This window comes from Oryx dammah, unplaced genomic scaffold, assembly GCF_014754425.2.
Source record: "Oryx dammah isolate SB20612 unplaced genomic scaffold, SCBI_Odam_1.1 HiC_scaffold_2, whole genome shotgun sequence".
Taxonomy (NCBI): domain Eukaryota; kingdom Metazoa; phylum Chordata; class Mammalia; order Artiodactyla; family Bovidae; genus Oryx; species Oryx dammah.
Genome location: NW_024070186.1, coordinates 56,938,250 through 57,226,607, shown reverse-complemented (window position 1 = coordinate 57,226,607; position 288,358 = coordinate 56,938,250). Strand labels below are relative to the sequence as shown.

The window sequence follows — 288,358 nt, the reverse complement described above, 5'->3', positions numbered from 1 at the left end:
TCATTTCAGAAAGCCTTTTCCAGTGTTCTGGATAGAGGACCACTTTGGGGAATAAGAGGCCTGAATACTTTTCGTGTGCTTTAGCTAATGTCTTTGGTTTCATTTTTCTCAGTTTATAAACTGAGAAATCAGGGCAAGTACATAAACTTTTAAAATGACATGAATGCAAGTTTTTCAGAAAATGAATATCTTAAAATCAACCTATTTTGTAAATTGCATTTTTATGTGAAGGTAAGTATCAATAAGATAGTAAAGAAGGATAGTAGGAAGAACAATCAATCTTATTTATTATCTATCCTAAACTAACTGTTTTATCCTCTCAGTTATCAAATTATTATTAATTTCTTCTGGGAGGAAAATGCTATATTATTTTGCAGAAATCATCAAAATTTCAGGTAAAGCTAGATTCTTACAATCTAAAATCATGCCCACTGGTGAATCTTCTCTGCTCGCTTCAGCACTGAAAGTGATGACAGTATCGGATTGAGATGACTTGTGACACTTTGGGACAACAGAAGGCAGTTTCCCGAATAAGCTTTGAATTGTTCTTAAGTTTCTGTCATAAGTGGGATCAGAAGGCTATTAATTAGAGGTACCTCCTGTGTTAGGGTGTATGATGCATTCAAGCAGACTGCTGGGGATGGTAGTGGAAAGCTACCTAGATATGTAGGTAGGTAGGTAGTGAGAGAGTGAGAGTCGCTCAGTTGTGTCTGACTCTTTGCGACTCCATGGACTGTAGCCTGCCAGGCTCCTCTGTCCATGGAATTCTCCAGGCAAGAATACTGGAGTGGGTTGCTATTGTAGGTAGAACATTGTGGAATTTGGGGGCAAGTATTTAGGAGAATTCTAGCCTGCATTGGTTACTGTGAAGCATGCTTCAGTGAGCATCTCTGGAAATTAGCAGAATGTGACCTCTGGGAAGGATAATGGCTTGAGGTATGGACTAGGAGCATGGGTTTAAGTCAAATAACATCTTCATGGGAGAAAATGGTTAAATGTGTGAAGATAATGGGATAATTCTAATCCCAATAGTCAGGTGGAATAAAATTGAAGTAAATGGAACTGGCGTATCAGACAGTGACTTAGGCAAAAAAAAAAAAAAGTGACTATCTCACATACCAGTCCTTGGATACAAGACTGGACTTAAAAAAGAAGGCAACCGATTAGATTGTTTTTATCCCTATGTTGGGAAGTAACTAGTCATAGAGTCCAGGGTAGGGCAGACTTGTAGATGGTTGCAAAACTGGTCTCAGTTAAGGGGCTTGATAGGATCTGGGGGCAGTCAAATCTTTATACTACTTTTCTGTGAGTATTATTTTAGGCGGGCTTTATAAAAGCCCTGTTTAGAGGAAAACAAGGTGATGTGGGTGAAGAGCATGTATACCCCTCAATGTCTCAGCTTGAGTGCTGACATCTTAGAAGTTAATGTGAATTTAGTATTACAATCACAGCTTTTGAAGGTACATTTATCTTTATCACAATAGCACAATAGAATTCTGAAATCTGACAACTTCTGTGTAGGATGCATAAATCAAGGTTGAGCTGCACAGGCCATATTCTAAAAAGAAACAAGAATGAATGATATTTTTCCAATCACATTTATAATTTAGAATCCCAAATCCAGTACTTATGCAATCAAAGATTTAAAAGTATTGCCCTATTTATCATGGTTTTCAAGTTTCTGTTTTTAAATTAATTGTTTTGAATAATGTATGCACACAATAAAATTTTAAACCTAAAAGATATATATAGTGAAAAGAAAGTGTCTTTCTCACCCCTGTTCCCTTCTCCTCACTTGTGGCTACCAGTAGTACTAGTTTCTTGCACATCTTTCTAGACTGTGAGCATTAGACCGATTTATATGAAAGCAAACAACAACAAGAATAATATTAATTAAATTTTATTGCATATTACTATGAATCATGCACTGTCCTAACCACTTTACACACACACACACACACACACACACACACACACACACACACCCCTCTATATGCTTGGTACTATTATTATACCAGTTGAGAAAATTGAAACCTAAGGAAATAAACAACTTGCTGAAGGTCCTATGGCTGATTGGCTTTGGACAGTTTGGACAATTGGAAATGACCCATTCTTTGTAATAGTTGCATTATATGCTACGGTAGAGATATTCCATATTTGGATGTTCAATTCCTTGTTAATGAGCAATTAAGTTGATTCAAATTTTTAGCTGTTATGAACAATGCTTCCAGAAAATCCTTTAAAATACATAATTTCACATATGAGTATCTCTGAGTAATGATTTTCTAAAAGTTGAACTTTTGAGGCAAAATGTATATGGATTTTCATCTCGATAGAAAGTGCCAACTGCCCTTTGATGATGTACCAACAATGTTTCGTAGCAGGGCTTAGTTTTAACAGCTAATTGCTTTCTCTCCCGAAGTGAACCGATTGGTCAACATCCTTATCCCACTGCCTGAGGAGGTAAGCTAGAACTGCTTGTGCTTCTGTGGATGTGGGTCTGGTACACACTGTCAACAGGAGGTTTTATTGTAAGATAGGAAACCTAGGACATGATGACTGTATTTCAAGCTCTGTATTATATGTTTACAATTCCAAGCATCCCTGAAATAAAGGGATAAATGAGGAAATCAAAGTTTAGAAAGATACTTGGAGAAAGAAACAGGATTTTGACAGACTCCAAAATGAGGCTTTTCATGTTTTTATACTGCCTCCCCCTTAAAAATATACACTGATGTATTGCCTTTGAATCAACTATTATCAGAGTAGACTGATAAGGTTACAAATAGAGTAATAAACATATGAGATAAATTTAAGTGGTGAGAAGGCTTTAATTATTATGCGTCTCAAGTGAATCAACCCTAGTGCAGAACGTAAACAAAAAAGTGTAAAATAATCCTATTACATCTCATTGCTGTACTCACTGAGAAGACATTTTCTTTTCTTATCTCAAAGCTGATTTTAACTTCTCTTTTAAAGGTCTGGGACCTCAGTGGCTGTTGTCACCACACACTCAATGTTGGGCGAGCGGGAGCTGTGGATATTTCACACATCCTGGTTCTTAAGAAGACAATCCTAGTTACAGGCTGGGACAGGTATGATAGACGTCATGCAAAACTCTAGGAAGGTAAAAGGAGAGGTTTTTATAAATCCCCTGAAAAAAGGAATGGCTACCCACTCCAGTATACTTGCCTTGGAAATCCCATGGACAGAAAAGCCTGGTGAGCTACAACCCATGGGGTTGCAAGAGTCAGACACGATTTAGAGACTAAACCACCACCATCACCACCACCACAAAAGAAAAAAGAATCCAGAAATCCTGTTTTCTGAGTCTTCGACTGATTTAATCCTAATTCTGAGTCTTTAACTTGCTGGTGACCTTGATGAGTGAAACTGTTTGGACCTGGCTGGATGCTTAATGAATAAAATATTTTAAGATCATGTAGCTTGAGAGGCTTTGAGGAGTGTTAACAGTGCTTTCTCCTGGCTTTAGGAACCTGTCTTTTTCCTTAACCATTCTAGATAGCAACATAATACCACTTCCTGAGTGTTAAATCTGAAACTTTCCCAAATTTTATAGTCAATAAATTCTTAATGTATAAACGTCATTCCTTCAACTGTAAAAGGAACTATTTCTTCTTCTCAGTTTCAGTTTCAATTGCAGCACAAGAGGGGAGCAGCCTGCTGAAATCTGTGTTAGCACCTCCGTCACTTCAGAGTAGAGAAGAGCCTTTCACATTTCACTTACTGTATTCAAAGAGCAGTTTTTCCATTTCATTATAAAGAAGATTACTTTGTTTTCCTCTTTTCCTGAGAGAACTAATGGATCATAAACAGGGCCTTTTCTATGGTGTTGTATAAGCCCTAAGAAAATTGAAGTGTGATATGTTTCAAAAATACATTGTCCATAAATTCAACGGTTCAAGAAATATTGCTCTAATAGGTAATTTGCCCAAGATTATTCACTATAGAAATATGATTGTAATGGTTTGAAGCTAGGATTAAATCAAATTTTATACCTAGAAAATAAGTAATATTTATTTGGGGATTTTTATCAAACTTAGGGAAGGGTTGTGTCTAACGCAAATGTGAACATACTAGACTAGAGAATACAGTGCCACACAGAGCTTAGTTTTCAGAGGTAGTTTGACTATAAGGAAAGAAATTATAGTTCAGATTGTTCTACTTGCTATTAAGAACTAATTTAATCATCCTCACCTTTGAAAGAAAGCTTCTTCATATCCATGGGAGCAATCATGATCCATCAATAACTCATAACTGCTCTGGTAGACTATGGCCTAATGCTCTCTGTAATTAGGCTATGGCAATGAATAAGTAGAATTATCTAGTATCATGGCAGAGTAGATGTGTAGTATATAGCCAATTCACTTTAATTTTGCACCTATCAAAAAGAGCTTTAAAAATTAATGTGTTGGTCAAAACTTTGGAGACACGATTTTCTTAATCATATTTTTTAGACATCCATGGTTAGAAATTATCATCAAATGTAAGACATTTAAAAAAAATTGGTCACAGGGTTAAATTTCTAAAGATTAGATATATAGAGTAATCTAAAAGTGATTTAAAAAGAACACCCAATGATCTGATCTGTATTGGAGGTGATCACTTTCTGTAACCCTGGGGAGGAATTTTGGGGGAGATTGAAATGAGTGGAGGAAAACATCACTCTTCTCATTTTTCTCCATCTTTTCCACCTTCCATAAGGTTGTCAGGACTTGGATCCTGTAGTTGGAATTGAAAGTTGAATGACTATGTTCCCAGTTATATTGTTTTACTTTCATATTGATGAATTTGAAAATGATATTTTTATATTTTCTAAGCAAGATGTCTTACATTAGGATGGATTTTGCAAGATCTTTGCAGGGAGGTGTTTTTTTTTTTTTTTTTAACCAAGAAGCATTTAACAAAAGAGGCAAGAAAACAGGTAAGTTGTTTGGTATGTCTTGGGGAGGATAGTCCATTAAGCCAACTCCCTAATAGTTTAGTGACTTGAGAAGAAATAAGTGGGAGTTTGAGAGTCTTTATTAAGCTTTCTTTAAAATCCAGAGGAGGCTCTTAAGTTATACTGTAACTTTAACTTTAGGCTTTATTTAAATAAAGAAATTGGTCTGATAATTCTGTCCAAGATGGAATAGAAATTACATTTATTGAATTCGGTACATAAATATGCCATCAATTTATTTTATTCATAGAGCTTTGTAGCATTATGCACTTTACATACATTATCCAACTTAATCCTTAGCTTCATCTTGGAAGGCAGGCAATATTTTGTAGATATCTCTAATCTCTGTCGTCAGCTCTTATCTTTCTAAGCTCACTCATTCATTTGCTTGCTGGATGTATCTGACTGTAATCCCAAATTCTTCACATTCTAAACTGAGTGTATTATGCATGAAAGTGAAAGTGATAGTCATTCAGTCATGTCCAATTCTGTACGACCCCATGGGCTGTAGCTTACCAGGCTCTTCTGTCCATGGAATGCTCCAGGCAAGAATACTAGAGTGGGCAGCCATTCCCTTCTCCAGAAGATCTTCCTGACCTGGGGATAGAACCCAGGGCTCCTGCATTGCCGGCAATTTGTGTATAGTCTGAGCCAACATGAAAGCCCATTTTACTCATTTCCTTTCCCTAAACCTACTTTTCTCTTAGATTCAGAGCTTCAGTTAATAGCTAGACATCCTAGTCATCTACCTGGTCATCCTTCTTATTCAACTTCACAATCAAGTAGTCACTAAGCCTTATCTCTTTTCTAGTCTAAATATTTTTTTCAAATCTATTTCCAATACTACTAGACTGTATACTTCAGAGCATCGTTTCTATGTACACGAAGGTCACGGCCTTCTCATTTGTCCTTTTCTCTAGTAAATGTCTCTCTTTTACCTCTTAAATAGATTTACTCATTTAAATGATTTCTACAGTGATTTATTTCTATAATACCATTTATCTATGTCACTTCATTGGTTCAATGATTTTTAAAATGTCTACAACAAAAAAACCAAAGCTCCCTGTGTCCCAGACCTATTCTGAGCTTCATTTGTACACTCCATTCTTGGGTAAATTCTAAACTCAAATAGAAACCTGCTGTCAGAGTGTTCCTATATAAGCCGTACCATTTCACACTCCCGTTCTCTCCCTTTATCTAGAAATCTCTCTCCAAATATTTTTCATGTAGTTAATGTTTATTCTTATTTGAAGTCTCGTTCACATATCTTTTCTACCAGAACCTTTTCCTTTCCTCCTATGGTGGAAATACGCCCCCATTTGTCTTTGTGTTTTCTAATTTCCTGCACTTTATTTAACCTAGGAATATAGCTATTGAACATTAATATGTATGTACATCTAATGTATGCTTATTAGATGTTATGTGATACTTGTTGAATGACTTAACATTTATTGAATAGATAGAAATCTGAAGATTAAAGAGATTAATTACCCATGGTCACACTCCAAATAAGAGGAAAGCAGAATTGATATTCAAATCTATTCTTTCATTACAATAAGCCAGAAAACCAAGTATTACCAATTCTCTTTCACGAAGGAGGAGGAGAGGCTTGATGAGTAACCTGGCCAAACCTAGGAGGCAGCTGAGTTAAAAGTTTATGCCAAAGTGCATGCTTTTTCTACTATTCCTGAATTACTGATGGAGTCATTAAATCATGGGAGATCAATTACATTCTTTTAAAGAAATAATTTGCCTAAGTTGATCAGGTCAATCAAAGCTAATGAATCAGTTTTGCGTATTTGAAGGGAAAAAAATACCACATATTATCAACTTAATAATACCTCAGAATTTTATCTTACCATAATTTTCTCCTTTCCTTTCCACAAATATCTTTAAACTGCACCTAGATGGAAAACATGGAGTTAGGAAACATGGTGTGCTGAATGTGAAAAAGCAGGATTCCTTTGCTCAAGGGCATCATGTTCTAATTGAGGAGTTGATGCATACAAGGCAGGATAGGGAAAATGCCCCTTTCTGCTAAGCAAGGCCTGAATCAGAGAGCCCATTAGGTTGTTTAGGAATATAGCCATTCATATCTAGAGATTACTTCCACTGGAAAAAAGAACCCAAATTCAGATATTCTACAATATGTTTCTTATCATCGTAAGCAAAATGTACTGAGAGACAAAGCTGTAAATTGACATCGCGTCAGTTAAAAAATGCTCGGTTAAACACCTAACCATGTTTATGTTGGTAAAACTAAATGAAGAGATGATGAACTACCTTTGCATTTGTTAAGTAGTCATATGATATGTATAGTTCTGGTAAAATCAAATAAATGATCATAATGAAGTTTAAGATTTTATCTTATTTTTATGCCCTGAAATTTTATGATTCAATATTTACAACTCTCTATAAAAATAAAAATAAGTTTTTCATTTATTTCTCTTCTTTCAGTTAAAGGAGAAAACTTTGTTTGTTTTATGTCTGTAAAATATATAAATATTTATATAAATACATATATATAATATATAAAAATATAAATACAAAAAAGAGAATTTTCATATAATTTCAAATAATTCTGAAAATATGATTGATAGTAGCATTCTTCACAGAATTCTTTAAAAAGTAGGTGCTCAATGAATAGCTGTTGATATAATTCTATTTCTAAAAGTATTTTTTAAGGGAATTGAAATTAGGGATTTGAAGTTCCTCAACAATAAAACTTACCTATCACAAGATATTAAATTCTCAAAATAATTGCCTTGCTAAAGAACTGTATGTAATCTTATATATGACTCAATCATTTTTTATTATTAGGATGAGAATCAGAATGAGCACTTCCAAAGCTGTGACTTATTCTGGATAATCTTGCTGGAGGCTGGATGGGGGCGAATATGTGTGAAATTCACAAATAACCCTCAAGACTAACTTTGTGATGGTTTCAGTATCCAAAATTGGGCTCCACAAATTTTAGGAAAAAGCATGAAAAAATAACTGATTTATTTTGAACTCATTCCCTACCTTTGAGATAACCTTTTTATTCTAAAAACAATGTATATGTTCTTTTGGACTAACAAGACATGAACAATTAATCTCTGAAGGAACAGATGTGTAAAATGCATGTCTGATTTTGTGACCCCATGCACTATAGCCTGCCAGGCTCCTCTGTCCATGGGATTTCCTAGGCAAGAATACTAAAGTAGGTTGCTATTTTCTTCTCCAGGGGATCTTCCTGACCCAGGGATCGAACCCATGTCTCTTGCATCTTCTGCATTGCTAGGTGGATTCTTCATCCAACTGTGCCACTGAGAAGCCCCAAGAGAACAAATAATTGACTTTGTTCTTTTGTTCTCAATGTGATAGTTTCTACATGACAAATTTTGGTAAAATTCATTATCCTATCTCATTCATCCTAGAAGAGATTATTTTTTAACACATTAAAAAATTTATTTTTGCCTCTTGTCAGGCAAACTAATTTTGCTTTCTCAGAACTGGTCATTACATCTAAATTCTGAATTAGAGATAAGGCCGTCATCAGAAGAACGCAGTGACTCAGTAGCAGTCTTCCCAGGACTTCAGATGTGAGGTGTGGAATGCAACTAGTAACCTCCTTCAATGTCAGAAAGAACACATCTCTCAGACTCTTAAAATGGCCTAAAAATTGGCTCGTTCTGCACTTCAATTTTACTCTTGGCAAAAGCACAAACTTAGAAAAAAGTTATCTTGGAAATGTACAAAGTAAGAAATACAGTGTGGATTCTGAAGGTATTTTAAGGATAACTGTCATTTCAAATGAAAGTTTCAGGTCAGGTTTTAAGGGAAAGTTGGCAGCTAATTAGCTTCTCACCGCTCTGACACACAAGGTCAAATATCAGAATGGCTACTTTTTATACCATGGTATGAAAAGGACTTGTGCTTTGGGGTGTACTCCTTAAGCATATCCAGTTAAAATGGTAGCTTGGCAAAGAAGACAGCTGACATTAAATATTGGTGGAGAGATAATAAATATAGACTGACCTCTTCCATCTCATTCCCACCTTCATACTCTCCCTTATCGAAAGGTAATCTCTTCCATCAAACATACCACTAGGTAAAGAGGAAATTTAAAATATATACATATAAAACGCTTACAAAATTCATGACAATTTCAGAACTGCAAATTACCTTACTTATACTATCTTGTCTTGCTAAGCCTTGTATTAATACTATTAAAATAACATTAATATTAGATTATTGATTTAAAAAGTAGAGTAATTCATATATTGATTCAGCAAACTTTTATGAAATGCCTCTTATTTTCTAGGTACTATTTTGACACTACTAATGCTGAGAGGAAAAAAACAAAAGCTTTGCTCTCCTAGAGCTTGCTTATGGTAGGAAAGACAGAAAAGAATCAGACAAATAGATATAGATCCCAATATCACATAATGATAATGTAATCAAAATGATGTAGGTGAGGAATGAGAGACTCAAGGAAGTCTTTAGCTTGGGTGGTCAGGGAGGGCTTCCCCAAGGAGGTAACATCTGAGCAGAGAAGTTTTCATCCGATCATTTGAAAATATTTATTGAATATGCAACATGTGTAGGTCACTATGATAGGGTTGTACAATAAAACACGATCCCTGTTTTCTGTGAACTTACACTATAGCAGAGGAGCAGAGACTATATAATATGAATTAAATATTGTGAGTAAAATGTAAATTATGTAAGAGATCAGAAGAGGGATATATTTATTTCAACACTAGTTATCAAGGAAGCCTACAGAACAAGATAGGATTTAATGAATGGGTGTATAGTCAGGTAGTGTGGGTATGTGTGTGGAAAGAAATCCACGCAGGGATGGAAGAGCCCACTGTGAATAAAAACAAGGCAGCTAGAAATGCAAAACATATTTAGAGAGCAGCAAGAATATTGCTTAGGTCTTCTCGAGTGGCACAGGTGGTAATGAATTCACCTGCCAATGCCCAAGACGCAGGAGATGCAGGTTCAATTCTTGGATCAGGAAGATCCCTGGAGGAGGAAAAGGCAACCCGCTCTAGTAGAAATCCTGGAAAATCCCATGGACAGAGGAGTGTGGTGGGATACAGTCCATGGGGTCGCAGAGAGTCAGACACGGCTGAGCAACTAAACACACACACATACACACACACACGAGTACTGATTGGCTTGAACATGAGATGTGCTTCAGAAACAAACTCTAAATACTCGTAACAGCTTAAAATAGCTCCTGCAAGGAGGGAATCTATTTGAAACCTTGTATTCTATCTATAAAATCCAGGCGAATTTTGCTTCTATTACATTTATTCATCTATCCTTATTTTAATATAAAAAATTTTCTCCCAAAATCTTTGAGTAAAATGAACACTTAGGAAGGTGTATCAGTTTTACCTGTGGTTTCCAGTAGCCCTGTCAAACATTTAACTGGACTTTCACATTTTACTCTGAAAACCAAGGACAGAAGAATAAAGGGAAAAATTCTAAAAGAGTTGATTGGATCCAAATATTGTTGAGTCTCAATAGGTCCACACATTTGATTTTTGTCGTGTAAGAAATGGAAAACCTAACAAATATTTTCTTAACAGGATATTAGCCTTATCTTTTTGATTATGCTGTTTCCCTGCACTGCTTGGAGTGACTTCCTCTTCCAAATCTTACCCATCTATTAGGGTTAGGCTCTGTAGGTTCTGTTCCCTATAGCACCATGAGCAGGGACTTTCATGGAGGAAACAAGAAATGTTTGTAGAATGAATGTATATGAAGAGCTCCTGAATGAAATGATTAATCTGGTAGCAGGATGAAAGATGTACCAGAGGTGGGTAGCCTAGAGACAGTGAAATTTGTTAAGAGTCCTTTACAATTTTTCAGCCTTGAGCTAGTGAGTGCTAAGCTAGGAAACTGTCATTGATTATTTAAAATAAAGAGGAAGGAATGAATATATAACATCACAGAGGCAGAATCTGAGGATTTTATTTGACTAAGGAAGAGAAAGACAAGCAGGAATTTGGAATTCTGATCTATTGATCAATTTTGAGAATTTGGTGAGTCCTCCTGTGGAGGGAAGGTAGAAATTTTAGATTTTTAATATTAGCTGATGGAAACTATAATGGAACTGTCAGCTGTCAAGTGAGAACAACTCAACACTGGAAAAAGTCATGAATGAAGGTAGATTTAAGAGCCACATGTATAGAAGTGGGCTGGAAATTCACTGGTGGTGAATACAAAACCCCCAAAATAATACAAAAACCAATACAAAAATAATACAAAAACCAATACAAAAATTGATGGTATACAAAACCCCTGCACAAGCCCTTTTGATGAGAGAGCCAGGGGTGGAGCAATGATGGTCAACAGTGTCCATATTGAAAGGTGAAAGAGAGAGAAGGGGAAACAGAGTACAAGGAGTGAAAGGTCAGGGAACAGGAAGAAAAACAGGGCATTTGGCAACAGAAGAGTTTCCAGAACAAACTCATCCATCAGAGGGTGAGGAGCTGGTAGGGCAATTGGAGACCTTTAGTGCAAGTGAAATAGAAGCAAGGTTTCAGAAAAGTGAAGAGAGAATGTGGGTGGAGACACCAAGCCTGGAGTTACAAATGCCCCTTTGAAATGAGTGTGGCTCTAGAAGTGGGGAGAGGCTTGCCAGAGGCTGGTAGCCAGAGTTCAATCAAGAGGAAACAGGATGGTCCTATAACTTGATGCCTCCGGTATGTAATTTTTAAGCTCCCCCTCTCCTCACCAGGCATCAGGCATTTCATTCTCTGTCCTTTCTGATCTGTCCTCAAATTCACCAGTAATGCCTCAGGATACTGACCTTTAAAAAACTATTTCTGTTGAAAACATCTCTGTCCTCCATCCCTTCCTTTGAAGCTGAATTTTCAAGTGTTCCACAAACAGTTCCTCAAGATGCCATATGAGGAAGGACTCTGTGGTCAAGTACGTCTGGAAAATGCCACAGGGAATATAAACATGTTAAATATCCTGGATGAACTGATGAAAAGAAACTTTGATGATTTTGTCTAAACTATCCAATATTATTTGTTCACAGACTCTACTCTTTTGTATTGTTACTGCCACGAAATTCTTAGTGGTTCCACTTTGGAGACATTTTGCTTTTAGGTTCTTGGTGGTGGATGATTAATCTGATAAATGCATACATGTTTGGTTAATGATTGTGAAAGGAAGATTAACCTTCTGATATTCATAATTTACCAGGGAATTTAAGAGAGACTTCAAAAGGAAGTTCAGTGTTGGGATTTAGCCTTATGGATGACAAGTAGGGATAAAGTTTTGGATAGCATCATCTTTTTTTTTATTTTTTAAAAAATATTTATTTATTTGGCTGTGCCAGATCTTAGTTGCAGGATCTTTGATCTTTGTTGTGGCACATGGGATATTTTTTAGTTGCAGCAGGCAAACTCTTTAGTTGCAACATGTGGAATATGACCAGGAATGGAACCCAGGCCCTCTGCATTGGGAGTGTGGAGTCTTAACCACTGGACCACCATGGAGGTCCCCAGCATCATCTTTTAGACTTCTCAAATCATGCTATTCAACTGTGGGATGGCTACTCCATATCTATATCACTTTTATATCCATGGCTAACTGCTATATCCTTTTTTCACTAGGTCTATTACTGTGTTTCGACCTCAGAACTTCAATCAGTTTTCCATCCAGCCTGAAGAATGGAAGGGAGGCATTCAACACCATGATGATATATTATGTGCTGCATTTTCACCTCCACAAACTCTTGTTACAGGTTACTTGAATGTTCACTTGACAATCAGTGGTATCGTTTCTTTTGCCTCACTTTGAAAAAGCCTTTCTTCAACTACAAAATGAACAGGTTTCTTAAAGAAGCTGTCCTTGTACTTTCAACTAAATCTGGTCCTTATTTCTAGGGCTGTACAACAGTGGTTACATACATCAGCTCTGGGCTTCAGATCCTGGTTCTACAACTTACCACTACCTCATATTGAGCAAGTTATTTTGACTCTAAAATACCATTTTCCCTGGCAAATAATAATTTATCAGCATGTTGGTTTATAGTGAGGATCACATAAGATAATCTGTGTATGGGTTTAATCCAGTGCTTACAATAAGCCCATCAGTAAATACTAGCTTTCATTTTCATTGTCCTTTTCTGAGGAGCAACCTCAGGGTTGTTGGGTACAAATCACACTTCTGTAGCACTCAGATGTTTCATAACAGGAACACCCTCTGGGCACAGTTTACTTTAAGTAATGTTGGTTAAAGACTGGTCTCCCAAAAAGTTTATAAATCCAAGCTCTTGACAGGATCCATGGGCATACTTTGATGTGGCATATTAAAGAGGATCAGATATTGTTGAATTATTTCCAACCAAAGAAAACAATTTATAAAGACAGATTGTACCATGAAATTATAAAGTCCATATTTTGACAGCCTGATTTGTTTTATAGGACCAAAAATGTCATTAATTAAGAGGAATGAAAAATTACAGGAAAAAAGCTTGGATATCTATGAAGTGTTACCATATGAGGTTTCCTGCTTTATCTACACTTAGAATTTTGTTGTTTTCAGAACTTCCAGGAGGGCCAACTCTGCAGTTGAATTTGCTCTATAGCTGCTGGAAGTCTACCCTGCAGCACGTACCATATACTGAAATGTGATTAAAACAAGTATCACTGTGTAGTTGATACTGAAGTGTCATAAAATACCATTGTAATTGGGGAATAAATAATCTCTTCATTCACGTTCATTCCTTCAATCCTATGTGAACATGCTCTGTCAAACACTTTGCAAGTGAAGCATTTTAAAATGTTAAGAGAAGATGGATATCTCATGAACAGCTAGCCCATGGAAGCTTATCATCTTTGGCCAGTTTGTGAGTTACACAGGTTGCCTCTCCAGGACAATACAGAGTGCAGTGGGCATTACTCTCTTCTCTCTGCAAATCCCAAGAAGGACACCATCGGTACACACCACTCAGCTCTAGTCTTTAGCTCTCCTCTTGATGTTGGCCCTCTGCTCACTAGGGAGCTCTTCTCCTGGGGCTGCTGAGAACAGTGGTCTGGGCATGCACTGCTCCTTCTAAAACCAGCTTGGTCAGACTTAGCCTCACTGTTTGGACTTTTCTATGTTTTCTGCATGGAACAGTATGAAAAGACTGGTGTAGGGAAAGTTCTAGGATTGGAAAAAGCAACATTCAATAAAGAACATAAAAGAGAAAAAATAAACAGAACACATACAACAAAAGAACAGATGTAGGAAACAGAGACCTAGAAGGAAAATTCATTTGCCCTCAATAATAAACAAATAATATAGTAGTTATTAATACTATTTCAGCATTTGTAATATTCTAGGCAGTACGTGCTTTTCGTTCTTCAGAGCATACGTTTATTTATCAGATAAATAAATTTATTAACCCATTTTTTAGGCGAGGAATTTGTGGCATCAAGTAAAGGTAAATAACTTGCCAAGGTTACACAGCTGGTAGGTGGTAGAACCAGGACTCAAATTGATGAATTACAAAGCCTTTATTCTGAATGCTTTCTTACCACAAAATAAAAAAAAGATACTACAATAATCTCTATCAAACTTACTGAATGGTATTTTGTGAAGTTTCTAATTTCTAAAGTTTAATAAAAACACTAACCCGTGACAGATTCATGTTGATGTATGGCAAAACCAATAGAATATTGTAAAGTAATTAGCCTCCAATTAAAATAAATAAATAATAAATGCAAAAAAAATCCCACTAGTAATTACTATTCATTCATGTCTCCAAATATATAGAGGAAACTTACAAAGTGCCAGATTCTATGTAAGTTATTATGCCAATGATTTCTTCTAATTGTTGTTGCTCGTATTTTCTATCTAACTTTCTGGTAATTTCTATTCTCTGTCTTGGCTCCTGTAGGGAGTTATGATGGAGAAATTGTTCTGTGGAACAACAGCACAGAAAATGCTCACTATGTCTTTCACCCTGATTATCAGAGGCTGCTAAAATCAAAATCGGGTGAGTGCAAGTTTGAAACTAAAATAATGTGGCCTGGTTGTTTGTGCATGGGCTTGCTTCTGAATTATAGATGATTGGCTGTAAGCGCCAGGGATTAGTGATACCGTTGTCTTGTCAAAGTGACTAAAAAGAACCTTGAGATTTACTTGGCTTAGCAAATTCTCCATGGCTTGCTGTTCCTTTTCCTTATGCTACATCAGCGTTTCTGAATTACTGACAGCGGGGAACAGGACTCTCATTTTTATCTAGTTTATTTTTTGCCAATAAGCCTCGCCAAATTGCCTTTGAGTGAACCTTGGGTACTCCTTGGTAGGAAAATGGGAACTTGTGTTCACTTGATAGGCTGCTCAGGCTTAGTCTAGAGCTTATATTAAATATTATGCCACCTGGAAATCTTAAATTATTTCTTGCTTTAGAAACCTGTGTGGAGCATTAGATGGAATTATATTGTATTTTATGGAAGTTTAGCAGAGCAGATGAATATTTTATGCTTAAGCAAAATGTCTTGACAATTGCTTTTCACATTTTATTTTAGTTTCCCTAGATACTAAAGGTTTTTCCTTAGACTAATTTATTTGGGTAATGAATATGTCATACCTCATGTGCCAGTGAGGTTCTGTTGTATCAGTTGGATAAACTCACAGAGACTGAATTAGATTAGGAAAGGACTGGTCTTCAGATACAGTTTTGCATGTGTGTGTGTGTGTGTGTTTGTGTGTGTGTGAAAAGCTGAGGGAGTAATTTGTTAGGAGGAAGAAAACTAACATAAGAAATTTGGAGTTTACTTGGCTGCAGGCATGAAACTCTGACTTGCTTTATGTTTTCAATACAAAGAGCTCATCATTCGGGTTCATTTGAATCCTCCATGGAGAAAGTGGAATTCTGCCTCTTTGCTGCATCGGCCCTCAGGGGAATAGTCTTGTTTTCACAGCAGACTTAATTGTGGCTGTGATTGAAAACACAGAGAGACAAATAGAAAAGAAAAGCAGATAATGTCAAATTTTTAAAAGACACAAGAAGCATTGCTGTAGATTTCTTGCTTTGAATGTTTGAAGATACCTCTGTATAAGTTTTTCATAAGTATGTTCAGACTATTCATAGATTCAGAGATGAATATCCCCAGTTTTTATTAGTGGGATGTGAAGATGATGTCATTAGATGATTGAAGTACCACTAAGGATATCCTGTTCAAGGTAACTCACTAACAAATAACATTGCTTAAAAATGATGATTTAAATACATAGTCATTATATCTCAAGTTCATTAAATTATTTACAAGCTTAATATTAATGATTAATAAGTTGAAAATGGCATGATATTAGGATCACATTTGTCTTGAACATATCAGTATCTCTAAGATGTTATCAGGGTCTACAAAATGAAGTCCCTATTAATTCATATCAGGGGAAAACACAGTAAACTTATATGGAGTATGAGAAACAAAAATGGGATCAATCAGTCTGTGAAGTTGAGGCTGAGGAAGTGAACTGCAGGGGGCTCTATGGATATTGACTGGAAGTGCATTGTAAGACTTGCTGGAATCATCAGAGACTGTGATGGGGGTGGCCTATTGTTTTTCATAAGTGTTTGAAGAGCAGATGTTTCTATTCATTAAGTCACCTGGCTTGTCTCTATCTCAGATGCAGGGCCTCAAAAGCTTCTTGGTGCTGGGAGGAGCCCCTCTACCCACCCTACATATGACCAGGCTACCCTGAGAGCCTGTTCCTTTGAGATGGACACTGAGTGCAATCATGCTGTTATGAGGCTTTGCTTCCTTGAAGCAAGAAAAAATATCACAGGGACAGGTAAAATATATATTTATATTTTGACTATAGACTGCTTTGATATATTGTAAAATGTTGGGACAGGGAAACCTAAAGAAAGTTCAGTCTGATTTGATCTAGGTCTTGTAGAGTTTGACGCATCTAGCAAACAGTCAGGGCCAGATTACAGAAGTCACAGGCCACGGCCAACAAGGTTAAGGCTCAGGAGGATGGGTCCAGGAGCAGAAGCTAGACCAGACTCCACCAGGAACTCATACCATGTTGTGTATGTCAGGATCAGATAGAGAAAAACTCTGGGCAACAATCAGAAGTGAAGAAAAGCTATGACAAACCTAGATAGCATATTAAAAAGCAGAGATGTTACTTTGCTGACAAAGGTCTGCATAGTCAAAACTATGGTTTTTCCAGTAGTCATGTATAGATGTGAGAGTTGGACCATAAAAAGAGCTGAGTGTCGAAGAATTGATGCTTTTGAACTGTGGTGTTGGAGAAGACTCTTGAGAGTCCCTTGGACTGCAAGGAGATCCAAGCAGTCAATCCTAAAGGAAATCAACCCTGAATATTCATTGGAAGGACTGATGTTGAAGCTGAAGCTCCAATACTTTGGCCACCTGATGCAAAGAACTGACTCCTTAGGAAAGACCCTGATGCTAGAAAAGATTAAAGGTGGGAGGAAAAGGGGATGACAGAGAATGAGATGGTTAGATGGTATCACTGACTCAATGGACATGATTGAGCAAACTCTGGTAGTTGGTGATGGACAGGGAAGCCTGGTGTGCTGCAGTCCATGGGACTGCAAAGAGTCAGACATGACTGAGTGACTAACCTGAACTGAATCTAGCCATGGCATAGAGATTTGTCAGGTATAGGGCTCAGCATGGGCTTCCCTGGTGGCTGAGATGGTAAAGAATCCACCTGCAATTCAGGAGATCAGAGTTCGATCCCTAGGTTGAGAAGACCCCTGGAGAAGGGAATGGCTACTCACTCCATTATTCTTGCCTGGGAAATCCCATGGATAAAGAAGCCTGGTGGGCTCCAGTCCATAGGGTTGAACTGGACTGAGCCACTAAGTACACAAGCACAGTGCACAGCATGAAATATGCTCCAAATATATGAGCCAAAGCCCACATGGGATACAAGAGTTGCATCTGAGAAGACCACACTGGCACATGTGATCAACATGGGCTAGGAGAAAATAGTGAGAAACTTGGAGACTGGAAACTAATCTGAAATTTGAAATAGCTGCTGCTAATTGCTGATCCCAGGTCATGAGAACTGCCTGCTCTTTGTCTTAATATTTTTGGTGGGGGTTAGTAGGTAATGCTTTGGGTGTCTATACCAACTGTGCATCCTTTTCAGAATAATTCTGGTTAGAGCTGCTTCTAAGATACATGCTAACATATGATTTACCACAGTTATTTGATATTATAATAAATGAAATAACTATTTGCTTAATTTCCTTTTTGTCTTCAGTGGTAATGTAAACGTGGTATTGATGCAGCTTGCATCTTCCCAAAATAAAAATCTGCTTCTGAAAGCAATGCATATTTTTAACTTTTCTTCTAAAAAATAATTTTTTAATTTTAGAAGTGTTTTTTCTTAATGTTAGGAATCTAGATCTATATGTATTATATGATTGAAAAAAGAAATAAACATATCTGAACCCTGTTTTCCATATTCAGTTTCTCATATTCAATTTGAAGATAGAAAATCTGCATGATTTTCATGTAAAATTTTTCTGCATTAAAAATCAATAAAGGTATATACCCTTATAGAGTTCTAGAATCATTGTGGAATATTTAAAATAGACCTTGAAATGGTTAGAGTCTAAAACTTTCTATTTTCCAGAATGCACCTACACTCATAAAATGAACTGTTATCCTGAAATTGCTCTCATTTCCTCAACACTAATTCTTCTTAATGTTATCAGTATTACCAAATTGTTTCCACTGAAGCGGCTATATACCATTATTTCTACCTTAAACAGATATCATTGTTAATAGGCAGCTCATTTGTGAAGCAAATTGAAAGTCATCTACAGATTTATCAAATAATAATAGGAACTTTGCCACAGAAGAATAATTTAGGTAAAGTACTTCTACATGCGTATAAAAATGGAAAATGAAAAGGTTAGTTCTAGGCCTATGAATCAAAAAAGTGTTCCATAAGGACTTACAATGAATTCTTGATGAAAGATTAAAAAGCAAGCTCATAAGTAGATTTCTAAGCATATGGTTGCACAGGAAACCCATCGCTGTGCTACTGTAACTATACATATATGCATAACCAGCTCTGTGCATGAGGAATTTTACTACTTTGGTATGTGTGTCCAATGAGTAGTTAAGAAAGATGGGTTTTCTGTAATTGGATTATTATCATAATGTTGAAATTAATATTTTGTAAGTTTGTCTGAAGTAACAAATCAATTTTATCAAAATTTTGAAACCCAAATAATATCAAAATAATGAATGAAGGAGTGGTAACTAGATTTTATAGACCATCTTACGTATCCTACCTCACTTAATACTCAGCACAAACCAGTGAAGCTTTCATAGGGCTTTTCCCAGTGTGTATTTGAGAGAATCAAGAGTGCTGGGAATTGATCGCAGGGCTACTCACCTGTCCGACATCCGTATGCTTTCAACAAGGAAACTGATGAGGAAGTTGTTTCTTGTGTTTGCGGTTTCCTAATTAGGTGTTCTTACATATTAGGGGGAGCCAACCTGGTATCATGTGGAGGATCTGGGTATGTCAGATTCTGGGATACATTTAAGAAGCAACTTTTGGCTGAATTTTTGGCTCATAGTGGAGTTGGTCCTATTATTATGTCTACTGATAAATCAAATCGATACCTCGCCACAGGAGATCTGGAGGGGTGGTTAAAAATCTGGAATATAGAGGTATGTTGAAAAAATTCTTACATTATCATTATAATTTTTGATTGTCTTTTGTTTCAGATAATTATGAATCAGGTCTTGTCTGTTTCTAGATAAAGGAAGAAACATTCAATATTTTAAAGAAAACTTATGTACTGATCAGAGTCTTCTCTAATTCATGGAGAAAAATAGGTTTTTCTCAATATTGAAAATCCTCTATTAATATATAGTCAGGTCAGTCTCCCAATTTAGGAGTGCAATATTGTTAGTACGGTACTACAGCATTGTTTGAGAATAAATAGCTGAGATATGCCTCATTTTAAATGAGATAGTAAACATAATCTAAGTAGTGTACTGGCCTGTTATCTAACATTGTCATCCTGAGTTTTTTTTGGGTTTTTTTGTGTCACTGATTACCTGCTCAATTTTCTAATAATGCTATAAAATTGTATAAAATGTGACTACCTATACATAATAAAGTTCATTCACTTTATCTAATAGCTGACTTTACTGCTTATATTTTTCCATCCTTCCATTCCCTGTCCTTCCTTTCTTTCTACTTCTCAAGTTGGTCAAATCAGTTAGAAACCTTTTCTGGGATGTGAATACCATTTTTCTAACCTCTGTTATCATGAGCTATTCTTTTGCATTTGTATTACAGATTGCTGTTTCCAAATGCACCTTTGTTCAATTTCTGTATCAGACTTAAAAAAAAAGTGTTCTATCACAGTAGTCATTTCATATTTGGACATTTTTAGAATTCTGGCATGTCTTTTCATTCAGGAGTACTGTCTTAATCCCAGCAAGAACAAACTCACACAGGCCCCAACTCTGATAAGATCGTTCCGGCCTCATGAAGACTGGATAAGCTCCTTAGAGATGTGTGAGCTGGACGGCCGCTCGCTGATTCTCTCTGCCTCTGCAGACTGCAGCGTTTGTGTGACTGATATCTGTGGTGTTCCTGTCCAGATCTTTGGTCAGGTAGAAATATTGCTTCTTTACTATTCTAATATTTACTTGACATTTAGTATGAACTTGGCCTGGTTTCCATTTGAATTTCATCGGCTAGTAAATTTCATTAGTCATGAAAGAACTGACTTCCATTTCTGCAACTATAGCTCCAGGCCTCCCTTATTAACCATGGCAGTTCCATCAAGTAGAGGACACCGGAGACATGGAAAGATGGGGGACCTAAGCAGCTTAAAATATGTAAGGATTTCTGAGCAAAATTTCTCCACCAAAATAAGTGGATCTCTTCAGTTTCAAAATTCAGTAGAAATACAGTATGGATAATTGTACTGCATTACTATAAAATAGATAGATGACTGTGACCGTCAGATAACAATCAGGCAATAATCAAATGTAGAAAATTTAAAAAAACAAATCTTTTGTGTTCATTGTCTGATTTATTCCTGCCAAAATCACATTCATTAATGTTTTCTGAGTTTGTCCTGTTCTGAGGTCTCTATGTGCGTGTTATGTTGCTTCAGTCGTGTCTGACTCTTTGTGACTCCATGGACTGTAGCCCACCAGTTTCCTCTGTCCGTGGAATTCTCCAGGCAAAAATACTGGAGTGGGTTGCCATGCCCTGCTCCAGGGGATCTCCGTGACCCAGGGACTGAACCCTCTTCTCTTATGTCTCCTGCGTTGGCAGACGGGTGCTTTACCACTAGTGCCACGTGGAAACCCTACATGAGTAATTTCATGTAATCTTCATAATTGCCTGTCCCATTAGGGAGGAACGCTCATTATTCCCATTTTACATATGAGGAAACAGAGGCACAGAGAGTGTGAATCAATTGCTGAAGTCACAGACACTAATAAGTGGTAGAGTTTGGCTTTGAATCAAGCTGTCATTTCACGGTTCATGTTTTTAACTTCTTCTTCCCATGAAGCTAAGCTCTGATTTATATGAGCTTACAAAAAAATGGAACCAGAGGTCTTGAAAGAAAGAAAATATTTATTGTCTCATATTTCTTTTTTCCATTTGTTTTCATGGGAACTCAGTTACTAGTCCCTTTTGTTTGGGGGACAATATAGCAGTTTGTTCTATTTCAACCAGTACTGTTCAGACATGGTGGTAAGAGCTCACCCTGGAACTTCAGTTTCTGCCTGGCTGGTTGACTTAGTCCTAGTCAGCAGCCTTGGATGCCACTCTCATGCCCTGAGTGTGGAGGTTCCCTTCATACTGGAAGACAAAGTCTGTTGTTCCTTTTGTGGAGTCAGCTTGAGGACGTCAACCTGTGCTGCCCCAATTCCGTACAGCCCTTGCAGACGTGGAGGGTGGTGGTAAATCAGAAAATGATGGTAAATTGGTGGGTGGATTGGCTGGGTAATGTGGGAGTTGCCACGTGACAGCCAAGAGCTGAACAGCCTCTTCTGCTCTGTAAATAAGGCAAGTGCTAGACTTTTCTCAGCAAAAAGAGTGTCTGCGTGGGAACTCAAATGGGTGTGTGGGCAGTTGTGGTGAGAGAGACAGCATGGGGCGCGGCTGGCATTCTGAACATAAAAGGAGTTGAAAAGCTGGCAGCTCTAGAAGTTACTGCAATCCTGACATTGCTACGAGGCCATGCCACACGGGCTCTGGTAAAAGGAGGTGCAAAGAAACAAAGAGTCATCTGGCAGGTGGTGTCTGGAGCAAAAGTACCTTTTGTGTGTGTGTGTTTGTGTGTGTGTGTGTGTGTTAGTTGCTCAGTTTTTTCCGACTCTTTGGACCCCATGGACCTTAGATGATGCTAAAGCAAGAAATAGGACTGTTTTAGGTATGGATGCCACAAAAACTGTGTCCAGAAAGCACAATCTGTGTGGAGATTTTATTAGAATTAAGAAATATATGCTAGTAAAACTGTTCATTTGTATACCTTTGGTCATTTTCCTTAGTTGTTTTGTCGTCTTTTGTCTTTCGAAGGAGTTCAGCCTCTAAAAGCCTCCATGAAAACAGTTTGGTTTTATCCCTTCTGTTCAAGATAGCCCGGGTAGTTTTAGAAAGTAAAGGCTGGCAAAGCACAGGACAGCTGGGTTTTCTAGTCCCTTCTGCCTGAACTTTAATTTTTTTTTTTTTGAGAACTCACTTTTATTAAGCTCTTGGATATGGTGCTGCTAGTTTCAAGGGCCATAGGAGGCAGTGGGAGGGGAAGGACGTAAAAAGGAGTGGAGGAAGAAAAAGGAAATTAGTAGATAACTGGAAAAAAACAACAGTGAATGTTCTTCTCCTAGTTTGAGCAGAGGCATGCTTTCACAGAAAGATATGGTAGGCAGATGGAAATACTTAGATAAGAAGGGACTCCATTTGTAAAGATGACTAAGGTCAGAACAATTTTTTCCTGCCAACTTGATATGTACAGCATAGTGACCTTTGACCTATATTTGAATGTTGCATTTGTCTTTTGGTTGAATTAATTTTGGTCTAGTAGTTATAAAAACAAAAGGAAAGGCAGTCATGTATTTTAATTGCCTTCATTAAGGCTTCATCTTCTGATTGCATTCAATTTGATTAACGTACTCAAAATTTCATGTAATTGCGGTTCAGTATATTTCATAAAAGAAGTTTTTTTTCTTAAAGACTGTGAATCAGTTTTACTGCATAGCTATTGATCTGAGGTTGGTGTCCAAGTTAGATTTTTAAACGTAAGTAGTGTGCTATGTCTATTTCTAGAGCTGGAGAGATGGAGTGGGGATGTTTTATCTGTGGAGATACATTTATCCCAGGAAACTGTCAGACGACTGTGGTATAAAAAGAAGTGAGGTGGTTCGTGTGCTTCTTCAGTGTCCATCACAGCACTGACCACTGTTGTGCTCTGCAGAGTTTGTGTTCCAGTTCCCCCTCCTCAGCTGATGCTTCTGATACTCGGTGACTTTGATTGACCTTATTCACCCAGTGTTTAAAATTTAAGTTTCCCATGTTTGCACATGAGTTTTCATATAAGATCTGTATTTCTTACTTCTCTTGGGAAAGAACATATGTCCTTCCCTGAGAGTAGCTATGGCTCCCTTAATGGAAAATGGGCTTACTCTAAGTCAGTGTAGTCCCATCTTTCTTTCCCTTTTGCTTATGAACACTGAGGCTGAATTTAATTTACTATTTATCATCCTATAGAGACCTGATCATTCATTGACACTATTTCCCTGGGCCCTGGAGGCATTCTACCCTGTAAATCCTTCTGACAAAGTTGATCACTTGCAGGTGAGATATGCTGCGGATCCCTAATGCTCCCTCATCATACAGGCTGTGTTCCCTGAGGCCTTCCTGTGGATACAGCGTGAACTGGTAGAAGACAAATTATAACTTCAGAAAATTTCTGTTTGCTTCTTATGATGATGCATCCCTTTCTAATCTTATTAAACTTACACGTGTATGTTCCATCTCCCTTTTAAGACTGTAAGCTCCTTGGGAACTTACATATCTCCTTCATTTTTGATGTTCTGAGGACTTCAATAAAGAATCTAGCATATTTAGTCACTTCACTCCTGTCCCAGTCTTTGCTACCCCGTAGACTTTAGTCCACCAGACTCCTCTGTCCATGGAATTCTCCAGGCAAGAAGATGAGTGGTTGCTATGCCTTCCTTCAGAGGATCTTTCTGACCCAGGGATCGAACCTGCATCTCTTACGTCTCTTGTATTAGTAGGCAGGTTCTTTACCACTAGGGCCAGGTGGGAAGCCCAAATGTTCAAGGAAAGTACATTTTATAAAAATAAATCTCTCTCTCTCTCTCTTTTTTTTAGGAAAAGCATTGGCAACTTGAAAACTGTTTTTTTGTTCCTGAAAGAGACACTAATTTAATGGGAAATAAGATTCAAGAGAAAAGCATAAAGGAAATTCCTTTATTTTCTAAGGAGGAATCATGTTTAGACCCATCAAAACATTCGCTACTTGATAAGAAAACATACAGGTTAGTACATCTTACCTGTAAAGGGTAAAATTGGCCCCCAGTTCCTTCTATGCTCTGTGGAATGTCTAATGACTACCTCAAGATTTCGCTCCCATTCTGATCATTGGTAGATATGTGTGTGTGTGTGGCAGAAGGAGAGCTTATATTCTCAGGCTGGTATCTGATTCTTACTTCTTGTCTCTTTGTAATGATTGATTTCTATCCTGTCTTCTAGTCTTCTGTGTCTACTCCATCATCAACCTAATTTTGGAAATTAACCCTGTTCTTCAAAAGCAATATATGTGTGTATGTATGTATGTGTCTAGCTAGCTAGCTACCTCTCTTAGAATGTATGTCAGATTTTACTTCTGGTTTTGGTAAGGCACACAGAGATTTGTGGGCTTCCCAGGTGTTTCAGTGGTAAAGAATCCGCCTTTCAATGCAAGAGCTGCAGGAAAGGAAGGTTCGATCCCTAGGTCGGGAAGATCCCTGGAGTAGGAAATGGCAACCCCGTCCAGTATGCTTGCCTAGAGAATCCCATGGACACAGGAGCCTGGCAGGCTACCGTCTACAGATTCAAAAAAAGTTGGATATGACTGAGCATCCTGCACTCACAGAGGTTTATGTGACAGAAGTTCAAAGAGCTTAACTTTGAATATTGAACATCACTCTCATTCTATGACTTCTAGTCTTTCCTTCCTGTTGTTCAGCCATTTCATCTCTTCTGCCACTCAGATGGATCTCATTCTTACATTCTTCTAACTCTCTAATGCCAGGCAGTTTTAATTTTGTTGTTGTTGTTGTTGTTTTTGGTTTGTTTTCTATATTCTTCCTAACTCATGGTCTCATAATTTCATCTTTTGTATTACACAATTTTTTTTTAGAAAACAATTTTATTCATTGTATTTTCTTTGATACAGTTGGCATTTCTATTACCATGTGCCTGTATTACTTTTTTAAGCTCTATAGAAAAATTGCATAGAAAGTAGAGAGTTCATACATACTCTGCCCTCAGCCCATACAGTGTCAAATGTTAGTGTGGTACATTTGTTACAATCCATGAACCAATATTGATACTTTATTATTAACTAAAGTCCATAGTTCACATTTAGAGGGTAAAGTTGAGCATTCTCTGATGACAGTATCCAGAGACCTCCGCCTTGCACTTTTCTAAGTTAATGCTTTCTTTGACCAAACTCCTGGGGCTCAACCCCACCAGTTGGGGTTTTTCTGTTCCAGTCTCCTCACACTGGCAGCCTTGCCTCTTGCATAACTTCCCTTGGGTTAACTTCTGCTTGACCAATAGGAAACCCACACATCCTTGTCACTCCAGCTACTTGACAGTCACTCCTTCTCCTCCTGCTCACTGGGGCAGTTTCAGTCACAGTAGACCTTTTCAGATATTAATTCACTGGCTCATTATGTCCCTCTAAGGGTTATCCTGGGCAGCAGATATTTAGCTTTTTGCATGGCTTGTGTGAATGGAAGCTAAAACTGAGGGGAAGAGTCCCTCCTCTTCCATGAGGGTGGGACTCAGTCCTTACCTGTGACTCTCTCCAGTGCAAGTCTCTCTTAGAATTTCTGCATCCTTAGTCTTTTTTTGTCCTAGAGTGGTGGTTGATCTGAGCATCACAAGATCAGTTTTAGAGCCACCTTCTTGACAAAGGGGGCGAGCACAAAGAATTGATCTAGTACCTCACTTTGAAATGTGGGAATGCTGTCTACCTCTTAATTAATTAATTATTTTGCTTTCAGACTTTTTGGACCTCTGTTGATAAGGAGGTAGGAGAAAAAAAACATTCCCTTTTAAACATCCTGTTACACTAAATTACCCTTTGGTATTTGTTCTTCCATTTCCTTGAATTATGGCTTGCTAAAATGTCAAGTGGCATTTTGCTTTCAGGCAGAAGAATCTTTCAATTTAGAAATATAGCATGACTGATCCTGTACAAGAATAGAATGCTGAGAATGGAAAACTTGGTGTATGGTAAAATGCCCCCACCCAGCCACCCAACTTAATCAGGAAATAAAGTTACTCCAGGGTAACACCGACTGATCATTATTTCTCTTTCTGTGACACTTCCAGAAGAGTGAATCCAAATGTCCACAGATCCTTATTTATTTCAGCCAAATACTAATTTCCCATCCCTTATGACAATCTCAGTTATTTAATTTTAATCAACCTTTACTTAGAGTTCAAAATTAGCCTTTTGAACTCTTTATTTCTTTTTGGACTTCTGTCTCATCTTATTTCCTTTCCTGTTGTCCCATGACACTTGCTTCTGAAAATTAGTGCTGATGTGTAGATACTTAAATTCACAGATTTCTCTTAAAACTAGAACTTTGCATCTGCCAGATTAGATAAGACTACAGCAGAGTGATCCTCTTACCTTTGCTATATATTTCTGTGGGCCTTGGGAGAGGTTTCTGGCAGTAAAGATCGAAGATATCCCTGTTTACTGCATCTTTTCAAGTGACAATACAAAATATCTGTGATCTTTAAAACTTCTGCCTTTAATTCAAATGGGTAGTTGGCATAATTTAAACAATTTGTAGTAAAGAGATAGTAAAGAATAATGCCATTTTGAAATTTTTGAACTAATTGGAAGAAAAAAATTAAAAACATATCCTTAGAATTGACTTGGCAAGTACAGCCCTGACTTCTCCCAGAAACATGTTCATGAATCCTATGGAGAAAACCTACAAATGCAATACAACTGTCAGATGTAAAGTATCTTTTGTGGTCTTCATCCAGTATTAAAGAGATTATAGATTACCTTTTACCTAAGAAAATATTATTCTGGAGAATGTGCCCTATTCCTAATCAGATCAGGAAATCCAAAGAGAAATCATTCCAGTTCTCTTCTATATGCAAAGTATGAAAGAAAAGTAAATACGTGAAAGAATTTAGAGAGACTAAAAGGGGAAAAGCACATTTGGGTATGCAGGTGGGGAGATGTTTAAACAGAGAGGGAGGAAAATAAGAGAGATAGAGATACAAAAAGAAAAAGCCAATAGGAAATAGAAGCAAGAATAGTGAAGGAAGACATTAAATCATGTAAAGCCTTGTTCTCACCTTAACTCCTAAGATTCTGTTTCCAGGATAAAATCTTTGCATTTATTATGTTCTGTCTTATACATAAACATCAGTTTTCCATTGACTCAAGATATTTTATGATATTATGTGTGAGAAGAAGGTAGGTGGTAAAAGGTCATCTTCAATTTAAACCTGAGGAGATGAACGAAGATGAGTATGGAGTTATGGAGTTTAACAGAGAATAGGAAGTTCTAATGCTTAGTTAACAATTAACCCAAAGAAATAGATTTTTCCCTTCTGTAGTTTCTGCAAAAGTCATATTACCATCAGAAAATGGAAAAAAAATAAAATGACTAAAAAGATAAAATAGAGAAACAAAACCACAGTGTACATGCATTTTTCTTAATGTATGGCAATATTTGGTTTCTGGACTCACACGAAAGTACTCTAATCTAGATAAATTACAGATAAAATGAATAATTTAGGCAATATAACCTTAGAATATTTCTTTATTATGAAAATAATACATGTCCATTAGGAGAAAAATTGGAAATACAAATAAGCAAGACGAAAAAGATGAAAATAAATCATTAACAGCAAAACCACCACTAACACTTAGGCATTTCACACTTCAGGTCTTGTTCTGAGCATGCTAAAGCAACTAAACAAATATGCATTTTATAAAAGTGAGGATGTAGTATACATAGTTGTAACCTGTTTTACAACCTAAAAAACATACAGGTAGTACATTTCTGTTATTTAATATGAGTGTCCCCAGATATCAATATTCGTGACAACTCCTTAGGAATTATTACAATAGCTAGCTTTCTAAACATTCTCTTCTTTTTGATATCTAAACTGTTTACAAGTTTTAACTGGGAACATTTCTTTAAATACCTTCATGCATACGTGTTAGAATACCTGACCACATTCATCATTAGAATAAATTATTTGAAACGGAGATGTTGAGTCAAAGTTTTAAAGGTCTCTGAGTCTTGCTAAATTGCTGTCCCAATGATGTGTGGGCTCTACCACCAGCAGGAAAGGGAAATGACTGTGTCTGAGCCAACACTGCATGTTGTCATTGTCTTAAAATTGTTGCTCTGATAGACTGTCAGTGTTTTAAGTTGTACTTTTAAATTATTTGTGAGAATAAACATTTTTCACATGTTTATTAATCTTTAATAATTAAGTGACAAATTTGAAAGAGGTATCTGATGTCTGGTAGACTAATTCCCAATCCAGCTGTAAGAGAAGCCTATTCCAGCCGTATCTTGAATAAACCCTATAGGCTATACTCACGATCGTACAGATAGCCTTCTCTGTTATTGAACCACTCTTCATTGTAGAATGACTCTAAAGGTAAGTCAGACCTATCCATCTGAACACACTCTGATCCTTCTTTATTCTTATGCTAGGGCAACAAAGAGCACTCTGTCTTTGGAGTGCTCCAGAACACTCCGTCTTCTATGATCTGACACATTTTTCTTTGGCTACCATTAAAAAAATATTTATGGTGAAAGGATTATTTATTAGAAACCAGGGTAAAAGAATTAGTTGAGAAATGAAACATAAATTTCCATTAATTTCTCAGTAAGTTTGTATAAAACAGAAGGCACACTTACTGATTCTTAAACATATGAGTTGATTATGTACTAAAGTCCATACTATTATTAGAGGGTAACTGATAGTATTATTTGTATGTTTAATTTTCTAATTATTCTGCCAGTAGAGCTTATGTGGGAAAATAGGGGTAATTGTAAATATAAATAATTTAAATATAAGATTAAAAAAAAGAATATTAGAACTGACTGCATACACAGGTGCTTAGTCGCGTCCGACTCTGTGTGACCTTATGGACCATAGCCCACCAGACTCCTCTGTCCATGAGATTCTTCATGCAAGAATACCAGAGTGGGTTGCCATGCCGTCCTCCAGGGTATGTTCCCAATCCAGGGATCAAATCATCTCCTGCATCGGCAGGCAGGTTCTTTACTGCTGAGCCATTGGAGAAGCCCCAGGACTGACTTTTGGGAATATTGGAACACCTAATTTGAGTGGTAAATATTGTATTATTCTGTCCTAAAATGATAGTAGTCAATACTTATTGAGCTCTTACTGTATGCCAGGCATTGTTCTAAGGTTTTTATGGTTTAACTCATTTAATTGTTACTATCAATCCTTGGCTATGTATGGGTGTGAGAGTTGGAGCCTAAAGAAAGCTGAGAGCTGAAGAATTGAAGTTTCTGAATTGTGGTGTTGGAGAAGACTCTCGAGAGTCCCTTGGACTGCAAGGAGATCCAACCAGTCCATCCTAAAGGAAATCAACCCTGAATATTCATTGGAAGGACTGATGCTGAAGCTGAAGCTCCAATACTTTGGCCACCTGATGCGAAGAGCTGACTCATTGGAAAAGACCCTGATGGTGGGAAAGATTGAAGACAAGAGGAGAAGGGGACACAAGAGGATGAAATGGTTGGATGGCATCACCAACACAATGGACATGAGTTTGAGCAAGCTCTGGGAGTTGGTGATGGGGAGGGAAGCCTGGTGTGCTGCAGTCCATGGGGTTGCAAAGAGTTGGACATGACTGAGCAACTAACTGAACAGAACTGAACTGATAATCCTTGGTGGTATCCACAGTTGTCATCTCCATTTCATAACTAGGAAAGCAAGACAGAAAAAAGTTAAGTGACTTACACAACCCATAAGAGGTGAGCCAGGGACCCCAAGGCAGGCTCCAGAGTCTATACGCTTTGCTGTTGCTCTATTCTGCCTGTGCAATGATCAACATGTGACAGTACTGAAATTTTGTTGGTCTGAGTCAAGTGATCAAATGTTTTGTTGAGCACCTGCTATGGGTAAGCAACTACTCTGGGCACCCTCACTTCCTTTAATGCCCAATCGGGCACTTGGGAACTTGACCCTCATCATTCCTCCCTTGTACAACCAGCACTGAGAGATGGGAAATATGGTCTTTCCTTCTCATAGAATTGATGGCGAGGATACCAGAGTCCATAGTAGGCCCTCATCTTGCATCACCCCATAAGACATTTTTGCAAAAGTTTTAAACTCTATCTATGCTCTTTATTAGCTTCCCAGGTAGAGAACCCCCAGGCTAGTGGTAAAGAACCACCACTTCCCCCGCCCCCAGCCAATGCAGGAGATCCAAGAGATGTGGGTTCAATTCTTGGCTCAGGATGATCCCCTGGAGAAGGAAATGGCAACCCACTCCAGTATTCTTGCCTGGAGAATCCCATGGACAGAGAAGCCTGGCAGGCTACAGTCCATAGGGTTGCGAAGAGTTGAACACGACTGGAGAGACTAGCACATGCACACATTCTCTTTATGTGGCTTCTGAGGTGGCTCAGTAGTAAAGAATTTGCCTACCAATGCAGGTGAGGTGAGTTCAAACCCTGGGTCACGAAGATCCCCTGGAGGAGGAAATGGAAACCCATTCCAATATTCTTGCCTGGAGAATTCCATGGACAGAGGAGCTTATAGCCCTGACAGGCTACAATCCATAGGATTGCAGAGTCAGACATGACTGAACATGCACACCCACGTGCTGTTTATTACATCCTTTAGCTTCTTTGTATTTGTCTACTAGGAATATTGGAAACTTGGGAGTATTCACCTCTTTCCAGTTCCCTGTACATTTTCATAGTCACCATTTTCCCAGAAGTCAAATGTCTTTGGAAATGAAGCAATACGTTGGCCTTTGTGGTTTGGGGGAAAATTTCTACCTACCTTCAGTCTTTTGGATGGCAAAGATTTCCTTTAAAAAAGTTATAATTCCAAATAATTTATGTAGATACTGCCCCCAGTCAAGGAGGTAGAGCTTAACTTTCCTCTTCATCTGCCTTCAGAGAGTATTGTGTAGACATTTAGGGAAAAAGTAATTTTGCTGAGACCTGGCAAGCAACCTTGGCCAGTTGATAAAGTTTACATCAAACAGAGGTAAGTCAGGTCAATAGCACGTGCCCTTGATAAATTGTGGGCTTCCCGGTGGCTTAGTTGGTAAAGAATCCGTCTTCAATGTGGGAGACCTGGGTTCGATCCTTGGGTTGGGAAGATCCCCTGGAGAAGGGAAAGGCTACTCACTCCAGTATTCTGGCCTGGAGAATGCCATGGACTATATAGTCCATGGGGTCAAAAAGAGTCTGACAGGACTGAATGACTTTCACTTTCACTTTGATAAGTGGTAATGAACATAACACTTCACCTCTCTTGTCTTTCTTCCAACAACTCATAATCCCCATCTAAGCATTAGAAAAGCATCAGACAAACACAAATTGAAGGAGACTCTACCAAAAAACTGACAGGTCTTTCTTAAACCTGTCAAGGTCATCTAAAACAAGCAAAATCTGAGAAATTGTTTTATACCAGAGGAAACCAAGGATTCAGAAAACTAAATGTAATGTGGGATCCTGAGACAGGAAAAGAGCAGTTAGAAAAAATGGGAGTTCTAATAAAATACTACTAATAATGTACCAGTATTGATTTTGAAATCGTGACAAATGGTAATATAAGATGTTAACAATAGGGAAAATTGGGTGAAGGGGTTCCAGAACTCTCTACTGTCTTTATAAATTTTCTGTTAATCTATAACTACTCTACAATGGAAATTTTACTTTTAAGCTCATTTTAGTTTGAGAGATTAAGTCAACTAGGACAGAGGAAAAGGGAGGAAGGAAATTAACGTTTATTGAATACTATTATTTATTAGACACATCACTCAGCATTCATCCTTCTTACCTCCTTTAACACCACAGTAAGAATTACATGCAGAGTGTGAAATTGAGGCTGAGAGGATAAGAAACATCTCAAGGGTCTATGAGAGAGTCAAAGTGTTAATCACTCAGTCGTGTCCAACTCTGTGACCCTGGGAACTGTAGACTGACAGGCTCCTCTGTCCATGGAATTCTCCAGATCCGAATACTGGAGTGGGCTGGCATTCCTTTCTCCAGGGAACCTTTCCAGTCCAGGGATCGAACGCGTGTCTCCTGCATTGCAGGCAGATTATTTACCATTTGAGCCACCAGGGAAGCCCCAGATTTCTATAGCTGCTCAGTATGTAACAAAATTGGGAATAAAGATTAGAACAGGGAGTACTAATCACAAAGGGTTAAAGGAGGCAAGGAAAGGAGGCAGGAGGAAGAGGGCAGTCCCTGTGACTCTCAACAATTTTGTGAAAATAGGGATGTTTTCTGACCAGACACTTTCCAAGAAAATAATATTTTGGCAACATGACTTGTAGCTGTTAAGGCTGAGGTCTATGACAGTAAATGTTAAATATATTTGAAATCATTTCCTGTTTGCTGACTGGAATTATATACCACCATGTAATGGTTTCACTTCCTGTATTTTATTGATAAAAACTTTTTCTGTGGATTCAAGCTAATCTAAAGTTTTCATGTAGATTCATATGACAAGCCTCAAAAATACTGAGTAATTTTTTTCTTTTTGCATTTTGGATACCATAAGTGAAGATGCAGGCATAACAATGGATAAAAGAACTTTTGATCAATAACACTAATTAGCCCATATAATTTACACATAGGGCAAGTATAGTGTGCATTTCTGTGACATTTTCTTCTGAGGACGGGACCTTTGCTTAACTGACTCTCCTTCTGGGATCTTTGCTTAACTGACTTCTCCTTCTCTGTGACTCTTCCTCTTTTATACCATCACCTGGCTAGGCCTTTTACTCAAAGATGTAACTTGATTAGTGTAAACAAATGTCACTACTTAAGTCCACAGGATAGAGATTTTTGTTGTTGTTGTTAAAGGTATATATTTACAGCCAGAGAGTGTCTGTTTATCCTTCGTGGTTGATTTTTATTTCATCATAAATTATTTTCTTCCAGTGTCAGACCTTCAGAAGTCATAAACTTAGGTGTGAAATATATGGAAAGAAATGTTTATAAGAAAAAAACCCATGACCTTTACAATGGTGGAATTATACAAAAATCATGCAGTAAGTTATCACTGTTGATATATTTTTATTATGTTATTATTTTATAGATTGTTACAAAGAAAACAAATAACTATGCTATGTGCCAGGAATATTGGTGGTGGTGGTTTAGTCGATAAGTTGTGACCAACTCTTGCAGCCCCCAGTGGACTGTTGTTTGCCAGACTTCTCTGTCCGTGGGATTTCCCATGCAAGAATACTGGAGTAGGTTGCCATTTCCTTCCCCAGGGGATCTTCTTGACTCGGATTGAACCAGGAATGTTGGTATTTCATAATAAACCTGAATAAGGTCTTGTGATCTCCATTGAATAAAGGGAAGACAAAGAGGCTCAGAGATATTGAGTGACTTCTCCAGGCCTTCACAACCAACAAGTGGCAGAAGTGTAAAGTCTAAGCCAGAAAACATGTGGAAAGAGCCCAGTATAGTTTCCAAAATAGAGTTGGCACTGAAATGTTAATTTTCTCCCCTAAATGTTTAAAAGATAAAAATAAAATTAAAACTTTTTTTCTCTCAGAAAGCCCCAAACCACACAGAATAGTGTTTTTTTTTTTTTTTTTTAGTTTTGGCAGACTAGATAAATAATTATTTTAAAAATTAATTAAAACAAAAAAATTGTTATCATACTGAAGTGTATTATTTAGAAGAGTAGTGAGAATCATTCTGGAAGCTCCATCATATAACAAGAATATTTCACTCATTACAAATCTTTTGTCACCTTATGTCCAAGGGGGTGCTGCACTTTCATAGAGCAAATATGCTAATTTCTGTTGAAATTTTTGCTGTCAAAAGATACATTATTATTTGTTAATATTAAATGCATATTTATAAACTAATCTGCTCCATAGGGGTTTTGCCAAGATTACATGAAATAATTATATGTGAAGCACTTAGTGCTTGGCATATTATAAAAACTCAATACAATTTTATTACTAATATTAATTATTATTAGTATTATACTTTGGAGCACAACTTTTGGAATGATATATGTCTGAGTAGATGTCCAAAGTCTGCCATTCACCAATGATACTTTACAGGTTGTGACTATTTCTCCTTTGGTTTGACATACACTTGTTCCCAAAGTATGTTCCCTGGTCTACCAGAATTAGCATCACTGGAGACTTAGAAAGGTAAATTCTGGGGCCCTATGCCCACCCACTGGAGAAGTAAATGGCAACCCACTCCAATATTCTTGCCTGGAAAATGCTATGGACAGAAGAGCCTGGCGGGCTCAGTCGATCAGATTGCAAAGAGTCGGACATGGCTGAGCAACCAAGCCTCCCCACCCAACTAAATCAGAAACAGGAGTGGTGCAAGTGGTTTATGCTTGAACAAGCCCCGCAGATGACTGATATCTGGTATGGTTTGAGAATCACTGACATAGCTTGTCTCTGAGTAGATGCTGGTTACAGGACAACAGAATGACAAAAGCACAGTTTTTACCCTAGAGCTAACAATCAAGAACACACAGAATCACATCTTTCTAATTAATCATTTTTTGGCTGAGTCATGTGGCATGTGGGGTCTTAGTTCCCCAACCTGGGATCCAACCCATGCCCCCTGCAGTGGAAGCAGAAAGTCTTAACCATTGGCCTGCCAGGGAAGGGCCTACAGTCATGACTTGAATTAAGTTTTTGTAGACTTCTATTCCATTTGCGAGGGGCTTCCCCAATGGCTTAGCAGGTAAAGAATCCACCTGCAATGCAGGAGACACCGGAGGTTTGGGTTCAAGCACTGGTTGGAGAGATCCTCTAGAGAAGGAAATGACACCCAGCCCAGTATTCTTGCCTGAAAAATCCCATGGACAGAGGAGTCTGGTGAGCTATGGTCCATGGGGTCGCAAAAAGTCAGACATGTTTTAGCGACTAAGCACACAAGCATTCCATTATCCATTTATCCCATGAAGCAAAAAGAAAACTTTCCACTCCGTCCAAGACTGTGCTTGTAAAGGCACAGTTACAAGTCTTCCTGCCATTCACCAACGATACTTTACAGGTTGTGAATATTTCTCTTTTGGTTTGACATACACTTGTTCCCAAAGTATGTTTCCTGGTCTACCAGAATTAGCATCACTGGAAACTTAGACAGGTAAATTCTGGGGCCCTATGCCCACCCACTGGAGAAGGAAATGGCAACCCACTCCAATATTCTTGCCTGGAAAATTATCTCGTCATGTGAATCATAGATACAGTAACACAGCCCTGGTTTACATTATAGCAAAATGAAATTGTACCTGCATATTCAAAATTTTAGATATTTGTTAAATTAAATACTGAAAAATAGGTTTCACCTCACAAAGCCTGCAATTTTCTTGCAGAAAAAAGAGAAACGGGGTTTTTTCCAAAAGTGCAGAATACTCATTTTCAAGGGAAGATCACAAAAGAATACAAAATGAAAAATAAATGAATGGGGAGTCTTGAGTTTCTTTTCGTCCCTTTGAATAAAAGGACCATGGCTTTATCTTGAACAGCTGTGTTTACAGGGTTTGCTGATCACTGCAGCTGTACCAGCTGAGTAACAGGAAGGTTAAATTAAAAAAAAAAAAGAAGTTAACTTGGAAATGTGCTAGCTCTTTCTGAGGAATTAATGATATTGTATTTTTTTTCCCATCCTCCCTTAAAACCTGCTGTTGTGAAGGCAGTTTTAGGTCATTAAGCATTGGAACGTTGAAAGAGCTACCTGAAGTGAATAAACCAGCTTTTCTTCTAGACCCTGAGAAATACTTTAGGGAAGGCCCAGAGGAGCAGTGTCCCCAAATTCCAGAGCTTCCATCACTTTCTGAAAGTAAGTCCTCAACCACTGTACCACTTCCATCCTTTCTCCCCAGGAAACTCAACTGACTAAGAAAACAAAATGGAGAAACATGAAGGTAACCCATGTTCGTCTTGCAGATGGCAGTGAAATGAAGTGTGGTTTGACTGTTAAGATTTATAGCTTAGTTGCTGGTCAGTGCTCACAGAAAGGACAGCTAATGGGCTGAAATACAAAAAAAGAATATTTTTATTTTGCCACTTTTCTGAAGTCAGAAAGCCATAAATAATATGATTCTGCTATGAATGAGAATCTTCCCCCCCCCCCATAATCTGAATTTTCAAATCTGATAACCAGAGAAAGAGACATCCTAAGGCTGCTTCTGAACAGAATCTCTGACAATCTGGGTTTGTTCTTTTCATGTGAAACTCTATAAATGGCGGCTACTTAAAGTGTATTGTCTTAGAGCCTTCCAGCTGCAATGCTAGGCTAATGGGATGAGAGGAAAAGAAAGCTTATCTTAGAACATAGAAGTGAATGGTCTCTGAACATTTGGAAACAAGATGTGCAAAAGAATGCTCTATTTTTTTCAGATTGTTATAGGCTTCCAAGTTTCTAAGAACTTAAAGAGTAATTCTGTACAAACATCCTACCCGCAAAGAGGGACACAACGGGAGTGCAGGCGATACAACCTGCTACTCGGTGAGGCACTCGGAAAGCATATGGACACCGCAGGGAACTCATTTAAAATAATTAATGAAAAGAGACATTTTCAGCTTGTAGTAGTCAAAAGATCAGAACTGCACTCTAACCATCTGAGATCTGTGGTTTTAAACTTTTCAAATCCTCTGAGATTGGGGTTCAATCCTTGAGAAATAATAACCCTTGTAGGAAGGAGGCGTTTATGCTTACACTTGAGGAAGTTTAAGCCTCTTGTCTCTGCTTGCTTCCCTATTACAGCTGGTCAACATTTGTTTGTTTGTTTGTTTTAATTCCACTTGTAAGCAAGGTACAGCTGCCATTCCTTACCACTGTATTTCCACTCTAGTTATTATCAGCTTCATTTGCTTTTTCTCAGTTTCTCTTTTCTAAATCTAGCATTTATTTGCTCTCAGGAGGATCATCTATGATACCTGCTCATTTCCTTTTAAAAACATGAATCCATAAATGGAAGGGCTTTAAATAACTTTTAGTTCATCCGACAGGGCTTTCAGTCTATCAGCCAATTGCTTTTTCCCCAGGATGATTCATTTTCAAGAATAAACATGGGAGGACTTATCTTGTACTGCTGAGTCACAGGTGGAAGAGAATTTGGGGAACAGCAAGCAAGAAAAGATCCAGGGAGCCAGAACAAAGTGTAAAGGCAGTTCAGATGTAGAACATGTACCCAGAAGGAAATGATGGAGCAGAGTCAGATTTGAGGCAAGAGAAATAGGAGAGGGAGAATGCAGAAACCTGAGAGCCAGGAAGTAGGAGAAAGAAATGATGAGCACAGCAAATGACTTTCCTCAGGCCTGGGAGCTCCAGTGTTTTTGAGGAGCCTTGCACATTCTGCAGCAGGAAAATTCTCCTTTGTTTTCAGACAACTGCTCCTCATGGGCAGGGAGGATGTGTAAGGGAAGGTGGGGGTAAATGATTGGTTGGAAATACCAAAAATGCAAAGAAACCGCTAATACATTTTCAAAGTTCAAAGAGAATTTTTTCTCCCAGATATCTTAATATAATTTTTCCTGTAATTTCCACATGATTTAAAAAAGATGCTTTCTTTCTTTTGCTTTTCTATTTTATTCTTCAGCTTTTCTTTCTTTGCTCCCTTCTAAATATTTCTACGCATCTGCTTTCTCTGCAAGGAAAACGGTTCCTTTTTGAAAAAGTGTCATCAACTTGAGAGAGAGACAGATATAAACTATTGAGGGTGACGGAACGCGTGACGCATGACACCACAAATGGGTTCTGTGGAAGCACCAGGCAGGAAGGCAGATTAAGTCTATGCTGCGTTGTGCTTCACTCATGTCCGACCCTTGGTGATCTCATGGACTGTAGCCCGGCAGGCTCTTCTGTCCATGGGATGGAACCCAGGGATCGAATCCAGGTCTCCTGCATTGCAGGAGGATTCTTTGCTGTCTGAGCCACCTGCCTGGGGCATAATGCTTCCCAGGTGGTCTTAGTGGTAAAGAACCCACCTGCTAATACAAGAGATGTAAGAGAAGCAGGTTCAATCCCTGGGTCAGGAAGAACCCCTGAAGGAGGAAATGGCCAATCCACTCCAGTATTCTTGCCTGGAGAAACCCATGGATAGAGGAGCCTGGCAGGCTATAGTCCATGGGATCCCAAAGAGTTGGATATGACTGAGGTGACTTAGCACACACAGGGCATAAGAAAGAATTAGTTCAAATTTCCTCTGAGTAGTAGTGTTAGTCACTCAGTCGTGTCCAACTCTTTGCGATCCCATGGACTATAGCCTGCCAGGCTCCTCTGTCCATGAGATGCTCCTGGCAAGAACACTGGATGGACCACAGAATCTTCCTGACCCAGAGATTGAACCTGGGTCTCCTGCATTGCAGGCAGATTCTTTGCTATTTGAGCTACAGGGAAGACCCTGTGGACTTAAAATGGGTAGGAGTTCAAAGGGTGAGGAAGGAGAAGAGGAAGTCTAGACCAAAGAAACGTAAGGAAAAACATAAGGAAGTCAGGAATGAAATTGGGCAGACGTCCAAATGATTTCAAGCTGGCTGCAGTGGGTGACTTCAGACAGAGTCATGGTGACTGAGTTTGACACAGATGAATAGAGTTGAGTTTGGAAGGTGTTGAGTTTGAGGTACTGGTGTGCTAGTTAGAAACAAAGGTCTGGAGAATGCCCCAGGATTGTAACATTCTCTGCACAATAATGGTCTTCAGCTAGCTGATACAGAAATCATGTCTGCTCATGTGTGTATTTAGCCTCCCTGGTGAATATTGAATGCCTTCTCTGCTGGCACTTGTGCTGGATGGTGAAGGGACAGAGCTGACATGTAGAGGGACAGCCTTCAAAGTTCTTGAAGATTAGTTGGGGAAATAGATAAGGAAACAAATCATTATGTTGCAGGAAAGGGGACCTCTTCCAGGGTCTGAGAGTGGGCCCTTGTCTAATACTCAGAAATGAATTGTCTGAGGAGACATGTGTGCTGACAAAGGAGGAGACTTTATTGGGAAGGTGTGCCCAGGTGGAGGGCAGGAGGGTAAGGGAACCCAGGAAGACGGCCTTGCCATTTGGCTCAAAGTGGTCTTATGGTAATGGGATTAATTTCTGTGTTGCCTCTGGCCAATCATTCTGACTCAAGGTCCTTCCTGGTGGCATGTGCCTCACTTAGCCAAGATGAGTTCCAGTGGGAAGGATTCTGGGAGGGTGGAAGAATATATGGACTGGCATCTCCTTTAGACCTTCCCTGTTGATGGTGGCTTGTTGGTTCCATGTTCCTTACCAGGACTTATGGTTACTATGGTGCTTGGCCAGGGTGGGTGGTTTTAGTTAGTGTTTCCCCCTGGCAATTATGTTTTACAGCAGAGGCTATAATAGTGGTAAGCCCTGGGCACTGTGGGACCACATGAAGATTCATAGATGATTCTCCAGAGAAACCAGATCATGCCTGAGCTAGATAGTAAAAGTTAAATCAATATTATTCAGATTAAAAAAAAAAGGAGTATATGTTTCTTGCAAAGGAGCAGTGTATGCAAGGGTAAGGTGGTATGAGCAAGATGGATAGTGTGTGCTTAGGGAGCTTTGTGTCGTCCCATTTAAATGGCTGGGTTCTAGAAGGAACATGAGAATTAAAGCTAGAGAGGCAAATGGGAGCCAAAGCATAGAGCACTTGGCTTGCTGTGTTAAGGACTTTGGTATTTATTTTATCAGAAATGAGGAGACATTGGAATGTTTCAGTCAACTGTTCTGAATTATCCCATTTTATCTCTTCTATTAATTCTTCAGTTTTTATTTCAGTTTGTTTTAATCATTATCCTTTTAATAATTATTATAAAGGTCACAATACTCTTTCTTGTGTCCTTTAGTTCTTCCCGGGTACTAGGCTTCCAACTGCGATTACTTTCCTTCATTCAGAACTCCCCGCAGTATTTCTTATAGTGTCTGACGGGTCTGATGGTTAATCATTTTCCAGGCTTTTTGTTTCTGAAAGATGTGTTTATTTCATTTTGACTTTGAAAGGATATTTTCACTGGATTTAAAACTCTAGATAGCAGTATTTTAAAGATATTATATCATTGCTTCCTTGCTCCCATAGTTTCTGTTTATAAAGTTCCACTCTTCATACTATTGTTATTTCTTTGAATGTAATATTTTTTTCTGACTGTTTTAAAGGTTTTTCTCTTTATGCTTGGTTTTTAGCAGCTTTATCATGCTGTGCATAAATACACTTTTCTCAGTGTCTATACTGCTTGGGGTTGATAGGAATTTTTGAATGCATCTTTCTTCAATGTTGGATAATTCTCAGTTATTATCTTTATTTCTTTTCAATTACAACTTTCCAGTCCTACTGGGAATGCTATTACACATATTTTGGACTTTAATTATATCACAACTATTTCCTGTGTTCTTATATTTCCACTTTATTTTCCCCTCTGGGCTTCATTTTGGAGATGTTATATTGATTTATCTTTGCATTCACTAATCCTGTCTCCTTTGCAAGTCTTCTAAACCTGTGATATCAGTTTCCAATGTCAGATTATATTTATATATGTGTGCACATATACATACATTCAGTTCTAAAATGCCATTTGAATCATATATATATTCTAATTCTCAGTTGAAAATACTTATTACTTATGTTTTAAATTACTTTATGTCATCCATTTTGTCCCAATAGTCTCTGTTTTCTTTAACATATTTATAATTTAAAGTCCTGGCCTGCTGACATCAATATCTGGATGATCCTTGGATCTGCTTCTAATATCTATTTTTCCTTTTTGGTTACTGGTCACATTTTATTTCTTTCTTGCAAGTCCTATAACTTTATACATTTTCTGGTACAGTTTTTTTAACTGTATGACAGAAATTGTGTAAAAGATCTATAGGTAATGAAATTAATGTTATTTTCTTTCCTTAGTTGGGCGAACAGCATGAAGTGTGACTCATGTTAACTCAGTTAGGAACTGAGTCCAGTCAGAGCCGGGTCATGGCTGCAGTTAGACTTTGTTTACTTTCAGCTTCAAATGTTTGTTTAGGGCCTCTCACGGTAGCGTAGTCATTATCTTCTGAGTACTATAAGACTGCGGGGAATGTTCATCTGCCTCCCCAGTCCAATTCATGGTCTCCCACTCCATCCCAGCACTCAGATTAAGTCCTGTGGGGAACCCTGGGCACAGTTACAAAGTGCCTCTGGATTTCAGTCCACCACATCAACCCACACAGTCATCCAAAGCTCTTCTGATTTTCCTTTCCCTTTAGAAAAGTCTCTTTGTCTGTAGCAAATCTGTTTCTTAGCAGTGCCTGGACAGGATTAATCCCCAGAGGGAAGAAAAGATTTGGCAATCTCAGCTCACCTGAGAAGGTTCTACCATCTCATGTATTTTAATTTGATAATCTTTGTTTCCACAGCCCTCTTATGGCTTTAAGAATATCATTTCTGTAATTTACCTTTTTTTTCTTCTATCTAGTCCAGTGAGAAGGATGACCTGGGGCTACTTATATCCTACCCAGAAACAAAATTCCTTTTGAAATCTTGAAACAGGAAAATGCCATGTCCAGGTTTGCATTTTAGAAAGCTTTCTGGAAACTGTGTGGTGGATGCATTATAATGGGGCTAAACTGAAGGCAGTGGATGGATCAGAGTTGTGGGAACTTGTATGACATCAACTACCTGCTTTTCCATGTCCACTTTGCCTTTTGCTAGTTGTTTATATCTGGATAAATTACATAACCTACAAATTCTGTTTTCTCATCTGTTGAATGGGACCAATGGTGCCTGGAGTTGTATGGATTAATTTTAGCAGTGACTAGCCATTAATAAGCATAAATGGTAACTATTATTATTAAGATAAGGAGACCCCGAAAGGAAGTAACTAATTTAAGAAGTGTTGCAGAGATAAATGAAAGGATTATGTGCCCTGGTGAGATGTTAAGACATGTATGATTGTCAGGTTTCTAGCCTGGATAACTGTGTCAATAAAAGAGGCAGTTATTGAGAGAGGACTTATAGGAGGAAGAGATGGTATAGAGTTAGTTTCAGACTATGTTGAGACAGAAGTACCTGTGGGTCATCAACCAAGGAAAGTTAGCACTTTTCCAAGAAACTGTCTATAGTAGGGAGGAAAGACAAAGACCAATAACTGAAAAGCCACTGTAAGTCAGGAGAACTACAGTCAAGGCATGTTTTAGAATTAGTTTTATTTTTTAGTTCATTTTTTTCTTCTAATTTTAGATAGAATATATGCACATTGTAAAACACTGGCTACTAAGAGGTAAAGAGATTCTAAAGAACACAGCAATAGGGAGTCTAAAGAGCAGCCACTACTTCCAGGCCTGAGTTAGATGGGGGAAGATGCCCGCTAGGGCTGAGACCCAGACCTTGTGGGAGTGGGTTCATCTCCGTCTCACTGGATGGCAAGGTGGCAGAGCTGCTGCAGGTGGAATTTGCAGAAATCTGTCCTCAGATTCTCTCCCATCCACAGGGGGTGCAGAACTCACTGCAGAGCCATGAAGGGGGTGAGGGGAGGCTGTCACAGGGAGGAATCACACTGGTGGCCTTCCCCTTGCCTCCTGGGGTATTATGGAAAGTCGTTCACTGGATGGTGGCACACAGGTGGCTCTCTGCTGCAGTCACCTGAGAGCGTGACAAGGGAAGCTGTTGGTTCTGGAGAAGCCATACTTGCATAACAAGAGTCTGGAGCTGGAGGAGACACGAGAGGAGCTGGGTCCTGGGGAAGCCATGATGTAGGTGTCTAGGGCTGGAGGAGCAGCCCTGTAGGAGGCTGGTGAGAGAAGTACCCACTTAGAGAGAAATCCAGTGTCCCTCTAGTGCCCTCTAGTGACAGAGCTCAGCATCATCCCAGCTGTTAAATGAGAGCATTTACAGGACTCTGGCGCATTATCACCTGGTGCTTAGTCGTAAAGAACCTGCCTGCCAATGCAGGAGACCTAAGAGATGTAGGTTCTGTCCCTGGGTCTGGAAGATCCCCTGGAGGAGGGCATGGCAACCCATTCCAGTATTCTTACCTGTAAAATCCCATGGACAGAGGAACCTGGAGGGCTACAATTCAAGGGTGGCAAAGAGTCAGACACGGCTGAGGCGACTTAGCATGCTGGCACAGACCATTATCACACAGCAAGCAGCGAAGGGTAGAATGGGAACCGAGGAGCAAAACATTGGTAGTTGGCATAGTACCCTGTTCCCTGGCTATTCATGCTTTTTATTCCACTCCTGTTCTTCACATTATTTGGTAACCTTTGAAATCACAGTCATTATTCCTACTAAGTTATAAGGTGTCAATGGTTATGGTTGTCTTTTGAATAAAACCTGGAAGACTCAAAGCAATAAAGATATAGTAAGGACCAAATTTCTAGCGTAAGCATGACTTCAAATCAGATTACCATTTGCTACCTGTATGACCTTGATCAGGTCAATTAAACTCTCTATGCCTTAGTTTCTTCAACTGAAAATAGGCATCATATTTGTTACCCTCCCCATAATATTGTTGTGAATATTAGCACAGAGCCTGTCACCAAATCAAAGTTTAATACATTTTTTAAATTGATGATGTTATTATATCATCAATAAATAGCTTTATGACATAGGGATTATTATTGCCCCTATTTACTATATAAAGGGTCTCTGGCATAGGCTCTATGGCATAGAAGAAGAGTTTAAATAATTTATCTAGTTTTGCATAACCAGTAAAAGGTGGATTATAGTTGAGAAGAATCCATATTATTCAGGCAGGTGTCCATGTTATTAATATTTCTAGATGCAGCCCCTCTTGTTCAAATAGTGATGAAATCACAATCCCTGGGCAACCTCTTCTTATAAGGACTTATAAATCCAGCTATTTCACTTAATATTGCCTGTTTTTATCGCTTTCATTTAAAATTGTTTGTCTCCTTTTTTGTAGGAGGCTATTGAATTTGAAAATTACTATTATAGATGGCACTTAAAAAAACTCTTAAAAAATCTCAATTAAAAAATCTTAAAAAAACTTAATCACCAATATAGTCCCCCCTCCACATTATCATTACAGAGTCTACCTTAAGTCTTTGCACTGCATTTTACATACATTCCTGAAATCTCCATAGTTACAGTGTTTGGAAGGTTATTTGGGGATTGGACGATGAGAGGCATTTTGCCAGACTTACTTTCAACACTCTAAACTATTATTTTGGAACTTGGGACAGTTTTCAAACACTTCGTAACCCCCAGGTGACTTTTTAATCTTACCTACTGGGTTTTTCAGTGTTCTTTTGTATTTTCTTTCCTTCCCTTTCAAGTTGAAACATCTTTCACAATCTCTCTTTAGCTTCCAAGTTGTTCCCTGTGGGTTCTCAAACAGCTTGAAACCCCTTTTTGATATGCTTTATTCAAAAAACTGGAAGCTACTTAGAAGTGTCTCTTGGTCAGATTTTGTCAATAAATTCCCCAGAAGTCATTCAAATTGTACTTATAGCATCTTTAAAACTTCCAGGGTAGAGAAAATGCTGCATTAGTGATACCTCGGGTGAGTTGTTTTGTTGTTCTTTTTGTTGTTCTGTCAAAGACAAAATGCACAGGATAAGGTAAGAGATAACTGTATTCAAGCTATTGCAAGATGAAGAATATTCACTAAAAAGGAATATCTCAAAGAAGGAAGGGGGCTTGAGCTGTTATAGAGACAGGTCAATAAATCCATGAGTCTTATCAGACTTGTGAGGAGGGTGGAGAAGGCCTTATTGCAGAAGAAGAGAGAAAAGAGCGGTTCTTTGCTGTCATCTGTTTCCAGAGTATGAGAGAATGTGACTTTCTTAACTGCCTTCATGTTCTGGTTTTACAGGATTCAGGTTAAGGTTCAATGTTGTTAGCCACCTTAATTTTGTTCAAGATGAATGAATACCGCTCATTGTTGGACAACCCAGAGGTGATCATGAATTCTCTGGGTGGGGCAATACAGTGTCTAAGAAGTCTCTCTTGGGAATTCTTGATGGTATTGCTCCAGCAGAACCAGTTGAGCCTGATGTTAGGAGGGAGTGGCAAAGGTCAGTTGTTTCTAAGCCTGAGAGGTCCTAACAGCAAAGGAGAGCTGCAAGGCAGCCTAGCGACTTGGACTGTCAGGTTTTAGCTCTCAGTTTTAGACAGATGTAAGAAGAACTGAATAAGTTTGGAGGATTGTAGTCAGATACTGAAGAAAACTAGAAGAACTGAAAAATTGGTTCATTTCAGTTGCTCAGTCGCGTCCGACTCTTTACTACCCCATGAATTGCAGCACACCAGGCCTCCCTGTCCATCACCAACTCCCGGAGTTCACCCAAACTCATGTCCATCGAGTCAGTGATGCCATCCAGCCATCTCATCCTCTGTCATCCCCTTCTCCTCCTGCCCCGAATCCCTCCCAGCATCAGTCTTTTCCAATGAGTCAACTCTTCACATCAGGTGGCCAAAGTATTGGAGTTTCACCTTTAGCATCATTCCTTCCAAAGAACACCCAGGACTGATCTCCTTTAGAATGGACTGGTTGGATCTCCCTGCAGTCCAAGGGACTCTCAAGAGTCTTCTCCGACACCACATTTCAAAAGTAGGGGTTGATAATTTGTACAAGATAATAACCTCTGACCCAGTTTGCAGGTAGGGTACCAAAAGTGGTGTTTCCAAGGAACAGGAGCAAGTCAGTTAACTCTATCAGATGAGATAGAGTTTGCATATCCATGGCAACCTACAATTTACAAAGAGGGGCAAAATAGTTCAAAAATAATGAACTCAGCTAGAATCTGCCTACTCAGAAGGATATGCTAGAGTCAATACTGTCAATACTGGATTTTCATTGCTCTCTATAGTTTTATAGGTAAGACATATACATATAAAATCCACCTTGCTTTATAATACAATCTTAACTCTAGTATCAGTAAAGAAAAAGAATCTGATATTATGGAAATCTTACTTGAACAAATAATTAAATACAAGGAGAATATATTTATAGATATATTCAGTTTACGTAAGAAATAAGAGATTTCTACATGTTATTCATTCCAGGAAATTGTAGATAACTGAAGGTCCAGATTGAGCACAAAACTCAGAGACATCTTAGAAGGAAACAAAAAATTCTTCCTATCATATCTTTGCTTACATGATAGCACCATAAATTGAGTCCTACAAAATAGAAGTCATTAACATGTGAAAAACATTTTTTAAAGATTCAACAGATGGTTCACATCATATGTCATCAGGGAAATTCAAAGTAAAAAAGAACAATGAGTTATCACTATGCACTCATTAGAATGGCCAAAATCTAAAACATTGACAGCACCAAATGCTGGTAAGGTTGTAGAGCAACCGACCAACTATCTTCCAAAGTGGCTGCACAATTTTGCATTCTCACCACGGGGAAAGAAGCTCTTCTGTGAAGGTACACACTGTATGATTCCCATGATTCCTACTCTGTGAGATTCTGGAAAAGGCACTGTTGCTCATCTGATATATAGTTAGTCTTCAATCAGGGGGCAAAGGGGAGATCAGATGACAAAAGATTACCTTTGCTTTATTAAAATCACTGAATCATTTTATTTTCATGAAAATGTTTGAATAACTTCATGACCACCACATTTTTCATTTTCATCATTTTTAAAACGCTTTTTGGTTATCATTATTAACAAATCTTGTTGGGCAGCCAACTATAAAATAAAGTGATCAATGTATAATGTCATCTTTTCCTGAGTAGGAAGTAGAGACTGTAAATGTTTACTGATAACACTTGATGTTAATTTTTAAGAGCAGGTGTTATGGTTAGTGGATGGATATACAGATTTGTGGCATGGAAATTCACCCTTCTATTACCATAACAGAGTTCCTCGGGTCTCTGGAATATAGGAATTTCAAAGTGTTAGTAGTGAGCCTGCCCCTTTACAAGCCTGGAGAATCTTCATTCATTTGTTCATTTATTCAACATATACATACATATATATATATATATATATATATTTTTTTTTTTACCATCTTCTAAATACCAGACACAATGCTGCATGCTAAGGGTGTATGGGATATAAAGGCAGACATGGTCTGTGCACTTATTGAATTTATCGCCTAGGAGCAATAAGTAAATAACTGAATATAAGAAGGTACATTTGGATAGTGATATTGATAAAAGCCGGCTTCCCAGGTGGTGCTTGTGGTAAAGAACCCACCTGCCAATGCAAGAGATGTAAGAGATGCGAGTTCGATGCCTGGGTTGGGAAGATCTTCTGGAGGAGGGCATGGGAACCCACCCCAGTATTCTTGGCTGAAATATCCCATGGACAGAGGAGCCTGGCAGGCTACATAGGGTTGCAAAGAGTCAGACACGACTGAAGCGACTTAGCATGCACACATTAACAAATGGTATGAAAAAAATAAGCGAGATGATGTGATGGGATGTGACTAGATGGAGCATCAGTGAAAGTTTCTCTGATTGTTGAGCTGAATCCTGAAAGATAAGAGGAAATAGTTCTTCAAACAATTGGCGGCAGAATATTCCAAGGATGGCGACAGAAGGGTAAAGCTACTGAGGTGGGGACAATGTTGGTGTATTCTAGGGACAGAAATGTCAGTTTTGCTGGAGTAGAGTGAGAGAGATGCTTGTAGGGGGCATGAGATGAGGGTGGAGGGGTTAGGTATCAGGTCACATGGGGCCATGTAGCCTGGGCAATAAACCTGGGTTAATTTTAAATGTGAAGGAAGTCTTAGAAGGCTTAAAGATGGAATGTGACCCAATGAATCCAAATACATTGGCTGTTACTAACCCTTCTGAGTGACCCACTCGCCAAGATTACAAGTAAGTTGTTGGACCCAAAGGACAAGAAGTTTGAGGCTTGAGGTTCTACATGACACCTATATGGGAACTTGAAGGTGCTTTAAGATAAGCTGTATGTTTGAATAAATATAAATTTTCTTTACAAGGAGTATCTGACAGATTCCAGTCACAAATCACAGGAACCTTGATAAATAGTCTATTTGTCTCCATAAGAACACTTCATGCTTCACAACTGTTCTGCCTTAAACAACACACTTTATGGCAAGTGTATCCGTCAGGGTTCAGGGAAGCCAAACTAGCAGGTCCGTATATTGAAATTTATGACAAGGAATCACCTTATGGGGTTGTGAGGTCTGGTGCAGCAAGTCCAAGAAGAGTAGGGCTGAGTCAGGAAGGAAGATTATGGGTAGATTGAGCACAGGCTAAAGCTGTCATCCACAGCAGTTAAAACAGGAAGAGCATGGAACTCTGTGGGCACAAACAGAAACCTTTGTCCGTATGTTGGCATTTCTTTTCTCTCATAAGGAAGCCTCAGTCCTGCTTTTGAGGTCTTCTAACTGGCTAAGTCTTGCTTTCCCAAATTATCCAGGATAATCTCCCTACTAAGAGTCCATTGATTAGGGACTTTATATTGGCAAAATTTCTTCAGAGCAACACCTAGATTAGTGTTTGATTGCATAACTGAAAGAGTCTTCAGAAGTCTGTAATGAAAACGAGCCATCACAGCAAGGTTAAACATATTCTTTTATAATCTTAAAGAGGTTCAATAAATGGATAATGGTTTCTTACATGTATCGTAATCCATGGCAGACTCACTCATATGCAAACATTATGCCATGAATCCAGCAGGTGTTGTTACTCTGAATAGCGAGATGAATTGAGGACTATTATTCATTTAGAAGGTATTAGGTTAATGACATGATTTTTGTCACATAAAGGAGCTTGTCAGTGAAGCTAATGTAGGTTAAGTTATATAAGTTTTATCCACAAACACCCCTGTGAATATTAGGAGTTACTAATCACTATGGTGGCTCAGATAGTAAAGAATCCATCTGCAATGCAAGAGACTGGGTTTCAAGCCATGGGTCAGGAAGATCCCTTGGAGAAGGAAATGGCAACTCATTCCAGTATTCTTGCCTGGAAAATCCCATGGACAGAGGAGGCTGGTGGGCTACAGTCCATGGGAGCGCAAAGGGTTGGGCACAATTGAGTGACTAACCCTTGCCTTACCTTATCACTTCCTGGCAAATAGATAGGAAAAATGTGAAAACGTCACGGATTTCATTTTCTTGGGCTCCAAAATCAATGTGGATGGTGACTGCAGCCATGAAATTAAGAGACGCTTGCTCCTTGGAAGAATAGCTATGTCAAACTTAGTGTTATAAGAAGCAGAGACATCACTTTGCCAACAAAGGTCCATATAGTCAAAGCTATGGTTTTTCCAGTAGTCACGTATGGATGTGAATGTTGGACCGTAAAGAAGGTTGCAGGCTGAAGAACTGACACTTTCGAACTGTGGTGCTGGAGAAGACTTTGAGAGTCCCTTGGACAGCAAGGAGATCAAACCAGTCAATCCTAACAGAAATCAGTCCTGAATATCCACTGGAAGGACTGATGCTGAAGCTGAAGCTCCAATACTTTGGCCACCTGATGTGAAGAGCTGACTCACTGGAAAAGACCCTGATGCTGGGAAAAACTAAGGTCAAGAGGAGAAGAGAGCAACAGAGGATGAGATGGTTGGATGGCATCACTGACTCAATGAACATGAGTTTGGTCAAACTCAGGGGGATAGTGATGGATAGAAAAGCCTGGCATTCTGCAGTTCATGGGGTCACAAAGAGTCGGAGACAACTTAACAACTGAAAAACAGCAACAACAAGGAGTTTTAGGGTGTTCTGGGTAAAGAGAGGAAGTCAGGTTGCAAGCAGGGATCTTTCCAGGTAAACATTTCAGGTGCCTTTTGTAAAAGAAATCTGAAGATGAAAAGGACTCAGCTCTACAAAGCTTCCAGTAATTTGTTGAGATTTATTTTCTCATTCTAAATACATAGCCACTTTTATGAATAATTTTGTATTTGTAATTTTTTGTTCATTTTCTTAAAGAAAACTCTCCAAATTTTAAGCTCCAGGCCCAGGAAATAGGTATCCAGCCTTGCATATGAATTTTTTATCATTTGTTTTTTTAATTCAAAAATAAATAAATAAATTATCCCTGACAAGAACTTACAAAGGCCTTTTGGTTCATTATCGGTTGAATGGTCACCCAAACCAGTCAGTTACAATGAAAGTTCCCCATCTAGTTGTGATACATCTCAGTAAAATACTAGCGTTTATTTCAGAAGCAACATTTTTGCTTTCACAGTGGTCCTCAGGAGAATTCTGAGGCCTTCAGAATGCCTTGTGATGCTAAGTGCGAACTGGCAGGAATCCACACCATCTTGTGTTGCTGGTATTAGGGCAGTGGAAAGTGTTTTCGTTTTTAGCTTTGCTTATGAGGTAGGTCCAGGTTGCATTTTATCTTATTAACAAAATATAGGGCTTCCCTGGTGGCTCAGTGGATAAAAGTCCACCTGCTAATGCAGGGGACACGGATTTGATCCCTAGTCAGGGAAGATCCCACCTGCCTTGGGGTAACTAAGCCCAGGGGCCATAACTACTGAGCCTGTGCCCAGTAGCCCCAACCAGCTACTGAGTCCATGTGCTGCGACTGCTGAAGCCCACGCATCTAGAGCTGCTGCTTCACAGTGAGAGAAGCCACTGCAAGGAGAAGCCCATGCAGCCCAACTAGACAGTAGCCCCTGATCGCCGCAACAAGAGAAAGCCTGCATGAAGCAGTGAATACCCAGTGCAGCCAAAAATAAATGATTAACATATACACATATTCTTATATGAAAAACAGCATATGTTCCTACTGGTCAAATATTAGAACATATAAAACATTATTCAGTGAGAATTCTCTATCCCATGATGCTGAAGTTTTCACTGGACCTGTAATCTTTTCCTTTATTTTTATTTGGGGGGTTGTTATACATTTGTATTGGTAGTACTTTTATAGTCAGAGGTTTATTTAATTCTTCTATCACTTTATTTTTCTACGACAGTAACAATTAGATTCATGTTGACTGATGATAAAGTGAACATGTCTCTTCATTCCCCTCCCCCTCTTCCACCACACAATTTTATTCAATAATATGATCTTTGTGCTTCTGTTAAATTTGCTTTTGCTGCTATCACTTGACTTGTTATTTAAGTCCTTTGCCTCTCAGCTATTACTGAATTATCAAGAATGAAACTTCTTTCTTACTTTCCCAGTTTTTGTTAATTGTATCTGGCATTTGCCTTCTAATTTGTCATCTGAGGCTATGCTGTTTTAATCTCATTTATACATTTAAATTCCCATATCTTTCAGAATTTTCCACAGTTTATTGTGATCCACACAGTCAAAGGCTTTGGCATAGTCAATAAAGCAGAAATAGATGTGTTTTTTTTGAACTCTCTTGCTTTTCCTATGATCCAGTGGATGTTGGCAATTTGATCTCTGGTTCCTCTGCCTTTTCTAAAACCAGCTGGAACATTGGAAGTTCATGGTACATGTATTGCTGAAGCCTGGCTTGGAGAATTTTGAGCATTACTTTACTAGCATGTGAGATGAGTGCAATTGTGTGGTAGTTTGAGTATTCTTTGGCATTGCCTTTCTTTGGGGTTGGAATGAAAACTGAGCTTTTCTGGTCTTGTGGCTACTGCTGAGGTTTCCAAATTTGCTGGTATATTAAGTGCCACACTTTCATAACATCATCTTTCAGGATTTGAAATAGCTCAACTGGAATTCCATCACCTCCACTAGCTTTGTTCGTAGTGATGCTTCCTAAGGCCCACTTGACTTCACATTCTAGGATGTCTGGCTTTACACGAGTGATCACATCATCGTGATTATCTTGGTCGCAAGGAAATTTTTTGCACAGTTCTTCTGTGTATTCTTGCCACCTCTTCTTAATATTTTCTGCTTCTGTTAGGTCCATACAATTTCTGTCCTTTATCAAGCACATCTTTGCATGAAATGTTCCCTTGATATCTCTAATTTTCTTGAAGAGATCTCTACTCTTTCCCATTCTGTTTTCCTCTATTTCTTTGCATTGATCGCTGGGGAAGGCTTTCTTACCTTTCCTTGCTATTCTTTGGAACTCTACATTCAAATGGGAATATCTTTCCTTTTCTCCTTTGCTTTTCACTTCTCTTCTTTTCACAGCTATTTGTAAGGCCTCCTCAGACAGCCATTTTGCTTTTTTGCATTTCTTCTCCATGGGGATGGTCTTGCTCCCTGTCTCCTGTACAATGTCATGAACCTCCATCCATAGTTCATCAGGCACTCTATCAGATCTAGGCCTTTAAATCTATTTCTCACTTCCACTGTATAATCATAAAGGATTTGATTTAGGTCATACCTGAATGGTCTAGTGGTTTTCCCTACTTTCTTCAATTTAAGTCTGAATTTGGCAATAAGGAGTTCATGATCTGAGCCTCAGTCAGCTCCTGGTCTTGTTTTTGCTGACTGTATAGAGCTTCTCCATTTTGGCTATAAAGAATGTAATCAGTCTGATTTCGGTGTTGACCATCTGGTGATGTCCATGTGTAGAGTCTTCTCTTGTGTTGTTGGAAGAGGGTGTTTGCTATGACCAGTGCATTCTCTTGGAAAACTCTATTAGCCTTTGCCCTGCTTCATTCCATATTCCAAAGCCAAATTTTCCTGTTACTCCAGATGTTTCTTGACTTCCTACTTTTGCATTCCAGTCCCCTATAATGAAATGGACATCTTTTTTGCGTGTTAGTTCTAAAAGGTCTTGTAGATCTTCATAGACCTGTTCAACTTCAGTTTCTTCAGCATTACTGGTTGGGTCATAGTCTTGGATTATTGTGATATTGAATGGTTTGCCTTGGAAATGAACAGAGATCATTCTGTCATTTTTGAGATTGCATCTAAATACTGCTTTTCAGACTCTTTTGTTGACCATAATGGTTACTCCATTTCTTCTAAGGGATTCCTGCCCACAGTAGTAGATATAATGGTCATCTGAGTTAAATTCATCCATTCTGGTCCATTTTAGTTTGCTGATTCCTAGAAAGTTGATGTTCACTCTTGCCATCTCCTGTTTGACCACTTCCAATTCGCCTTGATTCATGGACCTAACATTCCAGGTTCCTATGCAATATTGCTCTTTACAGCATTGGACCTTGCTTCTATCACCAGTCACATCCACAACTGGGTATTGTTTTTGCTTTGGCTCCATCCCTTCATTCTTTCTGGAGTTATTTCTCCACTGATCTCCAGTAGCATATTGGGCACCTACCGACCTGGGGAGTTCCTCTTTCAGTATCTTATCATTTTGCCTTTTCATACTGTTCATGGGGTTCTCAAGGCAAGAATACTGAAGTGGCTTGCCATTCCCTTCTCCAGTGGACCACATTCTGTCAGACTTCTCCACCATGACCCGTCCGTCTTGGGTGGCCCCACATGGCATGGCTTAGTTTCATTGAGTTAGACAAGGCTGTGGTCCCTGTGATCAGATTGGCTAGTTTTCTGTGAGTATGGTTTCAGTGTGTCTGCCCTCTGATGTCCTCTTGCAACACCTACCGTCTCACTTGGGTTTCTTACCTTGGACGTGGGGTATCTCTTCACGGCTGCTCCAGCAAAGCACAGCCACTGCTCCTTACCTTGGATGAGGTTTCTCTTGAGAAACCTGGTCAGGAAGCAACAGTTAGAACTGGACATGGAACAACAGACTGGTTCCAAATAGGAAAAGGAGTACGTCAAGGTTGTATATTGTCACCCTGCTTATTTAACTTATATGCAGAGTACATCATGAGAAACGCTGGGCTGGAAGAAGCACAAGCTGGAATCAAGATTGTCGGGAGAGATATCAATAACCTCAGATATGCAGATGACACCGCCCTTATGGCAGAAAGTGAAGAGGAACTAAAAAGCCTCTTGAAAGCCTCATAGTGAAAGAAGAGAGTGAAAAAGCTGGCTTAAAGCTCAACATTCAGAAAACTAAGATCATGGCATCTGGTCCCATCACTTCATGGCAAATAGATGGGAAAACAGTGGAAACAGTGTCAGACTTTATTTTTGGGGGGGCTCCAAAATCACTGCAGATGGTGACTGCAGCCATGAAATTAAAAGACGCTTACTCCTTGGGAGGAAAGTTATGACCGACCTAGATAGCATATTCAAAAGCAGAGACATTACTTTGTCAACAAAGATCCATCTAGTCAAGGCTATGGTTTTTCCAGCAGTCATGTATGGATGTGAGAGTTGGACTGTGAAGAAAGCTGAGCACCAAAGAATTGATGCTTTTGAACTGTGGTGCTGGAGAATACTCTTATGAGTCTCTTGGACTGCAATGATATCCAACCAGTCCATCCTAAAACAGACCAGCCCTGGGTGTTCATTGGAAGGACTGATGCTGAGTCTGAAACTCCAGTACTTTGGCCACCTCATGTGAAGAGTTGACTCATTGGAAAAGACTCTGATGCTGGGAGGGATTGGGGGCAGGAGGAGAAGGGGATGACAGAGGATGAGATGGCTGGATGGCATCACCGACTCGATGGACATGAGTTTGAGTGACCTCCAGGAGTTGGTGGTGGACAGGGAGGCCTGGCGTGCTGCGATTCATGGGGTCGCAAAGAGTCGGACACAACTGAGCAATTGAACTGAACTGATACATTTAAATATTAAATACATTCAATGCTCACCACCATATCTATTTCCAAATTTTCCTCATTCATTTCTCAGTTTATTTTGTAGTAATTTCCTGAAAAGTACTGTTGGGAGCATTAAACCCTGAAATCCCCACATGTTGAAACTATTGGTAGTTTTCAGATTTGCAGGGCAGCTTGGATGTTTGTAATATTGATACCTCACATATTGTTTGCTTGCTTCTCTTGTGGAAGTTGCTCTGTCTATTGTCTACTACTGGTATTGATCGTCGCTATGAAGATATCTAATGTACGACATGTATTTCTCTTCAGTTGAGTGACTAGATCAGTTAGGTTGGCTCTCAAGTGATTCTGTCTTTATCTTTAAAAACTAGTGGTTTTGCTATTGTTTTTGGCTATTCTGAGTCTATTATTTCTGGCACAAGGTATGTCTTTTTCCCCCCTGAAAAAACCAAAAATTAGGTTTTTTACTTATATCTTTTTTGCCCCTAACTCCTCTTTCCACTAGAGATATCACCAAACTCCATCTTTTCCACAATTTAAAAAAAAAATTGTTTCAGGCCAGGAACAAAGATTGCCTATCTCTAAGCTATACAAAACATAAAATTATACCAAGAAATATCAAATTTACCAGCAAATAAAAGGGATTGGAATTTTGGAAAAGTGAAGACATATTAATAAAACTGTGATTAGGTTTGGAACTAAGTTACCAAAAATGCAGAGGCAAGACTGAAGCTTCATTGGAGCTTAAAAGTTCCAAAATACATGCTATGGGCTGAATTGAGTTTCCCCAAATGCCTAGGCCCCAGCATCTCACAATGTGACTCTGTTTGGAGGCAAGGCTATTAAAGAGGTGATCAACAGCAGACTCTTTCTGTATGTCAGGTTGTCTCCTATTTGGGGGTAGATTTACTACAGAATGCTTTAAAATATTTCTGCTTACATTTTCTTTCTTAAAGACTTATCCCATTTATGCTTTTTGGATCTTTTTTTCAACATTTCTCATTTCCCTCTAATTTGTTCTTTTAGATTTTTATCTTCTCGTATTTGTTTTCCTCATTTGGATACTTTATGCTTCCCATTGTGTTACAGCAGTCTGTTTTCACTTGTGGTATTTTTTCCCCTAAGTTCTGCCAGTTGACTTTTCATCATTTCCCATTGTGTCGTCATCTCTTCCTTGAGTTCTTTCACTCTTGCTCTGTGATCTTCCATACAGAGATAAGCACTTTTTTCAATTTTTGAAATTTAATTTGTCTCAAAATTCTTAGTAACAATATTTGTCTACTGGCAACATGTTCCTGGTAGTGATATTCGTATTGATGAGTTTTGCTGCTCTTTTAAAAATTCGTTTTAATTTGGTTTATAATACATTTGTGTCCATGCTATGCCAGTTTTTTTTTAAAAATTTACCCTTTTAATTAATTATCTTTACTGAGGTTGGTTTTCATAGACTTGAAATTTGTAGCAGGTCCCTGGCCGAGCGCTTGGGACGTGCGATCAGTGTGGCCTTCAAGTTTTACAACCTGTAGAGATGGTCTTCTTTTAGCAGAATATGGCTTGTAGGTGAGATTCTTTATATAGTCCTGCCTCATATGTTTCTCTGAACCACATGAGAGCTTGGGGAGAGCTTTTGCTTCCAGCTTCCAGCCTTGTTCACCCCGTGTAGCATCCATAGATATAAATGAAAGATACAGTGTTTGGACCTCAGGGTGAGCCCCTCATCTTTAGTGAGCCTCTCTTTGCCAGCACTTTCTGAAATGTTGCTGCTCTCTCCATACTTAGCAATTTATCTTTGTGATTTCTGTCCAGTCTCTGCTGTTTGCTGCCCTTCTTTATGGTTTGTAGGCTGCAGGTTAGGTCTACCTTGGAGTTTTGCTGAACATAGAATTTGTTTGTGAAGTTATTTCCTCTTACTTTCCTGGTTGTTCTTGTATAATATCCAAGAACAAAGAGGGCAAGATACTGACTTTTATAGTTATGTTTGTATGGGAAGTGGAGAGTTTGGGTTTCCTTTTTTTTTTTTTAAATCCAAATGTATAAAGATGCTTCAATACTGTGAGGATTTTTTAATGTTTGTGTAGTTTCTTTGTTTTGTATTTTTTGGCTTAGTATTTAAAATGGCCCTCAGTCCAGCTCAAATATCATTCTACTTTATATATCTTACACTTCTGTTAGATCTTTCTGAATTACTCAGAGTGGCCAGAAGAGTAGCTCTCTTTCTCCATTCTTGTATTTACTTTGTCCCCAGTAGTTGGCTTTCCTTTTCTCCCTTGCAAATTTTTCCTCATCTCCATAGTCCTCGCTATCAATGATAATTCTCTCTGGGCTTCAGGGTCTATCTCAAATAGCATCCAGTTCTTAAAATCTTTTCTCTGATCTCTGTGTATTGTTACAATCTCATTATGTGTTTAACCACCATTTGCATTGCTCATATTTTCTTAGAACAGATCCTGTTATAGATGATATTTTGGTTATTTGGCTACAGCTCCCACTTTCTACCAGTTGGAAGGAAGCCTGTGACTTAGTCATATTTGTGCCCCATTTATGCCTGAGCATAGTACGTAATGTATATTCAATAAGCATTTGTTAAAATGACAAAATTTAGCAAAAAGCCACAAAAATATTTTTTGGAGTGCAAGGCACAATTTCCTCCTGCTTCTCACTAACACATATAACCATTCATGGGACTAATTTGGCTGTCTTCTGAAGCCACAGATCCCTGCAGATCAAACTATCCTTTAAGGATGTAATGGCAGATGTACTTGTTTAGTCATGCAGTCACACTGTGTTTTTGATGATTTTAATTGTTTTATTTCAATACAGAATAATTTGTTCTTTGTTTTGTAAGAGTCCTTGATTGTTGTTAAGTAGACGAAAAAACAAAAATGGAAAACGTAAGCCTCTTTAGTCTTTTCCTGTTAAATGGTAGATCTCTATCATGATATAAATACATTAATAGATGAACTCTGTTAAAATTTAACTTTTACATTTAAATTGAATTAAAAGGAATAGCAGAAGCTTAAGAGAAAAATTTCCCAGGAGACTCTTTGTTTGAAAAACATCCACATTTCAAGAAGAAGAGAAATTTGAAAATTTCTCCCCACTATTTCATATAATTGGATCTCTTACCAAGCACAATTTATTTGTCATTTTCTACACCATTCTGCAGCATTGAAAGCAATATTTGATGAGAAATACCTGTTCCCCAAAGAAATTCTGGATCATGAAAGAAGAGCCAAGCAGTTATGTCAAGAAACAAGTAGTGAAGTGAAGATAAGAAGAAATAAGAAACCATTGTAATTGAAAGAAAAATAAATATTTCATCATCGCATGAAGTATGTATATAAAATTCACAAAAAATGGAATCAAGAATATTGCTCCTTTCTTTTACTCTATATTTGAACTCTAGGAAACTTCATTTTGAAACAGTGTTTAAGTGCTGCTTTTATCCATCACATTTCAATTTCTCTCCCTTTTTAACAGAAAAATATGACTAAAGAGGACACAATAGCAACTGGTGTCTATTCTCATGTTGTTATATAAAAGTTCCAAATTTTTTTCTGAACAATTCCAGAACAAAGTGTTCTAACCAGTCACACTTCTTGTTGCTCCTATAGACAAATATGTTTGTTCAATTTTCATTGCAAAATCAATTTGTGTTGAAGTTAAATAGGTAATGACACAGTGAACATAAACTTGACTAAGAAAAGCATTCAAGGTTATTTATGCTGTTTTGGTTTTAAAAAATGATTCTGATAATGCAATTAAATCTTGTCAGCGACAGCTATTACTATTAATTTTTTAATAACCTGGCCATCCTTCCAGGTACTTATTGAGAAATCACTGCGTATGTTCTGTACTTTGTTATGTGCTGTGTAGCACTTAGTCCCTCAGTCGTGTCCGACTCTTTGTGACGCCATGGACTGTAGCCCACCAGGCTGCTCTGTCCATGGGGATGGTCCAGGCAAGAATATTGGAGTGGGTTACCATGCCCTTCTTATACTTTGTTATACTGTACTCTAAAATTGAGTGGCATGGCACAACCAAAGAGGGAAAGGCCTCAGGGAAAAAATAGGAGACTGGGTTGTATAAAAGACTCATTTTATGTGGAAGGTCAAGTAGGGACTATTTGGTTTGGCTTATGAAAGAGAATTCGTGGGAGATACAAACTGCTCTCAAATATTTCAAAGCTGCCTTGAAGAAAGAGTAAAAGTAGAACTGAAGGGCACACTTGTAAGAAGGCAGATTCTGGAACTGCTTCCTAATCCTTGCTAAAACTTGAAAAGATTTATTTCCCCTTTCCTTCCCATCTTCATTTCTCATCTTGATACAGAATTGTTGGCAGCAGTCCTGCTGCATGGCTAGGAAAGAAAGTAGGAGGACCCGAGAGAAAACCCAGCAGAGATAAACTGGACCCGAGTATGGGTGGGGGAATTTAGTGGGAAAGGGTATTAGCAGATGGGAAGGAAGAGGGTTGAGCAGAAGCGATGACCAGCATAGCTGGGAGATTGGTTATGTTGTAAATAAATATTGAGTAAATAAAATGAATAAATTAGTAAATATATTGAGAATAATGAGAGCCAAGTATCTCACTGTTATAGAAGGTATTTATAGGACTTCCCTGGTGGCTCAGTGGATAAGAATCTGCCTGCCAATGCAGGGGACACTGGTTCAATCCCTGGTCTGGGACGATTCCACATGCCGCAGAGCAACCCCTGTGCCACAACTACTGAGCCCGCACTCTAGAACCTGTGAGCTGCAACCGATGCTCTCATGTGCCACAGTTACTGAGGTCCCTGCATGTTTAGATCACATGCTCTGCAGCAAGAGAAGTCACGGCAATGAGAAACCCAGGCGCTGCAAAGAAGAGGAGCCCCCACTCCACCCACTGCAACTAGAGGAAGTCCATGCAAAACAACGAAGACCAAGTCAGCCAAAAAAATAATAATAAATAAAGATATTTATAAAATTTGAAAGGAAGAAAACTAGAAAGAACCTTGAGATTTGGGCTTTGGATTATAGATATCAGTTTGAACTCATGATTTTAGCTAACTAGTTAGCTAGATAATAGAATGAAATTTTTAGGAATACTTCAAAATTGTGATTGCAGCTTACTTTCAAATGATTCACAAAGTACTAATTATAATGTTTATATATTTATATATGTAAAAACACATCACATGTATTTATCTACACATACACCCATATATATATAAAAGGAGAATAGTGGAGGACACAGGAGCCTGGCATGCCGCAGACCATTGTATCATAAAGTGTCGGACACAATTTAGCAACTGAACAGCAACAATGAAAGGATAAAGAGAGAGAGGGAGAGAAAGATTAGATAGAGCACATATATGTGGTGAAATGTTAACAATTGGAGAAACAGAGAGAGAGGGATGGCAGTTCTTTGTATTATAACAGCAACTTTTCTGTAACTTTAAGGTTCAAACTATTTTAAAAAATGAAAGTTTGCCTTAGTACAAAGGGCTCCTTGACATGTTAAAACAGAGGCTGAATAACTCTCACAGGGAGTTGGCAGAGAACTCTTGCACTGGTTGGGAGGGTTGATTGGATAATCCATCATTTCTAACTTAAAGCATATGATCTATGAATCATAGATTGGTGACAATACAGTGGAGTGAAATTTGAGCCTTATTTCCAGAAATTTAAGAGAATATTGAGATGTTAAAGAGATGTAATATGGGTGCCAAATACTTTGAGATGTTCCTTTTCCACATCCATCCATCCATATATCTATCCAACCAATTATCAAAGGCATATATGCAAGGCACTGTTTTCCATACCAGCTTTATGCATATAAATAGAGTACACTTCTCCTGCCATCAGCTTTCTGGAGTGAAGGCACATAAAATGCAATGACTCTAAAGTGAAAATTGAGTGAACCTTCTAGTTTTTCTATTGTAATTTGTAAATTCTTTTATTAGACATATTTTATACTGTTTTTAGCCCTGGAGGTGACTTTGAAGAGATGATTCTGAAGTAGCCTGGTTCATGTAGACAGAACTTCTCTCTGTAACCTACTATATGTTCATAGCACTATGCTGTGTGTGACCCTATTCCATCCTTAGTTAATTCAGGGCCTTTTGTATAAAAGGAATTAAGAAGGGCTTTCTCACAAGTATATTTAATGAGAATAGAGCTTTTAAGAGTATGAAAGTCTCTTTTAATGTTAGTTTTTAATAATTTAGAACAAAAACACAAAAGGAAAAAATAAAAAAGACATTTAGTTATTATGTCTTAATGTCTTATATCTTACAGAAACTAATTGTGCTAGGCAGGTAGCAGGGTCTCACCTATCAAATGTTAATAGAACTAAGACTTTATAAGTTGTTTCTGAAATTAACATTTAGGTTCAATTATTTAAGATCCATTTTTCTGCAGTGAAAGAACTTGTTACATTAAAATAGGATGTGCCATAATTTTCAATGGGCTGCTTTGTTTGTGCTGTGTAGACTTACACTAAATATAATTTAACCTATTCTTTTTACAGAACATTTTCCTCTTATCATTCACAATATACAGAGCAAACTGACAAAGAAAAGAATGCCTGAAATTAATCCATGCTCACATGGAAGAATTAGCTTATATGTCCTTTACCAATGAAAGCATTTGCTTGTGAGTTTTCAGTTTAGAATCAAATATAATTTTACTTAAAAAAACTATAAAATGCTAAGAAAGATAATGAGATTGAACCTGCAACCCTTGCTACTCTTTTTTATACATATTAAAGTGTATTTTTTACAGTGGGAATAGTGATACTGCTCAAATTTATAGCAAATGCCCTGGCTTTCACTAATGAATTTTTCTCTGATGATCTAGGGGCAAATAGAGTTATAGAAAAAGCAGATTTGTGAAAAATTTTAAAGATTTGCAGCAATATTTTATGGACAACTGTGGTATCTTTATTGTCTATTAAAAGAGCTTAAACCACGGAAGAGAAATTCATGACTGTTGTTTTTTACTCCCCAAGAGACAGGAAAATATACAATCTGCTTGAACTGCTCTGTCATAAGGTTCTCACCGAACAATTTCATTAAATGATCTTACTAACACAGACCGTCTGTCTCTGTCATTGGAAGGAAAAGTAATGAGCTGTCCTTGGGTAAATCACATTGTAATCTGAGTAATGTACAGACATAATAATTTGGTAGCCAAGGGTATTTGTGATGGATATTTGCTGGTGTCACTGCATGGGTAGAAGAACATTGATTGAATGATAGTCTTAGGCATTCAGACTTATTTTTGAATTGCAGAGTAGAACAAGAAGCTAAAATTAAGAATTTTAGTAAATTAAGAGATCATGTTCTTTGTCATCAGGCTTCTCAGTCCTGAGCTATTGCCCTGTTAGGACACTGAAAGAGGTTAACAGCATTCTTGCAGAAGTTTTTTTTTTTTTTAAAGAATTTTAGAAAGGTGTTTACATTCACTGTATTTCTTTCTCATAAGGTTATCAGAAATAATATTACATTTAGTGATCAATAGTGAATATTTGTTTAATTGAAACTAGACCAAATTTTCCTTTTCTGAGAGGCCTCTGATAAATAAACCAATGTGTTTAATATCTGATTGCCATTGATGTGATTGATTTGAATTAGAAAAATGAGATCAAAACCCAATTACATATACATTTTTATTAATAACCTGTTTGTAGAGAACATCATATAGGATTTTATTTTTTTTAATTTTTCCTCTTTTTCATATAGGATTTTAAAAGCATCTAAAAGTAACACCAATGTTTATTATCAAATTATTTATATTTAATAATATTATCTTGATAATTTGGTAAATCAGTAATCTTAATCTGGTCTTTTTGCTCAACATAAAGACTGTATTTTTTTCAAGATTCACTCCTTTCTAAGGCTTCAAATGGGCCTTGTATCCACAGGAAACTCTTCTTATTGTATAATTTGATGAATTGTTGAGTTCTCTGTAAACACAGCAGTAATTTGTCTCTGGATTTTGGATTTGATTTAGCTTTATTCTTTTCCTTATAGGCATTCTGAAATATTTATGATGGAATACACTGGTAATCTGATGTGAGAGTCCTATAAAAAACAAAAAGAATTAATTACTAGCAAATTTACAACCACTGGCACATTCTTCCACATTTTGTTTCTACTTACTATGTATGTGTGTTTGTTGCTCAATCATGAAATAATGGATGAAATAATAATTCAAACTTAATGATTTGAAAAAATTCTACTGTTTTCTCCCTTGATGCTTGCATATTTCATAATTGATCATTAACCTGGTCATGTTAGTCCTTCTGTGCGAATGTGAACACCTGCTTTGGTCTTAGAGGAATTAATTGGGCAATGTTCAAGATAAATAGAGTTGGCCTTGTCTGATCAGGTGTCCTATGTACTAGTGTTTCCCAGCAGGCACATTTTAACTGTAACATTACAGTGAGTAATCAGAAGCTAATTTTGGGGTAAGTATCTTAAAATTAAATAGCTTTTGAATGAAGTATGTATACAATAACTTTAACCATGAGTGTTAATAGAGTAGAGGAATGGTGTTTCAATTCAAGTTGGTGCAGGTATAATTTAAATGTATCAAATTAACACATCATTTTATTTTCCTATAAAGACTAAAATTTCCTTAAATTTTCACTATCAGTTTGAAGGTCAGATTCTTATAGAACTATTCATCAGGTTGCTTAGTTCACCAGTCCTTCATGTTTTCTGATGAGGTACAATCTTAAACCCAATAAGGTAAGTGAATTTTAAAATCACATTTTTTTTCATGAGCTTGTAGTTTATTAAGTGCCTAAAATTTTTCTGGGAAAACAGATGCTCAGAGGATATATACTTTAATTATTAAGATTGTTAATAGGACAACTCCCAGATTCTGCTACTAAGGAAAAATTGCATCCTTCATAATATTGTTTATTACTCTAATATATGCCAAGTACTTAAATATGTACCAAATAAATTGCCAGTTTATGACTTAAAAATATTAGTAACATTTTGATGACTTACGTATCTACAAACTGATATTTCAGTCAGAAATCTTATAAGATAATGAACATATTAGAAAATGATACACAGAAATTATTTATTTTGTATGTAAAACTTCTTTTACACTCTGGCTTTTACTATTGTTGTACTACCAGTCACAAGCTGATATACTGATTTAATTCTCAATAAGACATTTGCTTGATAGCATATATTTATATTTGCAGTTTGTTAACATGTTATTTTCTAAAAACTGTTTAGCTTGCATTTTGAGGGTTTTTTCCTTTGCAAGTTGTATATCTAAGCAAATAGAGTTTAACTACACATTTCAGAAAAGAAATGGAAATATGTAGATAATGACTTTATAGCTTAGTTTTGGGAAATAGTTGACTATTAGTATCTTTATGTATGGAGCTTCTCTGGTGGCTCAGATGGTAAAAAATCCACCTGTAATGCAGGAGACCTGGGTTTGATGCTCAGTGTAGGAGACCCAGGCTTGATCTCTGGGTCAGAAAGATCCCCTGGGGGAGGGCATGGAAACCCACTCCAGTATTCTTGCCTGGAAAATTCCATGGACAGAGAAGCCTGATGGGCTACAGTCCATGGGGTCAGAAGAGTCGGACATGATTTTGTGACTAAACCACCACCATGACCATCTTTATGTATAATGGTAATTCTTAGTGACTCAACCATTTAGGGGTCATGGAAGCCTTCCTAATAGTCTGCAGAACACTAGAAATATAGTTCTTCATTTTTTAAATATAAGACTAATAAAACATTATTCCAGAGGTTTTCATTTTTTCCTCCAATAGAGAGTTACTTCCTGAGAGGGTTAAACTAGGAGTTACTTAAAGCTACTAAAATACATTATTTGTAAAGTAAAAATTAGTGTTACTTAAATTTAAAATAGTTTAAAAATTAATTTAAAATTTCATTTAAAATACTTAAAATTTCAAGTACTTCAGAGTCAGTATTCTCCTGGAGTCTGCAGCAATATGGCAAAAATCATTCTACTCCAGATGTAATGAGATGGTTGGGTTGCCTGCAATTTTTGTGAAGAGCGTTTTAATAGGGTGTCATTAGTGTTGTGAACTGGTTACAGTTTTCAGTTGCAACTCTTATATTTGTTAATTTATTTGTCAAATTATTCTTTGATTTTTTAAAATGCTTTCTTATGTTGTAGCTGTACTGTTTGTATTTGATTGCAATTTTGTTTCTTTATAATTTTTTTCTGAGCTTTTTTTATTTGTATTTCCCTTGGAAAAGTGTGCGGTGGGTTTGGGAGTTCTTTCATCCTACAGTAGCAGGATTCTATAACATGTGAGACTTGTTACTCTAAGAAGTTAGGCAGGTTACTCAACTGGTTTAGAATACTTTAACTTCCTAATGTTATATGTTCAAAACCACACTGGGATGTATTCAGTTTTTATTCCATTTCTCCTTTTGTTCTTTTACCTGTTTTAGAATCATCTGGACAGAAGTTTCTCTTCATATCAGAGTCACAAGTGTCTCATTTAAAACCATGGGAAAAGATGCAAAAAAATATCCTATAGCTATTCAGAGATAGCATTGCTGTTGATAATGTTCCAGAATTATAATTTCTCCTTTAAGTAAAAAAAAAAAAAAGCTGCAATACATTCTATACTGCTTGTTGAATGCATGTAAAAAATGCTAATAGCACATCACCCATTTCTCCTAATAGATGATACTTAGTCTGAAAATTTGCATTAAAATAATTTCATGGTAGTTTGTTCCAATAAGGTGGAAAGTTCTAATAGGTAGAAATCTTTCTGTTGAACTTACTATGATAAACTCTGATTATTTTAAAAAACTAATAAATTTTGAATTAATGAATGCACAGAGGTCAAAATGGATAAGATCCTGCTGTGGAGTCTTCTATTGACTTTTTCTGGAAGTCAAGCCTCAAGCCCCTTGGCTCAAAGAAATACCGAATTTGCAGTGGATCTTTATCAAGCTGTTGGTTTATCTCATAAGAACAACATCATAATTTCACCTCTTGGAACAACTTTGGCTCTTGGAATGGTACAGCTGGGAGCAGAAGGAAAAGCACAACAGCAGATAAGACAAACTTTAAAATTTCAGGACACCTCAACGGGTAAAATTCTTCCACATGATTATTTACACTAGATAAGATCTGGGCAAATTTATTTTTAAACTATTAGAGAAGCTAAGGGTTATACAACTTTAGTAAATTTTGAAGGTTATGAAAGGTATAAAATTATAATATGGAGAATTTTAAATGCAAATAATTATCAATGTAAGCAATTTTATTGTTTAAGGAAAATATTACTAAAATAATTTATAAAAAATTGGTTCTATATACATAAAAATTGTGACTATGTCTGTATATTTTCTTCTGGCCTGTTTTGGCCAGTTTTCATTGATATCATGGTGTGTGTGCATGTGTGTGTGTATGAGTAGGTATACATATTCTTCCACTAGTACTTCCTGTGTTTTGATTGTTTTTTTCTTTCATATCATGCAGTTGCTTCAGAGTATATTTTTAATTGCTGCATTTTATTGTCTCTAGTGGAAACATCATTGCATATTTACCTAATCCTTCCTCATTAAATAGTTTCCAGTACTTCTTTTATAAAAATGCTTCAGTAACCAACCTCACCCAGAAATCTTTGTGTGTCTCTCATTATTCTGTAAGTTTTTAAAAGATAGCTTTTTAATTGAAATTTAACTTTTTCTCTTCTATGAGACCAAGAAAAAGCATTTATTTATACAGTTTCAAAGCTTATTTAATAGCTTCTAAATATTTTTTAAAAGAATCACTTACATGAGTCATCAGAGACCCTTTTGTGTATGAGCAGTTGTTATCTAGTCTCTCAATGGCCTACCTGAGATACTGTGTAGATACTTTAGTGCTGTTATCCCATCTTAAGGTGTGGTTGTCCATCTCCCTAGCTATCTTGTGCTTCCAAGTTCTTTAATGATTTGAATTATAACCTTTTATATTACTGTCAGATACATATCCTAAATATTAGAAGCAATATACAGATTTTTTATTTGGGTATTTAATTACTGTAACTGTAACTAATTTCAGTATGTCTGCCTTAGCGTAGAATAGTTATTGTTGTTTAGTTGCTAAGTTGTGTCTGACTCTTTTTGACCCCATGGACTATAGCTCACCAGATTCCTCTCTGTCCATGGAATTCTCCAGGCAGGAAGATTGGAGTGAGTGGGTTGCCATTTCCTTCTCCAGGGGAATCTTTCCAACCGCGTCTCCTGCATTGCAGGCAGATTCTTTTTGCTGAGCCACCAGGGAAGCCTAGCATAGAGTAGTTACATTTAGGAAACTGTTCTCCTAAAGAAACAATTTACAAAGTTCTATTTGCTTCATTTTAAAGGCAATTTTACATAGAAAAGAAACTGGTGATAGTGAAGTTGCTTGACAGAGTTCTCCTTTGTGGATAATGTAAAATGAAGTCACTGTATTCCAGATCTAGTCTTCATTGTCTGTGTTAATTTCAGTAAATCCCACAACACAGTCCCAGAAACATTTATATCGCATGATATTGCTTTGAAGAGTAATAGAACATTCATGAAAATATGTAAAGTTGATTCCACGATAAACTAGCAAAATTAGAGCCTTTGAAATTTAAATCACTTTAAATGAATCCATCTTATAGAGGAACATGGGAATCTTAACAACTGGATTGTGAACATAATAATAACAATGCTAAAACTATCAAATATATATAGTGTACCAGTCACTGTTTTATGTACTCAGTATACTTTATTTTATTTACTCTTCACAATTACTCTGAGCTAGACATAAACCTGCTATACAGATGAGGACACCAAGGCAAAGAAAGGTTGAGTAACTTGCCCAGAACTAATTCCAAAAATGATTCACTGAGGGTTATAGATCATAAGAGCAACAATGAAAATTTTAATATTTTCTTTGAAAGAGTATATATGCATAATTAAACATTAACTTTGTAACATACATAACAAAATCTACCAAATTTGCTATCTCTTGTTGTTGTTGTAGTAGTTGTTCTGTCACTCAGTTCATGTCTGACTCTTTGCAACCCCATGGACTGCAGCATGCCAGGCTTCTCTGTCGTTCACCATCTCCTGGAGCTTGCTCAAACTCATGTGCATCGAGTTGGTGATGCCATCCAACTATCTTATCCTCTGTCATCCCCTTCTCCTCCTGCCTCAATCTTTCCCAGCATTAGGGTCTTTTTTAATGAGTTGGCTCTTTACATCAGGTGGCCAAAGTGTTGGACCTTCAGCTTCAGCATCAGTCCTTTCAATGAATATTCAGGGTTGATTTTCTTTAGAATTGACTGATTGGATCTCCTTTCTGCTATCTCATACTTTGTTAAAGGAGAGAGAGGCGCAGATGGTGGATAAGTGCAAAAAGAAAAGGAAGACCAACCAAAAAGGGAGAAAATATAAATATTAAACTCTGGAAAACTTTTGGAAAGAAGTTAAGAAGGAAAGCAGCGAGAAAAAAGTGCAGGAAGATGAAAAGAAAGAGATGCAAAATGATTTCAGGGTAAAACAAAGGGTGTAACAGATGAGAAGATAGTGCCTGGCAGGGCCATACTGGAACTCAGGGCAAAAAGAAAAATCAATAATTATGATTTTGCCTTTACTTTAAATGTTTATGTTTTGTTCATCATGGATTTCTTTGTGTTAATATTGATATTTAAAATATATTTCAGTAAAATATTGTTTATCCTGATTACTGAATTTGTTGCCATATCCTTAAACTTTATGCCATAATGAGGGTCTCATTGACCCATCTTGGTCCTGGCCCTGCCTTCGGTTCCCTCTGATTGTCAAATGGTGCTATCTGTTGAATCAGGCTATATTTACCTTCCTTGCTATCAACCTGTTTCATAACCTGCTTATTCTGCAGATGGGCTTAAAGCTCCTGGCATCCTACCCACACTAGGGCTCTCAGTGTCCTCACTTACTCTTCTTTCCCCATTGCTAAAACAATCTGTTCAAAATTTACCTTCTCCTTTTTACTGAGCATCTGATAATACTCCATTTTGCTTTGCTTCTAATAAAGCTGCTTATTAATTGAAGACTAACTTAAAGGTGTTTCTTTATTCTAAGCAGTTTATGGAAAGAGACCTGCCATGAACTCCTGGGTTAGTTATGCATCCAAATGACCCTGTGATGGAGCACCTTTCAAGCTATCTTCTCTCTCTGGATTTTAGATTCTTCATTATAAAATGAGTTCGAATTAGATGATTTCCATGGGCTTCCCTCCACTCCAGTACTCTTGCCTGGAAAATCCCATGGACGGAGGAGCCTGGTAGGCTGCAGTCCATGGGGTCGCTGAGTCAGGCACGACTGAGCGACTTCACTTTCACTTTCCACTTTCCTGCATTGGAGAAGGAAATGGCAACCCACTCCAGTGTTCTTGCCTGGAGAATCCCAGGGACGGGGGAGCCTGGTGGGCTGCCATCTATGGGGTTGCACAGAGTCGGACACGACTGAGGCGACTTAGCAGCAGCATGGGCTTCTCTGGTGGCTCAGATGGTAAAGAATCCACCTGCAATGTGGGAGACTTGGGTTTGATCCTTGGGTTGGGAAGATACCCTTGAGGAGGGCCTGGCAACCCACTCCAATATTCTTGCCTAGAGAATTTCCATGGACAGAGGAGCCTGGGGGCCCTACAGTTCATTGGGCCACAAAGAGTCGGACACGACTGAGCGACTAAGCACTGCACAGCACACACGGACCTTTTAGCTAAAACCATCTATAATCCTATGACTGCCTTTGTTTTCATCTTTGGATCTCTCACATTGTACACACAGTTGGCCTTAAGGCTTTCAATAGCAGGAGAAGTAAACATGTACTAAAATTCAGAACTCTTTTGGAGGTCTGGTACAACCAAACCAAAAGTCACATTCGCTCCATGACCTGTAGGTTTTCCATGGCTCTATTTTAGGAAATGAAATAAACTTACTGCTTATTAGGAGTCATGTATAGGTATTCTTTTTGATCTATGCTAAAAGAAGCTATTAATCTGTAAATTAAATTTATAAGGCAGATAACTTTATATTCTACAAACTTGTGCTATTGGTAATATTTTTTTCATTGACTTCTCAGTCCAGCAATTTATCAAAGAGCAGCTGACTGTCATACAGTCTTAGACCTGAAGTACATGACATAAATTTATTTGCTCTGACAAATGAGTTGGAACTACTTTTTTCTCCTCTCATTCTTTCTCCCAATCCTTTAAAGATGTTCATAAATTATGAACTTCTGAAAATTGGTTTCAAAGTTTGCATTTTATTCCTGACTTTAATTAATTCTTTTGGAGAAGCTCTCATGTCTTCACTCAGAAAGTCATCTTGGTAACTTTTCAGCTATTGAGATAATATTTCAGCTTCCAATAGCAAGAAGTGATTGCATCTGAAATAATTGTATAAATAAGTAAAATAGATTAACATTCTTCATTATGTAAGGAATTCCAGGGTTGTAAAGAATCACTGATATTCTTCAGATCCAATCATATGGAAGAAAATTTTTGTATCTAAAATTGTTTATGTCTGTGTCTATATCCCCATGAATGGAGAATCATGGAGTTTGAAATGTAATGCAATATACCTTCCGAGTCTGTTCTGTGGTTATGTAGGCTGAATTTGCACAAGAGAACTTTCCCAGATGGCTCAATAGGGTTTGACCCCTGGGTTGGGAAGATCCCCTGGAGTAGGAAATAGCAACCCACTCCAGTACTCTTGCCTGGAAAATTCCATGGACAAAGAAGCCTGGAGGGCTACAGTCACTGGGGTCACAAAAGAGTTGGACACAACTGAGCCAGAACAAAAGGACAAGTGGGGACTGAAATGTGGCCTTCACTCAACTGGACAAAATATGAAGTAATGGGGATGCTGTGCCCCCACAACCACCCAGTGAGAGCACAACTTATCTTCACAAGGATGTCCTATGGGCTACTAGCTCTCTGATATTAATACAATGTTTACACATACATGTACACATCTGATTTCCAATAGACACCTCATAGCAAGTTCCTCTCAGTCTTTTATTCTTTATTCAGTGGACATTTCCCAATGATGAACCATTTGTGTTTTCTTCAATAGAGATAAATTACATGCAATCAAATTTTAAGTTGTGAAAGTGGTATTTTCAGTATTTAACTCAAAATAAACAAAGGCTCTGAAGACCTGTGGATTTGAAATACAGTTCCCAGGTTTAATGACTGAGTTCCAAAATTAAGCCAGAAGGAAATACAAAATATTGGTGCCCTCTGGTAATAAATTGGAAGACACTGAGCAACAATCAGAGCTGAATTCTTTCATAGCACATACACCTTCCTGACAACACTGTAGTCAGAATGACCCGACGATAAATAAGTATAGGTCAACAGTGATTCTTAGCTGACTCTATCAGATGCATTTGGCTAGTGGTTATGGTTGGAATGGTTAAATATTTTTATTGTTCACATAGACAGCTAAAGTATAGAGACTCATGAACCTGGAGAAATAGGCAATTCTGATCCTTAACATTTCTAGAGATGATTACAGCAGTTACCTCATAAATTTCAAAACTTGGATGGGCATGGTTCCTCATAAAAGAGCAATTCTTCCTTAAACTGAAATAAAAGTAGTATTGAAAAGGAGTGCTCATCACTGTCTTAGCCCTCATCAGCGTTCATTAGCATTCCTCCTTCACAAATATCTCATGTTATGCATAGGATGAGATTCTAAAGATACCTGTCCAACAACTAAGAATGAGCTAAATTTGACTATAAAGAGGGAGTTTCCTTCAACCTTTTTGAATGCATATTCTCATTTTTGACAGATTTCAAATTTACATGGACAATTTTTTTTTCCTGTAGGAGAGCTGGTTTCTCTACAAAATGCATATTCCACAAGAGATAAATGCTTAAAATATTTATACTAACTTAGAAAATGTCGTTAGTTGTACCTTAGGCTGCTAAAAAATGGTGATATGAATCAGAGTGCTTAGAAGTAAAGCCGAGAAGCTGTTGTTTTTATGTTGTTCAGTATGTCAGTGTACATTATAATTATTTTTCAGGAGAAGAATTTTCTGAGCTGAAGTCATTTTTCTCTGCCATCTCAGAGAAAAAACAAGAATTTACATTTAATCTTGCCAATGCCCTCTACCTTCAAGAAGGATTCACTGTGAAAGAACAGTATCTCCATGGAAACAAGGAATTTTTTCAGAGTGCCATAAAACTGGTGGATTTTCAGAATGCAAAGGCTTGTGCAGAGACAATAAGTAACTGGGTAGAAAGCAAAACAGATGGTAAAGTTTCCCATTTCCATAAAGTCATTATTTGCCATTGTATTCATGGTTTTTAATATACTAAAGTAAAGAATGATTGAATATTTTCCTATTAAATTATGGCTCAGAGGGATCAGTTCCTTTATTTTGCTTCTCTGTCATTCAAATTAACACTGAATTGTAAAATGGAGAGAAATTGCAAGCAGCTTTGAAAAGTATACAGATTTTTTTTTGGACAGGTAACCTGATTGAGAATTCTTACTGGAAGAATTTTAATAGTAATCTTTTATTAAAGTGTGTTTTTTTAAGTATGACAGCAGGAATAATATCTTTGGCCAGATAAGACTTAAATCTATCAATCTCAGATGCTTTTTTTCCCACATACACTGTAAATAATTAACACATATTAGTTGGATGTGTTAATGTTTCATAATAAACATTGATAGTTCTATCATAGAGTTGTAATCTAAACTTTTAAGTATAAGCTAGCAGAAATTCCAAAGGCACTACTGAGAGACATAGTAGAACACAAGTTTAAGCTTATACAGATCTGAGTTCAAATCCTGACAAGTTCTAAGCCATTCCCCATTTAAAATGAGGATACTATTATAATGTTTCAGGATTATTGAAAGATTAAAAAGAATGTGTGTGAAGAGACCAGTATATATCAGGCCCTCAATTAATAGCAACTTGTTTCTTCATTCATTCATTCTGCTATTTAAGCCAAAAAATTCTGTGATGTGTAAGATGAGACTCTGTTTTACATGGGGAGCCTCCGATGGAGAAGCATAAGTTGAAAATGTGAGATGGGTATTGTGAGTACTGTTCACAGGCAAGTACTATTACTGGGATACACATTAAGAGCATCCGTACACAGCTCCACGGCACCTGATTATGCTGTTGACTCATAGCTTTGAAATACTCATTAGACATAAAAATCAGAGACTGATTTTTAGAAGAGGAGCATCACGTTAGCAAGTTCATTCTTATCCTTTCTCAATGGTCAGTGGCTACAGCAACAGCAGAGAATTTGAGTGGACCACCAATTTATTAATTCTGATTGACTTGCTGAAGAGCTTTGAAATAAAATTTGAAAAATAACAACAGATATGAAGAGATACTTGATTTTGTTCTTTCTGTCTGAAAAGCAATCTGCACAAATGATTTCACCAAAGAGCAGCCATTGCTAGGTCTGTCTAAATTTGTCTAAGATAATTCCGTATCTCCTGTTTCCTAATGAAGTCCTGTTTGTACCTGTTTCTTTGTGAATGTTTAATAAAGCTCCTCCTTAACTCCTCCAAAATTGCCAAGTTTAAGTGATAAAACACCCTATTTTTAATTGATCAGCAAGATAAATTTTTGTTTTAATTTAATTTAAAGCAGTTTTTTGAATCACTGTTGCATGTTTCTTTCTGCCTCTTGCTCTATTCCCTCCCCAGGAAAAATTAAAGACATGTTTTCAGGGGAAGAATTTGGTCCTCTGACTCGGCTTGTTCTGGTGAATGCTATTTATTTCAAAGGGGATTGGAAACAGAAATTCAACAAAGAGGACACACAACTGATGAATTTCACTCTGAAAGATGGCACAGCAGTCAAAATTCCAATGATGAAGGCTCTTCTGAGAACGAAATACGGTAATATGAAAAAAAATCACACTCTAAAGGACAACTTTGAGAATTGCTAAGTATATTAATATTTTATTTTCTCTGTTTCAGGTTATTTTTCTGAATCCTCCATAAACTACCAGGTTTTGGAATTACCTTATAAAGGTGATGAGTTTAGTCTAATTATCATACTTCCTGCACAACACGTGAACATAGAAGAAATGGAAAAGCTAATTACTGCTCCTCAAATCCTGCAACGGTTCTCTGAGATGCAAGAACAGGAAGTGGAAATAAGCCTTCCTAGGTTGGTAATGTCATTTTATCACTCTGGTTCTTATGTTTTCACTTATAGACGGATTTCAATAGCTGGCCGAAAGATAATTAATGTTTAAAAAGTCTATTGACAAAAATAAAATGAAAAACCCGTTAGGAATTGTTACTCTACTTTATGGATACAAAGCAGGTCTGAACATTGCCAGCATTGTTTTGCCATGAGGAGGATAGAATTTAAGTACTCAATATTCTCTGAAAGGAATGAAAAATATGTCTTCAAAACAGAATGCTGGGATTAAAAAGAATTATTACTCTTTTCATTATACAAACTTATTTTTCTCTAACATTTTTTTCTCTGGTTGAAATTTAAAATATTTTATCTTCTCTTGTGTTTAAGGAAAATAAAATTCCCAAGACACTTGTGATATTATACAGTTAAAAAATATGTTGTTACCTTTGGTAGAGGGTGCTCTCTATTCAGTTCAGTTCAGTTCAGTGGCTCAGTTGTTTCTGACTCTTTGCGACCCCATGGACTGCAACATGCCAGGCTTCCCTGTCCATCACCAACCCCCAGAGCTTACTCAGACTCATGTCCATTGAGTCGGTGATTCCATCCTCTGTCGTCCCCTTCTCCTCTTGTCTTCAATCTTTCCCAGCAGCAGGGTCTTTTCCAGTGAGTCAGTTCTTCGCATCAGGTAGCCAAAGTATTGGAGTTTCAGCATCAACATCAGTCCTTCCAATGTATATTCAGGGTTGATTTCCTATAGGATTGACTGGTTGGATCTCCTTGCAGTCCAAGGGATGCTCAAGAGTCTTTTCCAACACCACAGTTTAAAAGCATCAATTCTTTGGCACTCAGCTTTCTTTACAGTCCAACTCTCACATCCATACGTGACTACTGGAAAAATCATAGCTTTGACTAGATGGACCTTTGGTGGCAAAGTAATTGGTCATAACTTTTCTTCCAAGGATCAAGCTTTTTTTTAAATTTCATGACTGCAGTCACCATCTGCAGTGATTTTGGAGCCCAAGAAAATAAAGTCTCTCACTGTTTCCATTGTTTCCCCATCTATTTACCATGAAGTGATGGGACCAGATCCCATGATCTTAGTTTTCTGAGTGTTGAGTTTTAAGCCAACTTTTTCACTCTCCTCTTTCACTTTCATCAAGAGGCTCTTTAGTTCTTCTTCACTTTCTGCCATAAGGGTGCTGTCATCTGCATATCTGAGGTTATTGATATTTCTCCCAGCAATCTTGATTCCAGCTTGTGCTTCATCCAGCTCAGCATTTCTCATGATGTACTCTGCATATAAGTTAGTTAAGCACGGTGACAATATACAGCCTTGACATACTCCTTTCCCAATTTGGAACCACTCTGTTTTACCACGTCCAGTTCTAACTGTTACTTCTTGACTTGCATACAGATTTCTCAGGAGGCAGGTCAGGTGGTCTAGTATTCCCATCTCTTGAAGAATTTTCCACAGTTTGTTGTGATCCACACAGTTGAAGGTTTTGGTGTAGTCAATAAAGCAGAAGTATATGTTTTTCTGGAACTCTCTTGCTTTTTCCATGATCCAGCGGATGTTGGCAATTTGATCTCTGGTTCCTCTGCCTTTTCTAAATCCAGCTTGAACATCTGGAAGTTCACAGTTCACGTACTGTTGAAGCCTGGTTTGGAGACTTTTGAGCATTGCTTTGCTAGTATGTGAGATGAGTGAAATTGTGCGGCAGTTTGAACATTCTTTGGCATTGCGCTTCTTTGGGATTGGAATGAAAACTGACCTTTTCTAGTCCTGTGGCCACTGCTAAGTTTTCCAAATTTGCTAGCATATTGAATGCAGCACTTTCACAGCATCATCTTTTAGGATTTGAAATAGCTCAACTGGATTCCATCACCTCCTCTAGCTTTGTTTGTAGTGATGCTTCAAAGTCAAGGCCCACTTGACTTTGTACTCCAGGATGTCTGGCTCTAGGTGAGTGATCACACCATTATGGTTATCTGGGTCATGAAGATCTTTTCTGTATAGTTCTTCTATTTATTGTTGTGACCTCTTTTTAATATCTTCTGCTTCTGTAGGTCTGTCCATACCATTTGTCCTTTATTCTGTCATATTCCTTTCCCAATTTGGAACCACTCTGTTTCTCCATGTCCAGTTCTAACTGTTCCCTTGGTATCTATAATTTTATTGAAGAGAACTCTAGTCTTTCCCATTCTATTATTTTCCTATATTTCTTTTCATTGATCACTGAGGAAGGCTTTCTTATCTCTCCTTACTATTCTTTGGAACTCTGCCTTCAAATGGGTATATCTTTCCTTTTCTCCCTTGCCTTTAGCTTCTCTTCTTTTCTCAGCTATTTGTAAGGCCTCCTCAGACAACCATTTTGCCTTTTTGCTTTTATTTTCTTGGGGATGGTCTTGATCACCACCTCCTGTACAATGTCATGAATCTCCATCCATAGTTCATCGGGCACTCTGTCTATCAGATGTAATGCATGAATCTGTCACTTCTACTGTATAATCATAAGGGCTTTTATTTAGGTCATATCTGAATGGCCTAATGGTTTTCCTTTCTTTTTTAAATTTAAGTCTGAATTTGGCAATAAGGAATTCATGAGCTGAGCCACAGTTGGCTCCTGGTCTTGTTTTTGCTGACTATATAGAGCTGTATAGACTGTATAGAAGGTGTATAGACTCTATACACTGTTTAGACTGTATAGAGAGTCCATGTATGTATATATGTATAGACTGTATAGAGGGTGCTCTAACAGCCATTAAATTATAAGTAGGATCCTGGCATAATATTTATTATTGGAGTACTTATATATATATATTTAAAACTTCTCATTTTTATATAATTTAAAGGTTACTTTCCATTTATAGTTATTATAAAATATTGGGTTCATTTTGGATAGTTATTACAAAATGGACATCACAAAGTCATATCTCAAGAAGCCATCATTATAAACACTAACTTCTTGATATCATGCTTCTGGGAGACAGGAGAAATTTCAGAGCAGAAGATGTGTCTAAATAACTCTCAACCTGAACTTTTAAAAGAAGAGATGTCTAATAGATTATTTTCTGTTCTGTCATTCCTAAATTTTTCTTCAAACTTATCAGGGCCTGCGTGGTCTGTACCCCATTTTCTTGGCCCTCTGTCTCTCCACTTGCTTGACTTTTCTTTTTGTTTGCACTTGACTAGGATCTAGTTAGTTGTTTGAATCGTACTGTCACCAAACATTTGACATATTTTTGTCACCTGTCTTTGCTCCTTTGTAATTCTCTCCTCATCCTGAATCCTGAATCTACTCAAAAAGTCTCTTGAGTTCCTTAACTACTGATTTTGTTAAGCAAAAGCCCCAGAGCAGTCACTCTGGCCTCCCTTAGGCTGGAGCTCAACAATCTATCTTCAGAGAATGTTCTTTTCTGACACTCCACCAAGACTTTACCTCTGCTCTGCAGGTACTGCTTCATGGTGATCATCTTACTCTGAAGGTATGTCTCAACTCCCTGTTTCTTAAAGAAAACAATCTATTATGTAAACTCACCTCTCTACACTTCATCTCAAAAACTGTATAAATCTTTGCTAAACTTCTCTTCCTCTATCTTCTTTGATACTTAGGAGAAAGAAGTATCCTATGCTTTCTTCCCCCTAACTCTGGGTTCTTGATCCACATATTTTTAACCATTCTTTTTTATTAAAAACCTTTCTTTCTTTAACCCCTCTGGCATTACTTTTATTTATTTTTCTCTTTCTGTGAAATTTTTCTGCTCCCTGACTTACACATTTTTTTCTTTCTGTCCCCAGATAATGTTTACCAGATTTCATTTTCAGAAATTTCCTATTCCTACTGTCTCTCTTTTTATTTTGTTCCTTATAATTCATGTCTCTAATATCCAACTCTTAAGTTCCAATCTCTCTTCTAATTCTCTACTGTCTATAAATCTCTCAGTTCAGTTGCTCAGTCGTGTCCGACTCTTTGTGACCCCATGAATCGCAGCACACCAGGCCTCCCTGTCCATCACCAACTCCCTGAGTTCACTCAAACTCATGTCCATCGAGTTGGTGATGCCATCCATCCATCTCATCCTCTGTTGTCCCCTTTTCCTCCTGCCCCCAATCCCTCCCCACATCAGAGTCTTTTCCAGTGAGTCAACTCTTCACATGATGTGGCCAAAGTACTGGAGTTTCAGCTTTAGCATTGTTCTTTCCAAAGAAATCCCAGGGCTAATCTCCTTTGGAATGGACTGGCTGGTCTCCATGCAGTCCAAGGGACTCTACCTGGATGTTAGTTGGTCTTTCAGAGTATTTTTTTTAAGCTCCTACTATGTGCCAGACATTGGGTATATAATGGTGTATGTGACAGATAATTTGCTTATTAATCATAGAAATAATAATTTTTGAAATTGTTTATTTTCAAATTTACATCTCTCTCTTTTCCCTTTAGGAAGATTAATAGAAAAGGACATACATAGAAAGCCCTGAGTTTGAGGAGTATCTATACTATGTACTAGCAGTGGGGTCTTAGGAGAGTCACTGATGTTCTGAGTTGTGATTTTATTAGCACAAAATGGAGATAATGGTATCTATAACCAAGATGGCTCTAGCTATATCAGTCTAGATATCAAATGTCTAGGTAGGAATCTGGTAAGTTCCAAGATCAGTTGACAATAGAAAATATAGGCTTTCACCAGAATTCCTTTCTCTACCACATTAGGAAGCCCCACAGCAGTGGTTCATAATTCACAAATCCATCTAGACTACTGCAGTCTGGACAGCCCTTTTCAAACTTCAAGACCTGTTTTTAGACTCTCCAAACTGTAGCCACGTTTCTCATACAATTTCTCCCATAGTGTGGACGCAGACTTTGCTTTTAATTTCTCCAAGACAACTGCTATGAGTTGAATTATGTGCTTCTCAAATTTGTATGTTGAAACGCTAACTTCCACTACATCAGAATGTTTTCTTATTTGGAGATAGAATCTTTGTAGAAGTAATCAAGTTAAAGTGAAGTCATTAGGGTGGACTCTAATCCCATTTGACTCTTTTATAAAAAGGAGAAATTTAGATTCAAAGATACACAAACAGGGAAGGTGTTGTGAAGAGACACAGGGTGAAGATGGCCATCTACAAGTCAAGGGGAGAGGCTGGAATAGATGTTTTCCTCACAGCTCTCAGAGGAAACCAATCCTGCAGTTGCCTTGATTTTGAACTTCTAAACTACAGAACTGCGAGACAATGTGTTTCTGTTATTTAAGCCACATAGTTTGTGGTAATGTGTTAAGGTAGCCTTTGGCAAGTCTATACAAGTAAGATCAACTTTAATGTTTAACTAAAGTCTGCTGCTGCTGGTGCTGCTAAGTCGCTTAAGTCATGTCTGACTCTGTGTGACCCCATAGACGGCAGCTACTGAAATCTAATATGGGGCTTCCCTGGTGGCTCAGACAGTAAAGAATCTGCCTGCAGTGCAGGAGACCAAGGTTCAGTCCCTGGGTGGGGAAGATCCCCTGGAGAAGGGAATGACTACCCACTCCAGTACTCTTGCCTGGAGAATTCCATGGACAGAAGAGCCTGGTAGACTATAGTCCATGGGGTTGCAAAGAGTCAGACATGACTAACACCACTAAAATATAATAATAAAAAGGGCTTATGAGGTGAAAAGTAATTTAAAACCTGTTTCCAGGGATGAATATTCCTGGTGTAGGCCATTTCTTGTACTTGGAGTCTTCTGTTTGTTACTGTCCTTAGCTTACCATTATCATGATGTCAGGGCTCACTAATCCTAAAGGGGTATCTTTCCCATCTCTATCAGCATTCAGAATCCTCCAACTTTTCCCAGCATAAAAAGCAGGTAAGCCAGATTTTCTTCCATCCCCTCTTAGGCTAGATTCCTAGTTAAGATTAGAATCTATAGCAGTAGAGTTCAACCCTCGTTACAAATTCCAGACACCAAAGATTTTTTTAATAATGTGGTGGTAGCTTCCATTATACTATCTCATTACATATGTCTATTCACAGCACAAAGCCTAACAAGTAGAAAATGCTAAATAAGTGACTTATTTTCTTTGTTTGGAAGATATCTGCTCAGCCAGTACCAAATGAGAAAGATTCCTCTGACTTTTTAACTTCCATCCCTCCTATTTCCTTGGTCAGGCCCTTCTCCATGGTGTCTAACCAGTATTTTCTCATTCATCCTTCAGGGTTCCCTTAAATAAATTACATGTAGGTTTCTCAACATATTCAGTTAGAATCAACCATTCCTTATTTTTATTTCCATAATACTTTATGCAGATTCACACTATAGCCTGCATTACATTGCATTTTCATTTCTTCATCACATTCTTGTCTGTCTTATTAAAATGTGAGTTATGTGACAGTGGCAGGCCATAAGGTCAGTGGACTTATGGTCCAGTCCATAGGACAGTGTCTTGCAGCACTTCGGCTTCCATAGTCCCTAACACATTTCATGGTGCGTATTAATAGTATGGTCTTCCCAGGTAGTGCTAGAGGTAAAGAACCCACCTTCCAATGCAAGAGACATAAGAAATGGGAAGATCCCCTGTCAGAAGGATGGCAACTCACTCCAGTATTCTTACCTGGAGAATTCCATGGACAGAGGAGCCTGGCAGGCTACAGTCCACGGGGTCACAAAGAGTCGGACACAACTGAAGTGACTTAGCACATGCACACACATTAATAGTATATGCTGGATAAATATTATTGAGTTAAATTACATAAATATAGTCAAAGAGGTTCTGTGTTATTTCCATTTATCTAATTTTAAATATCTCAGAAATCAGAATTCAATTTCTTAGTCACTCTCGGATTCATTCCTTGTGAGGATCTCAGAGAGGCCATCCTCCTTCCCATCCATGCAGCATAACGAATGATAGGATATCAGTTATTTCTTGAGAAACTTCTCTCTAGAGAAATAAAAATGAGATTTTTAAAATTCACAAGACTGAAAATTCTGTTATCAATTATTCAGTCACATTAATACAACATTACATTTAAAATGTATTCCATTTTCTCTAAAAGGATGAGTCTTCTGATTTCTTAAAGGAATGATTTGCTTATGTGTTAAGTTCATGAATAATTTTATTCTATCAGGATGCATGTATTGAATTAAGGTTCCTGAGTGCTCAGATCATGGATTGAAAGTTCTGAAATACATTTCCCTCAAAATGCTTTCTCTCAATAAAAAGAAAATTACCCATTCAAAATCTGTGGTCAGTGCAGAAGAGGAGAAGTTGCACAGGCTCAATAAAAACTTTTAGGTGAACTTACAATTTCATATTTTATTATTCAATGCTATGATCCTTTTATATTTGAATGAATGAATTATGGTTTCAAACTGATAGCTAAAGATTTTGACAAAATAGATTAGTCAGCTGTATTAGTTTTCCAGAGCTGTTGTAACAAAGTACCATAAACTAGGTGACTTAACATAAGTTTATTTTCTCAAAGTTCTGGAAGCTGGAAGTCCAAAATCAAGGGGTCAGTAGGACCATGCTCTCTTAGAGATTGTGTGGAATTTTTCCTTGCCTCTGCTTAGCTTCTGGCTGTGGTTTATCATCCTTGGTATTCCTTTTCTTGCCGAGCCATCATGCCAATCTTTCCCTCATGTGGCCATCTTTCTCTAAGTGGCATCCTCCTTTCTTGTAAGTCATATTGGATAAAGAACTGGCTCTACTCCTGTGTGATCCTTTGATCTGAAACAGATAGACTGCCAGATGTTTCTCCTGCAAAGATAGGTTTATTTGGGGTCAACAGAGAATTTCGCTTTGGAATCTGTAACTATGGCAAGCCACATGCAAGTCCTCCAAAGGCAAGGGAAGGAGAATGATTATAGATAGGAGAAGAAAGTTGGGAGGGCTGTAGTAAACAAGGAATCCATGATTTTTCATTGGCTGAGTCCTTCCCAGTAAGGAAGAGGAGTCTTTCTTCTTCTGGTTGGGCTCTGCTATTACCTTCACAAAGCATGTAGGCTCCCCCTTCTGATCTCCCAACTTTCTTTAATTGCTATTTTTGTCTATTAAAATTTTCACATCCTCAACCTAATTATATCTGCACTTCAACACTTAACACCTACTGTGCAAAATTTTGTCACTGTAAAAATAAATAAACAAATGCATCTTTGATGGCAAAATTCAGTAAATGTCATGAAAAGAAAATTAATCATAAGAATGCTTGTATATAAGCAACAGTAGGCAAGAGTGTGTGAATGATTATAATTATTGTTAGAAACAGTATAGAAACAGTTCTTCCTCTCTTTGATGCATGACTCATTTAGATTTGAGGCCAATAGGACAGAGCATAGTCTAAAAACACTAGGATGGTTTCTATGTTTACTATTTGTAACATACTGGATACCTAATTTTAGACATTATTCTGCAGTTGTATACCAATAATCACATTACTTTTTTCTAAATTTAATATGAAATTATATAAACATCTTAATAGTTAGATTTCCTAGGTTGATGAGTCTAACACACCCTTATTATGTATTAGATTCTTCACTGCATAAGAAAAGGTTTGAGATTGTGTTTTTATGATTGTGTATATGTGCAAAGTTAATCATTTAATACATGTAAATAAGGTAAATAAGCAAGAAACTTTCATCTACATCCATTTTAACTTTGTAAAGCATTTAATATTTGCATTTTAATACTACATGCTACAATTCTATAGTCTGACTTGGTTATAAATTGTATTCCACAGATAAGGAAACTGTCAGTCAAAAAGTAAATTGACATTCAGTCAAGTTCTGGGAGACAGGTTAGCTCTCATTTCCATTGGTTCATAGCCTCATGATACTATTAGTTTACTACTTATTAGAAAGTATATTTCCTGTTCAAAAGCAGAGATTGATTGGGACCCCACTATGAACAATGAACTGAGACACACGCAAAATGATAGACAGGATTCCTATTGAGAAGATAGTTGCCACTTAGGTGGGGTGGTGCAAGATTTGCACAAGTTTACTAATAATTAAATACTGAAAGAATGGTATAAGTAAGAACTTCGAGGTTCATGGAAACAGAGAGGAGAGAAGGGAGAGGAAGCACCAGAGACTGGAACTGTATAAACAAAGGCTTCAGTAAAAGGAAGGATCTGAACTAAGCTTGTTGTAAACTTGTTGAGGTCAGAAGCTATGCCTATTTCCTTTCTTTGATACCATCACAGTGCATGCATCTGAAAAATAGTAGCTGCTCAATTTGTTGCTTTAATTTGAATAGTCATGATGTTTGGGATGTGTTAGAGAGGGAAAGACTGAAGCCCACAAGATGTTAAGAAACCACTGCAACAATTCAGGCACTCAGTAGTGAGAGCCTAAGGGAGCAGCTTCACTGGGAATGTAAATGGCAGGTGAAGCAGAAAGACATTTATTGAAGTGTATGACTAAGTACATACATATGGGCTAAGAAGGAATAGATTATTCTGAGGTTTTAAGTTTGACTTTATAGGAAAATGAGAAGATATTGACTTATTCTCTTCTTTTGTAGCAGTCCTTAATCTGGGCACCACGGACTTCTAGGATTGTAGAATAGAATTCAGAGTCCCTGAGGCTGTTGAAATTATTAGCAAGTTTATGAGTATTAGGGAGAGTCTTCTTAGTTGTCATTAAGTTTTTGGCAGTCTGGGTCTTTGAACTTGTTAAATACTATACTTTTATTCAAAAGTGTAGTGATAACTGGGATTCCCTGGTGGGTCAGACTGTAAAGAATCTGCCTATTATGACAGTCCATGGGGTTAGAAATAGTCAGACACGACTGAGGAACTAACACTGTTACTTTACGTTCACTTTCATAGTGACGACTAAGCAAGAGCCGCAGTTCTTCAAAGAAGTAACCCTCTTTAAAAATATTGACTGATGTGACATCTCACAGTATCTTTTATCAACTGTTGAAACAAGATTATAGAAAATAGAACATAATATTGTAGACCAAGAGCTTTGTCATCTCCTTACTGAAAAACTGTCTTGCCTAAGATTTTCCTCTTACTGTTAAATGAGAGACTGACAATACCTGCCTCTTAGGGTTGTTGCGAGGAATATTATGAGAACGTGTTTGCTGCATTTTTAGTACTCAGTATATCTTATATTGTTGGTATTGTTTATTATTATTATTCTCAATCAGCTTTAAACTTTCTTGACAATCCATTATAGTGGATTGCTTTCCCTGTTTGCCATGTCTGACTTAATCACCACCATAAATTTGATAGAAATCTATTTTTAACATTTAGGTTACAGTTGAGATGTAGACAGGTAAATGCCTTGCCAAAGGTCATACAGCTAGCAAATGGCAGAGTCAAAATTGCAAGAGTCAGGAAACGCTTGTGTAAAGTGGGGCAAACATGAAGGAGGGTGCAGAACAGAGCAAATGGCCAGTGACATGATGAGCAGCTGGGTAAGTTACGCGAGGCAGCGGTGCCACAGGGACTCAGAAAGAGATCACACATTCCATAGGACATCATGTTCTTGCTGGGCTAGTAATCCATCCCAGGTTGGCCAGCGTCAGATCTCTGAGTGCCTGAATGTGAACTGTGTGTGGGTGAGAGAACATGACCTCAGGGAAAATGAGGTTGGGTGTGAGAGTAGATAAGTTATGACCAGCTGCAGTGGTGATTACAAAGGTTCATTTACTTTAATCTATCAGACATTGATACAAAGCAGAATTCAAGTTTACAATGAACATTGTCCAGATAGGTTTCCTATGTGACAGAAAGCATTTTTAATTTAGCTCTCAAGGCAGATAGAATATTTTACACACACACACACACAAAAGTGACCAGAAACTACTATGCCCTCACATAATAGTCCAAGTTGACCACTGTCAAGGACTGTGTTATTTTTTATCCTTGTGGGCAGCCCTAAGACTTGGTTTGGTTGTTTCTAAGCATGAACCTTTCAGTGATGGCTCAAGGCCACTGTATCAAAACTGGGACTCCAAACAATTAAGGATAGGGACCTTGAAGGAAAATAGCCAAAGACATTTTGTCATATAAGAGTCCTGTGTATAAAGGAGGAGAGACAATAGAAATCCACAGTAGGGCCTGCAGACCAGGAGTGAATCCTTCTTCAAACAGAAATTCTAAATTGTTATCCTTTGTTTTCTGCAGCTTGAACTTGTATGAGACCACTTTAAGCACAATGGTTGCCTATGGCAGCAAATTGCTGCCTTTTAAGAAGGTGTATAATATTTACATATGCTAAAACTTTCATTTCCTGATTGCTTACTTGGTAATTGTCTATTGAGTCTTTTCGCTGCTCATTCTTTAAGCTTTAGCTGTATTCTTTTGACAATTTTAGAGGAGGGTCAGGGAAAACAAAGAAAATGAACCACATTTAGAATAAATATTAAGATTCACAAAATTTGGAAGAGGTACATAATTAACACTATACATATATGTATTGGGGCTTCCCAGGTGGTGTTTGTGGTATAGGACCCGACTGCTAGTGCAGGAGACATAAGAGATGTGGGTTTGATTCCTGGGTTGGGAAGATCCCCTGGAGAAGGGCATGGCAATCTGCTCCAATATTCTTGCCTGGAGAATCCCCTGGACAGAGGAACCTGTTGGGTTATTGCAGTCTATGGGGTCACACAGAGTCAGACACAACTGAAGCGACAGCACAGCACAGCATATATATGAATTGATCGAGATTATGATTTTGAATTATATTTTGATTAGAAGGCAGTGGAGGTTAGCGCATTAGCTTTAATTGGAATGGACCTGAGTTTGAACTCTAGCCCTGTCTATCTTGTCCTTGGAAATCAACCTCCTCAAAACCTACACTTTCTTATATGTTAATGGGAATGATAATGCTCACTTCCCAGGGTTTTTTTGTGAAGATTAAAAACTATAATCTATATTAAGACCCTAACACATGGAAGTGCTACTTCACACCTGACTGTTCATGGCTCCAATAATTATGGCTAATTAGAAATTGGCTGTAGATTATATTTTATTAAATGGTTGAATAGGTTTCTATCTCTGTAGGTTTCATTGCACTATATTATGAGCAAGACTGTTACTTAAATGACTCTCTGGTATAATTAGGCCTTATTAGAGGTTGTAATAAGTCTTGCAGTATTCTTGTCATTATTCCCAAATCATTGGACTATTATACTAAAAATAGTCAAGTTACAGATGGACTAGAACATTTATTCTCCACCTTTTAGAAGCCCATACTCCATTCTGTAAAAAAAAAGAGTGTGCTAATTAAAACAGAATAAAAGCACAACCCCAAAGCCTCAGAACCATCATGCTATATATTATCTTTCTTAGCAGGAAGTTAAAAAGAAGTTGAAAATGATTGGCATAAAACAAGTTATTTTCATTATCAGTAGGTTTTAATGTGCACATTGTGAGTTGTGCCACAATTATGCACAATTATGCTCTGGAATTATGCAATTCCAGTTAGCTAGGGTTCTGAATGAAATAACATCTTCCAAAAGTACATAATAATTTTCCAAGAAATAATTTAGGCCCAGTAAATTTTTGCTACAGCATGTTCATTGTTTTGAAGAATTATAATTATTATAAGAAGCTTGTTCAGTATTTGGCAATTAAAAAAATAATCTAATTAGACTGATTGTGCAAGCTAATTTCTAGCCCCAGATGTGGGCCTGTTAGCTAAGTAAGGTTCCTGTGCTTAAGTAATCATGTCTGTATCCACACCAGAAGGTACCAACCAGGGCAAAGGTCCAGCAACCATGTCCTGGGATTTCCCTGAAGTCGGAAATAGACTTGGCTCCCTGTTGAAGGACTTTATACTCTTTTCTTTCATGAACAAAATTTCTAATCTGGTTATAAAATGTAGATAGATGCTTTTAGCATCTATAAAGTCAATAAATCTAGCTTTTTTTTTTTCCTTCCATTTTATTAAAATGGAAGGTGAGAGTCATAGATTGCAGTTAACATGGAATCATAGAAGGTCAGTGCCTGAGAGGATCTTTGAGATTCTTTGGTGAAGTTCCCTCTTCAGGCAAGTGATGCTTGGAGACTTGCGTAGAACCTAGAGTCTTAACTTAGGGCCTTGCATTAGAAGCATTGGCAAGCTCTTTCTTTTTTTCCCCTCTTATAATTTTTTACTCTATTTTACTGGAAAGAAACTTAGTCCCCCTCCCCCTTCAGTCTTTTACCTCTTCTACAGGGCTTATTGGAAAGACGTTAGCTAGGTATGTCTGTAAATTGAAGGAAGTCACATCAGCTGTGACAGTGGATATGAAAGGCTCATAGGCTACTAATGCCCCCTTTCTGTACCTCAGTAGCCAGCGATCTTTTTAATGAACTGTTGGCTTCTGTTTCTGGCTCATAGTATCTTGGATGCCTGCCAGGAACCATCTTGGATGATGTGGAAAAAAAACTTGAGTGTGTACAGTTGCTGGAGGGAAGTTTCACAGTTCTAGGGAAGAAGCCAAATAATCGAAAACTTAGAACTCTCATCCTGTTTTGTTGGGTAATTATTACCTCAAAAAATAGAGTATTTTCTTCTCCCTTCCCAAGTAACCATTTATCTGGGAAGCAAGTTATTAGCAATCCAAAATTGCTCAGTGGAGTAGTGGGGAAATGGTGTGAAAAATGAGGATAATGAAAACAAAATATTTCACAATAAAATATCTTCCAAGTCATCCATTTTATAAAAAAGAAACCCTTTTGATAGCCAATGTGTACAATGTTTCACAAATTTTCCTCTTTATTTTTTAAAGCAGATTTAAAATAGAACAAAAATTAGACTTCAAAGAAGCTTTGTATTCATTGAATATAACTGAGATATTTAGTGGTGGCTGTGACCTTTCTGGAATAACAGGTAATATGAAACATTATTCTTATATTATCAAGTAAATATGTCCTCTTAGAAACTGTGTTAACTGACTGATCTTAAAACTGAAAGAGCATTTGGCCCCAGAAATGTCATCGTCGTGTCAAGCTGCTGTAAACAAGCACTCTATTTTGCATTTAAGTAGTTTTACCTAATGAGAGTCAGACCGCATGTTAGAATGTTAGATAAGCTTTCTAACCACACTTACAATGAAACAATGTAGGAAAAGTATTATATGGGGCTTTTATTCCAGCTCTGTTTGTCTTTCCTTATCTGAATATTGGGAATTACAAATTTGAGGCTCTCATCTAAGCAGAGCTAATAAAACTCCCAATTTGTAAATGTTAATTTGGTAATATTAAAGCCCATGAAATAGGAATCTGCAAGCTGTTGGATGATGAACACAGTATAGAAATTGTAAGGCTGCAGCTTGTAGATTTAGCTTGAGACTGACAACACATCAGAGATGGAGCTTTTATACTAACTGGCACTTGGGAAATTGTGCATGGTTAAGATGCTCACTTTCACAACAAAGCCCAAGACACTCTTTATTTCTCCTCCTGGCAATACCTACTAGTTCAAAAATAACTAAAGAGAAAAAAAAAATGGACGAAGAGGGACAAATTATCCCGCTATTTTAAATTCTTTTAAATTCAGTCTTCTGTTTTATAAAGAAAAAATAAAGTCCTAATGATACAAGCTTATCTGTCTGATGGGGTTGGATATCCTAATCTAGAATTATTGTGTATTCCTATATAAAATGTGGGCTTTGGAGAGGTATTCATTAACTTATTCACTTATCAATTATGTGGGTAAGTGAACGGAATCAATGAGTTTTCCTGGTGGAGGAGGTGAGTGGGGTACACAGGTGACATAGATGTTCATTATCACCTTCACACATGATTTAGCTGCCTGTTCTCACACTGACAGATAGATCTGACTTCTTTGACAATTTCATCAGCATCGGGAATGAGGCAGTCAAAATTAAATACTGCAACAGGATTCTGTCTAAGTGTGCCCTGGAATGCAGTCACCTTACCAACTTGAAATAAACCAAGCCATTTTTTAAACACCTCTTCCTCTTAAATTTCTTCCTGGCCTTCGGAAGCTCACTTGCTATATCTTGGGCATTTCAAACAGCCACTTGCTCTGCAAATTCCCAGCAATTTGTGACTTCTATAAAATCTCCTTTTACATCAGTAAAATAACCCAAAATGCTTTATAAGAGAATTTGTATAAGAGAATAACCCTGAACAGAAAAGAATAAGTGTCCAACATTTTTTGCTCTGAGTTACCTCTTTGAGTTGATTTAACGACTTTGGTTCTGTCTTATTGCTTGAAATAGAACAACCACAGCCAAAGCTGGCACTATTTCTAGTCTTTAGGAGAACAGTGAATTAATTCCCTGCTATTAGTACTTTTTGTGCAATAAGCATTTGCTAAAGGCTATTGTGGCGGTTCAGTGATAAAGAATTCGCCTGCCAAGCAGGACACGCAGGTTCGATCCCTGTGTGGGGAACATTCCCTGGATAAGGAAATGGCAACCCACTCCAGTATTCTTACCTGGGAAATCCCAAGGACAGAATAGCCTGGCTGGCTACAGTCTGTGGGGTCTCAAAGAGTTGGAGATGACTGAGTGACTAAAACAACACAAAAGCTACTGTGGATGAGTCCAGTGCTACTGCTATGGGATATTTACACAAAAGAGACACTATCTTATACTCAGATCGGCCACAAATTTTGAATGAAATGTTCTTAAAAGAGTTATTTTTGCAACTTTGAGATGAATATTTGACTTCTATCACCCTTAGTAAAATATTTAGCCTTTCTGAACCTCAATTTTCTAATCTATTAAATAAACAATATATCCCAGTGGCAGAAATAAAAGGACACATATAAATCACCTTGTTCAACATCTGTTATATAGTAGATGGGCTTCCCTTGTGGCTCAGATGGTAAAGACCCACCTGCAATGTGGGATACCTGGGTTCGATACCTGGGTAGGGAAAATCCCTTGGAGAAGGGAAAGGCTACCCACTCCAGTATTCTGGCCTGGAGAATTCCATGGACTGTATAGTCCACAGGGTCACAAAGAGTTGGACATGACTGAGTGATTTTCACTATATAGTAGATACTCAGTAAATGTTAAATGCAAAAAGAAAATTGAGCAAATGGCACATTAATATTTACTTGCACATCTTCTAGCAAAGCTACTGGAAGTTTCTTATCCTCTTAACTTGATGAAGCCATGCTTGAAATCTTCATAGAGAATTCAGGGAAGGAATGATTACAAAGGTATAGAAATCAGTAAGTTGATGAAGTTCAGATCCCTTGTTCTAATCTAGCATCTTCCAGGTCCTGTTCTTTTTCCAAGACCGTGCCCCCTCTGTAGAAGATGGAATACAGAAGGTCAAATTGCTCAGTATACTAGCCAAAGGCTCATTTGGTTTGGTACCAGTGGTAAACTGCATGCATGAAATTCTCCACTCCATCCCAACCTGCTATTTGGTCTTCATTCTCTGTATGGGCCCCTCAGTCTTCTACTCTGTGCTCTATATGCAAATCCTTATTCTAGGCAGTTGTGGAGAAAAAAACGTGCTTATTTGCATGACCTAAAAAGACCACACTCCTGCATTTTAGTTAAACCACACTCATGATATGGATGCCCCCCTTTCTCCATCTGAATTGTTTCTATCACTGGACATATTCTTAAACATTGATTTATATATTTGGCAAGTATTTATTATAAGCCAGCTAGCTATCTGCCAGGCAATTTTCTAGAGTTGAATAAAATCCACAAATTCCCTCTCCTAATGAAGTTTACATCTGTTAGGGCAGATGGACGATTAACAAGTTATTAATTAATTAAATGATGAGGTGATAGATGGTATGAATTAACTAAAACAGAGTCATGGGATAAAGAGATTAGATCAGATAAGAGCAGAATTAGACATGGTGGAAAGAGAAGATTGCTTTGAGGAAGTGCCATTTTTATTGAGACCTAAGTAACAGGGGACCCAATCAGGGTAAGTTCTGGGAAAAGGGATTTTAAGCAGAGGGACAGATGAGACTAAAGCCTTGATGCTTGACCTTGTAGCTGGAGCTATTGAGTGAGGAAAGGAGGGTAGGAGATGGGGATCAGAGGTAATCAAGGGCCCAGACAAAGTCATCACACACAGTCTGGAGTTATTTTTAGGAAGCCATTTTTTTATGCAAATCACCCTTTGATGACTTCTATCTTGCCTGAGGGGATTTACTTTTCTGTAAGCTGTTGGAGATGTTTCCCCTTGACTAAATTATTCCTTCATGAAAGCCTTAGTCACACAATCATGTCCAACTCTTTGCAACCCCCTGCACTGTAGCCTGCCAGGCTCCTCTGTCCATGGGATTCTCCAGGCAATAATACTGGAGTGGGTTGCCTTGCCCTTCTCCAGGGGATCTTTCTAACCCAGGGAATGAACTCCAGCCTCCTGAATTACAGAAGATTCTTTACCACCTGAACCACCAGAGTAGCCCCTATTTCTTCATAAACTCTTCTAAGTTCGGTTGTCTTGATGGAGTCCACCTGCATCTCATCAGCTTTCTCTCTCAAGAGGGACAAAACACCTTTATCTCCTCTCTCTTCAAGCGTCAAGGCTCGCCTCGCTTTCTTCCACCCTCTGGCCCTCACTGGAGCCACCACCACCTTTCTGTTGTTTCTGTGAGGAACGTCGTCAGGTCTATCCGGTCCTGCCGCAGCAAGGTCGGCAGATGGCCTCTGAACTTCCGGTTTCACTTCCCCCTGCTCAAGGAGCTGCTCCACAGGTCACTACACCAGAGAGGCTTCACACATACATCAGCTTCACCGAGGAGATGAGTGGGGCCTTCTCTCTCAGCTTGTTTCCACAGCAGAACACAATGTTGTTAAGACACTGTCTTACACTGAGAAATCTGACAGGTTTTAAAGCCTAGCTCTGAAGTGATTTTGGAACAGATGACACAAAAGCCCTTTAGACTTTTATCACCTCACCAGTCTTGAAGGAAAGTAAATTTTGTTCTAAACTCAGATCAAAACTCAATACAGAATTTAAAAGGCAAGTTGGCTTTGAGGTTGAAAACATAGGGTGGGATTAATTCATATCTGTAAAGCCTTTTTCATCTTATCTGTAGACCATGACGAAGGGGAGCAAAACCCTTGGTCCATTGAAATATTTCACTTAGTGGGGTACCTGACTTGTGGTTGATCGCCTTCTATCTTTCCCTTTCATATCTGAGCTAAACTTGGTCTCTTCATGTTTTCTCTATATCATCTCTGCAAGAACTAAACCTAAACCACCTTTACCTCTAGAAAATTAACTTACTTGGAAAGAATTTTTTTTCCTTTTTCTTTGTTCATTTGAAAATGTAATGGGATCCAATAAGTAATGGTTCTGAGTTTTAACCCTTAAATGCACTTTCATATTTTCTAACAGATTCTTCAGAGGTGTATGTTTCCCGAGTAATGCAACAAGTTTTCTTTGAGATAAATGAAGAAGGCAGTGAAGTTGCAACATCAACTGGTAGGACAAATGATGTCACAGGAAGCCAGGAGGAAGGAATGGGGAAAATGAGCATGAGGATGCTGGCACTTTGTGGCTCTCTGACCTCCTTCCCCCCTCCTGCTGTTCAGTACACTAGAGGAAGGGCAAAGTGGTTATTTAAGCTATTTATGCATCTGTGTGGCTGGAGTTTAAGGCAAAAAAAAAAGAGAGAGAGAGAGAGAAGGGACTGATATATACTGATATCTACTTATTTGTGGACTGGATTACCTGCCCAATAGCAGTCAGGCGCAGACCTGAAATCATGATTGCTCAGGAATATTCACTCTTAAGTGAATTCACTCATTTCATTCTTCCTCTGTACTCTTAGTTCCTCTTTTTCTAATTTGATTCTTGTTGTTGTGTCTATGGCAGTGGCTCTCAAACTTAGCTGCGTGGGAGAGTTAGCTGAAAAGCTTTTAAAAATTCTGTGCTCAGCCTAGAATACTGAATATTGAATATCCAATTGAATATTGAACACCCTAAAATATTGAATCAGTATCTCTGGTGGTGAGATTTAGCCTTCAGTATTTTCTTACATTTTCCTAAGTGATGACAATGTGCATTAAAGGTGGAGAACTACTGCTCTCCAGTGACTTGCCGCTTATCCTTGGTACGATGAGTATAATGCATAGACCAGCAGCATCAGCATCGTTCTGGAACTTATTAGAAATGCAGAAGCTCGGGCCCAGCTCCAGACTGACTGATCCAGCATCTGCATTTTCCAAGGTCTCTTGGTGACTTGTGTGAACATTACAGTTTAGGAGCCGCCCTTTTATATCTCCTTGAACAAGTGGCATTTTGAATAGTATCTATGCTGCATAAAAGTAATACTCAACAAATAATTGGAGAAAAAGTCTTAAATTCAATTAGAAATGAAAGGCAACTTTAATGAATTCCTCATAAACATATTTTAATTTTTCAGACTGGATTTTAGCCAATATGTAAAAGATATATCCTTTTAAATAGTCATATGGTTAAATTTATATCCACATTATTAATTTCCTGATTAATTTATAATGCTATATAATGCCAATGGATTTTGACATCTAGGTGGGGCACACTGGGCTCCCTACTGTTTTGTCATCTCCTGAAGGGCTCCTGTATGGGCTAATACAATCCTTAGAGAAATCAAAGGTGGTGTTGGGATGAAGTTGCTAGTTCATGTAGACAAATTTTCCACTTGCTTTTGCATAGAATTGGAAGAGGCCTTATAGATCATTGTCTGATCCTCTCATGTTGGTGATAAAACAGACCCATGTGTGGAGCAGTTTGCCTAAGGTCATATTAGTAAGAAACAGTAGGGTTTGGACTGAAACCAGATTTCCTGACTTCAGGTTCAGAGATCTTCTGCCGTAGCCCAAGGCCTCTTGTTTTTAGTATAGAGTTCTCTAAGAGGAGGTAACTATCATTAAGGGATCAGCAGTGACCCTGATGTATCACCTTTGTTAGTGTGAGTATTTTGACTTTCAGGTATCTCCTCAGTGGATTTACAAAATACCTGGATAGGAATTAGGAGTTCAAACATTATAAAGTAAATTATCTAATGTAAATAAAAAGTGAGCAGAAAGTTTTTTGCTTAAAAGATGAAATTTTCAGCTGCTTTCACTAAATTGAATCTAGTATCTGGCTTTCTTCTTCATTGAGCATAAAGTGTGAAGTTAGAATTATTCCATGAATAATCCAATATCTTTCCTCTGCTCTTCAATTTTTAGATTTATTCCAAATTTCTCTGTATTTAGAAAATGGTTATTTTTCCACATGTCAACTCCTCAAACCAAAATGGCCTTTCCTGTCTACAAAAAAATATTGTGAATATTATGGATATATTTTCTTTACTGATCTTTAAATGTGAACATCTAAATAACTCTTGTCTCTATTTCATAGGCATAAACACACCTGTGATCATGAGTCTGTCACGGAATCAATTTATAGCAAATCATCCATTTCTGTTTATTATGAAGAATAACCCAACAGGTACCTTTTTGAGAATTCCCTGGGGGAACTGTTTAAATTCAATCAACCTAGTCTACTGACTCTGTTAGAATCTTGCTGTTAATCGCAGTCTGTTCCAGCTGCAAATGATAGTCTGAAATCATTTGTTCTTTCCATTTATTGAATTTATTTTATTTTTTCCAAAGTTTTTTAGTGACTATTTGTTGAGTGCTTATTTTGTACTAGGCATTTCGTTTTAAGAGATGTCAGTGACCTAATATAGATCAGTACTAGTAATAGCTGCCAAGATAGTTTGTATAGGTGCTGGTGATGTTAAATACCAATCTGTACAGTTAACACCATTCCAATAAGTCAGATTTTGATGAATAAAGCTGTAGAAACTCAAAGAGAAGTTGTGTAGTTTGCCTAAGGTCATACGGCTGAAAAGTGGCAGAGTGAAAATAAGACCTGTTTGTCTCAGAAGTCAACTTTCTTTCAATGGGAGTAGAACTTGGAATTTGCACAGTTGTGAAAGGTTTCCTAGGTAGATTCCAAGAATAAGTGGCTAGCTATAGGCTCTGAGTGGCAGGGAGGGGTCAAACATTATTCCAATTCCCTAATTTGGGCAATTCTAGAAGATAATGCAGTTAGGTACAAAAGGTGGGGGTAGCAGTCAATTGGACTGGCATTACAGACATGGTGGACACATAAATGCAGATGGTCTGGATAGATGTTTTTGCATCTTATGAAATGAAAGAGGCCAGAAATGTGGATACTGAGGAAGCTTTCTTTAAGTATATATTTAGGACTCCTCAGGAGTCATAACCCGATGACTGTATACCACTGGAAAAGAGATAATATCTTACTCATTTTTGTATCCAGCCCAGAATTTGGCCAAGTGCCCTGCACTTAATATCAATGTCTCTAGAGATTGAAGGTTTGGACTTGGGTCCAAGGACCAATTTAATGAACTAATAATTCTAAGACAAGTCACTATACTTTCTAAGCTATATTTTTTCCACCCTCTATTTGAACATAATATTAGTACTTATGTCATGCTGTTCTGTGCTTAGTTGTGTTCGACTCTTTTCAATCCCGTGGACTGTAACCAGCCAGGATTCTCTGTCCATGGGGATTGTCCAGGCAAGAATACTGGAGTGGGTTGCCATGCCCTTCTTCAGGGGATCTTCCCAACCCAGGGATCAAACCCAGGTCTCCTGCACTGCAGGTGGTTCTTTACTCTCTGAGCCACCAGGGAAGCCTTTATCTCATAGAGGTAAATAAAAGAATATATTAAGCCTGTGACACAGTGCCTGGTACATGATGTTCATTGTGAATACATCAATAAATATACATAAAGGAAGGAGGAAAAGTGGAAAAATTTCTCTAAATGAATTGATTTACATGGAGAAGAGACATAGTTAATTTCAGAAACTGAATCTGTTAGTTTAACTAGCAATACTGATATTATTTACCCACTAAGGGATATATTAGTCTCTTTTTTTAGGTTGTGTAAAACTAATGCTGAATGACCATTCTGAAACTTACATCTTGGAAACAATGGGATAGTTTCAGATTTGCTGAGGCTTCAATTCTATAGGGGATGAGTCAGTGTTATGACATAGTCTGTGTATGTCATTTGATTTATACATCCTTAACCTTAGAGAGAAGGCAATGGCACCCCACTCCAGTACTTTTGCCTGGAAAATCCCATGGACGGAGGAGCCTGGTGGGCTGCAGTCCATGGGGTGGCTAAGAGTCAGACACGACTGAGCGACTTCACTTTCACTTTTCACTTTCATGCATTGGAGAAGGAAATGGCAACCCACTCCAGTGTTCTTGCCTGGAGAATCCCAGGGACGGGGGAGCCTGGTGGGCTGCCATCTATGGGGTCGCACAGAGTTGGACACAACTGAAGCGACTTAGCAGCAGAGCAGCAGCAGCAGCCTTAGGATATCTCTAATTTCTTACCATTAGTATGTAATTATTGAGTATGCAGAACAGAAAGAACTGAAGCTGCATTGGGCATCAATGCTCAAGGAAATATGGCATTTAGAATGATATCTGACTCTTGATTTTCCAAGTTGATGACTGAAGGGCTAAGGATATGTAATAGCTATCAGTTAAATTGTAGTGAAAATTCAAATGAATTCACTTATTTATTTATTTGCAATAATGCTTAAGTGTCAGGCCCTTAATGACAATTTCCACTGTTTTATGATCTTTATTGTAATGAGACTTTCTAAACTAGGGTTACTCCCCTAAAGTATTGTTTCAAATGAATGGCCACTCATTTATAGGAGGCTGTAAATTGTTGCCATATATAATGTAGAATGGCCGATTATCTTAAGACAATACTTGTTCAGTGATTTATTTATTTTTCCTTTCACAAATGAACTGAAGAAATCTTTGGGATTAACGAAGCTGGTGATTTACCATGGCACAGTGAACTACCAAATGGCATAATGATTTATATAAAATATATTCATTTGACAGTTCCTGAAGTATGAGAATGAATGATTTTAGTTTTAGTAAAACCAATTTTTACCTAGATTTTAAAATTTCCTTTGGTAAAACAACCTTCTTTTGTAAAATCCATACATTACTTATATTTTCCTATCAGTATTTAACTTCCTATTATATATACATTTCAGTATGCTCATCCAAACCTTTTACTGAGCCAAACTTCCAGGGAAATGAAGAACAATTCTTCTTCTTTAAGGATGAGGGTATAGGACAGCATTACAGACTTTCTGAAGAAGGTTGTGAAAAATGCTACATGAAATGTGCCATTTCCCAGAAAGTAGTGAATCATGGTTTTGAAAGTGACAGGGCTCCATACATAACAAAAAAAATATTGTGTTTAGAGTTTTTTCAGGTCCTGGGTTGAGGGGAGAAGCAGACTGCAGGGTATTCATTAAAAAACCTTTTTTCTAGGCTGTGAGCTTTGGTTATACTATTGTATTTTTTAGATTATGAACTAAAAAACTGCTTCTGACAGAGATGTTTTATAGCTATATTATTAAATATGAGGGATAACTCTTTAAGAAGTGGGCATGAAAGGTGGAAATAACAACGAATCTGCTTCAGCCTGCCTCTACATCTATTGAGACTATGTCAAGGAAGATTTCACTCATCTGTCCAGTTTATTAGTGAGTAGACTGGCGATTGCTTGTAGAGTTAATTCCAAATGTGGTTCTCCTTGGTCAGAAAAGCAGATTGAAAAGATTAGGACAAATGGCTTTTATGTAATGTCCTATACTTCTGATAGTTTGAAATGTTAAACTATTGTCTTCAATTTATGAGGTTGGTTACTTTAAAAATTCTTCAAACAAGTGTTTCTGGTAAGCATTTTAATGCCATAGAATTACAAATATGTAAGAGTTATTGTTGATTCCTCTTGTGACTAAATGCAGTATACAGCCTGAGGAAGTTATTTATGTATGCGTATCTATCTGAAAAAAAAAGAGTATTTGTTTTCTTGTATTGTTGGAATTATTTTGAGATTTTTGTGACAAAGTATTATTAATTATAATCATAAAAAGAAGAAAAAAACCTGCTAGAGATTATGTCTATTTTTGTGTTAACTGGCTTTTTTAAGACTGTGTCTTTGGACTGAATAATAAAGAGTTCATGAAGAAGGGCTGTTCCTTTTTACTTCATTTCTGCCATTGTTATTTCAATACTTGTAAGTGTAATGTTCATTCACTTTAAAATTATGTAAAATTTTATTTTGTAACTTTTGAAATGAATCTTTATTACATATGAGTTTAAAGGAGGTAACCCAAAGCAACACGACATTGAGCCATTGAAGCCATTTTATTTACCTTACCCTAGTTGGCAAGAAAGGTGAATGGCTTTTGACATGTCATTTATTTCTGTTTTGTCCTCTAGTTCATAGTTCCTTTTCACTTGAAAAACACAGAATGGCTGGAAACAGGTGTTTACATTTATGCTGTATACTATATCACTTTGGTGAGGATATAAAGTATGAGAGATGTGAAAATATTGCCTTTAGCAGTAAGCTTTGATTCAGAGCTGAAGGAGGGGAACTGAGAAGCTGCACTTTTAACCCCAAGGGTTTATATTACATGCATAAAGAGATGACTGCTAATGCCTAAATTTAAAACGTTTCCTATGCTCATCACCATTTTATTACTCTATGTTTGCCTGACTGAGTCTCTATATTTAGAAGAACACCTCTCTGTCACTTTAATTTTGCTTTCCTTTATGAAAACAGAACTAATGCGTTTTCCATGACAAGCTGTTGTGGATGTTAATATACTTCATAAATGATCAAAAAGTGATTAATAATGATATAGTCATCTATTTTAGAGAAGTGTTATTTTTGTTATTAGAAGTGTTTGTTTGTTATTAGACATTATCAGTTTACCTTATAAGTAAAAAGACTAAAAGTCTTGTTAAAACATTAAGAAAAATTGATTATTATCATTTTTTTCTCCAGAAATTCCTAAAGATCTTTTTTTCTTTTCCTAGATTCAATTTTGCTTATGGGAAGGGTGACAAATCCTGACACCCAAAGGATGAAGGGAAGAGATTTAGATTCACTGTGAATGGAAAGTGTAGCCTCAGAATAGAAGGTTATTCCTGGAAAATAGTTGACTGGCAAAATATCATCAACTATTTTTCTATATATCTTTTTCTGTCTTAAACAGTGGCTGTATTAATCTGTATCAATGAATAAATGAAATTATGCATTAAGTGTTTTGTGCTTTCTGTGTTTTTATAAAGTATATGTGAATAAAAAGCAGTGAAGTTACATAAAATATTAATATATTAGAACAGTCCATCTATGATATCTTAGATATAAAAGTCCTGTCTTAGATATCAAAGTCTCTATATTCCTACAAGACTGAACTATCTGACTCCCAAGTATAGCACCTTCATCCAAACCATGGGGAACTGAGTCAAGAGAGAGAGTGCATGTGCTGGTACCTCTCTGGGGTGCCACTTGAGATACCAAGATCCGGTACCTATGATAGAAAATGAACTTTGGGTATTTAGTTTATTTTAACTTGGCATTCCATGTGTTATGTTTAATAGTTGCCTTGTTTCAATACATATGAATTTGTTCTTGATTTATGCCTTAAACCTGTGAAAGAAAGTAGAAGCAACAAGAACTTTTTAATAAGCTTTCCTATACATGAAATTGGCAGCTAAATTGGTGTAACTTAGGAGCCTGACTGTCCCTGATTTTATAACACTGAGCTAATGGAAGATTAGAGCCAAGATTGTAATCTACAAATATTAAATGCAACATACTTCCTCTGATGTCAGATGTAAATACCCCCAACAATACTACTTTCAAATGACTTTATATAACATTTCACAGTTTTTCTATTTTCATGTTAGTGATGTAAAGTGTCCTTTTGTTTGTGCTGGCAATTCTCTGCAGAGTTTAATGATAATGGCTTCCCATTGTTGAGCCCTGATTTTGTGTCAAGCACTGAAGTCAGCACTTTTTGGACATTATGATAAATGCAGGAAAGACCCATGAGCTACTATTACCCATATTCCTGATGAAGAAACTGAAGCTCAAGCACAATATAAGCAGTCAAGGACACATAACAAACAAGTATGGAGTCTTTACCGTATTTCAAAGTTTGAGCTCAGGACTATCTGTATCAGGAGACTGTGACCATAATCACTGAGTCCTTTAAAGTAGTGCAGATTTTCCCCTGAAACTTCATGCTGTCTGGTCTCCAATGTCTAGATGTCTGTCTGTAGCAAAACCTAGAGCAATACTCAAGACCATATGAAGAGAGCTTTACAACTAATTGTGATGGCTTCAAACCATAACATAATCAAAAGTAATGCTAGCTTTCCTAGACTGTAAATTGCACCTTACTTAGATATAACACAGTGAATGCTAATATATATGTTAGTGATATATCACAAGTTTGTTCTTCATCATGGAACTGATTTAAAAATATGTTTCCTTAATTTAGGAAGAAGAGCACAGTGCACTATTAAAAGGACAGTAGTTTTATTTTCAGGTGTTTTTCTTGGGTTAGGTAAATTTATACATTCTCTTCCATGTGTTAGATGTTAATCTGCTCTGGAGATTCATTCATCCCTTCCACAAATACTGAGCTTCTATGCGCCAGGCACAGTTGTCTCCAACTCTTTGTGACCCCATGGACTGTAGCCCGCCAGGCTCTTCTGTCCATGGGATTTCCCAGGCAAGAACACTGGAGCAGGTTGCCATTTCTCTCTCCAGAGGATCTTCCCGACCCAGGGATCAAACTTGTCTCCCGCATTGCAGGAGGCGTCTTTACCACTGAACCACCAGGGGTAAACCAGTAAACAAAACTGACAAGGTCTCTGACCTGACCCAACTGACAATTTACCAGTGGTAGAAACATAGTAAACCGGTGGAAAAAATAAAGTAGGATAATGAAATAGCAAGGAATTTATAACATCAAGTAATGTAATAAAGTGATTGTTCAGGTTTCACTTTAAGTATACGTTTTCATAATATGTTCCTAATATATATACGCTTCTCTTAAGTAAGATCTGTTAAATGTCTGCCTCGGTTTTCCCACTGTGGAGTCCAACTTTGCATTGTTGCTGTTTTCTCTGCCAATTTCATGCTCTACATCTGGTAGGTATTACTTGCCTTACAAAAGGAGATGGTTTAAGCTCCTTATAAAAGAGAGTAGCCTTCTGGTGTGGATTTAAGCTTAAAATATCTCCTTTCCCCATTCTAGGCACATAGTTGCCAGAGCACTTCTAAGATTAAAACCTTAGTCTTTACCTTCATTGCAGTTAACTCAGTGGTTATTATAGTTACATATTACAAAGGTTAGAAGTATCTGGAATGTATTTATAATATATATGTGTGTGTATTTATTTATTTATGAAATAAAGTAAGTATGAAATAATTTTCTCTGCCAAGCTATATGAAACCATTAAGATTCACAACAGTATACAATATATGTGGGATAAAAATATTTTCAAATTAATAACTCTTATAAAAGCCTAATACATTATATATATAAGCTTAATATATCATATATATAAGCTTAATATATCATATATATATGATATAATTTCAAAGTTATTAGGAATTAGGTTTCATTGACTTCACACAGTTATAATACATAGGATATTTTAGAGCACAGAGTCTGTTACATTAGGAAATGGGACCTGGGAGATCAAAGGTCTGAGACAATAAAAAATTTCTATTTCAGGGGTGAGGTTAGAGAAGTCTCTTGAATTGGTTAATAAAAACCTGGAAACCTTGAAAGATACAGAGAAAACTTTAGGGCAAGTTTTATGAGAAGCCAGTGTTTTGGACCTCTGTAAGGAAGATATTTTCTCTCAGGATGGCATCAGATACACCCTATATGGGGTAAGTTGAGATATGCGTCCTGAGACCGACTCCATGCTTAGGGTGGGCAAAGGGGTCTACTGAAAGTCTGCTCGTAAGAGTGCTGTTTCTCTCTGTGGTTTAATGACTAAGTTGTGTCTGACTCTTGCAACTCCATGGTCTGTAGCCTGCCAGGCTCCTCTGTCCATGGGATTCTTCAGGCAAGAATACTGCCATTTCCTTCTCCAGTGGATCTTCCTGACCCAGGATTCAAATCTGGGTCTCTTGGGTTGCAGGCAGGTTCTTTACTGACTGAGCTACTTTTTTTCTGGCTCCTTGTGTGATCATCTCTTAATCTGAACCCAAAATTTAAGACAAAATCTAGTTTCCGTCTCTTTTTTGATGCCTCAAGTGACCACCTTGATGTTATAATATAAAGGAAATGAAAGATGGTATATTTTTCACTAACATTATATTTTTGACCTGTCATCTCAATTTTCTGGAACTTCAGTGTCCTCATTTGTACAGTGAAAGGTTGGACGAATCCTATTTAAGTTCCTTATTCCAAAATCCTATGCTTGTAAATTTCAGGATTTCTCTACAAAGACACGTTTGGAATTATGTCTTTTGAGTCAATATTGTTTCTATAAGCAGTGTTTTTGCATAAATGAAGCAGAAATCCAGGATGCACTAGAGATTTGGTTCATGATACTATCTTTAACTATTTATACTTATTTCTTTTTATAATTCTATTGTTGATTTACAACTTTATTAGGTTTAGGTGGGCAGTAAAGTGATTCTGTTATTCATATATGGATATTTGTTCTTTTTCAGATAGGTTATAAAAATGATAAAATTTTTTCTTCATAGGTTTGAGATTTAATTTTTAAAAACAGAATGCACATAAAACAATCTGACTACTGTGGCAGAGACTCCTCTCTAGTGAAGGCTTTTGAGCATGGTTTTGAGATGTTGCTGGACAGTGGGAGCCTAGCTGAGCACTTCATTTCACCTATCATTGCATTTATCGAAGTGGAGCCTTGTAGTTAGTTCTCCTTAGTGGAATTTGAGTGGAGGTGAGTGTCACTTGTGAGTCTGCTTCTGACTGCTCTCTTCTCCTGTACCAGCTAGATGCAAATGCTCAAGGTCACCCTGGAAGTCCTATTTAACAGAAGACAGAGGTCTGCTAGCCTGGGTACCTTTGTCATCATATGTTACAGATCTTCTTGCTGCTGGGTCCAAAGCCAACCAGAAATACCAGCTTGGGACTCATGTAAGCAAGAGTTAGTTCCATTTTCACTGGAGTTAGGTTGTTAGCGACAATGGTGAGGGTTGATTTGGTACTTTTAAAGTGGTGATTCTACAAAGTAGAGAAAGCATGTGGTGTAACTTGAAATTGGATGCAAAAAACACAACAGACATAGCAGGCTGAAAGCAGCAGAGTTTGTTAAGCTGTGGAACTATTTGGTAAACTGTTGCTTGTGATCATCTGGAAAGCACTGTGTGTACAGACCTAGTATCTAGCCAGAGATGACATTTCACATGTCTCTTGAACTTGGTGGAGTATTGGGTCAGGAAGATTCCCCTGGAGAAGGAAATGGAAAAATTCCAGGATTCTTACCCAAAAAATCCCATGGAAAGAGTAGCCTGATGGGCTACAATCCACGGAGTTGCAAAGAGTTGGACATGACTGAGAACTGAGCGTGCATGCACGCACACACACCCCTCAAGTGGAATATGAGCAGAAATGTCACCTGTTCCCTCTGGCCACAGTGATTGGGAAGCAAGTTTGCCTACTTATCTTTCTCTTTTGTCCACCCTGTTTTCTGCATATCAACTCTTAGGATGAAAATGAAAACCTTAGAAGACATCTGGGAGATGGCTTATCTCTATCAGCCTGAGTCCCTGAATGATTGCATAGATCACAACCATTTTATTCTCTGTTATATCATCCTTGACCAGAGATTCCCGCACTGTACTAGGGGCAAGAAATACACCATACAATGCTAAGCCATGTTAAGTAGGTAGATAGAACTCACCAAAATAATATAATGTTTTCAATACATACGTTCCATGTGTTAACTTGCAGTGTATATTTTCTCATCCTGGCACTTGACACTTGGTAAGACAATATTCTGGAATGCTATTTCATTTTGCCTGATTCATGAAAGAAACTTAGGAATTATCCAGCACATTTTCTCTAGCAAATTCCTCATCTCTGTGATAAAAATGTATCTTTACCAAAAGAGAGAAAAGTATATAAAATGCAGAAAGCTCACTAATGGGGTGCTTTTCTGGCTGCCACACAACTCTCTTAGTAAAAAAGCAACATTTACCTCCTAGTTACTCTGTGTGTGTGTGTGTGTGTGTGTGTGTGTGTGTGTGTGTGGTGGAGATAGGGGCTGGGGGTTGAGGGTATCTTTAAAGATTTGTCCTGAAAAGGTTTATGACTAATATAAAAAGTAGGCATCCTTTGCTTGCTTGCAAATGATAACTTAAAAGCATGTGCTCAATGCTTCAGAGAAAATGACAAAAAAAAAAAATTGCAAGTATTAGATCTCAACAATCATTTTTGGAGATCAATACACATTATTTTGAATACTAATATACATATTATATTTGAATTCTTCAGCTTGTCATGGTTTGTATCACATTATTCATATTCTTTGTGTCCATGAAAATATGTAGGAAAAAACATTTCTGGTGATTAAGTTTCTGTTTTGTAATTGAGAGCTTATACTCACAGAGATCTTACTATCACTAAGTAATGTATATACAGTATCTTACATAATCCTCATATTTCTCTTTCACCCTTTGTAAAATGATAAAATTGAAATCAAAATATTAAGACACTTTGGTCTAGGGCACATGTGGAGTATAAATAATAGAACTGGTATTTGACTTCTGATACATCTACCTGCAAATGCAGGAGACACAGGAGGTGCAAGAAACTTGGGTTCTATCTCTGGGTGGGGAAGATCTCCTGGAGAAGGAAACGGCAACCCACTCCAGTTTTCTTGCCTGGAAAATTCCATGGACAGAGGAGCCTGACAGGCTACAGTCCATGGTGTCGAAAAGTTGGACACACAATTCCTGGCTTCTCTGACTCCAGACCTCACTTTTAATTACTAAGCTAGTAGTTCTCACACTTCAGTTGCATCAGAATCATCTGGAACCCTTGTCAAACCAGACTGTTGGTTCCTGCCTCCAGGGTTTCTGATTTGGGAGGTCTGGATTGTGTCCTAAGTATTTACATTTCTAACAAGTTTTCAGATGGTGCTGATGCTGTTGGTCTGGAAACCATACTTTGAGAACCACTGAAATAGGATATACTTGCTTCTCTTCTATGATCTTTTATTTTTACTTTTTTTTTTTTGCTATTATCAGAATGACCTGATAATCAGTATGATCAGAAAGGAACCACGAGAACACATGATTTAATGAAGAAAGAGGCCAATGACAAAAGATTACATTAAAATCCAAATGAAAGAAGGTAAATAAATTGCAAAGGTGATGATTCCTCATTGCATGAAGAATGAATGCAAGACTGCAGCCAATATTTAAAGTCTCTTATAAACTAACACCAGATTTCTAGACTAATCTTCACTCATCTGTGCTTGGTCATCCTGCACTTCTACAATCTCTCACCTTGGGTGGTATCTACTAATGGATACTAAAGGATACCTCCTCTGCTTAGAAATGCTTTTCTCTCCCTTCCTGCAAAATCTGTCGAAGGTCTAGTTGTGCTTCAAGATTTAGTCCAAATAGTTCCTTTCCTAAAACAGCCATCCAAGTCTCTCTTGATGTCTACTTCTTCCCACCAAAATTCTTCCCTGTATCATCAAAATTATTGAGTTGTTCAAATAACAATGGGTCCAGGAAGAGTTGCGTGTTTTAATTGCATGCAATGAAATTTCATTCAGATTTGTTTCCCATAGGATTTAGGAGTCTGCTGCATACTGGTGGTTGCTCAATGCTGCTGCTGCTGCTAAGTCACTTCAGTCATGTCCGACTCTTTGCAGCTCCATGGACTGCAGCCTACCAGGCTCCTCCATCCATGGGATTTTCCAGGCAAGAGTACTGGAGTGGGTTGCCATTGCTTCTCTGGGTTGCTTAGTGAGGGCTCATCAAATCCAAGTAATTAAAGAAGCTTGTTCAGTTCAGTTCAGTTCAGTCGCTGAGTCGTGTCCAACTCCTTGGGACCCCATGAATGGCAGCACGCCAGGCCTCCCTGTCCATCACCAACTCCCAGAGTTCACTCAGACTCACATCATCGAATCAGTGATGCCATCCAGCCATCTCATCCTCTATCGTCCCCTTTTTCTCCTGCCCCCAATCCCTCCCAGCATCAGAGTCTTTTCCAGTGAGTCAACTCTTCGCATGAGGTGGCCAAAGTACTGGAGTTTCACCTTTAGCATCATTCCTTCCAAAGAACACCCAGGACTGATCTCCTTTAGAAAGGACTGGTTGGATCTCCTTGCAGTCCAAGGGACTCTCAAGAGTCTTCTCCAACACCACAGTTCAAAAGCATCAGTTCTTTCACGCTCAGCTTTCTTCACAGTCCAACTCTCACATCCATACATGACTACTGGAAAAACCATAGCCTTAACTAGACGGACCTTTGTTGGCAAAGTAATCTCTGCTTTTGAATATAATATCTAAGTTGGTCATAACTTTCCCTCCAAGGAGTAAGCATCTTTTAATTTCATGGCTGCAATCACCATCTGCAGTGATTTTGGAGCCCCCCAAAATTAAGTCTGACACTGTTTCCACTGTTTTCCTATCTATTTGCCATGAAGTGATGGGACCAGATGCCATGATCTTCGTTTTCTGAATGTTGAGCTTTAAGCCAACTTTTTTACTCTTCACTTTCACTTTCATCAAGAGGCTTTTTAGTTCCTCTTCACTTTCTGCCATAAGGGTGGTGTCATCTGCATATCTGAGGTTATTGATATTTCTTCTGGCAATCTTGATTCCAGCTTGTGCTTCTTCCAGCCCAGCATTTCTCATGATGTACTCTGCACAGAAGTTAAATAAGCAGGGTGACAATATACTGTCTTGATATACTGCTTTTCCTGTTTGGAACCAGTCTGTTGTTCCATGTCCAGTTCTAACTGTTGCTTCCTGACCTTCATATAGGTTTCTCAAGAGGCAGGTCAGGTGGTTAGAGTCACCAATTCAGGTATATATTTGCCTTATCAGACTGTATGAGGGCCCCCAAATTATAGATAATTGTATAAAGTAGAATTTTTTGACTATGAATAATAGTGTTTCCAAAAAAAGTAACTTAAAATGACAAAAATTTACTTCTGTATCAGATCAAAGCAGGCTGGAGGTTGTCAGTCCACAGCTGATATAGAGCTCTCATGACTGTACGAGACTCAGCCTCCTTTAGTAATTCCGTGTCTGTGGTGGTGTATCTTAGCTCAGGCTGCACCAGTGAAATGCCATAAATTGGGTAAGTTAAACACAGACATTTAATTCTCACAGTTAGTGAGGTTGAGAAATCCACAATTAAACTGCTCCCTTTACATAATATGACCTTGTTTTCTACTTGCTTTTCAGCTATTTAATTACAATGGGCTGTGATATTATCTTCACTGGATTCCTTCTGCTTGGGGTTGTCCTTATTGGATTCATGGATTAACATCAGATTTAGACTTTTTGACCACTATTTTTCCAAGCATTTTTTTTCTCTCCCCACATCTTCTGGACTTCCACTGCCTGTAGGTTAACTGCATTACATCACTCCAAAGACACTGTGGCTTTATGTTTTTCTTTATAAATTAGTGTGCATAGATTCTGTTTTAATGTCTTTAAAGTTCAATAAATTTTTGTTCGGCAGAATCTAATGTTCATTGGATTCCATCCAGTAAATTTTTCACTACAATTTTTAGCTCTAAAAGTTTCATTTAAAAAAATATTTTCTGGGCTTCCCTGGTGGCTCAGTGGTAAAGAGTCTGCTTGCCAATGCAGGTGACATGGGTTTGATTCCTGATCTGGGGGGATCCCACATGCCTCAGAGCAACTAAGGCTGTGCACCGCAACTATTGAGGCTGTGCTCTAGAGCCCCGGAGCTGCAGCTACTGAGTCCACACACTGTAGACCCTGTACTCCAAAAGAGAAGCCATCACAACGAGAAGCTCACACATCACAACAGAGCAGACCCCACTTGCTGCAACTAGAGAAAACTCCACACAGCAACAAAGACCCAGCACAGCCATAAGTAAATAAAATTATGCTTAAAAATCTTCAATTTTTCTCCAGTTTTTATTTAGGATTCCCTTTAAATCTTTAAATATGTTTATAAAAGCTATTTGAGTCCTTGTCAGTCCTATTCACTGTTATTTTAGGGTCTACCTTTCCATTGGTTGATTTTCCTTTAATTGATGGAGGACATTTTCTGCTTCTTTGCACATGTAGTGATTCTGATTAGATGCCGGGCATTGTTAATATTGTTATTATATGACTGTGATCTGGATTTTGCTGCCTGCCTTTAAAGAGAATTGAGTTTCATTTTAGCAGCTCTAAAATTACTTGCAGATCAGCTTGATATTTTCAAGGCCAAAGACAGGAAATTCAGTTAAGATTCAGAAAATGATAACATGAAAGGGAAGAATGTGATTTACGTGTAAAAGGGTTAAGTCTTCAAAGAACTGGAAACTTCTGACACTGTTTTCCCTGCTGATAGTTAAAGTCAATATAAATAGTTATTTATTTAGTTTTATATCCATATTTTCTCATCTTGTCTCCACTTTGGAAAAAAAAAAGTCTAGAATTCAACAGAGAATATGTAGATACATATTTTTCCTCCATATCTCCTGCAGTTTCACTGCAATCCAGATAGGCTACTTCTCAGGCTATTTCCTGACCTTTAACAACACCTTGAAGAGTGTGCATGCCCAGAGTGGAGAAACAAACAAGAAGGTAACTTTAGATACCTTTGTAAATATCAAATTTAGCGTGGAACTAATCACCTAAGAACAGACAGAATATGATTAAGTGAGTTTGACTCTGGTGCATTTTCAAAAGATTGTTAAGAGATGAAATTGAGTTTGATCAAATTATCTAGAGATTATTGAAGAAAGATAATTTGGAAGTTGGGGTATTTGAATTTTCTCAAATACACCAAATCACAGCCTATGTTCTCCTTTTAGAGATGTATCAGTTCAGTTCAGTTCAGTCGCTCAGTCGTGTCCGACTCTTTGCGACCCCATGAATCGCAGTAAGCCAGGCCTCCCTGTCCATCACCAACTCCCAGAGTTCACTCAGACTCACCTCCATCAAGTCGGTGATGCCATCCAGCCATCTCATCCTCTGTCGTCCCCTTCTCCTCCTGCCCCCAATCCCTCCCAGCATCAGAGTCTTTTCCAATGAGTCAACTCTTCTCATGAGGTGGCCAAAGCACTGGAATTTCAGCTTTAGCATCATTCCTTCCGAAGAAATCCCAGGGCTGATCTCCTTCAGAATGGACTGATTGAATCTCCTTGCAGTCCAAGGAACTCTCAAAAGTCTTCTCCAACACCACAGTTCAAAAGCATCAATTCTTCAGCGCTCAGCCTTCTTCACAGTCCAACTCTCACATCCATACATAGAATTCTGCAATTCAATTTTAATTATTATATTTATTTATGTACTTCTTGCACCAGGAGTGTGTGTGTGTGTATATATATATATAATATATATATATATAATATATATATACTTGTATATGGTAAAAAATCAGAGAAGGCAATGGCACCCCACTCCAGTACTCTTGCCTGAAAAATCCCATGGACGGAGGAGCCTGGTCTGCTCCAGTCTATGGGGTCCCGAAGAGTCGGACACAACTGCTCAACTTCCCTTTCACTTTTCACTTTCATGCATTGGAGAAGGAAACGGCAACCCCCTCCAGTGTTCTTGCCTGGAGAATCCCAGGGACGGGGGAGCCTGGTGGGCTGCCGTCTATGGGGTCACACAGAGTCGGACACGACTGAAGTGACTTAGCAGTAGCATGGTAAAAAATATATAAAACTGAAAAATGCTAGAATAGTCCAGTTTTATATGGGAACATTCAAAAGAAAAAGTGATGCTAATCTTTGAAGAGATTTAATAAAGTAAGTTGCTAATTTATTCATTCTGTCTACCTGATAGTGAAAAGTTAACAAACCAGCCCACTATATGAATAGATTATGTTAGCTTTTTCAGATTCAATTTAAATTTCACTAAAGTATATTATGCATTGGCAAATTTAAAGTAGGAAAGTGAGGCGGCGAGTTCCCCGTGTGCACGTGTGGAGAAGCTGCTGCACTAGCGCGGCAGCGGGAGGTACCTCCGCCCCCTCCGGAGACGCAGGGCCGCGCTAAACTCTCGCGGCCTCCGTCACCAGCTCAGCTCCTTGCCTTAGGCGAGGAGGCCGGCTTGCGGGGTTGAGTGGCCCGAGCTGAGGGCGCGGAGAGCTCAGGGCGGCGACGACAACGGCGTTGATATCGGCGGTAACAACGGCCTCAGCAGGCGGGGAAGATGAAAGGTAGCCGGATCGAGCTGGGAGATGTGACACCACACAATATTAAGCAGCTGAAGAGATTAAACCAGGTCATCTTTCCAGTCAGCTACAATGACAAGTTCTACAAGGATGTGTTGGAGGTTGGCGAACTAGCAAAACTTGCCTATTTCAATGATATCGCAGTGGGTGCAGTGTGCTGTAGGGTGGACCATTCACAGAATCAGAAGCGGCTTTACATCATGACACTAGGCTGTCTGGCGCCATACCGAAGGCTAGGAATTGGAATTAAATGTTAAATCATGTCTTAAACATCTGTGAAAAGGATGGCACTTTTGACAACATCTATCTGCATGTCCAGATCAGCAATGAGTCTGCAATTGACTTCTACAGAAAGTTTGGCTTTGAGATTATTGAGACAAAGAAGAACTACTATAAGAGGATAGAGCCCGCAGATGCTCATGTGCTGCAGAAAAACCTCAAAGTCCCTACTGGGCAGAATGCAGATGTGCAGAAGACAGACGGCTGAACAAATTACAGATGAACTTTCTTGCACTTGCTTGTCGCCAAATAAAAGAGAGGCCCATTGATTCCCTGCCCCCCCTTTCTTTTAAAACTTTCTCCCTTCCTTGTTCTTTCTTTTCCTCCTTTCAAAACTTGCTTCCCTTTCCTCTAAAAGTTTTAAACTTTTAAGGACTTATTAATCATGTTTGGATTGTTTTAGTTTTCTTATTTTTGTGAGGTGGTTTGATTGTAGGAAGGAGAAGGTATAGATCAGTTTAGTTTCACAGTTAAGATATATATGGTCCCAAAAATTTGAGTGTCAATTTCCATTTTTTTTTAATGTCCTGCTTTCACATTGAAGGGCAGAGCCTACAAAATATTGTATATTTCAAAGGACAAAAAGAAGCAGCAGCAATATCTTGTTCTCTAACTCTTAGACAAGTTCAGTGTGTTTGTGGTACTTTGGGTTTTTAAAGATTTTGTGGGATACTAATCCCTATACATTGCCTTCACTCCACCTTTTGTCCTTCTGAGTATTATCTCAGGAGTTGGGCCATTGTTATCCTTGTAAGAAATACTAAGCTTATTTTGTTCTGTTAAGCAGTTATTTCTTCCTTCCTTGCTGGTGGCTGAAGGTGGGTGGGACAGTTTGAATCGGTAGTATTAGACTTTGGTCTCAGTATGTGAGTTAAACTGCTTTTTGCTAATGAGTGGGCTGGTGGTTAGCAGGTTTGTTTTTCCTGCTGTTGATTGTTACTAGTGGCATTATCTTTTAGCATATGGGCTGGTGAGATTAATTTTTTTTTTAATATCCCAGCTAGAGATATGGCCTTTAACTGACCTAAAGAGGTTTGTTGTGATCTGCTTTTTTTTCTCCTGTTGTTTTTCTTCAGTAAACCCACAGTAGTTGGTCAGACCTTAAATATGGAGTTGATGTCCTTGATAGGTCAGTGCCCTTAAATAAACCTGAAGTAGGTATTGTCTCCTGGACATACAAAAAAATACTTAAACGGAAGCTTAGATGGATTTGTGGCACAATAAATGCATTTAATGTCAGCTAACGCAGACTGTTAGAAGTGTGGCCCCTGAGCATTTGATTTTAGAAGAAAGAATATCTAGACAGTATTTTTGAGAATAACATAGCTGTGCTATTGCTTATCTGTTGGAGAACATCCCAGATTTGCTTACATTCTGTGCCTGTAATACTGAGTTTAAGGATTTGGGGGAGGGGGAATTATTAAACACATTGCTTCTGTTCTTGGGAAAAGTAGAAGTCTAGAAGTGTTAATAACACGAATGTCACTGTGACCTCCTGTACCAAGAGTACTGGTTTATGCCAGATCATTTTCTGGCACTTAGGGAGTGGCTTTGACTGGTCAGTAACCTTCTGTAAGATAGAAGACCTCTAAAATTTTCAGGCTTTCCTCCATAATCCCATCTCCAATATTCAAAATTTTCTACATTGCCAATACCAGTGGCCTAAGAAATGTTTTCATTAGACTTAAAACAATGCACAGAGCTTGAATTTTCTGTCATTTGACTTTAAAAAGAAGGTTGGTTGATAACATTTGTCCTCTTGTGTAAATTCTGGTATACAAGTTTCATCTCTTCAAATACATTGAGTGACAAAATGACTTTACGCAATGTTTATGCACATCTTATAATCTTAAGTTCTTATTTGAGAATGTGAAAATGCAAGGTACAATAGACTTCAACCATCTTAGTTGAGTGCCAAGAATAATGCAGGAAAGGAAGATAGTTGATGAGTGAGTTCATAGAGTTCTAATCTTAAGATAGTAAAAATGTAGAAAGACCTTGCTGATTTCTTGGGTATCAGTTTCTTAAGCAGTCCAAATCTAAGCTTAGAAGAAAAGTTTAGCATTGAGCACCTTTACCTTCATGGATAAGCTTCAGCTTGCTCTTGCCAAGAGAAGAATGCTTGAGTTACAGAAGGCAAGATTAGTTTGAAGAATTCAGTCTTTTTGTAAACTTCAGATGTCAAAATAGATTTTGATATATAAATGAGTTTTGTGAGATGACACTGCCTCTATTTCTATAACCATTTCACCTGGACTATCTAATCAGTCCTATGAATGTATCCCTAAATGTGGTTAATGAAAACCGAATAGCTGCCTCATGACAACTAAGTACATATTATTTATGGAGGAAAAAATATTAAATTTTGAATTGAGTGTATAGGCTCCCTATCATTTCAGTGTTTCTTTCTCCACACTAGTCACTGACTTTAACCTAAATTGTGTTTGTAAAACGTGAATTGTCCTACATCAGACTTACATGAAATAATTCCATCCGTTTATGGAGGAGGAGGATGTAGAAGAGGTAGAAGCTAGGCACTCTTTCACGTGCCTAGAAGTCAGTAAAGACTGAAATAATGTCCCATGTTGAGTTGCTTAATTTTGAAATATGATAATTATCATTGAGGTAAAATAATTCTATTAACTAGAAGATCGCAAGATGTACCCATCGTATTTTTTAGAGAAGATAGTTCTTTTCTGTGGGGCAAATAGGTTAAATTATATCATATGGTAATTACATTTAGGTTCTAAAGAAAAGAATCTGCAGAGAAATCTATGCAATATGTAATTTGTCCAGATTAGTTTTCATTTGCGGAATGAAGTTCTGAAATATCCCCAAAACAGTTTACTTGTCAATTCAGACTCCTCCAAAAATAGAACTAACTATTGGGAAACCATGGAATGTGGGGTGGAAAAGAAAAACTCCCTCAGTTTTTTGGAGGGAAATAACTTTAAAAATACTTAAATAGCTACGTTTACTTGGTGCGGTTAAGATTTAAACTTGTTGATTTTAACATTGCTGTTACATCTGAAATAAACTTATGTGATGTTCTGGTAAAAAAAAAAAAAAAAAAAGTAGGAAAGTAATTTCCCCTTCAGAAATTAGTAGTGTAAGATGCCACAAATATGTGAATTTGTTCAGATTAGTTAAAAGCCACAAAAAAAGCTTTGTTTTTGAAAAACTGTTTTATATTTTATGTTTTGACTCTTAATATTGTAATTTTTTAGTGTTTGGCTGTACTTTTCAAAGTATGGTCTGGGAATCCTTGGGAGCAACTGAGACTACACGAGTTCAAGCTATTTTCATAACAACATTATGAAGTTATTTGCCCATTTCACCCTCAGTCTTTCACGCATGTTCAGTGAAGATTCCATGGGATTTGGACAAATGACATAATACTGCAACAGACTGAACACAGACAGATGCAAAACTATAGCTGTCTTCTATTAGATGAGATATAAAAGAGGTATGAATAATGTAACGATACGCTTCTCTTTCCTGTAGTTTTAAAATTCAGAGAACAGTTTTTTAAAATAAAAATACACTATTTAACACATCACAGATGTTTATTGTCATTTTATTTATTTTGTAAAAACATTTATTTATTTAGGTGGTTGGCCTGGGTCTGTTTCTGCACATGGAGTGCTTGATCTTTGTTGCAGCATGTGGGATCTTTAGTTTCAGCATATGGGATTCAGCTCCCTACACCAGGGATGGAACTGAGGCCCCCAGCATCAGGAGCATGAAGTTCCAACCACTGGGCTACCAGGAAATTCCCATATTATTGCCATTTTAAAGTGAATTAATATAATCATTTAAAAAATTATTCTTTTTTTCTCTAGTATGAAAAACCTTTAAATATTTAAAATTATCTTAAAAGTGTGATTTTTAAGTGTAGATACCTTAAAACCAAAATGCTTACAGACCTCTAGCATACATGTACGTAAGCTACATTGACATGAGATAGTTAAAGATTGTGCCATATGTTCAGTTATGTCTGACTCTTTGTGACCTCATGGACTGTAATCCACCAGGCTCCTCTGTCCTTGGCATTTTCCCAGGCAAGAATATTGGATTGGGTTGCCATTTCCTCCTCCAGAGGACCTTCCCAACCCAGGGAAGGTCCCATGTCGAAGGTTCCCACCTTGAACCCGTGTCTCCTGTGTCTCCTGCACTGCAGGTAGATTCTTTACCTGCTGAGCCATCAGGGAAGCCCCTAGTTAAAGATTACAAAAACAAAAACAAATAAATGAGATGAAAAACCAAGAGTATATGACACTGTGAAATAGGCACATCCTACAGAGTAGGACTCTGCCCATGGTGCCCCTTTAAGTGCCTGATGTGCTGATCTGCAGAGTAGGACCTCAGCCTCAGGGAGCCCTCTAAATGCCTGAATGGGTGGAGCTATGGAGAAAGAGTAGCCAAAGAGTCCTTCTGATTGCCAGTTACCAGAGGCTCAAAAAAAGACTCTAATAGGGCCATAACTCTAGCAGCTGAGGAAATCCGTGTCCCTGCACACTTGGTGCCCTAGCGTCCCCGTGACCTAAGCAGCTGTGCCAAATTCACGGTCAACCCTCACTGGGGCAGAGCTGCCACAGGGAGAAAAAAAAAAAGTCTTGCATTGGTCTTGTCCAACTCTTTGCAACCCTTTGGACTGTGGCCTGCCAGGCTTCTCTGTCGGGGGGTTCTCCAGGCAAGAATACTGGAGTGTATTTGCTGATATTGGTTGCCATGCCCTTCTAGAGCACTATATTTCCTGCTGCCCTAGCCACCAACACCTCTGAGTACCTGGTGCTGCCAGAACCCCTGTGAACCAAGCAGCTGCACCACCTCCATACTTGGCCCTCTCAGGGGCAAACCCAAGCCCTCCAGGGTGCCCTCAGGAGCTAAACCCCAGTGGACAACCCACATGAAGAGGTGGAAATAAAACCACAATGGAAACCCAGGGGCAGTGTGGCTAAGGAAGAAGACCCAAAACCTTCCCACCAGCTGTACAAGTTGCAGATTAAATCCACATGATCAACTAGGCAGAATCTGTGTCTATGGAATATATAAAAGGACATTGAGAGTTCTCACAAAAGAAAGCACACTAGCTCTGACAGCTGTGGACATTGGAGGCAAGAACACACAGGAGTAGGACCAGATTACAGTCTGAGCTGCCCTCACAGCAGGTCCAGAGACCAGCACAGTGTTGGAGGGCATCCTAGGGAGGTGAGGTAGACTGTGATTCCCACCAAGGGAATGGATCCTGACAGCAGTGACTCAAGAAAAACATTTATTATTCTTATATTTTGACTTGTTCTGTAGTTTCTTTCAGATTTTTCTTTTTTTTCTTTTTTCTCTTTTCCTTTTCCACCCCCTCTGTTGTAGTTGTTGATTTTATTGGTACTATGAAATCTAATTAAGCTTTTGAGTTTTTTTTTTTTTTTTTAATTATAACTTTTTTTTGTTGTTTTTAACTTTTGCTTTTATTTTGTTCCTTTGAATTTCTTTGGGTTTTTTTTTTTTTTTTTCCTTTCCTCTTCCTTTTTTTCTTTTTTAATTTTAATGAAAAAAATTTTAAGCCTATTATTATTTTTTCTTCATTTATTCCTTTGTTTGCTTTTCCTACTGTTTTTTTCCCCTTGCAGTTAATCTTTAATGTATACGAATCTTCTTTATCCACCTCTGTTTAGCTTTGCATATCTATTCTTTCTTTCTTTCCTTTCCTCTCAACATATTTGTTACTTTTGTTTTCAAAGCTTTATCCACCAGTTGGCACCTTAGTTAGCTTTGTTTTCCAGTTTGTGTTTTAGTTAGTTTTGTTCTTAACGTAGATATAAGTTTTGGTTTCCTTTGTTCGCTGGGTCAATCTATTGTACTTTATTTTTGTTGGGCTGTTTTGATTTTGCTTATGGATGTATACATGAGTATTCCATTATTTTAATTATTATGTGCCTTATTTTGTAACTGCCATTTGTGTGGGGTTCATCTTTCATTTCTCATTTTTGGATATGTGTTTTAATCTTATTTAATGCCATAATAAACCACTTGTGGAATCATCATTCCTGACCAGAAATCAAGCTCTTAGCCTATGAAGTGGAAGCACTGGCTCCAAGACCCTAGACTACCAGAGAAATAACCCTTGGGAGTATCAAATAGTAAGAACTCCCACAAAAGAAACCACTTGAATACAAGACCTGGCATCACCCAACCACCTGAAAAAGAATTCAGAATAAGGATAGTAAAGATGATCAAAAACCTTGAAAACAAAATGGAGAAAATGCAAGAATCAATTAACAAAAACCTAGAAGAATTAAAGAATAAATACATAGAGACAAACAACACAATTACTGAAACTGAAAATACTCTATAAGTAATCAATAGTAGAATATCTGAAGCAGAAGAACGAATCAGTGGGCTGGAAGATAGAATGGTGGAAATAACTTTTGAAGAGCAGAATAAAGTAAAAAGAATAAAAAGAACTAAGGATAGTCTCAGAGACCTTTGGAACAAAATCAAATGCACCAACATTCGAATTATAGGGGTCCCAGAAGAAGAGAAAAAGAAAGGGTATGAGAAATTTTTTGAAGGGATTATAGTTGAAAATTTCCCCAATACGGAAAAGGAAATAGTCAATCAAGTCCAAGAGGTGCAAAGAGTCCAATATGGGATAAACCCAATGAGAAACACGCCAAGACACACACTAATCAAACTAACAAAGATTAAACACAAAGAAAGAAAATTAAAAGAAACAAGGGAAAAGCAACAAGTAACATACAAGGGAAACCCCATAGGTTTAACAGCTGATCTTTCAGCAGAACTCTGCAGGCCAGAAGGGAATGGCAGGATATATTTAAAGTACTGAAAGGGAAAAATCTACAACCAAGATTACTCTACCCGGTAAGGCTCTCATTCAGAATTGATGGAGAAATCAAAAACATTTCAGACAAGCAGAAGTTAAGACAATTCGGTACCACCAAACCAGCTTTACAACAACTATTAAAGGGACTTGTATAGTCAAGAAATACAAGAGAAGAAAATGATCTACAAAATCAAACCCCAAATGATTAAGAAAATTGCAATAGGAACATATATATCTATAATTACTTTAAATGTAAATGGATTAAATGCTCCAACCAAAAGACACAGATTAGCTGAATGGATACAAAAACAAGATCCATATATATTCTGTCTATAAGAAACCCACTTCAGACCTAAAGACACATATAGACTGAAAGTGAGAAGATGAAAAAATATATTCCATGCAAGTGGAAAGCAAAAGAAAGATGGAGTAGCAATTCTCCTATCAGACAAAATAAACCTTAAAATAAAGAATATAACAAGAGATAAGGAAGGACACTACATAATGATCAAGGGATCAATCCAAGAGAAAGTCATAACAATTAATTATAAATATTGATGCAATCAACATAGGAGCACCTCAATACATAAGACAAACACTAACAGACATAAAAAGAGAAATTGACAGTAACACAATAACAGTAGGAGACTTTAAGACCCCACTTACACCAATGGACAGATCATCAAAACAGAAAATTAATAAGGAAACACGAGTCTTAAATGATACATTAGATGAGATGGATCTCATTGATACTTCAGGACAGTCCATCCAAATGCAGAAGCATACACCTTCTCAAGTGCCCATGGAACATTCTCCAGGATAGACCACATCTTGGGTCACAAATCAAATCTCAGTAAATTTAAGAAAATTGAAATCATATCAAGCATCTTCTCCAACCACAATGCTTTGAGACTAGATATCAATTACAAGAAAAAAAAACTGCAAAAAATGCAAACACATGAAGACTAAACAATATGTTTCTAAATAACTAACAGGTTACTGAAGAAATCAAAAGGGAAATCAAAACATTTCTAGAAACAAATGACGATGGAAACAAAACAACTCAAATCCTATGGGATGCAGCAAAAGCAGTTCTAAGAGAGAAATTTGTAGCAATACAATACGACCTCAAGAAACAAGAAAAACATTGAATAGACATCTTAACTTTATACCTAAAACAACTGGAAAAAGAAGAACAAAAAAAAGCCCCCTAAATTAGCAGAAGGAAATAAATCATAAAGATCAAAGCAGAAATAAGTGAAAAAGAAATGAAAGAAACAATAGTAAAGATTAATAAAACTAAAAGCTGGTTCTTTGAGAAGATAAACAAAATTGACAAACCCTTAGCCAGACTCAAGAAAAAAAGAGAAGAATCAAATCAACAAAATCAGAAATGGAAAAGGAGAGGTTACAACAGACGATGCAGAAATACAAAGGTGTATAAGAGACTAATAGGAACAACTATATGGTTACAAAATGGATAACCTGGAAGAAGTGGACAAATTCTTAGAAAAGTTCAATCTTCCAAGACTGAACCAGGAAGAAATAGAAATTATGAACAACCCAATTACAAGCACTGAAAATAAAGCTGTGATCAAAAATCTCCCAAAAAAACAAAAGCCCAGGACCAGATGGCTTCACAGGAGAATTCTAGGAAACATTTAGAGAGGAGCTAATGCCTATCCTTCTAAAACTCTTCCAAAAAATTGCAGAGGAAGAAACACTTCCAAACTCATTCTACAAGGCCACCATCACCTTAATACTAAAAGACAAAGACAACACAAAAAAGGAAAATTACAGGCCAATATCACTGATAAACACAGATGCAAAAATCCTCAACAAAATTTTAGCAGACAGAATTCAACAACACATCAAAAAGCTCATACATCATGATTAAGTTGAATTTATTCCAGGGATGCTAGGATTCTTTAATATATACAAATCAATCAATGTGATATACCGTATTAACAAATTGAAAGATAAAAAACATGATAATCTCAATAGATGCAGACAAAGTCTTTGACAGAATTCAGTATCCATTTATGATTAAAACTTCAAAATATAGGCATCGAAGGAACCTACCTCAACATAGTGAAGGCCATATATGATATGCCTACAGCAAACATTATTCTCAATGATGAAAAATTGAAAGCATTCCCCCTAAGATCAGGAACAAGACAAGGGTGTCCACTTTCACCGCTATTTTTCAACATAGTTCTGGAAGTCCTAGCTACAGCAATCAGAGAAATAAAAGGAATCCATATCAGAAAAGAAGTAAAGCTCTCATTGTTTACAGATGACATGACACTGTACATAGAAAACTTTAAAGATAGTATGAGAAAATTACTAGAGCTAATCAGTGAATTTAGCAAAGTTGCAGGATACAAAATCAATACACAGAAATCACTTGCATTTCTATATACTAACAATGAAAAATCAGAAACAGAAATTAAGGAATCAATCTCATTCACCATTGCAACACAAAGCATTAAATATCTAGGAATAAACTTACTTAAGAAGACAAAAGAACTGTACACAGAAAATTATAAGACACTGATGAAAGAAGTCAAAGATGACATAAACAGATGGAGAAATATTCCATGTTCCTGGGTAGGAAGAATCAATATTGTGAAAATGACTATACTACCAAATGCAATATACAGATTCAGTGAGATCCCTATCAAATTACCAATAGCAATTTTCACAGAACTAGAAAAAAAATTCAAAATTCATACAGAAATACAAAAGACCCTGAATAGCCAAAGCAGTCTTGAGAAAGAAGAATGGAGCTGGAGGAATCAACCTTCAAGACTTCAGATCATACTACAAAGCTACAGTCATCAAGACAGTATGGTACTGGCACAAAAACAGAAATATAGACCAATGGAACAAGACAGAAAGCCCAGAAACAAACCCATGCACCTATGAGTGCCTTATTTTGGACAAAGGAGTCAAGAATATACAATGGGGCAAAGACAGCCTCTTCAATAAATGGTTCTAGGAAAACTGGACAGCTACATGTAAAAGAATGAAATTAGAACACTTCATACACCATACACAAAGATAAACTCAAAATGGATTAAAGACCTAAACATAAGACCAGAAACTATAAAACTCTTAAAGGAAAACATAGGCAGAACACTCAATGACATAAGTCAAAGCAAGGTCCTCTATGATCCACCTCCTAGAGTAATGGAAATAAAAACAAAAGTAAACAAGTGGGGTCCAATTAAACTTAAATGCTTTTTCACAGCAAAGGAAACTATAATCAAGGTGAAAAGACAACCCTCAGAATAGGAGAAAATAATAGCAAATGAAACAACTGGCAAAGGATTAATTTCTAAAATATATAAGCAGCCCATACAACTCAGTGCCAGAAAAACAAACAACCCACAAAAAGAGGGGAAAAAGACATAAACAGACATTTCTCCAAAGACATATAGATGGCTAACAAACACATGAAAAGATGCCCAACATTGCTCATTATTAGAAAAATGCAAATCAAAACTACAATGAGATATTACCTCACACCAGTCAGAATGACCCTTATCAAAAAGTCCACAAACAATAAATGCTGGAGAGGGTGTGCAGAAAAGGGAACGCTTTTACACTGTTGGTAGGAATGTAAATTGATACAGCCACTATGGAAGACAGTATGGAGATTCCCTAACAAACTAGGAATAAAAGCAACACATGACTTGCAATCCCACTCCTAGGCATATATCCTGAGGAAACCAAAATTGAAAAAGACACATGTATCCCGTTATTCACTGCAGCACTATTTACAATAGCTAGAACATGGAGTCAACCTAAATGTCCATCAACAGATGAATGGATAAAGAAATTGTGGTACATACGGAATATTACTCAGCCATAAAAAGCAATGCATTTGAGTCAGTTCTAATGGGATGGATGAACCTAGAGCTTATGAAGTAAGTCAGAAACAGAAAGATATCTATTGCATACTAACACATATATATGGAATCTGGAAAAATGGTACTGAAGGATTTATTTGCAGGGCAGCAATGGAGAAACAGAAATAATAGAGAATAGGCTTATGGACATGGGGAAAGGGAGGAGAGGGTAAGGTGTATGGAGAGAGTAACATGGAAACTTATATTACCATACGTAAAATAGCTAGTCAATGGGAATTATCTGTATGTCTCAGAAAACCTAAACAGGGGCTCTGTATCAACCTAAAGGGGTGGGATGGGGAGGGAGATGGGGGGGAGGTTCAAAAAAGGAACGGATATATGTATACCTATGGCTGATTCATGTTGAGGTTTGAGAGAAAACAACAAAATTCTGTAAAGCAGTGATCCTTCAATTAAAAAAAAATAAATAAAACAAAACAAAATACATGGGTGTGCATTTCTTCCCCTGAGGAAATATAAAATCATTAAAATTGTTTTGTAGAGAACACACATTAAGAGAAAAGCAAGACTAATCTTTGTCTACTCAGTGTTTGCAGAGTTCTTTACAGGGTAAATTAGAAATTCAAGTAATATTTAGTCGAGGCTCTTTGGCTACAGAAACTCACCATATTGAAACAGGAAAGAGGATTTAGGAATATTTTGATTACCAAGGGAGAAACTGTAACCAACTCTCAGGAAGGGTGAAAACTCAAGCGTAACCAACATCTTGTTCAGAGTGTTATTAAATTATCATCCTTCTTTTTGAAACACTGTTTTCTCATCTTTGCTTTTCTTTGGGATCCTGATAAATTCATTTGTCTCTGTAAGTCATGTTTTTTGCTGCTTCATGCATACAGTTAAGGATATAGTAAGTTCCCACATAAGTTTCCATATTCACAAGCCAACCTACCAGCAGAGGCTGGTTAGCATCATTCAATTTCAGTTCCAGATTATTCCAGTTTGCAATAATCTGATTAGCCCTCTTTGAGTTATATGTTCAGTCCTGATTAAGATAGTTATTGTCTACAGATATTTAGGGGCTAACATTCCTAAAGGAATGTAAATTAGGTCTCAGAGAAGAGACTTGAGAGCTGGACAAACACTGCCTTTCACTAAAAGTAAGAGAGATGTAATTATATTCTACAGATTTCTACATATATCTAAGTAACTTAATTACCTTACTCAGAGTCTCAGCCAATCATGAAACCAACCCATAGTCACTGCAGCTTTAGTAACTAGCATAATCACTTTTTTTTAAAAAACATATAATTGTAGGTAACTGTTTTGGTGTAAGGCCCCAGACAGTTCTCTTTATGAAGCTGGGGCTCCCTAAGCAATTGCTATATTATAATGAACTTTCCCTCTTTAGGCATTAAACTCTCACCTAAACTAATCAAAATCTATGTATAAATGGGGGCTGATGCAACCTGAGAAAATAACTGTGGATATCTGTAAGTCTGAAATGGACTCCTGCAGTTGACTTTAAGCATTGGGATCCATATTTAAAGTATTCTGTTCAGAATGTTCTTTGCCAGAATGCCTCATCAGTGTTGGTGATGTTAGAACTACACCCAACTGCAGTCATAAAATGGAAGGCCTAAATGCCACTCCTCCCTTACAGCCTGACTCAATGGGACATGCACCATTTGATCTGACACACAACTGTGGACTCCTTCTAGAATAGCCAAAAAAACTATAAGGAATGTGGTCCATTCCCTTTCAATCCTGCCTAGAGTATGCTGAAAAAATCCATCTCTTTTCCTTGACTATGCACTTTTATTCCTCTAGTTAAAGGGAGCAATTGGGAGTGGTATTCAAGGTTGCCTGTCTTATCAGTACTGTCTTATGTGTCTCTATGTAAGTACACACTGAATTTAAGGGGGGAAAAACACATTTCTATAGCTCCACATTTGGGACTAGAAAGTCAGATCTTAATTAGACTAATTTAGTAATGAGGGCAATATGACATATGCTGCAGTGATAGTTCTTTTTATAAACAATTCTTTTATTTTTTATTTATTTTATTTAATTTTTTAATTTTTTAATTAATTAATTAATTTATTTTTAATTTTTACTTTACAATTCTGTATTGGTTTTGGCATAGATTGACATGAATCCACCACAGGTGTACATGCATTCCCAAACCTGAACCCCCCTCCCACCCCCCTCCCCACAACATCTCTCTGGGTCATCCCTGCGTGTCAGCCCCAAGCATGTCATATAAAATTCTCATTTCCAATGCATACCATAGGTAAGCCCAAAATTATTTCTTCCTAGTTTTTCACCAGTCTTGGGGATCTGATTTGATGTGATCAATCCCCATGCCAATGTATAACGTAGCTCACAATTGACATGCTCAAGAGGGTCCTTTCCCATATGTTAAGATCAGGTGGTTGTATTAGGAAAGAGGACCAGAACCCAACTTACAAATCTCTTGGTTGCTTACTGCTGCCCTAGATTGGGTATCACAATTAGATCCAGGCAAGAGAGTTAGTGTCCCATGATATAAACCTCCTCTGACCAAAGAGTTAAAAGTCTGCAAAACTAAGAGAATGAATCCATCCAGAGGTTGGAACCCTCTCATTTAGATCTTTTAGACCATGCTTTAGATACTCAAAATTCTAGAATTCACTTCCCAAACAGTCCCAAGCCTTCTTTCCAGGCGAGCGTAGGGCACTGCTGAGAATCTGTTTTCTCCAGGAATGGTTGCACAGCTAGAGAGACCATCTTGAGATCCAGGAATGGGCCAAAAGACTGGTGTTCACAGGGTGGCAGATGGAGATTGGCTTTACAGGGTGGGATGGGTAGGAAACCAGGCTCCCCGCAGAGTGAGGCAGAGGCAGAGTGGAAGAGAAGAGAGTGGGTTACTTCCTTGGGGATGAGGGTCTGGCTCTCTTCTTACCACCATGTTTTGCTAAAGGAACCCAATTAATTCAAGAATTCAAATCTCCTTCCAGGTTACTATGAAAGTTTATTTATTAAGGTAAGAGAATAGATGCTCTTGAACTGTGGTTGTTGGAGAAGACTCTTGAGAGTGCCTTGGACTGCAAGGCGATCCAACCAGTCCATCCTAAAGGAGATCAGCCCTGAGTATTCTTTGGAAGGAATGATGTTAAAGATGAAACTCCAATACTTTGGCCACCTCATGCGAAGAGTTGACTCATTGGAAAAGACTCTGATGCTGGGAGGGGTTGGGGGCAGGAGGAGAAGGGGATGACAGAGGATGAGATGGCTGGATGGCATCACCGACTCGATGGACATGAGTTTGGGTGAACTCCGGGAGTTGGTTATTTAAAAGTTGTAAATATTAGACATATTTGTATGTAGGCCTCCATTTGACTCTTCACAGGTACCTGCAAATATTAGCAGTCAGCTTGCTCAGATTCTTAAGAGCTTCCAGACCAAGAAAATGCAAATACTTTATTAATATTTAAGCACTTCTATTTTGCCCTAACTGCATAGTATCCTTCTTACAGGCTGAGCTGGACAGAAAGAGACAAAAATGAAATCCTCTATGATAGGGCAGCTTCAACCAGACTCAGATCAGGCAGCTTGTTTACATCTCTACCCACCCCATAGCTATGTATCAGCCCTTTAAATTCAATCTTCAAAAGCAAGAGAAGGTGAACCTATACTCAGATGGTCAGAGCGTCTGCCTACAATGTGGGCGACCCGGGTTCAATCCCTGGGTTGGGAAGATTCCCTGGAGAAGGAAATGGCAACCCACTCCAGTTTCTTGCCTTGAAAATCCCATGGATGGAGGAGCCTTGGACGGATGCTACAGTCCATGGGGTCGCAAAGAGTTGGACATGACTGAGCCACTTTACTTTCAGAGAAGGTTGAAAGAGAAAGGGATCAGTATAAGATTCAGAGAACAGCAGACTAAAACCATTCTATATCTTGAAATATATTTTCTCTATCTACACCTCTTTCTGATTTCTTTGTGAAAAGGCACTGAAATTTGCCATCAAGGTATTATTGGTCTCTCTTGGGCATATATTAAGTCAAGAAACTGCAGGTTGAGTATATTCTTCTCTGACTGATTTTGCTTTTATGATCAAGCCCAGAACAAAAATCACTTTCAAGAGTTGTTACAGATGGGTGCCTAGACTTGGCAGACCAAATATACAACTGAAGCTAAGATCATTGTGTAGAGCAGACTAAGAAATGCTCTCATGTGGTATCCTTTAGAGAATAATGCTGAAATGAGGTCCATATCTGCCCAGGTGTGCCCTAACTCATTCAAACACAGCCTTCCATGAGGGACCAGGGAGAGCCAGGATTGCTTTAATATAGCATCCAAACAGCAGCATGAATGCAAAAGATTCAAATTTCCTATTATTTTTTATCTGGTAAATTTCACAGTTTTTTTTCCACAATTTAATTTTACAGTATTTTTTATTAAGCCTATAGATATCTCACCATTCATGTGATTTTATGACACCCAATATGAAAGCACAGTTCAGAGGTCAATAAAGTTAGCAATGTCAGTATTACTCACTGAAGATCTGATGAACTGCCACATTTTCTGGCAGATCAGAATGTGGATATATTAGCCATATGGTTTGTTTTCCAGCTTGATAGTATATACATCAATGCAGCAATATTAGTGCTCATAAAGCCTAACCTTTGCAGGGCTCACTCTGTGTGTAAGTAGGTTGGTTAGTTAGTTAAGTCGCTCAGTCGTGTCCGACTCTTTGCGACCCCATGGCTGGTAAAACCCCATGGACTGTAGCCCACCAGGCTCCTCCGTCCATGGGATTCTCCAGGCAAGAATACTGGAGTGAGTTGCCATTTCCTTCTCCAGGGAATCTTCCCAACCCAGGGATTGAACCCGGATCGCCTGCATTGTAGGCAGACGCTCTGACCATCTGAGTGTAGGTTCACCTTCTCTTGCTTTTGAAGATTGAAGATTGTGTAAGTAGGTTAGGTGGCTGCAAACCTTTCCTACTCCTAATATTGTAAAACACTGACTCCGTACATGTCATTTCACTGAAACCAGTGCTAAATGCTAGAGCTAGATAGACATGGTTTTTCCCTTTGAATCATTAATGCTAGGAGAGTAACAGATGTGTCTGATTCGCTATGGTGTGCGGAATTCTTGTAACAGGGAATTAAGTAACTAGGTCTCTGGACCACCTGTGTTAAAAATGCAAGTGAAAATGAAACTCACTGGTCTATTAACATCTGTGTTAGTTAGGTAAAGGCTTAATAGCTATAAAATATAGTAGGTACCAAATACAAGGACTTTAAAAGATGTGCCATTTCCTAGGAAAAGTCTTCATCTCCACAATACAGGCTGAATTGCAGACAAGTCCATATTCTGGCTGGGGGCAAGTGAAAAGAGCAGATGTCTAGGGCAGGCAATTTTCCTTTAAACTAATGAGGTAGAAATTGCACTTATCACTTCCATGCATATTCCATTGATGCTAAGTAAGTCACATCCCAGCTGCAAAAGAGTCTGTTAAAGCAGTGGTCTAGCTAGGTAGCCACATAGTTTGAACCCTGTTACTGTGGAACTGACTTTTTGCGGCCCCATGGACTGTAGCCCAACAGGCTCCTCTGTCCATGGGATTTTGCAGGCAAGAATACTAGAGTGGGTTGCCACGCCCTCCTCCAGGGTATCTTTCCAACACAGGGATTGAACCCATGTATCTTGCGTCTCCTGTATTGGCAGGTGGACTCTTTACCAGAATAGGAGTGTAGATTGTGATAGAACAGCAGCAGTATCCACCACAGAATCATTCGGAACATTTTTGGTATAGTTAATTCAATAAAGCAGCTATTGCTTTAGTGAAACCTTGAAAGTATGGGACATACGGCCAGAATATTCGAAATGGGAAGACAGTGAGTAAGCCCTCTGCAGGCTAGTTGGGCCTGATTGTGAGCTGGGTATGAGGAGGCAATTGCAGTTGCCTGAAGTAAGTTTAGGGGAGAATAGTAGCAAAGATAAATTCGGAGGTGCTAGGAGGGGTCACCTTGGGGCACAGTGGAGATGTTACACTGAGCTGGTAGGACCAGGTCTGGATCTTTCCAGAGCTGTCTGAAAGCATATCAGTAGTTATAGCACATGGATAGGGGCTTCCCTGGTTGTCCAGTGGCTAAGACTCCCCGCTCGATATGTAGGAGGCCCAGGTTCAAGCCCGGGTCAGGAAACTAGATCCGGCATGCCACAACTAAGACCTGGTGCAGCTGAATAAATAAATATTTTTAAAAAGCATGGATAAAAATAATAAAAAGCTTGTATATTATTTTCACAAATCTTATTGAACCTGTATTTGCCTCAATGATTGGAAAAGTTATATAGGTACAGACATCACCTTTGGGCATTCCTTCTATATGAAAATGTTTTAGCATTAATTTGAAGATCCTCTGGAGAAGGAATACTCCAATATGCTTGCCTGGAGAATTCCATGGACAAAGGAGCCTGGCAGGCTACAGTCCATGGTTTGCAGAGAGTAGGACATGACTGAGCGACTATCACTTTCACTTGCCTTAGAAAAATTCATTTTAAAATAATGCATTACACTTGGAGAGATTTACTATTCTTTCTTTCTTGTATCATTATTTGGATTATGTTAGAGAAATTTAAAAAATAGAGGGTTGTGTATTTATACTTACACATTTGAAGTTTTTGAACTGCTGGATGCTGCTGGGATTCTGTGGTTATGTGATGATCTGGCGCCACCCAGCAGACCAATCGAACATTGATTCAGTGGACACAGGGCACAGAGTGGAGTGAGCAGGCAGAAGGCACTCCTAGTGGTGGACTAGGTGGTAGAGCTTCGAACTTCAAAAGTGACAGCCTGTCTGTCCTTCGTGTTCTCGTTCCTGTCAGTGGGCAGAGATGCCATTCAGGAATTACTAGGAGAAAAGTGATTGCTTGAGTTAGATTATTATTTTTCAAATACTAAGTCCTACCCACAAAATTAAAACTTTTCCAACTTGCATAATTCCTTACCCTCTTTGCAGAAATAATGTTAGTGTTTAGGTCTTGGTTGCCACTCCTCAAAGTCCTTTCTTCTCTCTTCTTCCTTTCCTGGAGATCAAAGTAGAAAAACTGAGAGAGCTCCCTGATTTGCAGTGAAATCTGAAGTGTAAGACCTTTCCTAGATATATCCCTGGTGCTCACATCGAGGGTTATTTTAAGAAGAAACATCATATGAAAAGGTTTATAATTTAGATTTCTCCTAACGTTTACATCTTTTCTACATACCCTTTCAATCTCATGAGCTCCCTGGAAAGTGTTTCCATTGTATGAAGATGTGTTAAACCTGTCCACTGTTGGGAAGAACGCAAGTTGGCTTTTGCTCAAATTGCCTTTGAGTGTTTATTGATATTCTTCCTATAAATGTAAGCTTTTCCTCCATGCTTCACACGGAGGAGCTGCTTATTAAAGCCTGTTATCAGGGGCTAATTATATCCAAAGATGTCACTTAGGTTGAAAATCAACATAACATAAAGGGAGATATGATAATCTCTTTTCCAGTTGGGAAGACTCTATTGGTTGCTTAAGTGGGAGAAAGTGACTACTACATCTTTCTCACCACACACTTTTTAATTGTTGGTGACAATGATTCGCTTGAATGTCTTCTTCAATTACTAATTTCAAGTCAGGAGTTCCCATTCTGTTTAAAAGTCAAGCTCCCCCAAAGAATAGATACTAACTCTTTCTTCACCTTCATCTCTCATGCAGTCTGCAATTCAGTGCCATGAGGTTTCCATCTCACCACTTCATGAAAGTTTTCTATTAGAGTTCAGGAGTGATCTCTATTCCCCAGATGATTGAATGTGCTTTAGTTTTCATTCTCTTGCAACATTTAGTTCCCTTGGACACTATCCTCATCTCAAATTAATCTCTTTTTTATGTGTGTGACAAAGTTTATCATTTCATTCTTTCCTTTTTTTTTTTTTTGCTTTTTTAAAAATTCAGCAGGAACATAGAATGCCAAAGAGATTGTGTCAAGTGGATTCCTAATTAGTGTATTATTATTATTGTTGTTGTTGTTATTTTGGTCACACCATGCAGCAAGTGGGGCATGGGAGCTTAGTTCCCTGACTAGGGATTGAGCCCAGGCCCCTTGCAATGGAAATGCAGAGTCTTAACTATTGGAACACCATGTAAGTCCTTCTTTCTTTCCTTCTTAGTCTCCATCTCAGGATGGTTATCCTCTGTCTACCTTTTTTAATGACAGAAATCAAGAGTTCTGCCACTTCTTTTTCTCACTGAGCTTTTTTGACAATTCCAATGAATTCAATCGCTGCAATTGTCTCTAACTGGACCTCTTCCCTGTTCTCCAAACACATAATTGGAACTCTGTAAATGACAATTATTGTCATTTATAGTATTAACAAAATATTTGTTAAGAAGTATTCACAAGAGACTTACTAAATGAGTGACTGAATGAGTGAATGAATGAACAATAGCTGTCGCGCTTCAGTTAAATTTTCAACAGCTTTAGCTTTTACTTGGATTATCTCTATAAATTACCTTTTCTTGTATCTGAGATTTGCTCATTCTCATCTGTTTAACAATGGCTCTTAATACAAGGTTTTGAATGTAGCCACATTGACCTATGACAATACCCTGAATATTTAAGAACAATATATTTCTGGTGTCTCACTTGTTCTCAGTTTTTTCTAAAAGGTTGTAAATATCAGATATCTAAAACTAAACTTTGATGTGCTATCATAACTATTTAGATAAAAAAGGGAAGGATTTACAGTAAATACCAACCAACAGCAACTATAAACATTCATTAAAATTTTATGTAATTGATGTATACATATTACATAATAAATTCACTAGATATAGAAAATATTTCTTAGCTAATACAACATACATAGCCCTATTTATGGCCTGTAATTTTCAAGTTTGTAAAAATCCAGGCAATATTTTTCTGAAGAACTGGGGAGTTTTATTTTCCACAGTAAAAGCATGTTACTGACTATGTTATCGAGTCCTTCAGAGAATCTTATCCTTTTTATGTTTGTCTTAGACTGACTATAGTCTATCTGACATTTCGAGATAAAATCAGTTTGCATTTCACAGTTATAGTCAAGTTATCCCTTTTTGCTATGATAAAATATTGAAAAGGAAAAAAAAAAAACCCAAAACCTCGTAAGGCATCCTGACACATCTACACATTTCTAAAACATAAACAAAATGCAGAATTTGAGAGCCTACAAATCAATTTCCTGTTGTAGAGATTCATTATCTGTTATCTTGCTTGACTGAACAGCTCTATGGCTGAACAAGAATTAGATCTCATTCATTTTTTCATCTTCTTAGAGCACATTCATGCAACACGGTGCCAGGATGAAATGGGCCCACTCTCAACCATGTGGATTTTCCTCTTATACAACAGAACGCCACTGTTGCAGGAAGGGGGACCTCTTCCAGGGCCCGAAACTGGGCTCTTGTCTAACACTCAGAAATGAACTGTCCACGGAGACACATGTGCTGACAAAGCAAGAGATTTTACTAGGAAAGGGCACCTGGGTGGAGAGCAGTAGGGTAAGGGAACCCAGGAGAACAGCTCTGCCTCGTGGCTCGCAGTCTCGGGTTTTATGGTGATGGTGATGGGATTAGTTTCGGGGTTGTCTTTGGCCAATCATCCCGACTCAGAGTCCTTCCTGGTGGCGCATGCATCACTCAGCCAAGATGTTATTGGGAGGGATTCTGGGAGGTGGATGGACACATGGTATCTCCTTTCGACCTTTCCCAAATTCTTCTGGTTAGTGGTGGCTTATTAGTTTCGTATTCCTAATTAGGACCTCTTGTCATAAAACAACTCATGTGAATGGTTACTAGAGAGCCTGGCCAGGGTGGGCGGTTTCAGACAGTGTACTTCCCCTAACACCACCAGTCCAAATGTGCTTTGTTTCTTTTCTCCCTAACCTCGTTTCTTGATTGTCCTCATCTGAAATTTGCAATTTGCTGAGTTTAAATTCATTCTTGTTTTACATGCAAACACAACCTTCTTTTTTTGCCAGTGAGTTTCGGTTTAGTATTTAGAAAACCACATAAGATTTTTCCTCCCAAAAGCTGCTGATTCAGGAGGGCATTTTTCCTTTTGAAAGGCAAAACCATTTCGAGTGAAAGTTCTCCTAAAGATGATTTGTTTTTTCTTAGCCTTATAAGTTTTGTCATGGTCTGCATTTCTTTAGGAATAAAAGGCTCCCTCCTGCCTTTCCCCTTTATTTATTGTCTGCTGTACTAACAATAGTTTTCTTGGAAGCAGAGAAATTTCTTACCTTCTGACTTCTTGCTGGTCAACACAACTCTTTACTTTGACGTGTTACATTGGGGAATGAAATATTAATATATGAGACTAGGTACTGTTTCAAGGAAGACAAAGTAAGGAAATAACACGTATCTAATAAATTTCTCTTGACCTGGGAAAGGAAAAGTGTGTGTGTGTGTGTGTGTGTGTGTGTGTGTGTGTATGATGTGTGTGTGTGTCTGTGTGCACGTGCATATGTTAGAATGGGAAAGGGAGTAGTTTAATATTTCCATGAGTCATCCATACAGTATACAAGAGGTGACTGGTGTATCTTTGCAGACCTAGGGCATAGCTCTTCCTCAGTCAAATGAAACTTGGCAATTTAATTGGTGGATTGAAGGGAAAAAAATGAAAAATGCCAAGAAATTGAAATGAGGGAAGACCAGTGAGATGTAGAAGTTTGTGGAAAGGGGCCAGATTTCTACCAGCAAGAATCTCTGTGCTTAAAAAATATCTCATCAGTTTTGCAGGCAAGTAGCTGAGTTCCTCATGTTTATAAATGAGATACTCAAGGATTTAATGACTGAAAAAAAAAAAATGGTACACAGTGTCATGCTTTCCATATGAGACTACAGCACATCGCCTTCCTCCCGGTCTTTCCTCTTCAGTAACAACAACCAAATCTGACACTGTGATATTTTATTTAAGTCTTGCAAAAAGCAGAGACAATTGGTGATAGCTGAAATTCTCTGAGGTCATTTTGCTATATTTCAGTCTTCTTTACGCTTTGCTCTTTGAAAAAAAAAAACACAACAAAAATTGCTAATGTTATTTTTCCAGTTAAAGCGTTCATTTGCAAAACCCTAATGACTTTAGTGTATCTTCATCATTGTGTTCATTTTGAAAGGACTCTGCCATTTGCACACTCTCAATCATAAATCATAAATATTTATAACATGCCCAGGCATTCATGACTAGTTTCAACAAGATGTGCGTGCGTGCATGCTAAGTCGCTTCAATCTTGTCTGAATCTTTGTGACCCTATGGACTGTATGTAGCTCACCAGGCTCCTCTGTCAATGGGATTCTCCAGGCAAGAATACTGGAGTGGGTTGCTGTCCTCCAGGGGATCTTCCTGACTCAGGATAAAACCCACGTCTTTAATGTCTTTTGCATCAGCAAGCAGGTTCTTTATCACTAGAGCCACCTGAGAAGCCCCTTCAACAAGACGAAGCAAAACAAAATAAGCTGCTAATTCTTAAAATAGGTCAAATCTGTGCATAAAATATAACAAGAATCTCTAGGTTTGTGAATCTCGATTTTGCCTGCTTATTTGAAATTGTGTATGGGTCCATTTGGATATCACTTTGACATATAAGTAAATAAACACACATACATATGAATGTGTATACACATATATAAAATATTTCTTTGTATACAAATAAAATACATTTCAAATGTGATCGAATTAAGATGTTTATGGAACTTTTTTTTGTTAGTCGTGAAGTCATGTCTGACTTTTTGTGACGCCACAGACTTTAGCCCACCAGGCCCCACTGTCCGTGGGATTTCTCAGGCAAAAGTACTGGAGTGGGTAGCCATTTTCCTTCTCCAGGGTATTATCCTGGCCCAGGGATAGAATCCTCATCTCTTGCATTGGCAGGCGGATTCTTACAACTGAGCCACCATGGAAGCCCACGGAATTCCTTAATAGCATGTCTTTTCAAATGGTGATGAATGGTCCATCTGCCTCAGAATTATCTAAAGCTTCCATTAGATAATTGGCTCCTTGAGCTTGGTGCCATGGGATCTTTTTCCCCTTAACCTGTAGAGGACTGGCATTTTTGTCCTATGATCTGCACAATGAAACACGTCCACTAACCATGGAGATCAGGTGTTGCAGCAGTGTCAAATGGTTCAGGAAATTTCTCGTCCCTTTCTCTCATTACCTTCTTTTTCCCAGGACTGAACAAATATTTTTCCTAGTTCACACTGGTTCTTTGAGTCACGCTGAATAAGGAGGCTTGTGAAGGTCCTAATTAGTCAGGACTTCATGGGATGAGCTTAAAGGATTGACATTGTTAACAAGTCCCTGGGTGATATAAATGCACTCTAAAATTTAAGTATTATTGCCTTCAGATAAATCTAAATATTGTCATTGCTTTTAATCGCAAACTCAGGGAACCTAATAGCAATTATAGTACTTCATAGAGCAAAAGAATTTGTATGTAGTAGGGAATTTGCTCCACAACCAAGCACATGTTCTCTCAACCGCAGTCATATTAGCTTTCTGATAGTCAGTGTCCAAACACTGCACTTATCTTGTATCATCTGAAGACCCCCATTCTTTCCATTAGACACATTTGGTCTTCTTTTTTTTTTTTTAACTTCCTTGGATTTCAAAGTATTGCATCAGATGATTCATCTCTCCATCTGCATTTCTTTTACTTATTTTTTCATGCTAATTATGTGCATTATTCTGGCTCTAAGTTTCCCTGGTGGCTCAGTGGTAAAGAATTCACCTGTCAATGCAGGAGACATGAGTTCAGTTCTTATGTCAGGAAGATCCCCTAGAGAAGGAAATGGCAACCTACTCCAGTATTCTTGCCTGGAGAATTCCATGGACTGAGGAGCCTGGTGGGCTATAATCCATGGGGTCACAAAAAAGTCAGCCATGATTTCAACCTTATCTCTGTTGTATATTTTGACACATACTTTATCCCTCAGTGATTTTATCCATCGTGGTGACTTCCTTCTATCCCCTCTATATGAACAATCCCAGTTTCTCCAATTATAATTCTGTGTGTGTTCTTTCCATTACTCCACTATACGATTAGCATTCGCCAAGCTCTTTTTTCTTTCTCATTTGTCCACATTACTTTGAACAAAGGTGTCCAGCACATAGCATCAGTGTGTATCATTAAAACACTCACTGAATACAGTGCTTGCTACTGTTTTATGTAGACGACCTTGTCTTCCTGACTCTTTGTTGATTGAAAGACCAATAATAGAATATATTACACTTTGAAATGGTAAAGGATGTTGTCTTAGTGATACTTAACATTGTCTAGGAGTTTGGAAAAGAGTCACTTTGAAACAGTTTCCCAGGGTTCTTTTTTTTCTGACCATAACAATTAACAATATCCTTGTATTTATTACAGATAATAGATCCTGCAGTCTATAGTTCTCCAGGAGATTCTGATTCAGTAGATCTGATGTGGGACCAGGAAATTTTAACAAACACCCTAAGAAACACAAATGTAAGGTGTCTTTCATTCAAATAGTCTAGAATTCTATTGTAGACACCTGGACCATGAGGTATGTATCTTTAATGGCTGTATCAGAGTTAACATTTTACTGAGAATAGAAAGGATATTCAGTGTTGATTTAATTATTCATTGGTGAGCATTTTGATAGATTCCCAGCCTTCAATTCATATGCATAGTTTACCTGCCATAGTTTACACAGTTTATGCCAGTGTTCTTTTAGATGTATTGCCAAAAAAAATTATTGTGATTTTCAAAACATTTCACAGTTTACAAAGTATTTTTATTATTTGCTCTGTTGAGAACTTCATCCCAACCAGATGAAGTTGTTAAAGCACTATTACTGATATTTAACAAATGTGAAACTTAGGAATGTCAAGCAGAGAAGGCAATGGCACCCCACTCCAGTACTCTTGCCTGGAAATCCCATGGATGGAGGAGCCTGGAAGGCTGCAGTCCATGGGGTTGCTGAGGGTCGGCACGACTGAGTGACTTCACTTTCACTTTTCACTTTCCTGCATTGGAGAAGGAAATGGCAACCCACTCCAGTTTTCTTGCCTGGAGAATCCCAGGGACAGGGGAGCCTGCTGAGCTGCCGTCTATGGGGTCGCACAGAGTCAGACACGACTGAAGTGACTTAGCAGTAGCAGCAGCAGGGATGTCAAGAACCAGCCCTTTTTACACTCAGCTACTATATCCAGAATCCAAATTTGAATTCAGATCTTAGGGTTCTTAACTCTATGATCTTTCTGTGGTGCCAGGCTGTTAACACTAATAATTCTGTCTATACTTACTGTACACCCAGCAAAAGAAAATTCACAGCCTTATTCCTGCATAAAAAGACCAGTAGTATGGGTGAAACCAGCTAGGACCAAAATTGATAACAATTACATACAAAATGTGAGAACAAAAGAGGAATATTCAAGAACTTTTTTTTCCTAAGAAAGAATTTTAGCAATTCCTAATTAACCAAAGAAAATACCTATCCAGAATAATCTGCAAATTCCTGTATCTCATCATTTTTCCATTATAGTTTTTGCCTTCATTCTTCTAAATAGGAAGGGAAGGTTGGGGAAGTGAACACTAGGGAGAAAGTGAGAAAATCTTAGGTCTTCTTTCAGAGGGTGAATCAATCGGAACTGAAAGGATAATTGAATCAGAAGCTAGTTTTAATATGTCTTTATTTCCTCCTGTGGCTCAAGACTGAAATTAACTGATGGCTGGGTCCCCATCTTCTTTGACCTTCCCTCAGGGCGATGCTTTCACATGTGGTCCCTGGACCATTGCAGGTACTTGTAAAATTATTGACTTCTGCCAGAGAGAGATTAACCTGCTTTGTATGCAGGTACAAACCTTCTTGAGAGCTAGTTCCCCATGGAGAAATCAAACTTGTGGCAACTTTTTGTAGCACATATTAGAACGGATGAACATTAATGAAGCTTTGTTTGTTTAATGCACGTAGCATTTTGTCTCAGAAGAGTTGAAATATCAGACATTTATCTGGCTTTTTTGATGGCAGAAAAAACGAGTTTGAGAGGTGAAAAGACAGAGAAGTATTTTTTTTTTTCACTAAGCCAACTGTTATTTTCTATTTAATCTCATTAATCTGCATATTTCTTGGAAGATAAGCAACTATATTCTTTGACAAGATTATTAAATTCTAAATTGTATGCTACTTGTATTAGATACAATCAGAAAAGAGAATAGTGCCTAAACAAATACTTTCCAAACAATTTTCAGTGGGAATAAAATATTTTTGTCTTCAAATAGTAAATATTGCTTAGTCACAAGCTATATAAAACTGGAGAAAATGTAAAAAAGATAAAGTTGAGAAATGTTTTAAAATGTTAAGCTATGGTACAACTCCACCCAATGGATTTCTGTTGAATTTCACTTGTGCTGAGAAATACAATATATATTACATGCCATTTGAATTTATATTTGATCACAAATATTTGATCATAATTATGTGAAAATTAAATGATTAGTGATATGGATAGAGAAAGGGCTGGAAAAAATATATCCGGATATAAGTAGGTTTTGATAAATGTGGAAAATTTGGAGTGAATATATTTTCTATTTAAAAATAATGTTTCTAAATTTTTCAACTATCTGCCTATATCTATGTATCTATATGTAAACCTAATGGTGAAAAATGTTGATAACATTAAGTGGAAGAAAGAAACATTTTACAGAGTGCTAATGGGCAGGTTTTAGGACCCATCATCTACACGATAAAAAGGTTATACTGTTTAGATCTTACATCATGTTTTTAATTGGTTGTGACTTGTAATCTAATAGTTCAATAAAAATAGAAGTGAGATAATTGCATTTTACTTCCACCTTTTCCATTAATTTGGTTGGCTCTTATAGGCCAATAATTTAATATCTCTACTTCGGTTTCCTCTTCAGTGAAATGAGGACAACCACATTAGATTTTCTTTTTCTTTTAACTTTAGCATGAAGAATTAATTGAGGCAATGGCTGGAGAGAATTGGAAGTATATGAAGAAAATATTAATATTCTGCAAGGTAGTAACATTACTTTATTTCTTGGACCATTATGGAAATACTGTCAATCTGATATTCTTGAAAACTAAGCCCAAATAAATAATACTAAAAAACCCAAGATTGTGATAAAATCAATAAAAATGAATAAAATGAGTGGCAATGGAGATTTGTTTAACTGAGCATGAGAAATAATTGGATGAATTAACTTCATGAATCAGTTAAGACTTAAGCTGCTAAAAATAAATTCAAATGTAGTGGCTTAAATAAGAAAGAAGTTAAATAATTTTTTTCTTTTATGTAAGAGTCTGTTTGGACATGAGTATTCAGATTGGCGACTCACTCACATTCCATTGGTAAGAATTTAGTCAGACAGCCATACCTAGCTTTTAGAGAGGCTGGGAAATGTAATTCCTAAGTAGTTTACTGTATTACCAGGGAAAAAAGGATAAAAGAATTTTTTGTTTTGCTTTAGGTTAAAATGCATTATGCTAGTGATGATATATTTAGCTTAGGCTCTGAAAGTAGTTTGTGAAATCGCTGCATCACCAGATAGAAACCACATCTTAAATTTACTCTCTAGGGTATCTCATCTCATCCCTTGCTTTAAATTCCATCCATATGTTGATGATTCCCAAAATTTATATTTCCAGCTTTGATTATTGCTGAAAATATACTAGAGAGTTACAGTGAATAGTTTGCTCATCCATCCACTTGAATGTCAAATCAGATAACGGCACCAATATCCATCCAAAATCTAGAAGCCAGATTAGATTTTTCCCCATTTATGTGAAAACAATCTCTGAGTTTCCACCCTCACTTTCTTCCATTTGTAACAAAATTCTGGGTTTTAGATGGATGCTTGGTCTCCCAGCTACAGAGTATATTTCCAGCTTCCCTTGCAGCCAGATGTGGTCACATGACCAAGTGCTGTTTAAAGGGATATAGACTGAAGCCAAGCAATTTCCAGGTCATGTCCATAAAACAAGTGGTAGTAAACTGAATTGTCATACTTGTACATAAATATTTATAGAAACTTTATTGTAAGAGATAAAAATCTAGATACAATCAAATGTTAATTAAAAGGTGAGTGTATAAAAAATTGTGGTATATCTATCAAGTGAAATGATTCTCAGCAGCAAAAGGGAACAAACTGCTGATAAACATATCAACACACAAAAGTGTCAAAAACATGCTGAGTGGAAGAAGTTTTACACAAAAACATACAGACTTTATATTTACACTTCTAGTAAATTCAAGAATAGAAAAAAATATTCCACAGTGGAAGAGAGCAGATCACTGACTGTTTGAAAGTATTAACTGCAGAGGCAAACAGGAGCTTTGGGGAAATGATATATATTTTCTGTACGATGATTTTAGTGGTAGTTATGTGCATATATTTATCAAAACTCATTGGATGTAAACTTAAAATATGTGAATTTTATTGTACTGTATGTGTGTGTGTGTGTTTACGGTCAGTTGCTTAATCATGTCTGATTCTTTGTGACCCTATAGACTGTAGCCCACCAGGCTCTTCTGTCCATGGAATTTTTCAGACAAGAATACTGGAATGGGTTACTGTTTCCTATTCTAGGGGATCTTCCTGACCCAGGGATTGAACCCACTTTTCTGGTATCTCATATATTAGCAGGCAGATCCTTTACCACTGGGAAGACCACTATATATATCAGTTCAGTTATATATATATATATAGTGGTAGCTCAACTGGTAAAGAATCCATCTGCAATGCAGGAAACCCTGGTTCATTTCTTGGGTTGGGAAGATCTCCTGGAGAACAGATAGACTACCCACTCTAGTATTCCTGGGCTTCCCTGGTGGCTCAAATGGTAAAGACTCCACCTGCAATGTGGGAGACCTGGCTTCGATCCCTGGGTTGGGAAGATTCCCTGGGGAGGGTATGGCAACTTGTTCCAGTATTCTTGCCTGCAGAATCCCCATGGACAGAGGAGCCTGGTGGGCTACAGTGCATGGGGTCACAAAGAATTGGACATGACTGGGCAACTAAGTGAGACATATGTATGTATGTATGTATGTATATATATATGGACACAGCACTATATGTGTATATACATGTATATATATTGATAAATTTGGGTGAAAGAAAAATGACCTTGTTTAGAGACCAAATGGTAAAAATTAAAAATCAATCATGTTGAAAAGAAGTACTTCACAGAACTAGAAATACAAATGACCATTAGAAAATGTTTAAACTCACTATGAAGTAAATGAAAATTTAAGATTTGCAAATTTATGATTTTCTCATATTAACTGCTACAAAAACAAACAGAAGATTCTGATATCTGGTCTGATGAGCTTCTTCTGGCAAGAAGTTTGGAAGTCACCATTCAGTCCTAACAACAAGTAGAAAGCTGAGAAAGTGAAAAATCAACAGTGCTTCTTAGATCCATAAGAGAAATGAGGTCACAGGGCAAGCCATTGCTCCCCAAATTACAGAGACCTATCAGCAAATATAGAGAATCACAACTTTCTGGACCAGAAACATCCTGGGGAACCAGTGCCAGAGTCAGGAAATCAGAACTGTGATTGAAGAATTGCAAGAGGTGCAGTGTAGACAACTCAGAAAAATAAAAACTCCAGAGGGACCCAGTCATTGGAGGGACCCCACACTTTTGTGTGTTTTAACTTCTGAAATGTTACCAGGTTCTCATAGTGAATATTGGAGGAAAATCCCTCAAGCTTTTGGCAAGGGGAGGGGAAAAGTTATTTTAAAATATACCAGAGCTTTCAGTTCTTCAGAAGATCTACCTTTAGGAACAGTTATTTAGTCAGAGTCTAACCTGCTGGGATTTTTGCGGAGTCTAACCAACCTGAGGGAAGGGAAATACTCAGCTCCAGACGACTGGTCATTCTGTCCCAGCTGAAGGGGAGGTAGAGTGACTGAGAAGCATATGGGACGTTCACAGTCCAGAGTGTTAAAGTATGTGAGGCAAAACTGGAAAAACTGAAAGCAGAAATATATAAGTTGATTATTATGTTTGGAGACTTCAACACTTCTCTATCTGAAATAGACAAGTTCAGGAGGCAAAAAATCAGTAAGGACAGCCTGAATTCATCAACATCATCAGTCAGCTGGATATAAAGGACATCAATAGACTGCTTCATACAACAAGGGCAGAATGCACATTCTTCTAAAGCACACATGGATTTTCACCAAGATAGACCACATTCTAGGCCATAAAATACACATTAATACATTTAAAATAATAGAAATCATACAGTGTCTGCTCTTAAACCATAAAGAAGCTAAACTAGAAATCAATAATGGGATGATTGCTGGAAAACCTTCAAATACTTAAAGATTAAACAACACACTCTAAATAACACATAGGTCAAAGAAGGAATATAAAGAAAATGAAAACATATACTTTGAACCAAATGAAAAATTAGACACAATTTATCAATAATTGTGGGATGCAGTGAATGCAGTGTTTAGGAGGGAAATTTCCAGCATTCAATGTATACATTGGGAGGATGTAATATTTATGGGATCTAAAATCAATTATCTAAATTTCTACCTTAGGAATCTAAAGAAAAAAATAAGGCAAAATTAAATACAAAGTAAGAAGAAGAAAAGAAATGATAAAATTTAAAACAGAAATCAATAAAATTGAAAATGGAAATCAAAAGAGAAAATAAGTGGAACAAATAGCTGGTTCTTTGAAATGATCAATAAAATCAATGTCTCTATCTAAGCTACCTAAGGAAAAATGAGAGAACAACTCTATGTCCACAGATTTGTTAACCTAGATGAAATGGACCAGCTTCTTGAAAGACAAAATTTGCCAAACACCCATAGTAGATCATCTGAATAGGCCTACACCTATTAAACAAATGAGCCAATAATTAACAAACTTTCAAAACTGAAAGCAACACATTTCACTGGTGAATTCCACCATACATTTAAAGAAGAAATTATACCAGTCTTGTACAATTTCTTTCAGAAGGGCAGCAGAGGCACTACTTTAATTCATTCTACGAGGCTAGCATTACCCTAATAACAAAAACCAGAAAAGGACATTATAGGAAAAGAAAACTATCAACTAATATCTATCATGAGATAAATGTAAAAATTCCATCTTTGGATCCATAAATATTGGAGATCATCCTTTTTCCTCAGCTTCTACTCTAATTCCAAGTCCACTAATGAATTTGTCATATAGATATTTGATCCTTATTTTCATTTTATTCTGCTATCTTGTCCTAGGCCAGTAATAGCTGCCTGAACCAGGGTCTTCTGCATTGCAGGACTATTCTTTACCAACTGAGCTACCAGTGAAGCCTCGTTATGGCTGTTGCCTCTTAATTAGTCTCTCTTTTGCCAGACTTGTATGACTGTCATTTCTTTTATCCCATTTCTACTTCTAAGTTCCTTTCAAGTTTCACTAATGTTGGCATTTTCAGATTCTCGAAACTTACCATGGGCTTCCCTGATGGCTCAGTGGGTAAAGAATTCACTCTTCAAGGCAGGAGACTCAGGAGATGTGAGCTCAATCCCTGGGTCAGGAAGATCCCCTGGAGGAGGAAATGGCAACCCACTTCAGTATTCGTGCATGAAAAATCCCATGGATAGAGGAGCCTGGTGGGCTGCAGTCCAAAGAGTTGCAAAGAGTCAAACACAACTGAACAGCAGAACAGCAAATTTAGCATATTCTGACTCCTCACAGGGAAGTTTGCATGTTTTTTTTTTTTCTACCCACAACATGCCCTAATTTTGTGCACTCCCCTGATCAAATCTGGAGTTCCTACTCAACATCTGGGTCAGACAAAAATCATTTAGGCTAAGAAATCTTTCTTGAACTTTCAACTGTTGTGTTAATTTCCTAACTCTGTGCTTCTAAAGTATTATGTTCTCACACAGTTTTAGTAATTAATATTCTGAGTTTCTTCTCTGTATCTCCTAGGAGTCTTTTCTGCAATAGCAGAATACAAATTTATCCTGCTCATCCTTGTAGCCATTATTTATCCAGGTAACTGGGACAAAATATGTTCTTAAGAAGTATTTGGTTGATGTCTACACCTTCATGAAAGCTAGCTACATTATATACATATGGTTTTTTGAATCATTGCAAAGATGGATAATACATAGGTCATTTTAACTCACAGTAGGCATAAGAATGGTAAGTCTAGTTTGTTCTACAGTGGAGAGAGTTGCGACAATTCCTTCAGGATGTTTTGGGAGCAACTTCTGCAAAAGGTAAGGCTGTTATAAAACGTTTCACAAAATCCAATGAAAAATCTGCCCTTGGGGATCAGAGCCATAGAATAAAGTTGATGAAAGAAAATTATTGTTAGACATCTCATGTCAAACAAACCTAATAACTCTTGTTTTGTGCCTCCCAGCTTGAGTGCATAAGAGAAAAAATGCAAATTTTCCAAATGAAGTAGAACTAACTGCATAAATCTCAAGAAGAAAGTAGGATACACTTATTAAAACTTGTCAAGGATCAAAATGAATGTTGTTTTATCAGAAATGTCAGCTTTTTTTCTTTTTAAGATTAGCTTTTTCCTAAAGCTACATTGATTATAAATAATTGTCTGCTACAAAACTAGCACTGCTAAACTTAAAGAAAATAAACTAAGAAATTAAACTAATTAAAAAATAAACAAAAGGTTTTTATCCTTTTTTGATAGAATGGCTTCAAAATATGCCAAATGACCTTCCTACCTTTGTATATGTAGGAATATTAATTTAAAATTATGAGAGACATGGATTAATGTTCAACCATTGTTTAAAATAATTCCCTGGGAATCTAACTTTGGACTTATAAAAGAAGTAGGGGCTTCTCTGGTGGCTCAGGTGGTAAAGAATCTGCCTGCAATGTAGGAGACTGTGGTTCAGTCCCTGGGTTGGAAAGATCCCTTGGAGAAGGGAATGGCTACCTATTCCAGTATTCTTGCCTGGAGAATTCCATGGGTAGAGGAGATTGGTGGGCTACAGTCCACAGGATCACAAAAGTCAGACACGATCGAGTGCCTAGTTACTTTAGTACTACAATTCTAACAGTCATTGATTGTAGTCATGATATTTTTTTTTTTTCTGCACAACTGAAACTAAGCTATGCCAGTTTAAGTAATAAAGGGGAATTTAAGATTACTAGAGTATATCATGGAACCCAAAGCCTAGAATGTCGCTAGTTCTCAGGAAAGGGAACACTTCTATAAAATTCACTCCTTTCTGTCTTTTTAAAATTCCTTTTGTCTTTTCTTCCATTTTTTTTCTTTCATTTTTTTTTCTTTCATTTGTCCACATGGCAGAATATTGCTAACCCAAGAATCACTTTCTCAGTCTCAAATCTACATTATCACAAGAAAGAATCTTGTTTGAATTTATTTATTTATTTATGGACTCAGTCCACTAAATCATTACCAGCGTGGCCCAGGATTGTGCAGGAAAACTCAAAAGCTCACAAATTTTTGGCTTCAAAAGCTCACAAATTGTTGCCAGGCAAAGGGAGGGAAATGAGGGGCAGATTATGGATATCAGTCAGTCAGTCAGTCAGTTCATTCCCTCAGTTGTGTCTGACTCTTTGCGACCTCATGAATTGCAGCACGCCAGGCCTCCCTGTCCATTACCAACTCCCGGAGTTCACTAAGACTCACGTCCATCGAGTCGGTGATGCCATCCAGTCATCTCATCCTCTGTCGTCCCGTTCTTCTCCTGCCCCCAATCCCTCCCAGCATCAGAGTCTTTTCCAATGAGTCAACTCTTCGCATGAGGTGGCCAAAGTACTGGAGTTTCAGCTTTAGCATCATTCCTTCCAAAGAAATCCCAGGACTGATCTCCTTCAGAATGGACTGGTTGGATGTCCTTGCAGTCCAAGGGACTCTCAAGAGTCTTCTCCAACACCATAGTTCAAAAGCATCAATTCTTCGGTGCTCAGCCTTCTTCGCAGTCCAACTCTCACATCCATACATGACCACTGGAAAAACCATAACCTTGACTAGATGGACCTTTGTTGGCAAAGTAATGTCTCTGCTTTTGAATATGCTATCTAGGTTGGTCATAACTTTCCTTCCAAGGAGTAAATGTCTTTTAATTTCCTGGCTGCAGTCACCATCTGCAGTGATTTTGGAACCCAAAAAATAGTCTGACACTGTTTCCACTGTTTCCTCATTTATTTCCCATGAAGTGATAGGACCAGATGCCATGATTTTAGTTTTCTAAGTGTTGAGCTTTAAGCCAACTTTTTGACTTTCCTCTTTCACTTTCATCAAGAGGTTCTTTACTTCCTCTTCCCTTTCTGCCATAAGGGTGGTGTCATCTGTATATCTGAGGTTATTGATATTTCTCCCGGCAATCTTAATTCCAGCTTGTGTTTCTTCCAGCCCAGCGTTTCTCATGATGTACTCTGCATATAAATTAAATAAGCAGGGTGACAATATACAGCCTTGAAGTACTCCTTTTCCTATTTGGAACCAGTCTGTTGTTCCATGTCCAGTTTTAACTGTTGCCTCTTGACCTGCATATAGGTTTCTCAAGAGGCAGGTCAGGTGGTCTGGTATTCCCATCTCTTTCAGAATTTTCCACAGTTTATTGTGATCCACACAATCAAAGGCTTTGGCATAGTCAATAAAGCAGAAATAGATGTATTTCTGGAACTCTCTTACTTTTTCCATGATCCAGCGGATGTTGGCAATTTGTTCTCTGGTTCCTCTGCCTTTTCTAAAACCAGCTTGAACATCAGGAAGTTCATGGTTCACGTATTGCTGAAGCCTGGCTTGGGGAATTTTGAATATTACTTTACTAGCGTGTGAGATGAGTGCAATTGTGTGGTAGTTTGAGCAATCTTTGGCATTGCTTTTCTTTGGGATTGGAATGAAAACTGACCTTTTCCAGTCCTGTGGCCACTGCTGAGTTTTCCAAATTTGCTGGCATATTGAGTGCAGCACTTTCACAGCATCATCTTTCAGGATTTGAAACAGCTCACCTGGAATTCATCACCTCCACTAGCTTTGTTCATAGTGATGCTTTCTAAGGCCCACTTGACTTCACATTCCAGGATGTCTGGCTCTAGGTGAGTGATCACACCATCATGATTATCTTGGTCATGAAGATCTTTTTTTGTACGGTTCTTTCTGTGTATTCTTGCTACCTCTTCTTAATATCTTTTGCTTCTGTTAGGTCCATACCATTTCTGTCCTTTATCGAACCCATCTTTGCATGAAATTTTCCCTTGGTATCTCTAATTTTCTTGAAAAGATCTCTGGTCTTTCCCATTCTGTTGTTTTCCTCTGTTTCTTTGCCTTGATCACTGAGAAAGGCTTTCTTATCTCTCCTTGCTATTCTTTGGAATTCTGCATTCAGATGCTTATATATTTCCTTTTCTCCTTTGCTTTTCGCTTCTTTTCTTATACTTTATTGTTATTGTTTTTCAGTAGCGAAGTTGTGTCTGACTCTTTGTGACCCCATGGACTGCAGCATGCCAGGCTTCCCTGTCCTTCCCTATTTCCTGGAGTATGATCAAACTCATGTTGATAGAGTGGTGATGCCAGCCAACCATCTCATGCTGTGTCTTCCCCTTCTCCTCTTGTCCTCAGTCTTTCCCAGTATCAGGGTCATTTCCAATGATTTGGCTCTTCACATCAGGTGGCCAAACTGTGGGAGCTTCAGCTTTCCCATCAGTCCTTCCAATGTATATCCAGGGTTGATTTCCTTTAGGATTAACTGGCTTTTCTCCTTGCAGTTCAAGGGACTCTCAAGAGTCTTCTCTAACACGAAAGTTCAAAAGCATCAATTCTTTGGCACTCAGCCTTCTTTATGATCTAACTCTTACATCCATACACTACTACTGGAAAAACCACAGCTTTGACTATTATCGACGTTTGTTGGCAGCAAAGAGATGTATCTGTTTTTCAATATACTGTTTAGGTTTGTCATAGCTTTTCTTCCAAGGAGTGAGCATCAGTCTTTAGATGGAACCAAAAAATACTAACATATTAAATTGGAAAGTGTAGAGAAAAACAAAATAAAATAATTTTTTGTTCAAATAGAGTTTTTTTTTTTCCTAAAAACCTCATCACCTGAATTCTCTCTTTGCCTACTCTGAACTTCTTCACCTAAGCTGAGTGTAGGTTTATTTATATTGGCAACACATTTCAGGGACCAATGGCAATTCTTTTTTTTTTTTTTTAACCACTTACTTTAGTGCATGCTTCTCAATGGTAAAATATGAATGACACTGAGAATAACTGAGAATCACATTAATACATTCATGCATGGTGTCATGTTCATTTGTGAGGACCTTGCAATGAACACTGCAAGATAAAAAGGCCAAGTATTGGTTTCATATCCATCTATTTTAGGTATGGTGGATGAATATCTCTATCAAATCCAGCTCCTCCATAGTTTTTTGAATGCTCCTGGGACATTTTAAACTCCTCCTTTAGCTGTGGTTACTCTCTATATGTTGATGGCACGACCAGACCCTCTAATATCCATGACCTATCACTATCCTGACAACTCGACCTAATTTTACTTTTGAGATAACAATTGGAAACCATAAAAATATTTCTGATCGCTATCTCAAAATTAAAAACTTGAAAAGTGAACTCATTTCTGTGCCATCTCTGTGGTCCTCATTCTGTGAACTGTTCCCTGTTTGACATCCACATTTCTTCAGTCTTCAGATCCTGCTGGAGTTTATGAAATCCCCTTGAATCTCTTTCCTTTGGCCTGTGCCCTCTGCATCGATTTATTCCAGACTCATCATTTCTATCTTAGACTAATACTTTAAATATGTCTTTTTCTCTCCATTTTATCCTTTGGCTCTATTTGCATTTCAGCATGCTGAGATGACTACTTTCTGTTTTAAAAAAAAATTTTGTTGTTTCCACTGTGAACAGTGTAATGTCTGAGGTGCTTTTAAATTTGACTCTAGCACAGCTTTTTATCTTATCTCCCTGCCATGTATATGTCTGGACCAACCAGAACTTCTGGCTATGCCACACATGTCTCTCTCCCATACTTTGTGAATATAGTACTTGCTACATTACATATTAATTATTTGTGATCTCTTACTTTCCTCAATAGACAATGGGTTCCTCAAAGGCAGAGACACAGCCTTTGTTCCTGTTTGTATCCACTTTTAGGCAGTGTCAACAATAGAGCAGGTGTTGAATAAATACTGGTTGAAAACGACACGCCCATTGAAAAAGCTTATATATTTATTTTTCAACTGGGAAAGGACTACACATTGAAGGAAGCAGGAATTTATCATATGCCCTGATGATTTTCCTCCACTTGTGAAACAGCAGTAATCATTGCCTTGTGTTATGGAAATTTATTTGCTGAAGAATTCTATGCCATGGGTGACTGCCAGAAATTACAATGCTGAGAAAAATTACAAAAAGGACAATGTCACACCTTAACTATAAGTTTCTTCTTTTTCCTTTTTAAGTTTAGTCCTTAAGATATATCTAAATACCTTTATACCATACTAATTTATGTTTTAAAAAATCTTTTTGTAATTTTATGTTGCCTCTAAAGCTTGGCTACCCTTGACAATTTGAAAAATCCCATACATATGTAATAGGATGTTATAGCTGCTGTCTGCCTGGGCATGAGGAAAGTAGATGTTCCATTTCAAAGAAAGGCTAAATTTCAGGACTTGTAAAAAGGAGATGATAGAAAATCTGTTTTATAATCCTCATTTGGTTATTAACTTCTGCCTGTAATAAACTTTGGGGAACCAAGAGTGGAGAGGATTTTGAAAGAGTACTTTTGATAAGTTTCTGCTCTGTCATGTGTCCCGTCTCCCTTCAGAAGAGGAAAGCTTGGTACCCACTATCAAAATATAATTTCAGAAATTAAGAACATGATGTTCTATAAATATATTAATAGAATTTATATGTTTATTTAATTCATAAGGGAAGGAACCACCAGGATGGTTAAACTGGTTCAAAAACCTAAATGCAAATGATGTGAAAACTGTAGATGGAAAAAAACCTACCGGTTAATATATTACTTCACAGAATGAGCTTTATGACTAGTAAATGATACTCACACAAAGTGGGCTTTTAGAGTGTATCTGAAATGACATGTAGTTATTCCTTTAAATGATTTCCAAGTTTCAGACAAGTTTAAATGATGTCCCTGACCATCATTTAAAGCCTGGTAAGATATACATCAGTGGGTCCATGTAGTTGGGGACACAGTGGGCTGGTTTTATATTCCATCGGAGGAGTCAGAAGTACAATTGCTAGGCTGGCAGTTTGCTGGTGTTTGAGGCAAAGAGAGATGACCATGCTGGCTGTCCTGCATTCCCACAGTGTGGCAGGGAAAGAATGAGAGAGCATTTTCTGTAGGTCTGACATGGAACATGCGAAAATGTAAGAGAAAGTAGGTCATTTAAAATTCTCTCCAGGAGAACCACTGAGATCCTGCAGAGAGAAACAAGAATGATCAGTTGATGCCTAGGCGTTCAGTAAGCAAAGATCTAAGAATGCACGGTGTGCATCCAGAGCAAGGCAGGTAAGAGGTCCTCAGTGGATGTGGGGGGTGTGTGGATGTGGTCTCTGGGGAATGATATGCTTTCAACACCTGTGGGGCTCAAACCAGGCAAGGCAGGACTTTTTTGTTTTAACCTTACCCTTTCCTGTGATCCGAAGGTAGGCAATCAGTAACACTAAAACATGAATGGATGATGCAGAATGGAAATCCAAGCTTTTCTTTTTTTTTTCAAGCTTTTCTTAAGGGTTCTATGACTCCAGGCTTTCCTGCATTCAGGAGGCCCAACCACTGTGAAAAAGAAAAGCCTTAGTGCTAAGTCACATGTGGAGTTTTGACAATTATGTGGGGCTGAACCTTTTATTACTCATCTAAGAGCTTTTATTACCTGTGAGGGACTAGGAAGTCCTGAGAACTGCCACAGCTTTCCTCCAGATAGTGCCAACCAAGGGCAAAATAATGTTACTTGATGAGTTGGGCTTGCTTAACGGAAGTTATGTGTTTGTGTGGTGTGTGTGTGTGTGTGTGTGTGTGTGTGTGTGTGAGAGAGAGAGAGAGAGAATGAATGTGTCTTTTTAAGCATGACCTTGCAGTTATTTTTTGAAATCAGTTAAGTCTGTGCTCTCAATTTCTTCACAGTTAATTTTTATCTTTTTAAATTGACTATCTCCAGTTCAGAAAACTTGCATTCAGATCTTGTCTTCAGATCAACACAATAAAGCATGAATTTGCCATAATCCTCAGGAATACCATTCCCTCTTTTGATATAGACATGGCAAACTATTTGCAGAATAGTGTGTCAGTTTTGCTGGTATGTCAGTTAAATGTACTCTGCTTCAGCAGAAAGGATATTCTCTCTCTAGAGGTGTTACTCCTTTTACATGTTCAGTTTGTCATGAATCATGTTTTGAAAGACAAGCACGCCCTGTTTTTCACTTTACTATGTAACTTGGCATGGGATTGTTTTTTGGCTCTGTTTTGCTTTGCATAAGCGTGCATGAACTAAGATATTTTCCTAAATATAAGTATGATAATGTCCATCTAAAGTTTTTCAAAAGTGCCAGAATAATTTATACAATATTTTTATGAGTTTAATTTTCTATTGCTCCATCAATATGTTGTAAAACTCATTTTTGAAGTAAAATCAGTGCTGTACACAAGTGATTAGGGTTTTTACACAACAGACTGCTCTAGATTGAGTTGGAATTGAAGTTTGTTTGCTGCCCCCTCTGTCTGGAATGCTTCTTGCCTTGCCTGCTGCGTGTCTTCCTCTATCATTCAGAGACTTCTCTGATAATCTAACCTAATTTGAACTCTTAATTATTTCCTATTTCTTGATCCTGCTTATTCTTCAAAGCCCCTGACCACTAATTATATGTTTGTTTATTGTCAAATAAAATGTACATTTGACAACAGGAGGGGCTATGTTTTCTTCACAGCAGTATTTTCAGAACCTGCAACAATGTTTTCAGGACCTGGAACTCAAGAAATATTTGTTGAATAAATAAATAAATGAATGGATGAATGAAGAGAAGAATGCTAGAAATAACTTTCCAGGCAATTCAAAGAGCACAGCTGCCTGAAAAATACAGTCTTGCACAAGAAACTTCTAGTAGTATTACACATTCACTTGAAATTTGTCATTGCACTAGATTTATAGGAAGGACTTGGTAAATTTATACCATGATCACTAAGATAACCACCATAGATGCAAAATTACCACTATTTTTCAACCATTTAGCATCTACTGTGGTTTAGTGCTAAAAACTGAAATACATTGTTTCACTTAATCTTTCATGTTACATCATATATGGGCTAAACCAATGGTTACCTTATGTAACCAGTTAAACTGGGCCTTACAACTCACTCAAGATCCCACAGCAGGTGAATTGTGGCAGGACCAGGACTCAAACTCAACTCTCCCCTCATTTCTAAGCCCAGTCATAGCTGCATGGCTATCATTGTCTTTTCTCTATGCTGGTTATAATCTTATACTGTTGAATCTACCAAGTGAAAACATTTGATTTGTTCTTAAATAGGTATTGACAGGCACATTAATGTGGAAAGCAGTGGTGCAAGAGTTAGTATTTCAGCTATTGCTGAGGAGTTGAGATTATTAGTCCAGTAATAAGATACAGTGTGGATAAACTTAGACATTTTTTAGACTGACTGCAGAACAAACCCCTGATGGCTCAGACGGTAAAGAGTTTGCCTGCAGTGCAGGAGACCTGGGTTCAATCTCTGGGTTGGGAAGATCCCTGGAGGAGGGCATGGCAACTCACTCCAGTATTCTTGCCTGGAGAATCCCCGTAGACAGAGAAGCCTGGAGAGCTATATTGTCCATGGGGTCGCAAAGAGTCGGACATGAATGAGAGACTAAGTCCAGCTCAGCAGAACAAACCAGACATCCTACTTGCAGCGTAAGTAAAACCAGAGATTAAAAACTACAGCATATTTCCTGCTACTGCTGTAAAAACAGAGATTAAAAACTACAGCATATTTAGGAAGCCAAAAATAAGTTCACCACCGGTGACTCTCTGGAAGGGAAAAGTTGAGAAGTGTGTTGATTCTCTCTCTCTCTCAACTATTACACCCCCGCCCCCATGTGTCGTATTTTTGATATAAGGAAAAGAGTGTTTTAGGCTTGTCAAAGACTTAGATTCTAGTCCTGACTTTGCCTATAAGCAACTGAACAGTATGTATGTGAGAGTTCTAAACTGCTTGGGTTAATTCTTCGTGGGTCTGCCATTTGCTAGCTCTGTAATTTTGTGCTGTTATTCAAACTTTCTAGAATATAGCAGGGGCTCAGTGTTAGCCAACTGTTACCCACTCGGGCACAAGGGCACAAAGCTTACAGTACCTGCCCTTTCCCTTTTCTCTTTCTCTCCCACTCTCTCCTTCTTCCTTCTATTCTAAAGGGCTCTCTTGCTCCCTCTGCGGGCCGACGGCCACAGTACCAAGCCTTTTGGTTGCTATGGGTACCGAGGTAACGCGGTAACCAAGGAAACCAAGGCGGAAGCTTTGGGTTGCTGGCTGCGGCTTGCTAGGGTGACGCCGACGTCTGGGGGCTCCAGGTGGGTCGGCTGGTTGCGGTGGCGGCGGGCGGTGGGCTTCGCAGTCGGCTTAGCGGGCAGCGCGCTGGGTCTGGGTGGTGCAGGAGCGGGCGGGACCGCAGGAAAGGAGACTGGACTCCGGGGAAGCTGGGAGAGGGGCGGCGGTGCAGGCCCAGCAGGTGTTAGTTGAGCACCTGCCGTGTGTCTTACACTGGGCCAAGCACGCGGGCTGCAGGAAGTGGCCTGACTTCCGGAGTTGAGCGTCTTTTCTCCAAACAAAAGACTTTTCAGGCAGTGATGCTATTGGATTCATGAATGAGGGTGAACCCCAGATAGTGAAACTTGGGGCTTCTTCACATCACTTGTACCCTTTCTATAACGCAGACTGAAGAATGAAGTCTTTTGAATGAAGTCTTTTGAATCTTGAAAAATTTGGTTCCCTGACAAATCATTTTCACGCCCCTTTTGTAACCTTCCTTCTGCCTGGGCAGCCACAAGCAGGGCACTTCATTCTTAGAAGTCAGCTCTTCCCAAGTAAAGATCTTGGTGAGGGGTGACAGATTCCTGAGAAATCTGAAGCTGTGGAAGTTTTTTCTTCCTCCAGTCAGCGTTAGAGGAGCTCAGATATATACGTTCACTTACATGTGTTTATACATGCAGAGGTAGCAAGAGGTTAAAAAAGTATAAAGTTGGCTACCCAGGATTAGAACTATGCTAACTATATTTATGGAAGACGAAACACATACACGCACAAACATACGCACACACATCCAAACAGACAGACAGTCACAGACACAGACACAGACACACACACACACACACACACACACACACACACACCCACCCCTACCTCTGCTTCCCTCTAGCACCTTGTCTAGAGTGCTAGAGATCTGTCCTGACCTCCCATAATATTGCCAGCTGTGTCACAAATCAATTATTTGAAAGAATCTCTGTCCTTTATTTCCTTCAAATCACTTAATACTTCCCACAATTACTTGCTTTTAAATTTTTTCCTACCTCCATCAGAGTGTAAGTTTAATGAGGGTTAGTACTATCCTTGCCTGGTTCACTTTGTTCCTCAGTGCTTTACCTGGTATATGACACATGGAAAAAAGAAAACAAAATGATCTGTTGAAGTAGAAAAGAGGGTGTGTTTGTTTTAATTTTTTTTTCCGTTGGGTAGATTATTCATTGAATTTAAAGCAGTGGGAAAAAATTAAATACTAAAAACTAGCACATTATTGGAGAAGGCAATGGCACCCCACTCCAGTATTCTTGCCTGGAAAATCATGGACGGAGGAGCCTGGTGGACTGCAGTCCATGGGGTCGCTAAGAGTCGGACACGACTGAGCGACTTCACTTTCACTTTTCACTTTTCTGCATTGGAGAAGGAAATGGCAACCCACTTCAGTGTTCTTGCCTGGAGAATCCCAGGGATGGGTTTAGCCTGGTGGGCTGCCGTCTATGGGGTCACACAGAGTCGGACACGACTGAAGTGACTTAGCAGCAGCAGCACATTATTACTGATAGTACACTGTGGGCACTCTACTAATTGCTGGGGCTTCAAAGTTCGGTGGTAGGTCTGCCTTCAAATATTTGGGATGCTTGGGGAAATAACCTTTATATAAGCAAAGCAGCAAAAAAATAAATAAATAACACAAGACAGCATATAGTAGCAAATGAGTGTAATACACATTATTACACGTGTTCTTACAGGACAGACTCTCACTTCTAATGGAAGAAACCTTCATGATAGAGGTGGCCTTTGAACTGGGTACTGACAAAATAAGGGTGGTGAGCTGAAAAAGTGGAAAATAATGCATAAGGCTTAGGAAGGTTGGAATGTATAATGGAGGATCTTAACTACTAAACAGAGTAGCTAGGTATTTTTTCCTTGTGTTCAGGGGGAACTATTTAGAGACTAAATACATGGGAGCAATTTGACATGCACTAGGGTTTCAGTGGTGTCTAAATAAATTGCTGTAAAATTTAGAAAATAATTTTGGTTAAACAGTTCTTTTTATGACAGGTTAAGTTACAATAGTGGGAAAAATTTGAATGATATAGATTAGTTATTTTAAGTTGTAGATTTTAAGTCCAAAGAGGATCTAACAGGACTGAGAATAAAATCATAATTTCTGGTTTGTCACCAATCTTTGATGGGTGCCTTAATTTTTCCAGGCCTGAAAGATATTCACAAGAGAAGACCTTGGATAACAGTGGCATGTATGAGAATGGATGGGAGAAATAGACTATCAATATATAAAAGGACTTAAGTTTCTAAAAGGTATGGTTTATAAAGTTATAACTTATTATATGTAACCATATAAAGTTTTAGTTGATATAGAAGTAATAATAATTATATATTACTTTATTATTGTGCCTTTCAAATGACTTTTTAAGCTCCAGAAGAGTTTAAGTCTGACCCAGAGGCTCATTATGTTAAAAATAGACTTGAAATCAGAGCAGCTATGAATAAAGCAGAGCCTTGCTGCTCCCCTCACTTACTTCTTAAGGTAGTTTCTAAGACTACCCCTTTCCCTGAACCCTGAACTCTCTGAAGCCCTTTAGGAGCTCACAGGTTTATAGCCACGAATCAGAGACTATTGTTCGATATTCTGCAAATTAGGGAGGAGGAGGCCCACAGCATATTACACTGGATAAACAAAGAGGCTCAGACCCCTCTTACACAAAGGTCTCTTGAGTGTAAACTCGGTATCTTTTAATATTATCATTTTTATTTTATTTAAGAAATATATTAAAAAGTATTTCATTTACAGTGTTGTGTTGGTTTTCAGGTGTACAACAAAATAATTCATATATATATATATGCTCTTTTTTAGATGCTTTCCATTATAGGTTATTACGAGATACTGAGTATAGTTTTCTGCGCTATGTAGTAGGTCCTTGTCGGTGATCTATTTTGTATATAGTAGTCTGTATATTTTATCCTTTCTCCTACCCTTTCCCTTTTGGTAACCATAAGTTTGTTTTCTATGTCTGTGGGTCTCTTTCTGTTTTGTAAGTAAGTTCATTTGTATCATTTTCTTAGATTCCACATATAAGTGATATCATATGATGTTTGTCTTTTTTTTCCGCCTGGTGACTCAGACAGTAAAATTTCTGCCTGCAAAGTAAGAGATGCAGGTTCGTTCCCTGGGTCGGGAAGATTACCCTGGAGAAAGGAATTGCTACCCACTCCAGTATTCTTGCTTGAAGAATTCTATGGACAGAGGAGCCTGGTGGGCTACAGTCCACGGGGTCGCAAAGAGCTACACACTGCTGAGTGACTAACACTTTCACTATTTCACTTACCATTATAACCTCTAGGTCCATTTCATTCCTTTTTTTATGGCTAGTAACATCCCATTGTCATTTTCACAGAACTTCTTTTCAGTTTTAGAAATTATTTTAAAAGGATATCTTACCCCTTGATTAAAGCTGAACTTTTTCAGTTTTTTGTAAATGAACCTGCACATAGAAGGTAAAAAAAGAGTGACTTGGGTACCATTTAGTGCTGTGAGGGAGTGCTTAATTATCTTAATTGGCTGAAATATTGAATGTAACCATGATATTAATCCCTGATTTACTTTCAGAGCCCATGGTAGGAGAAAATGACATGTACTTATTTAGTAGGCCACTCAAGCACAAGATATTATGGTATGGATGTGTGTTTATAGTCCTTTCTTTAGCTTTTAAAAAAGATGTTAATTTTAAAATACTATATATAGCATAATATTATATTTTAATATTAAAATATATTGCATATGTAATACATATGTATTTAAAATAAGGATCATATCAGACAGATGAAATATTACCATTTTTATTAATTTAAGCAGTTTTAATTAAATACATTTTCATTTAATATTTCTTGCTTGGGTCTTTAATTCTTAGTACTATGGTAAGCATTTTAATCTATTCAAAACAGCTTGCTTATTACACCCCTTTAGTGTGTGCTAAAGTAAGGAAAAATCCTTATTTATTGACTTTTAAATCTTTAGGTCTAAGATTATCTGGATGGTTAGAAGAATCAACTAACCTTAGAAAAGAGAAAATTTCTGTTACATGAAAACAGTGCTTTCCCAAATAGCCCATTCTGCCAATGGTGTGATGGTAAATTGTCTTTGCCGAGGGCAACTTTTGAATACTTTGAGTTTCCATTAGTAAATTTCTTGTTTCCATTTTGTGGTGGCAGGCCTAGATCTTTGGATTGCTTTCCCAAAGTGGGAACTTATGAAAAAGGATCATTTAGAACATCATAGGCTGGAGGGTTCCCTTTTCTCCACATCCTCTCCAGAATACATTGTTTGTAGATTATTTTGATGATGGCCGTTCTGACTGGTGTAGGTGATACCTTCACCATTGTAGCTTTGACTTGCAGTGCTGCACTCAATATGCCAACAAATTTGGAAAACTCAGAAGTGGCCACAGGACTGGAAAAGGTCAGTTTTCATTCCAATCCCAAAGAAAGGCAATGTTAAAGAATGCTCAAACTACCACACAATTGTACTCATCTCACACGCTAGTAAAGTAATGCTTAAAATTCTCCAAGCCAGGCTTCAGCAATACGTGAACCATGAACTTCCAGATGTTCAAGCTGGTTTTAGAAAAGGCAGAGGAACTAGAGAACAAATTGCCAACATCCACTGGATCATGGAAAAAGCAAGAGAGTTCCTGGAAAACAGCTATTTCTGCTTTATTGACTATGCCAAAGCCTTTGACTGTGTGGATCCCAATAAACTGTGGAAAATTCTGAAAGAGATGGGAATACAAGACCACCTGACCTGCTTCTTGAGAAACCTGTATGCAGGTCAGGAAGCAACAGTTAGAACTGGACATGGAACAACAGACTGGTTCCAAACAGGAAAAGGAGTATGTCAAGGCTGTATATTGTCACCCTGCTTATTTAACTTATATGCAGAGTACATCATGAGAAACACTGGGCTGGAAGAAGCACAAGCTGGAATCGAGCTTGCTGGGAGAAATATCAATAACCTCAGATATGCAGATGACACCACCCTTATGGCAGAAAGTGAAGAGGAACTAAAGAACCTCTTGATGAAAGTGAAAGAGGAGAGTGAAAGGTTGGCTTAAAGCTCAACATTCAGAAAACGAAGATCATGGCATCCGGTCCCATCACTTCATGGGAAATAGATGGGGAAACAGTGGAAACAGTGTCAGACTTTATTTTGGGGGGGGGGGCTCCAAAATCACTGCAGATGGTGATTGCAGCCATGAAATTAAAAGACGCTTACTCCTTGGAAGGAAAGGTATGACCAACCTAGATAGTATATTGAAAAGCAGAGATATTACTTTGCCAACAAAGGTCCATCTAGTCAAGGAGGCTATGGTTTTTCCAGTGGTTATGTATGGATGTGAGAGTTGGACTGTGAAGAAAGCTGAGCACCAAAGAATTGATGCTTTTGAACTGTGGTGTTGGAGAAGACTCTTGAGAGTCCCTTGGACTGCAAAGAGATCCAACTAGTCCATCCTAAAGGAGATCAGTCCTGGGTGTTCACTGGAAGGACTGATGCTGAAGCTGAAACTCCAATACTTTGGTCACCTGAAGAGTTGACTCATTGGAAAAGACTCTGATGCAGGGAGGGATTGGGGGCAGGAGGAGAAGGGGACAACAGAGGATGAGATGGCTGGATGGCATCACCAACTCGATGGACATGAGTTTGAGTGAACTCTGGGAGTTGGTAATAGACAGGGAGGCCTGGTGTGCTGTGATTCATGGGGTCGCAAAGAGTCGGATACAACTGAGCGACTGAACTGGACTGAACTGAACTGAACTGAGTAATAAGCAATATTAATCATCTTTTCATGTGTCTTTTGGCCATCTGTCTATTGGTGGGAATGCAAACTGATGCAGTCATTATGGAAAACTGTATGGCGATTCCATAAAAAACTAGGAATAAATCTACCATCACCCAGGAATTCCTTTACTGGGCATATACCCTGAGAAAACCACAATTGTAAAAGACACATGTACCCCAGTGTTCACTGGAGCAATATTTACAATAGTCAGCACATAGAAGCAACCTAGATGTCCATGAGAGACGAATGGATAAAGAAGTTATGATGCTTTTATACAATGGATTGTTAGTTGTAAAAAAGGAAAGTGTTTGAGTCAATTGTAGTGAGGTAGATGAACCTAGAGCCTCTTATACAGAGTGAAGTCAGAAGAACAAGTATCATATGATAACACATATATATGGAATCTAGAAAAATGGTACTGATGAACCTAGCGGAGAACAGACTTGTGGACACAACAGGGGAAGGTGAGGGTGGGATGAACTAAGAAAGTAGTATTGAGATACATACACTATCATGTGTAAAATACTGGGAAGTTGCTAAATAACAGGGAGCCCAGCCTGGTGATCTGTGATGACCTAGAGGCGTAGAATGGGGAGAGGAAGGGAGGCTCATGAGGGAAGGGACATATACATATAATTATGATTAATTTGCCTTGTTGGATGACCAAAATCACCACAACACTGTACATTGATTTTTCACCAATTATAAAATAAATAAAATAAGAAACAAAAACAAACAAAATACATGAGCCATTCTGGGTCATATTGTGTATATGTACCTGGGGGAGAACAAAGTTGAGGACAGAAAAATGATGCAGTCTAATAAATCAGATAACGAGAAAACTTTCCAAGCAACTACTGAAACTTTGCTATTAAGTTATAAGAAAAAAATATTGATCAAAGGACATATGGAATTATGAGGTTTGCATAATAGTTTATCTGTATTCCCCTGGTTCCGTTAGGAGACTAAAGTTTTGTGCTTTGCTATTCTTCCTGCTTGCGTTGGTATATCCTTGTTGTCCCAGGAAAGGTGACTAATTCTCTGTTGGTTTTAGGAAAGGAAATAGGCAGAACAGCATGACTCACAATTATATTTTTCCTTTTTTCTTCATGCAAGAAAATTGACTCATGTGTGTGACTTGATAAAACCTTTAATTGAGAAGAAGCCTTACTAATTGCATTCAGTGAAGTGAAATGCCCACTGAATAAGCCTATTTATTGGTTAAGTAACATTATCAGCAGAGCTCTAAATCTGAATTATCTTACCCTAATGAAATTTACAGATTTTTCTTTCATTTATTTCTGTCTTCATGTATCCGTTCAGCTTTATGTGTAATGTGCATACACATATAAAATTGTATTGTATATATCAATGCATAAATGAAACCAAGGCAATTTAAGTTATTGTAATTAATCAGACATATTAATTTGGGGGATTCTTTTTTTATTGGTAATGATAATGATTACATTATGGAACTTTTCATGGAAAACTTACTGACAGCAGATTGAGGCTCTGGCAGTTGGATTTCTGATAAAAACCAAAAAAGGATATATAGAATATGTTACTCTATGTTCTAGAATTTTTAAAAAGATATCTTTTGTAGTCTCTGTTTGATAGAAATGAGACGAAAGTTTTACCTACAAAGAAAGGATAGGAGCAAACCAAATTTGGTTTTTCATTCCTGTGATTTCTTTAGTTCTCTTTGACACTGATTTCAGCTTTGAAATACAGGACCGGGTGGTGGATAAATGAGTCTGAGTTTGATGTCTTTTCTAGTACTTTCTCCTTTCAGAATGTCCCACAGTATTGTCTTTATTTGTGTGATTTTTCCCTTTGATTGCGAGTTCTTTGAGGGAAGAAACCATGTCTTATTTACCATTGTGACTTCAGGACTCGCAATATGCATCAGAAAGGAGCAGCTGAATAACTGTTGATTGAAGGCACAAATAAACCTAGTCTTATGATAGAGCCATTACGTTACTTACAATGTAAAATTATTTTGTGTAATTCCATTTTGGAATTCTCTTCAAAACATAAATTCTTTCAGAATTTTTCCAAAGTAGTAAAAATCTACCCTTCCAGGCTCGATTTGATTTCTGGAGGCAGAGTAATTTGAAACTAGATTTGAGTGAACAGAATTGTTGCTCCTGCTGGACAGTATCACTTTTAGTTTTGAAGGAGGAATAGCGAAGTAGATTTGTTTGTTTGTGAACTCAGCAGACAGTCTCAAAGAGACATTTCAAAAATGGTTTGATCAGTGGTTGCATCATTGAAATTATAAAATAATCCCCCAGAGATTTGATTCGTTCAATTGTGTGGACTTTAACGTTACAATAGGTTTACATTTGATTACTCCTATTTTATTACACTTGATGCTCTATTTACTCAGGGTTGGGAAGATCCCCTTGAGAAGGGAAAGGTACCCACTCCAGTATTCTGGCTTGGGAAATTCCATGGACTGTATAGTCCACGGGGTCACAAAGAGTCGGACATGACTGAGCGACTTTCACTTCACTCACTCCTACTGTGATGCCGTCTTCTCCTGAGTCTTTGAGCAAAGCTTCCAGATTTATTTCCTGTTCTTCCTTATAAAATTTTCATACTGAATTAAGTCAGTCAGACAAAGAAGGAGAAATATCGTATAACATCCTTTATATGTGGAATCTAAAAAGAAATGATACAAATGAACTTACTTACAAAACAGAAAGAGACCTACAGACTTGGAGAACTAACATGGTTTCAGGGGTGGAGAACGGATGGGAGAACGGGATAGTTGGGGAGTTTGAGATGGATATATACACACTGCTGTGTTTAAAATGGATAACCAACAAGACCTACTCTGTAGCACATGGAGCTCTGTTCAATGTTGTGTGGTGGCCGGGATGGGATGGAGTTTGGGGGAGAATGGTTACACGTATATATGTGGCTCGGTCCCTTCGCTGTTCACCTGAGAGTGTCACAACATTGTTTGTTAGTCCGCTATACTTCAGTGCAAAACAGAAAGTTAAAAAAAAAAAAGTTTTATCAGGGACTCTCATTAGTTACATTCTGTATTCTGCATTCCAAATGCTTTAACTAGACACTTAAGTCACCCATATTGGGCCTCAGCCTATGTTTCCAAATTTACACCTACTTTCTCCTCTCCATTCAAGAGCTGCTTTCCCCCCCGCAGTGAGGAAAGTTCATCCAATCCACATGTTCATATATTAGCCTCCTTTCACATTAAAGCCCCAGGTTAAATGCTAGCCAGCTTGATCTCTTCTTTGGCTCCCTTCTTATACCTGTACATTTCATAGCCTTTGTAATTCCTACCTTGTTTTATGGTGTTTATATATAGATCTTTTGTGCCCTGTTTGACTCTGCACTATGTGAGCCAGAAAGCAGATCTTCTCCTTGAGTCCTTCCTATCTCTCAGTTTAGTGCTGTGCGTATAACAGAGCCTGCATAAATATTTGTAGGGGTTATGAGCACATATATAAAATGATGGTATCAGATAGTTTGAGCATTTACACTAGGGACTCTATGATATCGCCTCTTACATTTAAGACTGTCTGAACTTTGAAAGGTTTTATTCATGTAAAAATCTAATAATTGTGCATATGCTCTGCTTGGTTGCTCAGTTGTGTCCAACTCTTTTGCGACCCCATGGACTGCAACCCGCCAGGTGCCTCTGTCCTTGGGGATTCTCCAGGCAAGAATAGTGGAGTGGATTGCCATGCCCTCTTCCAAGGGATCTTCCCAACCCAGGGATCGAACCCAGGTCTCCCACATTGTGGGCGGATTCTTTACCAACTGAGCCACCATGGAAGCTCAATAGTTGTGCATGCAATTCAGTAATTCAGCGTTACAGAGTAAATGATTCTAGAACCCCGAATAACTAGGATACTCAGGAAATGGGGTGTTCTGAATAACTTAATTTTCTGGTTAACTTGGAGTTAGGCAAAAAATATTTTTTTGTTTCATTTCTTGTTGAAAAGTTCTTTCTAAATATGCTAATTTCTGATTGTAGGCAGAGTATTGTTACAGTTTTTTGGTAAATGAGATTATTAGATTGCCTTAGGGTAATTACTGCATACCTTAATTCTTATTTTACATTATCATATATATATATATGTACAAAGTTTTTGAGCTTGAATTGTGTTTCTAAAGTTCTTTTCACTATATTTAGCTCTGGATTTTATTTTTGGCTGGGACCAAATATCTGATATGTATATTTTTGTAATCTTAATCATAGGAAGAGTCAGAATATGTGCTCTTTTTGTTTTAATGAATTTATTCTTCACTTTCAGTTGAATGTTTCCACAGTCTTGTGCTTTGTAATTTTTGGTAAAATTTTTGTTCCATCAGATATGTTATAGCTATAGCTATATTAGTATGTAAATATTTGTATAACTTATATTTAGCATATATAATAATTTCTTGTTGCTTAACCTTTGATTTGACCTCTTCTCTCAAAATTATTTCTGGTTTAAAAGTTTTCCTGAATTATATGTAGTTTCAAATTTGTAATGTAATCATTTTACCTCTGAAGTAATTCTTTTGCCTTTATTACTTTTTCAGAAGTTTTCAAAGATCACAATAATTTTTAGGTAGAAAATTTTCACTAAGAAAATCATGAACACCAAAGATTTTGTGGTTCTTCCATGGGGAAAACCTGGAAATTCTGTAAAGCTAAAATATAAGTAAGTACATACATGTTTATTACTTAAGTAGAAACAGTTGCTAAAGTTTCTATATATTATAATTTAAATTCTTTTGACGTGAAATTGTTAGAGTTGAAGTTAAGTTCTGTCAATTCTCATCTCCATTTTCTTCACACTGCTCTATTTTTATAAGCGAGTAGGTTTGAAATATTATAAATCTATCATGGTTTAAAATGAGGACTAAAAATATTTATGGCACAAGAATCTATGCAAATTGGAATCATCAACTATTGAAGCAATTTACAGAGAGTAATTTTACTAACACTTATTCAAAATTATAAAAGAATCACCCTGAAGAACTGAAAGAAATTGAATTTGAGAGAGACTGTCAAGGTGAGAAACCTTTAAACAGGGAAAAGAAATCACTAACTACACTGAGCCTTGACTAGATGGACCTTTGTTGGCAAAGTAATGTCTCTGCTTTTGAATATGCTATCTAGGTTGGTCATAACTTTCCTTCCACGGAGTAAGCGTCTTTTAATTTCATGGCTGCAATCATCATCTGCAGTGATTTCGGATCCCCCCAAAATAAAGTCTGATACTGTTTCCACTGTTTCCCCACCTATTTCCCATGAAGTGATGGGACCAGATGCCATGATCTTCATTTTCTGAATGTTGAGTTTTAAGCCAACCTTTTCACTCTCCTCTTTCACTTTCATCAAGAGGCTTTTTAGTTCCTCTTCACTTTCTGCCATAAGGGTGGTGTCATCTGCATATCTGAGGTTATTGATATTTCTCCCAGCACTCTTGATTCCAGCTTGTGCTTCTTCCAGCCCAGCGTTTCTCATGATGTACTCTGCATAGAAGTTAAGTAAGCAGGGTGACAATATACAGCCTTGACGTAATCCTTTTCCTATTTGAACCAGTCTGTTGTTCCATGTCCAGTTCTAATTGTTGCTTCCTGACCTGCATACAGGTTTCTCAAGAGCAGGTCAGGTAATGTATCTATTTCAGTACTACTCTCTCAGTGTGTATACCTATGGCTGATTCATGCTGATGTATGGCAGAAACCAACATAACATTGTAAAGCAATTATCCTCTCATTAAAAAGTTCTAATGAGGTGGATGAAACTGGAGCCTATTATACAGAGTGAAGTAAGCCAGAAAGAAAAACACCGATACAGTATACTAATGCATATATATGGGATTTAGAAAGATGGTAACAATAACCCTGTATGCAAGACAGCAAAAGAGACACAGATGTATAGAACAGTCTTTTGGACTCTGTGGGAGAGGGAGAGGGTGGGATGACTTGGGAGAATGGCACTGAAACATGTATAATATCATATATGAAACGAATCGCCAGTCCAGGTTTGATGCATGATACTGGATGCTTGGGGCTGGTGCACTGGGACGACCCAGAGGGATGGTACGGGGAGGGAGGAGGGAGGGGGGGTTCAGGATGGGGAACACGTGTATACCCATGGCAGATTCATGTTGATGTATGGCAAAACCAATACAATATTGTAAAGTAATTAACCTTCAATTAAAATAAATAAATTTATATTAAAAAAGAAAGAAATTAAAAAAAAATAAAAAAGTATATCAATGACTACCCTTGCACTTTGCAATGTTAAAGGACATTATGTTGAATCAGTTCTCCTAGGAAGGGTACCTTCTGTCCTAGATTGCCTGGAAGATGCATTCAGCCTGAACCAAGCAATTCTGGGTATTGTGGGAATTTCAGGACTTGTAGGGGTACCAAAGGGTTCAATGTACTCTTCCTCTTTGAGGTTATCTAGAGTCACTGGAAATTCCCAAGGCCTTCCTCTCAAATATTATTCAGGACCAGCCAGCATGGGCTATGGGCAGAGTATTGATCTTTTAATTTTAGTTTCTGAGTTCCTTGATCCAGATCAATAGTACTGTGGTTACTTAGTGTCTTTAGAGCTTTCCTAACTCTCACTTCACCTTTGAGATATTGTGTGTAAAAGCATTGTGTCAACTGGAAGACGTTATATGGCATTATCATTATTAGGTTTATTAGCTTTTAGTAGGGAATGGAGCTATCTAATTACTAGTATTGCCAATTTTCCTTTTTTTTTTAATGCAAAAGAAATGGGCCATGCATTTTGGTGATCTGTTTTAAGTCTGTGCGTATTTACCTCTAAATATTCATTCAACATTTGTTAAGTACACATATTCTACACACTGTGCTAAGGAATGATGGATATAAAAGGAGGAAGTCACAGTCTTTGCCCTCAGGTAGCTTGTGGAGGAGGTGAATATATAAAATTGTATCTTCAAAGTCATGTGAAACATGATGTGATATTAAAACACAGGCAATTATGAGAACATAGCCCAAACTGCTAGGGCAGAGGTGAGGGGGTCTTCAAGTTTTGCCTGAAAGATGTGGTTACTTGGGTGGTTACTGGGTGAAATGTGTGCAAAGGCACATAGACACGTAGTCTGGGGACTTTCAGGCATAGCCAGTTCGCTAAGATTTATAGAACAAAATTGGAGAGAATTGCAAGTCGCCTAGTTAATAAATTAACTTGTATGCCACACTAAGGAGTTCAGGATTTGTCTTGGAGATGAGGGGGAGACCCTATTCCCTGGCCTGTATGTCTCCTTGATTCACGCATGATTCACAACCTATAGAGACTAGGCTTGGATCCCCCATTCTAAGCTCATTGCTCTGGAGTTTCTTTTCTTGCCATTTTATTGTTCCAAGTTTTTTTGTTTGTTTGTTTGACATTGTCTTCAGAAGTGTCTTAATGTTGTCTGACATGTTAGAGTTCTCCAACTCCTCTCTCTGTTTCCCAGCCTCCACACAGTTTTAGTGGGTTGTTTCTGCCTCTCAGATTTGCTGTGTTGACATGGTCTCTGTAGGATCAACTTCAGCTGCCCTTCTGGGTCTGCTGTCTCCAGGAGGAATCTTCTATCTTGTTCCAGACCCACAGAATCCCACAGAATCAATATGACCACTTGGTCAGGAGGCCAGTTCCTTTTTTTATCACAGTGAGAACTTCCAAAACATTAAAATTTTGTAAGCAAATAAGTGACACAGTCACATTTGTGCTTTTGAACTCTTCCTCTGGAGGCCGTGTAGAAAGTGTTGTAAGCCACTGAGACGTTGGGCCAGTTAATTCTGAACTGTGCCCACAGCCCGCCCCAGAGTGGCCTTGTTCAGGAAACAGCTCCTAGGGTTAGCTCAGGTTCCTTCCTTTTCCCTTCCCTGGTCAGTCTTTAAGTCCAGTTAATTTTGTTTCCTTATAGTTCTCGAATGTTGCCATTTTTGTCCCCACTGTCTCCATCTAGTCAGAGCAGCACAATATTAGGTTTATGGAAATAGTCTCCTAACTGGCTTCCTTACTCTCAGCTTTGCACCCTCTAATTAATATTCCATTATACAGCCAGAGTGATGGTTCTTAAATGCAAGTCTGATCAATCCTCAATTCTCTTAAAACTTTTTACAGATTCTTACTGCTCGTGGAGTACAAATCCCAGTTTCTCATCACGGCCTCAGCCCCTCATGACGCGGCCGCTGTCCACCTTAGCAGTTCCATTTCTTGTCACTTTCCCCTGCATTTGCTTAATGTCTGGGGACGTGGAACTCCTAGTTCCTGGACCCATACACCACTCTTTTCTATTTGTGCCTGCACTTTTCTTTCTTCCTGGAATACTGCTCTCACCACCTCCCTTTGACCGGCTAGGTCCTTTCATCCCTTAGGGCTCAACTTAGTCTTCACTCCCTTCAGGAGCAGTTCCGATCCCCCCCAGGGGCTAGGAATGTGCCCTTATATGCTCAGGTGTCTCCCTGTACTTTTTCGATGAAAGCACCATTACACTATACTTCAGTTACCTTCATGCTTGTCTGTGTTCCTTTCTATGATGGAAGCTCCTTTGGGTCTCACATCCTGTCACTTACAAGTGCTTGTTTGTAGTTAGGGCTGAGTTACTCCTTGTGGAACAAATATAATGGAAATAATGCCTCTCTTTCTCAGTTTCTTCACCCACTTCTCTGAACCCTCTGTATAGCTTTTGCCTCCTCTTACTTTCCATTTATCTCCCTGGACTTGGGGTCATATTTTTGACTCACTTGCTCTTTGGTGACTGCTCGCTACCTCTGAATTATTTCCCTTTCTTATCTTCTTTATTTTTATTTTGGTTCCTTGCTATAGCACACATACCCAAGTAGCCCACCTTGCTTAATTATAGTAAAGCGCCAATGAAATAATGAAGAGATTTAAACTCATGACAGATAATGAAAGCTAGAGAACTAGGTTGGTTTACTTCTAAAAAACAGAGAGAGTGAGTGACTAATGCTGACAAGGGACCAGAGTTGTAAGACAAAGGAAATCAAGCTGTCAAAAGCCCGATGAGATTCAGACATTATTACAGAATCTTTTGTACAGGAATCTGTTAGAGGGCTCTGCTCTATCCTCAGGAAGTTTTCTTTTTGTTGCTTTCCTTTGTGGAAACAATCAGGGGTGCTTGCCTCAGTTTCCATTTATCCCTTTGATGGCTCCTCAACCAAAACTCTTAACAGGTGCTTTTTTCCTAATAGGCTCTTCTCTCTTTCTCTCAAGCAAACTCTTCTCTCTTTCTTTCTTTTGTATTGTACATACATGGCATAAAGGTAGAAATTTATTGACGTTTTCCAAGATGATTTATTTAGCAAAAATATGTATTCTGCTTATACAGAATAGTTATTTTAAACACTGTGATTCAAACTACTTGAATCCTTTGAAGGCAGTATGAAAATTAGAAAATGATTTTTAGTTTATTTTATATTTGTGTGTCATGGATATTTGTGCATATATAAAGACATAGCTCATGCATAAAGTGAATATGTGATGTGAAACTTCTAGCAATGTAATATGAAAAATAAAAGTCCAAAATTTGAAGTTATACCTTGCTTGAGGAGAATATTAATTGATGGCAAATGCTAGCTTTAGAAACTGTATTTCAAAGACAAAAAAGGAAATAGTTAAAATATGCTATCACATATTTATTACTCCTAATTTTAATTGATTTTTTAATTAAGGAAAAATAGGACTATAAAATTATTTTGCCCTTTTTCTTTTTTGGGGGAAGGGTTTGTTTTTTCACCTCAAATGGAATTTTACATTTAAATCATCTGCATTTAAATCTTGTTCAGAAATGCTCAAGAACTGAGAATGGAGAAAGTACAACTAAAGTTGGAGAACCAAAAGATGGAAAAGAAACTACAAGACTTCCAATCCACAAGGAACAAAGAAAAGGAAGAACGAAGGTGGGTGACACTTTTAAAGAATTTTAGATGAATAAACTGATTTCCTTATTGTAAGCTGAGGTCCTTATGTCAAGAACTGTTCTATGTTTATGTCAGGAGCTTCCAATTCTTCACTGGTGACTCAGACAGTAAAGAATCTACCTGTAATGCAGGAAAGCTGGTTTCGATCCCTGGGTCAGGAAGATCCCCTGGAGAAGGGAATGGCAACCAACTCCAGTATTCTTGCCTGGAGAATTCCATGGAGAGAAGCCTGGCAAGCTACAGTCCCTGGGGTAGCAAAGAGTCAAACATGACTGAGCGACTAACACGTTCACTTTTTTTTTCCTTCCAGTGATGATCTGTCCTGAATGAATCCTTTTTGGATTTTACTGATGAACAAGCAATATTAATTTGCCCCTCATTTTTCTAATTGTGTTCCCTTCCTCTAAACTTTATTTAATCTTGCACGCGTGTCTGCTAAGTCGCTTCAGTTGTGTCTGACTCTTTGCGACTCTATGGACTATAGCCCATCAGGCTCCTCTGTCCGTAGGATTCTCCAGGCAAGAATGCTGGAGTGGGTTTGCCAGCATTCTTGCCTGGGTCTCCTCCAGGGACCTTCCTGACCAAGGGATCAAACCCACATCTTTCATGTCTCCTGCATTGACAGCCGTTTTCTTTACCACTAGTGCCGCCTAGGAAGCCCACACTTTCTTATTTCTCTTTTTACAGTACTCTTCTTAACCATTTATAGTTTGGAATGTTGGGGCTTCCCAGGTGGCTCAAAGAATCTGTCTGCCAGTGCAGGAGACATAAAAGACGTAGGTTTGACCCCTGGGTTGGGAAGATCCCCTGGAGTAGGAAATGGCAACCTGCTCCAGTATTCTTTCTTGGAAAATTCCATGGACAGAGTAGCCTGGTGGGCAGGCTACAGTCCATGGGGTCACAAAGAGTTGGAAACAACTGAATGACTGAGCACCCACATATTGAGAACAGCAGTGCAGCGTTTCTCTTTGCTCCCATAAAAGTGCCATCAACAGGTGACTGCCAGTTTATGAGCAGCATATTTTTATGTATTAAAAGACTTTTGGGATAGGGATTTACATGCACACAGATAAGAGTTTTCAGACCCTCAAGTATGTTTGAAATATTGTTAGCAAATATGCTTTAGCTGAAATTTTATTAGTGAGAACTCTCTAATAATTATGCTTGCATACCTGTACTAACTTTATGGAGAATTTTGCTTTGTTGTAAAAATAATAAATGTAATTAAAATCAAGTATAACTGATAGTTATATAATGGAAATGATCTCTTCTCTCCAGGCTGATCCCCAGCCCATTTTGCAGTACCTTTTTTAACAATTAAAATGTTTGTCCCCACAAATATCTTTGTATAAGCCTGTATATATATGTGTGTGTGTGTGTATATGTGTATGTATGTGTGTAGGTTTGTATTTGACATGTCTGTTACATTTTTACAAGTGAGGTCATCTATAAAAATATGTGAATGGATTCACATTCTATTTTTCTCCTTGCTATTTTTGCCACTCTTGCCACATTAGCACATGATGATCTCATTGTTTTAATGAGTGCATAGTATTTCTTTGTGTGGATACAATAGCACATATTTTTCAGATCTTTATTAAATTTTTAGTATTTTGTGATTATATATGCTGTCATGAATATGCTTCTGCATATATTTTTGCTTATACATGTAAGAGTATCTATGGGATAAATTCCTACACTTGTAATTTTAGATCAGAGTATATGGCAGCTTACCTTTTGGTGGATACTGGAGAATTTTCTTTCCAATAGAGTGCAAAAGTGTCTAATTTTTTTCCTGTAGAAAATGAGGGTGCATTCATATACTTTTGGTGTTGCTAAACGTCTGGTAGCCAGACCCTGTGTATTCAATTTGCTTTGTCTAGTACTCAGGTAATGATCATCAAATACCTGTGAAGGACCTTCTGAACTATTAAAGAAAATTCAAAAGTTTATTATAGTTTCAGTAGTATTTATCTTTAGAGAATAAGTCTTTGCAAAAATGTTTATGACAGAGCTAAGTCGCTTGAGTTGTGTCTGACTTTTTGCAACTCTATGGACTCTAGCACCCACTAAGCTCCTCTGTCTTTGGGGATTCTCCAGGCAAGAATACAGGAGTGGGTTGTCATGCCCTCCTCCAGGGGATCTTTCCAACCCAGGGATCAAACCAACGCCTCTTATGTCTCTTGCATTGGCAGGCAGGTTCTTTACCACTAGTGCCACCTGGAAGCCTTCATGATATACACACATCTAATAAGCAGAGCACTGACTTTTTTTTTTTTTTTTAAGAAAAACTAATGTTATGTTGGAGAACATTGGTTTAATCAAAGATATTTCAATGAGGTACATCATCCCAAGTGACAAAGTTTATTGTGTGTCTTGGTGTTCTTATCCTCATGATCCAACGGCCAGTTCTTTCGTTTTTATTGTTATTTTTGGGTTTTTGTTTTCTTTTTATTTTTTTGTAAACTTCACTGCTTTGGACTTTGTCTGCGCTCCTCAGAGGACCGCGAATATATCTGTGAAACGGAGTTCCTGAAATTAGCCCCCAAGAGTAAGTTTCCATTAGTGGAGGAACCTTTTCTAGATGTTTTCAAAAATGTTCTAAAGCTTGGCTGGGTTTTCAGAATACTAAAATGCTTTTTTAAGGTCACATAGATAGTAAATGTCATAGCCCAAATGAGAACCTGCCACTCACTGGTCAGGAAGATGGAAGTTTGATTTTCCAGTCTTGGTTTTATTATTTATTATCTCTGTGACCTTGGGCAACTTTTTTTCTCATTATTGTTTAAAATGGGACTTGGGCTCCCTGCTCTGTTGACTTCAGAGCATTCTGAGAGGCTCAAATGAAAGTGCTTTGAAACTATAAAATGAAACCTTTTGCCTTCTTAGCAGTCTCTGTTACCTTTCACTGTGGGAACTAAATTGAAGTCTTAATAAGGCATTCCTCACATAGTCGATCTGCTGAATTTGGGGGCATATTGCTTTGCTTCCTTCTTCTCTTTACATTTGTGAACACTTAGCTTTTAAAACTACATGGCAATCTTTAAAATTTCTTATAAATCAGTAAAACTATCTTTAGTCATTGTAAATGTCTTTAAAAATGAAATTCTTCATCTGTGTCTGGACATTTCACTTTTATTCATTTCTTTTCAAAACTTCCAAATATAGTAGAGTTATATTTTAGAATTACTGAGGCTATTGTGGCATTATTGATATTTCATTTTCATTTTGTGGTGGTCTGTTACATGTTAACAACTGAATTTCCATTTCCTGAAACAGGGAAAATATATTTGTTTTCATTAAAAGGAGAAATGTATTTAGTAATTACATTTTGTCTTCCGTTGATATATATTGAAGGTCAAGTGGATATCATTGGAAATCTGGACAAGTGGGCAAATTGGGTAATCAATCATACACAATGTCACAAAATAAAGGAAATGTTATTAAGGTAAGAGAACACTATTTGATTCTCAAGCAGTTTGCTAAGAATATATAAATTATTTTTTCAGAATTTGCCTTCCGTTCCATACTTAAGAACCAACAATTCTTATTTTTAAAAGCTTTGCATATTATTGGATTTTGATTAAATTTTATGGGCTAATATGCAACTTTCACTGTTCAGATATGTTTTTGTTTTTCATCTGCATGTTGAATTTTAAAAATTCACCTTCAGTTGAATTTTTCTAAATTCAGTTTCTCCTTTCAGTTCAGTTCTGGTTTTCAAGTATGGGAAGTAGAACTACATATTTCTGTATTAAAGTGAAAGTGAGGTTATTTGATATAACAAGTGACAGACTTTTTCTGCCTTTTTATTGTATCCATTTATTAAATATGTTCATGTTCTGCTTGAATAATAATTATTCTTAAATTGTTGATTCCATGTATGAAGATGCCCAAGAGAAAACTGCTTTAGAATTTCCCAGCTATAGAATTTCTTTATCTTTACTGTGTATTTTAAAAATGACATTACATTATATTTAAGGTTAAAAGCAAAGGAGTATCCTTATGTAATGAAAACTGTTTTGCTTCTGTATTCTTTAGTACAAGATCCGTGACTTTGTAAGTTTTAACTTATATAGCTTTTTCCTTTTTATATACCTATCATTAAACTTTCATTGGACCAGTTGGCATCTACAAATATCTTATTCGGCACTTCTAGCCTTTTTGGCTTTGAAAAGGCATTTTATTCTTTACTGTCTTTCTCTTACAGAGATATGTGACTTTTAATTTTTGAGTTAAAAGTTTTATAATCCACTTTGCATTTTTCATTATCTTTCTGAGACATTGTTCCAGGCTTTAGATGTTGTTGTAAATATATTAAAAGTGCTGATTCTTTGTGGTTATTGATTTATTTATTCAGTAGCATTTATAAGTTCCTTCTTTGTCTCATAGCGAATTGTCCTTGTTCTCAAGGAGATCCTTATGTAATGTAGAAGACAAGGCACATATGAAAATATCTATAGGAAAAGTCACTATGTAATTTTTGCCATTTAGTGTATGAATCATTTATGCTTGGGAAATAATAGTTTACCTCTAAAATATTTGAGAGTGTGCTAGATATATTTGTTAGGAAAATTGATGAATAAGTCATAATGCCAGTTCCCATAAACCTCATAATTGAGTAGGAGGGTGAAAGCATGGGGTAGGGTGGGGAGGCACAGAAGGTGGGAGATAAAGGAAGACTGGACAGGATGGGAGGAGGACTGAAAACCAGACTCCGAGTCTTGACTTTTTTCACTGGGTGAATGGAATTCCCTAAGAGTTTTGAAGCCAAGTTTAAGGTAGTGATGTGTCTTGGCTGATCTTCTCAACATCCAGTGCATTTGGACTTTGTAAGTAGAGTATAGAGCAAGTGATATTCACATTCTTTTGATCATGTACCATATCAATAAAGAATTCATTCTGAGAATGAACTTTCTATCCACAATTTTTTATTTGCTTATAGATATAATTTATTTATATGCATACTAATTTACTAATATGTCATGTGCATTGTAAAACAAAATATGGAAATTAATCAAGGATGATGTAAATATGAAGAGATGTTTCTTTTTCTCTCTTTGGTCTTCTCCTGAGCTCCCTCAGGCATGCATGTATGCTACTTTTGAGGCCACTGGTACAGAAACAGAGAGACTACTTATAAGACTATTAAAAGGGCAGATGAGAAGAGTTTGAATTAGAATGTAGTGGAAGAAATATAAAGGAAACATGGAACCAAACACAATGAGAAAGGAAAGGAGGAAATAAAATATATAAGTGATATTCCAGAATGAATTGCCTAGGAGATAGAATAAATAATGGAGCTGGAGAAAAGTTCCTGGTGTTTAGATTCAGGCTTCTTCCTTCCTTCCCTCTCTTTCTTTCCCCAGACCTATTGAGGTATGGTTGGCTAATAAAATTATATTTAAAGAGTACAACATGATGGTTTGATATACATATACATTGTGAATGGATTTCCCCCATTGAGTTAACTAACATATCCACATCTGCTTTATTTTTTATAAGAATATTTAAGTTCTACTCGTAACAAATTTCAAAGACCTGGAATTTTGTTTGCACTCTAATGTGCTGGCTGAAGCTGAGAGAGTAAATGTGCCCCCTAAGAATTTATAAAAAAAAGGAGAAGAAAGGTGTGAAGGATAAAGGGCAGGTATGAAGGATAAAGCACAGAAAATATGGAGGCAAAGAAAACTTTAATATTTGCTCACTACCTGTTTTTTACCAACCAACAGTGCTTTTCCTGTTTTGTCTCTTTGAGTGCTTGTATCACTCTTAAGAGACAGTTGCTCTTTTTCACAGTTCCACAGATGAAGTAATTTAACACTAAAAAAGTTGAATAACTTGCTCATGTCAAAGGTCAGGGCCAAGATTTGGAATGCAGGTTTTCAGGCTAGTTCTAAGATAATTTGCCAGCCCTCTAGTGAAAGGAGCCTGAGAAGAGAAAGAATGGGAGAAATAGAGTCAAAGTAATGTAATTTCATAGGAGATAAAAGTCAAAGAGAACATCTTTAGAAAAAAATGGAGAAGTCAACCTTGACTGATGTATTTGTAATGAAAAAAGTTGAGTATAGTTTTATTCTGATGTTTTTCAGCTGGGGGCAGTTTTGTCCCCCAGGAGACACTTGGCAATGTCTGGACATATATTTTGCTATCACCACCGAGAGGGATATTTTTAGCTAATGGTGTGTAATGGCTACAAGTCAGGAGTACTGCTGAACATTAAACAATGAGTTGGGCAGCCCTTATAACAGAGAATTATTTGGCCTAAAATAGTGGTACCAAGGTCACAGAATCCTGTGCTAGACAATATAGATTAAAGTCCTGACTCATCTAATTAATTTTGTGATTTTAGACAAAAATCTAACCCGTAACCTTTCTTGGTCTTATGTTACCATGTTTGTAAACATGCATAACAGTGCTTGCTGACTACTTCATAGAGTTTTGAGCAGTGCATGAGACAATATGTGTGAAACCAATTGTAACATGAACTGAAAATCATGTTAAAATGGTTATTTATGGAGAATGAGAATTTTTAAAAACAATGCATTTGATTTGATGGTTGGGTTGTCATCAGATGTAAGAATTTATTTCAAGTTGTTGAAAAAGAAAGACGGGTGGCAACGAGTAAAGGCTAAAGTTTCAGTGAACATGAGAGCAGAGGGTGACCTGTCAAGGGTTTAAGAAGCTCAAGGAAATACTTTATTATGTGGGAGACGATGTGAGCCATTTTGTAGCTGATAGGCTGACTAGTGGAGGAAACACTGAAGATGAAATGAGAGAGGTGCCAGTTGCTTGGGGTTTTGAAGAGGTGGCTCCTTGAGGAGGGCTTGACCAAGGGAAAGAAGGCACATTTCCTTGAGACAGGAAAGATGGAAAACAGGTGACAGTAATGGTAACATTTTTAGAGGTTGCTTTTGACAGGCAGTGAGGCAGAAAGCTGCAGAAAAATCTTTTATAGGAAAACCTCAACCTTCTTAGTAAATTTGAAGGCAAGATCAACTGTTCGTATTAAGGAAGGGAAAGGGGGGTGAATTTGAGTTATTGGGAATGGAGAAGATCTGGAGTTGCCACTGTGGGAATTACGTTTTAAGTTTAGTAGCAAATGAGCAAATAGGTTGCTGAAGAGCCATAGGAGCCCAGTAGGCTTGTTTAGCCTGGATTTGTAGAGGACCCAGTAACTAATGGAGCTTCCCTGGTGGCTAACATAGTTAAGAATCTGCCACTTGTGTGGGAGATCCAGGTTCAATCCCTGGGTCAGGAAGATCCCCTGGAGAAGTGAATGGCAACCTACTCCAGTATTTTTGCCTAGATAATTTCATGGACAGAGGAACCTGACAGGCTACAGTCTAGGGTGTCACAAAGAGTTGGATACAACTGAGCAACTAACACTTTCAGTTGCTATTATTTCATCACAGTGATAGGTAGTTATGGGATGTCTAAAAGGAAGGAGGTAAGGAGATTGTGGTTAGCACTCGGAGAAATTCTGAGTTTGGGATTTTGAAGGTGTGGCCATTCAGCTTGCTGCTTAGGTCCAAGGTTTGGTCATAATGGTCAGGGGGCTGAAGAGGCACTTTAGATATGCATAGCAGTCAGTGTGTAGGAGGGTTTTCAGCATCAGGATGTCAGGTGAACACAGGCATTGAGTCTCCAAGACCATCACCTGAGAGAAGTGATGGAGAGAAATACTGAGCAGACTGCTGAGGTTCAGGTGGAAGAGGATTCTGGGTACTGGTGAAGGCAGTGAGTGGATGGTGGGAACTTCAGTAGAGGCAACTTGGCTGAATGATGAGAGCAGAACAGTGTTCTGGAAGCAGCACTGAGGAGCAAACAGGGAGAACATTTTCCTTCTCTCTGGGTGAGTGCAAGGGAATAGAAATGTAGCTAGTCCCTCTGGAGAGTCCTGTGGAGAAGGTTGTGTGTGAGAAAGGTGAGTCCAGTTACTGTGAACTTTTGGAAGAGATATGTTAAGGAAAAGTTTAATGCATAATACAGTTAAGTGACTACTTAATAAGGGTTTCATGGAAGCTTGGGGCAGTCTGGATGGAAGGAAAATTAGTGGAGAATGGCAAAGGTTAAGTAGCTAATTGGACTAAGAATGAGACTGTTGGAAAAAGTGGCTTGTGGAAGGAGTGTGGGCTCAGCATGGCAGTTTAGGACATTAGTGGCAGTTTGCAGGCATTTGTCAATGCGAGGGAGGCCAATGAAGACAGCAGAGTCTGACCCCAATGGCCCAGAGGGTATGTCTGAACCTCTAAGCTGTCCTGGCCCCTGATGGGACCCCTTTAGCATCTCCTGGTGGAGGCATACGTTGGCTAATGAGGTATATAGCTTCAGTATATTAAATTCCTGGTGTTTTATGTATACACACATAGGCATATCCATATATATATATGTATGTATATGTGTGTGTATGTGTTCTCAGCCATGTGAGCATTAAGTCCTGTGAGCATATAGTCCATGGGGATCACTGTTTGTGATCCCACTAGGCTCCTCTCTCCATGGAATTTTCCAGGCAAGAATACTGAAATGGGTTGCCTTTTGCTACTCCAGAGGATCTTCCTGACTTCGGTACTGAACCCATGTCTCTTGTACCTCCTGCACTGGCAGGCAGATTTCCACTTTGCTACCTGGTAAGCTTTTGGAGTAGGGTTGGACCAGGGATACACACACACACACACGCACGAACACCTGTGTTTGCGTATGTGTGTGTGTGTGTGTGTGTGTGTGTGTGTGTATCCCTGGTCCAACCCTACTCCACACTCATCTTTTTCCCCAACAGATAAAAATCAGACTTGGGAGGCAATTCTATTTACCTAAAAATAGCAAGCTAGTAGTTTGTTCATTGAAATATTGTATGCAGTTTGATTCATTTGAAGTAAATATGGCTGTACTCACAGAGCTGAAAAATATCCACAAGAACAAGAACAAGCTACAATATGTCCCTAATAATGGGTTCATTCTGCTTTAGTATGTCCATTCTGCCCAGGTAGCCTATAACCACATGTTTCAATGTATCCTTAAGGTAATAATATTGGAGAATTTGGTTATGAAAAATGGGATTAAATTATCTGTAACTTGTATAACACTGCTGGTTTACAAATAAAAGTGTTATTCACATTAAAGTTGATTATTTCAATTCTATTTTCTAGTCTGCTGTGTTTGGTACATAGCCTCTGAGCAGCTCTTTAAAGAATGTGAGAAAACAAATGCTCTTTTGAAGCAAGACCACTGGATTTACTGAGAATAATTAGGCCTAAATTTTCAAAGATGACTGCAGTGGTACAAGCTGTAGACATAGAGGCAACCATTGTTCTCATATTCTCATGTGCAAATTGGGCAATTGAGCATGGAAATTGAAAATTGAAAATAAGGCATGAATTGACAGTGTGTGTGTAAGTGTGCACCATACTCTGTGAATGTCTTTGTACTTCAGATCTTGGTTTTAATAAGACCGAAGCAGGTACTTGCAATCGGCAAGTCTGTTTCATTTCTTAAAATCTGAAGATCCAAGGATTTTAGGCAATTATTTATTTGAAATACCTAGCCATAATTCTTATGTACTCAATTTTTTTGGCTACACCTTGGGAAAGTCTGGGACAACAAATAATATATTTGAAAAAGGCTATGTCTATGATGCTTAAATGCATAGTTTTCTAAATTGGGCAAATACAGATAATAATGTTAGCTTTTTACAGTTTTGTGAGCAGAATAGCTCAGTCAGAATTCAATTTAGATTCAGTCTACACAAATATTAGACTTTGTGTGTTTCAGAAAGATCAGAGATGGAAAAGGCATACTGAGCCTTTATAATATTTAAAAGCTAGTGCTTTCCTAAAATCATTTCATAGAGATGTGTAACTTTTGTTTAAAGATAATTTATGACATTTTCTTCTGAAGATTGGCTAATATATGTTTCAAAAATATATTTTCCTTTTGTGAATTTTCTCTTGATTTAATTGAAAGCTCTATATTTGCAGTAAAGATGATCTCCTATTATATTATTCTTTGAAAATGTTTGTTTTGTTCAAGATGCAGCAAAATGTTATGGTTTTATAGTACTTTTGTTAGTCACTTAAACTTTGAGTTTTACCTGAAAAATAGTATCTATTTTGTTAATACAGTTTTCTGCTGGAAAAGTGAAATTAAAATTACTGAAGGAGCAACTTCAAGGTAAACAGTTTACACTGTATTATTAGGTATTATAGATATAATTATTTTTTTAACCTTTGAATTACATAGAAAGTTGGAGTTCTAAGACTATTCATGCAGCATAATGACTCTAAACCCCAAAATGTTGACTCTTTATCTGTGATATTCAAAATATATTTTATCTGTGTTTTGGGGAAGGGCACTTATTTTATATCAAAAATCAACTTAGGATATGACTATAATAATAGTATTTTTGAAAGATGAGGACTTACATAGCATTGTTCCTTAAACTTTATTAATATAATATCTTAAACAGGAATAAAATTCTAGCAGTATAAAATTATAAATTGAAATGTTACTCTAGGAAATTAAAAGAACGTTGAAAATTGCTTTTTAAAAAGAATTTAAAAATAGCAAAAACAAATTTTGAATTTATGGTAATTCTAAAAGAAATGAGATTTTTAATATAGAGCATAAACATTTAATTTGAAAAATTAAGATGATTTGATAGAATATGTTCTAGAAATACCTATAACATTTATTATAGAAGTTGTTCGGTATTGGCTTCAGTTTCATCCAGAAATGGGACAGAACGCTATGGGAATTCTATCCAAAGCACAGTTTTTAACATTCTGTAATTTTATGTGTCTGGTTCAATTGAGCTTACAGCAGAATGTATATGGGTAGATGTTTGTAGCCCTGTGGTCACAGGGGGTGGGAGGGAGATTGTGGGCTCCCCAGTCTACTGGGGAGATTAGACTTGGCTACATGCCATTCTTATTGGGCACCTGATATGTATACACTATTTGAGAATATAGAAGTGTGCATAATTCCCTTACTTTATCAATCAAAAACTGAACATTGTATTTTAATGTGATTGGTCTTTGTTTATTTTTCCTTTCAGGACCAGTGAAACAACCACTAAATTATAAAATGGCAAATTCCTCTGAAAGTGACAAACCCAAGATAAAAGGGAAGGTTTGTGGGCAGTGTGAGAACAAAGCTGCTCTGCTAGTACGTACACTGGGATAAAATCTTGGAGCAGAACTCTCACATGGGCTTATACACTTGTCCCGACTTAAGTTGCTTTGGTAGCCACGCACTTTTCCTTCATGAGCCTTGCTAAAAGTAAATTGTGCAGGCTGCTGGGAAAGGCCAGTGCTAAATGATGCACTGAATCTCAGCTTCTCATTCCTGTTTAAGAACATGACCTAACTCTTGTCCTTTCTCCCTTGAATCATGCCTATCAGCACACAAATATGCTGCATTATTTCCCAAACCAAAGAAGAAATTCTTCTTTCATCCCCAGATCTCCTCTTGCATCCCTTTCAGTAACACTCCGGAAGAGTTGTCTGCACTTACTATCATTGTATTCTCTCCTCCCATTCTTTTCTTAAAAATTGAGTTACAATTTACCTACTGTGAAATGGGTAGATCTTAAATGTATATGTCCCCATCAAGGAAATATAATACCCAGAAGTTTCCTTTGTACCTTTTCCAATTAATTCCCTTTACAAAGCCAACTACAATTTTGATTTTTAGCAGTATACCTTTAGTGGTGCTAAACTTATTCTTGGAATTTATATAAATGGAATGATATGGTATATTTTTTCTGTGTAAGGCTTTGTTTTTTTTTTTTTTTTTTTTGGATTCTTGACCCCTGAGTTTTGGAGTGCCACAGGGCTTAGTCCTCAACCTCTTCTGTAGTCTATTTATGTGGTTCTTTAGCCATTAAGTCATGTCTGACTCTTTAGCGACCTAGTCCATGGGACTTTCCAAGCTAGAATATTACAGGGGTTGCCATTTCCTTCTCCAGGGGATCTTCCTGACCCAGAGATCAAACTTGTGTCTCTTGCATTGACAGCCAGATTCTTTACTACTGAGGCAGCAGGGAAGCCAGTCTATCTGTACTTACTGTTTGAATAGTTTCATCTACTCTCTTGGCTTTAAAGACCATCTCTATTTTGATGGTTCCCAAACTTATTAACACATCTCTAATTAATATTTCCCCCCTGAACTTTCAACTCAGATACTTGGATGGCTAACAAAAATCACTAATTTAACATGTTCAAAACTCAACTCTTCAGATCTCCCCAACAAATTTTTTCCTTACCAAGGTCTCATATCACTAAAGGTCAATTCAGACTACAGCCTTTTATAAAACAGAAACAGCTGAGTTGTACTGTCTAATTCTGTGAAGCTGCCTTATTTATCAGTGCCACATTTATCACTCTTTAGTGTATGTTTATTTTCTGTTTACCTACGATGTAAACTTCATGAGCGTACGGACTTTAGTTTTCTTCACTGCTCTGTGCCCACCACCTAGAATTATGCCTGCAATTTACTAGGTACTCAGCCCACACTTGTTGAATGTGTTTATTTCTTTAGGGTTTCCCCAGTGGCTCAAAGGGTAAAGAATCCACTTTAATTCAGAAGACATAGGAGATGTGGGCTCAGTCCCTGGGTTGGAAAGATCCCCTGGAGGAGGAAATGGCAATACATTCCAGTATTTTTGCTTGAAAAATTCCATGGACAGAGGAGCCTGGCAGGCTATAGTCCATGGGCCCACAAAGAGTTGGACACGACTGAGTGACTAAGCACAACACACAAGCACACACGTTTCTTTAGAACGTTTCTGTTATTGAAAACGTTGTTATCATTGAAGCTAACTGAAAGAAAGATATCCAATATCTTTTGCAATTAAAATATCACACACACTTTGGAAGAATGCACTCCAAAGAATGCAATGGTTATAACTAATATTTGTGGGTTACTATAACTAATATTTATTATAATTTCAGAGAATTTAGCTGTAATCACTTCTGATTTAAGATTGTATTACTGGCCTTACTTCATGGGAATTTTAACTGAACTCAGAGATTTAGAATTCTTTCTAGTAAAGAGCTAATAATACTAAATGTAAAACCTTGGCTGTTGGTATAATGCTGTTACTATTATATAATACTTCTTTTCTTCTTCCTGATGTAATGGTGGACAATAATTTGAGGAATTTTAGAAAGTTATACCTACCCAGAAATGTTTAGAAAATATAAGCCAGTGCTAATATTCCTGAGACTTGAAATATGAAAGCTAAAAGGGACTTAAGGGCAGAACTGAATTGTTTGAATCCACTGTTCATGATCTGAAAATCATTTGGCTTAGGAGCTGAGTCAATATTTCTTATGACTCCTTTTCTATGTTGAACACTGTATAAAGACCATGGAATCTGAAAAAAATGGCACATGTAGATAAGACTTGACTTGGAAATAAAAAATCTGTTTTTCCAGGGAGAAGGAAAAGCAAGCAAAGGACATTCCGGACAGTATACATGGCACCTGTTTTGGCTGGGAAGCAGATGAGAGTGGCAGTGTACAGTGATTATAAAACTGATCTGCCTGAAAACTGTTGTAAATAGAAGCCAGGATTTAGGCTCTAACTTAAGAAAGGATATTGTTTGATTTTAAATGAAAATAACATCCCATCATACTTTTTAAAGCACAATGTTATTATTATTATTATTTTTTAATTTCAAGCTTGGCAAATGTAATGAACTCTGTAGTGTTGAATTCTAAGGTTACCTTATGTTCTTAGCTTCCATCATTCTAGATGGTCATGCTGATTGGATAATCAGAGTCAATCTCTCTCTATCTTATGGCATGACCTTCATCAGGGAAGATCGTATAGGGATGGGAGGTAGGGATTAAGAGCTTGCCTTTTGGAGGCTGGCATTTCAACTTTACCTGTTGTTAGCTCTGTGACCTTTAGCAAATGACTTAATTCTTTTATATTTCTGTTTTCTCATTTGTAAAATGGGATAAAATGGATAACAGTAGTCTAGACCTCAGAGTTATTGAAGAGAGTGGTTAATGCATGTGAAGTATGTAGCATTATGCCTAGCACATTAAGAGAAGGTAGTAAATTGTATGCCTTTTTTGTTGGCACATTATATATATATTGTCTTCATATATATTGGTGGTAAAAATAAACCCCTCAATTTGCAGATTTCTTATTTTAAAAGAAATTCCAGAGGCTTTTGGCTGTTTCTTTATGGCAAAAGGGAAATGGATAGTTGAAAATTACTTATTAATTTGACAAATGTGGATAATTTAATTAAACTCAGATGGACCTTGAAGTCACAGCATAACTGACCCAGCCTTGATCAAATTAAAAAGTGATATGCTAGAACTGCACTTGGGTATTCCATCATTGACGAATCATCTGTGGTGGAATGAAGTCCTTATCTGTGTTTTTGCCAGCTATACAAACTGCCTAAAAAGATTTTCCAGTTGTTGGTCATTTTCCCCCATTTTAAAATCCATTATGGATTTAAGTCCATTATTTTAAATCCATTAAATCCATTTTTTAAAATCCAAATATGCTTTTATAACAAAATATATAAGCTTGCTCTGTGACTCCAGCTTTGATCTTCCAGTACAATATCCCTTTGGTTACTTTCATTAAAAATCTATTGTTAGCAAATATTTGGCCTAGAATTATATGCTCAAGGCTTCCCTTGTGGCTCAGATGGTAAAGAGTCTGCCTGCAATGCAGGAGACCCGGGTTTGATCCCTGAGTTGGGAAGATCCCTGGAGAAGGAAATGGCAACCCAGTTAAGTACTCTTGCCTGGAAAATCCCATGGGTGGAGGAGTCTGGCAGGCTACAGTCCATGGGGTCGCAAAGAGTTGGACATGATTGAGCAACTTCACTTTCACTGTATGCTCAGACTGACACTCAGTCATCTATATTACTTTGCAAAAATGGTGCCCAATATTTATGAGACGGTCATTAAAATATCAGCTGGTATGTTAGTAGAATACATTTGAAACCATTAATACAATACTACTTCCATATGTGTATGTGAAATTATAGCTTTTAATTTTGTACTTAAAAATTATGTATTTAGTTGTTTGTAACTTCATTTATTTGAGACTATAGCTATTGAAACAAGAGTTGACAAGCTATAACCATTTCCTGTACCGGGGATAGTACTTATTTTTCTTCCACTAAAATTATAAATCCAATTTTGTGTAGCTATAATCACACTTGACAAATACACTTGAGTTTTGATAAATACTAGACCATGCCATCATTTTACATATTGGATTTATTTTATTGCAGATTTTATCAAGGTTTTCCCATAAATGATTAGTACTGCAATCATTGGTCAATGATGAATCATTAGTAATGTGGGTATGGGTAAGAGTTTAAGTTTTAAGTCAGACCCTGGGGTTGAAATCCTGGCTCCATTAGCTGTATGATTGGACAAATTCTCAGTCATTATGTTCCTTTGTTGCCTCATCTTCACAATGGAGGTACAATGGTTATGCCAGCCTTATGGGGTTCTTGTTAAAATTAAATGAGATGGAACACATGAAGCCCTTAGAACAATCAGTAAGTGCTCCCCGAATGCTGTGAATATTGTTATTTGATTTGACTCTTCCTTTTTAGTTTCATTTTAGTTACATAAAATTAGTTACTCTTTTAACATTTTTTGGGTAGTTTTCCTAACCATTTCATGTTTAATAAACATGGCTACATTATTGTAGGTAACTGCATCATCATATGGGAATTTGCAATACAATTTTAAAAAATTAATGGACTCTTTTTGAGTTTTATTTATTTTTCATTGAGGTATAGTTGATTTACAATGTTGTGTTAGTTTCAGGTATACAGCAAAGTGATTTAAATATATGTATATATATACATTTAGTTATATATGTATATATATTTTTTTCAGATTTTTTCCCTTTATAGGTTATTAAAAATACTGAGTATAATTCCCTGTCTATACAGTAGGTCCTTGTTGGTTATCTAGTTTATATATGGCAGTGTGTGTCTGTTAGTACCAAGCTCCTAATTTAACCTCTCACCTTCTCCTAAGTTTAGTCTACTTTTTTTCATCCATACACTCTAACCTCTCTTTACTCACAGTGTGGTCTGCATCCAACAGCTGGTGGACATCACCTGGGAGCTTGTTAGAATGCGGGATCCCAATCCCGTTCAGACTTCCCAAACCAGAGTGTGCACTGTAGCTAATTCCCAGGAGACTCATACACGTGGTTTGAGAAGCGTCACTGCTGAACTGCACGTCAGGCTACCACTGAGCCGAACGAGGCAGAAGACGCTGATCTGTCCCTCCCCAGTCTGCTTCAGCTGCTTTATGCTTATTGTACCCTGATACAATGAGAGAAGAAGGAGGGCAGCAGATTGGTGGGCATCCTAAAGGGGGAGGCGATGAAAGAAAGCTGAAGGGAGTGTGAGCTTCTTGACACAGGCTTCCTGACTACCTCCAACTCTCGCACTTTCTTATTTGTGCTGTCAGTTGTTCTCAACCTAGGCCAAACTCAAGGAAACGAGGGCTATTAGCCATTTGCACTTTTTTTTTTTTTTATCACACTGTAAGAGGTGTTGGGGTGCCTGTACATCTACACAGTAGTAATTACTCTTGCAGTAAAAATGTCATTTTCTTTCTTCACTTTCACTCTTGCTCAGCACCATCATAGGTAGAAGTATATCACATTTTCCGACTTGTCCACAAATTAAAAAAATTACATTTTAACAGCATATAGCATTTGCTAGACAAATACACATTTGTGCATAATCATTTCATCAGGCATAAGCATTGCTGACATGTTTTTTTCTTGTACTTTTTTTTTTTCCTTTGAGGAATCTTCTAAATATGCTTTTAAATATCACATTTTGAGAATCACCAGTGAAGCAGTGCCATTCAAAGAAGTCTGTGGGAATTTTTGGAAACAAGTAATATATGCATCCTTTGAAACAAATTATGTCATGTAAATCCATACAGAAAGATAAAAGAACTCATGATGAAGTAGTTTCTCAGAGATAACACTTAATTTTTACCGGTTAAGAAATTTGATCTGAGTTGCTGGGTTTTAAAAATTGTACTAACACTTAATTTTTACCAGGTTAAATTTGATCTGAGGTTGCTGGGTTTTAAAAATTGTACATACATACATGCAACTAGCACTGAAGCCTACTTGCAGCTGTTATATTTATTTTGTCATGAGAATTGTTAAAGTTTTCAAGTTAATTTTTTTCAGTTACATCTTAACTGGCACAAATGTTGTCCTATTTTCTTGGGCTTCTCAATTTCTTGGTGTGTAATTGGATAAATAAGCAATTAGTTCTTTACGCATATGTTTTCTCAAAGTCATATTTTATGAGACTGTATGATTTTTCAATATCTTTTAAGGTATGCCTTGAATGTGGAGAAGATTATTGTTCAGGATGCTTTGCTAAAATCCACCAGAAGGGGGCACTAAAACTCCATAGAACAACTCTTTTGCAGGTATGCCATCTTAAAACGCTCTACTTGTGGTGTGTTTATAAAATGTTTCAACAGGAAGACGTTTAAGACCTGTTTAATTATCTAGAATTTAGGATGATTTGCATTAATTTCTAAAATTCTATTATGTACAGTCTTTACATGTAACTTAAAATTACTTGACAACGGTAATCTGGATTTTATTTTGCTGTTTAAACTGTTCTTTAATATAGCTCCTGAAACACTTAGCTTGATTAGAATTTTTACATTAGGCATTCTAACTGTGAACTTGACATTTAAAACTTAGACAATATTTGTTTCTATTGTGGTTTCAAATGAACACATGATTTGTTTTAAGTATTATTTCTATCTAGTTTATAAATAGAAATCTCTTGCTTTCTTCTCATGTTTATTTTAAAAAAATAGCCTTTTATTTGTCTTCCTTCATTGTTGTTTAAATAAGCTTATTTCTCATGTTTTTACTTTTCCTCCTACATATCACCAGCATTTATTATCCTTATGTAATCTTTTTTTTTTTTAAATGCTTAAACTCAAACCCTGTCAGATGGCTTTAAGTTTCTAATACTTAATAAATATGGCTAAATATAGACTTAACATTTTATGCCAGATACATTTGATGATGCACTGGTTTGTCATAGATTTCACTTACTGTACAGAGTCAGTGCTAAGCAGTGACCCTACACAGATGAATATTAGTAGGATCCTGCTCCTAAGGACCTGGAGATAAAAGTGAGAACCCAGGACCTTGGGGTTAAGGGATTTAATATTATCTTGTATATTTTATGACTGTGTCTATATTTGGAAAGGTCACTGGTAGACTTCAATCATTACATGTTGTTCAACATATATAAATATCAGTAGCTCTCACAGATGCTGAAGACGCGAGTCATAACGGGCACAAAGCATAACACTGACCTTCCTTTTATCAGTATTTACCAAAGTCAGTTACTTATTTACTTTTGAGTTTAGAGCCTTCTGGTAGAAGTGATAGAGGGAAAACAAAAATCCACTGTCTATTCCCCTGCCTCAGGAGGTATCGTACAACTGGACAGTTATAGGAAATTAAAATGAATGTACATAAAAGTGAGTGTAATAGTTAATCATATATAATTTAACTAAAGGCACTCCACTGTGAGGGTAAGAAGTATAATCACCCCACTGTGAATTCACATTAGAATTTTCCATTCAGCGATTTATTCAGCATATTTTCCTAATTGTCGGTCAGTAGATTTAGGCGCTGTGCTATCTGTACTGAGTTATCAGTTCACTTCAGTTCAGTCCTCAGTCATGTCCAACTCTTTGTGACCCTATGGACTAAAATCAGCCAGGCTCCTCTGTCCATGGGATTTTTCAGGCAAGAATACTGGGCTGCGTTGCATTTTTCTCTTCCAGGGAATCTTCCTGATCCAGGAATCAACCCCCCATCTTGTCTCTTGTGTCTCCTGCATCGGCAGGCAGATTTTTTACCACTAGCGCCACCCGGGAAGCCCTTCTTGCCTTTAATCAATCGTCCCATTGACTATCTGTCATTTTCTTACTATTTCTGTACATTGTTTAGTCCTTCGATTTTTTTTTTTTTCTGTCATCTTGCTTTATTTTCTCCTTGTTTGCATCATTCTTCCCTGTGCATTAAGGTAATGTTCTTGATGCTGTTATATGTTGACCTGATGGTCAATGTTAAGCAGTGAGTATATATCTCTTGCTGCTTGGTGGTTTAGTCATATTGATCAGCCATAGTATTTTTAGTTCTTCACCATTTTTGGTAAAAGTCATGAGACTCTTTTTGGTCACCTGTAATTCACATACTATTGCACATCAACTGTATCTTAATTTAAAAATATACATATTGTGGAAACAAAGAAAAAGAAGTAATGATATTTTTTTCATTGATGTTGAATTCATACCTAATCTGAGAATATATCTGAATATTAAGCAATACTATATAAAAAGTGAACATTCTAGGCTAATGGCCGCTGTACTTTATATTATTTAACCTATGCTGGCATTTAAGAATGACCTGTTTTGAGTGCTGTAAACCATTTCAACCCCATCCTACAGATCAGTGAGTCTTTACAAAGTTAACAGTCAGTAGGGTCCATTTTGTTCTGGCATATCTTGTTTCATTTAAGAGATAAATCCCTAAAAAATATCGAAGGCAAACTACTACCATTTCCATGTTGAATAAAATAATTTCAAAGGGTCTGTCTTTTGATTTACGATTGATTTATCCTTAGAAGTGATTTCAGCATAAGTTTATTTATTTTTTAACCTTCTCCAAACCTCTGTGAAATAGTTAATTATCTGCAAAACAATGTGTAAATGCATAGAACTACTGAGGATGAAAATTCTACTTCTATATTTAGAATAAATTTTCAACAATAAAGGTTGGAATGAAAGATTTTTTTCTACTGGGAAAGCCTCACATGGTGAAAAATAAGGTCTTAATATATCAGAAATTTGTATTTCCTTTTAACAACAAAAGATCAAGCAGAAGAGAACAAGGTTAATTAGAAATAAAGGAAAATAGGGGGCAAAACAGATGAAAGGCATTTCGTTTTGAAGTATGACATGCACAAAGGGAGGCTGGATTGAGTAAATCATTACTATACTCTGGTATGTATATTTAAAAAATTGGAATGGAGATTTTCTTAACCAGAGGAGAAACCTTGGGAAGAGACTTGGTTAGTAATGAGACAAGAGATAATTGAAGTAGAATTTCCATGTTTTCTAGTATGAAGCATTTATGTTCATCCTTTTTATCTACAAGATAAGGTATGCCTATATAAATATGGATTATAAGTGGGAATATTTGTTCGTTTGAACATACTTACAGGAGAATAATTAGTTAGAACCTTAGTTATCATCAGAATACTATATGTTTTCTGACTTAGTGGTAGAGTGTTTTCTTTCATTTGACAGTGACCAGTATCAGCGTTTAGATTCACACTATCATTATTTGTTAACATTTAGAATAATACAGTATTTTTCGACCATAGCTAGTCATTTAGATAATAACATGGTTACTTGCTTAATGATCTTAAGGTACCGATTTTAAATGCTACGTGCAGACATACTGTAGATGCTATGTTGTGACACCCAGATCCTCCTCTTTAGAACTGAGAAGCTCACTTCCCTAACCTCCTGGAATGCTGTCTACAGGTAGATCATAGCAGAGTTTCTTCCCAGGAATTGCCTATGCCCAAAGAGAACTGCTGAGCTTCTCTTGTGGTTCAGCTTGTAAAGAATCCACCTTCAGTGAGGGAGACATGGGTTTGATCCTTGGGTTGAGAAGATCCTCTGGAGAAGGGAAAGGCTACCCATGCCAATATTCTGGCCTGGAGAATTCCATAGACTGTATAGTCCTTGGGGTCTCCAAGAGTTGGACACGACTGAGCGACTTTCACACAAAGAGAACAGCCACCTCCAAATTTACACTCCATTTCTGGAGGCAGCCCATCCTCTGGTCAAATATCTGGTTTAGGTTAGGGCACAAATTCTCAGAAACCCATTGCCTCAATTGAGGACGACTCAGATGGACTATTACAGCTCCTCTTTGGGAGTTGACAACTGCATCAAATTCAGCTTTCCTCTTTGCCCAGTTCTGCTATCTCTACTCTCCCACAGCCCACAGGCATCATTCTCAGAGCCCACCCCATTAGAAGTCAGGCAGGTAAATCTCAGAATTTGTTTCTTGGTGAACCTGATCTGTGACACTATGTAATGTAGAGTCAGATTATAGATGCTTGTTGGCCAATTTTAGAATGTATTGAAATTTTTGAAGAGCAATTTATCACATCTCTTTCTTCACTTTCCAGGTTTTAAACCAATTGAGAAATAGGTACTAGAGTCAGAAGGTATAAATCAGATGGTATAAATCAAAATATCAGTTCTATTATTGATACAATCAGAATTAGTGGTTGTAGCATGGGTGTTTGGATGCTTCCTGAAATTTAACTTTTTGTCCCTTCTCCCAGCCCTCATATGGTAGACATTTCCTTTTGGCAGGGCAGGCTCAGTCTCTAAGCTCTACTGTTTGTGACCCCATGGACTGTAGCCCACCTGGCTCTTGTGTCCATGGGATTCTTCAGGCAACGTTACTGGAGTGTGTTGCCATTTCCTCCTCCAGGGGATCGTCTCCACCCTGGGATCGAAACTAGGTCTCTATTGGCAGGCGGATTCATTACCACTGTGCCACCAGGGAAGGTGGCACAGCAGGATTCACCCAGAAAAAGCTCTTAGTGGAAATCTAGATTGGAAAACATCTTTCTCAGGGCAGGCAGCCCTTGGAGAAACCAGGATAGGCAGAGGTGAGCATGCTCTCTTTTTCTTCCCAAAGTCTCATGGACAAGAATAGAAATAGAAGGATGGGGAGTACATGTTCCCTCAAATTAAAGTCCGGGTAATGTCAATATCTTGACATTATATAGCAATATATAAATTTGCTATTTATGACTATAGTTAGCACTATACAAAAGAAAAAAATATTTAGAATATATATATATAAACAACCGAGTATTAGCTCAGTTTTTCTTTTCCTTCTTAAATATGAATAATTCCATATAATTTTGAACCTCTGTCAAAGGAGTTTTTAAACTTTTCTTATTGACCATTTTCTCCTCTATATCTTCTGATAAATTTCAGATCTTCTAAGGAGAGGAACTATTTCTGTCTTGTTCATCACTGTATTCTTAGTGCTTAACATCATAGCTGGCATGTAAAAATCACATTTTTGAGTGAAAGAAAACATGAATAAATCCTGATGGATACAGTCAAGCTCATGAAATAATTTAAGACTACATTTTAAGTGGCACAGTTTCTTTTTCTCTCAATTTTGAAAACCAAAAATTGCATAATTAATTACCTGGTACATTAGTAAGTTATGTTGGTGAAGGGTTAAGAAAAGCCTTGCCTCTTGTGTCTGAGATTTGACCTTTAGTTACCTTTCTAGCTCTTCCTCCCCACCCCGCCCCGGGAAACAGATAAAAGTCTTAATATCAACTATGTTTCTAGACCATATATTCATAAAATGACTCTGGGTTGGCAGATTGCCTCTAACAGGAGGGCCGTAGTTATTAATACCTGAGGCAAGCCACAGCTCTCCCAGTGCAGTGGGGAGCTATGCAACTGAAGGCTTCAGAACCGTCAGAATGGGAGGGCTGTCCCTCACCTCTCTGAAGGGTACTTCTGCATGAGCTGTTGCAGGACTTCCACCAAAAAATAACAGCTGATGACCACCTGGTGAGTCTGAAAGTTTAATTTACTCAGGTAGACTCCAGGAAGGATGGTCAATTAAGTGTTTGATTAACTGAAATTTTAGAAAACGGAATGCTATTATACCCAAAAGAGAAATAAAGGACACATATATAGACATCACTGACAAGAATTTGTTAAAAAAAGTTTTTATTAGGAAGTAACTCACGTACTCTACAACTCCATGTGAAATTTGCCATTCAATGGATTTTAGTATATTCGTGGATTTGTGGTCTTTGATGACTAGCTGCTTTTCAGGTTTTATGTATGTTGTGGCATGTATTAGCACTTCACTTATTTATGGCCAAATAACATTCCATTGTATGGATATACCACATTTTGTTTATCCATTCATCATTTGATGGGCATGTAGCTATTTCCACCTTTTGGCCATTATGAATAATGCTGCTGTGAATATTTATGTACAGGTTTTCATGGGGATATGTTTTAATTTCTTATTGCTATATCTCTAGTATGGGATTTCTGGGTTGTAAGATAACTCTAATCTTTAATTGAGGAATGGCCAGAGAGTGACTGCTCCATTTTATACTCACATCAACAGAGTATGGAAGTTCTGATTTCTCTATGCCCTAGCCAACACTTACCTCTGACTTTTTGATTCTAGTAGCCTAGTGGGCATGAAGTAGTATCTCACTGTGGTTTTCATTTGCATTTCCCCCAATTACTAATTATGTTGAACATCTTTTCATGTGTGATGGCATCTCACTCCAGTACTCTTGCCTGGAAAACCCTATGGATGGAGGAGCCTGGTAGGCTGCAGTCCATGGGGTTGCGAAGAGTCGGACACGACTGAGCAACTTCACTTTCACTTTTCACTTTCATGCATTGGAGAAGGAAATGGCAACCCGCTCCAGTGTTCTTGCCTGGAGAATCCCAGGGACGGGGGAGCCTGGTGGGCTGCTGACTATGGGGTAGCACAGAGTTGGACATGACTGAAGCGACTTAGTAGCAGCAGCAGCAGCAGCAGCAGCAGCAGGGTCATTTTATATCTTCCTTGGAGAAATGTTGATAAAGATTTTTGTGAAGACGGTTTCAGAATACAGGGCATGTTTTAAATATGGGTACATTTTAATACCCTCTACCTCAGTGAAGTTGTATCTGTGATGATGATATTTTTAGATGCCATACTAAGAAAAGCTAGGGAAAGGGAAGAGACTAAATTTGAAAGGGGTGTGAAAAGTGAGAGTAGGACTTCTGCTATCACTAGTGAAGAATTGGAAGAACATGAGTGGTTCAGAGAGTATGTTACAGAATAAAGTGACAGAGTAACAGATGCAGTGGAGAAGAAAGAAGCAGTGGGAAGGTTTAGTGCAGTGATGGCCCAAAGCCATCTCGGGAAATGAGGGTGTCTCTGTAATATTTAGGCTAAAAGAATCTGTAAGATAAAACTCATATATGCAAGCTCAGGAACTTACAAAAATATTGGGAGGATCAGATTAATGACAACAAATATGAAAGTATCCTGTTCATAGGAGGTGCTCCACACATTGGGTTTTATTAGTCAGGATATAGTATTTAAAGAAATTCAATGTTAATTGTTAGACCATCCAAATTTAGAATCTAGGAAACAAGGCATATTAATGCTAATGAGTCAAAAGAGGGATAGTTTGAGGGACATTTTCAAAAGTATTAGAGTAATATATATCTTGGAAGACTTTTGTGGAAATACAGTGAGGTAAAATTTTAGAGAAATACAGACTTCCTCCATATCCAAACAGAAAATAGAGGGGGCAGTAAAGATCATTAATCTGAGAACCCATGACTTACCAATAGAATATGACAAAGGTGAAGGGGTTTTGCAAACATAATTATGGTTCCAGATAAGTTGATTTTGAGTTATAAAAAGAGAGTTGATTTTGGATGAACCTAACTTGGTCAGATGAAAGTCCTTAAAAGGGAAACTAAGGGCCTTCCTAAGTCAGAGTGATCCTCTTGTTGTTCTTAAAGAATAACTTGCCCTGGAGTGAGAGGGTCTGGGAGAGGCCTCTCCCAGTGACAAAGTATGGGCAGCCTCTATGAGCTGACAGTAGCCAGCCAGAAAATGGAACCTCAGTCCTGTAGCCTCAGGAACTGAATTCTGCCAACAACCTTGTAAGCTCAGAAGAGAACCCTAGACTCAGGAAGGAATGTGTCCTGGCCCACCCCTTGACTGCTGTCTTTTGAGACCCTGAGCAGAGCATCCAGTTAAGCTGGACTTAGACTCTGACCTATGGAACCCATGAGATAATAAATGTGTGTTGTTTTTTAAAAAAATCATTAGTCTAATCATATGTCTGAACCTTTAGTCAATCACAGTGATGCTCATTATTTGAGGAGTCTTTATAATTTGCAAGTACTACTTATATTGTCTTAGTTTTTTCATGGAGTCTGATAAATTTTACAGTAATTTAAAAATTTTTACTCTATTTTATGTTCATTTGTATTTATGAGATAAAAATAATCAGTTGTGAGGTAACAGTATTACTATGCATAATAAAACAAGTGGGCAATTATTGATTGTTATTTATTGGTGAGTTTATTCTGATATGCCTAAATGTGTTAGTCACTCAGTCATGTCTGACTCCTTGTGACCCCATGGACGCATGGACGTATGTCTAAAAATCTGTTTTTCAAAGTATTGCATATTAAATCACTTTTTCTTCATGTATCTCAAATATGCATAATTGCTGAAAGCAGCTAACTCATCTGGATGCATTGTACACATAATATTAGTTGAAAACAATAGTACTTGCTAAGATAATTAATATAGTGCATAATTATATGGCATTGAAACTGCAAATAGAAAGCAGATTGCAGGTGTGAATTTCCTACGTTGTTTTCTTGTTGCTATTCTGGCTCTTTTAAGATTGCTCTCTAAATAGAATTTTTAATGTTGCAATAAAATTTGAAAGGCTGAGATCACATTTTGTTATTTTTTTTAAGTGTCAAGTGATTTAAAATTTTTGAAAATATATTATTGTTTGTGCTATTAATTACATTTATATGCTATCTTGTTTTATTTTAAATAGTTTAACTGCATTTAGTAGTTTATTTCATTATTCTACATGTTACTTTATTATAGTACTAAATATTGAATCCAGATTACTTTTATTTGACATTTACTGTCTATTGAATGGTAAATTTCATTTATAATCAGAGGCATGTATCCAGGTGCTTGCTTATTTTTTATTATGTCTTTATGTGTCAAGGAGGAATAATAATACATAAATCTTTGATTAATAAAACCTATGGTTTCCATTAGACCTTTAGAGGAAAGGAAAATCTAAGGGTTCTTTAAGTTCTACTTAAAGTTATACTGAAAGAGTGCTAGAATAAGCAATAAACTTCAGTCACATGAATGTCACACTTTCAGGATTTGATTCCTATCTAGCTTGCACTAAGTAGTTCTTTATACCACTGACATTTTTGTACTACTCATGCAAATTCCATATCTGTTTTTAGAAATATGATGAGCAGTGGATTTGAAACATGATTCTGTTGTGAATCCCTCTGCTGCAGTTTTCTTTCATCCTGCAAATAATTTAGTTTTCTCCTATTTCTACATACATTTATATGGGGACTTTTATTCAAACTCTGTTCTTCTTTCTGGTGTCTGCTAAATGGAAATTCCTTTCCTTGTTTCTTTACCTTTTAGCTGGCCTGAAGTTGACCTTTTTCTCTCTTTCTTTTGATCCTAACAGTAGATGAAAACTTTGCTCAAGCCATTTATTTGAGGTATCTTTTATTTCAAGTTTCATAGAAAATTCAGAATTGACCCTATGGCAAAGCCTATTTTTAGGGAATAAATTTGTACTAAGACTACCTGTAAAGATGGATTCATTACAAGTAAAATAACAGTTTTCCTTAAGAAAAGAGTATATATTTTAATAATGTGAAAAAACTGGGAGATAAATTTCATCTTGATCTTGGAAAAACAGCAACAGGATCTTTGTTCCCTGCCCAGGAATTGAATCTGGGTAACCTGAATGAAAACTCGGAATCTTGGCCACTAGACCACGATGGGCTAGAGGCTAGAAGCAAAGTTCCCCTGGCTCTTCTTGCCCTGTTTGAAAAATGAATTTCTCAAGGAGGCAAAAACTGTAAAAATAGGCACAAAGTTTATTACTAGAGACACAGCACAACATGGGGGGAGCTCACAGAGAAAGACTGTTTATTTAGGACAGAAGCAAGGCAGAAATACACCTCAGGAGAGAAAGAGTGTGGGCATCTTTCCTAATGAGGAGGAGTGTAGTAAAGAGGCAGTTAAATCATTGATACAGGGCAGTTCTTCCCGGTCTTTGCTTACCTTTGGCCAGTTATCTGGATTCTCTTCTCACATCTGACCTGCTCTAGGACATGCCCCAACATGAAAAAGTGAAAGTGAAAATGTTAGTAACTCAGTTGTGTCTGACTCTTTGTGATCCCATGGACTGTAACCTACCAGGCTCCTCTGTCCCGCAGGATTCTCCAGGCAAAAATACTGGAATGGGTTGCCATACCCTTCTTCAGGGATCTTCCCAATTCAGGGATCAAACCCGGGTCTCCCGCATTGCAGGAAGATTCTTAGGACACTCCCCAACATGAATGCGTGTCTTTTTGCCAACATGGATTCCAGCATAGAGGGTAGTGGGAGGTTTGACTACCTATTATGGGTTGATGCCTCCTCCCTTTTGACCCCCAAGGAACCTTTCTGCACAGATGCAGTCCAGGAGGTCTCTTTGACCTCAGGAGTTGTTATCTTATCTCTTTACTTTAGCAGTGCTCAGCTCCTGTCAGTAACTTGGTCCTTAAAGTGTCTAGCAAAATCAAAGCTCCAATTTTACTCTGCTTGACAAACAGCAGCTCTCCTGCCCAGGGGCCCATTTACCATCTACCTCAAACTTTTTCATTTCTGTTTAATGGTGAGGATGTTCATAATTATGCATTTTTTATAAATAACTTTTACTTTGCAAAGATATTTTTACTAGGTGGAAATTTAATGGGCTTGTTGCATCTTATTATTGATACATGATAATTTGAAAAAATTTATCTGCTTGATGTGGTTAGTAGTCCTTTTTTATGTAGCTCCTGACTCAGAGAGCTTTAGTCTGGTTTGATAGTGTTGATTTTAGATAACAGGATCCTTATACTATCATCATGCACTGTATTTAATGCAATATATAAATAGAAATATGCTAGCCACATTAATCTGTGGAGGAGATTTCTTTGGGTAAATAGACCTTGAGCAAATATTTTGATGATTTTTAATAAAAAGTATATTTTACTCTAAAGCATAATTCTTCAGTGTACATGTATTACTGCCATAACACAATATATGATTTCTAAAAACTTGCCATTCTGGATAATCCCCTACCTACCTAACAGGGCTCCACATATAATTAGAGTTAGGGAAAGGCCATTCAAATCCTATGAGACTTTGTAATCAAAGCCCTAACAAAAACAGTAAACTCTCCGTATAAAACCACTGATGCATGGACCTTGAGGACTTTTGCTTCTTTTTCTGTGATACAGGTGCTGGTAGCAATTCACATATAATGTCATCATTTTGCTTAAATGAAAACTCTGAATCAAACTGCTGTCTCCTTTATTAATCCATTATTTAAAATCAGAGAGAGTATCTTTATAACATCTTTACCTGATTAATTGTGTCTGACTCTTTGCTACCCCATGGACTGTAGCCTGCATGGAATTCTCCAGGCAAGAATACCAGAGTGGGTTGCCATTCCTTTCTTCAGGGGATCTTCCTGACCCAGGGATCAAACCTGGGTCTTCCTGTATTGTGGGCAGATTCTTTACTGTCTGAAAGTGAAAGTGAAATGAAAGTTGCTCAGTCTTGTCCGACTCTTTGTGACCTCATGGTCCACAGTCCATGGAATTCTCCGGGCCGGAATACTAGAGTGGGGAGCCTTTCCCTTCTCCAGGGGATCTTCCCAACCCGACGATCAAACCCAGGTCTCCCGATTGCAGGTGGATTCTTTGCCAGTTGAGCCACAAGGGAAGATCATTTCAGCAGATACTGTCTGAAAGTATCTTTATAACTTCTTTATCTGCACTCACATTCTTTCTAGATAGCTTAACTTAGTGGAATGCATGGTCATTAAAGTCATTAAAATAGTCTGTATTCCCACTGTGGGGAGGTATTTTTATAGATTTTCAGCTTTTTTCCTAAGGTCTTTATATATTGCTAAGATTTTGGCTTTAATTGTGAGACAGTTTGCCCCTGATTACTTCAAAACAGTCATGTTGCCGGAAAGGAAAACTTGAGAATCAATACAACTCCACAGTTATATTGACATCATTCCTCTATTTACCAATTGCATATGAGGTAATTCACATCAAAGATAGCAGAACAAACTGTTCTTTCAAAAAATATTCTCGATGTGGGAGAAACGTGTTTTCTCAAAAAGTAAGGCCAATAAACCTGTAAGCATACACATATTCCCTTAAAAAATTCCATTAGTGCATAATTGGATCTTCCTGAAGTGATTTTTTATAATTAAAAGCTATCTGAATTCCAACTGTGTTCAACAATCCTTGTAACCAGTGAATCCATGATGTTTTCTTGGGTTCTGTGCATTTGGAACACATTTTTCCCCCCTGTGTTTCTGCATATGTGTATACCTCTATCTCTGCCTCTATTATTTGCCTCTATTGCGCTGTACTCAGTTGCTCATTCGTGTCTTGACTCTTCTGACCCCCTGGACTGTAGCCTGCCAGACTCTTCTGTCCATGGAATTTTCCAGGCAAGAATACTGGAGTGGGTTGCCACGCCCTCCTCCAGGGGATCTTTCTGATGCAGGGATCGAACCCGCCTCTCTTGCATCTCCTGTATTGGCAGGCAGATTCTTTACCTCTGCACCACCTAGAATACAAATGACATAACGTCTCTTCTGCCAGTATTAGAATTTTTGTTTTTAGTACAAGGCTGCGGTTTCAGTAAATCTCTTCTAAAATTTTGGAACTGGAAAATCAAAGTTAGCACCATGAAAAGAGAAATTTGAACATTTTTTTTCAAACTTAGAAAGTAACATAGGTCTAAACCATGTGTGAAATTCATTGACCTGGAACTTCTGGATCATATAAAGAGGCCTGGCTATGTCAACATGATCATTAATATTTATTGCTGGAGAGCCAGTGTTTGGGATGATGCTGGTAGTTAGAGTTCTGAAGCACTGACACTACATGAAGTATATCATTTTTCTAACTAAACTAAAACTTTTACTCTTGTACCTTAACTTCTATAAGGTGCCATCCATTCTAAAATGCTATAAAATATCAGCCCTCTTTACTTTGATTAATGATACATTGTCAGAGTGATGAATTCTTCTAGAGTGTAATTTGAAAGATAATATCATTCTCGGGAGAAAAAAAAGTTCAAGTAAGAATTTAGAACAGTTACCAGATGAAATCCTTACCATCATGGAGTGTAGCAAAGGATGTGGGGGAATCTGGAAATGCTGGCAGTAAATCACATTCTTTGGCTTTAGTTTAAGCTTCCATCTTACAGTGAGATATATGATATACTATGTTTCCTGAAGGCTGTTTTAGTTTGATTTTTTAAACATTTTTAGCATGTGGAGAAGTTGCACAGGTAAATTTATTCATTTTCAGTCTCCCCTGCCTCCTGTTGCTACCTATTAGTACTACTATAGGTAAATTTTCATATTTAAAAGATGGAAATGAAATTATCTTTGAGTTTTAAAATTCAAAAAGATCTTAATAGATATCTGATAGCATTATGACATTTGATATTATAGTTATCTATTTTAAATATTTTATAACAGTAACCTTTACATTCTTGTTCATTGGTTACTTATTATGTAAAATGATAGTTGTCATCTTGTTAAATGGAAGATAATGTGTTTTGTGTTGCAAATCTAGATATGTCCTTGTAAGCAGAGACAAAAGGCTGCAGGATATACCTGTGTTCTCAGTTGCTCATTTGTGTCCGACTCTTTGAGGCCCTATGGGTTGTAGCTCGCCAGGTTCCTCTGACCATGGGTTTCTCCAGCCAAAAATACTGGAGTGGGTTGTCATTTCTTTCTCTAGCAGATCTTCTCAACACAGGGATCAAACCCAGGTCTGCTACATTGCAGGTGGATTCTTTACCACTGAGGCACTCAGTGATGTTCTCAATGATTGCAAAAACCCAAAACACCTCCCATATTTTCAAATCTCCTTGCCTCAGTTGGGAAGCACTGGTCCTTGTATTAATTAGGTCTCTTTACATTAGCTTGGGCAGAAAAGAATTTTTTCTTGTTGTTGATGACCTCACAGCTGTCTTATATGAGAGTAGGGGTGATATAGCTCAGTCATGATAAGAACCAGAGCTGGATATTTTAAATTGCTGAATGCTCAGGCAAACTCCTTCTTCCACCTTTATTATTTTTTCTTGTGTGTCTTCTCTAACTTTTTCTTGTAATTAACAGATTACCAAGATACATAATTGAGGATCAGTGACAGGGAGAACAATGTGGCTTTCTTTATTTTTAAATCTAAATCTTTTATGATATTATACATGTTTCAATGCCATTCTCCCAAATCATCCCCCCTTCTCCCTTTCCCACAGAGTCCAAAAGACTGTTCTATACATCTATGTCTCTTTTGCTGTCTTGCATACAGGGTTATGATGCTTGGGGCTGGTGCACTAGGATGACCCAGAGGGATGGTATGGGGAGGGAGGTGGGAGGGGGGTTCAGGATTGGGAACATGTGTACACCCATGGTGGATTCATGTTGATGTATGGCAAAACCAATACAATATTGTGAAGTAATTAGCCTCCAATTAAAATAAATAAATTTAAATTAAAAAAGAAATCTAAATCTTGATGAGCTCAACCTGGTGCTCATTTCTTGTCCAATGAACCGTGGCCCAGAGGGCAGAAATGTGTTGAGTAATTGTAACCTCCTTGCTGCGACAGGTGATGATGAGCACTGCTATTGGTCCGGAAGAAATTCTGATAGAAGGGGACATGACAAGAGATTGAGCATTTACCCTAATGCAAATCTCTGCTGCAGTCAGCCATTGATGAAAGAAGCTTCCTGTCTGTTGATTTATTTTTTAGTTCAAATTCCTTTAATTGAAATTTAATTTACATGCTATGAAATTCACATTGTAATGTCAGTTTAATGATTTTTAAAGTAAATTTACAGGTCTGTGTAATAATCACCACAATTGAGTTTTAGAAAATTTCCATCACACCAAAAATTTCCTGGTCTTTTTATTGCAACCAACTCTTGCTCTACCACTTCTTGTCCCTGGCAACCACTGGTCTGTTTTTTGTTGCTTTAGATTTATCTTTTCTAGAAATTTCATATAAATGGAATCATTCCTATGCAGTCTTTTGTGTTTGATTCCTTTCACTTAGCCTAAGATTTCTGAGGTTCTTTTGCAGGGTAACATGTTCATTATAGTGGTTTATTGCATTCTGAGTCTGAATAATATTCCATTGTATTGATGTATCATATTTTCTTACTCCATTCATCAATTGATGGGCACAGATATTTTAAAGACTTTTGGCTGTTAGAATAATGATGCTAGGGATATTTGTGTACAGGTCTTTGCACAGACTTATATTTTTATTGCTCTTGTATAGATATCTAGGAGTGATAGTTGAGTTCCAAAGTTAGTATTTGTTAACTTTTCAAGAAACTACCAAAAGAACAGAATACAGGTATTTCCTTCTCTGTTTTCTAAAAGTGTTTTTATTGGATTGATTTAATTTCTTCCTTAACTGTTGGATAGAATTTGAAGGTGAAGCAACCTGAGTCTGGGCTTTTTTTTAATGGGAAAATTTAAATTGCTAATTCAATTTCTTTACCATATTATTCTATTCTATTTTTTTTTCTTGAGTCAGTTTTGGTAATTTATTTCTTTCATTGAATTTGTCCATTCAATCTAAGTTGTCCATTTGTTGGCATAAATATTTCAAATTCTACTATAATCTGGAAATTAGGGTAAGTCTATAGGGATGTTTCTTATATCATTATAGATTTGTTAATTGGTATTTCACTCTGTCCTCACCCAGCCCCTTGGTCAGTTTAATAAAGGTTTACAAATTTTTATAAATTTATATCCAACATTGGTGTTGGAGAAGATAAATTTATCTCCAACTGTGATGTTGGAGAAGACCCTTGAGAGTCCCTTGGACTGCAAGAAGATCCAACTAGTCAATCCTAAAGGAAATCAGTCCTGAATATTCATTGAAAGGACTGATGCTGAAGCTGAAGCTTCAGTACTTTGGCCACCTGATGCGAAGAACTGACTCATTGGGAAAAAAACCCCCGATGCTGGGAAAGACTGAAGGCAGGAAGAGAAGGGTATGACAGAGGATGAAATGGTTGGATGGTATCACCGACTCGATGGACATGAGTTTGAGCAAACTCCAAGAGCTGGCGATGGACAGGAAAGCCTGGCATGCTGCAGCAGTCTATGGGATCGCAAAGAGTTGGACATGACTGAGTGACTGAATTTAACTGATAAAATTTTAAGTCTTTCCAATTTTAGTTGCATTGATTTTTTGCAATTGTTCTTATTTCTTCGATTCTGCTCTGATCCTTGTTTTCTGAATTCTACCTCCTTTTGGACTTTTTTCTTTTCTTTTTCAGCCTTCTTGAAGTGAAGCTTAGATTGTTGATTTTAGATCTTTCTTGCTTTCCCCAAATAGCACTGAAAGCTGTAACTTTCACTCTAAGCACTGCTTTTCCTGGGCTTCCCTGGAGGCTCAGAGGTTAAAGCATCTGCCTGGAATGCTGGAGACCCAGGTTCGATCCCTGGGTCGGGAAGATCCCCTGGAGAAGGAAATGGCAGCCCACTCCAGTACTCTTGCCTGGAGAATCCCATGGAGGGAGGAGCCTGGTAGGCTACAGTCCTTGGGGTCCCAAAGAGTTGGACACGACTGAGCGACACGATTGAGTGACTTCACTTCACTGCTTTCTGCATTCCATACACTCTGATATGTTGTGCTTTTATTTCCAGTCAATTTTCTAATTTTCCTTGTGATTTACTTTTCATCCAAAGATTATTTAGAAATAGGTTGTTCAACTTCTAAATATTTTATGATTTCCCCAAGTTATTTATTCCTGATTTATATTTTTTTGTTGAGATCAGTGAACATACTTTCTATTTCAATTCTTAATGAATTTATTAATACTTATTTTATGTGGAGCATATGTCTGTCTTGGAAAATATGTCACATGATCTTGAAAAGTGCGGGGGACTGCCCATGATAGGGTTAAGTCCTGGGAGCTGCCTGGCTGATTGCCTCGCCTAAGGCTTTGTTCCTTAGCTCTCTGTCCCGCCCCTCCTTAAAATAAATAAATAAATAAATAAATAAATAAAGAAGGGGGAACTGCGGGAGAAAGTCTTGGGAGCTGCTTGGCGTGTTTGCTAAGCCCTAAGGCCTGTTCCTTAAGCGCCCTGTCCCGCCTCTCCTAAGAATGTCATCATGACCTTATGGCTCCAGAAGGTCTAGCAGCAGCTGCACTTCAAGGACAAGTACTCCTTAAACAATGTTGGGTTTGAAGATTGTCTTGTAAATATTAGCCCTCTGATATGTGCCAGGAGTCACGTATATTTTCTTATAAAAACTCTCCTCAATAAACGAAGGCATCAGCCATCAGCCATCAGCCGTGTTGGTCTGATCCTCTCAACCCCATCTTTCTGTCTCCTTTTTTTTCTCAGCGATCGAGCTCCGTTTCTTGTGACTCCCGGGTGGGAAAAAAACCTTGCAGTGCTGGCCGCGGCAGAAAAGAATTTGTGATCTAATGTTGTGAGGTTGAGGGTTCTTTAAAAGTCACTTAGGTCAAGTTACTTGAGATTATTAAAGTTTTCTAAGTACTGATTCTCTGCCTAGCTGTTTCATAAATTTCTAAAAAGGAGGTATTGAAATTTCTAATGAAACAGCTTGGCAGAAAATCAATAAGTCCATTGTGTTAATTACAGTGTTAATAATGTTGCTATATATGATTTTATGCTTTCAAAAGAAAGACAATAAAAGACAAAAAATAAATTTAAATTAAAAAAGTAAATACATCCTTTCCATTTACTCATATATTTATGCCTCTGGGTTGCGGTCTTTCTTCTGGTAGATTTAATACCTTTCAGTCTTAAAACCTTTCTTTAGTATTTCTTGTAAGGCTGATATGCTAGAAATGAATGATCCTCTTACTTTATCTATTGAGGAATGTCTTTATTTTTGCCTTTATTTTTAAAGGACAGTTTTCTGAATGTAAAATTATCTTTGGCAGTTTTTCCTTTCAGGACTTCATATCATTTTACTACCTTCTGGATCTCCATTTTTTTCAGATGTGAAATCAGCTTGTTACTCATATTGATGCACCCCTGTATGTAATGAGTCCTTTTTCTCTTGTTCCTTTCAAGTTTTTCTGTTTGTCCTTGGCTTTCATAATTTGATTATGGTATGTCTTGGTGTAGATCTCTTTATGTTTGTCTTTCTTGAAGCTTGTTGAGCTTTGTAGATTTTTTGCAGTAATAGTTTTTCATCAAATAAGAGAAGTTTGGGGCCCTCATTTCTTCTTATTTTTTAATGCTCATTTCTTTCCCTCTGATATTTCCACTAAATGTATGTTGGATGCTTGATGCTGTCCCATAAGTCTCAAAAGCTGTGTGGATTTTCTTTTCAATTTAGGTGATTGATCTTGGTTGGTCTTCAATTTAATTGAATTTTTCATTTCAAATCTATTTTTAGTTTATATAGGTCATACTCAAGAATCTTCTTTTTGTGGGTGGTTTCCATTTTGAAAGCAGCCCTTGTATAGCTCTCATTTCCAGGTTTAATGTTTACCTGGTCCACTCCTCATCCCAACTGGGACCAAAACCTCAGGTTGTTGGAGCCATAGGTTTTCCTCATTCATTTATAACCAAATTTTCTAGTTCACTGATAATGCCAATGTAACTTCAAGACTCTCTCCTCCACTGGAATCAGGCACACTCCCTGTTCGCAAGGCCAGTCTTCAGTTAGGAATTGACAAACCTGGGAAGGAACATTTAAGATAGGAGCAACCCCATGCAAGTAAGCCTTACACTTCAGAAAATTCAGAGTAGTTTTTCTTTTTTTAATAAATATTTATCAGTTTGTTCACTTTTGGTTGACTTCAAGAGTTCTGAAATAGTTTTTTTAAACAAATTTATCCAGTTTAGTATTTGTTTTATGGTTGTAGAATTATGTACTGACCTATTCTTTATTCCATAGCCAGAGATATATTGAGTTTGGCAGGAATTCTGTTTTCTGGATATTTAAACTATATTTCTTATTTACAGAAAAATAGTTTGCTATTGTGATCTATAAAAAGACAGCAGTCATTTGAAAGTCCTGTTATGTCATCACTCTGCTAAGTGTTTTTCATATAAAAGATAAGTATTCACAACAGCTATCCTAGGTAGACTGTCTTCATTTTATAGGTGCAAACATTTAGGCTTAGAGAGGTAAGTGATTTGCCCTTTTCTGTTGTTATTAAAAGTGTCATTGATTTTACCTGTATTGACTTTGACTCAGGTAGCTTGGGTATAGAAATGAATGTTCCAATGGAATTTTTAGTCATTTTTATCTCAGTAAGTCAGTTAAATTAGACTGAACCACCATTTCTCAAGTACTTGTCAGCATCAAATGATGTTCTAGTTGCAAAGCATGAAGGACAGGGCAGCAGAGATATTACATGGTCCCCTCTCTCAAGGAATCAAGGGATTCATCATCACAATAGAGAAGATAGATATTTTCAAACAACTGTAACACAATTGACTGATAAGTGTTCTGACACAGTGATTCTCAAACCTAATATATGTTCAATTTACAGATTAAACTGTAGATTTTGATTCAGTGAGTCTGAGTAGGGCCTGAGATTTCATATTTTTAGCAGGTTTTCAGATGATAGTGATACTACTGATATATAGATCACACAGTAAAAAGCAAAACTCTAGCATAGATGTAAGCTGGGAATTATTAGAGCACACAGAATTCATGTTTTTTTTTTTTTTGCTGTGGTTAGTTGAGGAAGAAAACTTCATCTCCGAATGATAAATAGTCTGCTCTTGGAGTGATGTCAACATCATGGTAGCATACGATGCTCTGTCTCTCTCGTTCAATGTACTACTAATAAAACATCCGTAACACAACAAAGCATCCTCTGTCCAGCATGCCAGGATGCCAGAGAGTTCCACACATCTGTCCATCTAAGGGTGAATGGACTGGAACAAGAGAGGAAGCAGAAGTGAGGAAAGAGCAGAGGTCGTACTCATGATGCCAGCCCTCTGGCCATGGCAGATGATCCCGCAGCCCCAGAGAGCCCACCCGCAGCAGGAGAGGCAGAATGCAGGACTGCAGAATCCCAGCTGCAGCGGCACCCACAGGGAACCAGGCAATAGTGGAGGCAAGGGTCCTTCCAGTCGTGGTGGTGCCTGAGATTCTGGCCTTCCTCCATGTCTGGCAGTGGCACACTTCAGCCTGGCAACCCCAGAGGCAGTGGGGCTGCTCATGACCCATGCTTCCCCCCTGGCCATGGTGGTAGTGCCTGCCGTCCAGGTGACCTTGGATACAGGGGAGGTGTCCGCTACCCTGGTGGCCCCAGTGGTGATGCTAGTCACAGCAGTGACCGTGGCAGCAGCAAGGCAGCAGCAGGCCCCGGGGCAGAGGCTGGGAAGGTTGAAAATGCCCACCCTCAAATATAGCCAGAGGCCGCTCAGGTAAGAGAAACTAAAACGTGTGCTATACTCGACTCTGTATCAGACCAATCACTAGTAAGCGGATTGAAACAGTAATCAAACACTTCAAAAACAAAAGTCCAGGCCTAGACAGCTTCACAAATGAAATTCTACCAAACATTTAAAGAAGATGTGATAACTCTCATTCTCAAACTCTTTCAAAAATTTTATGAGGAGGGAATGCTTATTTTATAAGGCCAACATTACCTTGATGCCAAAGACTAAGCAAGAAAAACACACAAAAAATAAAATTACGGGCCAATATCTCTGATGAACATAGATGCAAAAATCTACAACAAAGTATTCAGTTCAGTTCAGTTCAGTCGCTCCGTTGTGTCCGACTCTGCGACCCCATGAATCGCAGCACGCCAGGCCTCCCTGTCCATCACCAACTCCCGGAGTTCACTCAGACTCACGTCCATCGCGTCGGTGATGCCATCCAGCCATCTCATCCTCTGTCATCCGCTTCTCCTCCCACCCCCAATCCCTCCCAGCATCAGAGTCTTTTCAAATGAGTCAACTCTTCGCATGAGGGGGCCAAAGTACTGGAGTTTCAGCTTTAGCATCATTTCTTCCAAAGAACACCCAGGACTGATCTCCCTTACAATGGACTGATTGGATCTCCTTGCAGTCCCTGGGACTCTCAAGAGTCTTCTCCAACACCACAGTTCAAAAGAATCAATTCTTCGGTGCTCAGCTTTCTTCACAGTCCAACTCTCACATCCATACATGACTACTGGAAAAACCATAGCCTTGACTAGATGGACCTTTGTTGGCAAAGTAATGTCTCTGCTTTTGAATATGCTATCTAGGTTGGTCATAACTTTCCTTCCAAGGAGTAAGCGTCTTTTAGTTTCATGGCTTCAATCACCATCTGCAGTGATTTTGGAGCCCCAAAAATAAAATCTGACACTGTTTCCATTGTTTCCCCATCTATTTCCCATGAAGTGATGGGACCGGATGCCATGATCTTCATTTTCTGAATGTTGAGCTTTAAGCCATCTTTTTCACTCTCCTCTTTCACTTTCATCAAGAGGCTCTTTAGTTCTTCTTCACTTTCTGCCATAAGGGTGGTGTCATCTGCATATCTGAACTTATTGATATTTCTTCTGGCAATCTTGATTCTAGCTTGTGCTTCTTCCAGCCCAGCATTTCTCATGATGTAGTCTGCATAGAAGTTAAATAAGCAGGGTGATAATATACAGCCTTGACGTATTCCTTTTCCTATTTGGAACCAGTCTGTTGTTCCATGTCCAGTTCTAGCTGTTGCTTCCTGACCTGCATATAGGTTTCTCAAGAGGCAGGTCAGGTGGCCTGGTATTCCCATCTCTTTCAGAATTTTCCACAGTTTGTTACGATCCACAGTCAAAAGTCTTTGGCATAGTCAATAAAGCAGAAATAGATGTTTTTCTGGAACTCTCTTCCTTTTTTGATGATCCAGCAGATGTTGGCAATCTCTGGTTCCTCTGCCTTTTCTAAAACCAGCTTGAACATCTGGATGTTCATGGTTCATGTATTGCTGAAGCCTTGCTCGAAGACTTTTGAGCATTACTTACTAGCATGTGAAATGAGTGCAATTGTGCGATAGTTTGAGCATTCTTTGGCATTGCCTTTCTTTGGGATTGGAATGAAAACTGACCTCTTCTAGTCCTGTGGAAGGCCACTGCTGAGTTTTCCAAATTTGCTGGCATATTGAATGCAGCACTTTAACAGCATCGTCTTTCAGGATTTATTAGCAAACCAAATATAATGCATTAAAAAGATCATGTAAAATGATGAATGGGTTTTATTCCAGGCTTGCAAAAATGATTCAACATTTTCAAATCAATCAACATGATACAACACAGTAACAAAATGAGGGATAAAAATCAAATAATCAGCTCAGCAGATGCAGGAAAAGCACCCAACAATATTCAATGTCCATCTATGTTAAAAAATATTTAATAAAATGGTGAAGTGGGAAATGGCTATCCACTCCATTATTCTTGCCTGGGAAAATCCCATGGACAGAGGAAACTGGCGGGCTATAGTTCATGGAGTCTCAAAGTGTCAGACATGATTTAGTGACTAAACAACAAAAATAAGTAGTATACTTCAATGTAATAAAGGCCATATATGACACATCCACAGCTAACACCATACTCAGTGTTGTTGTTTGATCACTCAGTTGTATCCAACTCTTTGCGACCCCATGGACTGTGGCATGCTAGGCTTCCCTGTCCTTCACCATCTCCTGAAGCTACCTCGAACTCATGTGCATTGAGTCAGTGATGCCATCCAGCCATCTCATCCTCTGTTATCCCCTTCTCCTTTTGCCTTCATTCTTTTCCAGCATCAGGGTCTTTTGCAGTGAGTCGGCTCTTAACATCACGGGTGTGTGTGTGTGTGTGTGTGTGTGTGTGTGTGTGTTAAATTGTTTCAGTCATGCCAGACTCTTTGTGACTCTATGGACTATAAGTCCACCTGTGGGGCTCCTCTGTCCATGGGATTCTTCAGGGAAGAATACTGGAGTGGGTTGCCTTGCCCTCCTCCAGGGGATCCCTGACCCAAGGATTGAACTTGGGTCTCTTAACATCTCCTAAATTGGCAGGCGGCTTCTTTACCACTACTGCCACCTGTAAAGCCCCCTTCACATCAGGTAGCCAAAGTATTGGAGCTTCAGCTTCAGCAGCAATCCTTCCAATGATATTTAGTGTTGATTTCCTTTAGGATTGACTGGTTTGATTTCCTTGCCGCCAAGGGACTCTCAAGAGTCTTCTCCAACACCACATTTTGAAAGCATCAATTCTTTGGCACTCAGCCAAAGAATTTCATACTCAATGATGAAAACCTGAAAGCTACCCCTCTAAAATCAGAAACAAGACAAGGATGGCCACTCTTACTACTGTTATTTAATATAGTATTGAAAGTCCTAGTCAGAGCAATTAGGTAAGAAGAAGAAATAAAAGACATCTAAATTGGAAAGAAAGACATTAAGCTGTTACTATTTGAGGATGACATAATTTTATTCAGAGAAAACTCTAAAGACCTCACTGAAAAGCTATTAGAATAGTAAACAGAAAACATAAATTTGCAGTAAATTTGCTATCAGTATAAAAAGTTGTGTTTCTATACACTAACAACAAAAATGAAAAGAGAAATTAAGGGAACAATTCATTTACCATTGCAAAAACAGCAAGAAATACCTGTTGCTGTGAAGTTGCTCAGTCGTGTCCGACTCTTTGTGACCCCAAGGACTGTAGCCTGCCAAATTCCTCCTTCCATGGCATTTTCCAGGCAAGAATACTGGAGTGGGTTGCCATTTCCTTCTCTAATTTAACCAAGGAAATGAAAAACCTGTGCAGGAAAATTATGAAGATCTTCTCGAAAAAAATTGAAGAAGATGCACAAAAAAATGGAAAGGTATTCTGCACTCATTGGAAGAATTAACATTGTTAAAAATAACATACATATGATATATTTTTCACATATCTAGGAACTTTGAAGTATTATGGTGAATTTCTAATCTTAAGGATTCTGTTAAATTTTTCACCTCTTAGGAGACAGATAGTTTAAGTTTGTTCTATAATTCTGCTTTTATAGAACATTTTTAACTTTGCTGCTAAAAATCTTGTGCTTTTTTCCGAAGTCCATGTTACCTTTCAACTGTCCTCTCCTCTGCAATATGTAGGTGAAATGAGTGAAAGGAGTATGTCTATTCCTCTCTTCACTATGCTTGTGCTTGGTCAAACATGGAAATAAGTAAAAACAAAAACTCAATCTCTCACCTCCCACTCCATCACACCCCTCTAGTTTGTCACAGAGCACCAGTTTGAGCTCCCTGAGTCAATTATTCAAATAAATTAATTAAAAAAATAAAAAACAAAAAACTACACACATTGAGTTCTAACCACTGAGATGCTAGGGGATTCATCAGTTTTTGTAAATAAAATTTTATTGTAACACAGCCACAAGATAAAAAAAAAAAGCCCAAACTCAACCTAATCTCCACACAAGTGATTGAATATATGTATATTATATATGAAAGTTGTTAAGAGAGTAAATCCTAAGAGTTTTTATCATAAAGAAATTTTTTTTCCTATTTCTTTAATTTTACATCTACATGACATGATGGATGTTCACCAAACTTACGGTGGTAATCGTTTGATGATGTGTGTAGTTTTGTTTAATGGAAGGAACAATGTTCATATCTATTATTAGAGATACAATTTAATAATTTAAGTTTCAGGAAACCAAAAATAAAGCACATTTTCTGTGTAAGGTGGTCTCCCTGATAGCTCAGCTGATAAAAGAATCCGCCTGCAATGCAGGAGACCCTGGTTCAACTCCTGGGTCGAGAAGATCCGCTGGAGAAGGCATAAGCTACCCACTCCAGTATTCCTGGGCTTCTCTGGTGGCTCAGCTGGTAAAGAATCTGTCTGCGATGTGGGTAGACCTGGGTTCAATCCCTGGGTTGGGAGGATCCCCGGATTGGGAAGATCCCCTGGAGAAGGGAAGGGCCCCATGTATAGTACATGGGGTTGGAAAGAGTAGGACACTGACTAAGCAACTTTCACTTTTTTTTTTCCTTTGTAAGGCAAGACATTGTGGGAAAGAAAATTCACATTGGCATTTTATTTATATTGAATTAACAGAATTTTAAGATGTTTAGATATAAGATTCCAATGTTTCAGCTATTCATGACATTTACTTTATTTTTTAGCAGTAAATTTAACTGAAAAATAAAATTATTTTTTGGCCATTTTGATATCTCTTAATATGTTACCTAAAAATGTTATAAGGATTGTTGAATTATTGTTAGCAAGATTCATTTTAAGACAGGAATAATCTTTGTTCTGTGTTACTTAAATATATATACTTGAATGATAATTCTGTCTTGATAATTTTATATAAAATTAATACTATTGCTTTCTGATATTTTTCAAAATATAAGGTATAAACTATAAATTTTAACCACCTTTGAAATAAATAATATTTTGTTGTAGGGAATTTAAAATTAGGTTAAATTGGATTACTTTGCTTAAAAAGATATTTGTTAAAGTAGAGGTATTTCTGGAAAAATGAAACATCACCATTGGCTTAATTTCCTTTTTCTTTTCAATTTTATTCAGGTTTAATTTGTGAAACACAAAATGCACCTGTTACTTCTGTGTTCACATTGTTTAAAAATTTTAACATACAAACAATATAAAATGTTACCATCTTAACCATTTTTAAGTGTACAGTTCAACAGTGATAAGTATGTTCATGTCATTATGTAAAATGCACTCCTTTGAAGTATGGAGTTTAATTAGTTCTGAAAATATGTTTGTCAATACACTTGTGTAACCTCCAGTATAAATTAATACACAGTATTTCTATCACTCCCCCCAAATTTTCCTTTGTGCCTGTTTATGATCTTCACTAATTGCAAATCAAGTAATAGCACAAGAAGGCAACAGGTCCTGGCAAGGATTGGGTGTAAATGGAACCTTTGTACACTGTTAGTGGGAAAGTAAATCGGTTCAACCACTATGGAAAATAATATGAGGTTTTCTCAAAACATTAGAAATAGATCTACCATTCAATTAGACAGTTCTACCCCTGAATATATACCCAAAGAAAATTAAAAGAGGGTTTTGAAGAAGTAGGTACAATCCTATGTGGCATCACTCACAATATGGAAACAACCTAAATGCCAGTCAATGGGTGAATGGATAAAAAAGTTGTGGTTTATATACACAATGAAGTATCATGCAGCCATGAGAAAGGGGGATATCCTTTGGCCATTGTGACAACGTGGATGGACCTTAAACACTTTACTTGAGATATGTCAGACAGAGACAGAAAAATACTGTGTGATATACTCTATATGTAGAATCACAAAAGTCAAACTCATAAAAAACAGTGAGTAAGGTGGTGTTTACCAGGGTATAGCGGAGTGGGAGAATAAGAGTGTTGTTGTTTAAAGATACAAGCTCATAACACATGGTGAATAAGCCATGGAGATCTAATGCACAGTATAGTGAATATAGACAACAATTGTGTATTATAAATATGAATTTGTTTTTAAAAATGAGGACTGCTTAAGTCTCTAAAGGCTTTTTGATGATCCTTGGGAAAATTTGGAGCTGATGCCATAGGTCTGTATATGGACAGTAATATGTGTGCATAGGTCATATTAGTAATTTTTCATAGATAAATTTATTAATTCAGTGTAAAATAACACTGGCTAATTTGATGTTCACTGATTTATCCCAAAGCCAGATTGCAATGAATCTTAATAGATTTACAAAAGGTCATAACTGGAAAGTGTCAATGTAGTCTTAGCTATTTAAATAGATAACTAGATGAAAATTTTAAAATAGGGATATTTCCATGGGAGAGTATAAAATAACCATTTCTGATCCCTGCTGAAGTTTGCTTCTGTCTTGAGAACATTTGTTTAAGAAGCAAGAACTATTCCTTGTGTACCTAATACCAGGTTTTCTGCGAGTCTCTGAAGGGTTTGCATCTTCCCTCGAGAGTTTATCTGGTTCAAGCTCAGATGGGATCCATACTCCTGCAGTTTTGGGCAAATCAAGGTTATTGCAGCTAGGAAGCCCTTCAGAAAATAGGACCTCCCTGGGATTTGCCTGTTTTGTTCTTCCAGCCATGTGAAAGCATTTGACAAGGTCTTTGAATTCTTTTTTTCCCCTTATTATTTATTTTAATTCTGTAGCTCTCTCTATCCCCTGAAACACCTTATTTTTTGTTATTTTGCTATATTACTATTTGCCAGGCACTGTAGTAACTGTACAGAGACTTAAGAAGACATGATGTTTTTTCTTCTGTGAACTTTTATGGTATAGATAGACATCAAAAAATGATTCAAAATCAATTTTGTGTGGGCTTGTAAAGATCTCAGAATAAGAAGAGGATACATGCATCTAGGGGAGGAAGGCAAAGACGGGTTCCTGAACCTGTGGGAGTAACTTGGGGTGAATCTAGAAGGGGACGAAGGGGTCTGCCAGGCAAAGGAGGTAACAGAGGAGGGAGGGCCTTCCTGGTATCTCATGAGCAAAGTCATGACCAAAAGCACTTGGAGTTTGATAGGGCACTTCCTGATGTGCACTTTGAGTAGTTAATACTTCCTAAAGATGTTTTATCACCAAGGAAATACTCATTACTGCTTATTCAGACTCCCTCTACATCAACTATATTTAGTTCTTTAGCCATGGTGTGCACAAAATAGCTCATCTATCTACTTGAGGTCGATATAATGGAAAGGCTATGAGTTATTAGAATTATATACACCTGGGGTCACTTCCCAGCTCTGCCACCCACTCACCATGTAACCACGATCAAGTTATTTAAACCCTCAAAACTTTATCACTAAAACAATGATAAAAAATAGTTAACACTTTAGAGTTGACTTGAGGATTAAATGATATGTTTTTAAGATACTTAGATAATGGGAGCTCAAACTAGTGATTCAGTAGATGGCAACTGTCACTATTATATGGCTGATATAAAATGGCAATTTATATTTTAAAATATTGAACAAAATGCATTGAATTTAGCTAGTCATAGAATAATGAAAACATGATTTAATATATATAAATTACTTAGGCTGACACTGGGCTTTTTATTCCTATTTTCTTTTTTTTTTATAGACAAAATCGCAATTATTATCCAATGTATTGGATGCTGCCCATCGGTTTATAAAGGAAGTTAATCCAGATGAACCCAAAGGAGGGAATTGTTCTCCAAAAGAGACTGGTAAAAGCCAGCAGAAAATTGAGTCTCCTATTCTGCAGGGGAGCAGCTCTCAGGTAAATGGAGAAAAATATAGTAGACATTTTCTGTCATACATGATCATGGAGACTGTCATTCACATACTAGAGGTTTAGAGTTTTAAAGATTTGATCACATTCTTGTTTACTATGAATTTGTTTTCATATTAATCAAAAACATTTTTACTGTAAAAATACTTTTGAGGAGATTGCTTTGATTTCACTGGCTGCTGGGTTTTTGAGGAATGATCTTTTGATTATATTGCTTTCCAGGCATTTTCACCACATCAGGAAATGAATATTTGAGAGAAACATAAGAAAATAACACAATGCAATATAGCAATTTTATTTTAATCAGAATCTCAGGGAGACTAAAAGTACAAAACCTTTCCAAGTGTTTTAAGTGACAGGCAATTTCACAGTTATTTAAAATCAGATTTATAACAAATTTTGTGGTTATTCAAATTGATTACTGATCCTAGATAAGCTTATATCTACTCGTCGGTATTTTAATAATAGACTTGTATTGATTCTTTAGCAGGAAACAAATTTCCTCAAATTTTGATCCTTGTAATAATCCTCATTCTTTTAGATGTCACTCACCTTTTCACATGGGCTTTCCTGATATCTCAGATGGTAAGGAATCTGCCTGCAATGCGGGAGACCCAGGGTTCAATCCCTGGGTCAGGAAGATTCCCAGGGGAAGGTAATGGCAACCCACTCCAGTATTCTTGCCTGGAAAATTCCGTGGACAGAGAAGCCTGGTGGCCTAGAGTCCACGGGAACACAGAGTCAGACATGACTGACCGAATATACTTTCACTTTCACCTTTTCAGTGTAGTTCAGAAATAGCGACTTGGCAAAAGTCACACACACACAGCTTGTTACTTTATGACAGAGTCAGGCCTGAACTTCAGTCTGTTGAGTTTCAAACCCTCGCTCAGAGAACATAAAAGACAATGTTCTGTGTTGGTAAGGTCTCTTTACAGCAGAGAAACTATACTTGAGTTGTCTAGAAAGAGTAGCATTCTGGTGGGGATTTCACTAGTAGACCTGCCAAGGGTGCTTGTGAAAAATCATTGAGTGGCTTACAGCTTTATGATTAGAATAATAATATGCTAAGGACCAACACTGTGCCAAACACTGTTCTATGTATTTTATGTATACTATCTCTTTTTTATCCTTTTTTAATTTTTCTTTTTTCAAATGAGAAAATTTTGTCAAAATATAGTTTTTTAATTGCCCAAGATATCGATTGTGGAACTTCAGTTTCAACTCAGGCCTTATAACTCCAAATTACCTGTTTTTAATCACTACCCAGGGGCTGAGATTTTAAGGATTTCACCTTCATGCTTGTCATTTTATCTAACTTATCCTACCAATAATAATAATAATAAATCAATAGCCTCACATTTATTAAATATCATATGCTAGGTATTGAGCTTAATCCTTTAGCTGCTTTATGTTATCCAATAATGACAATAACCCTATAAGTTTTGCATTATTATTATCTCATTTAACAGATGAGAAGGTCAGAGAGGATTTAAGTTACTAGCTGTACTACAAAGCTATAGGGCTTACTCCTTTGACTGAACTTTTAATCCCTAAATTAAATGTTGCCTCTTGTCCCCATCAGTAACTGTGTCTGCTCTATAGACCCTCCACCTCTGGTCTTAACCTAGAAACTATTAATTCGGTGGTTTTATCCAGGAGTGCACAGTAGAATCAACCGGGAAACATTAGGGAAACACATGTGACTGAGTTCAGCATCTCTGTGGGTGGTCCAGTCACGAGCTTTTAACACCTGTTCATTCTGTTGAGTACTCCTGGTTGGGCATTATTACTGCTGTCAACCTGTATACAGTGCACACATTAAAGAAGTACCCCTGTCTTACGCTTGGTACTCCTCTGTGCTGAAGAGCAGAGTTTTTCCAACTGCAATAAACATCAAAAGCACTGCATGAGCTTTTTGAAAACGTGTATTCTTGGCTTGCCACTCAAATTTGGATTTTTTTACATTTAGGTTAGGGCCCAGGAATCTTATTTTCATTTATTTACTTTTTAGGACTAAATGTTTTATTTATTTTGTTTTAAACTTTAAACTTTTAATTTTGTATTGAGATATAGCCTGTTAATAATGTTGTGGTAGTTTCTGGTGAACAATGAAGGGACTCAGCCATCCATATACACATGTCCATTCTCCCCCAAACTCCCCTGCCATCCAGGCCAGCACATAACATTGAGCAGTTCCATGTGCTATAAAAAAAGGTCCTTGTTGGTTAACCATCTTGAATAGAAGTGTATACATGACCTTCCCAAAGTCCCTAAGCATCCCTTCCCCCTGCCCCGGGCAACCATAAGTTCATTTCCTAAGTCTGTGAGTCTCTTTCTGTTTTGTAAGTAAGTTCATTTGTCTCCCTTCTTTTTAGATTCCACATAGGATGGATGTCATATGATAGTTTTCCTCTCTGTCTGACTTATTTCACTCAGTATGACATTCTCTAGGTCATCCATGTTGTTGCAAATGGCATTATTTCACTCTTTGTAATGGCTAATAAGGAATCTGATTTTTAATTGGCTTACCCAGCAACTTGAATGCCTGGAAGAATCAAAATGGTGGATTCAGGCCAGTGGATATCTTTAGAAGGGAGTGCAGTTCCTGAAAACTTTCATTTTAGAGACCGAAACCTGAGCTTGAAATACTGACTCTGGTTTTCTTGCAGCTTATAGTTTTGTAACATTGGGCGATTTACTTAGCTTTCCTTTCCTTTCCTTTTCTGGAAAGTGGGGATATTAAAACATATTTTGCAGGGGTATTGGCCTAGAGGGGTCACATATGACAACTGAAACATTTAAGAGTGAATAGACCATCCTCTGGCTTTTTCCTGTCCTGTCACTGCTGTGAGGAAACCAAGTATTTTGTAGGCATAGCTGTAAAATGCAAATGTCTTGTATCTCTTATTCACTGCTTGAAAGGGAGCTGCCCTGGAGAGCTTCTGTAATCATTGGAACACTCAACTCATTTTGTATAAAGCACTGAGTTTTTAGTGCTTCTTCATGAGTGTAGTGCACGCACGCACACACACACACACACACACACACACACTGCTTACTACTGAATACCTGTAAATACCTTCTCACATACTCAAGACTCAGTATTTCCAAGCTAAATTCATCACCTCTTCTCCCAGCCTATAGGTATTACTGTTGGTGACGGCTCTCTTCAAGCTTTTCAAACTAGCAAGAACAGTTATTTTCTATAATCATTTGTCTTCTTCCTTTGCACTTCCAGTCAGTTACCATATCTTAAAACCATCTGAAAACCCTTGAGTATATTTGGTCACTTCTATTCTTACTGCTCTTCCAGATACTAAAATTAACAATTTCTTAGAGAGCAAAAGGTTACAAAGTGAAAAGCACATTTAATTCTCTCCCCTTCTGGAAGTTAATAATAATTTCAATTTTGTAGGTATGCATTAACACAAATACTAATATGTTGTATGCTGCTATGCAAACAGACTTTTTACTTTTAACAATATACTATTGTTATTCATATAAGTATATACCACAGCCTTCGCATTCTATATGAAAGTGAAAGTTGCTCAGTCCTGTCTGACTCTTTGTGAGACTCTTTGCAAAGCCCTGGTTGTGGCCCTCCAGGCTCCTCTGTTCATGGAATTCTCCAGGCAAGAATATTGGAGTAGGTAGCCATTCCCTTCTTCAGGGAATCTTCCCAACCCAGGGACTGAACCCAGGTCTCCTGCACTGCAGGCAGATTCTTTACTGTCTGAGCCACCACGGAAGCCCAAGAATACTGGAGTGAGTAGCCTATCCCTTCTCGAGGGGATCTGCCCGACCCAGGTATAGAACTGGGGTCTCCTGCATTGCAGGTGGATTCTTTACCAGCTGAGATACTCCATTGATTAGATATGAAATAACTTTTTAAGCTATGTTTTCTGTTGCTCAGTATTTACACTGTTTCAATCTTTTGCAAGTATGAACTATAGTACAAAGAATAATTTTGAAAAATATTGCTTTGTATATGTATGTGTGTGTGTGATAAAATCCTAAAATTCCTAGGTGAAGAGGGTTATATGTTTGTAATGTTGATATTGACAAATGGATGTGGATTTTAATTGGTTTCCTTGCATTTGAACTCACTATTCTCCAATTTCTTTCTCTCCCACACTATTGTGTGGGATTCTACAGTAGCTTTGCATTTCCAATATACTTAAGTGTAATTTTCTCTGGATGGTGGGGGGGATCCTTCCTTCATAAGCTGCCTCTGTTCATCTTTCTACCCTTAATGTTTTCTTATATCCCACTTTTTGCTCTGTGAATTTCCCTGGTGGCCCAGATGGTAAAGAATCTGCCTGCAATGCAGGAGACCCAAGTTCAATTTCTGGGTTGGGAAGATCCCCTGGAGAAGGGAATGGCTACCCACTCTAGTAGTCTACCCACTCTATCATTCTTTTGCTCTAGAATACTGCCCTTGCCACTTTTTGCCCATGGGACTCTTGTTTCTCTGAGTTAAATTTTTGTTCTTTGCTGCTGTTTCTATTGTGGACTTAGTAACCTGTATTTCATGGCAATGACTGGCATAGTGTTTGTAGGTTCCAGTCGCTTTTTGTTTATGTTGAATTTTATATATGCACATATTTAACTCTTCTCTCAATTGTCCTCTAACAATGTGCATATTTATTTTGCAGTTAAGGGCTGAACATAGTGGATTCTACTGTTGTATCTAGAAGGTACACAATGGAGCTTTAGCAATTTGATCAGTGTAGGTAGTCCACATTTTATAATTCAGAACTGTTGTGGAACTTATTTTGCTTTAGTTCCCCAATTTTGCTGTTTTCTCTGATTCACTGGATAACTGCCAAGTCGTACCTTCATTTTCTTTTGTGTATTCACAGTAAATCTATATTTTGCACTGAATTCTCCTTTCTCTCCAGCATTATACTGAAAAGTAGGCAATGTTTTCTATACATTAATTGATATGTCCATTCATTCAACTGACTTTTAATGAGCACCTGCTTTGTGGCAGTTACTGCTCTTGACCCTGAGGAAACAGTCAACATTCTTGATCCCATTACATTCTAATGGGGAGAGATCAGCAGTAAACACATGTAGAGTAAATTCACATGGATGTAAGTTACTGGGGGAAAAATAAAATAGATAAGGGATCTGAAAGAGGGGGAAATGACTCTGTTTTTATGTCATCAGTAAGGTCATTGCTTATTCTCTGAGCAGGTGACATTTGAGCCAAGACTGAATGAAATGAGTGGAATGACTGTATGAAAATATGGAGAAGGATCATTTCAGGCATTAGCTACAGCTAGTATGAGGCCCTCAAGTGGAATATGCATGATGGGTTCCTAGAATTGTAAGAAGAGAAGTTTGGCTGGAACAGGGTGAATGAAGGGGAGAACTGGAGGAAGTGGAGTGAAAGGCAGGGGAAAACAAGCTTGTGTACAACCTTGTAAGTCCTGGTAGGAACTGAGGTTTTCATAGTCTTGGCGGGTTTGGAGCAGAGGAACCACCTCAGATTTACATGGTAATGAAACTGCTCTTTCTGCTGTGGGGAGGTTGCAGGGAGCAGGAGATTGGAGAAGTAGGGTTAGATGCAAGGCTGTCACTGCTTTCCAGAGAAAACCCTCATGAATAACATAGTGACAAATCCTCAGTCCTGTAGGCTTTAGCTTTAATATTTTCAAAAGATACCATTTATAACAGTCTATAGAGTTTTAAAGAAATCAGCAAAACACATTAAATAAGTACGAATAAAAAAACATTTGAAGTAAAAAAAAAAAAGGTGTGATTTCACAGTGCTCAATAATCAATGCTACCTGTATTTTAAGATATAGAACATTTGGTAAAGCACACCTAAGATACACTGTTAATTGGTTTAGGTAGAAGATCCAACAACAAAAAAAGAAGAAAGTGCAAATCCAAGAGACAAGCCCTTGTGTGAAGTGCCTTTCAATGGAGAAGCTTCTGCCCAATCCTTTCAGAAAGTTTTAAGTCAGTGGAGAACTGGACATCATGATGACAATGAGACACAGAACTTATATGCAGCAAAATCAGGTATAGCTTTTTTTTTTTTTAATAAAGTGAATGCTTTAAAATAAAGCTGATGTTATCTCCATTCTCTGTGAATATAAATGCAGTGTTCAGAAGCTATTAATATCGGGATAGTAGTTTGATACAACTCTTCAAATGTGTAGTCACTGTGTGACCATTGGTTTAGTGGTTTATTATTTATTAGAACCCTGAATGGGCCTCTTTGCCTTTTCATAAGTCTTTTTGCCTTATGGCAGAAAACAAAGAAGAACAAAAGAGCCTTTTGATGAAAGTGAAGGAGGAGAGTGAAAAAGTTGGCTTAAAACTCAACATTCAGAAAACTAAGATCATGGCATCTGGTCCCATCACTTCATGGCAAATAGATAGGGAAACAATGGAAACAGTGGCAAACTTTATGTTTCTGGGCTCCAAAATCACTGCAGGTGGTGACTGCAGCCATGAAATTAAAAGACGCTTGCTTCTTGGAAAAAAAGCTATGACCAACCTAGACAGCAAATTAAAAAGCAGAGATGATACTTTGCCAACAAAGTTCTGTCTAGTTAAAGCTTTGGTCTTTCCAGTAGTCATGTATGGATGTGAGAGTTGGACTATAAAGAAAGCCGAGTGCCAAAGAATTGATGTTTTTGAACGGTGGTGTTGGAGAAGACTCTTGAGAGTTCCTTGGACTGCCGGGAGATCTAATCAGTCAATCCCAAAGGAAATTAGTCCTGAATATTCATTGGAAAGACTGATGCTGAAGCTGAAACTTCAATACTTTGGCTGCCTGATGCGAAGAACTGACTCACTGGAAAAGACCCTGATGCTGGGAAAGATTGAAGGCAGGAGCAGAAGGGGACGACAGAGGATGAGATGGTTGGATGGCATCATCAACTCGATGGACATGAGTTTGAGTAAGCTCTGGGAGTTGGTGATAGGCAGGGAAGCTTGGCGTGCTGCAGTCCATGGGATCTCCAAGAGTCAGCCACAACTGAGTGACTGAACTGAACTGAACTGAATGGGCCTTGGGGATATATTTGCCTTTGTTTCCTGCATAAATTCAGATTGTCAAATGAATAGAGAGTTCGATTCTTTCAGTTCCTCCTCTTCTAGCAGAAAGTTTTTTTTTAGAACAACTGTTCCTTTATTGAACTGTAATTACAACATATAAAACAGGAGGATCTATGAGACAGTAAAGTAAATAATTTTTTTTTATATGTGTCTTGAGAAATATATTTCAAGGGCTGCTGTTAAGTTCAGGGGGATAATTAATTTGTCTTTTGTTTTTCTTTCTTTTTGAAGAAATATTTCTTGTTTTTATTTTTCCTTGGTGATTTTTATAACCATATTCTAGACATTGAAGATCTGGATGACTGAAGTGTACAGAGTCTTTGCTTTGTTTCCCAGGATCTTTTGAGGGAAATCATACTTTTAGAAGTATTCAATTTATTAATTTTATTACTCAGAATCTTTTTGAGGCTTCCAATTGCTTTTTTTTAATTAAAGATAAAATGCTAGATAATAAATTAAAATCCTGTAGCTTAGTTGAACGGAGAAGGCAATGGCACCCCACTCCAATACTCTTGCCTGGGAAATCCCATGGGTGGAGGAGCCTGGTAGGCTACAGTCCATGGGGTCGCTAAGAGTCGGACATGACTGACCGACTTCACTTTCACTTTTCACTTTCATGCATTGGAGAAGGAAATGGCAACCCACTCCAGTGTTCTTGCCTGGAGAATCCCAGGGACAGAGGAGCCTGGTGGGCTTCCATCTATGGGGTCACACAGAGTTGGACACGACTGACACGACTTAGCAGCAGCAGCAGCAGCAGCTTAGTTGAAAGTGTTCAATTTTGTGGTTTCTATTTTCACTCTTTTTTCCAGTGAGGGAACTCTCCTGTTTACTGCTCTTTTGAAACATAGTTTAATTCCTAATGTCAAATATCATACACCTTCTTCACAATTAGAATTTGATTTTCATCTTAATGATGTTCTTTCTTTCAAATATATTCCCTATATTTGTTCATGATACATCAATTTTGTTAATATTTCCAAGATTTTGTTTGTATACGCTGTTTTAGTATGTACCCCAGTATTACTCTCAATGATGTTTATTTTATGTGCTCTTTTTTTGTGTTTTCACATTTTTATTTACTTTTTTACTTTTCTACTTTAAAGGGACTGTCTTCAATAGAAATACCTTTATGATTGGTGCATTTTGAAGACATAGTATTTAAAAATGATAGAAGAACTGATGTGTTGTAGCTTTCCTCTATAGGCTAAAGATTGTGGAGGGAGATGCTTAGATGGAATTGACTGCCTAATTTCAAAGGAATCATAGCAACCTGGAATGGTAGAGGCCAGAAGTTAGTATTTAATTATCGAAGTTTTAGTGAAAAAATTACCAAAATAAGGGATAAGGAAGACTAGTAATTGATTGTTTCCATTCACAGTGATCTGTGATACTAATTGGAGTACATAAGAATGAAAAAAAGTTGTACATTCTCCTGTTTTTTTCTGAGTAGAAAATTTCTATCTGATGCAGAGACCCATCTTAAGTTACTGTATTGGGAATTCAGAGTTTTTATTAAGTTCCCAGCCCTAACCCAGGCCACAGATCTGAAGCCCCTTGAGATAGATGCTGGGTCCTTTTGCAAAGTTTTGTAGTGTGGCCACAGGGTATACTATGCATCTTCCTCTATAACTTCACTACGGAATTTACAGCTATTTACCAGGAAAGTAAAAGTGTGAAAGTGAAAGTGTTAGTTGCTCAGTTATGTTCAACTCTTTGGACTGTAGCCCGCCAGGCTCCTCTATCCATGGAATTCTCCAGGCAAGAATACTGGAATGGGCAGCCATTACCTTCTTCAGGGGATCTTCCTGACCCAGGGATTGAACCCTGGTCTCCTGAATTGCACGCAGATTCTTTACTGTCTGAGCCACCAGGGACACCACCAGAATAAACATGCAGTGAGGAAAGACAATGCCCAAACTTCCAGAGAGGTTATTAGACCCTGGGTCTGAACTGACAGTTATTTCTGGAGATCCTTAGTACCATCATAATCCACCAGTCAGTGATAGAGATTTATAGAAGTAGAGTGGTAGATGGAGTCTTATCTTTATTCTGTCTTGTAGTGCATGGGCCAGTGGGACCATTATGTGGTTATTTTCCCAATCTTGATTATATAATGGGAACGGATATACTTAGTAACAGTAATAATGCCTATACTGATGGTCTGACCTGTGGCATGAAGATTGTTATGGTTGTAAAACATACGTAGAAGACCCTAGAACTGTCTTCCTTCTTTGCCAAGGTGCATGCTAAAATACCATGCTGGAAGCAAAACCAGGGGATTGCAGTTTCTGGGAACTGCAAAGATTAATGGCAACATCAAAGACTTGAAAGATGCAGGAATACTGCTTTTTATTATGATGGTTTAGTCGCGAAGTTGTGTCTGACTCTTGGCGACCCCATGGACTGTAGCCTGCCAGGCTTCTCTGTCCAGAAGAATTTCCAGACAAGAATACTGGAGTGGGTTGCCATATCCTTCTCCAGGGGATTTTCCCACCCAGGGATTGAATCTGGGTCTCTTGCATTGTAGGCAGATTCTTTACCAGCTGAGCTACCAGGGAAGCACATTTCCATTTAAATTGTGTATTTGGTACAAAAGCCAATGATCTTAGAAAATGACTGCAAGTTAGAATAAACCTGATTAGATGATGACGATACAGGTCACAGTTGCTTTACTGGATGTAGCATCTTTACTGGAGAAAACCAACACATTCTCTATGGTTGGAGGAGGGAGACAGGTACTGACCTAACCCAGGGGCTAATTTTTCTATAATTTTCTATATCCATCACTTTAAATATTTTAAGCTTTGAGGACCACTCATAAGGGTCATACGACTCTGCCACTGTAACATGAAAGACAGTATATTAATAAATGAGTGTGACTGTTTTCGAATAGAATCTTATTTTTGAATGCAAATCTGAATTTTATGTAATTTTAATATGTTGCAATATATTATCTTTGTTTTGATTTTTTTCAACCATTAAAATATGTAGAAACCACTCTTAGCTTGAAAGCCATACAGAAATGGTGGGCCACATTTGGTGCAAATGTTATAGTTTGCTGCTCCAATATAAAATATATTCTTTTCTATTTCTATCAATAAATATAATCAGAAATAGTTGAATATCATATGGCAGATGTCATGGTATACATTCACAGTCTTGCTCCAGACCTCCATTAACTCTCTAGCTTTCTAGCATTATATAGTCCCAAAGAACCTTGATTGTCTTGCTATTGTATGGAAGATAATGCTTGATTATTAGATTGATGTCATGATGCTAAGTGGATTTGGTGAACAGGGAGTATCCATTACAGAATGGTTATATTGGACCCTTTCCATCATGGGCAGTAATTTGTTCTCACAGAAAGAAGCTACGTATTTCAGAAAAAGATTTGCCTTCTCTTGCTGTAGTGTGTCTGCCAGCAGAAGCTTTATTGGTCACCATGGTATCTCACACAATGAGTGTCTGAGAGCAAGACACTCATTTTGTTATGAAAGAGGTATAGAAATAGGCTCATACCCATGAAATTCACTCATCTTACCATGTGCAGCACTATCCAGCAGGCTTGATAGTTTTATGGAGTGGCCTGCCGAAGGTTTGGTATGGGTTCCAGTTGAGAAACAACTTCTTGTGAGTTTGGGGTGCTTTTCCTTCAGGGTACCATGTATTACATGAAACTCCAGCAGAACCTCCATTAAACAGGAAGCTGAGACTACCCCTTGCCATTTGGGGCTCATCACACCGAATTTAATAGTCAGCAAGTGTCATTATACGGACCCTGTTGTTTCAGCACAAGCATGAAGGAACGATTGGATTGTTATCATACAGTAAAGAAAAGATAGACTTTATCTGCAAACAAATCAGCAGCAAACTTAATAGTTTTCCTGTGTTCAGTAATAATGAAAAAAATGTGGTAGCCCCGTGAAAAGAATGGTATGGTCTTGAATCTTTGGCAATGAAGATTTGAGACACTCCACCAGGTAAAATCCAGGTAAAAGGTATCAGCAGATAGTAAGGTGAACATCAAATAGGTGGTGAAAGAAGGAAGCTATGGTAATCAAATCAAGATAGGCTTCAGTTGTTATTGTTTAGTTGCTAAGTCATGTCTGACTCTTTTGTGACCCCATGGACTGTACCCTGCCAGGCTCCTCTGTCCATGGGATTTCCCAGACAAGAACACTGGAGTTAGTGCCATTTCCTTCTTCATGGGATCTTCCCAACACAGGGATTGAACCTGAGTCTCCTGCATTGCAGGTTTATTCTTTACAACTGAGCCAAAACCAGCTACAAAATGAAGAATGATGGCAGCTATGTTTTATGTTGAGTAATTATTTTTTTCTCCTGTTTTTCCTCCATACTAATATGACACATACTGCTGGTATCTAACATTTAAATTTAGTTGGAATTATCACTACATTGAAATCTGGTGGCTCAGCTGGTAAAGAATCCACCTGCATTGTGGTAGACCTGGCTTCGATCCCTGCATTGGGAAGATCCCCTGGACAAGGGAACAGCTACCCACTTCAGTATTCCGCCGTGGAGAAGTCCATGAACCGTATAGTCCATGGGGTCACAAAGAGTCAGACACGACTAAGCGGCTTTCACTATGATACCCAGTGAAAACTTTGTGTTTTCTATGTGCTTCATACTATAGAACTTTGTGTTTTCTGTGTGCTTCAGACACGAGTCAGGTTTTTTGTTGTTTTCTTTACTTTTTTTTTGCTGGTGGTAGAGTCCACCTACTGATGTTGGAGACACAAAAGACATGAGTTCTATCCCTGGAGTAAGAGGTGGAACCCACTCCAGTATTCTTGACTGAAAAATCCCATGGACAGAGGAGGCTGGTGGGCTACAGTCCATGGGTTCTCAAAGAGTGGGACACGACTGAGCACACTACTGCTACTGCTTGCTTTTTGCAGAGAAATAGACAGACATACAAATGGAGGTTTAGATACAAACTAAGTAGACTGTCTCTCTGGATTCATTTTCTCTTATTTTTACCCGATTCTCTGCCTCTTTCGCTTTTCACTTTCATGTACTGGAGAAAGAAATGGCAACCCACTCCAGTGTTCTTGCCTGGGGAATCCCAGGGATGGCAGAGCCTGGTGGGCTGCCGTCTATGGGGTCACACAGAGTCGGACACGACTGAAGCGACTTAGTAGCAGCAGCAGCAGAAGAGGCTGACTCTAGAGGCTGCATCACATAGCTCCTTGTTCTCTGGCTTCTAGTTGGGTTTGCCTAATTGGAGACACTAGCAAAACATTGAAGCATGAGAGGAAAAGGGAGAGGTATCACTCTTCCCTCTATTTGTTGATGTGCTCAGATTTTGCAGTCACTGCATTGTCTGCCTGTGTTAGTAGCAACACTCAGATTACCTTTTGTTCACAATTATTGCTTTCCATACCTACTTACAACACTTTGTCCTCTCGAGCCTAAGGTTGGTAACAGCTTTCCACTATCTTTAGTCTCTTAGTGCTTCAACATCACTTGTTCCCTCAGCTTTACTACCAGATTACAAGTTAGTTCCTTCATTTGACCTTCTTCGAATTACCCCTTTGAGTTTTCTCTTTCCTGTTAGGACCTTGACTTATACTAATGATCAAAAAAAGGATTTCTAAGAAGCCAAGGTTCAAGTTGAGGTCTAGAAAATGAGTTGAAAGGTAGAGACAGATTAACATGTGCAAAGTGCTCCATGATGGAGAGTTCCATATTGTGTTAATGGAACTGAAGGGAGGTGTGTGTGGCTGGATCTTAGAGAACAAGGGAGACTGTTGCAGCACAATAGGCTGGAGAGGATTCACAGTGTGGTGGTTGTGGAGAAATCATCAAGATGAGGACTTCTGTTGATAAAAAATGTGATTATTTTGCCTCAAAGTATTATAAATATTACTGTTTTTGTGTGTGCATATTGTATGTATATGTTTATAAATATTTTCCTTTTTCTAAGATAGTAGATAAAAAGAATATTTGTAAAGTTTATATCCTTTATGGAGAAAAACAATGCAGTAAGAACCTCTTCTCACCCTCTTTCCTCCCTCTAAGAGATTATCACTAGCTTGAATTTTGTGTTTTCTCAGTTCCTTAATTTCCTGTGGTTTATTGTATGTATGCTTCTCCAAACAATATATTGTTAAACTAGCATGTATTTAAACATAGTGGCAGAAAGTGAAGAGGAACTAAAAAGCCCTTTGATGAAAGTGAAAGAGGAGAGTGAAAAAGTTGGCTTAAAGCTCAACATTCAGAAAACGAAGATCATGGCATCTGGTCCCATTACTTCATGGCAAATAGATCGGGAAACAGTGCAAACAGTGTCACACTTTATTTTTGGGGGGCTCCAAAGTCACTGAGGATGGTGATTGCTGCCATGAAATTAAAACACGCTTACTCCTTGGAAGGAAAGTTATGACCAACCTAGACAGCATATTGAAAAGCAGAGACGTTACTTTGCCAACAAAGGTCTGTCTAATAAAGGCTATGGTTTTTCCAGTGGTCATGTTTGGATGTGAGAGTTGGACTGTGAAGAAAGCTGAGCACCGAAGAATTGATGCTTTTGAACTGTGGTGTTGGAGAAGACTCTTGAGAGTCCCTTTGACTGCAAGGAGATCCAACCAGACCATCCTAAAGGAGATCAGTCCTGGGTGTTCATTGGAAGGACTGATGCTGAAGCTGAAACTCCAGTACTTTGGCCACCTGATGCGAAGAGTTGACTCATTGGAAAAGACTCTGATGCTGGGAGGGATTGGGGGCATGAGGAGAAGGGGACGACAGAGGATGAGATGGCTGGATGGCATCACTGACTCGCACAGGAGTTTGGGTGAACTCCGGGAGTTGGTGATGAACAGGGAGGCCTGGTGTGCTGCGATTCATGGGGTCGCAAAGAGTCGGACACGACTGAGCGACTGAACTGAACTGATGGGCTTCCCTAGTGACTCAGCAGGAAAGAATCTGCTTGCAATGCAGGAGACAAAGGAGATATGGGTTCAGTCCCTGGGTCTGGAAGATACTGATGAGGAGGAAATGGCAACCCACTCCAGTATTCCTGCCTGAAAAATTCCATGGACAGAGGAGCCTAGTGGGCTATAGTACAAAGGGATGCAAAGAGCTGGACATGGCTGAGTGACTGAAGCACACACACAAACACTGTGTAAATGGAAATCTAGTATATTATTCTTTTACAACTGGTTTAGTATTTTCAAGATTATTTACTGAGATTTACCCATAAAGATGTGCATAGCTGTATTTCATTCATGTCACTGCTTAACAGTTCTCTGCTTATACCACTGTTTACCTGTTTAAACATTGACGATTGTCTGGGTTGATTCCCATTTGGGGGAGGAAAGAGGCTGAAGTATTTACTCTCTCTCTTCTTCATGTGCTGAGATTTCTGCAGTAACTGCATTCTCCACCTATGTTACAAAGCAGCACTCAGATGACCTTTCATCCACAGCCGTTGCTTTCAGTGATTCTTACGAAGTTTTCCTACATTGTCCTCTCAAGTCTAGGGTTGGTAACAGCTTTTCATAATTTTTACTTTCTGAGTGTTTCAACATCTCTTGTTCTCTTAACCCTACTCAGCAAACACTGCTGTTAAGAATATTATTGCCCAGCTCTCCTAGCACTCATATGCACACTTTTCTGGGTTCTATTCCTATAAGTAAAATAGCTGGGTTATGGGGGTATCCATGTCTTCAACTCTACTAGGTAAACTTGAATTATTTACCAATGTATTAGTTTATGCTCCTTCTTGCAGTGTATAAATAGTCTGGCTGCTTCCCATTATCACCAACACCAATTGGCAGCTTAAAAAAAGAATTGCTGGCCTGATACAGATGAAATTGTATGTATAAATTTGTGTACCTCATTACCATGGCATTATGTTTTCCTATGTATCTTGGCCATTAGCTTTGAATTTTTAGTTTCCTAGTTATTTGTGTTATTGATTATGTTTTAGCGAACTTCAAAATCTCATTTCCTTCAGTGTGAAAGGCAACTATTTACAATGACCTAGAAGGTGCACTAATATTACGGCTTCCCTGATGATTCAGTGGGTACAGAGTCTGTCTGCAGTGCAGACAGGGTTTGATCCTTGAGTCGGGAAGATCTGCTGGAGAAGGGAATGGCTACCCACTCAAGTGTTCCTGCCCAAAGAATTCCATGGACAGAGAAGTCTAGCAGGCTACAGTCCAAAGGGTTTCAAAGAGTCGGACACAACCGAACGAATAAACACACAGACAACTGGCCTCTTGGTTTTTCCTTAAACGCTTTGGGCAAATTTGTATCTTAAGGCTTTTAAAAGTGTTGTCTATTAAGGAAAATACCTATCATTCCTTCAGTATAAACAATGGAATATCTTACACGAAAGGTAGCCAGGGAACCATTAAACAAGGGAGCAAACCAAAACCTAAGTTACAGAGCTTGCATGGCATTGTTCAGGGAGGCATGCCTCACAAATCCATGTGTTCTAGATTTGTTTTCTATAAGCAACTTCAAACAAAGATTATCTTGCTTAATGCATTACATAGCTAAAGACTCCTTCTAGAAAATATCATTAATCCATTCGCCAGAAGGTCTAGTTAGTAGTATATTCACAATCAAGTTGACCCTGCCATTTTATTTCCTGGGAATGTGCCATTGGTGATGGGAGGATAGTGAGGCACAGGCCAGCTGCTTCATTTGCTTCCTTCTCATCACCCTCCTAAACTTGGGGATTATCACTCAAGTCAATGGCTTGACTTAGCCAGAAAAAAAAAAAAAAGTCCTCATTGTTTTACTTTCAGCTTCCCTGTTGGGATTTTTCTTTTTTCCTCATGAAAAGGAGGACTCACAGTGGAGGGCTTTTCTTTCTCCTATGATTTGTTCTCCTTGACTCCTACTCTTTAGTGGTGGTTCTCAGTTGTTGTTCAGTTGTGTCCGACTATTTTTGACCCCATGGACTGCAGTATGCCAGGCTTCCCTGTCTTTCACTGTCTCCTGGAGTTTGCTCACATTCATGTCTGTTGAATCAGTGATGCCATCCAATCATCTTATACTCTGTTGTCCCCTTCTCCTCCTGCCTTCAGTGTTTCCCAGCATCTGGGTCTTTTCCAATGAGTTGTCTCTTTGTATGAGGTAGTCTAAGTACTGGAGCTTTGGCTTCAGCATCAATCCTTCCAATGAATATTCAGGACTGATTTCCCTTAGCATTGACTGGTTTGATCTTGCAGTCCAAGGGACTCTTGCGTCTTCAACACCACCGTTCAAAAGCATCAGTTCTTTGGCGCTCAGCCTTCTTTATCAGGCAGGGCTGAGTGACTTTCACTTTCACTTTTCAGTGACTTTCACTTTCATTCTTTCAGCCTTTATGGTCCAACTCTCACATCTGTACATAACTACTGCAAAAACCATAGCATTGACTATACAGAGCTTTGTTGGCAAAGTACACCTTCTAATTGCTTTATTCAGCACTCTTCTATATTGTGTGAAGAATGGGGGTGAATGACACATTCTTTTGGTTTATTTTCATTGTTGGCATTTGGCCACTTCTAAAAGCTATTTATTAAAACCTGCAATATGCACTTGGGATTATTCTCTAGTTTCAGTCTATAAAAAATAATTGTTCCTCTCTTTACTGCTTCCCTATTTTCTCCAAGATTTTTCCTGCTATTATGGTCAGTTTGGAGAAAGGTCTAATATTTAGGAGGGTGGAGAGACGAGAAAATCTGGATTTACGTTGCTCTTGTTTTTTTTTTTTTTTTCCCCCAGAAATCTCCATCAGTTTTAAATATGTCTGAATGGTGGTTTTAATTTAGTAGTGCTTCAGAAACATCTTAAGCATCTGGAAGTAAATTGCCATGTAGATATAAATTCATGAGGACAGTTGTCTCCTCCAGGTGCCATTCTGAGTTATTTATTTTCTATTCCCCATAATGTGTAAATATTATTGTCAGTGGCTGTAATACATGCCTTTCTGTGTATATGCCTTTATAGACTATATAATGAATCTGTTTTTTTTATCTTTATTGTGTAAAATAATTAGCTGCTTTAAAAACATTCTGAATCATAATATTTCTTTCCCAAGAAATGATTGAAGAAAACTATAAAAATATAATACATCACCAATATTTGGCATTTTTGCAGCATTTAAGCCTAGATCTATTGATTGTATAGACAAATATCAAGGCACCTTTGCCTCAAAAATGGTGAGCTCTGTATCTTGAGAGATATGGTAACTTGTATCCTAGATTATACTAATTATGCATATTATGGTTTTTTTTAGATTCATTGGAAGAATGTGAAGTACAAACTAATCTGAAAATTTGGACAGAACCACTTACTATTGAATTTAAAGAAGATAGTCTATCTTACATGGAAAAATTATGGCTTAAAAAACACAGAAGGTATTTTCTGATTTTTTTTGCATTATCAATAAGAAATGTAAAAGCTATTTTTGTTTCTTTCTTGTGTGACATGCTTTTTTTCATAGCAGTGTTATTTATGTACTTCACATCTTTGTAAATAATTTTAAAGCAATATTAAGTCCCTGTGAAGCTTCTACCATACTGATAAGAATTTTAATTCAATTTATATATGTAATGCATGATTGATTTAGGGTCTGTCTAAATGAAAATATGTATGTGGGGAAAAAAAGGCACAACTATGGTACATAATTTTTTAAAATTAGCAAAAATAATGCAATAAATGAAAGCTTACTTTGAAAGGTGATTTTTGAGGCTATTCTCTTCAAAAACTTTGAAACTACTTTTAAGTTAACCAGACTTTTAATTTTATAGTTTTATTAATAGTATTCAAATGTATTTTATTCAAAAACTGTATCATTAAACTGTACCATTTCATAAATTGTTTGAAAGCTAAACTATTAAATATCAAATCAAAATGATTTGGTACATGTTGGAGTTGTTCATAATTTTACCATGATATAAGAACCATAGTGGGAGGTACCTTTAAAGGCCAGGAGCTTGGTTTGCTCTGTAACAGTGAGACTCACACTTGCCTGTGAGTCAGCGAGAGACTATGGCAAAATACAGATTCTTCTTCAGTAGGTATGGGCCAAGCCTGAGATCTTGCATTTCTGAATTTCTACAGCTCCAATGTGATATTGTTATGGATAACGCTAGTCTCTGAACCACATTTTGGCATGTAAGGTGTTAGAAAACATGTCTAGAATATATCAGAAGAGTGGTTTTCAAACTCTTGTTTCACTTCCAGTAATGCAAAACCATCTCCTGAGATGGCTCACTCCATCTTTGGAACATTCTGCCTGCTGTAATATCTCCTAGTGAACTGTCATTTTCTTCTGATTAGTTGCTAAACTTGGTCCCGATTCTACCAGTTAAACCAGTTCAGTTCAGTTCAATTCAGTTGCTCAGTTGTGTCCAACTCTTTGAGACCCCATGAATTGGAGCACACCAGGCCTCCTTGTTCATCACCAACTCCCGGAGTTCACTCAAACTCACGTCCATCGAGTCGGTGATACCATCCAGCCATCTCATCCTCTGTCGTCCCCTTCTCCTCCTGGCCCCAATCCCTCCCAGCATCAGAGTCTTTTCCAATGAGTCAACTCTTTGCATGAGGTGGCCAAAGTACTGGAGTTTCAGCTTTCGCCTCAGTCCTCCCAAAGAACACCCAGGACTGATCTCCTTTAGGATGGACTGGTTGGATCTCCTTTCAGTCCAAGGGACTCTCAAGAGTCTTCTCCAACACCATAGCTCAAAAGCATCAGTTCTTTGGCACTCAGCTTTTTTCACAGTCCAACTCTCACATCCACACATGACCACTGGAAAAACCATAGCCTTTATTAGATGGACCTTTGTTGGCAAAGTAATGTCTCTACTTTTCAATATGCTGTCTAGGTTTGTCATAACTTTCCTTCCAAGGAGTAAGCGTGTTTTAATTTCATGGCAGCAATCACCATCTTCAGTGATTTTGGAGCCCCCCAAAAATAAAGTGTGACACTGTTTCCACTGTTTCCTCATCTATTTGCCATGAAGTAATGGGACCAGATGCCATGATCTTCGTTTTCTGAATGTTGAGCTTTAAGCCAACTTTTTCACTCTCCTCTTTCACTTTCATCAAAGGGCTTTTTAGTTCCTCTTCACTTTCTGCCATAAGGGTGGTGTCATCTGCATACCTGAGGTTATTGAGATTTTCCTGGCAATCTTGATTCCAGTTTGTGTTTCTTCCAGCCCAGTGTTTCTCATGATATACTCTGCATATAAATTAAATAAGCAGGGTGACAATATACAGTACAGACCAAATTGACTTTCTCCTCTTCATGATATCCTTTCCTATTTTAAAATAATATTTAAAATTTAAATCATATTTAAATTCATATTTAAAAAATCAGTCTTCATGGCTTTCTTGATTCTTTTATTTGACAGATTATCATATACCTTCAACTGTTTTTCATGGATGTATTCCTTTTCTTTCAATTTTCTTGTTTTGAAGGCATGCAATTAAGAGTTACAAAGCAGTATAAAGAATTTCTACATATCATTCATTCAGCATTCTCTAATGGCAGCATCTTATATAATCACAGCATATATCAACACCAAAAAATTAACACTGGTACGATATGAATCACTAAATTACACACTTTATTTGAATTTCAACTGTTTTTCACTAACATCTTTATTCTGTTTCAGGAATCAATTTAGGGTCTCACAGTGCAGTTTTGTCCTATCTCCTTCTCCATTGCAACTCCTTGCTCTTTCCTTGTCTTGCGTGACATGGACATGAGTACTTGCCAGGTGTTTCGTAGAATATACTCAGTGTGGGTCTAGCTCCTGTTTTTTTGTAATAAGACTGAGGTGTTATACATTTTAAGGAAGAATGCCACAGAGAGGAGGTGCCTTTCTTAGTGCATGATATCACATGATTATACTGTCGGTAGATCTCATCACCAGGTTGTTAACCTTGAACACATAGTTGATGTGGTGCTCACCAAGATTCTCTGCTATAAAATCACTCTTGCCTTAATAATGAATGTCGTGGTCTGTTCGTGCTATTAGAATACCGTAGACTGGGTGGCTTATAAAGATGTTTGTTTTTCACAGTTCTTAAGGCTGGGAAGTCTAAGATCAAGGTGCCAGCAGACTTGGTGACTGGGTTATCTTCTCACTGTGTCCTCAAAGAGCAGAAGGGGTGAGAGGTCTCTCTTTGTTTCTTTTATGAGGGCAGTAGTCCCATTCATGAGGTCTACTGTCTTGAACAAATCACCTCCCAAATGCTCACCACCTAATACCATCACCTTGGAGGTTAGAGTTTCAATATACAAATTTTGTGGGGACACAGACATTCAGAACAGAGCTTTCTGCTCCTGGCCTTCCACAGTTGTCCCACCTTGGTATCTCGGAAGCACAGAACATATTTGATTACACAGATTCACAGTTAGAGAGAAATCTGTCTCAGAATGAATCATGCATTGAATCTCACCCACATCTGACTTAGATGATATTTAGATAAGGTTTTAGAATTAAGACTAGAATTTTGAGGTGACAGTGGTACGACTTAAGACGTTGGGGTCTATTGGGACAGAATGAACATATTCTTTATATGCTGTTAAGTCGCTTCAGTCGCTCCACTGTTCTTGCCTGGAGAATCCCAGGGACAGGGGAGCCTGGTGGGCTTTCATCAATGGGGTCGCACAGAGTCAGACACGACTGAAGCGACTTAACAGCATGTAAAGAATATGTTCATTCTGTCCCAATAGACCCCAACGTCTTAAGTCGTACCACTGTCACCTCAAAATTCTAGTCCTAATTCTAAAATCTTATCTAAATATCATCAAAGTCAGATGTGGGTGAGATTCAAGGCATGATTCATTCTGAGACAGATTTCTTTCTAACTGTGAATCTGTGTAATCAAATATGTTCTGTACTTCCGAGATACAAAGGTGGGACAAGCGTAGAATAGATATTCCTATTCCAAAAGGGAGAAATTGGGAATAAAAAAGGAACAAGTCCTGAGCAAGTCTGAAACCTAACAGGACAATGCTGTTAGACCTTAACTCTGGAGAATTTTCCTTTGTTAATGCTCTGCTGTCCAGGCCCACTGGGGTGGAAAGCCCTCTCTGGACACACTGAGGCAGTAGTGCTGCCCTGAGCCCTGCCTGGCAAGGGCTGGGCCCCCAAGGCTCTGGGTAGCTCTACCTGTTTCGTCATCCCCATGACTTTGGGTGGCCCCATTCCTCTGATGACTCTGAGATGGGTCACATGGTTGGGATTCTCCTGACCTGGAACTGTGACTGTTCTAGTCTAGGATCATAAGGGCAGCCTTACCCTCAGGGTTTTACTGGACATTACTGTATTGGTGATTCTCTGTTATGGGAAGGATTTTTTATTATTTAGTTACTAAGTTGTGTCTAATTCTATTGTGACCCCATGGACTGTAGCCCACCAGGCTTCTCTGTTCATGGGATTTCCCAGGCAAGAACACTGGAGTGAGTTGCCATTTCCTTCTCCAGGGGATTTTCCTGACCCAGGGATTGGACTGAACCCACATCTCCTGCATTGGTGGTTGGATTACCAACTGCTGAGCCACCTGGGAAACCCAATGGGAGGGATAGCCTTGATAATTTCTGAAATAACTTCAGGACCACTCTTCCATTGGGTAGTAGCTCAAGTCTTCTGTTTAGATGAATGAGTGATCTCCCTGTTAGATGAACCTTTGGTACTTCCTGTTATACCTTTTCAAATTAATATTTTCATTTTCTCCAAATAAATACCCAGAAGTGGAATAAGTAAATCATATGGTAGTTCTATTCTGTTTTCCACAGCAGGTACACCATTTTTCATTCCCACCAACAGGGTATAAGGTTCTTATTTCTCCATATCGTCTCCAGCGTTTGTTGTTTTCTATTCTTAATGACAATAACCATTCTAGCAGGTTTCAGGTGATATCTCTTTGTGGTTTCAATTTGTGTTTCCCTGATGATCAGTGATGTTGAGCAACTTTTCATACACCTGTTGGCCATCGGTGTGTCTTGTTTGGAAAAATGTCTATTCAGATTCTCTGCCTATTTTTATTTGGGTTGTTTGTTTTTTTGTTGTTGTTGAGTTGTATGAGTCATTTGTGTACTTTCAATGTCAATTCCTTATTAAATATATGATTTACAAATATCTTTTTTCATTTCATCTTTTCATTTTCATTTTGTCAGTGTTTTCTTTGCTGTGCAGAAACTTTTTAGTTTGATGAAGTCCCAACTGGTGTAGTTTTCCTTTTTTTCTAGTGGATCTTTTAAATGCTAGGAAAGTTTCATGAAAGGGATCACACAATTTTTATTTATAGTATTTTAAGATGGATATTATCAATTAGTTGGTATTTCTACTCCAATCCCCCTATTTTAATTATATCTGCTTCTCAGTTCTAGCTGATCATCAGAAGTATGGGGGCAAGTGAAAATGCTGATTTCTCTACCCAAGCTCAGACAAATCAGTGTTTTTAAGGATTGTCTGAGGCTTTGCATTTAAAAAAAGATTTTCTCTGGTGATTCTGAGGCTAACAGGCCTGTATTGATTCACAAAATAAATTTAGAACACTCATTTCAAGAATGATTTGGTCAGTTTAGTTCCCCAAGTGAACTGGTCAATGCTGGGTATATATTTGTTTAAATTTAAAAAAAGGAAAATCTGGTGAGGTAATCCTATTCTAAAGCACATGTCATCTTTTATTTATGTGGCATGATCTTTTAACAAAGCAATGATGCTAGGGTCTTAATATCCAGAATGCAGACTTAGTTTGTTCACTAGCTAGTTGTTTGTTCATGGGCAAATCACTTTAATTCTCTTGGTCCACATTTTCTCACCTGCAAAACACTAAGTTTGAAATAGATCTAAGGGGCCCCTTCAGCTCCAACACTCTATTATCTGGACTCTACAAGGCTTTGGTTCAGAGTTTTGCCCCTAAAATTAGATGTTTTCACTTCATGAAGGAGTATGTAGATATTAGTATGTATGTTGACTCATTGGAAAGGACTCTGATGCTGGGAGGGATTGGGGGCAGGAGGAGAAGGGGACGACCGAGGATGAGATGGCTGGATGGCATCACTGACTCGATGGATGTGAGTCTGAGTGAACTCTGGGAGTTGGTGATGGACAGGGAGGCCTGGCGTGCAGCGATTCATGGGGTCGCAAAGAGTAGGACACGACTGAGCGACTGAACTGGAACTGGAGCTGGATGTGTATCAATAATTGAATTTTTAAAAAGTATTTTCACGTCAAACTGGAAAGAGTTTCCAGTGGCCAGATGCCAGTTTGTCTTTGACCTTTACTCTCTAATATTTTCCATCACTTAATTAAATTGTGGATGTAACATGACATGCTCTTCAAAGCTGGATAATATATAAATATTTTTGAGTGTACTGACATATACATTGCATATATTGGGAAAATTCACAGTCACAATTTGCCAGGAGATCATTAAATTTTTGGTGTCTTTGCAAGTTGTGAGAGAGGCAATATAGCAAAATGATTAAGAACATGGGCTTGGGGAGGCAGACTGCTTGGATTCAAATTCTCTTTGCTGCATTTACTCACTGAATGACCTTGAACAAGTTGGTTAACTTCTTTGTGCTTCAGTTTTCTCACCAGATTAAGATAATACTAATGCCTATTTAGTATTCCTATTAAGATTCAGTACCCCAAATGGTTTAGAACATAGCTTGGAACATTTTTTTTTTAATATTGATGTTACCTGTGGATATTATTAAGAAAGCCCTGACTTTTATATGTGAAACTCCACAAGCATATATAATCTAGAAGGGATGTGCAGCTACCTACTTTCTTAGTTAAAACATGATTCCCTTCCCCACTACTTTGGAATATCTTTTGGGATCAAATGCACAAGACCTCTAAAGATTCCCATGCTTCATTGCCTTGTATGTGAGACAGGCCACATCAGACCTCATTGTTAATTAGGTGAAAGAAAGATGCTTCAGCCACAGCATCTCATGTTCATATAGTGGAAACCTGTTTTATCACCCTGTTGGCTTGGTGGAAGTTTAGAAAAATATCTTCAGTTACCTTAGAACTTTTCAAAATATTTCCAAGGCTGTGAGATGCAACACACCTTTGTAAATTAGCTTTTTAAACAGCGTGATGTTTCATGGACTCCATATGTTTTTTGCAAGAACACTGAATTCTATCATAACTTTGATTTTCATCCTAAACAGAAAAACAGTAGGATACGCAATTAAAAATCTTGTGTGTTGTTAATTTGATTTACAAAATTGTTTTAGTAGATTAAGATTATGTTATGCAGTTGTACATTTCTTCTGTAAATTAGAGGTATAGCTATGATTTTCCTTATTAATTTTGTAAACTTGTTTGTGAAATGAATTAAGATCTCATCCAAAGAAATTTTAGATAATGTACTTTAGTCTTTTAATTGCTTCTTGTTTTGTAGAACTCCACTGGAGCAACTTCAAAACATGCTACCGGACACCTTCATACCTCAGTGTAAAACCACTAGTGAGGCACAGTGTTCTCAGAACGAAAATGATGAAGACAGTGATGGTTAGTTCAGCCTTGATTAGATATTTTTGAATTTACTATTTCAACTTATATACACTGAGCATTAATCAGCATCTGCTTTTGGTTTCCTTTACTGTATCATTCTCACTACACTGTACACTATTTTTAGATCAGAATGACACACACTCTCCTTCCTATTCTCTAGATGTAGCTTATTTTATTTTAAATAGCTTCATTTAAAAATTGAGTGTTAAATAATTTACTTGAGCTGGGAAAATTTAGAGTATTTATACCTTTGAGTGGCTGCACAGAAGAACGTTCTTCCATTGTTGCCTATGTTATTTGAAGATGAATTATCAGGTAAGGTATACTCTGGATGATATTATTTTTAATCTTATTTTCTAGTTGAGGATATCAAGATACAACCCCCAGCTCTTTTTCTGCCAATAGAAGAATTAAACATAGAGAGACCTGAACCATCTCTAAAAATAGTTGAACTGGATGATGTAAGTGCATAATGACCACTTATATTACTTAACAGAGAGGAAATTCATAACACATGAATAATATGTACTTACAACTACATACTGTTTTCAGCAAGATAATTCTGTCATAATTAAGTATAGTTTAATAGTATAAATTTACAAGTGTTTTAATTTAAATATGCTGGTAGGAATACAACAGACTATTATTTTAATGTAGACAGTAAATTTGTGAGCTAAACTGGTATTGTGTCGTAGTATGGGAAATAAGGAGATATTTCAATCTTTTAACTTGTAGAGATGGTGTTAATGTTTATTTTATTGAGTGGCCAAAAGGTTCGTTCCCAGATGAACTTTTTGACCAACCGAGTATTTAGTTTTCTATGTTATTATGCTTTTAAACAAAGATTATTCTCATTATATGATATTTATTTAATAAAATTTTTATGCATTTAGTTTGTTGAATGTCATTTAATACTTCTTATTTAAAGGAACAATAGTTTTAAGATTTAATGGATTTAGTATAATAATAACTTGAATATAAGCCTCTGGAAAACACCAAGTAAAATCAGCTGGAGCTAGAGTAAGTCAGAGCTACAGCTCCGGGGTGAATGCATTTCTGACTTTCTCGTCTTCTAGTAACTGAATATACCCACTGTCCTCAATATTGCTCTTTCTATGGTTGTCATAGTGAAGGAATACAATAGGGGAAGTACTTTTTGACATACTACTTTCTTTTTTAGGTTAATAGCTTCTGCAGTGTGTGTGTGTGTGTGTGTGTATGCCTAGCAACATATTTATTTCTGCTTTGGATAAATTGAAGATTCTGAAAAAATTAGCACATACAGGCATGTATATTTGTGGCTGCTCTTCATTAAATTGTTGCAGCATAGAGTAAGCTTATGACATGCTGGTCAGAAAACTAGAAACATCTACTTGGCACTGAGGGCTTCCCTGGTGGCTCAGTGGTAAAGAATCTGCCTGTAATGCAGGAGACCTGTGTTTGATCCCTGGTTGGAAAGATACCCTGGAGAAGGAAATGGCAACCCACTCCAGTATTCTTGCCTGGGAAATCCCATGGACAGAGGAGCCTGAACTCCATGAGGCTGCAAAGAGTCGGACACAACTGAGTGATTAACACTTGCACTTCACTTGGCACTTTGTGGTTACAAAATAAAATCTAAGTTGTTATGTTTGGCTCTGGGTGTGATAGTGGTGATAAGATGAACTATACAGCAAAAGCTCTCAACAATTATCTGTTGAATTTGTTTAGTTCTCTTGGAATTCATGTTCTATGGCATATAGTCAGTGAGTTTATGACATTTTTTGTGAGAAGAAAAATTCTCTAAATGCTGTGAATAAGTTAGCTGGTTAATGTATCATAAATTAGCTGAACATACTAATATTATACAACATTCGTTTAAGAAGACTTATGAAGTAGAATTTGAAGAATCAGGAAATGCTGTGCCTTATAAAGTTGAGTTAGCAGATGCAGACAGTCAACAAAGGTAAGATCTTTCTAATTCACTTTTGATGCTTGTTAAACACTCACAAAAAATTTCCTATCTTTTGAGAAGTCCACAACATAAAAAGCATATGAATTTAATGTTAAAACATATTTTACTTAAGCCATCTTTAAATTTGGGTACAGTATTACTGGGCTTTCCTGGTGGCTCAGTGGTAAAGAATCTGCCTGCAGTGCAGGAGATTCCGGAGACACAGGTTCAAGCCCTGGGCCGGGAAGATCTCCTGTAGAAGGAAATGGCAACCCACTCCACTATTGTTGCTTGGGAAATCCCGTGGACAGAAGAGCCTGGAGGGCTGTAGTTCATGGGGTTGCAGAGAGTCAGACATGACTGAGCATAGCACACAATATTATTAATATTTATCAGCATTCAATAATTAGAAAATTATCTATATTATATGTTTATGCTTTACCTAACATCTGGATTATTTAATAGATGCCTCATTTAGGAATTGTCATTATTTGAAGTGACTGACCAAGTCTTATAGATTTCATATAAACTTTCTTACTTTCTGCAAAGATACTCTTTGGATTTTGCTTGCTTCAGTTTGTTATGAACCCTAAATAAAAATGTATACTAATGATTAGGTTGAGAGACAAAAAAAAAAAAAAAAAAGCCTCCAAACTATAGATTACTTCTTAGATAGATTTTACTGTGTGATAAATAAATGAATTATAATGATTCAGGTTGTAACTTTTAAAAAAATTTTGTCATTTCTGAATGAAAAATAACATCTTGCTATATCTACTAGTAATATATAAATTATTCCAAGTCCTCTCTGCCGTTGAAACCTTGGCTAGGATTTCAGGTGTTTTGACTGCAAAGTATTAAGTTGGGTAAACAGCAGAATGAAGCTTCTACTAGGTAGCCCCTACACCGATTCTTTGTTTATATGTTCAGATCACCTTAGGCCCCTGTCAGTATTTTGGAACAGCAGTGGGCCTAAGTGATGCCCTTGGACCTGAAAGTATTCTGGCTTGGAGAATTTCATGGACAGAGGAGCCTGGCAGGCTACAGTCCATGGGGTCACAAAGAGTTGAACAGGACTGAGCAACTTTCACTTTCACTTTGGACACATAGACCCAGATATCTAGCAGCAAATGTGCTTTTGGCAGGAGACAACCAGATTCTGGTCAGTAGGTAAGAGGTTTATACTTATATGCACTACTACAAACCTAAGGAAGTACAGCATTTCTATTCTCTAATTTGATTCTTTTATATATTTTATCACAAGCCTTTCCCTTGACCTCCATGTTAGACAGGCAGAGAGAGTTACTGATTATGGTTTGGCAATAGTTTTGCATATTGGGTTTTTGGAGGTGCCCATGGAGCTTCTTTTCTAGAAAAGTCATAAAGGATCATATGTGACACAAAAGAACCTTTCTGGTCAAGCATAATCCATGAGTTTTTATGGTGGGATTATGTAGAGCTTGCAGCTTCCCTGGTGGGCTCAGCACTAATGAATCAGACTGCAATGCAGGAGATCACCGGCAAAACAGGAAATGCAGGTTCCCTCTCTGGGTAGGGTAGATCCCCTCGTGAAGGAAATGGCAACCCACTCCAGTATTCTCACCTGGAAAACCCAATGGACAGAGGAGCCTGGCAGTTACATTCCACGGGGTCACAAAGAGACACGGATTAGTGACTAACCCACCCACTACCATGTAGAGCTTACATAATATCAAGTATTATTAAATTCAACTCATAGAAAGTGTTATTCAGTTTTAACTATGCTTGTATATGGTAATCATCATTAAAATTGAGATGTAAATACCACATAAGGCTTTTGAACCTGTATAGCCATGATGAACAAATAAAAAGTTTATTTAAGCAATAAAATCTTGTTTTCATCAGCTTGATGAGATGGAAAGATATCTATTCATTTTTAGAAGAAAGACCATAAGAAATTAAACTTACTTTAGACTATTTTTTAAAAAAGAAACTTTCAATGAAAAATTTGCCGTTAAATCAGGTTTGTTCCAGTTGCCTATTTCTTTTAAATTCATAATACTGTTAAGGTACTTGCTGTTTTAGAATGCGTCTACAGTATGTTGATACAAGTATTAAATTAATGTGAATAACCCTATTTCCTTAAGGTTTTACTGTATTTAGTTTAATAAGCTGAGTTTTAAAATTTATTTTTATTTATTTATAATTTAATTTATTAATTTATAATAATAAGTAAATTACTATATTTATTTCAATAATCTGAGTATTTTAACATTTTTATGTATAATTTCTTTCAACTATGTTCTCTTGTTTGTCCCTAAACATGAAAGTCACACATTTCGTGATTATCAGAATGCTTTTCTGTATGAAAATGATATCCATCAACATCATGCATTTACCAAGAGAAAATCTGACCTCTTCCACCTTCATCCGAGTAACAACTCTTTTCTTTGTAAAGATAACTCAAAAGGTAACTTTTTAAATTTTTGCTTAATATTATTAACAGTGAATATTAGTAATTTTATAAAATTAATAGGTATTGCAGGTTATATAAAGCTTTGCCTATTTTGCTGTTCATTTTAAACCCAACAAATTTGATACTCAGCACATTGGTTGAAAATATGTAATTTTCTATCAAATATTCTTTTTAGTTAATGGATAATGGTATTTGTATTCAGAGAAAAAAACAGCCAATATAAAACTACTCTGAAAGTTATACCCGAGCTATCATTTAAAAGTTTACATGGTTGGGCTTTTAGGGACAGAAGTCTGATTGGCATGCTTTACTTTGTTCTCCCTTGCACTATTTCTTTTCCTAAAATATTTGAGTTGTAAAGTTTTACATAAGTGATAAAACCAAACCAATACAAATCATCTCTTTATATAGCTACATTGTTATTACTAGTTGTACCCTGGAGATCTATAGATTAGAATACTATGTACTAATGTCTGGTTTTAATTTCCAGATGCTGAGATCATTTTAAAGACAGTCATAGCAGAGTATCCTGGCCTGGGGGTCAGATTTTGTTTTCATTTCTGCCTTAAATCACTGTGTGACCTTGAACATCTCACTTCCTTTCTTAGGTCTCATTTACCAAAACTAAAATATGGGAATTAGATGATTTCTAATCTGCTTTTATCTATTTAGGATTTTATTTTATCTTAGATTTTCAGAAAAACCAATAAATATTACTTATGTGAAGAATTTGAGAGAGATCAGAGATCATTAATTAAAGTAACTCATAGTAAAACTGATGATTACCTTTTCACTGGGTAGCAGATGGTAGAGAACAGTGATTTAAGATAATCCTGCTGATTTTAACATCTTCGGCTACTAAGCTTCTAGATCATATGACCATGAACTATATCCATATGGGAATTTAGGCCTTTGCAGGGCTCCAAGTCTAGGCCATGAGCTATTTTTAATCTTCCTGAGGCATGGTGTTACAACTGTGTTTGGGAAAATGCTAAATACAAATGCCTATTAAGTGTTACTTTATAAGATTCTTGATTTATTTAAATAGACTTTATTTTTTAAAGCTGTTTCAGGTTCATAGGAAAATTTAGCAGGAAGTACAGAGTCCGCATATACTCTCAGCCTCCACAAATTCATAGCTTCTTCCACTATCAGAATCCCAAACCAAAGTAGTACATTCGTTATGTATCATTTTTACTGAGTCCCCAGGTTATGTTAATGTTCTCTCTTGGTGGTGTACATTCTGTGGGTTTGGACAAATGTATAATGACTTGTAACCAACATTATAGAATAATTCAAGGTATTTTCACTGCTGTAAAAATCCTCTGTGCTCTGCCTTTTCACACTACACTCCTTCCTAACCCTTGGCAACCACAGATCTCTTTGCTCTCCAGTTTTGCCTTTTCCAGATGGTTATAGCTAAAATCATACAAGTCTTTTCAGATTGACTTCTTTTACTTAATAAAATGCATTTAAAGGTGTCCCCATATGTTTTTGTGGCTTGATGGCTCACTTATTTTTATTGCTGAGTAGGATTCCATTGTCTGGATGTATGACAACTTTTTTATATGTTAACTTATTATAGGACATCTTGGTTGTGTTCAAGTTTTGGTGATTGTGAGTAAAGCTGCCACAAAAATCCATATGTGAGTTTTTGTTTAGACATAAGTTTTTAACTCATTCAGGTAAATAACAAGGAGCACAGTTGTTGGATCATGTGGTAAGAAATATATTTAATTTTGTAGGAAACCACCAAACTGTCTTTCAAATTGACTTTACCACTTTTCATTATCACCAATTAATGAGTCTTACTGTTCTTCATATTCTTGCCAGTATTTGGATGGTCAGAGTTTTGGATTTTTGTGATCCTAATAATCGTATTGTTCTTTTCAGTCTGTCTACCCTCTGATGCAGAAGGATAAGAGGCGGAAGCCTCCTGATGGGAGAGACTAACTGAGGGGGAAACGGTCTTGTTCTAATGGGCAGGGCCATGCTCAGTTCAGTTGCTCAGTCATGTCCAATTCTTTACGGCCCCATGGACTGAAGCATGCCAGGCCTCCCTGTCCATCAACAACTCCTGGAGTTTACTCAAATTCATGTCCATTGAGTCAGTGATGCCATTCAACATCTCAGCTTCTGTGGTCCTCTTCTCCTCCTGCCTTCAAATCTTTCCCAGCATCAGGGTCTCTTCAAATGAGTCAGTTCTTCTTATCAGGTGGCAAAAGCATTGAAGTTTCATCTTCAGCATCAGTACTTCCAATGAATATTCAGGACTGATTTCCGTTAGGATGGACTGGTTGGATCTCCTTGCAGTCCAAGGGACTCTCAAGAGTCTTCTCCAACACCACAGTTCAAAGGGACCAGTTCTTCAGTGCTCAGCTTTCTTTATACTCCAACTATCACATCAACACATAACTACTGGGAAAACCATGGCTTTGACTAGATAGATCTTTGTTGACAAAGTAATGTCTCTGCTTTTTAATATGCTGTCTAGGTTGGTCATAACTTTTCTTCCAAGGAGTAAGTGTCTTTTAATGTTTTGGGAGCCCCCCAAAATAAAGTCTGTCACTGTTTATACTATTTCCCAATGTGTTTGCCATGAAGTGATGGGACCAGGTGCCATGATCTTAGTTTTCCGAATGTTGAGCTTTAAGCCAACTTTTTCACTCTCCACTTTCACTTTCATCAAGAGGCTCTTTAGTTCTTCACTTTCTGCCATAAGGATGGTGTCATCTGCATATATGAGGTTATTGAAATTTCTCCCGGCAATCTTGATTCCAGCTTGTGCTTCATCTAGCCCAGGGTTTCTCATGATGTACTCTGCACGTAAGTTAAATAAGCAGGGTGATAATATACAGCCTTGACGTACTCCTTTCGCTATTTGGAACCAGTCTGTTGTTCCATGTCCAGTTCTAACTGTTGCTTCCTGACCTGCATACAGATTTCTCACGAGGCAAGTCAGGTGGTCTGGTATTCCCATCTCTTTCAGAATTTTCCACAGTTTGTTGTGATGCATACAGTCAAAGGCTTTGGCATAGTCAATAAAGCAGAAATAGATGTTTTTCTGGAAATCTTTTGCTTTTTTGATGATCCAGCGGATGTTGGCAGTTTGATCTCTGGTTCCTCTGCCTTTTCTAAATCCAGCTTGAACATCTGGAAATTCATGGTTCATGTATTGTTGAAGCCTGGCTGGAGAATTTTGAGCATTACTTTACTGGCATGTGAGATGAGTGCAATTGTGCGGTAGTTTGAGCATTCTTTGGCATTGCCTTTCTTTGGGATTGGAGTGAAAACTGACCCTGTGGCCACTGCTGAATTTTCCAAATTTGCTGGCATATTGAGTGCAACACTTTCACAGCATCATCTTTTAGGATTTGAAATAGTTCAACTGGAATTCCATCATCTCCACTAGCTTTGTTCATAGTGGTGATTCCTAAGGCCCACTTGACTTCACATTACAGGATGTCTGGCTCTAGGTGAGTGAGATGATTCCACCCTTATGTCAGAAAGTGAAGAAGAACTAAAGAGCCTCTTTATGAAAGTGAAAGAGGAAAGTGAAAAAGTTGGGTTAAAACACAACATTCAGAAAACTAAGATCATGGCATCTGGTTCCATCACTTCATGGCAAATAGATGAGGAAACAGTGAAAACAGTAACAGACTTTATTTTTGGGGGCTCCAAAATCACTGCAGATGGTGATTGCAGCCATGAAATTAAAAGACACTTACTCCTTGGAAGGAAAGTCATGACCAAACTAGACATCATATTAAAAACCAGAGACATTACTTTGCCAACAATGGTCCATCTAGTCAATGCTATATTTTTCCAGTAGCCATGTATGGATGTGAGAGTTGGACTATAAAGAAAGCTGAGCATTGATGAATTGTTGCTTTTGAACTGTGGTGTTAGAGAAGACTCGTGAGAGTCCCTTGGACTCCAAGGAGGACCAACCAGTTCATCCTAAAGGAAATCAGTCCTGAATGTTCATTGGAAGTACTGATGATGAAGCTGAAACTTCAATACTTTTGCCACCTGATGCGAAGAACTGACTCATTTGAAAAGACTCTGATGCTGGGAAAGATTGAAGGCAGAAGGAGAAGGGAATGACAGAGGATGAGATGGTTGGATAGCATCACCGACCTATTGGACGTGAATTTGAGTAAACTCCAGGAGTTGTTGATGGACAGGGAGGCCTGGCGTGCTGCAGTCCATGGGATCACAAAGAGTCGGACACGACTGAGCTACTGAACAGAACTGAATTGAATAACTGTAGTGGTATCTCATTTGAATTTGAAATTCTCTAGTGACATATATTGTTGAACATCTTTTCATATGCTTATTTGCCAAATATGTCATCTTTGTTGAGTTATCTTTTAAGGTTTTTGGCCCATTTTTTAATCGGATTGTCTATTCTGTTACTTTGAAATTTTAAAATTCTTTTGCATATTTTAGATTGCAGTATTTTATGTATGTCTTTTGCAAAAATTTTCTCCAAATATGTGGGTTATCTCCTCACTCTCATAGCAGTATCTTTCATAGAACAGAAAATTTTCATTTTGATGAAATTGAGCTTATCAATTATTTCTTTCATGCATCCTGTCTTTTGTGTTGTATCTTAAAATGTCATTAGAATAACCAAGATAATCTGAATTTCCCCCATCACCTTGGAGTTTTACAGTTTTGCATTCTACATTTAGTTTTATTATTTCTTTGTGTTAACTTTTATGAAGAGAGATGGTCTGTGTCCAGATTTATTTGGGGGCATGTGCATATTCACATGTTCCAGCACCACTTGTTGGAAAGACTGTCTTTTCTCCATTGTATTGCCTTTACTCTTTTGTTAAAGATCAGTTGATTATATTTATGTGGATCTATTTATGGATTCTCCTTTCCATTCCACTAATCTGTTTTCATAACTTTTGCTCTTATCACTTTGTCTTGATTACTGTGTTATTTATTTGCTAAGTCGTGTCTGACTCTTTTGAAACCCCGTGGACCGTAGCTTGCCAGGCTCCTCTGTCCATGGGATTTCCCATGCAAGAATACTTTAGTGGGTTGCCATTTCCTTTCCAGAGTATCTTCTTGATCCAGATGTCAAACCACCATCTCCTGCATTGGCAGGCAGATTCTTTACCACTGAGTCACTGGTGAAGCCCCTTGCTTACTAGCTTACTATAACCCTATGATAATTTTCTAAGTTGTATAGTGTCAGTCCTTTGACTTTGTTCTTTTCCTATATTTTGTTGCCTGTTCTGGGTCTTTTGCCTCTGCATATAAACTTTAAAACCAATTTATCAATATATACAAAATAGCCTGCTGAGACTTTGATTGGGATTATATTGAATCTGTAGATGAAATTGGGAAGAAGTGACATCTTGACAAATTGAGTCTTCTTATCTATGAATGTGAACTAGTGTGAAAAAAAACACTTATTTAGTTTGTTTTTTTTTTTAATTTCTTTCATCCAGTTTATTTTTTTCATCCAGTTTTCCTTATATAGGTCTTGTTTGTATTTTTTTTTTAGATTTATACCTGAGTATTTCAATTTCATGTGCTAATGTAAATGGTACTATGTTATTAATTTTTAATTTCACTTGTTCATGTTAGTGTGTAGGAAAGCAAATGACTTTTGTAAGCTCGACTTGTATCCTCAACCTTTCAATAAGCACTTATTAATTTCAGGAGTTTTTTTTTGTTGTTGTTGTTAGTTCTTTTGGATTTTGTTCCTAGACATTCTTGTAATCTGTGAACAAAATCAGGTTTATTTCTTCCTTTTCAGTCTGCATACCTTTTTTTTCCTTTTCTTGTCTTATTGAATTAGCTATGACTTCCAGTACAGTATTGAAAAGGAGTGGTAAGAATGGACATCTTTGTTTTGTTCCTGATATTTGAGATAAAGCGTTTAGTTTCTTATTATTAAGTATTTTGTTAACTAGTTTTTTTGTAGGTAGGCTTTATTAAGTTGAGAAAGTTTCCCTTTATTTCTAGTTCGCTGAGGATTTTTTATCATGAATGAGTGTTGGATTTTGTTGAATGCTTTTTCTGCATCTGTTGATATGATCCTGTGATTTTTCTTCCTTAGCCTCTTGATATGACAGGTTAGAATAATTGATTTTTGAATGTTGAACCCAGATAACTATATTTTATGACTTAACAGGGCTTCTAATGAATAGAATAAATTAAATCATATCTGTACTTTCTGCATCACATAGTATGCATTATTAAAATGTTGTGCTCTCACTTTTTCAGCAGCAATAAATCCCTATAATGGAATTTTACAATCTAGCAAAAATACTGTAGAGGTTAGTTGTAGACATTTACACTTAGGAAATGACATCTCCTTCCACACACACACAAAAAAAAACCCCCAAGATTCAGATAATTTTATTTTCAAGCTTATTAGGAAAGTACAGCATTTTCATAAAAGTTTTATTACATTGAATAGCTTTCATAAAGGTTTTCTATAAAATATTTTTCTGACATACAACTTATTACATTTCTCACAGTACTTATGCAATTTAGAGGTGATAATTGAAAATGGAAGTTCTAAATAGTATGTGCAATTGCTGAGTTATATAAACATTTGATTGCAGCAGTGGGCTGTAAGACAGAGCTTATTTCATGGAAGACTATTTTAGTTTATAGCTTCTACTATTTATACAGATAAGATATGCATATTGGAAAGAGAATATGGGCTAATCAGATGAAGCTATATTTAGTTTGGATAAATATGTATATGTGGTAATGAAAGCAATATGCTGTAAATTTTTTTTTAAGAATTTTATTCTTAAGAAAATCTAGACCAAAGTTTCATAATCCTAGTTTCACATTATAATCACCTGGAGAGCTTGGTCGGGGAGAGGGGGAAAGAAACAAACAAACAAAATGCTTGATTCCCACAGTCAGTGTTTGATTTAATTGGTTTGGGGTCAGGCCCATACACTGACAGTTTTAAAGAGTAACTTCAGACGATTCTATTGTGCATCCAGGTTGAAAACCAGTGATCTACCCCAAGTGATTTATTTGAAGCAGACATAATGAGGTGGGTGATTAATATTATCTAGCTCATTTTGTAGCTTTCCAGAAGCAGGTGTCTTAGCTCAAACATTTTCTGTGCCCCTACCTGCTGCAGTTCTTTCATCTGGCAGACTTCTCGTGGCCCTCTCCTCATCACTAGTTATGCTAAGCAAAAGAGGTAAAATGTGGAAAGTAAGGTTTTTTTCTGCATTATTTCTCATAAATTACTGATATAAAACTTGAGTGGGAGAGAGGGTAGAAAAGTAGAAATTGAACCTCAGGCTGAAATGGAAACGTGTCAATTTCAAGATTGCATCATAAAATAAAACCTTGTCTCCCTCCATTAGTCTAAATCATTTAAGTCTGAATATATAGGTAAATTAGGATTGTCATTTATGAACATAAGCTGTATAAAAGTCTTTAAAACTGAGGACTCAGTAAAGAAAATTGATTTTTAAAATAGTGTTTAATGATAAATATTTACACCACAGAAGTTTTGGTGAATGAACAGTTTAATCCATTTATTTATTTATAAGTATTTACTTAACTTTTGTAAATATGTGTTTTCAACAGCAGGAACTTCACATGCAGATTTTGATACCTTTGTGGATCCTGACGCATACTCTCCTGCTATTGAAAAATTACAGGAAAACAATTTTTTTGAGAGAAATTTGAAAGAGGAAAGCATAGATATAGAAAGTAATAAAAAGCATGAAGATTCCCATATACCTCTTGAGAGCAAGGATTCTTTGCCAAGTACAGATTTAGAAAAACCCTGCATTAAGGAGAAATTATCTCAAGAGGACAAGATATCCTTGGAATTCAGCAACCTGCACGAGAGGCCAAACTTCGAAGATTCTAAAACTACAGAGTCACCACTGGTAAATATCTATTATATCTTTATTGTATTAAAATTTTATAATTATCATCATAAAAAATTTATATTGACACAGAATATTCTTAAATGTTACTTCCTATTGAATTTAAAATGTACAGCCTTATAGTCGAAGAGTAACTCTTATGAGAAAGAATGTAAATGATTTACAGAAGAAATTCTAATATGGTAAATGCCATTATAACAAATGACTTTCTATGATAAATAATTTAAGGCCCACCTCATGCACCATAGTAAAAGTGCTGTTACTTTCCTAGATGAAATTCATTATTATGAATAATTTAATATAATAAATCCTCTCTAGCTTTCTACTCTATAGTCAATGGTTAAAATGAAAAAAAAAATTGCAGTTTTGTAGATAAAACCAGTTTTGTGGCTTAATGTAAACATAACATTTAAAAGGTAATTCTTCAGGAATATAGCTAATAAAGAAATAGAGTATAGTTTTGTTTCTTCTTAGAGGAAAAAGATAAAGTAGCTCATTATTGCATTACTGCCAAATTTAAAAACTATATTTGAATCTCTGTTCTATGTACTAAAATTTTAAGTGATTATAATTATTAATAATGAGTTATTTAGAATGTGGACAAATTAAATGTTAAATTCTTTGGAAATTGGGCAAGTCAAATATTTTAACAAGATTTTAAAGTCATTTGCAATGAATTGCCATGGTACTTAAACTGAAGATAGGACCAAAGAGTTACAGAATGAGTATTGAGCTGCTGCTACTTTTGCTCAGGGGATTGAATTTCTATACCCACTTAGTCATAGGCCTTGTTCCTTTTCAAAGTGAGAAATTAGAACTGAGACCTTTGCAGAAACCTTAGATCCCTAAAAGTATGCTCTGTCTCTGAAGGAATACACAAGAAGACACACTCACAGGTGCAGGATGAAAGGAAACTACTTTCTGCAGGGGATCAGGCCTAAGTCAATAAATATCTTATCTGAAAAATGGAAATCTTGGGCTTTCATCTAGTTTTGGTTTAAAGTTTGATTATACATTTCTTGGAATCTGCAAGTTCCAAGTAAGAAATATTGGAATCAGCAACACTAATGTTGACCTGTGTCTACTGATGCCCTGATATATCTGACAAAAGTAAACCTCAGCCCCTTGTAGAAAGGCATTCCCACAATTTAGCCAATAATAAAGAAAAAAAAGAAAGTGAAGTCGCTCAGTCGTGCCCGACTCTTTGCGACCCCATAGATAGTAGCCTGCACCAAGCTCCTCTGTCCATGGGATTTTCAAGGCAAGAGTACTGGAGTGGGTTGCCATTTCCTTCTCCAGGGAATCTTCCCAACCCAGGTCTCTCACATTGTAGACAGTCGCTTTACCCTCTGAGCCACCAGGGAAGTCATAGATTCCCACAAATCAACCTCCACTTCAGCTGAACTTCTCCCTTTTCCAACAAAGAAAACAATCGATCATGGGATGAATTTCAGCAAATAGAACAAACAAGAACTCTGATTTTCCAGTTTCCAAAGGGCATCGTGCCTAGAGCTAAGTGACATAGACACCGTGTGCTGTGTTATCCAGAAGAATTCTGGATACACTCAGATGGAATTATAGTAAATAACTTACATTGTAATAGTGTATGTCAGCTTCAACAAATTAATACAATTAATTCATTGAAGGCAAAAGGAGAAGGGAGGTGGCAGAGGATAAAATGGTTAGATAACATCCCTGACTCAATGGACATGAATTTGAGCAGATGCCAGGAGATGGTGAAGGACAGGGAAGCCTGGCATGCTATAGTCCACGGGGTCACAAAGAGTCAAACACTACTTAGTGACTGAACAACAACAGCAATTACTGTTACATATAAAGTCTAACATATATATTGTAGTATAGATACCTGAAGCAAGTCTTTTAAATTACTACTATTGTGTGATAAAGTTATATTATGTGTTGTACACATCTATATATTATGTGTTGTACACATCTATTTCATTATTAAAATTGAAATGTTAAAAAACCACTAATAATTTTGATCCCTTATACTACTATTGTAAAAAGAAAAGTGGTAAATGATTGAATCATAGAGCACAGTGCTTTACACTTAGTTGTAGAATCAATCTACTTTCCTTTCATCCCAAATGACTACACATGCACTTTTTATTTTCCTCCTGCCCTAGTAGAAACAATTCCCTGAGCAGAAACTGTTTAGAAATCTGCTGTGATCCCGTAGAAAATTCACTGGTGAGCAGTAGGGGCAGATTTTAGCAGTGGCATTCCTTCAGAGTTTGAGACAGTACATTTTGCACTTCAGTCTCCAGAAATTGAGTTCTTCATAAAGGTATGGAATTGCAGTTAGTTGTAGAGCAGCAGCAGTGAGGTGGAGGCACGTGCAAGGAAGAGTATGAACTAGTCAGGACCTCTTGGTTTTAAATGTGAAAATATCAGTTGTTAACTAGATGAGATTGGGCAAACAAACAAATTCACTCTCGTTGTTCTCTGTTAACCTAAGCTTTAAAAGAAATTTCCGTATCTTCAAATGTCTGATTCAAATATGAGCTCCACCAGAACGGCTTCTGTGGATTGGCGATCAGTGTCTGGGAGAGCCGGTGAAGATGTCATGAGTAGGGACTTGGACTTACCTTTGAAGGAAGTGCTTTATTGGTCCCTAGCTTCAATTTGTAATGGTTTATCATTTATATGACTTATCCATTTGAATGGAGTTATAATAATTTTAATTGTGTGATTAGCACCTTGAAACAGACTGCGTTTGGGCATTATTTAGATACATTAAGGAACTGTTAATATTGATGGCCACTCTAATGGTATTTTAAGCCCATCTAGAGCTCTCACTCCGAGAAGGCAATGGCACCCCACTCCAGTACTCTTGCCTGGAAAATCACATGGACGGAGGAGCCTGGTAGGCTGCAGTCCATGGGGTCGCTGAGTCGGACACGGCTGAGCAACTTCACTTTCACTTTTCGCTTTCATGCATTGGAGAAGGAAATGGCAACCCACTCCAGTGTTCTTGCCTGGAAAATCTCAGGGACGGGGGAGCCTGGTGGGCTGCCGTCTATGGGGTCGCACAGAGTTGGACATGACTGAAGCAACTTAGCAGCCACAGCAGCAGCAGAGCTCTCACTGGGCTTCCCAAGTTGCTTGGTGGTGGAGTCCACCTGCAATACAGGAGATGCAGGAACGCAGGTTCAATTCCTGGGTCTGGAAGATCCTCTGGAGGAGGCCGTGGCAACCCACTCCAATATTTTTGCTGGGAAAATCCCATGGACAGAGGAGCCTGGAAGGCTACAGTCTGTGGGATCGCAAAGCATAGGACATAACTTACTGAGTACAGCACACCAGCACAGTCTCCTCACTGGCACATCTCTAATGTTTTCTACCAGACTCATGTACTTTATAAATCTCATTTATATTCTTCCCTAGGATGAAAGCATATCAAAATAAGAGTTCACACAGTAGTAGGGGAAGCCTAGGCCTCAAATCAGCAAGATCTATATACAGAATCTAGGTCTGCTAGTTTTTTAGCTGTATGTATAAACTTCACAAATTACTTAGCTCACTCTTGGCTCAGTTTCCCCTTGTATATTTTCTTCATAGTGATTGTTTTGTTAACTTGGATTTTCTCTGTGACCAAGATCAGATCAGATTTGTTTCCATCTGGTATTCTGCTTTCATCTTTGAATTTGTTTTACATATAGTCAAAGACACTAGTCAAAAGGATAGGATATGAGAATGACTCTATTTTCCAGAGTAATTTATGTGCAAAGACACTGAGGGAAGAAAATAAGAAAAGAAAAGATAAAACTTAATTTTTTTTAAAATGAACTTCAATCCTCCTTAGATTTAATGGCAACTTTCAGATCATTACCATAATGTAGTTTATGCATTTTTCCAAACTTACTCTGTATAAATGTTGTGTAACAATTTATGTCTCCACAACCAGAACCTAAACTTGATGTGGGCAAAATCCATGCTAAAAACATAGTGGGTGCTCAATGAATGAATTGCTACTTTGTGTGGATAAGATAAAATAACTTAATTTTGTTGAATATTTTGTTTCCTAGTTGTTACAAGAAATAGCCCTCAGGAGTAAGCCCATAAATGAACAATATCAAGGACTTGAAAGATTCTTTGTTTTTGATAAAAATGAAAGACTCAACTTACTTCCTTCTCATAGTTTAGAATGCAGCTCCTCCAATACTAGGATTACAATTGCAGGTAAATTCAGACATAAAATCAGATGGCCTGTGGACCAAGCTAACAACTTTCTGACACGTTTAAAAAACAGTCAACATCTTAGGCAATACTGAGTAATTCCATTTACCAAAAGAAATTGTTTTCTTCTTTTCTAGCTGGAATTATTGACCCTATGAGAGTTATCAAATATTAATATTTATATTTAAGGCAACTGTCAGAAAACATGGCTATAATGAGACTGAGATTATTTTTAGATATTAGAAGTGTGACCCTTAATCAACTAATAGTACATCTTCAAATCACTTGATTAACTGTTAAGTGTTACAGTTCTTAGATGCCATCTTAAAAGCAAATCTTAAAATCTTAAGATTGTGGAAATTCACAGACATAGCTGTCATTTCCTTTAAAACTCAGGTCTTGGTATCACCTGCAGTCTTAGATTTCTTATGTATTCAAATATATTTTTCACATGCATACTATTATATTTTATTTATATTGAATGTATATTTTGAAAAATATTTATTTCTGTTCACACTTGTACGTGTGTATTTGTGCAACCTCCTTGCAGTTTATAATTCATTCCTTTTATTGTATAATTATGAGATTTTTATCTTTCATAATATATACCTCACTGTCATAAATGTTTTCTCTTTAGCTAAATATTATCCAGTAAGACAATACATATAATGAATCAACAACATGAATGTCTCCTCTTTTTCAACTTTATGTAATTTTACCATTTTAGGAGACAGAGAATGGATCCCAGACCATAGTTTAAGTGCATATGCTGATAACACAATTGCCTTAGGTGTTCTGAAGTTTGCCCAGAAACCATCAGCAAGGAGAACACAGCAAAAGACTGGTAAGATTGACTGTGAGGCTGCTGTGCCATATTGTAGCTCAGTGTGTTTATTAGTTTATCTTTTAGTACTTTACTAGGCACCTGAAAATTCATTTTATCAGTTATTTAATTTAAACTTATTCATTTAAACTGTCCTGGACTTTTCTTCCAAAGCCAGAAACCAAGAATAGTCATTACTCCTCTCAAAAACATAAATTTTACAGTCTTAGCTATTTTCTGCCACAGTGTACTAGAGAATGATATTTTTAAAATGTAGCTCAGGATAAGGCATATATATTTTGAACAACCCTTATAAAATATACACTGTTTCATTACACTTTCAAGAAATAGTATATTTATACTAGATTTTGTTTCCTCCTGTACTTGATTCATATTAGGATCACACAAAGCCATGAGATTGCTGTTTGCTGTTGTGATTAAGACACTGCTGATTTAAATCTGATGCTTAATGTGTTGGCCCTGAAATCTTGATTTCAGTTTATTAATTCTATTTTCTAGCCAAAATAATTTTGAGATTTTCTATACAATAACTTTTGACATATTGAATGCTCATTGCAGTATTTTTCTAGTAAGTGCATGCAGAGAATTTTGGCATCATTAAAATCAGTAGTGTTACTGGTTATTATTGTTATCTGAAAGTACCTGATAAAGTAGGTTTGCTTTGTGCTGAATTTCATATGAAGTTGCAGTTAATGACTAATGAATTAAGACGATTCAACACACACAGTGAGTATGACGACACTGTGCTGGGTCCTAGGGAAAAGAGTTGCCTGAGTCATGTTACTTGATCTTGGGAGCTCATGATTCAGGAGAAACATTTGACAGAGGGGACTGTTTGACTTCATCTGAAGGCCAACTTCAAGCCAGAAATTTAATTACATATGATTTGTCCATATATGTTAAGATTTATATTTCTCTCTTGCCTTAAATCCTATGTTTAAAACAACTTGGCCAGCTTAGATTCTTTCCATATGCATTTATGTTGAGAAACTGTCAGATTTTAATAGTTTTTTTTTTGTTGTTGTGTGGAAAATCCATTCATGTATGATAAATGTTTTTTGGCTCTGTAATTACATATCTCATATCAAAGGCTGAGGCAGCTTTGAAAATTCTGGCTGCTTCCTTTTGAGGCAGTCAAAGGAACTTTTTAAAGTCACCATAGATTAATAAAAACAAATTCTCATGGCATGCCATGAGAATTTGTTACTAGGGCAAATCTTTATAAGTAGCCAAATGCCTTGAAGTATCCATTTGCTGTGATCTGTTGAAATCAATAATTTGCTATAAGAAACATTAGAAGGAGCACCTACTTGAGGCATAGTGATATAAAATAAGCCACCTTCCCAGAAGCCTGAGAGCTTAGAGTCCAGTCAGAGGCTCTCAAGTGTCAGTGTGAGTGTAATCGCCTGGGAAACTGTTGTGGCATTCCTAGATCTCACCGTTAGAAATTTTGGGTCGTTAAGCTGAGATAAGGTTCAGGGATTTGCATTTATTTTATCAATTATTCCACTTCATGCCAATGTATATAGTCCAAAAATCATACTTTGAGAAAACTGCTGTATAGATATGTTGACTATGTTGACTGACATAGTCAGTCACTATGTTGCGTCTGACTCTTTGCCACCCCACGATCTGTAGCACGCCAGGCTCCCCTGTCCTTCACTATCTCACTATCACTATGAGTTTGCTCAAACTCATGTCCAACCATCTTATCCTCTGTTGCCCTCTTCTCCCCTTGCCTTCAATCCTTCCCAGCATCAGAGTCTTTTCCAATGAGTCTGCTCTTCACATTGGGTGGCCAAAGCATTGGAGCTTCAGCTTCAGCATCAGTCCTTTCAATGAATATTCAGAACTGATTTCCTTTAGGATTGACTGGTTGGATCTCCTTGCAGTCCAAGGGACTCTCTAGTCTTCTCCAGCACCAGAATTCAAAAGCATCAATACTTTGACACTCAGCCTTCTTTTTGGTCCAACTCTCAACATCTATACACGACTACTGGAAAAACCATAGTCTTGTAAATACATAAATTATACCACATGTAATAAAAGGTCTATAAAAAACATGAATAACATGCTTCTGGAAACTGATAGGTAGCTTATAATAGTACATATGATCAGTTATAATAGAGGTAGATGCATGTGCCATTTTTTAGGAATGGAAGTGATAAAATAATTGCTTTGCCATTGAAACTTATCTGTATGCAAGATTTTAGATGGTAGGTGAGATTTCAGCCAAATCTTAAAGAATTGTTAAGACTTCCCAGTTAGAGGTAGAAGGAGATAACTACAGAGATAGTAACCTGAAATGAAAATTTCCTGACTGTGCCACAAGTTACAGAAATCCTGTATTCTGAGTTGGTGCCAGTATATAAATGAATTACTCTTTCTGTAAGACAGGCTCCCCTGTCCTTCACTATCTCCCAGAGTTTGCTCAAACTCATGTCCAACCATCTCATCCTCTGTTGCCCTCTTCTCCTCTTGCCTTCAATCCTTCCCAGCATCAGAGTCTTTTCCAATGAGTCTGCTCTTCACACTGGGTGGCCAAAGCGTTGGAGCTTCAGCTTCAGCATCAGTCCTTCCAACGAATATTCAGAACTGATTTCCTTTAGGATTGACTGGTTGGATCTCCTTGCAGTCCAAGGGACTCTCTAGTCTTAAATTTGTGAATGTAAAAACATGATAGCTATGAAATACATGTATGTTTTGCAGCAAGTCCATTGATTCTGCCCACCCACTGCCAAAACCTACTGTTCCCCCACCCCAGCTTCCTCTCTCTGTAATCTGAGGAAATTATAGATTAACCCTGATCACAGTAATACTATAAATATAACAAAAGAAATTGTTCTTGGCATTAGTTCAAGAATAATATACTATGATTACTAATAAGACCAGCAAAGTATTGGGATGATAATGTAAAATAGTGGTTTGGGTTATATTAATGGGTATAAGAATCTCAATAAAGATATAAAAAATATTAATCACTCACTAAATAGACTTTAATACAATAGTAATTATTACTGTTCTAAATAAAACATTAGAATTGGATGAAATATAAGCAGAGTAACCTGCTTTTTGCAGAGTGTTTCAATAATAGATAACATTCTGACCAAAGGACTCAATATATTTTCCCCTGGATAAAGGTCACAAAACATATTTGTCTTTTAATATTCTTGCTCCACTGTGTAAATTACTGAGAATTCATACATTAGAAAATATATTTTCTAAGTGCTCCTGAAACATTTATGGAAATATTATTTACATTGCCAGTGATGGCGTAAGTTATTTCCAAAAGGTTACTTCCAAAAGATTATGTTTATAATCTACAAAATTGGTTTATAAAAAAGAAAAAAATATAGGATGATCCCTTTAGTCCTGGCATTTTTCATTTGTGCCTGTCTTAACCGTGTCTCTAATCTTAACCCTAACAATAACATTAATAATCTTATACAGGAAACATTAAAGGGAATGACATATTCATCTAAATGAACAAAATAAATAAAACCAAGGACCAAACTGAAGCCTCTGTCTTTCTATGGCTTATGTGCATTAAATTACACTTTGAGTATACTTCCAGTAAGAAAAATAGTCTCTTTCTTTGCTGTATGGTAAGCATGTCTGACCCACACCTGTGAACATTTTTTTTTTCTCAGTTGGGATCAATTAACCTCTAATACTGTGGCAGCCAGATGTTGTTATAAGAGTTCAGTAAATGTTCGTAATCTCCTGAATTTTCTGAAGGGCATATATGTTATGTTAAAATGTTTTCATCTCATATTTCTCTGTGTTGGCAGAAGTCCAGGTCTCCTTAATAACATCTTTCATTTGTTTTATTTTAACAAGTTCTAAATTCCTTTAAATTGTGATTGAGATGTAGCAGAGTAAGATAGAAGGTGTGGTTTTCTCCATAGATCTAGAAGTTTCTATTTTTATAGATGAATTACTGTATTACTGTTTATAGCTGAATTATATACTCTCTGACCTGTACTTCTACCATTACTGTTTCTACTGCTGGTTCACTTATAGAAATGGCAGATTTGTTATTCTTGATGGCTTTAAATAAAATATTGATTCCTTACAGGTAAAATAATTCCAAATTCTAGTCATTAAAATAAATCTTAGGGATATTTACTTTTTTAAAAAAACATAGGCACATTTTTGTTAGTTTTTTTTTTTAGAATTATCTCTGAGTGCAAATAGATACAAAAAGGTTAGACTCTTAATTTATTTACAGTTTCAGTCCAACAAAAATTGTTTTCAAACTTGATTTCTGAGACATGTATTAAAATTGGTACCCTTTGGGACTTACCTTAGTCAGTTTTAATTGCTTAAATAATTACATACTGCATTAAGATTCTTTTTAGGGTACTAGCTACCTTCAAAGTATATCTTAAAAAAAAAAAGACAAACTCAATAATCATTGACTTTTATTATATAACAATTGCCTGTAGCCACTCTTCTGAATTTTACATTTTTCTTTGAGTCAATAGAGTGGGCATAATGTTGTATGACATATATTCAGTCAAATAATAATTTTAATGATAATGGCCATAGCACTTATTTAAAGAATCCAACATTTTACACAAAAGCAATTTGTATTAAGGTAATACAAGATTATCTTATAAATTATTTATACTTAATATACATGTATTTATCTAAATCAAAACAATGATTCACTGTATTAAAAATATACCTGTGCTATGAATATCTAAATTTGTGCCTTGAATATTCCTTTGGCCTTTATTAAAGAATCTTGTGAGCAATACCAAATGATATATATAGTTATGTTTTGTTAGTATAAATTTTGAAGGGATTTTTTTTTTTCTTACTATGAGAGAACCACACATATTGAAGAAACCAACTAAGTCAAACTTTGAAATACATCAAGACAAAATGGTGACTGCCCTGGTGGAACAAAGTACTAACCTGACTCAGATCTCTGCTTCTCGAATTTTTCCAGTGAAGTGCCCTAAAAAGCAGCTGAGAGTGAACTCATATTTAGGAAAATTAGAAATGTACTCTCAATTTTCTTTAAATCCTTTGTTTTTCCAAAAGGTTTTGCATACTGGTCTATTTTGTTTCCATATCTGCTTTAATAGATGAACGTATACACCATCAAATAAAATGGGATCATTAGGAACTGGTACCATGTTTATCCTATGGGGTTTTTTCTCTTACAAGGCACAGTGCAATATTGTCCTAGAATTTAAGAAACAAATCCCATCACAGAGGAGCCTGGTAGGCTGCAGTTCATGGGATCGCTAAGAGTCAGACACGACTGAGCAACTTCACTTTCACTTTTCACTTTCATGCATTGGAGAAGGAAATGGCAACCCACTCCAGTGTTCTTGCCTGGAGAATTCCAGGGACGGGGGAGCCTGGTGGGCTGCCGTCTATGGGGTCGCACAGAGTTGGACACGACTGAAGTGACTTAGCAGCAGCAGCACAATGGTTGGCCATGGAATACATGATAAGATTGTATGTTGAATTGTTCTGGAATTGACTTGGCTTACAGATTTTTGTTTTACTTAATATTGAAATTTGCTTGCCTTTCTCTGATTGTAGACAAAATTCGGGAAGAATAACCCAAAGTGTTCTTTATAATACAAAGAAGGTAATTTAGGATTCACAAATGGAAGTAAAGCAAAATACATGATAATCGAAAGCTCATTTTCTCATAAATTCTGTTGCATGAATTTAACTGAGTTCAGGAGGCTAGTATTCTGTATGTTTTAAAGCATTCATTCAGAATTTTAAAAATGGTTGGTTAATTTATTTTTTATTTTAGGCCAGATATCACAGAGACCTTCAACAGCAAATTTACCACTTTCCAACTCTGTGAAAAGAAGTTCCAGCTGCTTTTCTTCTCATCCCCGGTCAAGAAGTGCAGTTGCTCCATCACTCTCTAAAGCTGCTTCTGAAATTTCAGAAATTGAATATATTGATGATACTGACCATGATGAGCCTTTCTTAGATGACGCTGATGATCAGCAGACCTTAGACAGTTTGGAAAAAGAATTAAGTGAGCTGAGAAATCTTGCAGGTAATGCTATTTTTTTTCACTATAAACAATATTAACTCTGCCTTCTGCCTGATTCTGCATGTCATGCTCCAAGCAAACAAACTTTTCCCTTTTTCTCTTTAAACCATCAACCTTTGTGTTTGTTTTCTTGGCTATCCTCTGATGTCACCCTGAAAATGTTATAGAACTTGTGTGTGCCCAGCCATATCAGAGATTATCCCCTTAGCTCATATAATTCACAGTTAAGTGGTCTTAAGGTCCTTCATGTGGACAGAAAAAAATGTTTTTTCTCCTTCCTACAAGCTCACTGAGTGACTAATCTCTTATAAGAGCCATTGCCCAATATTGTTGGAGACAAGAGCTATTCCATCTGATCTTTTGAAGCAGTATTTCTCAAGTTTCAATGTGTACATAAATCCCCCAGGGGTGTTGTTATAATGCAGGTGTATGTCTGGGGTGGGATGCAAGATTCTGCATTTTTATTAAGACTTGCCAATTTTGAGCCTTTTATTTTCATTCATTTCTAGAAGTTTTGATTGTGGCATTCTTGTCTGTTTTATCTTTAGAGTCCATTGGCAAGTTAGATTAATGTAGCAATTTTTTTCCTCTGCACTTAGTAGGCATTTCTCCACTGTCTTCTGTCCCTGGATAATGTGTAAGTTAGTACTTTGGCACAGTTTCTCCCTTTAACTTTTGTTTGGTTGAATTCAATTGTCAAATTTTTTTTTTTTTTTTTTTTTTTTTTTTTTACCACTGGTAGAGCTTGAGGTAGCTCTATTACCTGAATCCTGTCATGTTGGAGAATGCCTGCTACCTTTGTATTTGAATGGTAAATTGACTGTGGGTATTCTCCTTGAGTCTGAGCTTCCCAGGTGGCTCTACCTACCAATCAAGAAACACGGGTTTGATCCTTGGCTCAGGAAGATCCTTTGGAGAAGGAAATGGCAGCCCATTCCAGTTTCTTGCCTGGGAAATCCCAAGGACAGAGGAGCCTGACAGGCTACAGTCCATGGGGTCACAAAAGAGGTGGACATGACTTAGTGATTAAACAACAACAAAATCTCCTTGGGTCATTTTTCTCTTAAACCTTGTACACGCTGATTCATCCTTTCCTGGATCTGAATTCTGCTGTGAAGTAGTTCGAGGTTTCTCATTTTTACTTCACTCTCTTTTGCATGTGATATGCTTCTTTCTTGATTGTGTGTTTGGAGAATTTTTTCTCTTAATATTTGAAATTCAGTTATTGGACCAGGATTGTATTTCGGTATCAGTAATTCAGCATTTCTTAAAGCATAGAGGTTCCTCTTTGTTTTCAGAGAAATTTTCTTTTGTCATATATTTGAATTGCTATTCTGTTCCATTTGGCTTTTTGCTGCTGAGAAACCTGTTTTATGTTGGATCTCTTTACGATGTTTATTTATGTTTCTTCAACTGTTTTAAGCTGTTTTTATTTTGCTTTTTATTTACTGTGATTATCTCAAGTTTGTCTCTTATATCAGCATTTCAATTTACAGCTGGTTATAGTCCATTCTTTATGGATTGACCCAATAAATTAGCTCTTTACAGGCATTCTTTTTTTTTTGGTAATTTTTACTTTGATGTAGTTTAAACTTAGAGAATTGCAAGAATGCAAGAATAGTACAAGGAACTTCCATATACACTTCACCCATTTCATGACCTGTTTGTCTTACCTCATTTGCACATGTGTACACACACACATACACACACACACACACACACACAAATACAACTCTTTTTCTGAACCATTTGAGAGAATGTTACAAGAATCATAACCCTTTTCCAAAAATATATTTTAGTGTATTTCCTACAAGCAACAGCTTTTTCTTGTGTAACAATAGTATAGTGATCAAAATCAAGAAATTTAACATTAATACATTGTAATTCTCTAACCTTCAGTACATATCTAATTTTTTAAAATTGTCTCAGTGATGTTCATTATAGCATGTTTTTTTCTGGTGCAAGGTCCAATCCAGGAACAAGTTTGCTTTTCCTTTTTGATGTCTGACATGTTGCTGTTTGATCTTTTAAATTAGTTTTATTATTTTTAAAAATGTCATTCTTATTATTTATTCTGTAACCAAAGGACTTATGAGGGAGTTTTCTTAGGGTCTTGATTTGTTATCTACCAGATTGCTCTATCACTTAATAATTTTTGTGTGCAGCGGATTCTTGGATTCCAGTTTGTTTGCTGTCCTTTCCTTGCGTCTTACTTGTTCACATGTGTTGCGAGTGGCTTTGCTCGCATCTTCTGTCTTTTCTGATATAGTGAGATTGCATTCTCCCTAAAATCTCCTCTCTCCTCGCTACTTGTGCTAGATGTGTCAGTCTTCTCTGTGGAGCTACTGTTTGTGAGTTGACTATTGACTCTTTTCTGTATCCCGCTGGCTCAAAGGCACAGGGAGAATACATGAAAGACTGAGGAGTTCAGCTTCCTTTATTGGAGGATCTGGGCTCTCTTGTCTTTTTCTGGATTTTATTGAATGCCAGTCTTCATTGGACCTGATTTCGAGTGTGTTTTGTCTCTGTTAGGACACCTGTGGGTGTGTGATTTTCTTGCCTCCACTAAGATATTATGGTGGATGTTCAGGGCTTAAAAATATTTTCAATGTTTTCTCCTTGCTTTCCCCTTCCCCACTGTTTTCCCCAATTTCTTATGGTATGGGTAAGACTTGTGAGCACTTTAGATGACCTCCTCTTTTCCTGTTACTAGTTTGTGTGCACATTGAGTGGGAGAGAGAAAGGGCGTGGACAGCGTAGGCCCCCAGCTGTACCTTAATGAATCTTCTGTTTATTCCTTTGGTTGTCCCTTGTCAAGGTTTATGATGTGAATTTGTATCTCTTCCTTTGGTTCCACTTATGATTTTATTTTATTTTTAATTTTTCTCCCTTTCCTATTCATTTCATTAGGGATTGGGGAAGAAGAAATTGTGATTCATCTTTACTTATCATTCACTTCCCTGACTCAGCTTTACTAAAAATCAAATATAAATATGCTTGGAGGTAATTCTCATGTTAAAAGTCATTTCTAGGGACTTCCCTGGAGGTTCCGTGGTTAAGACTCTGCCTTCCAGTGCAGAGGGTAGAGAGTCAATCCTGGTTGGGGAGATCCCACATGCCTAGTGGCAAAAAAACAAAACAAAACAAAACCAGAAACGATATTGTAATGAATTTAATGCTGCTGCAACCGCTGCTAAGTCACTTCAATCGTGTCTGACTCTGTGTGACCCCATGGACGGCAGCCCACCAGGTTCCCCCATCCCTGGGGATTCTCCAGGCAAGAACACTGGAGTGGGTTGCTATTTCCTTCTCCAGTGCATGAAAGTGAAAAGTGAAAGTGAATTCACTCAGTCATGTCCGACTCTTTGCGACCCCATGGACTGCAGCCCACCAGGCTGCTCCTTCCATGGGATTTTCCAGGCAAGAGTACTGGAGTGGGGTGCCATTGCCTTCTCTGAACGAATTTAATAGAGGCTTTAAAAAAAGGGTCACATAAAAATACCTTTAACAAATTAATTCTAAAATGAAGCATATCAGATCTGAACTAGATCAAAAGGATAGTAATACAGTTTTTAATAAGAAGATGAAGGTTGTCTTATTTGGTAAATTGATCAATTTCATTATTTACAAAGAAATACTTTACAAACAGTAGTTTTGGGTTGTTTGTCTCTAACCTCTCAGCTTTTTTATTTCGTTTATCAGGTTTGTTCTTATGTGCTTCACCTTTCCCCTGTCACTCATTTCTCATACACCCACACCAATATTTTCAGCAGAATACATAATTTTTCATACATTAAAAGCAAGTACACACTACATAGCCTGTGAACTACCAGAGCTTTTTGATGGGTCAAGAGCAGAATGTAATCACTTACACACAGTCCACCGAGGAATGGCTCTCTTTCGATTTGGGAAGATTGGCCTTGGATGAATGCACAGCTTTGCAGACATTCACCTGGAGCTGAGGAAAGAAGAGGACTGCGCATCAGCTAAATTGTACCAACAGTCAGGGAGGTGACAGCTGCGGTGGTGCAATCAGGCTTTATTCTAGAAAATTCATTGATTCTGCACAGACTTTTATATTCTGTTCAGCATCAATGGGTAGAAAAATTCCACCCACATGTCACTACTCATGGTGAGTTCTGAAACAACTCTCAATGAAGTCTGGTCTCACACAGATACAGCTACACAACTGTACTCATACAAATGTAAATGGGTGTGCATTCCCATGAAAGCTGCCTTTTTTGTAAGCAACAAACCTTATGATTTATTTTATGTTAGCTCTAGGATACCTCCACTTCCTCCAGGTTCTAGGAAAAGAGCCCTGCCAAAGAGTCTGGAGAAGAGAAGACCGGAAATAATTACATTGAGTAGTGTTTCTCCTTTGACTCCAATCACTGAAGCTGACAATAGAGTCATTTCAGAAAGAGATGGGGCCAGTGGGAGCTGAAGATATGTATATGTGTGTGTGTGTGTGTGCAGGTTGAATCAGGAAACAAGGAGCAGCAAAGCAGGGTGGTTGAGAGCCAGACTCTAGGGCCAGGGGTTTGGTTCTGAAACGTGGAGCTATGAATTCCCAGCTTTGTGACAACAGACAAATTATTATACTTTTTTTATATCTCTCTGTATCAGTTTCCATGTATGAGAGATGAGTATGAGAATAGGCCCTATTATAAGTTGTTCAATGATTGAATTTGAGTATATATTAAATACTATATTTATAAAAATTTTGTACATACACACACACATGCAGTTTAACATTGAAGTGCTTAGCACATAGTCTGTCCTGAAAACACTGTTAAATTATATAAGAAACCAATGGGCAGTGCTTTGGACATATAGTAAGCTAAGGTGCTCTTGGCAAGTCCAACTTTTAGTCAAAAACATATAAAATCTATTTCTATTCTAGAACCATGTTTTCTTCTGGGCCACTTTGAGAATTATAGTTAGCTCTAGTTCATACTATAATTATTCCTCCACAAGTACCTTTGTAAATAACACTAAATTCTACTTATGCTTTAGCATTTCAGTCATGTTCGACCCTTTGTGACCCTTTGGACTGTGTGTGCCAGGCGCCTCTGTCCATGGTATCCTCCAGGCAGGAATACTGGAGTGGTTGCCATTTCCTCTTCCAGGGGACCTTCCAGACCCAGGTATCAAACCTGTGTCTCCTGTGTCTTCTGCATTGCAAGTGGATTCTTTAGCATTGAGCCATTACCAAGGCATTTTTTTAAAATCAGTTTTTGGATATTGCTATAGCCTGAATGGAGAAGGCAATGACAACCCACTCCAGTACTCTTGCCTGGAGAATCCCATGGACGGAGGAGCTTGGTGGGCTACAGTCCATGGTGTTGTGAAGAGTCAGACACAACTGAGCAACCTCACTTTCACTTTTCATTTTCATGCACTGGAGAAGGAAATGGCAACCCACTGCAGTATTCTTGCCTGGAGAATCCCAGGGATGGAGGAGCCTGGTGGGCTGCCGTCTGTGGGGTCGCACAGTGTCAGACACGACTGAAGTGACTTAGCAGCAGCAGCAGCAGCAGCATAGCCTGAATAATTTGGAAATACCAGAAGATTTGCATTATGAGAAAATATCAGTAATCAAATACAGTAAAGCATTTACTTCTTCAGTGGTTAAGAATTATTGTTTGGGGCCTTCTCTGGTGGTTCAGTGGCTAAGACTATGTTCCTAGTGCAGGGGGCACAGCTTCAGTCCTTGCTCAGGGAACTGAAATCCCACATGCCACACGATGTGGCCAAAAAAAAAGCCTCATTTGTTTTAAACTCATTGTGACTTGTTGTTTGAGTGTTTGTGATCCTTAAATTCCTTTGGCAATGCTATGCTTGTACGAGTCTGCAGGTACTCAGCCGAGTAATTAAAGACAGAGAACTTTTTCTTAAATAAGAAAGAATCAAAATCTACCTGATACTCATATGAACTACAGTGTGAAGTAAAATAGTAAGGCAGTGGTTTCCCGAGTAATTAGAAGGTTGACCATCAAGTAAGATATTAAACTGTAAAATGGCTAGTCAGAATTATAGTCAGCTAATTAACTAGATAGCCCTTGTAAAGACAGTCAGGTGAAACTGAATTAGAATGGCAATTTTTTTGCTTTAGAGTATCTTGGAATTTTAGGGAAAAAAATTGAGTGACACATAAAAGTGAAAGTCAACATATTAAAAACATTCTGATGTAGGAATATGAAGCCATTCAATGAGTCGTAATAATCACTGTTTGTTCTTATATGAACTGTTGCTCTATTTAATCTCATAGCTATCCTGTTGGTAGATGGGTGAGGAAGTGGTACTTTTGGTCTCCCCTGTGTGGCTACAGTAACTGAGAATCTGGATGGTGCAGTGACTGCCTCCCCTGGGTGCCCAGAGGCACCCATGCACAAACCCAGGCAGGTCTGCCCCACGTTCCTTTGTCTGACCACCAGACCTGTGTGCCACTTAAATAATTTGAGATTCTTCCTTCAGATCACTATTGTGATCACTTGAGAGGCAGAAGGTGTTGGGCAGAGTAAAGGCAAAGGAAAGAAGGGTTGAAGGATAAATGAGGCAAGACAGTGGAGGAGGGGAAACAGGCTGGTGGGTTGGGCGTGGGCTCACAAGTTACAAGGGGAGGGTCCTGATGGTCATGTCTCCCGAATATTGGGATGTCTTATGTATGCGTATCTAGTCCTTTAGAAGTGGTGCTTGTTTTTGTTGGTGGTGGTGAATTATTTACTGGGAAATTGCCTGTATGCTTTGTTTCTGTTCCTTGAAAGGGGTTAACCTGTCGTTTGGTCCTTCTTTTCCTCTTTACTCCATTTCTTTATTCATGTGTGTTTATTTCCCTGTAGAATAAAGTGTTATGTATGTGTTTTAAGCAACCCGAGTTTTAGAAATACACTGTGGAACTTTGTATATAGTCAATTTTCCCTCTTTGCCATTCTTTATTATTGCATTTAAGAGATTCTTCAGTGATCAGAGAACATACACATATCCCATTTATTCCAGGGATAGGAAAGATTTAACTTCAATCCACTCTCAACAATCAGCTGATTTGACAGTTATAAAGTAAAATCTCCAATGGAAATATCAATACAATCTTCCCTGGTCCCATATGAGAAAAATCAGAACACTTGGGTTTTTGTATGGTTGACCTTTTAGGTTTTAACACTAACCTGCAGTAGGATTTTTGTTAAAGTTTTATTTTTTTCTGCCTCGAAAGTCAAGTGATGTCACCTCTGCTCCTGTTAACCGAAATTAAATAACTGCTCCTATTAATTCTGAAATAAAATTTTGAGACTGAATAATTATACAAAAATAATCCTATTCTGTTTGTATAATTTGAATTAGCTTTGTATTCATTCAGTTAGGACTTGAAAGACTAACAGAGACTTGAAAGACTAACCTCTCCTGGTGGGATTCCTTAGATCTAAGCATCACCATTGGGTTAGCACTGTGGTTCTACCAGTTCCAAATCCTGAGCTGACTACTTTCCCACGGGTAACATTCTCTTTCATGGGGTATGTAAAGGGACCTTGTATACCTGTTTTGATTCACCTTGTGGGTGTGGGGGGGGGGAAACACCTCCTTGTGGAGAAGATAATAGCCTAATGCTAAATAATTAGATTCTGGAACATAGTGATTTATGAATGTGGTGAGCTGAAAGAGCTTAGGTTGAGTTCCAGTTCTTCTACTTGTAGTTGTGTGAACATTTATCAGTCCCTAGTGGGCCATCAATTTCCTAATCTCCAATAAGTGGGATAGGACAAAAATTTTCCCTAAGGAATCTTTTGTTTTTCTCAGAAGTAATCTTATAGAGAATTTCCAAACATAAATGAGACCAGTGAAAGCTGTCTTGCTTGCTTTGGGGTGGTGGGAGCAAAAGCCTCAACCCTCAGCCTGCTGGATTTCTCCACGTATTGTCATTGTGAATTCTCTGGATTTCTAAGGACACTGACAGTTATAAATGTATTGATGTCTACCTGCAGTTCAGTCACTCAGTCATGTCCGACTCTTTGTGACCCCATGGACTGCAGCATGCCAGGCCTCCTTGTCCATCGCCAACTCCCAGAGTTTACTCAAACTCATGTCCATTGGGTTGGTGACGCCATCCAACCATCTCATCCTATGTGGTATCCTTCTCCTCCTGCCTTCAATCTTTCCCAGCATCAGGGTCTTTTCAAATGAGTTAGTTCTTCACATCAGGTCGCCAAAGTATTGAAGTTTCAGCTTCATCATCAGTCCTTCCAGTGAATATTCAGGACTGATTTCCTTTAGAGTTGACTGGTTGGATCTCCTTGGAGTCCAAGGGACTCTCAAGAGTCTTCTCCAACACCACAGTTCAAAAGCAACAATTCTTCGGTGCTCAGCTTTCTTTATAGTCCAACTTTATAGTCCACATCCATACATGACTACTGAAAAAACCATAGCTTTGACTAGATGGACCATTGTTAGTAAAGTAATGTCTCTGCTTTTCAATATGCTGTCTAGGTTGGTCATAACTTTTCTTCCAAGGAGTAAGCATCTTTTTATTTCATGGCTGCAGTCACATGATTTTGGAGCCCAAGAAAATAAAGTCTGTCACTGTTCCCACTGTTTCCCTATCTATTTGCCATGAAGTGATGGGACCAGATGCCATGATCTTAGTTATCTTGCAGGAGGGATATTCTATTTTTTTTTTAATTAAAAATTTTTTTTTTTTTTTACTTTATAATACTGTATTAGTTTTGCCATACAAGGAGGGATATTCTAAGTTCATTTTTGTAGGGGAATCTCTGCTTGCTCACAAACTTAAAGTTAATACTAACCACCCTGGGTCCTTCTGATCCTGTCACTTTCATTGAAGCGAAGGGAAGAATGCATGCTAAGTCGCTTCCATTGTGTCTGACTCTTTGAGACCCTGTGGACCGTAGCCGGCCAGGCTCTTCTGTCCAGAGGTTTCTCCAGGCAAGAGTACTGGAGTGGGTTGTCATGCCCTCCTCTAGGAGATCTTCCCCACCCTGGGACTGAACTCCGCTCTCTTACATCTCCTGCATTGGCAGGCGGGTTCTTTCCCACTCCCATCACCTGAGTAACCCCAGGAATAACAGCCAGTTCTTTTAATAGTTTTAAAAGTCACCATAGCATAACCTCTTGTAGAAGTTAGATGGCTCTGACAACATTATGTCTAATGTAATAATCATATTTACTTCTATACTTGATATTTTGGTAGTTCATGTAAGGAAGGTATTGCTTACACATTTGCTTATTGAATTTGCACTATTTGTCCTTACTCAAGCTGAATTGGGAGAAGGCAATGGCAACCCACTCCAGTACTCTTGCCTGAAAAAACCCATGGTTGGAGGAGCCTGGTAGGCTGCGGTTCATGGGGTTGCTAAGAGTTGGACACGACTGAGCATCTTCACGTTTACTTTTCACTTTCATGCATTGGAGAAGGAAATGGCAACCCACTCCAGTTTTCTTGCCTGGAGAATCCTAGGGATGGAGGAACCTGATGGGCTGCCGACTATGGGGTCATATAAATTCGGACACTACTGAAGCGACTTAGCAGCAGGAGCAGAGGGCTGAATCACAGGCCAACTTCAGGAAAAAGAAGATTTAAGGCTGTTCCCCTTTCACATACACATGGTTATTATCTACCCAAATAAAGCAAGGCAGTCTAAAAGAAAGAGTAGCTTTTCCAAAACTAACCTTTGCCTCAGACTGTGTGGGGGCAAACCTTTTATTTCTTAGAAGACAAAAAGATATAATAAAGTGTTTAACATTCAGGCAAGTTGAGGAGTTGCACAATATCGTAAGTTTAAAAAAGATTGCTTGTATTTCCTTGGAACTTTGTAAATTTTCAGAGCATTTGTCACTTAAGTATAGTGTATGTTAAAAATCAATGTGGCTAGGCAAAATAAGTCAGACTGTTGTTTAGTTGCTAAGTCGTGTCCAGCTCCTCTGAGACCACATGTACTGTAGCCCATCAGGCTCCTCTGTCCATGGAATTTTCCAGGCAAGAATACTGGAGTGTGTTGTCATTTCCTACTCCAGGGATTGAACCCCAGTCTCTTGCGTCTCCTGCATTGCAGGCAGATTCTTTACCACTGAGCCACCTGGGAAGCCCCTATCCTTGTACTGCTTGAAGTTTACTGAGTAAACTTTCAGCACCATATGCTCTGTATTTGTTTCTTGAATTTATGTGTTGATAATGCATGAAATAAAATATTTCAGATCCTTCAGAAAAACTTTACAGCCTAACCTCAGAAGAGTTACCAGCCTTCAACAACCATTTGCTGAATATAAGTCAGACTACCCTAGATTTCCTTAAGACCTCATGTGCGAGAGGTCTCTGTGGATTTCAGGAACAGAGGTAAGTTAAATATGCTGCTTATATGTACAAAGAGTGCATTGTAAAATTTTTGACAACCCCCAACTAGTTACCTTTACTACACAGATATTGTCCTCATGTGTGTACTTATATGGCTATTCTTTATAAAATGTTTAAGTGCTAACCAAATATCAGGATTTAGTGAAAGGCTTATGAAGTTGTTGCTTTAATGTGAAGAGATAATTCTCTGCTGCACAATGTGTGTCAGGAAAATGAAAAGACATTTGGAATTTAATAATCCTTCAGTATTTCTTCTTATATTGAAAAACAGTTGCCTTACTTGTCTTCATTAACTTACTGAATTTCAATACTTTGCATTCATAGACTCTTATTCAACATGAATAAAGTTTTTAGAATAGAATATTGAGAAGTCTCCTTTTTGAAATCAAGTCTAGATTGTTAATGATGTCATTTTAATCTGTATGACTTCATTCTTCCCTTACACAGGATAAGAGCATTTAGAAATGGTGATCAGTTTATAAGGAACATTGATAAAACTAATAAATCTTCAGAAAAGTAGTCTATCATGTCAAGGTGTTATGGTCATACTAGAATTCCCTGGAAAAGGAAGAGTGATTCTTCTAAACAGACTGAGAAAGAAGTAAAATAAAATCCCCTTGAATTGTAAATTCCTTTGATTTGTTGAAGTCTAATATTGTAGTAAAAAGGAATCAAGAGTTCATATTCTGTCTTTCTGAAGGAGAAAATCATTTATCTGTGGTCCAAGGATTTTTCCATTTCTAATACCACTTACATTTTTTTTTAAAGGGATCAGTATAAAGTTGCTATTTTTTTCCCTAAAAATAAACCAAAGTTACTAAACCAACTTCATAAAAAAGACATTTAGGACTAAATATAAGGGGATTATATTAATAGAATAAAGCACAATTCTTTAAAATTAAAAATTTCATGAAAAAGTGATTACTTTGTCCTTCTTTATTTAGATGAGTGAAAGGTTTTTTTTTTGTTTTGTTTTGTTTTTAATCACATTTAAGATCTGAACTGGACCACCGACAAGACTTTACTAAATGCTGGTTTAGCCTGTTTGGGGCATAAAACCCAAAGAAGAGTTATATTTTATATTATTTAGTAGTGTACATGGGCTGAAATTTTTAATAACTTGGACCAAAGTATCTGAACTATGCGGACTCCTCTCTGTGCCCCCATACTACTTCTTACCCCAAGCCCCACACAGCAACACACTAGGGTTTTCATGAGTTCCTTTTCACCATAAGATGCAACAAAGTAAAAGAACTACATAGTGGCTGTCATTAATTTTGGCTTTGGCATATCTAGACTGGCTATCCACATGGTCCTAATTTACTGTATACAAAGGAAGTGATTTATCTGGCAGCTTATTCATTGGGATTCTGTTAAACCACCAAGGTAATGATGAATGTTCTTAAAAAGAACCTGGAGGCTCTGCAAGTTTCTGAAGTACCTTCTGAGGTATCACCAATGAAAGATGCAACCAGAGACCATGAAATCTTCTCTCCTTGGTTCCACTGTGGCTTTATCTCTGGAGAGAGGGAGAATGATGAGGATCATGGAGGCTTTGTTATTGGGCACAGTGGGAATTATGGTCTCAGTCTGAAATAGCCCCCCTCATGTCTGCCTGCCTCCAATTACTTCAGTGTGTGTAGTATTGATCAGAAGATAAATGGAGAGTTGAAACCTGGTTCTGTATATTGTGTATTGACCTTTTAATGTATTTCCAGCTCTTCTGAAAAGGATACTGGAATCCAGTCTTTGCTGACAGTTTCTGAGAGCAGTACGGATGAGGAGGAAGAAGATTTTTTTGACAAGCAACATGTCATTACGCTCCCTTGGTCAAAGAGTACCTAGTGATCATTCATTACTTTTTCCATTTTGTACCCAGAGTAAAGCAAACCTGAAAAAAGTTATCAAGTGATTACCTGTCCGGGTGATAGAGATTTTTGATTATTGTCTCTGATATTTCAAGGTTTACAGACTAATAAAAATTAGTGAAATTATAAGTTTAAGGACTTTTTCTTCCAGATTGCAGATTATATTAGTAACATTCAATGAAATTTAAAAAATAAGTTGTAACTGTCTCTAAGAACTTATCAGAATGTAGTACTGTTGCAGGAAGGTAGTACTGTTGCAGGAAGGGGGACCCCTTCCAGGGCCTGAAACTGGGCTCTTGTCTAACACTTGGAAATGAATTGTCTGAGGAGACACATGTGCTGACAAAGCAAGAGATTTTATTGGGAAAGGGCACCCGTGTGGAGAGCAGTAGGGTAAGGGAACCCAGGAGAACAGCCCTGCCATGTGGCTTGCAGTCTTGGGTTTTATGGTGATGGGATTAGTTTCCGGGTGGTCTTTGGTCAATCATTCTAATTCAGAGTCTTTCCTGGTGGCGCACGCATCACTCAGCCAAGATGAATGCTAGTGAGAGGGATTCTGGGAAGTGGACGGACACGTGACGTCTCCTTTTGACCTTTCCCAAACTCTTGCGGTTGTTGGTGGCTTATCAGGACCTCCTGTCATAAAACAGCTCATGCAAATGGTTACTATGGTGCCTGGCCAGGGAGGGCAGTTTCAATAAGTGTGCTTCCCCTGACAGTACATGATTATCTTTTTAAAATTAATTTATTTTTATTGAAGTATAGTTGATAAAAAATATTATATGTTAGTACATGCTTATCTTTAAAGTAATATTTAATTGTTAAATTATATTTTAAATAATTATATCACCAATGTACATTTGATGGCCTAGTTATACTTGGCAGTATCACTGAGACTGGAATCCATTTTTTACTTTGATTAGTTTTTTTCTTCCTGTTGGTGTTTTTGACATTTACAGGTGTTTTGGTAGCATCAAAAGTTGCTGCTAGAAGAGAAAAAGAGGACCTGAAATAAAATGAACATGATACTTGCCATTCTCTGTTATGGTAAAACAGTGGAAAGATCCCTTAATTATCTAATTTTGGGAGGGCCAGTGTGATGGTTCATTTTATGTAGCAACTTGGCCAGGCTAAAGCACTCAGATATCGGTCACACTTTATTTTAGATCTTTCTATAAATGTGTTTTTCAGGTGAGATTAACATTTAAATCAACAGACTTTGAGTAAAGCAGATTACTGTCCATAGTAGACTGAGGTCCTCTACGGAAGAGAGAATTCTGTCTTCAGACTGCCTTCAGGTGAAGTAACCCTTCCCTGGTCCCAAGCCTTGCTGTCTGCCCTGTAGATTTTGAATTTGGTAGCCATCACAACTGGTTCTGTTTCTATGGAGAAGTACAAACTGTGTTTCCCTGACTAGTACAAACACAGTCAGTATGGAGGATTGTTGTGATAGGTTAAAAAAAAACAACCCAAGCTACATTTCAAAGTGTTTTGCTAGTCCTGAGTGGTAGTGGACCCTGGGGTTGGTTTGTAGTCAAGGTTTCACATAATTTTATAAGGAAAGAGCTTCAAAAGGGACAGAAGATGAAAGGAGGATAGTTTTATGGATGTCACTTTGCAAAGTCTTTGGACAGTTTCTCCTTAAGGCATTTGTTGACTTACCAGAGAAACATCCCTACAGTTTGGCATAACCATTATGTCACCACAGCATAGTCATATCTCAGGATTCAAACTCTTTTAAATCTGGATAGTATTATAAGATTCTAAATTCTGAGATTCTGGGTAGACCCCATATAGACTGATGGTTGCTTAGTGTAAATCTATCTTTGATACTTTTTTCATGGCATAATAAATTGTATTGGCATTCGTACACACCATCTACTTATAGGGTAGAAAAGGACGATACAGAGACCTGTCAGCATTTCTATGTCTTTTAGCATACAAATGCCATTTGTAAAAAGTGATTTACATAAGTGAACACGAAGTAATCAGGAAAGCCAATTATACTATCAGAATATAATTTTTCAAAAGAAATAACTTTAAGAATGTGAGTCCTCAGTATTGTTATTGTTCTCTTAGCACTTCTTCAACCACAATCCCAGAGACAACAGAGTCACCCTTGAATCTTTATCATTTGTGTCAAAAGCCCTTGTGGTATCTTACCCTGAGGCTGAATTTTAGTATCTGTTGTTAAAATGGTTTAGTATCTGTAGTTAAAATGGGGATTTCCTCTTCACCTGTTCAGGTAGGAAGAGCTGCTATTTTTCTTTTCAGTGTGTCTGCTCAGGTTTAAAGTTTCTTGGCTTTTCTTCTCCTCCTTTGCTCTAAGACATCTTCCTTTCCCTTTTGATGAAAAAGAAAATTGTTCTTCTGGGTGCAATTTGTAAAACTCTATTTTTTTTTTTTCTCAGATGAAATGGTAGGAAATGTTATCCTGTTCTCATTAGGAAAGTAGGCCCACTACTCTTCCTTCTGTGTATTCAGTCATGGCTTGAATCTTTTGTTAACTAGCTCAGAAGGAGATTTTATAATATTCTATTACTTTTTATAATGTAAGAATTTTGAAGTAAAAATTAAGATGATAATTAGTTGTCATTGGTGTGTTTCTGGCCAGAATTTGAAATAAGGAATGAACCACTGACTTTGTCATTTGACTTCCAATATAACATTGAAATTAAACATGAGGGTCCTTTGGGGCAGAGCAGACCCCCTTCTGCCTTTATTTGCTTCCCATAACCACACATTTAGAAAAGTTCCTAATTCATTCGTCATTAGTCTAATGAGGAAATAAAAAACTAAATAAGATTAGAACCTTTGCCTGAAGCAACTTCAAGTGTGTTCTCTCATCTTGGAGATCAAGCTTAAAATCATTGTTAAAGGCATAAGCCCAGTTCTCACTGTGGAACTGAGAGAGTTACAGACATTCTAGAAGAATCACAACCATATTCCCAATTGTAGAGTTAGTGCAGTGTGCCTCTAGAAACTCCTGGACAAGTGATAACATGATTTTACATGCATATTGGGATTTAGCAATGTATATTCAGACTTGCCTTTGGTGTACAGCCAGAGTAAATCCTGTAATTTTACAATTCTGGCCATACACATGATGGAAACAAAATTAAATGATAGTTGATAATTTAATATGTCTTTTGATACTCATTGAAGTCATCCATATTTGGTGCACTCTGAATGAGTCACACAACGCAGGCCAGTGGCACACCCCATGCTTAAGACCACTTCATTCTGGGTTTTATACAGGAGGGGCAAGAAAAATTTTTCTTGAACAGATGACATACACAGTGGCTCCATCTCTATAATAAGGCACTGAAATATTTTAAATAATGCCTTGATTCAGAAAAACCAGTTCTCTTTGTCCCTATGATTCAGTTGTTGGAAAGATCTTGAGCAATGCTTATCTCATCTCGACTTCGGGGACATGCCATTTTCTCATCTCCAACGTCTGAAAATGTACCTTCTCAAGAGACTCTTAACTTCTATCTAAATTAATTCCCATTATTCATTTTATTCCTACTCGTAGTGTCCTACTTTTTCCTCTGTAACACTGATAATTTTTAATTTATTTGTGTGTTTTTTGAATGTATATATCTCAACTAGATGATACAGTTCAACAGAGCACGGAGTTTACCTGTTTTGTTCACCACTCTAAGTTCAGCCCCTGTCTTATGCCTGGCTGAGATTGAGTGGTCATTAGTAATGAACGGATGAATGAAAGAAAAAATGTGCAGGATCCAATTGATAAGCTGCCTCAATCCCTAACTTTTCCCAAGGAAAGACAGCATAGTATATATAGTGGGAGAAGCACAGCTTATCAGGTTACACTGTTTACTAGATGGCAGATCACTTTGTTGAATGTTCCTTTCTGAATTGGAGGAAAAGATACTGACTGGCTTGACTTAGCTCAAAAGATGGTGCGAGTATAAAATGTATTGAGTGCAGAAACCCTTTGGGAACTAGAAAGTGCTGTGCCATGCTAACTGTCATAATTTCTCATGTGTTTACCCTACGTTCATTGAATATACAGACAAATTAACGGGTGGATTAATTAGTGAATTTAGGGCCAAGTTGACATAAATGACCTATGAAAATCACTCAGTATCAAAAATGAAGACTGCATGAGTGAGTAAAGCTGGCATTAATGTTGAAATCTAAATATCTAAATTAATTTAATTAAAAATATTTCTGAAACATTATTCTCTGTATTTATAGATTTCTTCTATCATGTGTAAATTCAGAGTTTTTAAATATTAAAATTGCACTGGTACTTTATAAACACTGTGCATCATACTTCCAGAAAGGAGAAATTTTGAAAACATACTATTTATACCTCCCCAAATCTGTTTTTATAGAGCATTCTGTTTCATCATAAATTTCATCATTGGTTATTTATTACTAGCCACATTTGCATGAAAACAATCTTTATTTCCTCAGAGTTCATCTGTGCCTGTAGTTTATCCCCCACCTAAAGTCATAATTCTTTGTTAGTGACACCCTGATTGTTTGCTGGGTAAATGATTATGATGTTGCAAACAGGATTATGGCTTTAGCTGGGGAATAACCAGCAGGCATAGACGAACTTTAAGGAAATAAAGATCCTCCTCTTTTAATGCAAATGTCTTTCATAGTTAAGGAAAAGGAGAGAATGTTTTTAATGTTCTCCATGAGGTGACAGTTATGTTTAAAATGAAAAGATTTAATTGATTGATGGGATTATCTTCTGTTTCTTTTTTTCTTTTCAGATACATATACAGTACAATAACATTTATGAAAATGTAGGTGTGAAAGGGCTCTTTTTATGCCCTTATTTCTGCCAGAAGGAAGCAATAGGTGAATTGTTTTCTATTCAGAAACAAGTACACATTATTATACATACAAATGCTTAGCAAACTTTCTAGGAGGGAAATGTATTTCATCCCTATTTATAATTACTGTGAAATTAAAAGACGCTTACTCCTTGGAAGAAAAGTTATGACCAACCTAGATAGTATATTCAAAAGCAGAGACATTACTTTGCCGACTAAGGTCCGTCTAGTCAAGGCTATGGTTTTTCCTGTGGTCATGTATGGATGTGAGAGTTGGACTGTGAGGAAGGCTGAGCGCCGAAGAATTGATTCTTTTGAACTGTGGTGTTGGAGAAGACTCTTGAGAGTCCCTTGGACTGCAAGGAGATCCAACCAGTCCATTCTGAAGGAGATCAACCCTGGGATTTCTTTGGAAGGAATGATGCTAAAGCTGAAACTCCAGTACTTTGGCCACCTCATGAGAAGAGTTGACTCATTGGAAAAGACTCTGATGCTGGGAGGGATTGGGGGCAGGAAGAGAAGGGGACGACCGAGGATGAGGTGGCTGGATGGCATCATGGACTCGATGGACGTGAGTGTGAGTGAACTCCGGGAGATGGTGATGGACAGGGACGCCTGACGTGCTGCGATTCATGGGGTCGCAAAGAGTCGGACACGACTGAGCGACTGAACTAAACTGAACCTTATATATTCTAAATAACTCTGAAAGAGATGTTTTAAGGTAAGTTTTGATATAATTTCACATTATTTAGGTAATTGTCATACTTTTATTGGATAAGGTTTTGTCCTTGTTTATTCAAATGACCAGAGTTCTTTGACAGCTTCTATACTTCTATACTAAATCAAATCCCTTATGATTATACAGTGGAAGTGAGAAATAGATTTAAGGGACTAGATCTGATGGAGTGCCTGATGAACTATGGAGGGAGGTTTGTGACATTGTACAGGAGACAGGGATCAAGACCATCCCCATGGAAAAGAAATGCAAAAAAGCAAAATGGCTGTCTGGGGAGGCCTTACAAATAGTTGTGAAAAGAAGAGAAGCGAAAAGCAAAGGAGAAAAGGAAAGATATAAGCATCTGAATGCAGAGTTCCTAAGAATAGCAAGAAGAGATAAGAAAGCCTTCCTCAGCGATCAATGCAAAGAAATAGAGGAAAAGAACAGAATGGGAAAGACTAGAGATTTCTTCAAGAAAATTAGAGATACCAAGGGAACATTTCATGCAAAGATGGGCTCGATAAAGGACAGAAATGGTATGGACCTAACAGAAGCAGAAGATATTAAGAAGAGGTGGCAAGAATACACAGAAGAACTGTACAAAAAAGGAAAGTTACGACCAACCTCGATAGCATATTGAAAAGCAGAGACGTTACTTTGCCAGCAAAGGTCGGTCTAGTCAAAGCTATATTTTTCCAGTGGTCATGTATGGATGTGAGAGTTGGACTGTGAAGAAAGCTGAGTGCCGAAGAATTGATGCTTTTGAACTGTGGTGTTGGAGAAGACTGTTGAGAGTCCCTTGGACTGGACGGAGATCCAACCAATCCATTCTGAAGGAGATCAACCTTGGGATTTCTTTGGAAGGAATGATGCTAAAGCTGAAACTCCAGTACTTTGGCCACCTCGTGTGAAGAGTTGACTCATTGAAAGAGATTCTGATGCTGGGAGGGATTGGGGGCAGGAGGAGAAGGGGACGACCGAGGATGAGATGGCTGGATGGCATCACGGACTCGATGGACATGAGTCTGAGTGAACTCCGGGAGATGGTGATAGACAGGGAGGCCTGGCATGCTGCGATTCATGGGGTCACAAAGAGTTGGACACGACTGAGCGACTGAACTGAACTGATACTTAACAAATGAAAGTTGCAAGTGGAAGCATGAGACAAACAGATGCACATTTTAGTTTTCAAAAGTAATCATCACGTCTACTTTCTCCTCTAACCTCTATGCCATAGCTCTGGAAGAATATCTTGTAAGGTAGACTACTGAATCTGTTAGGATTTTGTTTACCTTTATATTACAGGAAATATCAAAGACAGCGGAATAACATGGTATTCACTTCCTTGTATGTAAAGTCTGGGATTAGGTAATCAAGAGTTCATCAGGGAGATACATCTCGGTGGGTTGTTTCTATCTTCAAGGTCCCCTCATCCTAGGAGATGGCAATTTTTATCCATCACCAGCTGAGTTTGAGGCAGCTAGAAGTGGGACAGTGGGGAGAGCAAGATAGGCGCTTCCTCAATGAGGCAACTTCCTTGAAACTAGTCTCTCTGGAAATCTCACACAATACTTCTGCTTATATCTTATTGGCCAGAACTTAGCCACGTCTAGATGCAAGGGAGCTTAGAAATGTAGCTGCTTAAGTGGTTGTGTTGCTGCTCAGAATAAAACTGGGATTGTGTCACTGGGGAAGATGGGAGAGAGCAGATTCTGAGGCAACTGGCCTCTCTGTCACAGAATGCTATTCTCATCCTTGATCCACAGCTTCATGCTCTCAGAATATATGGATTTTACATTAATGTGATTTGAAAATACATGATAGAAACCAACCTGCTGAGATTTAAATCACTCAAATTTAAGACACACAGACTTAAATCACTCAATTTCTTATAGAAACCATACTTTTTGTAGTCTGAAAGACATACTGGAGTTACACAAACAGAGACGTCATCATTATTCAGCTTCAAGTTTTCACCTTAGGACTTCTTGAAACACATTCTACATCTCTTTAAAGTTCAGTCTTTGGGCTGGTGCCCAAATCCAATCTGCTTTGGCAAAGACTTGTGCACTCTGTTAAAAATACTGTGATAGGAAATATTTGTCTCAAATGAATGTTCCAATAGTAGGCTATTTTGAAACCTATGATGGAAATTTTCCTAAGAATACACAGAGAACAAATATAAAATGATTTCTTCTTATAGGACTGTTGAATATTTGTACAATGGAGCCAGAGATTACAGATGCTCTCAGAGATAAAGCCTCAAGGTTATGTTCCCATAGGGCACTGCTGAAATCCTTTAGAATACATATAAAATGAGAGAGTAATTGCTTTTAAACTGAGTTCTGGGGACTCAGTGTTTCTTGATCTGGTTGGGGAGTATAAGTGGGATTGAGTTGCCCAACAAAAGCATCTGTAGTTGGATATTTTTTATATGAACGGGTTCTTTGTAAGACTAAAGAAAGAATTCTGTGAGAAAATTTAGCAATCATTGGTCTAGTGTCTGGGAAGATCTCTGAACGCCCTTTCAGGCTGGTTTTCTGGGATTTATGTTGTCACGGAATATTAGATGTTAAGATACATGACTGGATTTATATGTCTTTGGTTTAAGACTAGACTCTAGAGAACTATGGAGGGAAGACAGTTTCTCCTGCTCAATTTATTGGAAAATATTGAAACATTGGAGAAGGAAATGGCAACCCACTCCAATATTCTTGCCTGGAGAATTCCATGGACAAGAGGACCCTGTCAGACTCCAGTCTGTGGGGTCGCCAGAGTCGGACACAACTTAGTGACTAAACAACAATCCAAACATCATCCAACCTTAGTCAGCTGCCTGTATTGCTAACTGACTTCTAGTTAAAATATTTTTCTTCATACACAAAGTGAAAGAAAGTGAAAGTGAAGTTGCTCAGTCGTGTCCGACTCTTTGTGACCCATGGACTGTAGCCCACCAAGCTCCTCCGTCCATGGGATTCTCCAGGCAAGAATACTGGAGTGGGTTGCCATTTCCCTCTCCAGGGGATCTCCCCGACCCAGGGATCGAACCCAGGTCTCCCACATTGCAGGCAGACACTTTAACCTCTGCGCCACCAGGGAAGCCCATACACAAAAGCCTACTCAAAATACTGAAAGTAAAATGGGCTTATTTTAATGAGAAGTGGAATTGTGTGGAAATCTAAGAACAGGAACTGTAGAAGAGTTGACCTCACAGGGACTTAGACTTGGATTTGAGACAGTTCTCTTTCCACATAATTGTGGACACTCATGGGTCCCTGATTTGAGGTTGGGGGGAGGGGGGTGGTAGGGAGGGGGGTGCACATTAGTTTTGTTTCTCCCTCCTGATTGGCTTCTTACCTTCATTTGTGCTTTCTGCTTATGCCCAAGGATTTACTTTATTAATGTTCATTCAGACCTCTCACTTTTCTCACAGCCTCCCTCAGCCCTATTCAGACAGCTAAGAGTTTCAGTCTTTTGAGTTGGTTTTTCAATTCTAAATCTAGAGAGGGAAGCTAGATTGGTCCAGTTTATATTTTCAAACCAGGTAATGTGATTGCCTAAGGAGGGCCCTGGGCTGGGTCAGGCTCAAACAATTGTTTCCAGACCATGGAGAAGGAGTGGAGAAAAGGAAGGACAACTTGTTATAAAATAGGGCCTCTGCACTCAACAGGCCCAGGGCAATGATTTAAGGCTGTTTTGAAAAGGGAAGTGAGTCTGGTATGCCACAGACCTCCCTGAAAGTCACTCAAGGAAGGAATGCAAAGTCAAAGAGAGGAGGTTTGTAGGACAGTTGTAAAAATATTGGAGTGGGTGTGAGGAGAAGGACAGTAAAGGGGAAGGAATGGCGGGCTAGTGGCAGGTTAGGACCCTGATGTATGGGAACAGTGCAGGCGGGTACCTTGTCTCAGACAGTAGCAACCTGCCATTCAGGGGCTCTTCTTACACCTCCTCCAGGACACGTTCCCAAACATGACCAGAGTATAAATATTACTCTATTCTCAAAGAGCCATTGCTGAAATTGAGTAACCTGGACCTTCGGTCTAAGTTTTTTTCCCCAATGTCCTCATCACAACACTTTTTCATTTCCAGGACTGATCTACTTGACAATTATGAAGTGAAATTTCACACCAAATTCTCCTTGGGGCACAGTATTCTCTGGAGGCCCCAGTGGACTCTCAACAGCAATGTTACAAATGTGGCAGGTGTCCCCCCTTGGCTTGCCTGCCATCCAGAGCCAGATGAGTCTGACAGCCTGTCTCACACAGGGTCCCCTTTATTGGTTTTTGAAATACTCCCATTTTGTTCTTTATAGAGGAGGAACGAAACCTCAACCAGATGCTTGTGATTGAAATAAGGGATAATGATGATAGAACTTTTACCAAGGATATGTCTCCTCCTGCTATCAGATAAATACCAAGGTGAAATTGAGCCGTTTAGCCACAAACAAATGTTGCACTAGGGGTAAATGGTTTATTTTCCAGTTTGAAACAATCATACTTTGACAACATTACTCTCAAGATTTTAGGTTTATTATAACATCATTAAAAACACATTTATTTGGTATTAGTGGAACATAGTTTATTGTACTATTACATAAAAAACAGATTTGACATTAAGCTAGGTAAAAGGTCTCAATTTAATTTTTCATATTTCTAAAAATATTTCCTACCTTTTCATGAATTAAAGTATCTGACTCATTGAGACTTCTTTAAATGAATAAAATTTTATTTTTCTATAAATAAGAATGATAGATTATAATTGTACCAAATGGTCAATTTTTTATTATATGGTGTCTTCTGTTCTAGAAATAGAAATGCTTCAGTTTCTCAACTAGATATAGAGAAATTATTCTGCTTGATTCTACAACACCAGTGAATGTAAATGGTACTTCAGAAGAAGTGTTTTTGCATTTTCTTAATGGAATCCCAACTGTACAAAATTTAAACTGAGCTTAAGCTTTTTTTTTTTTTCCTGGAATGAATACCCATTTCAATACTCACCACAGATTTAGTAGGAGATTTGTTAATAAAGGGGCTTCCCTGATATCTCAGTTGGTAAAGAAACTACCTGCAATGCAGAAGACCCTGGTTCAATTCCTGTGTCAGGAAGATCTGCTGGAGAAGGGATAGGCTACCCACTCCAGTATTCTTGGGCTTCCCTTATGCCTCAGCTGGTAAGAAATCTGCCTGGAATGCGAGAGACCTGGGTTGATCCCTGGGTTGGGAAGATACCCTGGAGAAGGGAAAGGCTACCCACTCCAGTATTCTGGCCTGTGAGATTGCAAAGAGTTGGACGACTCCATGACTTTCATTTTGTTAATGGAGATAGGATTCCTATCTCTTGTTCAATTCAAAAAGTTCCTTTTAGAGAGGGGACAGGATATTGTTATGACTTCCATTGAAAAAGAGACTTCTTTGAACCCATATCCTCATGAGCCATTCCCCTCATAATCACTTTTGCTCTCTCTATAGTAAAATTTCTCAAAAGCGGTATCAGTGCCTCACCTCCTGTGTTCTCTTTGACCCATGAAATCAGGCTTTTGTTTTTGCCACCTAATCTTAGTGTTCTTGTCAATAACAACCTTCATTTCTCTCAGAGCTCACCTTAGCCTCTCAGCATCATTTGATGTGGTTGACTCCTCCATCCTCTTTGAAACTGTTCTTCACATTATCATTGGGGACACCATAGTCTCATGAGTTTTTTTTTTTTTTTTAATCTTAGTGACTGTGTCTTTATAGTGTTGTCTGAAATTCCTTTTACTTTTCTCAGCATCTAAATATCATGGATATTCCCTGACATATGGGGGAAAAATCTTGTGGCCTCCTGTATCTATATTTTTAAAAAGTCATCCTTTCCATTCTGAAACATATAATTTCACCTTAAAAATCATCCCTTAACTCCGAGTTAGGATATTGGCAGGTCCAAAAGAGAAATGTTGATTTTTCTTGGCAAACTGGCTCCTCCTTCACTCTTATTTTTCAGTGACAGCACTGTTCACCTAATTGCTCAAGCTAAAGACACTAGGAGTCACCTTTGAATCTTCCTTTTCTTTTCAGACATTAACCCATTCTATAGTAACTTCTGTTAATTCTGTCTTGAAATATGCCGTGAAAATTCCCTATCCAACTACTTCCTCCATCATTCCCACCCAATCCACTCCTCTCACACTGGACCCAATAGCTTGACTTCATAAAACAGCCAGCATTATCTTTCAAAAATGAAGATTAGATCACATTGTCTCCTCAGCTCAAGCCCCTCTTTGCATTACAGTTAGAACTAAAGTCAAAGTTTCCCAATGTCTACCAACGCTTCATAAAATCAGGCGCATGCCTCACTCTACAGCCTCATGGCCTACCCTTCCTTGAGCTCCCTGTGCTCTGAGCTGTTATTTGAACTCAAGAAGGTTCTAGCTTTAGGACCACTATACTTACTCTTCCATCTGTGACACCCTGCCCCCCGCCACCAGATCCTTGCAAAGTTTCCCCTTCAGTTCAGATCTCATCTCAATTATCAGTCAGAGAAGTTAAGTTTCTGCTGCTGCTGTGTAGTCCCTCAGTCTTGTCTGACTCTCTATGGCCCCATGGACTGTAGCCCGCTAGGCTTCTCCACCCATGGAATTTTCCAGGCAAGAATACTGGAGTGGGTTGTCATTTCCTGCTCTAGAGGATCTTCCCAACCCAGAAATTGAACCTGTATTTCATATCTCCTGCACTGGCAGGTGATTTCTTTACCACTAGTGCCTCATAGGAAGCCCAGAGAAGTTTCACTGGTCTCTTTATATAAAGGAGCCACATATGTCTTCACTCTACCCTCTTATATACTAAATGTTTTTCCTATTATACAGAATGTAAGTTCCCTGAAAGCTGTCTCATTCATAACTGTGTCACTAGTGTGTGTCTGGCACAGAGAACATTAATTGGTCAATATCATCATTAGTGAATACTGATTGAATTAAAGATTTTTTTTCCCCTTGGCAAAGATCTGTAGATAGGGGTTGAGAAGAAATTTTCTATTGCAACTTTCTACCATACATTGAGCATCATAATGTAAACATTTTCATTGCCTTACAACAAAGATAGATACCTAGTAAGTACTACCAATATTCCCTATTTCGCATATGAAAAAATAGACTCTCAGGATAATTAAATAATGTGCCTAGGCTACTGAGCTAGTAAGTGAGGGTGTTGAATTTCAAATATAGGCTTTCCCATTCTGGGAGTCTATACTTGTCAACGTGTACAGTACTTCCTTTCTACTTTTTTCCACTTTAGTGAACTTTTAAAAGAGAGTTTACTATTGATTTATGGAACAGATCTTAATTTCAGGTGCTGGGATTGGATTTTTCATAGTAAAATATTTGAATGTAGCTTTATTATAGTTTAATTCTTTAAAATGTGTGTTCTTGAAAAACAACAACAAAATCTCAATTGCCTTCAATAGATCTTGGCTGAATAAAATATCAGTAGCAAAATTTAGACGTGTGGAAATATTTATACTCTTGGCATCACAGTGGTCATTTTTCTCCTAAAGGTTGTGTATGTAGTTTTGTCAGTGGTAAAATGTGGTTGGCAGGGGAGCTAAAGCTAGTGTCTGGCTTTTTTTTATCCTTTTTAGGCTCAGGTACTACTTGCATCATCAGATTTCTTAGTATTCCTGACCACAGAACAATTCTGTGAGGTACCTCATTTATATCGGTAGTCAGTATTAGTCACTTAATAAACATTTTTGACAATCCATTATGTGCTCGGCGCTGAAGTAGGCTCTGGGGCTAAATGAATAAAGTATGAATCCTGCCTCAAGGAATTTGTGGTCTGATCCAGAGGATAGACACATGAATAACTGCACTAATGAATGTAGATTGACCTCACCTCTCTGAGATTTGTGTTAAGGACGTCTTCACAGATGAAGTGATCTTCAATTGGGTCTTGAGAATGATTTAGATGTTGTCATCACAGCCAAGACAGTTGGGTGGAGGTTGAAAACATTCTTGATAAAATTTATGTGACAGAAATATCCCTCCTAGAGAAGGCATCAATTGCCTTTTGGGGTTTCTCATTAATAAGTTTAGTAATTATCATTTAGTTATGTATTCAGATAATTTATAGCTTGAAGATGGAAGATTCTGCATTTCCATGTACTAAGATTACCTTAAGGTTTGACATCAGGTATCAGTATATTCTCCAAGCCCTAGGGATCTGATATTCTGCCCTAAAGGAACAGGAAACAATAGAATCTATTTTCCAATTTATACAGTGAGTACTGATGACAGTATGGAAAAAAAGCAAGGGGGACCTCCACTTATTCATGGGGACAAGATGAAGGCAGTCATAAATGGCAGTATAGCAGAACAGCAAGGCACTGAATTGTCTTCTCGAATTACTAGAAAAACAGACATCACCAGGGAACTTTAGCTGTCTTCCTTTTTTTTTTTTTTTAACTTTATGGAAGATGGGAAGCAGTATCTGTACTATTTGTTGAGATATTTATTCCCTGCACTGTCATATGCAACTTAGATTCAACATAGATGAAAATATTTTATGTAAATATGTTTGAAACTCTGCTCCATGGAGCACTGGTAGTCCTAAGAAGACCGCTCAGGGTGGATGATGTATGGGCAGGGTTGCAACCCCTACCTGAGTTTCAGTGCAAATGCTCGACTTCTGTCTTTTCCCTATCACTAAAAAAGTATAAGGTTTTTCTCCACTGAAGATTTCTCATCTAAAATATTTAAACAGCACTGTTCTAAGTGCTCTCTGATGAGCAAGAAGCCCTTCTTATGACTGCTATTCTAATTGAGTGGAATAACACCTTGTACATGCTTAGAGCAGCATAATGCACAAATCCCAAGATGGACTGCTGAGCACCTTGTTTTGGAAAAACTCAGCTTGACTCAGAAGCTGAGTCATTGTTCTAATGATGTACTTTTATCAATTGAGCACTTTAACTCTGTAGCCTCTGGTTCTACTGAAAGGAGTTTAAGCAATAACCTCTTAATGTGTAAAGTGACTCTACAGCCTATTTTCATTCACTTCTAGTTGTAAGAAGCTGAAGAAATAAGAGATTTTTAAAAGTCTTTTCATTTAAATGATATCCAATATCAGAGGGTTTTTTTTTCTTTTTTCTTTTCTACTTTTAGAGTCTTTGAAAGCGTTTTGGAAATACACCTGAAGATATTGGAAGGGTCTAGGACCTAGATCGAAATCATATTTCCTCTGTGGGACAGGCACTGGAGCTCAGGGAAGGTACCTTATCCATCTATAGGCAAAGAGAATGAGCCAGTCTTACGCAGACACACGGGAAATAAAAGGAGACAAATAGCTGAGCTCCTGCCGACCCCTGGTATTTAGGACAGTAAATGGAGTAAGATAAAGGCAGAATGACAGCAAGAGAAGATCCAGGATGTTGAACAAATCATCAGAACACAGGGCTCAGCAGCAACGGGATACATAGAGGCTTGATCAGAGAATTAGATGGAGTGCATTTCTTACCTTGAGGTCTCCGGAATATGGTAGAAGAGGTCCCTGAAGAAGCTCCAGGGAGTTTGTGAATCCTATGAAATTGTAAACTTGCATAAGTTTGTACTCTGGAAAGAGTCCATGGTGTTCTTCAGAGTTTTAAAATAATCTATATATGAAAATATTTCACGATTTCTGGATGGTCCCCGAGGGTAGATTAGATTGAGGTAAAGGTAGATGTGATGATGAGGTGTCTGAATAACAGTCTGCTTCTCAAAGAAGGATAGAGAAGGACTTATAATGTATGTAGAAGTCAGCCTACCAAAAAGGTTAGCTGGCCCCTGCTTTGAGAGAGATAGAGGGAATTAGGC

General features: G+C 37.7%; 4 protein-coding genes across 7 annotated transcripts in view; all 4 read left to right on the top strand.

Annotated features, from left to right (window-relative positions):
• The window catches only part of WDR49 (WD repeat domain 49), a 167,223-nt gene extending 108,367 nt beyond the window's left edge, over positions 1–58,856 (top strand). Inside the window, exons 10-19 of the mRNA XM_040248294.1 lie at positions 2,980–3,095; positions 12,589–12,719; positions 14,862–14,960; positions 16,601–16,765; positions 19,457–19,644; positions 20,404–20,601; positions 24,344–24,510; positions 33,397–33,506; positions 36,139–36,285; positions 58,090–58,856. Of these exons, the coding sequence (XP_040104228.1) occupies positions 2,980–3,095; positions 12,589–12,719; positions 14,862–14,960; positions 16,601–16,765; positions 19,457–19,644; positions 20,404–20,601; positions 24,344–24,510; positions 33,397–33,506; positions 36,139–36,285; positions 58,090–58,220 (1,452 nt within the window). The 3' untranslated portion in view covers positions 58,221–58,856. The remainder of the gene's footprint in view (positions 1–2,979; positions 3,096–12,588; positions 12,720–14,861; positions 14,961–16,600; positions 16,766–19,456; positions 19,645–20,403; positions 20,602–24,343; positions 24,511–33,396; positions 33,507–36,138; positions 36,286–58,089) is intronic.
• A 3,863-nt stretch (positions 58,857–62,719) lies between these two features.
• On the top strand, positions 62,720–99,089 carry SERPINI2 (serpin family I member 2). Its single transcript, XM_040248285.1, has 8 exons — positions 62,720–66,017; positions 71,963–72,193; positions 73,612–73,806; positions 73,888–74,080; positions 87,767–87,864; positions 92,328–92,414; positions 94,320–94,409; positions 98,865–99,089. The coding sequence occupies exons 1-8, from the start codon at positions 65,771–65,773 to the stop codon at positions 98,939–98,941; spliced, it is 1,218 nt and encodes a 405-aa protein (XP_040104219.1). The 5' UTR covers positions 62,720–65,770; the 3' UTR covers positions 98,942–99,089.
• Positions 99,090–109,953: 10,864 nt separating this feature from the next.
• LOC120869153 (N-alpha-acetyltransferase 50-like) lies at positions 109,954–113,577 on the top strand. The gene is given in 2 exon segments (XM_040248275.1): positions 109,954–110,470; positions 110,473–113,577. Coding segments are annotated over 2 exon segments (507 nt in total). The 5' UTR covers positions 109,954–110,202; the 3' UTR covers positions 110,712–113,577.
• A 38,158-nt stretch (positions 113,578–151,735) lies between these two features.
• ZBBX (zinc finger B-box domain containing) lies at positions 151,736–273,123 on the top strand. 4 transcript variants are annotated; one of them, XM_040248246.1, is made up of 21 exons: positions 151,736–151,821; positions 153,982–154,087; positions 162,184–162,305; positions 167,431–167,544; positions 170,923–171,013; positions 177,687–177,735; positions 178,619–178,728; positions 184,932–185,027; positions 212,627–212,785; positions 218,659–218,833; positions 230,136–230,256; positions 237,281–237,390; positions 237,754–237,854; positions 239,259–239,338; positions 241,636–241,775; positions 249,372–249,679; positions 253,729–253,882; positions 254,607–254,723; positions 260,509–260,763; positions 270,970–271,108; positions 272,845–273,123. In XM_040248246.1, exons 3-21 carry the CDS (start codon positions 162,238–162,240, stop codon positions 272,969–272,971), a joined length of 2,514 nt encoding a protein of 837 aa, XP_040104180.1. In that variant the 5' UTR covers positions 151,736–151,821; positions 153,982–154,087; positions 162,184–162,237; the 3' UTR covers positions 272,972–273,123. The 4 variants fall into 4 exon arrangements, with proteins under 4 accessions (XP_040104180.1, XP_040104189.1, XP_040104174.1 ...); XM_040248255.1 differs by having other exon boundaries at positions 239,256–239,338; positions 249,375–249,679; XM_040248240.1 differs by having other exon boundaries at positions 239,256–239,338.
• The last annotated feature ends 15,235 nt before the right edge of the window (positions 273,124–288,358 follow it).

Excerpts from the sequence above, each read along its gene's own strand:
- SERPINI2 (XM_040248285.1), top strand. The coding sequence starts at position 65,771 with ATGGATAAGATCCTGCTGTGGAGTCTTCTATTGACTTTTTCTGGAAGT. Across the intron at positions 66,018-71,962 it reads ATTTCAGGACACCTCAACGG|GAGAAGAATTTTCTGAGCTG; the intron begins GTAAAATTCTTC and ends ATTATTTTTCAG. Across the intron at positions 74,081-87,766 it reads GTGGAAATAAGCCTTCCTAG|ATTTAAAATAGAACAAAAAT; the intron begins GTTGGTAATGTC and ends TTTTTAAAGCAG.
- ZBBX (XM_040248240.1), top strand. The coding sequence starts at position 162,238 with ATGAACACCAAAGATTTTGTGGTTCTTCCATGGGGAAAACCTGGAAAT. Across the intron at positions 239,339-241,635 it reads GATGCAGACAGTCAACAAAG|TCACACATTTCGTGATTATC; the intron begins GTAAGATCTTTC and ends TAAACATGAAAG. Across the intron at positions 260,764-270,969 it reads TGAGCTGAGAAATCTTGCAG|ATCCTTCAGAAAAACTTTAC; the intron begins GTAATGCTATTT and ends AAAATATTTCAG.